The 251,419-nt window shown below is 40.5% G+C and overlaps 4 protein-coding genes across 4 annotated transcripts; 2 read left to right on the forward strand and 2 right to left on the reverse strand.

The window, feature by feature from the left end:
• Window positions 1-7,022: 7,022 nt before the first annotated feature.
• On the forward strand, window positions 7,023-168,945 carry eys (eyes shut homolog). Its single transcript, XM_070841569.1, has 51 exons — window positions 7,023-7,131; window positions 32,701-33,597; window positions 34,075-34,197; window positions 38,689-38,774; window positions 39,730-39,857; window positions 41,353-41,467; window positions 42,718-42,877; window positions 47,263-47,367; window positions 50,706-50,845; window positions 52,497-52,660; window positions 52,817-53,070; window positions 54,611-54,715; window positions 58,270-58,392; window positions 60,363-60,476; window positions 62,924-63,046; window positions 63,945-64,061; window positions 64,647-64,886; window positions 65,548-65,670; window positions 65,773-65,886; window positions 67,148-67,261; window positions 68,590-68,703; window positions 73,186-73,383; window positions 75,117-75,238; window positions 78,955-79,076; window positions 79,897-80,156; window positions 93,386-93,482; window positions 94,208-94,315; window positions 95,721-95,866; window positions 102,245-102,416; window positions 102,766-102,844; window positions 103,303-103,502; window positions 108,464-108,588; window positions 109,157-109,281; window positions 109,709-109,922; window positions 115,082-115,272; window positions 115,434-115,525; window positions 117,922-118,072; window positions 118,222-118,334; window positions 118,685-118,929; window positions 125,883-126,059; window positions 136,459-136,609; window positions 145,299-145,407; window positions 149,940-150,163; window positions 157,808-157,980; window positions 162,106-162,288; window positions 163,218-163,384; window positions 163,903-164,047; window positions 165,998-166,172; window positions 166,384-166,556; window positions 166,679-166,840; window positions 167,753-168,945. Exons 1-51 carry the CDS (start codon window positions 7,023-7,025, stop codon window positions 168,943-168,945), a joined length of 9,360 nt encoding a protein of 3,119 aa, XP_070697670.1.
• A 342-nt stretch (window positions 168,946-169,287) lies between these two features.
• Window positions 169,288-180,078, reverse strand: phf3 (PHD finger protein 3). The gene is made up of 16 exons (XM_070841110.1): window positions 179,996-180,078; window positions 178,565-178,815; window positions 177,945-178,061; window positions 176,532-177,858; window positions 175,814-176,090; window positions 175,350-175,392; window positions 173,993-174,113; window positions 173,729-173,885; window positions 173,493-173,609; window positions 173,171-173,293; window positions 172,928-173,072; window positions 172,622-172,808; window positions 172,387-172,534; window positions 172,202-172,291; window positions 171,767-171,962; window positions 169,288-171,666 (listed from the first exon to the last, which is right to left on the reverse strand). Exons 2-16 carry the CDS (start codon window positions 178,797-178,799, stop codon window positions 169,973-169,975), a joined length of 4,977 nt encoding a protein of 1,658 aa, XP_070697211.1. The 5' UTR covers window positions 178,800-178,815; window positions 179,996-180,078; the 3' UTR covers window positions 169,288-169,972.
• Window positions 180,079-181,382: 1,304 nt separating this feature from the next.
• Window positions 181,383-185,507, reverse strand: LOC139210989 (isoaspartyl peptidase/L-asparaginase). Its single transcript, XM_070841221.1, has 7 exons — window positions 185,482-185,507; window positions 184,580-184,776; window positions 183,772-183,914; window positions 183,433-183,596; window positions 182,766-182,884; window positions 182,428-182,538; window positions 181,383-182,122 (listed from the first exon to the last, which is right to left on the reverse strand). The coding sequence occupies exons 2-7, from the start codon at window positions 184,764-184,766 to the stop codon at window positions 181,914-181,916; spliced, it is 933 nt and encodes a 310-aa protein (XP_070697322.1). The 5' UTR covers window positions 184,767-184,776; window positions 185,482-185,507; the 3' UTR covers window positions 181,383-181,913.
• A 3,611-nt stretch (window positions 185,508-189,118) lies between these two features.
• khdrbs2 (KH domain containing, RNA binding, signal transduction associated 2) lies at window positions 189,119-239,112 on the forward strand. Its single transcript, XM_070841469.1, has 9 exons — window positions 189,119-189,209; window positions 201,232-201,359; window positions 211,773-211,889; window positions 216,703-216,849; window positions 225,144-225,271; window positions 227,177-227,363; window positions 236,584-236,666; window positions 237,402-237,460; window positions 239,018-239,112. The coding sequence occupies exons 1-9, from the start codon at window positions 189,119-189,121 to the stop codon at window positions 239,110-239,112; spliced, it is 1,035 nt and encodes a 344-aa protein (XP_070697570.1).
• The last annotated feature ends 12,307 nt before the right edge of the window (window positions 239,113-251,419 follow it).

Here is a 251,419-nt window from a genome sequence, read left to right on the forward strand (position 1 = left end):
CTTTTTAGGTCTGGAGAACCTTAAGAGTTCACTTTGGGTCCTGTTTAATACCCACCGTCCTCCTTTTCATAAACCAGATGACATTCACCTTGTTTGATGACATATCACCAGTGCTGTGGTGGAGAACCTCTGAAGTTTTGACGTACTTGTCCTGAAGTCACTGCCATTTAATATTCAACTCTGCAGGTCCCAGTTTACCTGCAAAACATGTGATGAGGTTGTAGAATACAATGCATCGCTACGGGTTAAATGATTTAATATTATATAAAGTATTTAATATTAGAAACAGTAGAAACATGTTAATGCATCAGTAATAATGATACAATAATAAAAGATTAGGGCAAAACAGTTTAAATAAATTGTTGAAATAATCTTTACATTCAAATCAATTTTAGAGTTAGGCCATCCATGCACTGATATACATACACATAACACATACATGATGCTTATTGATTAGACATTAAACTTTACTATCCCATTATTTGAGCAATATCAGAAACAATGTGTGCATATTTAGATCAATGTGGGTTTAAATGATATCTTTCCTTCACAGTTCAGTGCAGATATCTAATTCCACCTGAGCTCGTACTGGTCACCTTTATCTAACTATCTCCTTTGTTCTATGAGGAACCTGATATTCACTTTCTGTAAGCTTCACAAAGGCTTTCATCAACATTATTTGTGCAGTCATTTGGTATCTTAGCACCCTCTGCTCAAGCACCTGCCCTTTTTGTCCTCTGACTAGACAAGTGCACTTTTTGCAAGACCAGTTGAGTCATTTCAGACTTACTGACTTATTGCGATGGAGAAAGAGTACCGGCCCCTTGAGATGTCTGTGCATGCTGATGTGTACAGTGCACCTACAATAGGCTGCACGAAAGGATAAAAGAAGAAGCGTATACAATAGCAGGCAAGCTAGCGCTATATGTAGGCTACCTAAAGACAGAAGGTGAGTCACAGCAGGCGCTACCACTGTTGCCCAGGATTTAGGTCAGTCTAGTAACTCCAGGTGGCACGGGTCCTTCCCCGGGGTCACAGCGCAGCATATAGCTGGACCAAACATAGCAACAGGGGCCCTGGGGGGCATCACGGGACAATAATTTTTAATGTAAACGAACCCATCTTTAGTCGTGGGCAGAGGGCGGAGTGGTGTATTTGTCTTGTGCGCGTGCAGTTTAAACACTGTGGTGTCGCTGGTTGGTTTGTGTTCCTTGTTTATAATTCATTCCTAGAGTTCCAGCGGTGGGGAGGACACAAACACATTTAGCTTTTATCCAATGAAAACTGAAGCTTGTTGAACAGCTCAGAGGCTGCAGAGTGCTAAAGTAACAATATTTACTGGGTCCCAGGAGTGAGAGCAGTAAACAGATAATACCTGTTGAAGGAGGATAAAAGGCATAAAGTCAGAATGGGGACAATACTGTCGTTCACAGGCTTTCTTTTCCATTGGGAAGAGTGGCAAATAGTCTTCAATACGTAATATTTTAATAATTTAATATGTATCTGTGTGTGGCATTTCCACACCTCTTGAAAACATGGGAAAATGTGTGTGTTATTTCACCAGCAACATGTTACTCATGCTACAAAATATAAAAGCGCCACCTTGAAATCTTGCTCTTACTTTAATTTCAAAACTTCAATGCAACTGCAGTTTTCCAAGCTGCATTCTTTTTCCCCTTTCTTCCTGCTGAGGAGATTACAATGGCCGTTTGTACGCGCTCTGAGCTTTTTCTTTTGTACGCTGAGCAGAGTTTCACCCATAATTTGACAAAAAAACAATACGAGTTTCGACAGAAGTTGTCTTCTACTCTTAAGCAGCTGGAAATCTCACAGTGGCGACAGAGGCTGCTTCTTTGAAGTAACTTAATCATGATAAACACATTGCGCTCTCTATTTCTGTCCGCATACATTCATACAGTACAGGATCTCACAGACGGAGGTCTCAGCTTTAAGCTTCATCTGTTTGTTTAAATGGTTAGAAGACAAAAACAGCACTGATGTTTTATTTAAGTTCATCTCCATTTCACATATATAGTTAACAGATGTGTGTTTGGTTGGCAATTTCAGGATTGTGGTGTATTTAATGTTCCTTATTTTCCAAAAATGAGTTAGTTGCTGTGAAGATGTCCACAAACAGGAAACAACAAACATGAATCCTCGTCAGAAAGCAGAAATTTTACTTCTTATTCTGATAGAAGTATTTAAATGTTCAGGTGTGACATGTCTAAACTTTTACGGCCCCTTATAAATAATTATACAATTTATTATTGTCTATTGTACAAACAGAATAAAGAGATTAATAAAGAATACAAATTCACTCAATCTGATTTTGTCAGGAGAAGAACGAGTGACCTCTTTCACAACATACGCAGTCTTTGAGGAAGATGATGTTCCTGGGAATGAAGGGGCGATGACATTAAAAGATATTTACACCGTAGAATAACACACATAACACTTGTGCAATTGTTGTTTTTAAGGCTGATTCTGATATTTATTAGTCTTAACGTCTAAAAATGTCACGTTTAATGCAAAAAAAAAAAAAATTAGAGGGATTCAGGATTCTACACGAGTTTCCTGATGTATGTGAAACTTATTTTGGTGGCCACTGAAAGTCTTCTACGGTGAACAGGGGTTGTGTTGTAGGAATCTGGACCCACGACCTTCGACCTTTAAATGATGCTACGTGTAAGTACAGTCCAAAATCAGCTAAAATCAATAATTATTCAGTCTGTCTGTACAGAAAGCTGCTCACTTCTCACTGTTTCCATTGATCTCTATCACATTTCCATAACCGGATCGTTCAGTGTAGTTCTCCTGTAAATAAGCTGTGACCTCGCTAAAACTCGGGGAGCTGTCTAGAAGCTTGACGGCGATGTTCATAAACCCGAGTGACATTAGTGACATTTGACCAGTTAAATTGACCCATATAGAAAATACCAATCTATATTAATGTGTTCTACTCTATTTCCAATATATATTAATGTAGGGTATAAATTTCTTTAGGTATGTGGGTCGGCATTTCATCAGCATTCTTCTTGCATTAAATGGAGCTCCTGTTAATTATTCATCATCCTCTTAGCAATTGATGCGCGACAGAAAATGCTGACTCATGTTTTTGCTCTTCTCTCTGTCTATTTAGTGCATGATTACGTTAAACTGTTGAGTAATTACAAAATATGCTCAGTAATTTGGGATGAATTACAAACATCACCGAGATGCTTGAAATTAGACTACGTTTTACCATTTAGGCTATTTTTTTTATTTTTTTTTCCCCATTCAGAATTCCCTTTTCATCACATGGAGCATTAGTGATGGGGCTGCTGCTACGGCGCAGTGGTGCACATGGTTCCTCGGAGGTCCAGAGTAAACATGTCATTGTGTGTTAGAGGTACGATTGCTTCTGTATGTCGGCGTGATCAGTTAATCCACTTGCTGCCATCACTCACCAAATGTGCAGAAGACAGCAAAGCACTGAAACACTGGATTTTGTGCTCATGTTACTGTAAAAAACAGCCATTTGTTTATTCCCTCCTTCTCATTATTTATAAGCATACATTGCGGTAAATGAGGAGTTTATCTCGGCAAGATATTGGAAAAAAATCTCCCCTGAAAACCACCCTGAAAGCAGCATTTTGCCTCATTAGTACCAAGGATTTCCATTGATCATCTTCTCAAATCTGCTTGTCACAGTCTCAAATCGATTGTGTTTTGTTACACTTAACATGATACTAACTGCTGGGCACAGGGCACACTGTTTCAAACCTTCCCTCTTGAAGCCTAATTTGGCATAATTTGGTCTAATCTGTAATGCAGTGATTAGATAAGGCAGTTTTGATTACAATCAAGTATTCACCCAGGACATGGAATCAGCTGTGTTAAATTGCTGCTACAGAAATTGATAACATTTACTTAATTATATACAGTAGCGTTTTTGATCCATGTCCTCCAGGATCTATTTATCCAGTTCTCCAATGGCAATTAAATGACAGAAGAACTTGTTATCTTTTTGTTTGTGAGGTCCTATGTGAGATTAATTTGGGGTAATGAGACAAAGGGATGAGTAGGTAGGCAGTTGGAGAGACTGCAGGAGTCACGATGTCACAGGATGTGTTAAACGTTCGATGTGCAAAGTATCCGGCAAACATTAAAGGTGCATTACACAGCAGACTTTATCATGCAAACTAGGCTCTGAGAGTTCTGGGGAACAGGGTGCTGCATTTTAATTTTCTACTTCTTATTTTTCTGCACTTTCTGATTCTAAGTTTTTGTGCCCTCATTCTTATAGAAAATTTGCCAATAAAGCTTCATCTGGAATTATTTGCAATTCAGCAAATATCGACTCAAGGAACGTAAAAAAATATATATTAATACTTCTCTGTTTACATCTAGTATCTGGGAATAATATAATGAAGCAATACAAGGGAATATAGGTTAATTATGTATTTAAAATTCAGTTTTAGAATAAATAAATCAACCCAGTTTCCTCTAACAATATCCTGAATGGGTGCTGAATAGAAAGTGTGGCAGGTAGCACTTAACCAACCTCTTTGGATAAGCAGAGACTGGGAGTTGTCTGAGTGTAGGATGTGAGCCGATGCTGCCATGGATTATACCACAAGCTCATTTCCATGCACACTCCAGCCGCACAGCGAGGAAACCGAGCCAGACTGAGGCTTCACATTATAACACACGCTGCCTAAATGTTGCATGCAAATATGAAAATCAGCTGGGACGCCATCCAAACCTTTGCACCTGCCTCACTTCAAACTCCAACACATCACAGAGGTGACTATCGGATAACGGTCTCATTTGAGATTGTTTTTGTGCTCCGGCGCCTGTAAGATCTTTAAAACAACACATCAACCAGCACAGTGAACAATAAACAGCAAGACCATAATGCATAGATAAATAAATGAATGCATCTTTATTCACTGATGTGACAACATGCGTTCATCTTTCACTCATTCAGCATTTACAATCTGTACAACTGTTTTATCTGAATTAATCTAATTTATATGGATTGCAAAATCTGTTAAACTGCATAATTTGTCGGGGCCACATTAAACTAATGTAGATTTCATTGTTCGTACATGACAAACATCAGCCAGAAAATGTAATTTTCAAGATTGAAAATATTTTCTTTTCAGTATGAGCCTCAAACAAATAACATTTTTCATCTTTCTCTGTAATAAAACCACCCGCCGTAACAATTTTACAGCTATCTCAAACAATTAATAACTACTTACAGTTCATTCAGTATTTTTCTTATCAATCTTTTAGCTATTTGCTGAACACAAACAATTCACACACTGATGGACAGAGATATTTAACAGTATGGATAGTGTGGATAAGTGCCACACTGAAAATGATCATGTTGCTTTGTCGGTTGCTTCTTTACAAAGTTAAGCAGAAACTGTGTAAAAAGCACAAAAACCTGCACCTCTGATAAACAGAGAAGAACACAGACATGTTTCTAATGTCTAACGCTAATTAAGTGGCATTTAAATGATACGACTGTTGCAAACTGCCCTATAATAGTAAAGACAGCCAACTCATGAGAGACAATAGGTCCCATGATTGCAATATATTATTAGAATATGAGCCTATGAAAATATGAGATATTTTAACGGACCAGATGCATCCCATGGTGCAAACAGCGTTTCCCTCATCATGCTCCAATATTGCAGGATGCTAATGCGTCCCAGCACACTGCTAAACAAGTGCAACAACACTAGCATGAAGTGAAATATCTATAAAATACAAATAATCTAAGCATCACGTAGCTTTTATGCGAGTGCACAGTGTGTGTGGACTCAAATTATCTTTTTCTTGAATAGAAAAATACAGAAACCTTCAGTCTATATATAATAATAATATCACACAGTTTTACAGCTGAACCTGCAGAGAAAGAAAACAGGTGTCTTAATCCTTCGTAGATACTCGAGAATCATATATTGTTTATTTCTTTCTTTGCTCTGCGTTTGTCAACTCTGCTGTGATGAGATTTCTCCATCCAATGAATTCCACTAAAGTCTTAGTCAAGCCTCGTCAGATAGAGTGAAATATGAACAGTGCAAATGAATATTTAAAAACGTGTTATCATACTGAATGTTAAAAATTATTTAAATGGATATATAATTGTTGTTCACAGCTCCAGTGGAAAGACCCATTTAAGAGATTCAAGCTTTGTTTCCATAATCCATATTTTAACACATTATTCTCTAAGTGTTGATATTAAACCTTACTTTAGGAAAACAGCTTACCGCTCTCATAATATAGAAATACTGACAGAACTCGAACTCTGTTCTAATAAGAAATACTATTGTCCCAGCCTGAAGGACACATCATAATGTGGCTAATACTTAAGCTTTCATTCGATCCCTGCCATTACATGGCATCTGGTTTAATGGCTGGCAACAGGTAAAGAAAATATTGTTGGAAAAACAATTCCATCCAAACCTCAGTTCAGCTCAATGAAGCCGAATGATCCCTCTCAAGCTCGACTGGATAAAGTCAAACGTCTTGGTTGCGGACATCAATCCTGTTTATGGCTGTTAGGCTGGAGGATGTTTTCTTGCTCTGCTGTTCCACATAGCCCCTCACAGCGAATGCTTTGAAAAGGACAGCACCGGAGAAGTTATTCTCCAGCTTGGGGGCAACACAGCTGTCTTCTGCTGCCATGAGCTCATTTATGATTGATGTGCACAATCCGTCTAAGTTAATGTTACTCAGCGTATAGGATAGTTATATATTCAGCTAAATGGCAATAATATATTTAAAACTAGAAGACAAACTCGGGATGGAAGGTATTTATGCAGCAGAGCAGACAAAACTTTCATATGCTGAGAGTGAGAAATGTTTGCCATCATTAGAAGCAGAATTGTAATGCAGGACACTGATGTAACAGGGTTCCTCACACTGACTGACACAGATAATGACAATGTCCATTTGCTGCTTGGACAACCAAACAAAATGATGCATGATCCTGCTTGTAAGCTGTTTTGACATGGGTCAGCTGCAACATGGCTGCGTGCCCTGAACTGAACCGCTCTCCAGAGGTGCAGGTGGATTACTCCAGATGTGTACAGGCAGAGATCATCTTCGCACTTGGCCGAGGCACTATCTCACAGAGTAAGCCGAAGCAGCGGGCTCCATCAAACAGAATGAGCTAACGTCCTTTTTCATGATCTGCACCGAGAGAATAAAGCCTAAGGTTCTCCTTGTTGGAATCTGCATTAACAAGCTGCGGGAACGTGGGAGCAGTGTGGGCAGGAAGCTCATCATGTGCTATATGGCTTGTGAACGTCTTGTAAGAACCGTCTGTGCATTGAGATTGTGGATGTGCAGTTGTGATTGACCAGTAATTTTACATTTTGTAGTTGGATTTCATGGTTGAGCTCCGGGCTGTGTAAAGTGAAATACAAGCATGCAAGGGATATAGGCTCGTGAAAACTTTTTAACTGACCAAAATAAACTGCATTTCATTTGTGTACCGCCAGCATGGCTTGAAATTAACTTCTTGGCTCACTAGGCACTGTAGCTAGTGAATTTCAACTGGAACAATTTTTCTTGCTGAGCATTTTTACCTTAAATGACTTGACGTAGACACCTAAAGCCCAACGGTTGTGACACTTTCACCGCAAAAATCAAGTGAAAGGGCTTATTGCTGAGGTGAGAATATGGTTACAGCCACATAGATGTAAACACGTGTTTAAAGGCTCCATTTTGTCTGTCTATGTGCATGTATTTCCTTATAAATGTGTACACCTGAGGCGAGAGCGCACTCTGGCACTGAAATAGACATCTTAAGTATTTATAGTGCCATCAGAATTGTAGTTATTTATTTAGATCATCACCCTGTCTCTGTAGTCAAATCACATGATGGGAGCAGAGGAGTGTTCACATTTAATTAAGATTAAATAAACACAATACTGAACCAATCAACTGCAGTTTCTTGCATCCAGCTGTCAGTGTGTGGGAATAAGTCCTCAGACCAGATCCCACGACACTGTATCTACAGTAATAATAGCAAAATTAAACTTCATTCATGTAAAAATAAACGCTTTTCACAGCAATTATAAAGAATCTCTACTAGTACCAGTAACAGTAAACAATATTTAATCTAGAATTAGTGCAGATATATCTGTAAACATGTCCCTAAATGCAGCACTTATTAAGCTCTTTATTTTATTTTCTTAGCTTCACTGAGGACTTGAGAATTGTGTTGACATTTTTCAATCTCGCCTTCATCATATCTGCTTTCCGAACTGTTCACAAATGTCAGATATTCCTCTGTCTGCCTTGAATAACCTCAGCGAAGAAATGAACCTCCTTTTTTTTTTTTTTTTTTTTTTCCCTCCCCAGGGGCTCCATTTCCTGTCATGAGCCCGGTTACACAGAGTTCATTACAGCAAGACCTCTCAAACGTTGGCAAATATTGAAGTTCCAATATCCAATAACTCTTATCATACAAACAGTTCCTAATCTGGTGAGGAACAAAGTAGGGTGATCAAAAAATCGTGGTTTCAAATGACCCCAAACATTTATCTTATAAAGTACCCAAATCCAACTTGATATCTATCAGGCAATTACCACTTAACTTAATCTCTGCCCCGAGGTTGTGAGCCGTTTCATCAAAAGCTGATTGCCATGGTTACAACATTTGTATTTTCCTGGAGGCAGCACAAAACTACAGGTGATTTCTTTTTATTTTTATTTATTTATTTTTTTTACTGCGGTATGATATTAAGATTATATTAAACACAGAAAAAACAAGATAAAGGGGAAATAATATATACCAGAACAGGGTCAGTGAGACTGTTTAATGGGTGTCATGGTTCCAGCTGAAAAAAGGCCCAGCTGATGTGGATGATTGGTCTTATGACAATGATAGATGGTGTTTCATGGAGCCTTGCAGGGTCCTGCTGTGCTGCCAGTGACACTTGGGAGTCACACTAAATGCCTGTGCCCATGTCACAGACCTAGAATGAAAGCCCGGGGGGAATGTAGGCGAGATAATCCAGTGACACACATCCCATCAAAACTTTTACAGCACTGGGCACTAGAGAGTGACAGCAGCTTGTGAGGGACAGCGTGTTTAGAGCAGGTTTCCCTCTTAAATTAAGCACATTAAAGTGTTTTGCCGCTGCGTTTGTCTTGCCTCTGTAGGAGATATTGTCACGGAGTATTTTCTCATATTAACGGAGCTATTATGCGCTCATACTTCGTTAGGGTTGGCTTTCAGTTTATCTTTGTTGTGTTCAGCATGGTTTAATATCCAGGCGTACATGTGTAAATGAATTGGAATATAAATAAAAGGAAATAACAGGCACTATAAGTGCTCTGTGTGACTTCTCATTGCTGAATATTAATAATATTAATATACTGTATTCAGAGATTGTGCTTGTCTGTCATCAATAAATTCCTTGGTCTAAAAATCATCTCGACTAATAGCCATTCTAAGCTGATGATATACTACAATAAAAATCTTAATTGGTACTTATGATACAGGTTTGATCCATGATGAATTTTAAATCTAACTTTCTTATTCTCGTCTGAACCTGGGCCCAATTAAAGAAAAGGGTTTGCTGAAGGGGGATGTTCTAAACTCATTTAGATGTCAGAGAGACCTTCAGCAATGGCAGCAACAACAGCATGCTGAGTACCGTGAGCCTGCAGAAGAAAGATGGATCTCCCAAGGAGTGAAATTTTACAGTTATTGGGGTAGATATCGCTGCTCTCCATTTCAACCAGGGGCCAATCTTTGGGTGGCATTTCATTATAGCGACAGGAATTGTCACCGTAATGAATTCATCAATGCTGGTAAGATAAATGGCTCAACAAGAAATAGATAGGGCCATCTTCCTGATCTTGATGTAGGAAATTGTCTCTCAAATATATTGTCTTATTAGGAAAGGGGACAGCTATTTGGAGACTGCAACCATATGAACATCTTTTTCAATTTAGCATGTTTGAAATATTAATGGCAACATGATTTGACCTATTCTGGAAACACATGGCGTGCAATGACAGAGGTAGCACATTTAGATAGACAAGACCTTTGACCTTATTGAGGTTCCAGCGAAGCGCAAGATGAACACTCTTGGTTTTTCATATTAATAGTCAACAATTCATATTCTTACCCATAAAATGATCAGCTTTTCCAGCATCTGTGAATTATTATAGTGATGCATTTTTAGGTTGTTGAGGTACGGTGGCCCTGAGAGCTCAACGCACTGCAGCTTAAGAAAGCACACACAAACAACGCTACACTAATGGAGGTGATACCTGTATGATTATTAACTAGGCTCAAAGATTTTTTTATTCTTTCCACACGTCCTCAGTAGAGCAGAGGCTGAAGTCAGTGGGTGACAAAACTGCAACCACTACAAGACAGACACAGACAACTTTGATGAAAATGTTTACGTATGGAATTAAAATGATGCACCAACATGGCCATGGGTGCTATGGTGAGGAATCGCCATCTTCATCTGCTGAAGCAACATTACCAACGCCAAGTTCAAATTGAGCTGTTCATCAAATGCAGCAAGCACTTGGCTGACAGCCTAGGAGTCATTTAATTTGATTGTTTTTCCTCCGGAGGCAAACACAGCGTATGGCCTATCACATTTTGGAAAAGAAAAGAACAGTTTTACGCTGACTTCACCAATTAACGTGAACTTTCATATTGACTAGGTATAATATTTGTCTTTCAAATGTAGTTGAGTAATAAAAAAGTACTCAAAAAAAACCTACCTAAGTACCGTACTCAGGTAAATCTTCTTTGTTAGTGTCCACCCCTAAAACTGAAGGCAAAAAAACTGGAAACAGGGAGAAATAGTTTGACCAAAGATAACAAAACCCACCTAGCAGCACCTCTAAAGCTCTCTGATTAACAAGTTAGGTCTTGTTAGTTAAATCCACACACAAACCAGAATGTAAAAATGACACGCTGTGGTTTATATGCAGGGTTATGAGCCAACATCTTTGTGCTAAGTAAAGTTAACAACTTCATAGTTTCATTTCTACACACAAAAGAGAGGCATCGATCTTCTCATCTAATCACCAAAGCAGATTTCCACAAAAGTCAAACTATTCCTTTAAAAAGGCATAGAAATGAAGCTCACAAGTGATATTTATCAAAGGGCAACCATTGGAGCACATTGGTTAGAGCAATGTAGGGGAAATTAAGAGATTTTCAGATGTCTGGGTATATGTATGTATAACAAAAACTGTTCCATCCATACTATTGTGTAGCAGGTTTAATAAACTAGACTCTACGTGCCGAAAAGTTATGCACTGTATAATACATTCAAGACGGCTCACTGTATTCACTGTATACGGCGCATCGTGCATATACAAACTCCATTGTAATCTACACACAGTTTGCCATAGTCACATTTTAGTTTTCAAGTTCACAGGAGTGAGGGGGGTTTACTGTGGCAGGAAAGGGATGCTCAAAACCGAAATCTATTTTTGTGTCTGTGTGGAGGGGGGGTTGACTTGCATTCAAGTAGAACTATATGAAAGTGAAGGACAGAGTTATGAATTATGTAGGAGTGAAAAAATCCTGCTGACAACAAAAAAACAGACTCCTCAACCACGGCTGTACTGCAGCAGCGGTGCTGCACGGGCTCCACAAACTCCTCAGGAGCAGAAGTAAGCAGACAAAACTCATTTATAAATGAACATTATAGTGTTCTTATTCACATGTTATAAATGTTAAATACTATTAATGCAGAGCGTCTAATACAACATTCAAAACTTCCCCCTCATCCTAACTGCATCTTGAAAGCAGAGGCGGGTTTAATATCAGTTATCGTGATCCTCGCAGTGTCTTTCTGATACTGTGAAAACATGTGATTGATTATGATCAGTTTGCATGTGCTGCTGCGTGTTGCAGGTTCTCCGACAAAGGCATGACAAGTCATATTTAGGAGCTGAGCTTGTTTGTTGTCAGCTGCATACGGAGCTAAAGCAGGTCTCCAGGATGCTGCAGTCATCTCAGTAATTACACTGTCATTTCCCGTCCATGTAGCGCTCTGCTTAACCTCTGCAGCGTACCGCGTGTCTAATCTATTTCAGGAGAATGACTCGTAAGCAGCAAAGTGTGTACATTTACGGTAAATGCATAGAGTTATTGTGATCTCGTGCACGCCATGCTCATTTCCAGTAAAAGCCTGGATACGCAGCTTTGAATCATTTATTTTCACGCCGTCACATTATTGTTGAGGGATAAAGATATTTCCTTTGTATGGTTAATTGCTCTCCCTGTGGTACACTGAGTGCAGCCAATTATATTGTCTTGTGAGATGCATTTATATTTGCAAAAGGTCACGTTGTTTCAATGTTTGCGCACATTTCTCAACCAGCTACAGTCCTCAAAATAATCACTCACTAGGTGAAGCTTTATCGTTCATGGACAAAGAGTTAAGACACATTTACTTAAAGCCATTCTTTTATGATGAAGTCTGTTAACAGCACCAACATATTTTACACACTCGATCATAATTAGGTAACAGTGAACAAACAGACTTAACCTACCTGCTCATCTTAGAATAAACCAGTGTGATCGTAGTGGGGCAGGGCAACAAGCTAACAGCGTACAGCTTGATTTTATGGCTCAAAACCTTTATTAGTGAGCTTATGAAATAAGATCACCTTGTCTTACCCTTTGGTCGCTCTGCTCCCTGCAAACAGACCACATCATTAATATGCATTTGTGCAAAGCAGGCAATATTTTTAATGTTGTGACATTAGACTGTGTTGTGTCACTGTGACCAACTAGTCAGGCAGCAGGGGTTGAATATGCTATTGGTCTGAGTTCTTAATGCTGTGTCTCAGCCACGTTTTGGATTTTTAAATAAGATATTCCTTTTTCTAAATTAATAGAGTCTTAGAGCAAACTTAGACAAGGTGGTGCTATGAACTAAATACTGACATCAGCATCCAAACACACTCACAATAACAATGCCATCATGGCGAGGACGGTATGATATATATATATATATATATATATATATATATATATATATATATATATATGATATACTGATGGGAATGTCATTAGTAGTGCAGGTATATATTCTAATAAAGAATAATACATGTTTGACCTGATAATGGCGCTGCATGAAAAGCTGGTGGTTCACTAAAGTTATTGCAGTTCATCCTGGGGGGGGGGACTTAAATAACTGGATCAAATTTAACGACAATATGTACAATTGTTATTGAGACATTTCACTCACACTGTGTGCAAAACATCTCATGTCCAGCTGCTGAGTCTAGAAAAACAGTTAGGAAGATATTTGGTCTTTCTGCTACGGTGGATTGTTTCATTTATTTTGATCCAAACGTTGTAACACTGTAAACGCTGTGTGATTTCATATTGGCACTGTAGGAAGTGTCAAGGGATCAGCTGAGTCAATGGGCTTGATCCAAATTTCATGGCAATCTATCAAATAGTTGTTGGGATATTTCAGTCTTATCCAAAGTGGTGGACACGCCGACCAAATCTGCCATCCTCAGAGCCAGTGTGGCTAAAAATACTGAGTATTTTATATGCATATTTTTGTTTGTTTGGCCACAGACTGCATGGAAAGACACTACAAGTGCTTCACAACAGTAGTCAGTCCTGTGCAAAAAGCTGCACCACATCAGAAATCTGTCAAAGATCCTGCAGTCTTTGTTTTTTTTCTGCAGCAGCAACCTGAAATCCAGAGACAGACTGTATTTCCACTTCAGTGCACAGAACCTGGACTGAGCAACAGTATAGGTAAGGTGAGGTTAAGCTCTTAATTGCTCATGCTCACACATCATTCAGTTAACACCACATTAAGCATTTCTGTAATAACATTTCATCCCCTTTTAAATCAGAAACTCAGTTCAGTCAAATATGATTCATGTTTAGTTCACTTCAATCCAGCTCAGTACAATGCACGTTATACTGTATGATTTCATTTTATCTGGGTAGTTGTTTTAAAGCAGAGTGCTTCACAGCAAGTGAGCTACCATCACACAAGAATATAGGGTATAAGTGTAAGTGCATGTATTCAGCTGCTACGTGTAGGCAGGCAAAGCTGTTTCTATATTACACGCATGGGTTTTCTTTGTTGTTGTCCTTTTAGTTTAGTTTAGTAACTGGAGGGCCTGAGGCAGGAAGCAGGCTCAATGTCTGTCTGTTGTCCACTCGGTATGGCAAGGAGAGAAACCCAATGGGAGCAGTTCAAACTGGCAGCATGGGGCAGGAGATATTTTCTGCCGAACACATACTCTTAGAGCAGAGTGAGTGGGAGTAGGCTGTCTGTGTGTTTCATAAGATGGTGGCTGGGTCTGAGCGCTCATTCTGTCATGAGTGCGGAGGGTTAAAAAGCTTTCAAAACACACCCTTATGGTTGAATCACTGAGATCTGAGAGCAGTGACGCTGCCATTAGAACTGAGTCCATGTCCTTTTTGCAGTAAGTGCACTACATTTAGCTAAATAAGCAACAGTTAAAGCCAGCAGCCTTTCTGTGCCACTCACGTCGACCCTTAAAAGGTTAAATAGGCAGAGGTTTGATTGGATGAAGAGGTTAGGTAATAGGTTGAAAATACTATCTATTATCTGCTTTGCAAACAGCTCAAATCACGCTGACCCCACAGTTTCCTGATGATAACATTTGAACTTGCCTCACGAAAGAGGCTAGAATCCAGGGCCAGGCCTTAACAGCGATAGTATGTCTGTACCATTACAGCCGCTTCTGTTATTGCCAGGAAAAAATGCATAGACATAGACGCTCAATCAATTACTTCCACAAGTACTGTATATTTCATCCAGTTCATCTGACAGTTTTCCACCACCCCACTCCACCTGCCTGAGTCCCACTAAGACAGAATGGGTATAACTTTAAACTGAGAAGTGTGAGCCGTGTATCACCAGCTCATGTCACGGCGTTGGCATCGCTGCTGCACCCATGCCGGGCGAAGCCAGCTTCCCGTCTGTCTGAAAGTCTCCTGTTGGAGCCATGCCAGCGCCCTGCCTCATGGTCTTGTTCTCCTAAAATTCCTCACGTTCCATTTATATGATACAAAGCAATCGCCGATCGATCTGCAGCTTATTTAAGAGCATTTGTCTTGCGACGGGGATTATTTGTGCGAGGGTGTGCTGGCATCACAGCAGCATTCACGGCCTTGTGTTTTAAAGAAGATTTTTCCAATCAAAGGGTTGATTAAAAGTCACCAGGATACTTAATTAACAGTATTTAATATCAGGCTTAGGTGTTAGCACTGATGGTGGTACCATTAGCTTTCCTGATCATTCATTTGGACTTTGATTGTTCAAATGTTCCATTTGTTTTACCTGAGTTCATGTTTTTTTTAAAACACACATAGCAGCAGATAACCTGTGAAAAAAATAATGCAGCCTCAGGGTATTTATTCCTCTTAGTTTCTTTGCTGTCTATGTGTGATTTGTTTTGACACCTTGTTTTGGTGTGAGGGTGCATTATTATTATTCAGCCTCTCAGTTATGAGGTTGTTAGGAAACTCTACCTGTAGTTTGGGGATTGTTCCACGATAACGTTACAGCTCACGATCACTTACTGCAAAACACCAGGGATTAAAAAACTCATTCATTAGAAGAAGTGTGATGCAAGTCTGAAACAGACACTAACACTGACAGTATGTTTATATTACATCATTTGTCCTCATCCAATAAGGGAGTTTTGGCTTGATTCCAATAAAAGATAATCCAATACATTTTATCTTATTTTATTTTGAATGACATACTAATTCTAATCCCTGCCTCTTAAAATATAGAAGTCCAAAAACAAAATAATGTTTAATTTCAGCACTGTATAAATTGCTTGTGTTCCTTAAGACAATGTTTCACCAAGAGACTCTAAATAACAGCTATGATGCAGCATACATATGGTAAATATTGGGAGAAAAAACCTGTTATGGATGGAGCGCACATTCTATGGAAAACATAAACACATGCAGAACAGAGCCAGATTCAGAGACTAACCTTCAGCACAGGCACAAGGAGAAAAGAACCTGAAAAACACTCTGCTTTTTCTGTACAAATAATAAATACCTGCTGTATTTGCATGCCAGGCACACCTTCCCGATGTTAACAATGCCAGGTCTTCACACATCAAAGCAAAAAGTCCTTAGAAAACAGTACATGAGGATGGAGGTGTCTGTGGGCCTTGTCGGTGAGGCATGTCAGGTTGCTTGCTAAGTATAGCAAGCAAAGAGAAAGAAATGATTATGCAATGAGCAGGGTAAATCTCTTCCTCCGAGCACAGATGCAGAGAATGTTGCTGTCTGTGCAAATAAAGTCTGATGGGTAAATGGGTCAAAATGATGGCATTTCAAAACATTACAGAATTATCATTCTTTTTCTATCCCCACATCTCAGCAATGATTACCGTGTAAGGTAGAAGACTGGCAGTGGGATTCTTGGCTCTTGATTAACTGTATTTATTCTCAGGGGCACAAAAAAACCCAACATTTTATTGATATTTTTTATTGATAGCATTACAGAAAGTATGCAGCACATGGAAATGATGACATGCTTCAAGTCATTCACTTTTCAGAGGCAAGGTTGACTCATGCCTTTGATGATTTATGTCTTCAGGGAGAAATACATTACAGGCCAAGAGGAAAAACGTACACATGTATTTTTTTTTTTTTTAAGCTTACCTTCGATGGCTCATTGGAAAGTACCGACAGAAATAGTCAAAGCACGGTGATGTAGAAAAGACCGCCAGCATCCCCTGTGCTGCATAAAATTAAATCAAATTACAGAGGACGCTCCATAAGGGAGAGTGGGGTTGGTTGACTCACAGTGTTTATTAACGCCAAACTAGGGGGCGCCGTTTCATCATGTAAATGTCAAACATGTCGTCATGCTCCTTTAATTTCTATCTGCTTTTTTGTCTAAGACGTGCAGAACTCTGAAAGTTTTTGTACTGGAAGCTTGTCGGTGATTAGGCACTTCATAATTATTATTAATTAGCCAATTTTTCAACAATAATCAAAATCAACAATTATTAAAAAGAGAAAGGTAAAAGCTTCAGTTTTAGTCAAACTGAGTTACAAATGTTTGAACTCCAGTGACAACTATAAGGACAACTAACCCCATGATGTTGTTTCATAATGGTTAATACCTTCCTAATTTAAATAAGTTATAAAAGCTCCCCTCTAATGAAGGAATGACTGTTGTAAGATGTGTTGATGATGAGCAATTTGGAAGAGAGTAAACAGCGTGACAACAAACCCTGGTCTCCCCTACTGATTATTCAAACAATATCAGTTCAGTGTAATAACCTCTGAGCTATTAGATTCTGATTTTTATACAAAATTTGGCTATATATTCATGTTTAAGCAAACAGTTTACTGCACAGACACTTCATCTGAACAACATATCATATGAAACGCCAGGGGAAATATAACAAATAACCCGCAGCACACAGCATAGAAACAGGATATTACATTTTAGGAACCAGTCTGCTGACTAAGGGAACCTCCAAGGCCGGCAGCCTCTCATGCTTCACAAAGGCACAAGTGAACCAAGTCAAGTCCAAGCACCTGGTTGAATAACCAAAGACTGGAAACTGGCTGCAGCAAGGACAACGCAATGTACCTCAGAATCAAAGCCTCGTCGGAGATATGATATTGTTTACAGGATGATATTAAGTAAGCTACGGCTATACTCCTATTCATTTGCCTTCTGAAATATAACACGTAGATACTAACGTGTTTACTTGTGTTGTGACCTTGTCGCCCACTGTTGTACGTGAAAAAATAACAAATGCAAAACTTTTTACGTTTCCCTTTCAGACAAACTGGGCTTTTTACATTCATATTACATAAAGCATTCTAAAGCATTGTTATAGTATCAGATCAGATGAGGAATTGTTCATGCTTTATATGTTAACGTGGACCATTCATGAATTATCATGTATTTCCTTTGTTTTTCCAAGAAATCATTCACAGCCAAAAGAACAGAATAAGTACAGCATCCATTAAAATTGATTGTGCTGAAACATTTTTTAGATCAGTGATCTCTAAGAACTCGGTACAAAGCTACTGGCAGCAGCCTGTCTAATGTTAAAACATACCAGCACCTCTAAAGCTCACTGATTCACACAATACATCTTGTTTGTTTAATCTGTACCAAAACTGCAGCATCAAAGAAGGTTTACCAGGTCTTTTATATATACCAGGCCGGTATAATGCCGACCGTTACCTCACAGGCAAGAAGTATCAAGGTATCAAGGCCATTTATTGTCATTTTACAACACAGTGTTGCACAATAAAATACAACCTGTAGTCCCTTAATACACACACACACAGAACATAAATACATTTAGAATAAAATATAAAATGAATCAAAACAATATTTGCTGTTAATCATATACATACACACATATACTGTATACATATATATAGACATACACCAAAGAAATAATTCTGTAGTACGACTTCTCTTGTACATTTCTGAATTATGTCAGGGGTAAAATATAACAGCCGTGGTTTTGATCTTCTCATCTAACTCTCAATAAGATAGTAAATAAGCACATTTCCCAAAATGACAGCGTTTACCTTTGATAAAAACACAACAGCATCGTCTGCGTGCTCAGTAATGGATTGGCTATTAAAGGGCCACCACATTGTATTGTCTTCGACATCAGGTGCCACAAAAAGAATGAAAATCACATCAGTTAATAAGCTTTGGTAAAGACTCTCTGATTTTGAACATTTTGTTGTCACACAGTTTGTCCCCGACCTGCAGCGGTATGAGGATGCAGCACAGGAAATCAAAATAAATGTCACAATAGCATGAAAGTAAAATTTTAGTACTGTCATTTCCCATCAAAAAGAAATCCGTGCTTATGGACTCCGAGAGCAATGACCTCTTAGGTGTCACTGGGTACAAAGATATGCTCTGTCCAATGTGATTCATGTTCTGGCCACTCTGAGTCATGGCTACTCCCCATCCAATTACCATCCCATAATATATCATGGGGATTGCAGCTAGACTGAGCAACGTCAGAAGTGACTTGAAGACACCTGTGGGTAATGGACAGTAGTGGCGTTTGCTTCGGATCACACCGTGGACGTAATGATTCAGTCAGAGGCAGGCCCGGGCGGCTGATAACTAGGTCAAAAGGAAGATGTGCTTGATCCTTTTCACCTGATTCTGTGGCCACAACTTCAATTCTTCTTCTTTTTTTTTTCCCCAGAAGAAAACAGGAAAGAAAATCTATTTCTTCTGGAGCAGGAAAACAAAGGGTGCTCATCAACTGAAGGCTATCAGACACTGTTCTCTCTGCTAATAGGTAACGTGGATTAATATTCATAAGAGACTCTGAACTAGAGCTTGTGTCGGGATAACTGTGTCAGGGATAAGTGCTTATGGACGGTACTAAATATATACTTCAGAGGTGGACTTCATTCAGCCTGTACATCTGAGGCGAGATGTCACGGACAAGTTCAGATGTGCACAAGCGTGATTTCTTGACAGATCTGCTGGAAGTTTCCAGACTAAGCTGCAGATAACAAATTTAAAATGAAATCCAATGTCATCTAAGTACGACGGGCTACATTTTCTATATCCAGTTACAGTTTGACAAGATCTCAGGTTGAAATGTTGAAGATATAAATGCCACCTACTGTCTGTTTGAAGCGAAGGTTTGAACCACCAGGATGAACTGCCATTTTCCATCAACTTTTCCCATCCTGCTAGAAAAGTGACAGACTTACACAAAAAAGTTCAATATTTACTCAATCATGGAGTCCTGAGTAAAACACAAAACTCGACTCGGGATGTGCTAAAGTGCTGCTGAGAATCATCATTGATGTTCTTAGACCACCAAAATGCCGATAGAGATTCATTTTGGTCCCCCTATTTCTGATTCTCAGTGAGCTCCCAAAATTGACCTCAAGCCTCAAGTCGTCTTGCATTCAGATCTCCCACCTATCAAAGTTCACTTCAAAGGACGGTGAAATGGTAGGTTGTGCATCTGAAGTACTTCACAGCTGAATAAATGATCTCCTTGGAGCATCACTTACTGAAAAATAGCACTCAATAAAGATGAATAAACAATGTTGGCACAGCCAACAGCAAAAATTGCATCCCATGATAACAACATGGAGCCTTTCATGGATGCCTACATATTTTATAATATTTTGGCAGTAGAAAATATTATTTTGAGTGCAACGCAGGAGTAAGTGTGGCAAAGCGAGGGTACGAGGCAGAGCGAATCGCCCCTACAGCAACACAGGATAGAGCTACTGTACAAATGTAAATTCAGTCCCAGAGCTGGTTTGGGGTTACGGGTGACTGCTGGCGAGCTTCTTTTGTTGCATTGAATTCCATTAAAGACGGTGTTTTTGCTGAACACTAAAGCTGATGCCAAAACAAAAACCAAAATTAGCTTTAGCTGATTTTGTAAAGGCTGTTTATAGGAATCGTTGGTGGAAAATGGCTAACAAGCAATTGTAAGGATTGTATTTCCTAGTTATTTTCTCTAATTAAAACCCTGGAAGGAACAAACATCTCATAGAGATTCAATTCAATACAGCGAGCAGCTAATGGTGTTCTGTTAACAGGAGTGATCCACGGAAGGGAGTGAAGCAGGAGGCCTATCTTCCCTCCCTTCATCAGGAGTTATTGTGGTGCCATTGCTCATCTTGGTATTATCACTTTGATGGAAAGATTTTATTTCATATCATTATTTCTTACTGGATGCAGTATACTCCTCTGTCTGTCTTATACGTTAAGACAGATAAAATAAGACAGCGTGTCAAAGAACACAGGGTACAGTATATTCTGTGTGAGTGCAATAAAGCTTGGATTGAAATGATTGGGTTGATGAAGCCATGGAGAGACTTGAGGATGCAGCCAGAGAGCACACCAGTAGAGAGAGATAGTGACATTATTACTTCACTGATTTTCACAGCATGGACGGAGACTTTCATGCGAGTGCAGAGCTCAGTAACTGATATGTCTAGTGCTTCTGTGATGATTTATGTTTTTCCGGCTTTGAGGATTTCACATAACTCTCTCAGGACACTACAAAGTTTGATACATGTAATATGATGCCTCTGAGCTTTCCTTAAACTAGCGTGAAATCCATCAGCCAGATGCTAAGTAAAGTTTGTGAAAACAACTTTCTGCTGAAGTGGTTTAGAATATTACACATCTTAGTCTATTTCTGGTCTCCGTAGTCGAGCCTCTAACTGTAAATCCACGATCCTATTGTGGAATTTAAGGTAATTCTCCCTCATAAAGCAGTCATAGCCTTCAAGCTGCTTTAGAGGCCAGTTTCTGGTTGAAAACACACAAACAACTCAAGAGAGACATTATCTATATCTATGCAGAAGTTGTGAATATAAGTAAATTGTTGTGCATCTGTGAAAGAAAAATCTGTATTCACCATAAAGGCGTATATTCAATTTGAACACTGAGTGGATTGAATGGACCCTGGTTCGTCGTGTCAATCTCTGTTGTAATGCAGAACGATAGCGCCAACAGAATTTTTATGATGTAGTCATGGAAACAGGGCTATTGAAAATAAGTAGAAAGCATGAGCTCTTCCTGGTGGAAATGCACCGTGGTGGCATTACACACAAAAAAAAGAAAAAAAAAAAAAGCACAACATGAAGTGAACAAACGGAGATGTCTGTTTTTAAAAATGCACCAAAATGCAGGAGTGTGTGACGCCGTTCTTTGGCTAGATTTTTAAGACTTGCAGGATCATGCAGAGCCCAGCTTTGTGTAAACGTATTAACCTTCCTTCCATTGTGCAGCTACGAAGACCATACAGTATGTGACATTTGCTCTTTATTCCCAGTGCTCACCAGCAATTTTTACTGGCTCTAAGTAGATTGACCTCTGAGCATTGATTTTATTGTCACTTTCTCTCAGAGCCTTGTGGCACAGTTGTGGTTTGCAGGAAACATATTCCTGTAGGTTTTAACAGCTAATCCTCATTTGTGTATTACGTGGAGACCTTATTTATATCACAGGCACACAAACGTATATACAATAAGAAAGCAAGAACTCCATTGTGCAGTGAAACTTGTTTTTATCTGTGCATATGACAATAAAATGATTGTATTGAATAGGCTGATAAAGTTTTCTTTTCTTACTGACTTAAAGATAAGTACCGGGCCTGAATTTCAAGTAGATATGACAGGATTGTGTTTTCATATAAAATGTTATGAGCTGAGAAAGGTTCCCCGTGCTTTGCATATATATTGTCGAGTTTTAACAAAGTGTCGTGAACTTTAAAACAACTTCTTGACATAAAGCTTCCAGCGAGAAAAGTTTAATTGGCGGAGCAGAGGGTTCTCGGTTCACGCTGTTGCTTTGTGTTGCTTTGTGTGTCACCTAATGACGATAATGCAAAGAAGCAAGACACTTTACCTCGAAACATCTGCGTGTGTTTCACATCAGCTATAACTCTGATAGATATTCATGAACAATAGTTGTTTTGCAAAGAAATCTTATTCGTTACGGTATTGATTTCACACAAACTATTTCAGACCGTAACCAATGATCATGAGCCTGATGAAGCCTCTCTCCTCTCTATGGAGGTATGTTTTGTCCCTTAACTCATATCCCTCATCTTTTTTTTTATTTTTTAGAGAACCTGAAATCACAGTAATATGTGACACAGCAGGTACTTGATGGCACTGTAAAAACAGAATATCATTGCTTAAGGCAAGGTGACAGGGATAATAATCTGCCATCCTTTATGTTTAATATTTAAATCCCAGAGGTGAAGAGAGAAAGATGGTGGCGTCCTTGTTTCAAACGCCCTCACTACTCTATCAGCTCAGTTCGGAGTAATCAATCAAAGCACAAAGTGCAATCTGCAATCACAAGTCCAATACAACTATGATTGATTACTGTTAAAAGCAAATGCTAATCAGAAATATCTAAAGGTTACAATAGACAGACAACATTTTGATTTGATTTCCATGCAAAATTGCTGGCGTAATGATGCCATTTGTTTGTGATAGTTATCATATTTGATCTTGCCCACTTATGCCGTTCATGACGCACACATTTTGTCCTATTTCCCAAACAAGTGACACTGAGTATCTGTGATTATATGTGTTTGCTGTGTGGCTGTTAAAATTTTCTTAACTGTGTAAACACAGATTTATTTCCCTCTGTTTGCAACAATTACTCATTTTGTACATGTTTTCTTCCTCCAAACCTGATGGGAATACATTCTTTGTGGGTCAATTTGGGAAACTGCAGGATAATATATTGCATTTGTATTAAATGAGCATACGCTACATGCATTCGCTAGTACAGCAGTGTTTACCCTAGAGCTCTGCTGTATGCAGTTAAGAGAGCGGGAAAGGTCACATAACTCAGGGGCAGAATATGCTCTGCTACAAGTAAATGTTGATTAATCCCCGCAACTCACAGGAAAATGTATGAAATATAGTCTAATATTTAAATTTTATCACCTTAAACATTTAAGTTTTGAGGCAATTACAACGTGGCATTTGGCCTCTGAATCAGTAATTCACGTATGAGTGTTTTTCTGTGACATTTTAGTGAAATTAGTCTATATTTATAATTCTCACCCTTCTCTGCCTATTTTCATATTTGACATTTTGGGCTGGGAGCTCTTAAAATCTTGGCTGTTTAAGTATGCTTTTACATTTGCACTGCTTGTTAGTCAATTGCTGACAGGAGTGCCAAAAAATATATTATTTGACAGATGTTAGTAAGCTGAAAAATTGTGAATTTTCACTCACAGTGTGGGTGTAAATGTATGAACTTCTGAATGTCAAACCTTAGTTTTCATACTCCAGTGTATTGTTTAGACTGCATACTGCAGCATCATTCACTACATCCTGTTTAGTGAACATAACGGTGTGCGCTTGAGTTCATAATTCAGCCAGCAAGATCTTGTGCAACAATCTAATTATATCTATATTCAAGAGGGATCCGAGTATTTCTCAGCGGGCTCCATGCAGCTGACTGTGTGTGCATAACTGTGGGCTTGATTAACAAGTTGTTGAGTCAGCACATACTGTAGTAAAGTACTTCAAGCCCACAGGCTTTCTAACCTACAGCAAGGTGCTAAAAAGTACCAGAATTTACTGCTGATCAATTATCATCAACTTTTGTTCACTTTACTTGTAAAATTTCAGACTTAATTTAATTTAAACTCAATGAATTTCCTATTTATTACACATTTTCTGGCTTTATGTGCACCTGATGAAATGTAAACCTTTCATCATCATCAGCATCAGTATGACTTCCTAGAGATCTGTTGGTGTGTTGAAATAACAGACATAATAGTATAATAGAACAACAAAAAGGTGTTTTGATTATTTGATTATTTTGTTGTTGTGCTGATAATGAGATTTTAAGAGACAGAGATGATGCAGAGTGGCTGATGCTGTCACACAATATGCCGTGCTGTGCTGCGCCACACAATTCTTTTTGTTGTACGTCGAGAAAAATTCGAAAATAATAATTAGATGCAAAACAAATTCATCACATAAGAGCTTAAAGTGCAGTACAAAATACCAGCCGTTGACTGGTGCAGCACCAGAAGATATGGAATGATGAGAATAGTTTGCACAGCTATGCAGATAAATGCTTGCTTTTCTCTTTGTACATTCTCATAAAAAGGACTGAAGGTCAATATTTCTATATCTAATGAAGATACCTAAAGCTGCAGAAAATATGGCTGATGCTACAAGCAAAAGGGCAGCTCATTAATCTAGTCACAGTGGGGAAGCAAACCAAATTTGAGAACTTAAATGTCTTTCACCAGGATAAGCATAGGAGATAGAATATGTCAAATCTTAAGGTCAGGCAGGTGCTTCACAGAGATGCATTTTGATAAGAACAGACATCTTAAAATTGATCCTGAAATTACTTGAAACTGACTACTGGCAAGACTGTTATTTGCAGAATCTATCTGTAGAGCAGAAGCTTGTTCGGGGCAACATGAGTGTGGAGCAGAAACCGCAGTGGAAACCAGGCTCGTAAACAATGAATCCTTCTGTGAACAAACAATCAACTAAAGTAAGGTGAACAGAAATCGGTGACCTTTATGAAAGCATCTGTCATCTTGCTGTGTGTTTCTCAACTCATGGGGCTTAAAAGTGGGTCAAAGAATCATGTCAGCGCTTTGGACAAATGTACCCATGAAAAGCAGTGCTTCAGTTTTTACTGTAGTGAAATGAGGGTTTATGAGCCCGGATTATTTTAATGGAGTGCCTGTGAGGATCCGGGTGCAAATAGCCAGATGTTATGTTTAGGCACTAAAGAAGGTCATGGTTTGGGTTCAAATAATAAGGCAAAGTGGCATCTGAGCTACTTTTATTATCTGCGAAGAGACTTTCTTCTGAAAGTGAAGTAACCGCTCCCCCCTTGTACTGTATAATTGTTTCCTACTGCATGAAACAAAAAAGAGAACTTTGACCCATCGCTCACCGTGGATGACGTCAGTGAGACCTTGGTGCCGCTGCAGACTAAGGTGGAAGATGCCTCTCTGAATAACTAAAGAGAGTTTCTTGGGGACACTGGTACATTTCAGGGACAGACAGAGGTAGCAGTCCAGTCCCGGCTTTATGAATGGATAGTCTCCAGGCTGGATCCCTGGCCAGCTGGAGGAGTTTGGGCCGGGAAAGTAAATGGCCAGCGCTCTCCTCTCCCTTGGCAACTACCACCGAATTGCCCTGGAGCAAGGCACTTAACCCCTTACTTATACTGTTGCTAAGCAACCAGCAGCACAAGACTGATTGTGGTGCAGCTCCCCTGTGTGAGTGTAGCTGTACAGTGAATGGGGATGTAGGTCACTGCAAAAAAACATCATACACAAGCTGTCAAAACATTCCCCAAGCAAATAAACATTAAACATGATATAAATACAGCACCGCTATGGAATCACTCTCCTGCTGCCGGTGTGTGTGTGTGTGTGTGGAGAAGGTGAACTGTGGAATGATACCAAACTTGATGCAGTTTGGGTCAGAAATGAATATTTAAAGAAATATTCTACAGTTGGGGGAAATATGTTTATTACCTTTCTTCCCAGGAGGTGATGAGATGAAGGCTACCACTCTCCTGACATCGTCACTGAAAGCTAATAATAAAAATATCAATAAATGCACTCCCCCATATATTGAATTACTCTTTAATCTAATGCAACATTAAAAGTTGGTATCCTGCAGTAATCAAGCTTCTGAATTAGTGATATTCTTCATCAAATGTTCAGCAGAGATGGCTCATGTGTGGAGAAGCATCACCAATAATTAGGTTTGTCAGGTAATGCATGAAGCAGCTAGTTCACTGAATTGGTTAAATAGTTTCTAATCCAGGTCTGCTGGAGCCCAGTTCTGCTTCATAGACAGATCCAGTCAGAACTTCTTGATTCCTTCCATCCCACAGGTACCACATAAAATCATTTTCATTCTCAGAGAGAGCTTCAGTTGTTTACACAAGATAATGACTCGGCTTGGCTAATGAATATTTAGTTAAGCCTAATTAAATAATCAATCAGGCGGGCTGTATCCCCGCCCTCCCCCTGCCCCAGAGGACCATCTCCAATCTGCAGCCAGGCACGCCTTCAGCCCTCAGCGTCTGATCACATTTCCTTCGCAACATGTTTCCTCCCGTGTGCGCTTAGACGGCTCAGCTGTCACATCCCCCAGAGAGAGAGGGACACACACACACACACACACACACACACTCACACACACACATCTGAAGCGCTGCACGAGAAAACTCTCCAAAACGGTGTCACAAGTCGCTGTCCCAGGGCGGAGCACCTTTTCAACTTGATGGTGAGCAATGCATCCTACCTGCACCCTCCTTGTAGCCTCGCTGTGTTCATTGTCAGGAAGCAGAGCCGGCGCTCGTGCCGCTCTGCGTGCAGCAGCAGATGGTCCATGTGTGCAGCCTCCTAGTCAGATTACCCCTCCACAGTAAATCCACGGCCTAGCGTTTGCAGAATGGGGGCAGAGACGCGCGTCGGTTGAGTTTAATGCTAAGCTGTTGTTTAATGCAGACCCTGTGGCTGAAGGCCTGCTGCAGCTTTAGAAATGTGTGAGAAGTAGTGTACTGGCCAGTCTGTCAATTTCACAGTCACTCACACAGACAGGCCGGAGCAGGTGGACTCCTTCGAAATAATTGATTAAAGCTCTTTTCTACTGTGATATTCACTCTGAGAAACAGAGACTGGAGGAACCGTCTGCTGCTGAGCTTCCCTCTCACACTAGTCTCCTGAGCAGAACTGTGCAGCAACACAAGACCGTGCACTCACCACTGAATCACCGTGCAGGCACACAGACAGATGATGTGGTGGATATTAAGGCCCCAGTGCCTCCATGAATGAGACTGCCAAAGGTCATCAAAAATCAAACACTGTATATTTATGTAACATGATCCACGAAGCTAATGGGGCTCAACAGTGAGACATGACCTACTTGTTACAAGGAAAACATTTCCCATCCATGTAGCTGTCAGCACTTACATTCTGAAAATGAAGTCGGGTTAAAGAAGAAAGCACACGCAGCAAATATCTCCAATAAGGGTGCACAACCCACGCTTCTATTTATTTATTTTACCAGTTTTAATGATGATGATGATGTCATAGATTAAACACACACACACAGTCCATGAATGTTTAAAGATACGTAGGCTGTGGAAGGAATAAAGTCATTAAACTCAGCAGAAAAACATGCAAAGTTATAGACAATCATGGGATACTTCTTTTTAATTCTAGTAATTGAGTTGTGGAAGTTATGAAAGTAGTTCACTGCCCTGACTTGCAGTGTTAAGCAAAAAAAAAACCAACCCAGTCACTTGTTCCTTGGTTGATGGCCAAACCTTCCACCAAATATGATGCAACTCACAACAAGTGAAGCAGCATCATGACTGACAGCTCACACTCATTTCTCGTTTTTAGGATATTTTAACAAACGTATGTCACATTTGAATCATATTTGTCTCCGCTTTCTTTCCTCTATTTGTGTTGAGAAAAAAAAGAATCTTTACAAAAGAGGAACTGATTATTTTTTTTGAATAAGTGCACTGAAGCTTTCCAAGAGGAGACGCGGGGGGTCGGGTGAAGGTGTGTTTGCCTGATTGAAGTGAGCTGAACTGTTCTAACTCCAGCAACCACACCTGGATAATGAATATGTGGCCGTGCTGCTTCGCACACCTGCAGTATTTCCTTTCTGCGGGGCTCTTAGGGCTCAGTGTGGCTCACACACTATATACCACCACTGCCTCAAGCACTGCGCAAGATACAAACAGACACGCACAACCTTGCCTTACTGAGGTTCTCCTCCAGAGCACCAAACAAACAGGGAACACTACAGTCTATACTACAGGGGGGTAGTGACTGATGAAGGCATTGCCTCCAACAAAAATTAGCAATTTATAGAGGTGAAGTCATGCTGGCGACACTGCTGCTGCTGGCTCCGGCCTAATTGAACCCATGGTTATACTCTCTTTGAGGTATATTGCTTGCAAACATCTAAGACATGCTGTTCTTTCAAGTGTTCCTTTGGGTTAAAGAGAAAAAGACAGAAAAAGCGTGGATAGTATTGGTGTAGGTGAAAGTAGATCTGTTTTTCCTCTGCTCTAGTAACTATTCAGAAATATATTTCTAAACACCCAGTGAATTCATCTTTGCAGTTTACAAAATGATTCCAATATTCATTGAAAATTGGTTTTGCCATTAGCTCCAGTAAGTGCATTTACAGTAAGAAAATTGATGTGGGGGTAGGTTTTCAGGGTTTTGGGGCCCGGATGCTCATCAGTGTTATAACTGATTAGTGGTGATTCAGAAAGCTGCCCAGGGAGCACAAGTGATCAGTCCAGCAGCATCTGTGGCCGGCAGCCTGCCGGCGTTTGGCATATCAGTCCTCCAGTAGCTCCGCGGTGACTCTAATGGCTCGGTGATGTTTCAGGGGCGTCGTGCTGGTGATGGAACGTGGATAAATAAACAGATATGTTTGAAGTAAAGCTGTATGAGAGTTATTGTGCTTCACTCGATCAAGTAATTCGAGTGTTTCTGCTCCTTCGTCTCAAATCGCGGAGGTGAGGTGGTTTTGATTAGTGAATGATGCTGATGGCAGTTGACCTCTTTCTGCTCGAGTCTACTGTGAAATGGGACACCATCTACCAAATTCATCAACGCACTGTTGTCAGAAATAGACTGTTTAACAGTGAGTGGGCAGAGAAATGAGTTCTGTGGCAGCCGATTCACTGGCTGTTTTCTTTGCATTGAGACTTTTTCAGGTGAAATAAATAACTTCCCAAAGGATTGTTTTATTTTTCACTGGGCATTTGGATTGATTTGGTATGCTGGTGACAAATAATTCTCCTGAGATTAAGAAAAGAGCATGGAGAAGAATATGGAGGGATGATTTTCCTTTGCTTTCTGATTTAATCAGCTTCACAGAGGTGAGGGGATGTTTTGTTAGGAGCTCTGTCTTTGTTGATGCTCCTGAAGAAGACTGCATGTAGCAGATTTCATCAGGAGGCTCACAACTTGAACTTTTTATACTTTTTATTCTACTTTATTTAACATGCAACACAGATACAACCTTCCAAGAAGTCCCAGCCCCTGTGCAGGCACACAGAAATACAGCGCACTCATAATACAGCACGATCGCAAACACCAACAGCATTCAGTCACTGCAGCTGTCAGTGTCTGAGCAGTTCTGAAACAAGGAAATCATAATGAGAAATTACCATATACAAGGAGGCTTACACTATTTATCTCAATGATGTTTGCGACAACTTACACCTGTGTGTCCTCATTCTGGCATAAATGCCACTATACTGCAACTAGCAATTGCGCCTCACTCACTAGCCAACATCTTCATCACTGTTCCCGCATCACGCTGTTGGCTTAATGAGCCAAACTTTGCTACTTGAGTGTAAAAAAGAAATTAAAATTTTTCTCATTACATGGCAAGCTAGCAAATGTTTTCAGCTGTGGCCCAGTTTATGATCAAACTGTATTCTGTGAGCTTTGTTATGTACAAACCAACGCTTTGTCTAATTATTGATTAACCTACTGAGCTTTTTCATGATGAATGAATTAATTGTTCAGTCAAGAAATTAAAAAATAGCACTCGCAAGACTTCCCAGGACCCAAGCTGAAGTATTTGATGACAGCATGAAATGGACACACATTCAGTTATCAGTGAAGACTAAGAAAAGTACATTTTCACATATTAGACACCATTTTCAAACATACAATTAGCTGATTATCAAACATTTTGCAGATTACCTTTCTGCGCATTACGTTCCTGATTAACAGACAAAGCGTTTTGACAGACACAGACAGCTTTTTCCACGCATGACAGACGACGTATCACATGTAGGCGTGCAGGTTTGATGTGATAATGTGCTGTGTCCTCTCTGTGTCTCTCTCAGTCATCAGTCAGGGGAGGATTTACACAGCTCCCTTGATCCATTGCCCTCTGCACACCTGCGTGGTTGGCATCCTAAAATAAGGGTTGAACTGAGCCATAATGAAAGCAGGAGGCTACGGGAGACAATTAGTTGACCCCCACACACATGACCGTGCCTCTGACCTCATGACCTGTATCACTTGAACCACTTCTGTGTGTGGCTCACAGTTTAATCCTGGCTGATCAATACCTTGAAGGCATCTTAATATCCCAGAAAACCTCTGGGTGTGTGTATCCAAGTAGAGGTCAGCAGTATAGATCGCTGTAATAGTATGAATTAGTATTGAATGTAATTCAAATTAAATGAATTGGAATCACAGCTCGGTTAAGAAAGACGCTTTAGGGTCTAAATTACATTCATCGTTCAAACTGTTTGGGGTCAAAAAGGCCTTTTAAATGTCTCACTTTGAATTTGCAGTTAAACAAATTTGCAGCAGTGTATTAGCGGTTGTAAAAAGTCAGCATAGGGATCAAATATATTGACGAGAATATAAATCCCGATGCTTTACATGCTTCACTGCTGCATATCTGTGGAAATTAGAAAAAAGAACTGGCAGTATTTCCTCCTGATTTTTTCCCCTGGCCACAGTGTTTCCTCTATTACTCACGCTGTTTGTTGACTTTGCCAGTTTGCCGTCACATGTGTGGTGATATAAGATGGTCTTTTTATCCCAGCTGTCTCTCGGCTCCAACTTTAGATTGCAGATCGTGGTGAGACGGGATCGCTGTCATGGTGACCGCGGTCTCGTTGAAATTGGTAAGATGAGGTGAAAATAAGTGAATTATATTATTATGTGTATTATCATGCTGTGTATTATTGCATTGTGGCAGCTATGAAAGCCCAATATCCATGACCTCCTGCCTGAAGCACGTTACTGTGGTGATAGGCAACTGATGTACTGTAATGTATCCATACATTCAGAGTGTATAGATATGAGGGGATACTGTTTGAGATATCAAAGTCAGGTTCAGATGAGTTATATTTGTGCAAACATTCATGGAGGTCACTTAAGGACACTGGCTTCTTTCCTTAATTATTACACTTTGGTTTTTTTGCATCGACTACATTTGAATTACATTTTCAGGTGAAAGACCTGATTAACAAGAGACAGACAGTCTCGCTAATGTTTTCAAGTAGCCTGCAGTTGTGTCACGTGTTTCTTTGCTGATTAACTTCTGTAGTAAAAGTAAACGAGGTAGCACGGCCACTGAAAAACCCCCAAACTGGTCTGCTGAAGCCTTCCATGGTGCCTTGCAGATCGCAGCGGTCCATCAGGAGCCTCCCCTGTGTCCCAATTGGTGTGCAGCAGGTTTTTAGAGCTCTTCCAGTAGAAACAGCTGCCCGCTGATAAGAGTGTTGACATTGAACCAAAAACAAGAACCGTTCAGTCGCTAAAGGGATAATTCTCCGCACAGGTTCGTCTCTGCGAGGCACGTTAGCCTTTTTCATTGTACAGAAATGTCAGACTGTAGATTTAAATAAAAGTTCAATTAAAAATAGATAAAGTACTGCTGCTGTTTTTTTTTTTTTCTGCTGCTGGAGATGAATTTCCTGAGGAAACTACACACACAAACCAATTAGACACTTTGTTAAATTTTGATGTCTTTTTTTTTTTTTTTCCTCAGAAATCAGGTGACAGTTTTCCGATTCAGTGAAACACAATAGTCAACCTCATCTCATGTAAATGAGATCTTCTGGGTGCCCACACAGCCCTCATGACAATACTTGCAATCTCATTCAGTTTATCACTCCCCCTTCTATTGATATTGGTGTTCCATATTCAGCGTTTTATTACTTATCACAATGCAGTTATTCATATCAGCCCTTGTGAGCTGATCAAGGAGCAGAGTTTCTCTCTTGCAAGGACGCCTCTCTACTTTGTTGTTTTATCTCGTGCACACGTATGAAAAGGGCCTGAGGGGGAAAAAGACAATGCTGTCTGCTTTAACTCATCTCACTGCGAGACACTGAGGCACTGGCAGCGGAGAGAGAATATTTTATCTGACATTGTCACTCTCTGTAGAAACCTCAGGGAGGCCGAGGCTGTTGTGACACACTTGGTGGTCAGCATCACTGCATATGATTATGACAGCTCTGCTAGACTTGCTGAAGCCACAGATCTATGTGTTACAATGAAACAGTGTTCACGATAGCAGAGCGGCCATTTGTAGTGAAGTTTTAAGCTGAAAGACATTATAGGTTTTTGCAAATCATTAATCTCAATCTCTGTTTTCCTCAGGTTATTACTCTTCCCGCCGACGTCTGGGAGCACATGGCACAGCGTCTCATGAAGTACGATACAACACATGTGCCTCAGCCATTCTCCAGATGACACAAGCTGGGTTTAAATGCTCCCGATTGATTGGTGTTAAGTACCAAGACAGGCTAAGCATGGGGCCATTGTTGTTTCATTTGTTTGCTGTGCTTGTGGCCGTCCACATGATCCACTGCCAAACAGTTTGCAACCGACAAGAATCACTTGAATGGCACCTTCAACAGCACACAATCCAAATGAACTGGACTCTCGTAGGAAACGTCTGTAGGAGTGCGTCTGAGTGTTGGGACTCTCGGGGGGGAGAGGAGTCAACCGGGCAACCTTTCAACTTCCCGCAGATTTGCCCACTTCAGCTGCAACATGGAGACAAACTGCTGATGTCTGCTGATGAAACGCTGAAGTCATATGGCATCAGACTCCTGAATGTGTCAAAAGACAACTTTGAAAGCTGCTCCGTGAACGGACAAAGAGAGGATCAGTTTCTTTTCACCCACAATATCAGAGAAGGCGAGGAAGTGGAGGCCAAGTGGCTCGTCCCGGGTCATCGCTACTTCATCGCCGTGCGCGAGGGAGACACGCAGCTGTGCAAGTTCGGCTTAAGGCTCAACGTGTCTGTTAAAACACAACTTTGTCAGGGTAGTCCTCTGCTTCGACTTTGTTCGGGGAATGGTGTTTGTCGAACGGGCCGCTGGGAAGGCACATACCGCTGTCGATGCCACCACCACTACTCCGGCAGGTTTTGTGAAAAGTCTGATGCTTGTTTGGATAACCCCTGTGAAAACAAAGGAGTGTGTTTGAGCAAAGGATCCACAGATCCAAACCACAGATCATACAAATGTCTGTGTCCTCCACATTTTACAGGTATGAACAAAACCCACTGGTCCCTTTGCTGGGCTCTCTTCTGAATTCGAGCCAGATCAAAAACATCTGTTTCAATCAGATATTATTTGATGCACCCCCCTCCAGAGAAACTCAAAATGTTTGTGTATATATATTTTTTTCTTATCTGATTGATGCATTTGACAGAGTTTTACTCAGATTAATTAAGAGGAACTGAAAGAATATAAAAGCAATTTATAATTCTGCATAAACCTCAACACTCACATGTAGTGAAACAGAATAAATATTAAACCAGCTTCTTTCTCAGTCTCTTTGCAGCCAGCATGTATCCTCTCCAGCAGTATCATCTACTGTAACTCTTTTTAAATTTAAAATTAAAATAAATATCATCAGCTTATACTTTGCACATGAACTTCGTAATCCAGGCATATCTTTTCCTTTTTCTTGTATCACTGTGGGTTGCTGTGTGATAGTTAACCGGATTTCCATTTGTTTCAGGGGTGAACTGCTCTGATGTCGTTGGGAAAGAAAACTGTGAGAGAATTTGTGAAAACGGGACGTGCGTTCAAGTACAAGCGTCGGCCGACTCCTTCAAATGCACCTGTGACGCAGGATTCTCCGGTAAGCAGCTCTTGTTCGGCCCGTTGCTGGTATGATAGAGAGATGGATCGCCTGTCACTACAGTGTGACAATGAAAACATAATCTTCGAACGTCATTGTACAGTTTTGATCCCTGACAGGTGGACAAACAATCAGCTTTTCATCATTCTATTTACCAAAGGCAGTGGGATAGATGTGCTGCATCCCAGTCCCATATGCACAGCCATGTCATTTGCCTCCAAGGGGCAACTATCTTTGGAAAAGGTCAAAGCGGGAAAACTACAAAAGCCATATATCTTTTAAAGATCAGCATTTCCTCATGGGCTTTAAACCTCATCCCACTTGGCGTTATATTTATCATCGTAATATATGAAGCAGCCACTTCAAATCGAATACCTCATGTTACGACCAGTGGCATGTGGTAGTAAAAGGCGTGGGCTAAGCTGCTGGCTAACTGAGCGTGTCGCAGTTGATAAAAACAAAGGTTTACAGCAATCAATTAAAATGTATTTTATTGTGTACTGTTTCTGCTGAGCACATTAAAGCAGGACTTTGATAATGGCCAACTTCTGTGATCCTGCTGGAAATTCTGTATAAATCACTGTCTCACGCTGTTAGTGGTTTGCTCAGCTTATCATACCCGTTTTAGCCAGGTCAGTGCTAAAGAATGCTAATTCCTCTTCCCATTAATCATTTATAAAAAGGGATTGGACACAATCGTAACCCATTTTTCACTGGCAGTAGTGATTTAGACAAGCTACTGGAGGCTCATGCACAAGCACTGGGTGGCGTTTGTAATCTGGTGAGCTTGTTTATGAGACATTATGGCTTCACTCATTATTTAGGTAATGAGTCTCATTTGCTCCAGTAACATACAGTTAGGTTAATGGGTATCAAACACAAATGGGTTACAAGACCTGGATACTTCTTCAGTTGCCCTGGATATCACTGTCTGCTGTAAAAACAAGCCAGCAATGAACTTTCTGGAGTAAAAACTCCAGGTGGCTCTTCACATTGATTCATTGTTTGGTTTGGAGCATAATTTGTCCTGGCAGCATTCTTGAAGTGTCACAGCTTTGCCTTTCGAGTCCAGCCCATGCTTTCAGCTTATTATTTTGGAGAAGTGGTTTCAAGGTTACTTCTGCTGCTGTCTGGCATCTGTTTTTGCAAGAGCGGATCAAGTCTATACAGTAGACGGAGGGATTTTCGATTTTCAGAGATCACCTCTGAACTTATTTGAATACAACAGAGAAGATTACAAGACAAGAAAAATATTGCTTTGCCTTCTTCCTCTTGTAGTCAGATATAAACCTGATTGAATGCTATATGTCTATAATCAGATAAATGATGTATTTTATTCAACAAAATGTTTGTTTATTGATTAACAAGGCATCACTGAATTACTAGATCGTATGTGAAAGTAATCTCATATGAACGTTGTATGACGTAAGTCTTAAATTTTACATTTTGTACCTGGAAGATTAGACGCTCAGTAAATACACCAGTGTCCAAGGACTGTGTTAGATTTAACACTGTCTTCACAGATACAACTCTTGGTTTTCTTGAGAAAATTCAAGAACAAGACATTTGATAAGAAAGAAAAAAGGTGGAATTGTAGAAAAATGATTGATTTTAAAGGAGTAATTTCTGCAATTCACATCAGACACAAATTGGTGAGTTACATGGACCCTCTGCCTTTGCAGCTTTTATCTAATTTGCTCTAATTGCTGCTGCTCTCTCAAGTAAGCGGACTCCGCTGGGTGCTTTCGCACAGTCATGGTGTCCTGCTGTCGCATCGGCTTCTTGGGAGTTCTGTGGAGCTTGTGTTTCCTCTACCTCCCTGCTGCAGTTGCCTCATTAATCAACTAGAAGTTAGTGGCTGCTCCAGCGCTGGCTGCCCTCATAGGCCAAAGTCTATGCGCACAGAATAATGAGCCAAACTCATGGGACGTTTCAAATGAGATTTTCTTTTGATTTCACTCTCCTCTACACTACCTCTAGGGTGTTTGTTGCAAGGTATTACTATCTTTATAGAGCCATTTCCACTTGGTAGTAAGATGTTAATAGTTTTTTGCAATCCTGTTGCTAGCAATGTCAAATTTTTAAAGTGTAATTTGGATTATTTACAGTCATTGCTCTCATTAAACAGTTTAATTAGAAAGTGACACCATGTTGTTTCTTTACGTATATTAGATTGCTGCAGTTCATAATCACAGCGATAATAAGTGTGTTTGAAACGAGCAGATCTCCGTGGGACATAAAGGCCGGGAAAAATAGACATGATTGTAAAACAAGTTGAGCTGCAGTAAAAAGATCACATATTAGGAAACTCTGTCGTGACTGCAGAGAGTGCTACCATCATTATCTGTGTCATAAATATATGTGACAGATAGAAGTGTTCCTAAAAATATAGTAATTTTTATTGGTGCAACTTTTAGTGGACCAGTTATGAAAACTCAATTTCTGGTGGAAAATGAGTTGAGGAAAGAGCAAGCCCTGAAGTTGTGCATAGTAAGATTGATGCCCACAGAGGAGGCTATGAGGAGCCCCTGGGACAGAAGCACTTGTATCAGCAGGGGGATTAAAGGAAATATGCAAAGAAAGAGTCACTGGAAAGATAAATGTGTAGGCACCTTGTGAAAAACACAAAAATGAAAACCCTCACTGGGGAATAACATCAAATTTTATTCACCTTGAACCTCCAGTGAATTCAGTCTAATTTTATCCTTTGCATACAATGTCACAACAGCATTACCCCGTCTCTGGTTAAGCTGCTGGTGGTGAAACTGAGTGGTACTGCAGTATTTAGAGAACTACTGGCCACAGCTTAGTTCAGGATAACCTTATCTTGGGAAATGCCCATGAATTGGGCCGCAGCACCGACTACTTAGTCTACAGTTCAGTGAAAATCCTCTATGAAAACCATTTATACATCCTTATGATGACTTTCCCTTTATTACTGTATTTGGTACAAAGATATTGACTTGATGTTTTATTTGGAGCACATATAGGATCGAAATGCCCGGCTTTTTATCTGCCTGTGTGAATTGATTAATTACCTAAATCCATATTTTGAATTATCAGTATATACCACACTGCTGCTTATTGCAGCACACTTCTCCATAGAAGTAGTAAATGATAATGAAAATAGGAATAATAGTAGTGTTGTGAGCAGTTATGTATGGAACATTTAGTCATTATAATAAAACAATTGAGTTTTTTCTGTGCTGTATTACAAGCAAAAAAAAAATCCAGATTAATTCATTAATAATGAATGAAAGTACTTACTTAGGGGAAAAAACAGTATGTTGCACATCATCAAACAAAGACTTGCTATATGCTCATGCAGATATATGTTCAGAGGCCAAGCAAGTTTATTTTTACAGCAACTCTTAAACAAAGAGGATAATTAAACTGCTTTATACTAAACGTGTTAGAACAACAGAAAACACAGTGAAATATATTGTTAATAGACAAAAATAATGGTCCAGTTATAGCAACAGTGAAGTGCAGTTACAATTCAGTGCACTACATCCAGCAGAATAAATAAAAGTGCAGTAGAGGAAATAATCAGATTATTGGTTGCATTCCTGCAGTAGTTTAAAAGCAGCTTGACTGTGTTTAGCCTTTAATATAATGGAGGATGAATAAGAAAGCTGAGTTCCTGTGTGGTCTTGTGTTGTGTGTTAGCAGTGTTTACAGTACCATCAAACAGCTGACCTTCCTGATCACGGTGCTGACCCAAATGTTCATTTATATTAATGCTACAGTAGACCTGACTTCACAGGACGGCAGCTGCAGAGTACTATGTACTATGTTGCACAAGCACAAACTTGCACACGCGCAGCGTGAAGCACAACACCCTGTGATGGAGGCAATCCTCCATCACAAGGACTAAGCACAAAAAACACAATGGCACAGGCTCAACTCTCTGCCAAAGCTTTCAGAGAAAACCATGCATTTTTATGTGAACCAAACCCAATCATTTGTTCGGGTTTGTTCCTTCTTAGTTGAGAGCCGTTCAGAATATTTGTCGTGTTTCTTTGAGGCACAACAATACTGAACAGTACCAAGAACTAAAGAACCTTTTTAGTTCTTGAATCTGCATCGTGTGTATCTTGGTGTAAACATCACGTCCTGGATGATGTCTTTAAATTATTTTCCAGTTTGTTGGCATCAGTATGATCATTTCTGAGAGGGGCAATTAGGTTTGTGCGCTGCAGTATATCATCAGTCAGAGGCCAATATAAATAATTTTGACAGTAATGGTACTATGTACAGTCGGTCTAGCCTTTTTTGCTAAAATTATATACATGCATAGTGACGGGAAATGGCCCTGCACAGGCCTCCTTCCTGTGTAATTATTGATAAAACATCTCAATCATCCTTCTCTCTATGGTTTATAAGTCACGTCAGTCACAGAACACGTTTGGACATTATAATTTCTAGATGTTATTACAATTCCCACAATCCGAATAAGAGTGCAGTGATTTTGCGTTGTTTGTTTTGCAGGCCCAGCTTGTGAGAGGACAAAAGCCCCCTGTGATCCAAATCCATGCAGGAATGGGGGCGTGTGTGAGGAGACTCCCAAAGGATTTGTTTGTCATTGTCCAGAAAAATTCGGGGGCCTCTACTGCGACTCCCGAGTTGACTTTGATTGCATGTCATACTCGTGTCAGGAGGAACAAATTTGCGCAGCAGGAGAGCGGGTGAGGGCTTAATTTCCCTTATTTGTTTTATCTCAGTGGGACATAAACAAGAAATGGCACATGAAAATTAAAACAGTGTCTCAAAAGAAAAGAGTCTTGAAAGAAGATCAAATGGCGTCATTCTGAAGGCTGCGACAACATTTAATATTTCCTCCTGAAGATGAGCTATGGGAAAGGGTGTTTGCTTCCTCTAGCATTTTGATTGAATGACCCAGCGCATACTTAAGTGCCAGTTTGAAATGGCTCATCAAAAGATTTTTGTAATTGGATGCCGGGTGCAATTTTCACCTCTCACTGGAAAAGCTATTGTGGTTATACATTTTGCAAAGGCAGTAGTGCTTCTAATGTTGTTAGGGATACACTAGAGGAAATACAGTAATGGTCTAATTGTCTTTTTTCTGACCTTTGTTTTGTTCATTACAGTTTGCCAAGTGCATTATACATTTTCACAACCCACCTAAGAATACCAGACTATAAAAGGGACATTTATCAAAATAATGCCTGAAGTTGCTGCCGCTTGACACAGATATTTTTCTAGAAGCTTAATGTGAAATCCAAATCTCTTTAATTTTGGATTATAACATCGTTAGCATTTATTAGCCTCACAAGAAATCTAAAACTCATATTAAAACGTATCTTACATATATTATTTACCACCTATTATTTACTTGGCGGCATAGATTTGATTATATCTAATTGTGGAGATCAGTATCAAATAATGATGTGAGTCATTTGAGGCACAGTTTTATTACTGTAGTGAATCACTCTTATTGATAACATTCCTAGAGTTGGTGAGTTTTTCCAAGCTGACAGGTGACCTGGTTTGTTTTGCCTCTGTATGCAGGCCGCTGAATGTGTCTGTGCAGATGGTAATGTGGTCCCAGCATGCAGGAGGCGGCAGAACCTGTGCAGCCCATCACCATGTCTCAACAATGCCACCTGTGTGTCCAGGGGAAATGATTATGTCTGCAGGTGAAGCACATACAGGGATCTAATAGAGGCCCAGTCTCCTTTCATGTCTGGTGAATGTGTCTCCCACCGAGAGCGAATACAAAATGGGTCTTTTATTATTTTTCTGTCCTTTAAATGTGATTAGAATTCACATTTTACTTAAAAGCTTTAGATCAAATCCAACAATGAGCTGATCCTACTTAGCTTTTTGCTCTACGCCCTAGACTTTGTCTATTATTGTAAAAATACTATTAAAAAAGCACCATTAAAACACCAGTGACCCACAATGTTAAACTAGACGAGTTGTTACCGTGAACGTGGGGATTTATTTTCAGTCCCTCCTACCTGTACTGTCCTGGAGCTGTAAATACTGACAAATGTATATTAATCCACTTTGTATCATTGGCTAAAAAAAACACAGTGTCCGGTTGTTTTTATGGGGAAATTATATAGTTTAAAAATAATAATAATTAAAGACATTGATCGACTCTTAATCAAACTGTGCTGAAAAAAAATAGTTTTCAACACAGCTTTGGCAACCATCCTAATCAGTTATGGCTCCACTCCAAACCAGTAAAGTGAAAGGCAACCAGACTTTCTATTCCCCCTCAAACGAGCGTGCTTCACAAAGTGCCTGGGAGGTTACAGACTTCCACTAGATCACAGTCTGCCTCTGATGCTCTCCAGATACTTAGCATCACTCTCAAGCCTGTTTAACATAGACAGAAACTTCTTCTACGTCTTCCTCATCTAAATGTGCATCCAAACTCAGAAATACCTTGAAATATGGCAGAGAAATATACTTTTAATACTAACAAACTAGATAGAAATGTTTTTTGTTGACTCACTGTTGGGATTTATATGAATATCTTTTCAGGTTTGCTCCTTTTGATGAGACCTTTTTTGGTCTCTTCTGATCTGATGACCTTACAAATCCAGTTATTATACTGCGTCAGATCTCAAGACTGATTTAGTTTTTTAAATTCTCAACACACACATTCTGCTCTTTGCTCCAAGACTCCAGATTGTAAATGCAGAAATTTGATATGTCTTATATTTTATTTGCAATGGACAAACAGAAATAACTTTGTTTTTAAGAATAAGAATAAGAATGACTTTATTTATCCCGGAGGAAATTATTGTTTTTCTCATTACGACAGCTCTCACACTCTAAACGAACAGTATATTAAAATAATAAAGGAAGTTAATAAAGCAAAGGGCGTATTTACCATACAATCAATGAAATAAGAAGGGGGGCTTTTGGACTGCGGTAGCAAAGTATAATTTGTGGTAATCTGTGTATAATGGAGCTTAATTTGTCCTGATGTGCTAACTCCACCCATTTAGCAATCCAGGTCATAAAAATTGGAGCTCACTATCTCACCCACATCCATAATACGAGCGTGTCATGTAAAAATACAAAATTATTATCTTGTAAAAGAAAAAGAAATATGGTTTGTTAGTGCTCAAGGCTCAGGGTGAATTGATTCTGATGACACCGGCCTCCTTTTAACAGATGTCTGAGAGGGTTCTCCGGGAAGAATTGTGAAGGAGTAATTGACTACTGCAGGCTGCTCAATATCAGCTGCCTAAATGAGGGATTGTGCTTGAGGATAATTGGCGGATATCAGGTAAGTAATTCAATGTTTCAGCCTTAATGAAATACTCCTGAACCCACAGAATACGACTCATGCTGCTCCCTAACTACAGTACAAGCAGAGAGTGAACACAGAGCTTCAACACGTTTGTCTCAGTCGTGAAACTTTTTAAAATGCTGACGTTTTTATAATTTGACTGTCGGGGAAGTACACAATGCTTTAAAGACTAAATATGTGATTTCTTTTGATCCATAAAAAGTGACAGGTCTATTGAATGTTTCCATGCCACAGCATTTAAGGGCTTTCCTTCTCTAAAGTTCAATGCGTAAAAAAACCTGTCACTAATTGAAATAAAAAAACAAAAACAAAGGCGATAACAGAGGTGACACTGGTAGAAGATGTCCGGCAGTAATCCAATTCTAACCCATAAATCATTGCGAGTATGTGGACGCGTTGCTCAGCAAGACAGGTTCTGGTCTAATTTGTCTCTCTATTTTTCAGCCTCCTCAAACGTCTGTAGCTCTTACAACACCTGAGGCTGCTCCGTAATGCCCCACAGCTCCTAATTATTGTCCATCAGTCTTGTTCCAATAGACCACTGAGAGTGTTCTTAATCTAAACCCCACTTTTAGATGCTTCATGTCGTTGGGGATGAGACATAATCAAAAAATTGTTTTTCACTGCAAAGATGCTGTTTCTTCTTTCTCTAATGCTTTTTATTTTTATATTTGATGTAGTTTTTCCTTTACGGACGGAAAACATTTGTGTGCTTTCATTCAAATTGGCCCGTGCAGTTCATTCCCTCTGCCATGAAGATGGTTTTAACAGACAGAATAAAACCAGAGGTCACGTAAAACTGAGTTGTTCTTTGGAGCTGTATTCCAGCAGATTGGATTTGTAATGAAAAAAAAAAAAAAGAGATGACTCAGGTAAAGTGCTAATCTGTGGCTTAAAAGGGTCAGTTCACCCAAATGAAAAAAAATAAAAGAACATTCGTACCCACGCGTAGCAACGCAGATGGGTTTGGATCCGTCTCTGAGATTTCTCCCTTCACCATAATATAATCAGCAAGTATAAAAATGAAAAATGAAACCGACTTTTAGTCCCAGAAACAATGACTGGTTATTCAGGATAATCCGCAGTCCTCACTGTCAGCACTTTATATTGGAAGTACAGAGGAAATGGTCCCAGATCTAGAGGTGTTGACAGACGGTTTGAATTGTTGCCATTTTTCTTCATGCGCCGTATGCTGATCATGCAAATATCGTTCTGTTTTCCTGCAGTGTGTTTGTGCCCCAGGATGGATTGGAGAGTTTTGTCAATATGTAGGCGATGCCTGTCTGATAAAACCAAACAGCTGCCTGAATGGAGCCACATGCATCACTACAAGTCAGCCGTCATCTCCTCCACGGTACACCTGCAAGTGTCCCCTCGGCCTCACAGGTGAGATAGCTTTGTGTCACTTTTCCATCTCTCTGTCCGTCCGTCTGGTGGCAGGATATCTCAAAATAAGGATTTGTACAAACCCTTGTGAGAAGTTTGGGCACGGGGCAAAGAATGACTGATGTTTGGGGGGAAAACTCACATGAAATAGTTACGGCTTGGCAGTTACGCGCTGTTTGCGCTGCTCTGTTGTCATGTAAACATCCTGTGAGTGCAGTGTATGCACAATGTAATGTGAAGAAAAGAGCCAGACGTGAAGTCAGGCATTTTGAGTGTTTATTCCTTTAAAACAATGAATCTGCAGTTTGCACCGATGACATTTGACCCTGCTGAGAAAAATCCATAAATTCTAAATGTTCATATTTTGGCTTTTGTGAGTGATTTAAGGCAAAAAGGTTTAATGTATCATGTTAGAATAAAATACTGGTTTGGTTGGCTGACATGTGCCCATTGAGCTTTTATTCCATAGAAGAATCTTACATAAAGACCCAAATATATAGTTTGAGAGATGAGCTCCCTCGGCAGATAGTGTTTGGGGTGTTATGGGGTGTATCAGTGGACCCTGATGCTGAACCCAACCTTAAGCACACCAGATCCTTACCTAAACCCAACCACCAACCAACCAATCATTAAAATGGTCTTGGAAAGCACAAGGTGAAGTTTCTACTTGGTACTTTCTGCTTGTTTGTTCAGGAGGGCTAGCGTATCATTAGCTTGTGTTAGCTCTTATACTGGTCGCTCCAGCTTTTTTTTAATTTTTTTTTTATTTGAGCTGACACTGTAAATGTCCCTGATCAGTTATAATACAAATAAACCTAATAAAGCATTAGTGTGGATGCTGCACTAATCCATTACAGTGAACAGTAAGGCGAACATTTGTCTGACCTTTTCAAACTTTGACAAACAAAAAAAACAAAACGAAATGGCTCATTTCCTGGAGCAGTGTTCGCTAATATCTATATAGCTGTTATGAAGTAAACTTTGTACCGCAGCAGTAACCTGACACATCAGAGCAATTTGTTTGGGGAGAGGGGGGGGTCACCTTAGACCTCTAATGCTATACATTGATTGTACGTGGGTCAGCGGGGCCGCACAGTGAGTGGGGAGGCCACTCTTTAACTGTCAGGTTTAGGTTCAGAACCTCAGCGTTTGCAAGCATCCGCTCTGATTAATGTCTCAGAAGACCGAATCACAGCCAGCTCAAGGACTGCTGTTCCATAAACGACCTCTGACCTCCGAGCACCCCGAGGAGGTGGACAAAGGAGAGACCAAACTCCCTGCACAGATCAATACATTTTTTATTGTTATTATTAGTAGCTGCTGTTGCTTCACTGCGTCGGCAGCCTCAGGAGAGAGACTGGCTGATGCAGACTACGTGTGAGAGATTTTTGATTTATCTAAATCCAAACAGAGAGGCTCCATCCAGCATTCGATGTTCTAGCATCTAGAACGTATGTGCAAACTGAAAAATAACTATTTAAGGCTTGAAATGTGTCGTTTGTTTGTGATTTGCAAGTCCCAAGCCAACCCCAGATTTTAAGAAAAGGCCGGTTCTCTTGGTGAAGTGATTTTTTTTCTTTTTTCAACCTTGAAGCTTATTTAGCAGTGGCCTTGCCTGCTTGACATTTCTAAGGCCTGCTGCTGGTTGCATTTAATCCAAGTACTCTGGCAAACTGTTTCCTAATTAGCTGCCAGCTCGGAACATGGCCGGAACTTGTAACGCTATCAATGACAACTGCTCTAAAGAAATATGGGAGCAGGGGAGAGGCACAAAAACAAAAAGGGGTTGTTACAGAATATTATATTCAAGAAAAAGGCAGATCCCTTTTCATTGCACATGCTTTAAAAAGACAAATGCAACAAAGACATTCATACTGTAGTCTAAATCAGGGGTTATTGTCATAAGTGGGTCATTTCCCTGGCTGGTGACCATCAGTGAGGAAACATATAATGTATTGTGATATATTGTTAGTTTGATTTCATCTGGACTCTATAGGAGAGTCTTCATAATAGAAGATCATGTTTGAATCATTGCTTGAACTGTTCGCTCTCTGCCCGAGAATATACAGGAATTTTCTCTTTATATCACACAATTATACCACAATAACATGATACAATATGAAAACATCTTTATATAGACTTTTTTTTTCTCTGCCGCAGACGTTATTTGACCAAAACATCGACAGCATGGAGGAACACAGATTGTGGTTGTTGCTGAACGTTGTATATACAATATAAGGGTTATCATGCCCCAGCACAGGATTGTTCCCCTCTTGTTTTATCGCTTAAACAACCAGTGAATTTCTTCCCCAGTGCACTCTGGTTTTGGCCTGTAGCGAATTTCCCAGTCTAGCTTTAAGTCCTGACACACTCACCTGTCAGTCAGATAAGCCCTTACATAGCACTACATGAACAAGATTTTTTCCCTCTGTTCAAAGCTGAAATCTGTTGCCACTTCAGTAATGGAAAATTGTCTCTTGCACCATGGCAGGTCTTAGTGACTGATAGAATTCATCATTTTCTGGCATCTTGGGATTTTTGCTTTGGAATTTCGAGCCATGCAGCATAGAAAGGCCAATTTAATTTCAAGCTTTGCCCAGAAACCCCTCTGTACTCTATCATAGATCATAACTCAGGATACATTACTCAAGCCCCGGCATTCAGGTTTCATTTTGGAAGGCTTTATTTTTCACAGAGCAACAACTGTTGGCATATATTTTGCTGGCCTCGTTCACACACGCTGTCTTTCTTTTTAATTGTGCGGATAATATTATAAGACAAGAATCCACTAAAGATCCAAGTGTGTGTTTAAAATACAAATGATGAAACCTTGGATAATTTTTCACCTGAAATGCGTAAGGTCTTTGCATTTGAACCTTTATCTAGCTTAAAAGAATCTATTGGCTTTTCAATAAAAGGAGCCTTCAATTGCCATTACCTTTCATCATCACTGTTTTTTATTTATTTCGTAATATTCTAACCTTTTGAGACATTGCATTTACGAGCATTTTCTAACCTAAGCCACCACATTTCTTGTCATTAAAGTTTCATAAAAGCGGCTTCGACAAAACGTAATTGGTTTTATTCACAGCCATAAATGAGCCTAGGCATTTCTCAGATTTTAGTAGGACAAATTTGTATAATTTGCTGCCGCACAGCATGGCATATTTTGTATATAATGACCTGTAGCAACCGCCGTGCTGCTGATATCAATCACAGTGTTTGCTCTGTAGCACGAGGGTGCCGCTGTCAAGAAGAGACTTTCACTACATGTCATTGCAGCTCGGTTATTGATGATAGGACATTTTAAATTAATAACCTGCACTGGAAGACACCCACTCGCAACCGCAGCGGTAGAACTAGCAGCTGCTGAGGCAGCTGAGCACCAAACAAATCCTCCTATCAAGTAACCTGCATCTCCCACCTCATCTGCTCCTTTCAGCAAGTACAGAGCTCATTATTAACTGTCCATTTTCTTAACAGGAAAGTGAGCCTGTCCAGCTATGGTATATATCCTCTGACATCTCTCTTTGTATTTCCAGGGGCTCACCACCCGCGTCCTACTGCATCTTATTACAGAAATGTTTGCGGGCTAATTATTGTTTCAGGAGGGAGGAGCTCAAACGGCTGCAGGCAACTCTAAAAGGAACATTTTGAGAATGATGATGCTTATTCCTCATCTTGCCAAAAGCATTTTAATAAGATCAATATCACTCTGACTTCTGTATGCGAAATATTAAACAAAAGCCAGCAGACAACCATCTTGGCTGGAAACAGTGGGGAACAGATAGCCTGGCTCTGTCCAAAGGTTAGAAAAGAACTTGCCTGCCAATGTCACAGTGATGACAAGACTCCAGGTTTTCAGTGCTCCCAGTCAAAATGTTCCACGCACAAACCCTGTTAAACAACTATTCTTTTACATTTCAGTTTTTGCACCATTACACCAACCCAAACAAGATAAGTGTTGATGTGTAATTGTAGTGAGCCCTTCAGGTGATAGCAGGCAGGTTTCGTTGTCCTCTTTGGACGGAGCCAGACTAGCTGTTTCCCCCTTACTTCCAGTCTCTAAGCTCGGCTAAGTGAATTGGCTGCTCGCTAAATGTTCATTTAAAGTGTGCAGACATGAGAGTGGTATTTATGAGAGTAAATACGCTCCTGGTTGGACGGGCTATTCCTTCACTGAATGTGGGGCGAATACATCGTTTTCTTGAGACCTCAATTCACACAGGAAAACAGGCTTTCAGCAAAGTTGTGTTTTAAATGTGCAATGTATATTTGATGACATATGTGATATTTTCTCCTTTATGAGGAGTGCTCTGTGAAGATGTGTGTGTGTGTGTAATACAAATGCAGCTGATTACAATATTTCTTACCTCTGCTCTCAGGACCAAAGTGTGAGACTGAGATCAACGAGTGCGAGTCCAGCCCCTGTCAGCACAACGGCACGTGCTCGGACTTTCTGGGGCGCTACGAATGCCGGTGCCGCACAGGTATGTTGGGCTATGGCTAAAACTAAAGCTTTTAACTGACATATATAATAGCTGTGGTACAGGAGCAGGCTGTACTGCAGACCTCTTAAACTTGTTTGCAATGAATGTAGCCTAACATCCTCAGCCAGGTCCCCTTCGGCCATCTCAGTATACTCTGAAAACCAAAGGTGATTAGCCTTTGCCAGCGGCGTCCCCAGACTGGGACACATTCTGCCTGAGGAAGTAAGGCGAGATAAGTCAGCATGATTACATTAATTCTTTTCTTTTTTTACATAGCTGTTTACTAAAAACATTTTTCTATTCTTGGGTTATTTTGTCATTTAATGAACATACTCAAAATTATATACACGTTATAATATGTTAAGGTGAAGCATTCAAACTACATGTTATATAAATAAATAACGGCGGCTATTTGGCACATTGCAGAAGCGATGATGCACAGTTAGGGTCTCAGCCACTAATCTGAATATCTGTTTACAACCTTGGCCTGTGATTGACAGCTAAAAACCAAATTAATAGAAGTACCATGATATTACATTACAAAACACCCATTCATATCATTTTCCAGTAATTGAGTTAGAATTTACATTTACTGAATGTATGAGGGAGCACTTGCGGGCGCTTCACGTTGCTGGCAGGGCACAGTTGGCCTGTCTGGCAGTTGCTCTTGTCTGATTTACTGGGACATTTTACAGACCAAAGACACTGTTGCAGAGCATTTGTGGCCAGGTGATGTTTTTTTGTTTTTTGTCACAATAATTTGCCACTGTTTATTTTTAGCTGTTGTTCTCAGCAAATGTTTTGGGCTCTTGAGGGAAAAGCAACATTGATGTTAATGAAACATTGTGTTTGTTCTCTCTTGTTCAATTAAACATTATGGGACGATATCAGGGTTAATGACACATGGGTCACAGAGTCCGTTCGCCTCATCAGCTGCTGAAGCAAAGCACATTAGAGTCACTGTTTAAGGTGACATTCAGAGGTGGTATTGTATTTTCATCAGCTGATGAATTATGTCGGTCCTTGAAGTGTCTAAGGTGCTGCTCACCGTAGTTTTAAAAGATTGTGTATGATAACTTGAAGTGTTCATCCATCCATCAATTTCTCATACCGCTTATGCTGTGCAGGGTGGTGGGAGACTAGGGACTTTTCCAGCGTGCACTGGCAGAGATGTGGGGCACACCCTGGACAGGCTGCCAGTCGATCTCACGACTAACACACAGACAGAAAAACAAAGTCGTACCTACAGGGAATTTAGAGTTTCCAGTTCGCTTAACTGGCATGTCTTTGAACTTAGAAGAGAGGAAACTGGATGCAACCTTTGCAGACACAAGCAGAACTTGCAAACTCTTTTAAAAGCCAGCAGGTTTGAACCCCAGACCTGCTGAAGAACAATTAACAACGCGATAACGTAGATTTTGTCAAAAGTGCTGGTAATTAAAAGGCAAACCGCACCGTCTGTTATACATATTTCACATTTTAATGTTCATAAAAAACAAAACACACAGGCAAATGTCAGTGTTCTGCCTGTCCATGCAAAAAAAAAGATGACTAATATTATACAACACATGTGTGCTATATGTTTTTTTCCTTATTAACGCTGATTTTCCAACACAACAGATGTGACATGACATATGATGTGATATGTGATATGACTGTCCCTCTGCTTTTTGGGTTAGGATCTATATGGATATGTTTCTGTGATGCTAGAGGAGTGAGGCGGCAGGCTGCTGGCTATGTCATTGGGGTTATTGAGTGGGAGCCTCCCATCACAGATGTCAAGTTGAATTAGACCCACTACACCCCAGAAGGCTCAACGGTTATCGTGTGCCGCCCACGTTACACCTGCTCAGAGCACCGATGAGGACTGTGCTCATTCACACTGGCCTGTCTGATAATTTAGGAGCATGCATGTCTCACAAATTGTCCTATGATGACGGTGATTTCTGTCTTACAGTAATACATAAACTGTATGCCAAAATTGCACATTGCAGACGTGCAGCTCTGAAACGTGTAAGACGGTTACACAGCGAGCGTTGTTTGACCGCCGACTTGACACTGATATTTGCTGTTTCTCCTTTCTTAAACATGAGATAGATATCCAAACTTTGCACACAAGCTGGTGCCTTTTCTTTCCAGCCAGAGCCATCCGTTGCTCTTTTCAGTTGCTTCTGAAGCTGCCTTTGCAGCCGGCCGTAATCCCTCATCATGAATCCCTAACACCCTGAGTAAACTGGTACTAGATGTGGCCACAGATCCATGGTAACGAAATTCCACAGGGCGTACCCTGGCTTTCCAGCCTTGCTACTAAATCTCATCTGTTATCTCAGTAAACCTAAGCCTCTTCCGCTCATGTGCCTCATCTGCTGCATCTCCTCATAGTGAAGTGAGTTCTACAACGCAAGAAAATAGTCTTCTGTGTGCTGGACCACAGTCCTGAGCAAAGTCTTGAGACATGGTTGGAATTATAAATTGTTGGCCTATGGCTGCTTTAGTTTTTTTCCCAAGCCCAAGCCCCTGCCACTGAATATATTATGTTGTACCAATTCAATAATACATGATTGCTCGACAACAGTGCCCCGTGTAAAGCCTGAATTAGATGGAGAAAGCAGGTTGAAAATAAAGAAGCACTGTATGAAAGTTTGCATGTTGAGCTGTGCAGAGCCTTTGTCTCCCCCGTGCGTGCCCCCCCATGGTGGTGAGATTGGAATTACACAAACACTGTGTGTCACCGTGTGCTTACGACGTTTGCCAGTTTTTTCAGTTTTATTTATTTATTTAGAGTTTCTTTTTCATCTAGATCATCAGAAACCTTCGTTGGACACACTCCTAGTTGCTGTAGCCTACTCCATCGCTAAGTTTGCATCGCAGGTTAGCTCTGGAAAACCAATCATTGCTAGTTAATTGTAAAACGCATGGCTACTGGTGCGCCAGCAGGGGACTGTTAAACCAGACGCCAGGCTAAACAACACTGGTATGCTCTGAAATACTGAGACTGACTTGGCAGTGACAGGCTTAATCAGCATTGTGTGAGCGTGTTTGGTAGGGGCTTGAATGTAACGGAGGTTCATTTATACCATATGTAAAAGAGCCGCACTCCAACTTTAAGTTCACATTTAAACTGAGGCTCAAGTTAAATACAAAGTCAGGGCTATGACTTGTCCACGATGAAACTATTTCAAAATAGACCAACATACAATTGTGTTTATACATGGAAGAAGTGACCTGGTACAGTGGCATAAAAGAGAGGAGGGTCTAATTGCAGGTCCACTCTGTGTTAGTCAAGTATTGCATTAACTAGTCATGTTATATTAACTGCACTAAATCTTTTCTTTTAGGTTTTCTGGGAAAGAATTGTGAAATTGACATAGATGCGTGTGCTCTGCCCAGCAACACATGTCCACCAAAGACTCAGTGTTTGGATCTCCCAGATGGCCTGGAATATACCTGCCGGGTACCCTGTCCTGAAAATGTTCAAGTGGGTAAAAACATCTTAATGGGAGCGTTTGTCCTCATCTGCTCTTCTGTATCCACATATTAAGCAGTCCGATACAGGTTTTTAAAGAGCTCTCAGTCTTCTGTTCATCTCTCTTGAGACAATTTCCATGCATCCTCTCCAGCGGTGCAGCAGCATGGATATAACTGGAGGGAACCACAGCATGCACTTGATCATGTTTGACCATTTTGGCATATAAGAGCACTGAACTCACATACAGCTCACTAGAACACTCACATTGTTGTGTAGTCGAGCTTTTTGTACATTATGAATGCATTTCCGAGTAGGCAATAAGCACATTGGCATTAGAGCTCATTAAAGCCATGATTGAATACAAATGCAGCAAACACAGTCTGTTACAGTTAAAACACAAAGTAAGAAGTTATTTATAGTAACCTGCAAAAGATCTGCAGACTGTCATCACAAACTGAATTATAATGTCGAGGAGTTAAGTAAGAAGGTATCAAATATTATTAATTCAGTATCTTATTTATAAAATGTGGGATAATCCTTTGTTATACATGGGGATAAAATAAGCATAAGTCCCACAGGAAGATTGACAGCAAATGCGATAATCCATAAACACAGCAATCAGCTGGTGCCGAAGCTGTAGAGTATGTTGGTTTACCCAGAAAGAAAGCTGAATTAAATTCTTGACAAATGAGGGAATTTGCCGTTTTTTGTGACTTTTATTGATACATTTGATATTTTAGCTGCAGGAAACATAAAAGAGGCAACACACAAACGTAGTTAAGTAAGCAAGTGGGACGTGAATGTAGGGTTGAAGTACGTATTCATATACTGTATGCTGCTTATTTAAATCATTTAGACGTATTTTATGTCCATTTGAATTTGGTTGCACATCTTGCCGGAATTTTAAAGCAGTCATGGTGGAAGGGAAAGAAAGCTGGAATTATGGGATTGTTTGTCAGGGTTGTTGCTTTTGGCATGCACAAGGGGAGCACATTTACAGGACTGAAAAGGCCTCAGCCACCTGATGGGAAGGAAGCTTTGCAATGTCTGAATTTTTCAATGCAAGGGTGTCCTTTTATACGCAGATGAATTGATTCTCTGCGTTTAAAACAGCAACCAAACCTGAACAGAGGAGCTTCTTCAGATGACAGATGGAGATGATCACTCACTGTGGAGAAAGGCTTGTGTTGGCCCTCTTACAGAAATGCCATGATGTCTGCATTATACACCTTCCCACAAGCCAGCTCTTCTTTTTGCCCTTTTGTTTCCCCCTCTCCTATATATATATACACATGTACCAGCTAGCAGGCACATCTCTGTCGCAGTGAACACTTGGGAGGTTTAGCCCTCGACGACCATTGATCTTGGCTTGTAAGACATGATGTAGATGCTACATAGAATACTGAAGCCAGTATAAAATGTGAATCAGTATTCATGAGACTGTCATGTGGCTGTAATGAGGCTCATTCTCAGGCAGCCGGGAGCAAGAAATGATTAGGGGTTACTTTGTGAAATAATGGTTACATTTTTTTGGCCAGACAGAGCTCAGTCCAATCTAAGTTATTACCATACAATATGAAGCGATTTCATTTTTGCACATGAAGCAGCTTGTCTCTTATTTTATCACCAAGTATCTAACAGGTCTGTCTTCTGTCAACAGCCGTGTGCCAACGGAGGACTTTGTATGCTGAATAATGCCGAGAGCTACTCCTGTATCTGTACACCTGGTTGGTCGGGTCAGAACTGCCACATAAATGTCAATGATTGTGTTCAACATTGGTGTCAAAATGGAGCGACTTGTGTGGATGAGATTGATGGTTACAGGTGAGTTTTCAAATCTTGATTGTCTTCGGGCCACCCAGGCACCAGAATGTCAGTGATTGTAAAAGCCTTGACATTTACCGTTTTCTTCCTTAAGGGGTCGAAAGAACTCCTCTGACTCTATACAGTATTAAGAAATTCTCTTTAATCTGTTTCTAGCTGCCTTTGTCCCAGAGGATACACAGGCATGTACTGTGAAGAAGACATTGATTACTGTGTTGGCCATCGCTGCTCTGAACATGGTGTTTGCCTGGACCAGCAGTATAACTTTACCTGCCGCTGCAAGCCTGGGTTTGAAGGGTCGCTCTGTGAAGTGGAAACAAATGAGTGCAACAGCTTCCCCTGCGCAAGCGGCGCCACCTGTGTGGACCTAATCAGTGATTATCGGTGCCACTGTCCCCCAGGGTTTGAGGGTATGAGACCATCTAATGCGACTGTGAGCCTATTTACAGCCATTAGCATGGCCAGCCACAGGAATATCAAGCTTCAGAGCAGCTTCTAGTGTTTGAATGTTAAGACATTTGCAGCATTCACACAAGACATTTCAGCAGAATTTGCTCAGGTTACATTAGGTAGAGTTTTCACATTTGATGTGTATCAGTGGTCGAGGCAAATGTGTCAGGGTGAATATCATATGATAGAAGTAGATCCAAAATAAAATGTGGTAATTCACATTTAGCATGCAGCACTAGTGCCAATAAAAACAGTTTCTTAATTGTCATGATGCTCTTTAATGGTACTGGGAATGTGGTCATCTTGTAAATCATTTTGCATTAGAAGAAGACTTTTAGTGGCAAATTATCTCTTTGCCCCATTTCTTTGCAATAACAAATGTAGTAGGAATATAATTTACTCGTATTACTGTAAGATTATTTAGAACCTAAACATATGCAAAAGCTTGTAGGTTGCAGGTATGCAATCATTTATCACTGATGGTAAATGCCAGTTTTTATGATATTCCTATGCACCTGTGCCAAGTTTACCAGATGTGTTGAAGGCACAATTAACTCAGTTAATGTTACCTGTTGCAATCGATGCCATTCATACCATGTTTACAGTAAAATTTGCAGATTCAATGCTGGAAAATGTCATTTTTATATGATATATTTATGCCAAAATCAAATGCAATTAAATAGTTCAAATTAATTATGAAATATGAAAGTTATGAGATGAAATACTTAGATGTAGTTTGTCTATTCCTGAGACATTTGGCATAAATCAGACTGTTACTGCTGCCCATCTAGGCCACGTGTGATGAAAATATCTAACGTGCACAGCGGTGCCGTGTTGCGTTAGCAGTTTAATTCATTAATATCGCTTGTCATAACGATCTGGCTCCGTATCACAGAGTGTGTAGTACAAAGTGTGGCTTGCACAGTATATTTAGGCTGGAGGTACAGTCAGCAGCTCCCTTAATTATTTGAGTATCTTACAGTACATGATTAACAGAGCACTTGCGAGTGTATGGGGTCATGATGGCACAGATACAATTACGTTTGGTGTAGACAGCAGAGCAGAGAGAAGAGCAGTGTCTGAGAATATCAGGCTGGTAGTTCTCTATGAACTCTCCGGCTCATAGAGAACCAAGAGGTCTGAAACATTGCCAGAGGCCAGACCTAGTTGGGCTTTAAATTTGTCAGTAAAATCTTAAATCAATTCCACATCTAAGTCTTGCCCAGAGGATACTAAAATTGAATTTGTGCATACATACAAGCTACAACATGCTGAACATATAATCATTCAATCACATTTTTAGCCAGTAGAATCAGGGGTAATCAGCTGCCATAGAAATGTGTACTGCATAGTGTTTAGAATTATTATTCACCTATTTGAGCTTTGCAACTTCCAATGAATATTATATTTCTTAGCCAGCAACATGTATTAGTAGAAATATATCCTAAACTGTGTTCCCTGTGACATGAAATAGTTTGTTTCTCTGTCTTAATGCTGCAGGAAGGACCTGCTTTGTGGATGTAAATGATTGCTGGTTGCAGCCTTGTCTAAACGGTGGCTCGTGCATAGATCTGATAAATGACTTCATTTGTCATTGTCCTCTTGGTAAGTACTAACTACTTGTTTATTATTGAGCATGTTTACAAAAATATCGTGCTATTAATTTTCTGAATACTGTACCCTGGGAATATGTGAGAAGTTATTCCTCATACATTTACATACAAACTTATTTAGTTACTTTGATCATTTTTCAGTGTTTGTTCAAGATGTGCTTCCAAAAATAGCAAAGACAGGGATCATCAGTTACACTGGTCTGTTGAAAGTTTTAATGCAGGCTAGACATCGGTTAAAATAAGCATCTTAAAAGGTTCCACACAAAGTAAAGGGGAGTAATACATCTGTAACAATGAACTGTTTTCTCTCATTTTATTTTGAGGAGTCGAGGTTAGAATTGACACCGTCAGACCTGTGGAAGAAACAGCAGTGTTTTCTGTCTTGCTAAGCAGTGACGCATGTAAACATGACGTCTCTGAGATTAAGTTTTCAGCATCGTCCTTTAATTAAACGACACCCTGTTTTACACGTTCCTATACGTTCGACATTTTGCAACACATGCTCCACAGTGGATCCATAATCGTGCATAACAGAGGGAGGTGTTGCATTCCTCTGTGTGCGGCTGATTTTACTATGCCCTCAGGTAATAAAGTACTTAATCACTACTTGATTACACGAGTCAGAATGCCACAGCCAGCCCACTTGGCATTACAAGTCCAATGTCACATTCAATAGTCAACAGCCGCAATCCACTGAACAGGATTTACAGACAAATATTTGAAAAATAAAATCAACAAAACAGGTGTTGACAGGACACAAAATGCACTGGGCAATAGGTCTGTTTTACTAAATTGTTTTCTTAATGTATTCCACACAGGCAGAGGAACTGTTTGGGTTATGCTCAATATTTTAATCCTGTATCCTGATAAAAGTCTGCCCTCATATTTAGGTTGTTTGAATTGAATGTAGTGAACTAATAATACCACTGTTTTGTAGCTATAGTGCATCTCTCTTTAGTTCTCTGTGGGTTTCCCTCAGTCCAATATGCCTCTATTTTAGCACACAGGAAATCAATCAAATGTGGGTGAAGTCATTAAAACATTTACTGCACCTGTTACATGGTCTGTTTTTACGACATCATGGGCGCAGCAAAAAGCAGCACTGCCGATAATCTGCTCTTATTATTTTTATGCTTTTGCTCAAATTAGATTTGGGTAAAAACAGAACACCGATGTGTCAGTAAAGCTTCCATTACTGCTTTAATTTCTGTGACTGATTTATAGAGAGGTGTTTCTGATCACTTTATCTTTTCTGAAATTCAATTAGATAAATGTTCTGTCAGGTTTGCTTGTCCCTTCCTCCAAAAAACAAAGAATCTGAAAAAAACGTCACTATTTTCCAATTCTGGGTTCAGACCCATTTCTGCCACTGTTTCCTGTTTCTACAGTTCAGGATGTCTGAGTTGTCCAATTGTACTTTTTATTATTGTAGCATTGTTGAAACGTGGAACAATACAAGAAAAATCTACTAGAAAACCTTCAGGGATGCTTCTTAATCTTTGATTGGCACCTGGATCTGCATCAGAACACACATAATGATTGGCAAACATGCAAATGAACTGATGGCAGCCATGTTTTTTTTTTTTGCAGATGCCTAAAATCGTGTCACGACAGTCACACTCGTGACCATCTAGTTAGTGCCATTTAAATTCCTAATGTTGCTGTCGTACCACTTACTATGAGCAGATTTTGCAGCGTGACTCACAATGTGCATGAGATTACATCTGCAGAACACATTCAGCAAAGTAGGACATTTTAGTCAAGCCTGCAGGTACAAGAAGTTTAAAACCATTACCAGGAAAATGGTTTGGTGTTGGAGTATCACCCGACTTTTCCAGTGGCTCATCCAAATACTTTATGTACCAACTTTAGCAAAGATGATGAGAAATGTGCGACACAATAGATAACGTGTTGATAAAATGTTGGAACATCTTCCTGCTGTAGGTGTAAACGACATGACGTATACAGATTCTTCTTAATCTGAGTATTTGGCAGTGGTGCTTCATAAACATACGTTATTAGATGTACTTGAACCCTGTACTCCAGTTCCCCTGCTCACTGACATGCAGGCCAACAAAGAAGGGCAGAAACATGAACCTCTTTGGTGGAGCTAATGAACTTTACAAGCTAAATCCTGGTTTTTTGATGGTACGTTACAGCGGAGTCTCCTCTTATTTATTGAACTGAATTTGGTGATTTCTATCCAAGAGGATGATTTTCACTTTTTCAGCTCAGTGAAGCATCCAGGACGCTGTTGATGAGTGATGATTAAATATTGTGATGAACAGCGGTTCTCCGAGCCAAGGAGTAGTTATGACCCATGTCTGTTATCATTAACCACTGAACATGAGGACTGAGCTTTAATGCATCCATCAGTACATCATAGTATGTCTTGATGCCACTGCACATTCTGAGATAAAGAAAGTACCGGTGAGTTTTATTCTCTGCCTTTCTTCCTGCAGCAGAGTTGGGCTGAGCCACTCGTAGCTGTCAGATAGAATAGGGAGTCCCATTTGGAGATGGTGACACTGTAAATGTGACATTCCTTCATGCAACATTAACCTCAGAGTGAATTGCATGCACAATTGGTTATTAAACACTTCTGAAACACTCTGTTGGAGGCAATAGCTGTCCATTAACTAGTCAAGGCAATACATAATATGATGAGAAAAGGGTAGTTGGAAGGTCATCAAACATCTAGATAGATGTGTTGATGTGAAGTACGCTGCTCTGGATTCAGGTTACAATGTAAAGAAAGTGCAGGCCGCTTTCAACAGGAGCTACATAATCTAATCTGACTGCTGTCCTGTGAGTATGTTCAAGACTTGATAAAAGGGATTTGCATTAAGAGGTGATGTTTGAAATATTTCACTCCTTTGCCAGTGAGTGAGAGCTATTCTGCAGACACAGATTGATGTGACAGAGGTGTGCGTATATTCTTCCCGTTTAGAAGCTTCTGGTTTAAAGAGGTTTTTGGGTTAGCGTGAGCAAAACTTTTCGCTGTTAAAAAGTCAAATATTCTGGGACTGTGTAAAGTCAATCTCTCCGCCTTTGTGAGAGGAACGTTTAAAAGCACAAGGTCTTTTTTTTTTTTTTGTTTAACCTACATTACCCAGTAGGCACAGCTGTAACAGTGTGGTGTCAGTGAAGGAAAAACACAGTAATCTATTTCAGGATTCTCAGTTGAAGTCATCTTTATTTGTACAAACACATGTAATGAGTATCATTCACACCATCTGCCTGTGCTGTATTTACAACAATAGGTATTGACATGGGTATCTATCAGTGACATGCAGACGTGTGTTTGGTGGGACAGATAAATCTGATATAGATCAGTTGGGTGGGGTGGGTCTCTGTCAATGATTCACTCAATTAGCATACTGCTTAGCAGGTAGATTGCGAGGGGAAGAATCAATACCCCCATTAATCTGCGAAAGAAAAGGTGTCTTAACCAAATAAAACATCCAACCACATAAATATGTGTTGCTTGTTTTATGAATTCAGTCCTTGTTGCTGATTTCTCAATTGTTTCCATTTCCATTGCAGGGTTCAAGGGGAAAGACTGCTCCGTAGATATTGACCTTTGCTCATTTGGATTGTGCAGTGAGCATACACTAATATGCGCTGAGACCAAGGATGGACAGAATGTGTCCTGTACATGTGAAAGAGGTGAGCAAGACCTTTTTAAAAGGTGTTACATTTGTCATGCAGGTGCATTAACAGGTGGAAAATGAGCACATGGCGAGACTGACAACAGTTTCTCATTATTGACTGTACCAGAAAGAGCAGGTTTCAGTCAGTGGATCAAAAAGCAACCGTGTATCATGATGTTTTTACATAACCATCTAATAATATCTTATGCTTGTGCTGGGTTGCACATTAATTTGACAGTTCCTGCAAAAAAAAACAACATAATTTTCTTTGTGTGTCAGTCAAGTCCCCCTGGTTCCCCTCTATGACGATGACAATGTTATCACGGCAGTAGCTGCCAGCAGTGACGGGTATAACCCAGGAGTAAGTGGAAGAGGCTTGACCTATTGGATACGTTGACTCTGAAGCCTGGTTACCACCAGCAAGCCTCAAAGTCACGGACATGTGGAGTAAGTGTGAGCATAGTTCTGTGTGTACATGCGCAGGAAATCATGCATTTTTCTGGATACAGTCATGGTACTGGAAAAAAAACCAACATTTCCCCTGCCAAACCAATCATAATTCAGTTGACACTACTCCACACCGGCTCTGCTATCTCTTCTCGAATGAATGGCTGTTACATAGAAGTTCATGTAACCTAATCAATAACTGTAACTCCATCACTCCTGTTGCACTTATGCTTGGCAGATGTCAAAGTGAGGGATCGTGAGTGATTTCTTATGTAAATGAAAGCAACCTGCGGTGAGCAGCTCTTCCCAGATCACTTCTCAAGGGCAAACGATGCCGTCTTGTCTAGTTGTTTCAGGTCGGCACTCTTGGCATTCATATTATCTAATGCTTGCCAGCCTAATGTGTTGCAAAACATGTTACTCATACCCTCATAACTGTGCTGCATATCCCACGCTGTCAGCTTTTTGACCTTGTATTTAGTACTCACACTGAATTGGGAAGGTTGGACGAACTGAAAATCGTGGATTGTGCATGTATGTATGATTTTGCATGTGTCCCATGTATCAAGTGTTACTGGCTTGTCAATGAAGGCTGCTGGGTAATTTCTTTTCAAAACATTTTAAGCATTTAAACTCTCTTGAAGTACAGATTTCGCACAGCAATAATTGTGTTTTTATAACCAAAAACTGTTTCCAACAGCAGAATCTTTTTGTTTCAAATTAGCATTTATTTCAAAGGAACAACTTTGCAGTGCACGACTTGTTTTTGCCATGAAATTATTTGAGCTCCAAAAGCTGTTGTTTCATCAAAAGCCCCACTTGGCATGAGACAGTTTTTGTCATATAGCAGGTTTTCGCAATACAGCAGTTGTTTTTGTTTGCTTGGTTTTTCTTGTTGTTTTTGCACAGCGTTACAGTATTATTCTGCAGGAAGGAAGGAAGGAAGGAAGACTGCTTATTCTGACGGTTCTTTTTATATTCATTTCTTCCACATTTCTAACTGTTGAGAGTATCTCAGGACCCTTATGCTCTGTTTAGCCTTTAGCTGAGCGTGTGAAACATTCACATATACACCATGATACAACAAAAGCTCTTTGGAAGATAAGTGCCAGGTTGACACATAAAAAGCCTGTTTAGCAGCAGCATTAATGTGCCTTAAACACTGACATGTTTCGCCTCTTTATGGTCTGTGTGGGTGTGTGTGGTGTGAGTGCGTTTACACGTGTGCACTGATGCATGTTATTTGTTTCATGTGGTTCCCTTTGTGTATAGATTGACTTTGATCTTAAAAATCACTGGATTTCGCTTGTTTAATGTAATAAATCAGAAGGGCAATGACTGGCTCTTATTAAACATGATTAAATGATCCAGTGAGCTGAGTCTGCATGTGCCCAGCAAGCTCTTTGAATCAATACAAGCTTTGAAAAGCAGCTTTTGTTTGTGAAAACAAAGTCATGCTGATCCTAATTGGCTGAGGAATGAAACCAGGCAAAAGGATTCCAATAACAGTGTTTTTTTTTCTTCTTACATATGCTGCAGGCTTTGGAGGGTCATTTTGTGAAGTAAATCTCGATGAGTGCGAGTCAAAGCCATGCCAAAACGGTGGTATTTGTGTGGACGGCATTGACCTGTATCGCTGCGTTTGCTCAGAGGGTAAGTTGCAATGCAATTAGATCCCCCAATAGTCGAGATAATATGATTACATGGCTAATTAAGACCTTTGTTGGTTTTTTAAGTGTGCCGCCAACCAGTTTCAGCCCCGGAGTTACGACCCTGGCTTAAATGAAAAACTCATTTAGAAACACAAATTCTTTTCCCACTCTGTTATTCGGTGGTCTTTTTCTCATTGTGCAGCATAAGTGGACAAATGGAAATGAAAAGACATTGAGTTATCTCCACTACAGCTACAGCTCAAACTTTTTTTTCTCCATGTGAGGAAATCTGGTTGAGATCCCTTTATATTTTGAAGCACTTATCCAATAATATCTAGAATTTAGTTATTATGTAAAGCAAGACAGCCAATAAGGACAAACGGAACGCTCAAAGATGTCACACTTAGCTCATCTAAAGCTTACATTGAATAACATTCCACCTTAAAAGCTGCTGCCAGTAGCCTTTACAGGTAGTTAACAATGACTAAAGAAGATGAAAAGGCTGCAAGACGTGTGCATCCAGATCACACAGAGTACATTTGGAAAGAAATCAATTTCAGTTACTTTGTCAAGGATTGCTAGTTTACATTTTTGCTTACAGTTTTCAGACTATGATTAGAATTACCACTGTTATTAACTCATAACATACGTGGTTTCTTAGAAATGTGCTCCACATGTTATATACAGTGTTGAGTGAAGAACAAAGGTTCAAGCAGAAGTCTCTCCATTCCTGGCAAGGTCGTCATCACTTCCACAAAAACACTTCTGTAAAAGCATCCAAAGAAACATCTCACATGTTTTAGAATACACACAGTTTCTATTTGACCAACTGTAAATGTTCTGAGAGGCTTAAAGAGAAGAAATAAGATTTGTTGAACTCACATTTTGTGGCTGCATCCATTTTTTTAGTATAAGGTTTCCTTTTGCAGTAATCCAAAAGTATTCAGATTAGATCGCATTTTTTTTAATTTAAATCATTACGTTATTAATTTAATTAACATGAAATTCGTGTTCAAGTATTCAGACCCAACCCTGTTCAAGTGTTATTCTACCACACTGTAGAATAAGTGAGAGAAAGAAGGAGGCATCGGTGAGGGAAAGGTCAACAATCCCACATGGAGAGAGAGGGAGGGAGGGAGAGAGAGAGAGAGAGAGGGAGACATCAAGGGAGAGCAGCCTGGTGTGAGAGCATGTAGTAACTGATGGAGATGAGGCTGGAGAGACAGGCAGGGATGAAGTAGAGGCTTGAGAGAAGGATAGAGAAGAAGATGAGGCCGGAGAGACAGGCAGGGATGAAGATGAGGCTGGAGAGACAGGCAGGGATGAAGATGAGGCTTGAGAGACAGGCAGGGATGAAGACAGGCAGGAGCCCCCCCCCCCATCCAGCTGTGTGAAACAAAGAAATGCAGAGAGATAAAATAGCCTTTGGATTGACGGCAGCACTCCGTCCCTGGCAGCGCCTAATACTGTCTAGCTAGATGTGTTATATCCTCAACATGATGAAATTATTCATGAACTCAGCCAAACATTGTATCATGTGGTCAGGTGTAGTTGACTAATGTATGTAAATTTGTAGGAGCGGCGGTTACATAACCTTCAAAATGAGCTACAGCTGGCAGTAAATTGACTGTATGTCTTCTCATGTGTGCTGCGTGTTTGCCGTGTTTCCTGGTTTGCGGCTCAGTGACCGTAAGGTTGACAAATATTTGCTTTAAATTTCTCAGATTACATAAAATCATTCACTCAGAAATTGTCAGTCGCACCATTAGCTTAAGACGGAATAAATCTCAACAATTTTTCCAATAATTTCTTGGTCCAGTTGACATCTTACCTGTGAGACATACCTCTGATTAAACCTTGATTGCGGGTGAAGACTGTTATGCATTTTTAATGAAGTCAGGATAATTGTCAAATTTTATGACATGGAGAGAGGTGGAAATTGGTTCCATGGTCAGTTTGAGAAATGATGAGAATTTGACCTGCACCGATGGTGCTGATAGCCAAGCATTAGTCATGGGCCTCCTGTAGCTGCAGTGTGTGACAGTGCTAATGATAGTCATTTTGTAGCGTGACCATGCGGTGGAATATATTTATGGAGGTCTAAAATGTCAGAAATTGGCAGCTCTCACTTTTACTTCACGACTTTAACCTTTTATTTTTAAAATATCAACTACGCTGCTCTAACTCGGCACGCAAAAAATGTGTTAATCAACTAGACGCACACAATATGACATGAATATGTTTTATTCCCTCAGACACAGACTGTGTTACCGTCCTCTTTTCATATAACCTACTTGCTTATTTATGATTAGCTCGTGTAAAATTTCACGACAGCAATAAATTGCTGTTGGGTGCAGTTCGATACTAATTACTGTCTTTTTAAGTCGGGTGTTGACTGACATCCACACGCTCTCTCTGATGAGATTTTCCTTTCTCTCTTTAAACCAGGGTTTGGGGGGTTGAACTGTGAAATCAACTATGATGAATGTGTCCATGGATACTGCGCCAATAATTCCACATGTATTGACCTGGTTGCAGACTATGAGTGCATCTGTCCTCTGGGTTTTACTGGTGAGTTATCGATGTCATCATTTTCATAGTTTAGTATTATATATTGCAGATGAATGGCTCTTCATTCATTATAACTTCCAAACTGGAGCCGTTGTCTAAAGTCAAAGCTTATTCACCTGTTTTGGAATGACTGCAGCTGATTGAGTCTAAAGGTATCTTTGTTTCCTCTCCTGTAGAAACTGAACATAGGATAAAGTATTTAACCAAAGATAAAATATTGGGTAGTTTCTCTAATGACAACACAGGAACATGTATAGTAATACTGATTCAAGTTGCCAAAATGCATTGCACACACACACGAGTATTACAAATATATGTTTATTTAGTCTCCAGTTTTCTCTCTGTTGAGCGGCTGTGGCTCAGAGCAGGTCATCCATCAGTCGGCGAATCTGTGGTTCGATCTCCGACTCCTCCACGAGTCCACATGTCGAAGTGAACCCCAACTTGAAGCAGCTTCAGTGTGTGAATGTGTGTGAAAAAGAAAACCAACTTAGATTCCTCCCGTATGAATGATGTGGGAACGGGTGAATGAGGATTTACCATTTACCATCAATGTGTCCAGCATCACCATGTATATGTTGAGGAGTAGTAACGAGGGAGTTTTATTCATTATTTCTGTCTATAAGCAGACAGAAAACTCCACCAAATCAGTTATGTGTGCCTTTCGCTGTGGGGAAAAACTGTAATAGATACTGAAAATCCAGAGATATGGGATTCATAGTGTAACATCAGCCCTACTGGCTCTTCTACTGAACACATGCACCTCACATCACGCTAGTTCATCATATTAATGGCTGTTACTCTCTGGTCAAACTCATTTGTGCGAGATGTGTCATTATATTGACTTCGTATTCATCTCAATTAAGCTCAGTTAAGAATATTTATTTACCTTTTACAGGTAAGAACTGCTCCACTCACGCTGTTTCTGCATGTGGTTCACATGGTGAGTTCTGCAGAAATGGAGGAACCTGCTCCCACGTCTTAGCTGGAGAAATCTACTGTATTTGCCCTCCAGGTATTAAACAGTAGATTAGTGATTCCTTTGTTAAACTCTGTCTTTGTTTTGATGCATGAATCAAGCTTGGCATTTGTTTTTTTTAGTCATTACTAGAGTTATTTCATCGAGAAATGTGGACATGCCCTAATGTGCTCAGTAAAAATGATCCGAAGCTATATAATCATTTAACCAAACTGTGTCATTTGCTCTTCTTGGTTTATTTTCCATCAATCCCTCTCTTTTAGATTCAGCCCTTAACGCACGTGAAGACGTGTTAGTGTTGTCGATTACTGTGGTATCACTAAAACAGCTTTTACCTCAAAGTGAATACAATTAGAAATCACATGTACAAATGCACAAATTAGTCACAATTGTTGGAAAAAAAGCCACTGTAGGTCGTGCTGTGTTGCTGAAATCCCTCCTTGGTGTTGGTGCTTTAGGCCCTGGCTGGGTAAAATATGTAAATCAGCAGAGAGGAAAAACACTGGCAATGACGGCATTACGTGAAATCACAATCGATGATATGTGCCAGCTGTGGGAAGGAGGGAGGATACTGTACACAGCGCAGCGCATCAATCACGGCTTTGATCCCACCTCTTACAGGATACCATGGCAATGACTGCTCCTCATCTGTGAACCGATGTGCAAATGTGTCAAATCCATGTGACCCTGAGGGGACGAACCTCTGTGAGGAGCTGGCAAATACTTATAGATGTGTGTGTCAACACGGGTACACCGGGCCGCACTGCAAAACACCTATAAACCACTGTGTTGATGGACTGTGTCAACATGGCTCAGTGTGCGTGGATCTATCGAGGGGGTTCGAGTGTGATTGTTTACCAGGTAGGTTCACCATCCAGCGGCATATGGTGGCAATTCCGTGGTTGAATCATGTAGATTGCAGACACACTCCCAGTTTGATGCTTTCACTTGTTCAGCTTCCTTCTCTGCGGTAGTCTAATCTCTTTGGCCTTAAGCAACAACACGTAACAGCCTATGAAATGTGTAAGTCAGGGCTCAGTTCATCAGTTTGTGAGCTGACTTCAAAGTGTGATGCTTGGATTGCCCGTTTGCCCACTTAAGGCTCCACAAGCCTGCTATCTGCATTTTATCAAAGGAAGAGTTACTATCAAAGAGGTGTACTATCGTTAGATAGCCCAGTAGAGTACAGTAGACAGTAATATATCTGAGGTAGGAAGAAGGCACAAGGACATAAGTTTAGTAGCTGTACTGTACATTTCATTGCAGTGACCGTAGGTTGCAGGTAACTAGTAAGCCAAGTTGCGCAGAAAATACTTGTGTACATTCGTGTAGATGACTTGTGCATAAGAAGAGTCAGCTAATCAAACTGTTGTTATTCTCCTCTTTAATGATCTTTTTTTTAAGGACTAACCTTATGATCATTACCTGAGATCTTTGCCGGATTGGTGTCATAAAGCGTCCTAGCTTGAAAGGATTGTCTTCTAAAATGGTGAAATCCTATAAAACGTCTTATCCTCCGCAGGTTTAACAGGCCGGTTTTGTGAGATAAACATTGATGATTGTGAAGAAAAGCCGTGCGGAGTCCTGAGTATTTGTGAAGACTCCCTCAATGGCTACAATTGCTTCTGTGCACCTGGATTTATTGGTAGGTGAAAACCATCTTGAAGTTATTCTTTGCGAGATAAAGTGCCATTTTATTTGCAGAAGCAATGTGTCAGCATGTTGTACGCCTTTTATACTTTCTTAGGAAATAGCTGTGAGATTGAAGTGAATGAATGTCTCAGCCAACCTTGTCAAAACGGAGGCACCTGCATTGATGAGCTCGACTCTTTCAGCTGCCAGTGTCCTCTTGGAATCACAGGTATTTTATACGCTAACATGACTGTGTGTGTTTGCAACAACAACTTCAATATGACTCTTCATACCCGTGTGCTTATAGATATGGGAATGGTCGGCTCACTGAGCGTGCAAATAATGTAAAGAAGTACTGAATTTGAGAGAAAATATATGAATCATTAATGCACATCGACACTGTTCATGTAATGTGGTCTCATTTTAATCAGACTTATAGAAACAAAGATTCAAATTAAGATATGGAATTGTAGAAAACCTTAGTTTTTATAAATCATTGTTCTTCAACCAGAAATGATACGTTGGTTATCATTATGGAAATATAAATGTAATTAGAGTTAATGATTAAAATGCAATATCTCCATGTGCCATGTAATTTGGTCTCTTTTTTACATTTCTAATTTCGCTGTGAAACTTTTCTATGAGACTTAATTCCAACATAATGTGGATGTAATGTAAATGTAAATGTTTAAATCCATACATGTTTTCGTCAGCGTTGACTTGACTACATTCTGTGTACAGCACATACTGCACATAATGCATCTTTTATCAGTCTGCTTGGCCAAGTATTGATCATTTTCTATTTCCATGCTAATCAAATGCTGTACATTAAGCGTGGTGCAATGTCACACACCATGACAAACAGTATCTTTTACAGTTCTATGGTGTAAACGTCATGGCTAATTGTGGTGAAACTGTACATACTCGTATATTGATTAACCTCTGTGATGGTGGCTTGGATCAGATTTCAGGAAAACCAAAAGAGGGAAGAGCTCTGCAGTAATTATGTGAAAATACATACATATACCTCTGCTTTCTGTTTATGTTGGTTTTTTTTTAGAAGAACAGTTCAGTTGCTTAGCTGTCAAAACTTTGACTTACATTTAAAGCCCTTATTTGTTGTATATTCAAAACAAAATATCAGTGTCAAATAAATTTTTCCAGCATAACAGCCAAATTTTGTTTATTCCATGTGTTGAAAAATGTGCTTGTTAAATATCTGGCTGACGTAATTTTTGTGACAACTGTCTTAAAATACTGCAACCACGGGATTCAAGGTGTCACCAGCCATCAAATCTCAAATTCTACATGAGGAGGCTTTAAGTCAAGTGCAACATATATTTTACAAACTTGAGGGGAAAGTGGGGAAACTGAGCGCGAGTCATTAAATGTTACAAATCAAAGCTGCGGTATTGAACTTTTTTGGACATTTGTGACCTAACCCTAGCCCTGACCCTCACGGCTGACTCTTAAATGTCACATCCTTACAGGGAACTACTGTGAAGTCAACATAGATGAGTGCACTTCCTCGCCCTGCCTGCACAATGCCACGTGTGTTGACCTTGTTCATGGCTATGGATGTGTCTGTAAGCCTGGCTTTACAGGTTAGTGAATGCCCTTTGGTGTCTTCCAGTTAGGAATATCTTGTGTTTTCACATGAATCACATCTACAGTGCAGATGTAGCTTACAATTTATATGAACCCATGTGGAGAAATACTGGAATAATTCACTACCTAGATTTTTTGCCTTGTATTCCTGTACAAAAACACCACAAAGCAGCGTGTCAGCATGCTAACATGTACATTTTAGCAGTAGCAGCAGCCTAATGTCAAATAATTATTTGCCTAAATGTAGACATACATACAGCGACCTGTACTTGGTAAGTGTTTGCTTTACTTGTGTTTCCTGTGTGTCACCAGTGAAAACAACATTCAGATTTGACACACTCACGTCAGTATTCATAAATGATGTATTTCCATTACAACTGGTCAGTTTTCTAAAGGAATTCATGAGCAATCAGCAGCTCCGGTTGACGGCACAGAGGCAGAGAGGAGTTTAATACTTCCCCACATTTCGACGTCTTGCAGAATGATTCCTAATTTATTACTTAATTATTTCCCTACATGTGGTGCTGCGATACCAAAGTACAAAGATGAATAACGGCTCCGAATTAAAACAAAGATAATGTATTTTCACCCATAAAAATCAAACACACAATCGGTCCTCTAATCATTTCTGACAATTACCACAGAGCAGGATTCACAGTGCGTTACGAGCAATAAAACTGGTTTCAGAGCTGAATTTTATCATCACAAAGGAGCTGGTTTCTGTCTTTTGTTAAAATCTGTATGAATCATATGTATGTTATATCTGACATGGAGCTCTTGCTGTGAGAACGTTCTTAGCCGTTTCATACCGTGCTGCAGCTCCATGGGTCACCCTTTCAGGTGTTAAAGCTGTATTCAAGACTCAAAGATTTAAGACTCAAAGCGTTTATTGTCATGTGTACAGTGCAGAAACAAGTTTCCCTGTACAATGAACATCTTACTTTGCCATCCACACTGAATGCCAAAGATTCAGCACTACATTACACAATGATCGGTTTTCTCATCTCCTATATATATATATATATGGTATTAAGATTAGAGTTAACAAAAAACCCCAACGCAATTATTTCAGGGTCATGTTGTTAATTTCAACTCCAGTTTATCCCCGGATGAAAGGTTGTGGTAGTGATTTCAACAAGCCTCTAGGGTAGGCAATTGTACAAGCTGCCCCCCTGTGAGGCCGAGAAGCCCAGCGTCTCTTTTGATTTACTTTACAACGCCTACAGCGATGTGTTTTGTGATTTAAACATTGAACTTTCGGACATTCATTACAGCGACCCTTCGATATAACATATCTATCAATCTGTGCTCTTTTCTGTCAAAGGTGCAAAGTGTGAACTCGACATTGATGAGTGTGCTTCGTCTCCCTGCAAGAATGGAGCCACTTGCATTGACCAGCCTGGTAATTACTTCTGCCAATGTGTGGCTCCGTTTAAAGGTAATGAGCACTGAGGGAATGGGGACACAAAGCAAAGTTAATTAACTTCACATACTATTATTTTCACCTGTCTGAACTTACTTCATGTGTCTCAACAAAATTAGTACATCTTCATTTGCTACCTGTGATTAAATAAAGAAAACTTGAGTAATTAGTGAGATGTGAGCTTCTGCATCTATAACTTTCATCATTTAGTCGGAGGGTAGAGCTTGTGTCACTGTATGACATCATCATTGCCTATCACTGATTTTTAAAAAAAAAAAAAAAAAAAAAAAGCTGGTGGGTGATGATTTTACCAACAGTCATTCAGATTCACACATATTTTTCTAAATGAGGAGGAGGAGATGGTGAAAAGCTGAGGCCAGATGTAATTAATGATTATGGTTTGTTGCCAAAACATGGATCTAGTTTTCATAGCAAGTTATGTTCAGTTTTTCTAGCTGAGTTCTTGTTTTACCACAATTTCATGCTTTTAATTGACTGTTTGTACACCGTAAGAAGAGGTTATACTTTACTGCCAGAATTCAAAGCATTGTAAAAGTACTTGAGCAATAAGTTTATCATTAAAAAAGAAATCAGATTAAATAGTTACTGTTTTTATACACAGTTATTAAAAGCAGATCTAGGATTTAGCCGGTGCTACACTACTTCACCAGATTTGTTGTGACACTGTTGGCAAAGTTTATCATGAAATGTTCTGGATATGATTTACAACTAAAGACAAGCTGTTTGTCATTATTAGCGATTGGCTGTGCATGCTGGAATAGACGTCTGCCATGAGGTCTATAGAACTGTCAGATAGGTAGTGCCGTTTCATGGGAGCACTAAAGGCTCCATCTTTAATAAATGTGAAAAATATTCATCTTCAATCAGCCAAGACTCTTCCTAGACACAGTCATCGTAACAAACCAAGCAACCACTCAAGAAGGACCTTGGTCGGAACCCAAGGACCACTCTGACAGATCTAATGAGCTCGTTGGCTGTGAGATCTTCCTGGAAGGACAACAGTCAGGGCAGCACTTCACAAATCTAGGCTTTACAGCAGAGTGGCCAGGAGAAAATAACTCCTGCAAAAAGGCATATGGAATTTACAAAAAAGGCACTTCAAAGACACTGAGAGCATAAAAAGAAAGACTCAGAGCTCTGATGAAAATGAAAATGAAAGTCTTCAGCTGTAATTCGAGGCCTTGTAGAAAGTATAGAAATAAGGCACAGTTGATTACCAATGTAGCACCATTCCTACTCTATGGTCTGCTACTGGTTATATCATCAGCAGTACAGCAGCCGGTGTATAAGAAGTATGCTCACAGAGAGAATCTGCCTCAAAGTGCCAATGATCTAAGAGTCTATAAGAATTTCTGTTTTATTTTCTTTATTTGAGATAATCAAAGCAGCAGAGCGCAGTATGTAATTTACATGCACGGTAATAACTATGTTTGTGCCACAGAGAGGCAAAGTAACTTAGAATCACCTCAAATCAATCACACCTAATCTGCACGAATCTCTTTGTAGCAGAACATTTCAACCGCTGTCAGTGCTAGATCTTACAAAAGCAGAGGCCGTGATTGTTGTTAGACACAATCAGCACTTCATTCATCTTCCTCATTAAAGATCACACATCTGAGAAGCAAAGTGTGTCTAAAGCAAAGAGAAATTCTGTCTTTTCTGATTTAATACACAAGCCTGCTTCCACTCTTCCTCCAAGTTTGAGCGTACGTATTGCATACATCGTTCTTTAGTATCTCCAAATGGGTGATCAGGGGACCTGGCAGCAGAAGATTTACTGAACTGTACTCCTGATGTTTGTGAGAGCTGCAGGACCTCAAAAACACACACAGCTGTAGAATGGGTTGTTGATTATCAATGAGATTGGCAGCTCTAGCAGCCCTTTCACACTATAGTTGATTGATTGAGTGTTTTTTTTTATCAAAATATTCTTTCCAGGGGTGGGTAGTAATTTATAGAATAGGTACTGTTCATATTCCTCTTCTAAAAAGGTACTTCTAGTCTTATGTCTTATATATAATATGTTTTTGAGCCAGTAATTAACTTTTTACTTCGCTACATTTGCCATTTGTGCCTTCGTTACTAGTCTACTCTAAATGTGGGGATTAACGCTGCAGTGGGAAACACTGACAACAGAGTGGACGTAGTCTCAACATTTTTAAAAGATTATAAGTGCAGCTCCCCTCCCCCCTCCCTCTCTGCTGTGCTTCAGTTCTGTCTCCAAAGCCCCTCCCCCAGAGGAGGCTGTCATCCACATGCAAGCTAATCACAGTAACTGGAGAAGCCAGGTGTACAATGGTGTCCACAACGGGACACAACAGTCACACTGCAGATGACAAGCCAGCCACGGAGCTCCGGGGAGATCATGAGCGAGCCCTCAGCCAGCAGAAGCCATGGGCAGCGGGCAGGACCACTATTGGCTCGCAATCACCCACGACCCTGGAGGCTCCTGCCCGCTGCTGGCTGGTGATCTCCTGCTGTTCTGCTGGAGTTTCAATTCCCCTGATTTTTTTTTTTCCCCCACACATGATGAAATTTCAAAAGCCCATCCACTACATTTATTAGAAACAGGCAGGTCTCACTGCTGCTTGTAATTTTGTTTTTTAAACTACAAACTTATTCCACATATTTGTCAGTTGTGTCTAAACAGAGAGAGGCGGGATGGGTGCTTTATGTTAGGAATTCATGAGGTTATTGGTGACAAACAGCTCTACGTGTGATCATCATTATTATTATTATTAAGGAAAAGGGGGGGCAGAATCGCTTGTTGATTGATGGAGAAATTAGTTTCTGCTGTAGCCAGTCAGGCTGCTGCTCGCTGAGAATCGACACGTCGTGATCTTGACTGAGTGAAAGAGTCTCGAGAAGTGAGAGACGACTCCTGCTCTGATTGGTTTCCTGTCTCATTTACTCATAGTTGTATACTGTCAGGATACAGTAAATATTTTTCTAAAACTGAACCTTTAAGTGGAGGAGGGAGAGCACACAAGGAGCACCTCTACGTCTGACCACACTTCTTTAGATCAAAATTAAAAATTAAACAGTTCCAAGTGCTTGTTGTGCCTCCTGAAAAACACTGAGATCTTTGCTGTTTCCAAACTTTCCTGATATCCAAAAGCACATTGAAGTAAGTTGCGGTGAAAACATAGTAAGAACAGAGGGATGGGTGAGGGAGAGAATGTAATTTATCAACCAGTCCCTTTTTATCTTTACTTTAGCAGGCCTCTAAAAATGGTAATTTTCACTTTTACTTGAGTCACTTTTTATGCAGCTCCATAAAATGTTGACTATTGTATAGGTTGTCTGTGTTCTGCCCACCGCTGTGTCCTCCTCATACAGTGGAAAGCAGCTGTTGCCTGGTCAAGTTGTTCTACCATGAAACTTATCAATAAAAGACTGCTCTATATTTTACTTCATGTCAATATCAGTGTGTTTTAGTATTTCCTGTAGTAGCTGTCTAAAAACAATGATGTGCCTTATATAATATGTAATATATTATCATGACTTGATTAAAGCATGAAGGGCCCATTTCATTCAGCAGTTCTCTGATATCACAAGGATTTTTTTTTCACTGACATTTTTTTCTTGTCATTTTTCTCATTATTTTTCTTCATGTGACTGTTTTACAGAAATTATCCGAGGTAGGACACATAACCATCGTGTTATGTCTAGTTTTGCATGTTTTGCAACATTCAGAATTTTGTTTTCCCTTATTTTACGTGTGTCGCCTGGCCTGATTGATGTTTGATGTCTGATTGCACTTTCTTCGTCAAGATAAGTTAAATTTATGCATGCTCTTTATTGCTTCCCCTTTGTTTGTATTTCAGAACTTTCTTTTTTTGTGCTTGAAGAGAATAATTTTCATCAACAGATGCTTGTTTCACACATGCCCTGCATATAATGATGTCTGGCATTTGTCTGTACAGTTTTAGCAGTTTGCTAAAACAAAGTGACACAAAAATCTTGATTGTGCAAATGGGAACTTTTATGGTTACCAAATTAGTAATTAAACTGAGTGGTGCACGGCCGCAGGTGTGCTTTTATCAGTTGTTTTGAATCAGCATGGAACATGTCTGCCAATCAGGCCTGAGAATGGAGGCTATTCACAATTAATAAGTGTTTTGTCACAAGCACAAAACATGAGATATTTTAGGTGCTGTAATAACATCAGCCATTGTATGGCTAATGTTCAGACACTGAAATGGACAAAATAACAAGCAACTGTTCTGAAATGCATCTAAAACACCATCCAGGCTTCTTGATTGACTGTATATCTGCAAATATTAAGGTATTTGATTTACATTGTGTTGTGAAGAGGACACTGCAGCATGCAGTCTACCACACAGACGGATTCAGAAAGGCATACAACATTGTTCAAGTCTTTCCTATCCTCAGGTTTACAGCTCTCTTGTATTTCTGCACAGATTGTTGTCTGCTGGATGGTCCTCTGACGTGTGTTTCTTTGCCTCACTCCAGGTCATAATTGTGAGTTCTTACCCTGTGAGGCCAGTAATCCGTGTGAGAATGGTGCAGTGTGTGTGGAGGAGTTGGATCAGGACCATTTCCCTTTGGGTTTCCGCTGTCACTGTCGCAGGGGCTTCACAGGCCCCCGCTGTGAAATCAATGTGGATGAGTGCAGCTCCAGCCCATGTTTTCACGGCTTCTGCTATGATGGTAAGAAACAGCCTGTCTAGGCAACACGCTTAATAACAGGCACTCAAGATGGAAGCAGACCTCCATATATACAAACACACACACACACACACACACACACAGGCGCAGTGACTATGTCAAATTTTGTTCAGCTCACTTACAGTCTGACAGACAGTTTTCAATTGGGTCACCATTGCAGCTAATAAGGGTGTTATGAGAGTGGAGTTATTCCATTTGATGTGAGGATTTAGGACATTACGGCCCCGAGTAGGCTTGATTAGTTCCTTATCATAACTGTAAAATGAAATCAATTAGGCATCAGTGTTGTGTTGTAATTTGAATAATGGATGATAAATGACAAAATTAATACAATCAAAGCTAAATATTTATCTTCCTGCGGCTATTTGATAAGACCTATGCATCCCATCTCCAGCACAAGTGATTAAAGAATAATAGCCTAATAGTTAAAAATTATTTATCATCAGTTGGTCAGTATTTCGATTCATGTATTTTACAGTGAAGGACAAAAAAGAAAAACCAGATTAAATTAGATTAAATGAATGAAATGCACAGATTTATGTGAAATAATTGTTTTAAATACCTGCAGTTACTCAGTTAGTCAAATTCTATTTCTCTCTGCAAAATATTTGTGCTGTTGCATTACCTTCCAGCCTTAACGGCATCTCAACAAACCCTGCCAATGTTGTTTCAACTGGCTTATGCTGGAACAAAACAGTGATGGCAGTGGATCACTATCTAAGAGCATCCAATCCTTCACTGTGCTAGAGTAGACCTCGGCCAGCTGTCTTCACTAATCTTGAGTACAGCCAGTTCACCTTAGGTTAGTGAGGCAGGCCTCTAGGACCTATTGGCCGGTGCTCAGCAGCAGCCAGCCAGCCACCAGGGAGAGCACTGCATAGCCACAGTGGCTGAGATGAGTAATGCTGCTGCCACCCAGGACCTAAAGCATTTAATGAGAGTAATAGCAGCTACACGCACCAAGACAGAGTGACAGCATAGATTACGTGGTAAATCTTTGGGATAATGAAGAATCGTGGGACCCTGACTGGGGAAGTAATAAATTCAGTCCTGTAAGAACTGCAATTACCTCTGTCACTGGCTGCCTGTACACCAGTGTTGTGTTGGAGAAACAGAGTGATGCATCCCAGTTTAAGATCATTAATATTTAAAGAGAGGAAGGAATAGATTATTAGACGTGGGAGATTCTAACTTGTGATGGAAGAAATTGGCACATTTGTAACATCTTAATAAAGAATGGCCCTGAAAATGGGCTCTCTGCTCCTGTTGTGCTTCTTCCCCGCTCGCTCGGCGCGTTGCAAGTGTGTCGGAGAGTGTGAAAACAAAAGACCAGGCTTTTAGGCTTCCATTGAGAAAGAGTGGGACAAGTGCACGTTGAGAGACGATAAAAGTAGTGGGAGAAAAGAGGACTGAATGGCTATTGCAGACAGGTTCATTTAAAGATGGTTAGAGTGTCAAACCCCCATCAGGCTGATGCAGAGGGAGGTAACCTGTCACATAGATTTAGCAACAACAGGCTTGACTGATACAGCAAAGGCGCTTATTTAATGGTCATATCCATTAAAAAAATGAAGTCACAGTGGGTGATTTTGTTTTATGCTCATGATCAGCACTTACCTGTGTAGATATGTATTACATTAGTAGGACCCACTGAGAGTAGAGTGAATTAATTTATGATGCAAGGTGCTGTAACTGTCCTGCTGATTTTGTTTTAGTCGAAGATGGCTTTTACTGCCTTTGCAATCCTGGTTATGCTGGACTGAGATGTGAGCAAGACATTGACGACTGCGTGAACAGTTTGTGCGGCACCGGCTCAGTATGTAAAGACCTCCATATGGTAAGTAGATCCACGTTTTGTTTGGCGTGATAAAGGCTGATATGACGGCCTTTAAAAGAGCCCAATGTCCTGTAAATCATCAGAGGTGGTAAATCATTTAAAAATAAAAATAAAAATACAGTTTACCATAAAATGTTGACACCTTATGTGACCTGAGCACCATAAGGTACTGCCTGTTACCTTTGATGACTGTCATGCAGGTAATGTTTGAAAGCATTTCCTTTGCAGTAAAATATGAACAACTGTGCGATAACATATTAGCGGTCTGACATTAAAAACAATAAAAACAGGGCTACATGGTTGTCGGCACTTCTGCGACACATATACAGCGATGTTGCAGGAAAATCTTTACTGGTATTAAATGGAAATGTGTTCAGCATGTGGAGCTGCAAGTATGTTTTCATGTTTCAGGTGTCTGGATTGAACCAACATAACAGAAACATGTCAAATAATGTCTAATACTGTAGTGGTGTGAGGAGAGACTGTAGGAGTTTACAGTGGACATAATACATATGAAACACAATATTTTAACTAGAATCTACACAACACGATATTAAATATATAAATGATATTATTGGATTATATACAACAGTGATTGGGTGTCATCTGTAGGATTAACATATAAGCATATAAGATCAGCAGATAGCTGATACTTCACATTATCTAAGCCCCTTTACAATACAGTACAAACTACATCGCTGTTTGCAGGGTCTGCAGTTCTTGGCTACATAAAACATGTGTAGACATCTGCATGCATATGTCAAATGTCAAGTAAAGAAAAAAGCTTGTCGTAGAACATGGATTGTGTTCTTTCTGAATAATACAGTACAGTGCAGCTCATTAACCACAGCTTACACAGTCGTAACTAAGCCCAAGTAGCAGAGTTTGGAATGAGCTCCAGTGGCAGGACAAGGATTTAGAATGAAAAAGACAAACCCAATCTATTTTCTAGCTACAGGGCTCAGTTGATTTTCTGTAAATGCAAATTGAAATGACAAATGAAAACTGAGTTTGTGAAATTTAGGCTGTAAATTGTGCATCAAACATAAAGCAATTTCTTTGGTATCTGCGTTTTATTCCAGCTGTGCGGCTCCTTCTGTGCTAACGTCGTCTGCTCCGGATGTACACATTTGGGTTTAAAGGAAGTTGCAAGTTGCAGCTTTGCTTTGTAGTTATTTGAGTGTTTTTAAAGTCAATAACATTGATCTGTCACAGCTGCAAGAAGACCTAGGGAGCCGCATGCTGCTTACAAAATGTGCAATGAGTACCAGGGGCCTTTTTCCAACAGCTGCTTATTTGCTAACAGATTGCAGCAGTGAAACAGATGTGTCATTGATGAAGTCTTTTGGGTTTGTCCTTTTTCTTCCAACAAAGACAGATAACTTCAGGTGTGCAGTCCGCAACTAATGTTTGGATTTAAAATAAGTATATGCTGTTGAAAATAAGCGCATAATGTATGTGAGAAAGATGAGATCTGTTTAACACAAACAGCATGCAGCAATTGTTAGCCTGTGGGGGTGTGGAGAAAAATGTATGTACGGTGGCCCTAAAGGGACGTGGGGGAAAGAAAAAACAGGTGAAAAAATACAGTGATGGATGAAAAAAATGCATATGCATTCTCCTGAGACACTGATATTCCCCTGCAAAACTCGAATTCCCTCACAAAAAAAGTAATTTTTGCATTCAGTCCTGAAATGTGGTAGGGCTGGAAAAAAAAAAAAATCCATTAAGTTTTTACTGGCCATCCAGCCCGTCTGTCTCTTTACCGGCTCTCTCGGTGTGCTTGTCACTTGGGGTGCGGATGGGAGCACGCTGCCTTCGTGTTCCGGGACCACACCGACCTGACCTGAACACCCAGTGTACCTCCTCTGCATTTACATCCGCCAGTCGCAGTAAAGCTGTACTGAGATCCGGGAACAGGCACGCAGCACGCTCTCATCCGCATTAACCACAAAATCTGAAAATGAATCACCTTTTGTCCAATATTAAAGCCAGATTCTAAATTACTAAACCACATGTTGTATCATTATTTTATTAATGTTTACTAGCATGTGCAAGTATGTCAACAAATCTAACATGAAGCTTTCATCGGTACATTTCTAGTAGTCTTTGGCACTACTGGAAGCAAACTAGTGTGTTCTAACGTCTTAGTCAAGACACGCCGCTTTCAAAATAGTGCTACTGTAGTCTTTTCAGAATAACTGAAGGACAAATGCTCATTTTTCCTGTCTCTATTATGAAATAGTCTGCAAGGAATTCCATGATAAGGTTTCAAAACCGTCCGTGCACAGAATCCTGGTTGAAACATCTCAGTGTAATTTTCTGAGATAAACTAAATACACCAAAGCAAAAGACAAAAGGACACTGCATAAGAAGGGAATGGGCTGTGATACGAGGCATATAATGAAATTTCAACCAATATTTTTCTAGGCATACGGTTCTCTGTTTCACCGTTTTTTTCAACTCATTATTCAAATAGGGACAGTTTTTGGAAACCCCTTCACATAGTCTTGTTTACAGTGCAGCTATTCCTCTCTCTGAACACTGTGTTCCACAGAGCTTTAGCTTATTTTGGAGAATTGCGGTCCCTGAAGGTGACTTAGCAGCAAAAATGAGATTATGTTCTATTGCCAGGGGTAAGGAATTGGAGTCTCCTGGAGGTATCTAATTTATCATGAGATGACGGCATTTCCCCCCACCGCCATAGGTCCCACGCTGTACAAATTATATCAGACAAAGTTTAACGGCTCCCCTCCAGTGTATGAAATACAGATTAGCATGCATTCAACCAGCAGCACCCAGGACCTTTAGACAGGATGTTGGCAGTGAGGAATCCTGAAAAACCCTTGACCATATGACTGACTTCATCCTGTATGCAAAGTGGAATTTAAATTAAACCAGTACCTTGGAAAGCAATAGACAACAAACCATTCATCTCCTGTGCCATGATTAATTATCATAATGCAGATTGCAATGATGAAATAAAGGACAAGTGGTCCACATACTGCTCTGAATAGAGGAAATAAAAAACAAGGAGATTAGCAAGGGTATGTGCTATATATATATCTATCTATATATATATATCTATAGATATATATATATATATATATATAAATCTGTCTCTTAATGTACAGTAGGAGCAACATACTCATTTGGCTATTGAAAGAAATCTAAATTAAACATATTTTACATGTTTGCTTGTCTGTGGAAGTTCCTTTCCACACAAACCATGCAGCGGTAATATTGCATGTTTGATAAAGGCTTGTACCATATAGTTTGAAAGGCATGCAGAAAACAGGCTTGCATATTATCCACAGGGTGGGTGGTAAAAGGAATACATCTGCATAGCAGTAATGTGAAAATTTAAGACAAGCATGACTCTTCCACAGTTTAAACAGATTTCCACAGGAAAGATCTTTTTGTGAGTGGGAGGTTTTATTCTGCAATATTTTTTTTAGATGAATTCAAATAAGAATATTAAGCATTGCACTTGTTTGTTTACTGAAATGTAACAGGTATTAATAAGGTAAGAATGCCCCCTTGACTTCTGCACAGCGGCTTCATTAACAGCTTCTACATGCATATATAATACTTTTTAGTTTATTATTTTAATAGTTTGCATCACTGTTATCAATACTAGTCACTAGTTCTACACCAAGACAAGTGCAGATGTAGTGTGTCACTATATTTCTGTGTTTTTTTTCTGTGTATTGCAGAGTTATGAGTGTGTGTGCCACCCTGGCTGGGAGGGGGAGTTCTGCCAACAAGAAATTGATGAATGTTTATCACAGCCCTGCAAAAACAACGCCACCTGCACAGATCTTCTCAACAGCTACAAGTAGGTGTGCTGGCTCGAGGGCACTGTCCTCACGAGGTGCATCAGTCACTTAATAAATGCAGAAAAAGAAGCCGTTCAGAGATAGCAATATGTCCTTCCACTGGCAGTGGAGATAATGAATTGCAGATGGCAGGTAAAACAAATGAGTCAATCAATGGCTCACAGCATGAAAAGGTTTCAGGGGATCTGTGACTCATTGGAGGAAAAAGCTGGAGTATCTGCTTCATCTAATGCCCCCCTCTCGCTGGGGAGATGTAAAACTGCTTCAGGTGGAAAAGTTGGAGGATGAAAGGAATGCAAGGTAGAGTGGTTGGTAGTGCTTGGGTACTCACTGCCACCAAGTGGAATATTCACCTGCCTTAAGAGCAGATACTTCAGGCTCACACGTACTCTGCTTCTCTGTCTGTGTCTAGCATGCACGCATTCCCATTTAATCCCCATTCAGTGCTCTAACCTCCTGTGTCCTACATTCAGCTGTCCAGAATTAAAAGAGGCTCTGACCAGTAGTTCAATTAACCTGTAAATTCCCCACACAGTCTCACACGCAGATCCAGGAATGCACTGCCAACATATGTACTGTGGCGATGTGTGCTTGTTTGCAGAAAAATGTGTCCCGTGGATCATTTGAATAAAAAGAAATGTATATGCCAAGAGGTAGTTTATTTGCATCAACCCACAGCAGCACTGCTATATTCATTTTTAGCACTGTTTTCCCAGAGAGAATAACACTTTAACCCTCAGAAAACCTCTAAATAATTTGTCTCAAATGCATTTGTTTACATTTTAATTCATGCCATATCTCCTTTCTGCCGTATCCAAGGTGTTTGTGCTCTCCAGGCTGGACAGGTGTGGACTGTGCAGAGGATGTGAATGAGTGTGATTCTGGGCCCTGTCTAAATGGAGCTCAGTGTCAAGAGTCAGATGTACCTGGGGAGTTTTCCTGCACCTGTCCCCCCTTCTTCAGTGGCCCCTTGTGCAACCAGCCTTATGACCCCTGTGACCCTCTCCACAATCCCTGCTTGAACAACTCCACCTGCCTGACACGCTCCAATGGAACAGCCTCCTGCAGATGCCCAGCTGGTGAGTGAACACACTGCCACAGCCTCATACTAATAGTGCTTTTTTTTCTTTTTTTTTAGCCCACTTTTCGAGTGTAACTACACCATTTTGTTCAATGGGTTACTGTCCGTAGACAATCTGCACAGCTGAAGTATTTTGAAAATCACAAATTCAAAAAAAAAAAAGTTTAAGGTGTACATCATACATCAAAAGGCTCTAGCAAAGAAGATGAAAAATATTCCTGTCACAGTTAAGCATGCATCGTTTGTATCTTCTCTGGAAAATGTATGAGATGAAATGTATGATAATGAATGATGTTTCCTTGTGCATGAATCTTATGTGGGACTGTACATCTGACGCCTGTACTCTAAAAACAACAGCAGTGATGGTTTTCCTACAGGGATGACTTAAAGTGATAAAAATGCATTTTTTTTTTCCTACAATGACTGATTCGCACAAAAAGGTACAATTTTAATACTGTGCTACCTTTGAACGCTCCGTGGAGCTGAAATCTGGTCATTGGCTGGAGATGGGTTAAAGAGGGTGAAGTATAATGATCAAATCCGGCTTGCCAGGAAGTGGGTGTTGTATTGATTGTATTAAATTTACTGGATTCTTACACATTTTCTACTTTAATTTTTGTAAAGAATGGCCAGCAAAGTGTGACTTTTGACCTTTTTACTTTTTATGAAAACTTGCCCTCTGGTTTTTATCTCGGTTTGCTTTGCGTTGTTCTCTCTACAGTCTGTGGTGAATTGGCTGCTAGTGTACTGCTTACAGTACTGCGCTGTAACCTTACTGTGTACGCATCACATACTGCCCCCTCATATGATAATTATTTATACGTCACAGGACCAGGCCAAGACCCAGATTAACATCAAGCTTTTGATTAATTAGATAACATGTTTTCCCTTTTTTCAAAGTATATATCCTAAAAGCTCACAACAGCTCATTTTGACTACTTCATATTAGCCTCATTTGCATTTATCACCACTTAATACATTTGGTGTGTCATTGCAATCAGTTCCTAATTAAATAGATCTTTCTATTGTGCCTGATATTGTTACATATTTTCCTGTCTTTCATTTCTTAACTGTCCAAACAAGTAATCTGGATAAACCCATGAGCTCCTATCACCACGGCAAAACACAGACGTCCTTTTAACTGTGTCTCTCGTCGTTTACCATGTTTCGGTCAACACAAACTCACTGACATAAAGACCAGTAAGTGTTGCCAGTGGACATTTTATCACAACTGTAAACAGCAGTAACTGGGTTTACAATATAGATATGAAAACATATCCAGATAGAAGCTGCTCAAAACATTAATTATAGCATTTTAGCTAATTATTTGACATGACATGCCAATTAATTCTGTTCAAATTGACAAAATGTCACAATACCAGAATTCCAAATTGAATAAATACTTTCCCTCCACGTTTTTGAGTCTATCTGTATCTGTATTAGCAGGTTCTGCTAGCAAGAAGGAAGGCTAATAAATCCACACTAACAAAGCCCAACAGTTTTGCTTTCATGGTCAGAATGCTGTATATTTTATATGCTCTGAAATTTGTAAATTTAAATCCTTGCTCCTCAAGCTCGTATCCCTACATACAAAAGTATGTTCATAATTGGGCAAACACAGAGAAGAAAGCAGATTTTTCTGGAGGTCTGCACCACAGGCTGTTTAAAGAACCTTATGCAAACCGCATGTATTCATATCTGTGACAATGGATGCAAATGACAATAGAAACGACCCACAGTGCTTGGAGCAATATCCACTTCTCCACTGCCCATTCATATGCTCAGTATGTGCATAAATGGGTATGTTTCACCTAATCATACACCATAGCTGGCGTCTGCTTTCATTTGTCCCAAGGAAACTTGTCACCATTAGATCCAAAGTCACAAACTCACACAGAAGAATGAAAACAGAGTGGCTGAGCGCCGATACAAACGAGCAAATTCCATTACTGCGACCGGAAAAGTTTTGGAAATAAAACCCTCCTTTAAATGTTTAAAGTGATCAGGTTACTTTGTGTATGTGAAACATCCTGGTTGTGCTGTTTGCTCTTTCACATGCGCTCATAAAAGACACACACACGTCCACTGAAAATCTATTTCATGTTCAATTCACAAGCTCATGATAGTAATGGAGCAGACGCGCTTATTAGTAATGGAGCAATGACAATGACCACTTACTTTGTTCACACGACCTATTAGGAGGTTTATCAGTGAGCCTCATATAACTTAGAAAATTATATAGTGTTTAAACATGCAGGCTTATCAGTGTGCAGGTTAAGATGCTATAGGGTTGTGCTGTACCTAATGGCTCTATCAGCACAGAGATGAAAAGATGTTGCCAGATATAAATAGAGCGACTGGGGTAGTTTCAGAAGGCTTCCTTGGAGAGGAATAGGAAATTAGGTGCTGGCTGCATACATTATACCAAGAGCTTTGCGTGGGCTTGGTCGTTTTCACTTCACACAAGCATTGTGACTCACTACTCACATTATTATTCACCATAAATCCATCCTACATAGCTACTACTCAACAAACACAGAGCTGTTATACAATCCATGGCTTGAGTCCAGTGAAACATTTATATAGACTCGTTATTTACCATTAAATGTAGGTTATTTGTCAAGAAAATTGTAGGCCCTATATTATTCCCTGGCCTAATTAAATCAGAATTTGTCTGCATATGTCTGCCAGATTTACTGCCATGAGCAAAATCTCATCCCCCACAGTTGAGATGGACAAAATTAGGTCTGCAACAACGAATCAGATAAAATTTGATTTAAAAAGTAATTTAACCACTGACTCATTTGGTCTGTGTTGTTGCTTGTTGTGTCGTGGAGCTGGCTACGTCACTCCAAATAATTCTGCGTCAAAATTTTAGGAAATATCAACTATGGGACTCAGAACTTTTGTTTTGCAGTCAAGTGTCATTATATTTCATATTTTTAAAACATTCTTATGTTCAGTGCAAACGCTGGCAGCACATGTGCACAAAACCCTTCCCCCCTACTGCTGAAAATAATTCTAGAGGAAACAATGCACTTAAAACCGATCTCCCACGGCACAGGATGATCTGATTCATTGATGAATCAAAGAAATAATCAACAGACTAATGCATAATAAAAATAGACGTCCATGGTTTCTAAGTGTGCTCATTGGTCATTTTGAATGGTGTGTTACAGAAGTGCAGGGTACAACTGAAGGCTGTGGAGAATAATGTGCTTATACAACATGAGATGGCAGACATTTGAGTCAAAGACCTTGGTGGTGTAATTGGCACAATATACAGTATGGCAGCGGTATGTACTTATGTACAGCACCAGTCACAATTGGTGTACAGCCCAAATGTCACATTGTACACATTCCAACTGCAGCTTAGCTGAATCCAACTGGTCCACATTCAAGCAGAGACGGCGTGTTCTCTTATACGTAGACTTTGGAAATCATGGCAGCTGCAGCGTGGTGAAACACGCCTCGGGGTAGACATGGGGGTTTGTGCTGTTAACGAGGCCATATTATGGAATATATCAGTTGTCTAGACTTTGCGTGTGTTTTGCAGTTAGTGGGGTTATTGAAGTGCAGTTGAAGAATGAAGCTGCTACGTGCTGTTTGACATGATTGCGTTGGATCCTATAAACAATAAAGATGTTGTGATGTTGGCTCAGCAGTATAACCAACCAATCAGTGCACTGGTTTCTGCTTATTTCTATTTATGTTGATATTAGACTAGACCAATAAATCAGCCAGTACCAATCTATTGGCCACCATTACCTTACTGCATATGCAGTATATCTCTATGATATATATACATCTGTATATATCTATGTATATATTGGTGTTCTGATAAGAAGATGTGTTTGTGTTTGTGCTTTTACATTTTACGTTTGTCCACCAGAGGGTGTTTTATTTTAAACTATATCTACGTCTATACATCTCACACATAATTCTTTAGAAAAACTAATTTAAGGGATCCTTATAAAAAAAGAAATTGGCTCTATTATGTGTTTATGTAATGAATATTTACACTCCAGATGGCAGGCTGTAGCTTATATACTGCAAAAAAAAGTGTTTTATTTAAGGCTGGGCAGAAAACTAGTTGACATTCGCTGGGACGGAAAAATGTTGCTAATGTGCTTACTGTGATAAATAGCACAGACATAGTCAACAATTAGTCACACAAGAAAACATCATCATTAAGAAAAGGCTACCTCATTGCAACTCATTTTCATGTCAGGTCTGAGTTTGTTGCAGTGGTTTGTTCGGTCGTGTCACGGACGTAGTATAAGACCTGTTGTAGTACTTCCATGAGTTGTGTATGTAGATTAACATAGAAAACAGGTGATGACTGGCTATGCTGAATGTCGCTCAAAGTGCGTAGCCTCCTGCTCACCGCAACGACTGCCAAAGCTCACAGTTTATCATCTCAAAGCGCTTTAAAGGTCCACGCGTTTGCAAAGAAAACGGGACGAATTGCCACGATACAGTATAACAGCATTGGGATCATGATCACAGTCAGGATGATAGAAACATCTCCCTGTGATGATGATATGCATACATACGCTCGTGCTCTTCTGGTGCGGGGAAGGAGGAGGGAGGGAATTAAGCAGGGAGAGCTGGAGGAGGAGAGAGGAAGAGAGTCCAACCCCAGCTTTAAGCCTAACCGTTCCACCATGTTCCTGAAAAGCTCTAAAAAGCAGTGTTCGGTTACGGGTTCATCTGTTTCTGATCCTGTGTTCAGATTCTGGCTGCGTTCGACTTTTAATCTAGTTGTTAATTGAAGAGACCCTGATATTTAAAGTCAAGATACCCAGGAGACGACAGTAATGCTCCGGCGGTGGCTTGTATTTTAATGGACAGTATTACAACAATATCCGATAGCAGCTGACAGGTGCCTTTTATTAAAGATAAGCACTTCGCACAATGGATTCAATGATCATTTTTCTCAAACTTACTGTACTGAATGTGTTATGAAGCCAAGTGTGCAGCCATAATTTCCCCAAGAGACTTCATAAGACTACATCAGTCTCACAGAAAGGGTGATGTGGCAACTTTACTGTTCGTCAGTTCAACGGGAACTAAAAGGCAGCCATTAGGGGGTACCTACTGGGAGCAGCATTAAAGGGATTTGTAAAACACAGCCACAATGGAAATGAGTTTTGTCTACAAAGGTGTGCTGTGTGAACCTGGAGGCCAGAATAAAACCCAAGCCAGCTAAGAGAATCTTCTTAAAAGAAAATATAAGGGAAGCACTTATCCTTTCTTGAATGTAGAGCGTTTCTGTAGGAAGTTTTTGTTCTTCCTCGCAGTGACTCTCCACTGAGGCTCTGGCCAGGAGGCCTAAGTCATCTTGCCTGACCAGCACAGATGTTCCACTTTCCTCTTAATGAGGAGCCTCAGCAGGGAGTGCCAAGCCTGATAGAAGAGCAACCTGAAAATGGGAGAGTTGGGGTAGAGGTTGGGGTGAGGGTTACTGGCCGACAACCACAACAAATGAAACAAACACACATAGCATCACTCAGCACGGACTACGGTACGAGGCAGAGGTACATCAGATTGTGAGTCCTGTACACAGTCTGGAGGCTCGGGTGCCCTTGCTTTTCTTTTTTTTAACTGTTTACACGGAGAACAGTTTGCACATGTATACTGCAACACCCCTGATTTAAATCTGATACAGGACCTCTCTCTCAGTCTGTCCAGGATGCATCTGTTTACAACTAAAGGGTCTTTTAATTTCATCTCATTCAGGAGCTTTAAGCTTCTTGACAGCTAAAATAACATTTTCTTCAAACGCTGTGGATAAAGACTGTTTACACTACAAATAATTGGTGTTAAATTATGTTGCAAACCATTAGTTCACAGCACTGCAAGTCTGAGCAGCTATTTCTTTTAGATTCTAATGTGTTTACAATACACAGAAATGTAGCATCCATGACACTTAAGAACTACTACGAGTCCTAAATATGTAAACATAGAAGTCCGTCCTATATTCATTTATTTTAAGGAAAAATGAATATATGTAAAAATAAGTAAATCATTCTCACATAGTCAATTCTCAAGTACTTCGTAGTTCAAGTAAGCAAACAGACTATCAGCTCAAAACATGATATCCTTTGGATTACATGCAGCAACTCACATTAGTTTTGCAATTTTTCAGATTTACAGTTCATAATTCTAATAATAATTTAAGGATTACAATTTGAGATGTCCTAATTTTTTTTTTTTTCAAGTGGATGATGACTAAAAGTGAGGATGTGTCACATTTTTTGAATTTACATAATAGAAAGAACACTGTGACTATAGCACTTAATGTTTAAAGTGATTAAAGACTACATAATATGTTACATAATTTCCATCTGTATTAGCGTGTGCGTGTTTAACACCTTTTCACCGGGTGAGAAGTTGGTATATTTCAGTGTTAAAAGTGACATTTCTGTCTATTCGAAGTGAGATCCGTTCGGCTTTAGTCTATTGCTTTAAGAGGAGAAATATGACTGTTGCAGTGTAGCATATTAATGCAGAAGGATTGTGTGGTCCCTTTACATGCAAAAAGCATTTGGTCTCCATGGCTCAGAATATCCCCAGAGGTGTTCCTGGCCAGATGGAGAACAAACCCCTTGATTTGCATGGCATGCTACACTAGCCTTCACCTTCCACAAGATTGAGATTGTGTCCTACCAAACAGTTGGTTAATGAGCTACTCTGAAGCCGTGCCAACAAGAGGACTGACACACACTTAATGTGATATTGAAAAAGATGTGTTGACAACATGTGTTGCCAAAGATGTGTTGAAATAGTCTTTTATTGCTGTATTCGTTTTAAGTGATTATTCTTTTTTTTTGTCTTTTTTAAGATGAGGTGGACAATCTGAATTATAGTAGATGTGTCTCAGTTTATGGACCAGATGCCCAACAGACGTATGCAGCTATCACTGACACCTTTCCTTCTCTTCGTACTGTATTTTCTCTGTACTGCATAGTGATATTAAACATAATACACCTTAACTTTTGGGCATAAACTGCTAAACTCTCTACATACTGACATACTGAGTCATTTATTTCACGCAAACCACATTTGCTGTGTTGTTTTGTATTAGTTCACAAGATGTTTCAAACAATAATCATCTTGCTATTTAAACTTATATATAACAAACACTATATTTAACTAGAAGACTAACAATTGTGTTGTATTTTAATTCATTACTGAAGCTTAATGGAACTGAACCACTGTATTGGGACAGTGAGCCTCCAAAATAACCACTTCTTCCAATCATACAAGACTGAGGTGAAAGATATTTCAAAGGAATCTCTCCATGACAAGAGGCAGTCAATGACAAGAGAGTGTTTCTAAGCAAAGTTCACTGGATGTAACCCATGGCTCTATATGCAGAAGCAGTTATTTTCTAATAATCTGAATGTGAAGGCAGCAAAAAATTAAAATGTAGCAAGTGTTCAGTCTCAGTATGAGAGCGTGCCCCTTCGGTAAGCAAAGGTCTCAGCGTGTTAGTGATGTTCCATCGCTGAGGGCAAAAGGTGGTTCTGTTCTTCCATTTTAGCTTCGAGACCTCTGTTTTCAGCCCGAACAACAGCTTCATCAAAAAAGGCAGGAAAAGGCATCAGTGAGCACACAGAGGTATCAGACATATTCCCTTTATGCATTTTTTTTTTTTTTGTTGTTGTTGCAGTTATTAGTATCTTCTAACGTTTCAGTGTTTAACCCCTGAAAGCTTCACAGCAGGTAAAGGTACCCAAATGATCTGTATGTAAATCTGTGGAGACTTACCACAGCGCTGGCAGAATAAAGTCTCTACACATAGCATAGCCAAGGGGCATAGCTTCAGTTTCAGATGTTGGGCGGCACAATGAATTAACTACGGCCCACTGAGTTTATCTTTTTAGGAAACATAGAATAATTTACACATTGTTTACTAAGAATATTATTATCTGTGAATAAAAACACCTAAAACTTATTTTTCTCTTTGATTTATTTCTCCATCACTGTTTGGTTTGTGCTGTCGGCAAAGCTGCCAGGCTAAGCAGACCCCCAACAGGCTCCACCAATCAAATATCTAAAGGCAGCCTGTGTGTAGCCTGAGAGGCAAAACTCGCAGTCACCAAAGAGCTCACAACATCTCATGAAGCTTATTGCTTATTGCTTGCTAAGTGCACAGTAACAGCCTAAGGCGACCTCGTTGTGTGCATCTGCAGTTGTATCATGTCAGTGTGCTCATTTGGATTATGACAGCTGGGAAGTAGGGGGGGACACCGTTAAGAGAGGTTTCAGTCATTTAACCAAATTGTAACTGTGAAAAACCTGGAATTTTGAAAAGTGGCAGAAGCATGTCCCACACATTTCCGAATGCAAATTGTGCCCTCGGGCACAGCTAATATTTAAAGTTAAAGTTACAATTTTTTATTTTTTTTGCTTTGTGTTGAAATGTTGAATTACAATAACTACTTATGGGTGCAGTATTAACATGTTCTTATGGTAAACATGCTAGCAAACAGGCGCATATTGTTAAATATCCAGTTACAGCAGAGCAACATGGGCATCTTGTTTGGGAGTCCTCTTGTCTTGTAACTTTCTTGTAACAGATTTTGAACATGTTAGGTTTCTGTATCATGTATGCAGACAAAAAGATATCTTTCACACTCCAACAAATGAAGCAGCAAACAAAAACACAAAGCTGCATAAAGGTGCAGACTTGGTGTTGATTCTCAGTGGGATCAGCAGTACTCGCAACCCTTTCACATTGCAAAATATTGGTTGATTTAATGGTCATTTTTAAAAATATGGAGCTTTAAAATTCCCTGCATAGTCAGATTATTCTTACATGGTGCACAGGCGCGCTGACATGGTTATAAAGTGTGGATGATATTATAGAGACATACAATACGAGCCAACTCGTGTATTTCCATTATTTTAGGTCGTTTAATGGAGGTTGCTGTCTTTAGCACAGACCTCTGAGACAGTGCACCTGTGCACAGTCTGCTTCACTTGGCGCTTTTTTTTTACCTCTTCTCCTTTTAACATTTAGCAGACTTATGGGTTTATAGTGTGCACGCTTTTACAAGCAGACAACAGTGAATGATCACAGTCAAAGTTGGAATTAGGAACACATTGTAATAGTTTTTGGCCATTTAAGTTTGCAGGTGGCCTGGGATGACTTCTAAAGCTCATTACCAAAAACAGACTGCAAACTGTTTTAATTGACAAAAGATTCTAAATTGAGCAGTGTCGTCATGTTACACCAGGTTTCACTGTTAAAATGAAGGCAGGTTGTGATGTCTGTAAATCAGCAGCCCCAGTTTGTGAGAGGTAAAACAGGAGGGTCATGGGTAAACAGTGAACACTGGTGAAGACAGTGAGAAATGGTTAAATACTGTACTTGCTGAACACTGTGAGAAAGAGGTTAGTGTCTACATTTATACATAATATATAAAAATAGGCCTGGGTCTCTAACAGCTGTACAGTAAACACATTTTAAATAAACTCTGTGTTTAATCATTTTGTGCCATCATTAGCAGTGCTGAAGAGGTGGTCCAGGTGTGTAGCAGTGGGGTAAATTGGCTGCAGTGGCTGGTGTTTACATGCAAAGAGATTTCTATTCTTAACCCACTTATTCAAGTAACCCAGTTTTTGGTGAGTGCATGTGAAGGACTCACAAGTATGCTGTACTGCTTGACGGTGAGGAGCACAGCTATGATGACTGATGTGATATACGGCTGTCTGTTAATATTTGTTTTTAATTGTTGAGAGTTAGTTGTGAAGTACTGATGATGTGTCTGCCTGTGCCAGATACAGTTTCACAGACAAAAGAAGTGGAATTTTTGGAACTGACAGCTGTATTAACCCTTTCACGCATGAATTATGATAACCTCAGTCAGGATTTATATTTCTTTTACTTATTATCTATTATTTATCTTTAGGCATGAAAAACAAGGTTTGAACTTTGTTTTTTCAACCCAAATTTTATAAAGATATTTTTACATGTCCAGTAGTTGAAATATAGCCAGTGATGCATGATGTGCAATTCAGTTGACATGTGATTAATCATAATTTCCTCCCAATATAAAATCAATACTTGGAAAATGTAGCAATTGCATGACTCCTTAGATGTTACTTGATGTCACCATATTTTTCTGACCTGCATGGCCTCTTTTTATAGAAGGTTTGAACAGAAAGAAATGAGCAACTTGGTGTTTGGTGTCTGTCCACCATCTTGGTTTCACTTTCGCTTTGGCTGATGTGCAACTATGCCATCAAAACTCATGCATATACAAGAAAACAGCTTTTGAATAGCTGCACACTGCAGTGACCTCTATGCATGAAACTGTTAATATAGTGATCATCTTATCAATTATCATTTTGAATAGACAGCACATATATCATGTAACATGGACTCAAGATGTGCAGCAGTGCTCCGTCTCGTTTGTATCTGTGCAGTGATTGATCAGGGCGGCCACACGCTGGCCCCTTGCTTTTGTTTTGTGCTTCCTGTGCGAAGGCAGCCTGCCACAGTGCCGGCACATTTTTCTTGTCAACAAAACAATCATGGCAATTAATTTCCCTTGTATTAGAAGGAAGTTCTTGTTCAGTCAAAGACGGTAGCGATATCTTTAGTGCCAGGTTGACAGTTTGGTGTGTGGGCAGCACAACACGAACGCTCATGATGAGTTCAGAATAGAAGGTATTCAACCTCTCAGGAAGCTAGTTGTGCTCACTGAATATTTGTGCCTGGTTAAATTTTTAATCCGGACACATTGCATGCAAAGAGTAGCACAATTTCAGCTGTCGTTATGCACAACCATATGCTTAGTACAGTGCTGATAGCATTCACTCATCACCTGTAAACCATCATCTGCAGTGATGTCTTCACGTCTCTATCATCAAACATTAGAGAAATATTTATTTTATCATTTGAAATCAGGCAGGTTTGATGAGTCTTGGTTTTGTGTCTTAACGCTGCGTGAAATGCCCAAATAGAAGCACAACAATTGATTAATTGCCAATAGATTGGCACTTGTTAACTTGGAGTGATGAACTGAACGTGAGAGTCTCTCACAGATCAGTGACGTCTGATATACTGTATGACAGCACACAGATGACATCACAGACAAAGACCATCACTTATGATGCACAAGCGGTGAGTAATTTAACACCAGACGGGCAGGAACTTTGATAAGAAGACTACAGTCACAAACGTAGTGGTGCAAACCAAAGTGACGCTCTTAAAATGAAGACATCACTCATATTTCAATTGAAGCGTCCATCAAAGTTAGTTCACCATCCACCGGGGATTACCCATAATTTCTTCTCCTCGGAGACATTCAGTGGCAGGTGCAGTGATCACATACTATAGCTGCAGCCAGATGATGGAATGACTGCGTGAGGATGCGCTTTGGGTATCCCTCTCTGTTCTCTGTCAGCGAGAGAAGCCTCCAGTCACTGCTAGTGGCAGAAGATGCATTACGTTGCGGTGACATTCGAAATAGTCCCCGAGGTGCTTCGCCATTGCTTTGACTGACAGACCAGCTTGGGAAACCTGCGCTGTCCCATAATTCACCAGATGCTCTGTGCTCTCTGTGGTCTCATGGATTCCCTCACTTTCTCACGTCCCAAGATGCACAAAGCTGTCTCTCTCTGTTTTTTTTTTTCATCTGTATGTGTTGGACGTCTCTCATCATTTTTAATAGAATACAATGTAATTTATTTAACTGGTTAAAAAATGCACAAGGACAGTTGCTTAGAGACTTTCATCCAGTTGTTCATCCATTTTTTACTTAATAATCACCAGGACTGAGCTTCATTTGGCTGAAATGTCAAACCACATATAATGGCTTATGATTGCTGTATTCATCTGGATTAATCTATATCTATATCATGTTCTGCTGTCTGTGGTTTACAGTAGCGCTGAAATAACACAAATTACCAATAATCATAGAGCATTATATAATGTTATATGGAATTACTGCAAACAGGACCGGAGACGTAGGAAACGGCAAAAATGACAAATCCAATATGATGATAAAACATAATATGAACGTTTTCCTCATATTTAACTCTGCAGGGTTCACATTTGTGAGATTAAACTACGTGGCTCGCTTCAAAAACAATTTAAAACCTAGTTATTGTTGATACAAGTAGCTCTAACTGGAGGAAGCAGAGTAACGTAATAAAACCATAACATGGCACTCGCACCCATTATAAGCTACTTTTATTAAAGCTTTGCTGTGTGCTTGTATCGCCTGTAGTTATGCATGGCAGATGGTGCTCTGCAGTCTGAGTGTTTGGGAGTCTGAGCTCAGAGTTTGATTGTGGAATTGAACAGGAAATGGTATCTTTGAGTCATTAATCATACCAGGATGAATGCAATCGCAGGATCAGTCCTAAAAAATGAATGGTACGACAGCACATGATGGCCTTAGAGAACTGGTAACTGTGCTTGATTATCTGTGGTCTTTAATTTTTGTGTCTGAATATGCAGTTTTTGACTTAATCAGAATATTGTGTACCTAACATGAATCCTCTCAACGTGTATATTTACCAATTTTTTTGTTTAATCATGTATTTTAATTGCGATTTGGATGTACTATTGGAAAAGAGGGAAGTCTAGACCACATGGATTCAGATAAATGGTAATAACTAAAACATCCCAGTGCTATAGTTCAGTGTTATTTTTTACTTCATAAAACTCATTTAATTTGACTTTTTCAGCACAAAACCATCTTACCAAGCACCAGAGGAATACCTCCGACAGGCAGAACATTACAAGCTCCCAGGCTGCCTTCAAAAGTACAACAAAACATCCATGCTGATCTGCTTAGCCATCCTGCCCCTCAACCCCCTAATGAACAAGGGCAAAAGAGCTCTTGGGCTTAGCCTCTCCCTCTTACCCTAACTTAACAAGATGTCCCCCTACTCGCTTGCTTTCCCTCACACACACACACACACACACACACACATATGCACGGCTGCGCACACAGACACACACCTCCCAAACCCCAAACCACTAACCCTCAGACCAATCTGTCTGTGGCACCAAAGTATTATTAGACTTACACACTCTCAAAGGGGAAACAGTGAGTGCTGAGAGCTGGAAGATGAGATATGCTACAGGGGCTACTAGTTCCATTAAAATAGCATTCACTGGGGCCTTTGTTATCATCGGCCCCGACGTTTTCAGGATGTAGTGGGGCTTGCTGATCCATGACCATCTCATCTATCTTTCAGGATTTGAAGGAAGTTGGTGTGAAATTGACACCAATGAGTGCAGCTCAAACCCATGCCAAAACCAGGGTGACTGTGTGGACCGGGTCAACAGTTACAGGTAAAGAGCATCATCCACAACTAGCTTTTCATTTCGTAGGAGGCAAGAGAATGTCAGGCTGTGTTGTGATGGACTTTTAACATTAGTAAGCCCAGAGTAGCATCAGGACCAGCTACCATCAGTCCTGTACAGCTTTCAAACCACCGTGCTGTCATTGTGCCAGTGGATTACCCTCAGCTAATGGATTTGTTCTGAGCTCACGCCCTTTTTAAATGTATTTAATGGATTTAGTAATGTACCATTTCAGGTCGAAATGAGGTCAAATTGTTAACCATCTCCAAAAACATCTGCCTTAATTGCTCTTGTCATGCAAAGCTTTGGGTTTAGTTAAACAGTCATAGTCGAGGCCTACGTGTTGTGGCTGCATGTTACTCCAGGTGGAGTCAGTCGTCCGTCTGTCGGAAGGTCCTCTAAGTCAACATGTCGAAGCTTTCTAGGGCAAGACACTGAACCCTGGAGTGTGAAAGAACTGTCTGCTCCAGCTTTAGGTTCCTCCTTTATGAATGAAGTGTGAACGGGTGAATGAGGATGTGATGTAGAGGCGCGTTCCAAACACAGACTGTTTACCATTTACCACTGCAATCAGACCAAATATAATGTGTAATTAGTATCATTACACTTCTAATGATTTTTATCCCTCTGTGAGTGTGGCAGTAGTAAACCGATAGATCTTCTTTTTTCCATCGGAGACAAAATATCAATATTAATGATTTTCTCTGTTCCAGCTGTGATTGTAAAATGGGATTTTCTGGCCTTCGCTGTGAGGAAGACATCAACGAGTGCACCTCTAGCCCCTGCCACAATGCTGGGGTTTGTCGAGACCTTGAGAACAAGTAAGTGACTTGATGACTATTACTCACGTTTTTGCTTCGACTTTTGCATCTTAGCCTTTGTTCGGAGTGCGGTTTTGAAAATTGCACGTATCAGTAAAGGCCAGGCGGAATTAATTTTCTGAGTTTGTTTTGAAAGGCGAACGAACAAATTGTCTCCAAAGAAAACACACAAATTTATGTTGTTCCTCTTCAAAGTGTTCCGGTTTATATAACGAGCCCGTCTTCATCCTTGACACACATAAGCTGCTATTCCAAAGACAGAGAGTGAATTCAGCAGGAACACATCATGTATCTAGATTGGGCTTTACTCCACTGGTGCTTCTCTCTGCTGTGCTTAATGGGAGCCCCGGGGCTTCCAGGCTTAGTCGGACAGATGGGTAGAGAAGTCCCAGGGCCAATTTGAGTCCTAAATGGTTTGTCTCCAGTTTGTCTCCCGTCATGATTTCACTCCCATGTGACCTGGCCCTGCTCAGAGCGCTCCTCTGATTGCACAGTCCAGGGAGTTCACATCAGGTGTGTTTTAACCTCGCTGCCCACCGCAAACACTGCACACGCCACTATCTCCATCTCCCTGACCCAACAAGCCGAACAAGTCCATCTGCACGCCGGTGATGAGTAAGACTCTTCAGTATACTCACGCAGTCCTCGCTGTCTCATGTTTACCCATCCTATCTGTTAAGATACCATGAGTTTGACTCTGCATCAGTCAAATAATCTCTGTCTGTATTGCAAAGGCTTTCACGGATGAAACTAAATGTCACTGACTAGCAGGCGGCTTCAGGTGACATAACAATAAAAAAATTAATTGTTTTGACAAAGATGTCTCCGGTCGGTCCGGCACAGCTTACACGACAATAAAAATCATTTAGCATATTACATAAATTTGATATGATGTGACAGGTTTACTGATTAAAAACTAATCAAACTAACTCAAACTAACTCAACTAATCAAATGATGCAGCAGAGGTGTCTAATTATGTGTTTTTCTTCCAAACAGGATAAGCATCTCCTCTGAGGTGTGTGGTCAGGGGCTATTAGACCCACCGCAGGCTGCAGATAGGGATTTGAATTGAGTGAACCGCATTATTGGACAGGTTAAGCTCTTCCCTTTAGTAATAAGTCATCGAAGATAATTCAAATTAAGTTACACGCAGGGAAACTTAATTGCTCTCACATTGTTCATTTTTGTGTGAAGAGCTGCCGGTCATTCTGAGAACGAAAAAACGGGTCTTAATCTGCAGTTTGCCTCGAGTGTGGCCGATTTTATACTAAGAAAAATAATTCTGCTTATTTTATTCTTCCAGTAGGAGCGAAAGCATCTAATAACTTCTGTCTACAGTCTCACTGATCCTCACTGTGTTTCACTTTGCTTCTTAATGACTGAGTGTTATCACGTCTTCCTTAGGTTCCACTGCATTTGCCCTCCTGGTTATTTTGGAACTTTGTGTGACCTGGATGTGAACGAGTGTGACGTTTCACCTTGCCTACATGAGGGCATCTGTATCAACACGCCCGGGGGCTTCGAGTGTCTCTGTCGTCCCGGATTCTCAGGTAGCACTTTCGCCCCTAGGTGACATGAAGATCAATATGAGAGTCTAAAAAGCTTACCATGACTGCTGTGGCCACGTGCTATTGAGGCAACACCGATCACAGATCTGGCTTAGTGTAAAAAACAAAAACTGTTCCACAATGCTTGCTTTTAATTAGCCCGCCTACCTCTGCTTTTCAGTAAAGCTAACAAGAGATAAAGTCACGTCACCTTTTTATCTGATGAAAACCTCTCATTGTCTGTTACTTCCCTTTATTTCATTTCATCAGCCTCTTTAGTCTCTGAACACTATTGTTGTTTTACTTCAATCCATTTGTCTTATTTTCCACTCAGACAGATATCAAGCTTTTCTAGCGTGCACGTGTGTATATATATATATATATATATATATGTGTGTGTGTGTGTGTGTGTGTGTGTGTGTGTGTGTGCTCTCTAAAGCCGATTCCTGTCAGGTACTGGGAAGATTAATTTCATTTGTCTTCCTCTCTGTATCATCAATTTATCCTTCCCCAGTTGAGAGAGGGGGGAAATCTCTGCGGTATTGCGACTCTGGAGAGCAAAACCTGACACGCATGGCCCAATTCCCACAGAAGCAGCTTTTATTATTAGGCCTACGCACAGCATAGTACAAGTCATTACTTTTTCTGTTGCTCTAAGCTCATCTGAGGAAACAGGCTTCCCCAAGAGAGCAAGCGGCCAGAGAATACAGTTTGGATTGGCTCAAACCAGCTAGAACTCATGCAAGATATTTGTTCTAACATGTGTAACAGCATCACAACTTTTCACAAAAACACAAGCGTGGTGCTTCTGTAGCTGTGTGTCACACACACACACACATATATATATATATATATATATATATATATATATGATAGTTAATTTGCTGTCTTAGTATGATTCATCACATGGTGTTTTGGCAGCCTGATTGGAATTGATTGTAAAGTTATTCTGCTTTGATGGTGTGCTGTGTTATCTCGTCTCTCTCTCTGAAGTACTGTAACTCGTTGTGTCACTTGATGGTATTATCATATTATTTGCTTCAGCCATCAGAGAAGTCAAGGAGTGTTTTTTGCATACTGAATGCCAAAATTCATTTTGACGGCAACAGTTGAAGCTGCGTACTAATAAATCAGTGCAGCGCTATATCCACTCACGTTCATGGATGTGATTAAGCCATAATGACACTTCATTCCCACCTCCATTACCAGACATATTGAATTTTCTTAGCGGTCGGTCGTTGGTCAGTGAGTCGGTGCATCTATTTGTTCTGCTCTTCCTGCAGAATCTTGTGGTTTCAGCATATCTTCATGCAGCAGTTTGGAGAAAGAGGTGCTCCAGACTCTTTCTGCGTGCTACGTGTTTGAGCTTTTTGAGAATTAATGGAGAGAAGCCAGAGAAATGCTCTATTCACATTTCTGCCAGCTTTTATCATTATGCTTTACCTTTCTTAAAGGTTGTGTGAACCACGAACAGGGAAACCTTTGAGCAAGATGAGAGACTGAACAGTTGCTTTTTTTTTTTTTCAGTCTTTCAATAAAGCGAGTCAGGTGTCGATATGAATCGCTCGTTTGATAACAGTCTTTAGTTATGGCTCCACTATAATACAGTGTAATCCTGCTTTGGTTTTACATACAGTGTTGTTTTGTTCTCCATGTGACAGTCTGACAAACGCTATAAGGCATGCTCTGTCTTCTACTGTACGACAGTGTTGGCAGCTCAGCTGTCTGATCATTATTTAGGTTGTTTTGTCTAAAAGGTTCTGCAATCCCAGTAATGTTTTATGTGACTGTACATAGGCGCTGCGTGCTGCACTGAGGTCAGAAGTCATTACAGTGACATGATTAATGGGTAATCTTGTTTATATAAATCACAGTTTAAGCACACTATTCGTCACCTTCTCTTTTCTCTTCTTCACCCATCATTAAGGAGCATGTTCCCTTGAGTGACTGTACAGTGCAATCAGCACATTGTTGCAGCTTCCTCAGTCAGCACATTGTAGGATGATGATGTTCTGGCAAAGTTATTTGCTGTTAAAGCTTCAGTAAATTCAGTTTTTTTTTTGCTGGGTGAACTTGATGAATAATATTTAGTCATTATTTCTATCTTTGCCACAAGCCTCTGCAGGCCTCTGTTGCTTTGGAGGTGTTATTTAGGGCTTATTGCTGAAAATAAGAGAATTATTTTGTTTTAGTATCACTATCACATAACAATGTGTCACGAATGCAGATGATCTACATTTTAAAGGCTCATCACATTTATGTCTCAGTTCTGATTTCAGATTACAGACATCTTTCTCACTAATCTGCTGTAAGATGCTTATTCACATAATCACTTAGTAATTCATAATCATAGCACGATAAAAACTAGTATTACTATTACTAGCAAGTCTTTAATGACTTGTAACCTAAATAAAACCATCAAAATACATAATATCAACATCAGATCTATGGTTGAAAATAAAACAAATAAGGAGTCTCATGAAAATGTGCTTATTAAATGAACAATACATCATTTTTTTTCATGTATTGCTTCACTTTCCTCGTCACACTTCTGTTATTGTACCCAATGTTTATTTTCTGTTGTAGCATTCTATACATTTTTGTGGTTCAGAGATTTTCTTTAACCTTTGCATTCATACTCACAAGAAAGGAGCTGTTTTACTTTCTGTAACGAGAGAACATAATAGATTTTTTTTTGTAAACTGAAAACAATTTCTTTTATTCTCTTTCATGGTGAAACATGGGCGGGAATGAATAAATTCTTGCCTCTTCTGTCACCATGTGTGATTACATCTGTCTCAGCTTACACTTTTATAATGGGTCAGACGTCATTTTTCATCTCTCGATCCCTGGAAGCCTCAGCGAGACGTTTGGTATCGTACCGGGACACGGATGATCTTTTTCACACTTAAGGGAAAAATGGCTACAAACTGTTATTTTTCTAAATTCCTCAGCAAAGCTAGTTGCTTGTGTGGATATCTATAATTCAGGCCGCTATAAGCGTTCATCACTGTGTTTTCCTTACTTGTGCTCTGATTTGTTGGCATGAGGGAGACTGATTTTGACAGCTTCTGTTATCTGGTGTTTCCTTCACAGCTTGAACTCTCCCCTCCCCTTCATTTCGTCTGTGATCTCGTTGCTATTTTTGTGAGGTCTGCATAAATAATGAATATTATCAACTCTCTGAGTAAAGTTGACTTACTTAGCGAATCTCCGGTCTTATCTTAAATGCGGCTGATGGACAGTGAAGATACTCGTCGTTTTGTGGGGTATTCACGCGTTTCATTTGAGTCAGCACATTTGGAGCGGTTCATTTTGTGCGGAGGGGTTGAGCCTTCGTAGACGTGCTCCTGTGTCATCACAGCAGTAACGATATACAGCGCTCACAATACGTGACACACTTTTCTATTAATTCAGGTCTGCAGTTCACTGAGTCCTCTCAGGGACATGAAAGGGCCCAACTACTGTTGTGACCTGCGTCGCTCTTTTAGTGGACTTGGTGTCATATATATCCTGTAATTATTGCTCGACGCCCTTTGTCACAGCCTTTCTGCTTCATTTGGCTCAGTTTGTTAAACACATTTAAGGTGTTTAGAAGGGGCCAATTTACCTAAATTACCAAAAAACATATTTTTTGACCTCCCTGTGAACAGTTTCCACTACAGTTACTTTCTAATGAATAGATAGATAATCACAAAAGCTGTTTTATGGATTATCAAAAGTAACTGAGGCTATTTCTGGACCAAAATGTGTTTGTTTGTTTTTTTATTCTGTGAACACCACACATGAGATTCCTTCACCTCCAGTGGGTTGAGTTAAAGAAAAGAAAGAAGTGTTAGAATTTGGACAAATTGGCCTTTTAAAGACATCATGTATCTTTATGTTAATAGTTTTGTGTTTAATGAATTTGTTTCACAGTCACTTTTTTAAAGGAATCGTTTAATTTCCTAATATGTTAAACTCAATGCACTGCACCCAAAGTCAGCACTTTACTGTTATTAGGACACAAAAACCAAAACAGTGGACATTTGATTTGAGTTTAGTTTGATTTGATTAGTGCCGCAAAGATTTATTGAGAGCTTATTGACTAAACAGCTAATCGATTCATTCAGAGATTGATCAGCAAATTAATAAATGATGAAAATATTGTCATTATCCATTAATTAGTTGAGTCAGTTGATAAATTCTTAATAAAAACACTTCCCCCGAGCTGCAGAGCCTTTAAAATGCTTGTTTTATCTGATCAACAGGCTGAAACCCCAGAAATATTCAACATACAGCCATAAAAAATGTAGAGGAGCAGATAATGCTCACATTTATCATCATCAATTAATAGATTAATTGTTTCAGCTCAGGCATTTTATTGCCTGTTTACTCACACAAGGCAGAATAACCATCTGATCTTATGTATCAGGGATTAATGGTTCATCTGTCATTTCCCCTTTCTTTAGAGATCTGTGGTTATATTTATATACTGCACATTACAAATAGTTTCCGTTCCTAGTCATTAGTTCTCCTATCATCAGTCACATAAGCCCTATCCTCCCTCTGAAATTCAACTAACTGTTTGAACAAGTTCACTTGATATTTTGTGGAAAACTGAGGTTTGAAAGTTGGTTGTAACTTCCAGTTGGAGATAATATTTCTGTGTCGAGCTTTGATTCAGTTGCTATTCATGTGGAAGCCGGATACTGATAATTAAAGTTAAGCCAGCAAGAAACTAAAGGATGTTTCTCAGTGTAATAATTAATGAAGCGTCAAACAAAATCATGGGACACAAGTTCAAGCCACTTTGAGTTATGCGTCTCACAGCGAAAACCTTTTCATCAAAAGCATTCAAGGTATGTTGCCGGTAACGGGAGAATAATACGTGAGCAGGAGGTGACTTGAGGTAAAGAATTAGAGCTACAGAACTCAGAAATGCTTTAATGCGATGCCCAGTGACTACATACAGCATGTTCATATTTACCACCCCAGTTAGTCTGTGATCACTTGATATCGAAAGTTACTAAAGAGACTAAAGAGGGAAAACTTGTCATGGTGGTAAAGCAGCTTTTTCTGGACAGTATGCTCACTGATGTTAGGAGATGGTATTTTGCTCTTCAAGGACCCTACTGGTAGTTTTGCATCTATTAGTCCCTTAACTAGAAATTGTATATTCACAACAGTCACACTTGCTTTTTATACGCCCCCCTTATTAGATTTGCCGACCATTATTCATCAGTGTAATAGGAAAGTAAAGCTGAAGAGCTGTTGAGTGATAGATCTTGTATCTCAGGATCTTTAGACGTTGTTTGGCTTGGCTGACAGTAACTTTAAGACTTTTGTTATTGAGCTAAAACATCGGTCCAGTGTGGTTCTTTAGATTTTACGTCATCACTCTCAGTTGTGGGAGACATGGACAGACCTGACAGAAGGATTTCCTTTGGACAAACAGGACAAATAGGCTCTTAGTTTGAATGGATGTGACGTCCTTTAGTTCAGCCAAGTTTGTGATTTAATTTTCCTTAAAAGATCTGTCCTTGTGCAGCTTCAAATTCATCCAGGTTGCATGAAGATGCTACAGTAGGATTTTCTCTGCCTGAGATTTAGAAGCAGTCGATGTTAAGGTCAAGTATAAAGGAAAAAGAACGGCGGCCCAGTAAGTAGTGTGACCTGGATGTGAAACACAACCTCTAGACCTATTGGAAATAATGCTGACAAAGCAGTCTGTATAGTCAATGGGATACGTTACAGTTCATCTAATTGTTATACAGCCTGCCAACCCTGTTGTTATCATTTAATAATAAAGGTGTTTTCTTCTTTTTTATTATGATCAGAATGTCCAGTGAAAAGACAGAAACCAACAATGAATTTATCCTGGCAGGTCTTTGTAGCCGCAGCCTGATCTATTAGATTATCTCTGCCGTAGACCTTCCCTGCATCCGGACGGTATTAAGAACATATGAAAGAGCCACGCTGATGTATTATGTCAGCATATTCCCTCATTGCAGTAAACAAATCCTGTGTCGTTTTTTTTTTTTTCTCCTCTCAGGAAACAAACAAACTAACAAAACAGCGTAAAAAGGGGATCATGTCCCGGAGTGTGTGCAGTGGCGTCTCCAGAGATCCAAACTGCAGTCGGAGCAGAATTATCAAATCTCTTGTGAATGTCTAGGTTGTTTGTTAGTGTATAAAGACTTGCATAGATGTTTAGAAATTAGAAATTTAAATTAAATCCAGACGTGACAGCAGAATCAAATCTATTGTCCTGCCCCTCCACTATACATCTCATTGTTATGGGTTTTTTTTTAAACTGTTTGAGTGCTGAAATACTAAAAAGACCTTTTTCTCATTAAGTTAAATATGTAATGTTTCACTAAATTATGTTTCATTTCCTAGGGGCACGGTGTGAAGTTAACATCAATGAGTGCGTTTCAAACCCATGCCAAAATAGCGGGAGATGCATTGATGCGGCCAATCGATACCACTGCTTGTGTCCCGATGGCTTTACGGGGGTCCATTGTGAAGCCAACATTGATGAGTGCGTGTCAGCACCTTGTCTTCATGGGAGGTACAGATTTTTCTCTGTCATCTCAAACAGAAAATACTGCAAACTGAGCAGAAATTGCATGAAATTATTTTTAATTACACACCTTGCCGGCGCAGTGAGTGGAAACATATGTCACATGTTGTAAGGAGCTAAAGTGATGCACTTACAGGTTGTCTCTGAGGTCTCTAAATTATAGTCATTAATTTCGTTGAACGAGCAATACTCATTAATTCAAAAGACCGTGTCTCTCTGAGGATTCTGCATGAATTACACAAAAGATGTATATGTATGAATGCTTTTTAGTTGATTTCATGAAGTGGTGTTACTTTGGTGAGTAAAGTCTAACCCCCCTCTGTTGTGGCCTTCTCAGCTGCGAGGATGCCGTGTTTTCATTCTCCTGTGTTTGTGAATCTGGATGGACTGGCAGCAGATGTGAAACAAACATTGACGTGAGTTGAGCTTTATTGATAAGCCTGCTTGGTGTCAGGAGAGTTTTGTAATCTTTGCGTGGCCTTTGGTATCACTAGCTATTGATTTCTCTGCGAGATCAGTCGGCTGAACTACCAGGATCATGTAAGCATTGTACAAATACTTGATTAAAAGAAATTGCTTAGTTTAATGCCTAATTGATTTAAACCACAGCTTGTGCTGGACTCTAGAGATAAAAAGGCGAGTTGCTAACAGGCTCTCTGTGAGCCTTTAGTTGAATGGATCATCTGATCATCTGTTTTTTAACTACAAACAATTCATTTTAAACAAAAGTTGTTGTTTTTTTTTCTTTTTCTAACCACACGTTGCACCTTTTACGTCGCAAATCATCAATTTTATGGTTAAATCTGTCAAAAATATTTAGTGTCATCCTTCAGTGCTTCTCTCCTTTGCATGTCTGATGTCTTCTCATTCACAGGACTGTGTTTCCAGCCCCTGTTTGAATGGAGGTTCATGTGTGGATCTCCTAGATAAATACGCCTGCTTCTGTCAGGAAGGTTACTCAGGGAAAAGTTGTGAGAACGATGTAGATGTCTGCAAAGACGCCATTTCGAACGTCTCGCTGTGTTTCAATGGAGCCACCTGCCTTGATGGTGATGGATCAAACTTCACATGCAGGTGAGCGGGTCCACTGTTTTTAGTCTTTTATTGTTTCGATGTAATGATACAGAGACGTTGTTCCTGGTTGGAGTCGTTGTAATACGGGTTTATTGCAACATCATGCTCAGCTGAGTGCACCATGAATGTTTAAATGTGTCTTCAGCACATTTCAGACTCAACAAAATATAAAAAAATACTTGAAAAATTGGAAGTTGCATCTTCCCCAGTGTCAGGGTTCATGCATCTTGTCTCACAAGAATGGTGCTACAGTATATCTGCACTCTCATACGCAGTAGCAGTCCTCCTGATTGGTTGCAAGTAAATCAGTACTTTTTAATTGCTGACATGCTCTCCCTTGAGTGATGAAGTGTATCTGAATACAAGGTGTATGTAGTAAGAGCGTGCAGATTGGATAGAGCAGCTACCTGGGTGCCTTGCAGTTAATTACATTGTCTAACCTTGTGCTGATGTGCTGCTGTACGCTCAGTGTCACGATTTAATGTATCCTAGACTGCCACATCTCCAATAGGGTGGTGAACTGTGCAGTGCTGTATATTGATGCACTGGACTGTCTACTGCTTCAGCACAGCATTTTTTATGCTTACTTCATCGCAGGCTAATTTGTACATATATTACAGGGAGGTAATATAGTGTATGTTTTGCATTTATAGATAAATGTGCACAAGGACAAAGGTGTGGCGTTTCATGGCTAACAATGTCATCTAGTGCCCTGCTGATCTGCAGCATGATGAGTGTGCACTTTCCAGAACAGAGGATTCTTTTGCTGAATTTGGACATCAAATTAAATCTATTGGGCTCTTTGTTATTAACTGGTTAAAATGGGAGATGCTCCATGCATAGAAGTGTTTCTCTCCTGGGTGCAGGGTAAACCAATCAATGTTGCAGCACCCACCAGGATAAGAGGATTGATCACTAATTTATTAACGGATTCCTTTAAAAACAAAAAGGAGCGATCTATGTGTTTTGCATGTTGCTTCATCAAATTCGCTCTGTGCTTGATTGCTCTCAAACAAATCAAGTGCTGATTAGAGGAGAGTCTAACCGGTTCACAATCTCCCACACAAATGCACCTCAGAAAGTCAACAGAAACAGGCAAGAGCAACTATAATTCTACCACACACACGTAGATATAAATGTTCCATTTCCATTTCCATAAGATAATGAGATACAGTTATTGGCAGGATACAAAAATCTGGCTGTTCCATATCCAGTACTGCAGAGGAGGAGTGGATCCAGAATGCATGCAGGGAGGCGATATAGTGTATGTTGTACATTTATAGATAAATGTGCAAGGACGAACTTATAGCATGTGATGTCCTTACAGCATGTCCTTTAGTGTCCTGCTGATCTGCAACATGATGATTATGTGTGTGTGTGTGTGTGCACTTTACAGAACACAGGATTCTTCTGCTGAGTTTAGACATCAAATGAAATCTACTGAGCTTTAAGTTAATAACGTTTAATTATCAAATTCTGCACAGTAGAAATATAGTTGCTGTTATAGTTGACTTTTGGAAGTGTATTTGTATTAGGGAAGGTGAACCTATTAGACTCTTCTTATTAGCACCTGATTATTTACATGGATGGTTCAGATATACTCAAGTGGGGTTATATGAGACACTAATCCATAGCTGGTGTATTTCTCACAGTAGATTGTGGTCTGCACGTTCCCAGTTTGGAGGAGGAGGAGGTAGGAGGCCCGGCAGAGACGATAAGCAATGTGCTGCTCTGGACAGGGTCAGCAGGAAAATGTATTTTAGCCACCTAAAAAAGGCAATCCTAAAAGTGTATGCTATATTTAGAATATTCTCTCTCTGCTTTACCTTACTGACAGACGACCCTTTCCGACGGAGGTGGTTCTGTCTTTCTCTCCCCTCGCTCCAAAGTCACCAGACTCCATCGACATCATCAGTAATTTTACTTCAGAGAACACGAGAGGTGGTTGTCTACTGCTGCCTCAATCAATGAACTACCATGTTAGTTCACATTTGAAATAACCATTTGTTGTTGCAGCCACTCACGATGGCCACCACCTACCAGCCTCTTGGCTGCCGGCCAACTGGGAAAAGCTTCCCAGGCGTCCTAGCCATTGGGAGTCTCTTCCTGTTTCCTGAAAGGGCTTGTTAGGGTTAGGGCTCTGCGTCCACTACTTTATTATCAAGGGGGATTTAATTTCAGCCAAGTACCCAGCAGGGGCCCTGTGAGGATCCACCATGGATCCTGTCATGGCCCAGCCGCTGATTCTTGGATGGCTGCATCTGTAAAACACCAAAGTCACATAATAACACAAGCAAACTACCCACTTGAGGCACCAGTGGAACAGCAACTAACAGTTCTAAATATAGCATACACTTAAATAGTTTTTTTTTTTTTTAGGTGTTTACATTTTTTCTGCTGACCCAGCAACCACAGTGTCTTGGCCAAGACTTCTACGTGCTTAATCTACTTTAAGCAACACAGTACAGTACAATACTATGGATAAATACCTCATACAACCCCACTTCATATAATCTGAACATTCCCTTTAAAGGTAAACCTGATGGCAATCAATCACAGAGTCAATCTGATGAACAGCACTGCTTGTTTTTAATGTAACCTCTTCTGAAAGTGATATACGGTGATATAGTATCCAGATGTGGGCTGGAATATTGATTTATTGTGGCTTTAGTTAGAGTAGTCACTAATTCTTTCACCTCAAAGTTTGATTTGGGGTTCATTTAAAATATATTAATGCATATCACACCACCAGAAAACATCAAAACAGATTTAGTTGTTGTCTAATTTTAGTTTTTCAGGTGTTAAAACATTTGTTGGTGTTTGTTTTGGGCAACAACAGGTTCCAATCTTGTTTTTTAGTGGAGGAAGCTACCCTCCCGTTTACATTTACATCATGGACTGCGACTTAAAAATCACATTAAAAGATTTTTGGAGAGCCGAGCACACTTTGTACATCCACATATTTTTTCACTTGAACGGAGAGGGTTTGGTCAGGCTAGCACACTGACTAATGGCCTAAAATGTAAAATCAGTCATGCATTAGTTTCTTGGCCAGACCACATCTACAATACATGAAACAGAGTGTTGTTTTATCTGCATGTTATGTGTGAAGTGGTACATATTCAGTTCTGCACCTGTTCAGCAAAGCACTCCATTCTCTCCCTGTTATGGTGGTCAGCCCAGAGGTTGTGCATGAAATCCCCGATGTTGTAGTGTTACATGATTAAATCAACTGTACCTCACAGATCTCAGCTTACAACAGAGGTCAAATTCCCAAACTGGAATTTTAGCCTCATGAATAATAAACTCAAATCTGGGCAAGAAGCTTTTCTTTTTAGGTGCAAGCTTGCAGTTAGAGACCTTTTACTACCTGTTCATGCCTTGAAGAAGGTCTCTGACCAAAATATTCTTGCACAGATTTAAGTGTGTGGGTGATTTTTTTATTTTTTGTATTTAGTTTTGATATTTTTTTTAGCACCAGCACCTCGGCTGAGTCTGATACAAGGTGAGAGGTGTATTTATCCTCACAAATAATGCAAGAGTTTGTTAGAATTTACTGGAACATAAAAAATGGTCAGGCTTTTGGAAATGTGAGAATCTGACATGTTTTGTTTTTTTTCCCCATCGTTCTGCTTTCGTAACCTTTCCTGACATCAAATATTCCCAAAGAGTTGGTTTGAGGTCTGGTGACAGTGAATTAGATTTAGAATTAGGTTTTCCTTGGCCTCGGGTAGCTTTGAAGCATGATCAGGCTCATTGTCCCACTGGGAACGGGACGTGGAGAATTGAGAGGAACCTCCCTTTGCTCAAGGTGTAGCTTATCCTTTGCAAATCACCAACTCCATTACTGCACCTAAATATTTCTTCTTTGTTTACCTGTGGATTTTATACACTGCTGATTTAATCCATTCTGTTTTATCTTCCCCTCAAATAAGGTCTCAAAGTCTGTGATCTGTAAACTAAAGTTTTCAGCAGTGTAGGGAGCCTAATTTAGTTCAGCTATGGACAAAACAGCCAGGGCCCGTAGTTGGAGGACATTGCATGTGCAACTTCATCTGTTGACCACCCAGATCAGTGTTCTTCTCTCAGGCTCTTATTATTCTGTAGGTGTGATAAAACATATGATAAAGAACAAAATTGGCGTTCAACAAAGTCGCCCTGTAAAATTCATCATTCAGTCACAGGAACATAAATTACTATATGCGTCTTGCATAGGAGTGATGTAGATGTTATTATATGCTAACAGATGATTATGTCCTCTGTCCATCATAAGGATATTACACAGGGCTTTAAATGATCAATAATTTAACGTAAAGAGAGTAAAAGATGTTGGCAAATGTGCATCCTGTATTATTGATTGCTCCTAACGCACAAACCAGCAAGCAAGATTTTATTTATTCTGTTTCCTAAAGAAAACAATTCCAGTTACATCACTGGCTGGATAATGCATCAATTATTTCTGATGAGCAACATTACATTTCAGCTCGTCTATATTGTAATGCAGCTCCGCTTTCACGAGAGAGAGAGATGTAATAATAAGGAATTTCACAGCTAATAATCGTGTTATTTATGAGCGAGATGATGTCAGAGAGATGTTTTTGGTTTTGGTATATATTTTATAGGATTTTGAGACTCCATGGTTCCACATTTTATCGAGCAAAGTGCATGAACAACCCACCACCACTCATCAATTTTAATTGGACCCACTCTTCAGTTTATCACCTGTTTTTTTTTTTTTTTTTGGTTTTCAGAGCCCCTGTCTCAAGATTCTAAAAACTGTCTGTTTTTAATAACATATTCTGAAAAAAGAAGCAACAACTGACCAGAAAAAGTTGTTGTACGTTTTGATAAATAATGAAAACAAGCAGTTCTTAGAGATGCAGTGTGTCACACCGACAAGAGGGAAGTGACAGCCCTGCGAGACAGGCTCACGGTTTTGAAAGTATGATATGTTTCCTTAGCTGTCCACCAGGTTTCATGGGGGACTTCTGTGAAGTGGATGTTAACGAATGTTGCTCAGCGCCCTGCCTCAACGGTGCCATTTGCCAAGATCTTATTAATAGCTACATCTGCCACTGCAGATCAGGTAAGTCACTCATCAGGCATCCTGTGAGCTTTTCCATTTACTTTGAAATGAAGCAACCAAAGCAGTTTATTTTCTTTTGTAAGACCTATTACAGCAAACCTTTGTGGCTCATGAACAAGATCACCAAGACGCAGCGCTCAGTACGACCGTCTTTTACTGTGCCCCAGATGTGGTAGAGTAGTTTTCCATATGTAAACCATGATAATACTTATAGAAGGGCCATTTTGGATTGAAAGGGGCCACATAAAACGTCGCTAAAGGTTACTATAATGCATACATAGCTTTTGTGCCTCAAAGCCATTCAAAAGTCATCTACTTTTCTCCAGGGAGGAATTTGTAGTCATACAGTACTAAAAAAGACAGTGATAAAAAGACGATACAGCCTTGGCTCATTAAAATGTATGTGGCATCTTACTCTTTAGTGAAAGCCTTTTCTTGTCTTTGTATGTGTGTGAACCCAAAAAGAAGCAAATCAATGTAGGAGAGTCTGATTGATATTCACTTCAGAGGGTGGAAGTGGGAGAGCCTGGGCTCACCACGGCACTCTGTGGGCTTTTGTTCCTGGCAGGTTGGACAGGCCTTCACTGTGAGGATGACATTAATGAGTGCCTTCCACAGCCCTGCAACCAGGGGATATGCATTCAGAATGATCCGGGCTATGGCTACACCTGTTTCTGTCGTCCTGGATTTGTGGTAAGGCTCCCCACCTTATTCCCCACCCCCATCTGTGTTTTTTTTTTTTGTGTGTGTGTTTTTTTTCTTGCACTCTCAACTTTTGAGTCCTCGGCACCAATTTATTGAACTGTTAAAAATGTCTTTCTCTTTATTGTTTAAACTCTGATCATGTCAGTCATATTTTTAGTCCCATTGTGATGCAGGTAAATCTATTATTCTTACAACCCCAAAAAGTTACGTTGGAAAAAAATGAAATAAATAAAAAATGAAATAAATCAGATACTATTTCGCATCACTTTAGTCTAAAAAGCTTTGTTTTTGTTGCATAATGCTCCCAACGTCATGCCTACTTTGTAATTCAAGCTGTAAACATTACGTCCCATCTAACATTTCATCACAGAATTGCACCGCATTTCTAAAGGTTGTTTATTTTATATATACACAGGGGAAGAACTGCGAGCGCAACTATGATGACTGCCTGTTGAATCCATGTCCAGAAGCATTTTCCTGTGTAGATGGCATCAACAAGGTCAGCTGCCTGCCTCCTGTTACAGATGCTGTTCCCTTGGCGACAGTAGTCAAGAATATCACTCGCGGCTCCACACCCAGAGTGCCGACGCCGACACTCAGCCCGGCCCCAGCCGCTGAGCAACCCACAGGTACAGACAAACAAGTGCATGCAGTTTAGTATGTCCATTATTTACTATGACTGTTTTACTCCGCTGCAGCTCAGAGGTTAATATTGCACCTTTTTCTCCGCTAAATTTACTGGTTGTGTTTCAGAATTTATTCGAAGAGCATATGATGAGTTTATGAAACACAATGCACGGCCACAGATTAAACCAACTTTTTTTGGCTCAGCTTGTGATTCCTTGCAGAAAGGCGGTGTCTTGGCGGGACACCTTGTCACATTTTAGATGAGTTTCATCAAAGAGTCATTTCCCTTCACATTGTTTCATCCAAATAACTGCTTGAGGCCCAAAGGCATCCAATATTTCTCAAAAAGCAAATGATTAGAGAAAAGTATTAAAAAAAAATCCATATTTCTGCAGCAGCACTGAGTGTTTTCATCTTTTCTAACCCATTCATCATCCCACGACCCCTGGGAGTTCTATTGTGGCCATTTTGAGGGCCCCTGACCCCTCTGGTTGGGAAGCACTGGGCCAGAGTAACTAACTGACTGCATCTAAAATAGATAAACAAGCTCCAACTTGACCAGCTTTCACAGTAATAACAATCTAAGGATAAAATATTCTGTAATATAACCACTCAAAGGGGCCTTTTTTCCTGTGGACGTTACAGTGTTGTGTTGTTACTTTTATTTAAAGGATATTTTTCTTCTTCCACCACTGTGTGAACATGCTGCAGTAACCTCACGCTCTATTAAGTGTTTCAGTTTTGCTTTATTTCAAACGTTTTTTCATTATAAACTCGTCCGTGTGTTCAGGATTGTTCTGCTTACTTTCAATGTTAACTTTCTTACATGAGGAAGAACTTTAGATCGATATAGTTATGAGTTTATGTCCTGGAAATCAGACCGGCTTCTGGAAGGGGACATTTTGATGGACAATTATTTCATTACCAAGAATAGCACCTGTTAGCGTAATGATAGATCAACTAAATATGGCAGTGCATCATCTCAAATGAATGTTTCTCAATCAGGCCATAGCTCCCATTACTATGCTATTACTTCCATTAACATTATGTGTGCAAGAAAAGGACACTAAATTATTTAAGTTGATAAGCCATTACACCAATCAATTTGTACTGAAGGTGGTGTAGGGATTTATTATTTGACAAATCATGGCGCTGTCCTTCCATTGTCCTTGCTACCAAACATTTTCAGTGCACGAGGCTTGCCAGTTCTGAATGAGAGGAAACCCCCACTGAGCTGCTCCTCCAAATGTGATTTTACAGCCTTTGGAAGATAGCAGGAAATGATATATTAGGTTTGATTGAGAGATTGTCATAGTTTGTGCAGCTGTGGTGGAGAAAACATCATGTTAAAAGCTCGTGTTGTATTGGCCACTAAAGTGCATTTTCTATTTCTATTTGAGAACAATAATTTCAAAGAGTGATAAGTCCAATCATTACTTGTCCCCATATCCTTTAACACTCAAATGACAGACACAGAACACAATATGCTATACACTGTTGGTATTGGGTTCACTCATCTGTGAGAGGAGGAATGGGGACCACTGGCCATATTGTTACTCCTTGACAGATGAGGTCCGTCTAGCTTTGAAACTGTTCACAGAGCTGTAAAACAGATCTATTGAACACAGACGAGCTCAGACCAATTCAGTGCGACACTCTTAAAAACACTGTGGCCCAAACTTAATGGAGTCCTCCCTGCTGCACCTGATCCAGCCCTCATTCGGTGCACATAGCGCTGGCTTAGAGGGGGTTAAATGGACACACACGACACTGGTAATGAAAAACAAACGCAAGCTTCTGCACACCGAAACACAGTTCTTTACTTGTTTACATATAAGTGCATAATCAAAGTAAATAAGTTTTAAAGTAAGAGGAAAGTCATGAGCTGATCTAACTAGGTCACCATCTAAACGCGTGCAGTGCCCTTGGTGCTGCTTGAAATAGACTCAGACAGTGCTCCTTTAAACCTAAGACGTCTCAATAACCTTTGAAATATACCAAGTCAATGGGAATTTACACATAAAGGGAGTAGTTTGGTTGGTCCGCTGAGTGGAGGGTGCAATTTCCTGCTAACAACTAAACGTGTGAATTGTATATATGTATAATTCACGTGTGTGTGTGTGTGTATACATATAGATAAACCTGATTCCATGGATTGATTGAGATGATTGTCTTCAGGGTTTCTTCTATTTTTACATCACTGTAAATGCAACGCTGCACTCCTCAGTACGTTTGGTGTACAATAAAAGAGCTGATGGGAATCTAAAAAAGGACGGCGCTGGTGGAGGGAGGCTTACTCCAGCTAAGCCACGTTTTGGTTGACTTTCCTTGGAGTGATCGCCACAGCACAGGTGAAGCTGTTATCTTTCCCTGCCACGTGTAGCAGAAATGAAATTACTTAAGCTCTTCAAAATCAACTTGATGAGTAAGAGGTTAGTCAGAGGTTCCTTTTGAAACATGCAGTAGCTGTCTTGGGGCAGTCACCTTGTTAACCTTCAGCTTAGCATGCATGCGTTTGTTCTTTGCAGCACTACCTCATGTTAGCCATGTTAACCTGCTTTTCTAAAGGCGGTTTTGTAATTGAGTCGGCAGTGCCTGATCAGTGTGCCTACAACCTATTTGATGTACTCAGTGACACAACTTTGCCAGTGACTCATAATGACATTCGCATGATGCGCACGGTTATGAATATTCATGAGGAAAAAAAAGGCTCAGCAGGATGAAAAAAAAAAAGCAGCGTCTAAATTTGTCATTTCAGCTGCAGTTTGTGGCCCGTGTGCTCCTGTACACTAACTGTCAGCGCGGCACACTGCAGTCATTGTGTCAGTTATTTTTAAAACCAAACACCAAAGATAAAATTAGACACATTAGATTTTAAAAGAAAGCCATACTGTATATCTAAGATTTCATTCCTCTGCGTATATTTCAGCACTATGATGATATCCAACTAAATCTTCCTACATTTATACCTTGAATATACCACATTTTCTGCCAGTGTTGTAGGTACAGTACAAAATGACCTTTTGCCTTCCCCCAGGGCTTTGAAATTGCAAGGGTCTAAGAACGGTCCTCAGCAGTATTTTATCTCTGTCCTGTGACAAGTTCAATCAGTCAGTCTATTACCGTACCCAATAAATCAGGGACAAAACAGGACTTGCATACTGGCTTTTTTGAAATAAATGGGACATTTAGTCCATATCAATTAAATCTCACCATCCAAAGTCTATCCTCATATTAATTGATCTTAACTTAATACTTCTCCAAATATATTTTCCTAGTGGAATTTCTTGTACGTTGACCCGCCGGACTTGCTGATGCTCACGGTGCTGCAACATCAAACTCACACCTTTCCAAGTTACATTAAATATGACTGGTATCAATTTTCTCACCCCTTTTATGGTCATGTATTAAGGCAGGCCCTAATTAAATCTTTTCTCTCCTGTGAAAGTGGAAAAGCTTTTGAACGAGGCAGAGTGGCGACAAAACCCCTTGGTCAGCATGATTTTAGCTCTTTTTTTCATGATAACATTTAAGGAAACGTTGATGCCGTTGCATGGCGAGATGTTGAAAGTGAAGAAAAATAGGATCCAGTTTACATTGTTCACATTTACAATTCAAATCTATCCTGACTACTAACGTGAAACGTGTGGGTGAAAAATCTGGTGTGAGAGTGGAAGGTAGTGGTAAAAACAGGAGACCTTTGAAGGAGAGACTGAAGCTAACTGCTAATGAGGTATGATACTGCCTCCTGGCAACAGCCTCAGACTGCATCAAAGACTACAACAGACTAAACAAGGCTTTAAAATTAATGAATAGCTTTGTCTCTGAGGGGTTATTTTCCATCATCAGCACTGGCAAACCCCACTGTCAGGATTGAAGCAGAGGACCGCGCTGCATTGTTGCTACGTGCATTTATCCTCATTAAACAGATCACAGTGGGTCTGCTGCTGATAATTCTCACTTTTTTTTTTGTCAGGGTATTTTCCTCAGGGTATTGGTCATATTGCTCTCCAGAGAAAATGGGGTTATTTAGGTTAGCTTGTTCGCCAAATGCACTTAGGGCCCCACTGTCAGATCAAAGGGGATCTGGCCTATTAGAGCTCGACGTGTAACAAATATTGATAAAGGTCTCACTTGCAGCTGTCCGTTTAATCATGGCAGCGGCTTTAAAGGAGTGTTGCAGATTTCTCTAGTGTAATGATCTTTTTTTTTTTTTTTCCCCAGATAAGAACAGACAGGCCATGAGACAGGTGCATCTAGGAATGCTTTTCATTTTAACAGGTTCTCCGGTTTGACTTTTCTGCAACAAATTGCACTACTTCCTTCAAATGAGAAATATATTGAGCATGAGCACCCCTAATGCTTGTCTCCAATTGCAGTCTGAGTGAGTCTTTTAAGTTTGTCTGCGTCACTACCCCCAATAAGCTTGCGGGCAGTGGAACTTTTACTGAAATATCCCATAATTGCCTATTCTCATGGATGATATAGGCCAAGTTATTCCACTATAAAATGAGGCATGTAATAAACTTGTATGAGTACGTTCATTTCAGCCAAGACTCCTCTCTCGGCTAATATAGTGCCATTTGCATGCTTCACAGCTTTTTGGCAAATAAGGCTATTTACAGTATGCCTATACAGTGAGCAAGCAGGAAAAACTGTGACACCACCAACAGCCCTAAAAGCCTTTTTTTCTGCTTGCAAAGTAATAATGACTGAGTTTTTGCCTTTACTTCCCACGCTGAATTGCGTGCACATGCGTGCTTGTCTCTTTAAGATGTATTCCATCTATGTTACCAAGGTTATTTGACGGATGCAGGTCACATTTACGTTTTATGCAGCAACAAACAACTGAGTGATAAAAGCAAAACGTCCATGTTCAAGCCTCAGTGGCAGCAAGCATCTGCCCTGCTGAGGCGTCCGCCGCCAAACTCTAAATCTCTAATAATTCTGAGGTTGCTGTTCTGTGTCTCACCCTGTGCACTGACCTCCCTGTGGAGGAAGTGAATAAAAAGCTGAATTCTTCTTTCAGGGATCAATAGAGAATCTAGAGAGAGTCTACCGTTAAGATGCATAAACTGCAGTCCGCCGTGCTTTTGTTGACACACACCCCCACCCCCCCCCCACCAATTTCAGCTTTCTGTATTTTTTCCTTATTTCCCAGATTCAAGCTATATTCACTACTTTGGGAATTCATACCTGGAGTTTGAGGGTATTGACCTCAGCGCACTCAACAACATTACTGTGAGATTTCAGACTCAAGTGGCCCAGGGAACCATCCTTTATGTGGACCAAGGACCTGCTAACGGGGATTTCTTTTTCATGAAACTCTTCATCTTGGATGGAATCCTGCAGGTAAAAACTCAAGTTAAATAGTTATTATGCACAATTATTTGCTAGATACATTTTCCTCATGTTTGCTTCTGGAGGAAAGCATTTGCATTGTCGGTTTCTACCATTCACAGAGGACTAACGTGAAAAAACACATGTTTAAACTCCTGTCTCAAATGTTTCAGTATGCCTTTTGCTGTAACGAAGAGGAAGAGGTTTCACGGATCACTACATTAATTCATGTTGATGACGGCGAGGTTCACATTGTTAATATCAGGTATGTTCTTTTCTGTATTCAGTTGACTTTGTTAATCTGGATTGTTCAGGTCAATTTTTATTCAGAATATTCATAGAGGCAGAAATGCTGCTGCAATGTGAGAAAAACGGCATGTTATATCAGAATTAAATACGTTTCAGTTTTATTTTACACACAGTTTTATTTTACTTTTAATTTACAGGGTCTATTAACAAAGACTTCAACCAGATGCCCTGTGCTATGTGTCTGCCTCAGGCAGGAGTGTATTTTTTCTATTGAGAAAAAAGAGGCTCATTCCTGATAAGCTACTTACTAATATACAAATTTTGTTCAAATAGTGTTCAAACCTCAGGTAGTATTAATTTGATCCTTGGTTATCCACTCATTTCAAGTGTGGCAGAATGTTTTTATAGAAGAGCTATAACTGATACCATGGGAGGATACATAATTGGCATGAATTACCAGACTGAGAATTTAGATTTTATTATGGATGGGCAAATGGTCTTACATTTTAAAGAACTAAAACAAACGTCAGAATGTGCCTATTAAAATGCATTAGTGATCACAGACCATGTTTTATTGGCTGTTCTAAAGTCTTCATTTGCAGTTTTTCATTACGAAAAGATTAACAAGCAAGAGCTGAGCACAAAATCAATGTTTAAATGATTTAAAGTGAGGCTGTGGCCCCTTTAGTTATATTGTTCCTAAGCCTATGTGCGATCTCGCTGCCAGCCCTCTCCATTATATTCTGACATGAGAAAGATTGTGGTTTGGTTTTAAGACATAAAGTTTATTATGTATGAGCTGGAAGCTGAAACAAAGTGGCTTATGTTCAGCTCATATCAAACGAGTTTACGTTGCATTCAAGGACTACAGAGACTTTATTTAACGCTGCAGTGAGGCCATGTCACCATTTTTAGCAGGAGTTCTGTTTGGACAAAGATAATGATTTGTAGGATCACTTTTGTTCAGCTGATCTAAAAAAACTGAGATCGACAGACTGAGAAAGAAATGATTTAAGGTTGTCTGGAGAAGAAGTTCTAGAGGCGATGAACACAGATAAAAGGTACGGCGCTGAAGGTGATTATGAACATACTGTGCCAAAGGTGAGCAAATTTTTTTTCCTGTCAAAACAAAGCTGAGTGGGAAGGTTGCCTCATGTTTCTTGGCAGAAAGCTGCACTGCCCTAAATATGCAAGTGCATCCAGAGAGGCCTATCAGGTTTAAGGGCTCCAAGGCTCCACCCCTGTTTTTTTTTCTGCAAGAAAAATACAACAGCAGTATGAATCAATCATAATGTTCTCTACCAACCCCTTAGAGACATTGCAAGAAAGAGAGCTGTCATAACTAGAGGGCTGGGAGTGTGGAAAAATGGCTCCTGGTGTCACAAAGCAAATTCTTTGTAATTGTCTGATGGCCGAGTACGTCCATCTTTGTCTGATTTGACCCAGAGCTACAACACCATGGCCATCCTCAACGTCACCGCCTAGCTCATTATAGACTTTTAATATATCTTCCCGTCAAAGACACTTTTCAATATGTTAAATAGAAACCCAGTGGGGCTGACTTCTCAAGGACAGTGAGCACAGTGCCCTCTGGCTGCTGGCCAGGCCGCTCTGGCAGACTGCTTCTAAATTAACCGCTTCTCCACGCTGGCTCCAGAGGAAGGACTTATGCAGCTCCGAGTTAGTGCCCCAAGTGTTTAGCCGGCATATGCAACAGCCTGCAAAGTACAGGCTTAACAAATCAGACTAGATTGCTTCGTGGACCTCCTAACTTCCACTCGGGGAACAAGGGGTATCTGGAGACGTTGGAGAGGAGACTGTGCGTCTGTGGCCTGAGTACCCTCAAGCTGCAGATGGTTAGTCCAGAATCTGCACTTAGGTAATTATCTCCTCTCCCCTGTTGTTTCAACGTGGAGAATTGGTTTTTGAAATCTATGAATGGCTTTGGGGTGTGTCCAAAATAGTTGTGTCAGGACGTGTAAAATACCCAGAGAAAACAAAATGGAGTTCAGCAGTAGCTCCTCAGACAAGGATTGTGATTAATGAATTTATCAACAGAGCAAACAAGACAATTCCACGCGTCTTTCACAGCGTGGAATTCACTGTTTCACAACAACTATTACCATTTCTGAATTTGACATGGCAACGTTTTTATGTATCAACAGTCAAAACCGTAAGAGATCAATATATATATTTACTTTTCTATCAAGGTCCCAACAGTTCCTTCCTTTTTTAACTTGCTGGAATGACTGGATGTTTTTCATATCTTTTCCTGACCTTCTACAGAGAGAGAAAGGGGACATACTTCTTCTCTTATTACCAAATGACATGACATGTTGACCACATTTACAGATGCAACAACTAGCGTGTCTGTTGTATATCTGACACGACATGTCGATACTCTTTTTCCAGACAACATCTGACCCCGTGTGAGGCTGAGCTAACCCTCTCTGGTTATGAGAAAATCAAAAGTACAGCAAGTAATTACTGGTTGGGGCACATCCTGCAAAGACTAAACCACATCTTCATCGGTGGTCTGCCGCAACAATATCCATCCAATCAGGTAAAACTTATTTAGTACTTTGTGGTTTCGCAACTACCAGCTGAATTTGTGAGGTTCTGAGAGTCAAAGGTTGCTTAAAAGGTGCATGAATGTTACTTGATATGTGGCAGAAAGTTCATCGTATTAATAAACTGTTTTTTTTCCCTCAGAGAGCAAAACCTTTCCACAACTACACTGGCTGCATTGAAGTACTTGAATTTAATAAACTACGGAGCTTTTCTACATCTGATGCCATCGCTGGTGGCAACGTAGACCAATGCAGGTAAAAACCAACGTGATCTCTTCTTTAGATTTGGTTTGTATCTAGAATTTGTTGGTTTTCTTTTATTAGTAAGACATGTTTTCATGGACCCATTCACAGAACTGATGGGAAACCCCCCCCCCAAACACACTTGAGTGTTAATATTTCAGTAGTTTGATCATTTAGAATAAAACACCCACCAGTAGTCACATTTTGCTTCATCTGCTGCAGATGGGAAACTCTCACCGTTTACTGTGATACATAGATGTGTAAAATCTATTTAATTCTTTTACCATTAACACCAAATAATTCTGATGTTAAATTGGATCTTTGCCGGCTTAAACCACCCAGACTTCTGTCTAATTTCACAGATATGCCATTGAAGCCTCCCCAACGAGTTCCTCAAGTTTGACAACTCAATCAACTGCCCCCCACACACTGAGCACGACGACGACAGCCCCCACACAAACACCAAAACATCCTCTGCAGGAACCTCAGGTTTGCCGTGACGGGCTTTGCCGCAACGGAGGAACATGTCATCAGCCGCAGCTGCCTGCTGGAGCTCTGCCGTCCTGTCACTGCCCTCTTCATTTTACTGGGACTTTTTGTGAGAAAGGCAAGTGTGGAGTTTTTTTTGGTTTTTGTTTTTGCTTCATATGTGATATATATTAATATTTCTACACATGCCGTAAAAAGCTTAAAGACGTGCTGCACTGTGACCTCCACAGTGGTATCATCAAGAGCCAGCCAACAAATTATGTTGGTTAATATATGCTGAGCCTCTTTGCTTAATAGGCTTCACTATGAGGGAGAATAGACTCAGCAGCAATAGGAATTTTGAGTGATGTGAATTATTCAGGATATGATTAATGAAATAAAAGATCCATATAAGCAGCTTGAGCCATCGCTGTGAGTCCATGTTCACCTCCAAAGCTCACTGAGAATGAGCATATGACCTTGCAGCACTTGCTCCCCATTCAGCTAAAGCTCTCACCCCTGTCCCCACCAAAAATATTTATTTTGAACCAATATCTCTCTCCAACGCTGAAATTAAAGGGACGGCAGGACTGGACACACATGCTAAGGAGGTTTCTTCTCAGTGCACTTAATGATGTAGCTGCTGACGTCCCTTTCTGCTTCTCTTGCCGTGCATGATGTGCTGTGACAGTGTAGAAAACACTAGTCTGTGTTTTCCTCTTCGGGTTAGTCGGTCACAACAGCAGTTACATTTGAGTTGTGAATTAATTGCTGGCGTGCGTGATGAGGCAAACTGAGAGACATTTCAGGTGTTGTGCTCTGATGGCCGTGTTCACGAACAATAACCCAGTGTTATGTGCATTTGTTCTGTCTGTCTCTTGCTACGTGTTGGCAGATTTAGGTACAGTCAATTATGACTGGCATGCAAACTACCTCAAATTGACTGTTTGCTAAACTCCTCCCCCCAAACAGTGATTGTCCACACGTGCTTGTAGTAAGAGGGGACATTATTCCCTTCAAGGCTAAGGAGCATATCATTCCGAACTGGCCTGTGACGGGTTACAATGAAAAAAACAAACCAAAAAGGCTTGTTCCAGACTAGCACATCCACTTTGCTGTATTTCCCCACAGTTTCCAGAGTTTAGCCTTAACCTGAGTAGCTTTTCGCCAAACACACTCTACAGTCGTCCTCCTGAAAGCCTTGTTGTTTGAAATTATCAAGATGTATAAGCAGGCCAGCAAAACAAATGAACTCCACACTACAATACAAAGCTGTTTGCAGCCATAAAGTGCAGAATTAAGACTGATTTGATTTGAAATGGAGTCGGCACAAAAGAATGTCATAGTGTTTTTGAACTAACTCATGGATCTGAGGTTTATTAGCTTAGTTAGCGAGCAGCAGCTAATAAACTCTGCCAGGAACAGTTGTCATGTCACTCTGCAAAATTTAATTGGTTATGAGCTGGAAAATAGAAGCCTGGAAATAGAAGGGATTTCATTTTGGAAGGAGTCTTGTAAGAATTATGTAGGTAATGCACAGGACAATTAATTTCCTTTCAGGACTTTTTCTTGCAACAGTGGTGAGGTTCTCCTCCCTTTTGCTCTCCTGCTCACTTTTCTGTCTCTGCAACTCATAGAGCATTGAACTAACAATGCTTTCAGTCATGGGTTTTCAACGGGGAGCTTAGGATTACAGTAGCCATGAAATGTCGTATGTGCTGTACATTTTAAGCCCGAGGAATAAGCAATGGAAATTCTAATTAGCATTATAAAGAGTTTGAATTATGAAAACCGGATTGATCTTCACCGTCACAACCCCTGAACATGATTCAGGCTGATAGCATAATCTTGTACGTACTGAATACAGGGAAATGTGACAGAACGCTGCTCAAAGCTAATGTTAACACTCATTAACATGGCTTGAGCAGCCCTTGTGCACATGACACCTTTATTTGACACCTCTGCCATGTGTTCTAAAAATGCTCATTTACAGGTGTTTAAGTAATCTCCTGAAATGTTATTTGTCTCTCCGGGCACTGTAACAAAGTGATGCTATTTTTAAGACTTCACTCTCCTTTGTTTCACCCGTGGGAGACAGCTACGCCGAGGGAAGCGCTACCCCCTGTGCTTACAATGACAGAGATGCTGCTTTGCTAAACCAATTATTAAGGATGTTTTGGCCAACTTCTAAACAGCAAGTAGAGAATCAGGAATATGAATCATTCTTTGATTCATTCACTCATTTCTTTCTCTCCGTTGTAGCTTTCAGCGTCAGAGGAGGGTGATTATTAGTGTGCTTCAAAATAGCATTGCATGTGACTGCAGCACATTAAGCACACATATTTCCTGTGACAGTGTGTGAGCTTCAGGCGAACCTTACTAAGTAGAAATTAACCCTGATAAGATGCAACCTAACCCTAACTCTGTTCCTCTGGTGCGATAATGAATAATAGCACAATCCAGTGTATGTATGCAGTAAAGTCCCACCAGCACACCTGTGAAATGAATCCGATGTCATGCTTGATTTCATGATTCTCATTCTCACTATTGTGTAATTTCATTTTCATGTCATTTTTTTTTTTTTTTTAAGTAACGAGATTTACTCTGAGCCTTTTCCCTCCATGACCATAAAGTAAGTTCCTGCTTATCCCTCAACTTGTCACACTCGTAAACTTTTCCTTTAAATACTAGTAGTGGCCTTTTTTTAGAGTCATTTCTGCTGAGTTTGAGGAATCGCTCCTTTCCTCAAAAGCAGTTCAGTCCCTCAGGTTTAACGGAGTGCAATCTCGTGTGAGCACTCATCCAGCGACGTGCTTTGCAGCAGTAGCTCTGATCGCCTGCAGACGAGTCCGAAGGCTGCTTACGTGCTGACAAGGCCTGTGATTGTGTATTGCTACAACAACTTTGCTGGGTAACAACATTATCCTCACATGTTGAATTAAGAATAGACAGAAGAGAATAATAAAGCAGGTCACCCCTGCTCTCTGTTAATTATAGATATGCCATCCCAGCCAGTGACTCATGATGTGGACTTGCTTGTGTCCGAGGTGAAATGCTGACATGTAATAGAATATATAACTAAGAGAATTATCAGGAAGCCTTCGCAGCCTCTTTATCGTGTTGTTTGTGTGAGGTCTAAAGTCTAAAGTCGCTCATTTGACTTCATATCCAAAGAACTTATAGACTTATAAGCACTAGCAGGCTGTACACAAAGAAGAATACTGCAATCTGCACAACACAGTTTCCTTATTGGCTTGGATCAGATTTACAAAAACTCTTTAGGTCTTTATATATTTATTTGTTTGTTTAATTAACGTGGGCAGTGTAGATAAACTTTGGGGAGGAAATACACCAGATGTAAACGTATAAAAAGTGTATAGCTGGAGCTAATTTATAGCCTTCACCCCTGGTTAGGCCTCTACATGCAGGTTAAAACAGCAAAGCAAATCAATACGACAGACTGGGGATAAAAGCAATAGATCCACCAAGCAGCATATAAATTAGTTACCATTAGTTCCACCTCGATCAGCCTCAGCATTTCAACATCTGCTTGATTCATCAGAAAAATAAAATGATATTTTCTATTATAATTGGAGCCATTTTGTATCATTAGTGCTGTTGAGTTAAAGCTGGAGTGTGGAACCTTTACATGTAAATGAATGTTGGTTAATATTCAAGCCTTTGCAAAAATGAGTTGACACAATGCTGATTAATCCCATCAGCAGCGGCTAAAGCTCCGTGTTTCGCAGAATGCAGGAGTTTTTTTTTTTGTTTTTTTTTAATCTGGTGTCTGTGGCGACATTCCTGCACAGGTGATGCATTTATATCAACCAGCAAAGATTAGTGCACCAGAGCTGAAGGGGGAGGGGGGGGGGGGCAACCGTAGTGACGGATCAGCCACAAGGGGGATGGAGAAAAAAAAAATCTATAAAGCATCCAAGAAAGAAAAACAGCAACTCAAAAGAAGGGTCGCAATCCAAAAACTAAGACAGTGAGACCTTTAGGAACGCGTCATAAACATTCGCCAACAGTGTTTGTTTGTTTTGGCCTCTTGGGGGCAGTGAGTTACTCCCTTTTACAATGTCCTGATGTTTTCTAATTGTCATTTCATACATCGGAAAAAATGGTCATAGCCTCTTTCAGTGAAATTTGAAATGCAGGACGGAACTTTTAACCTTTTAATCTTTTGTCATTGTCAAGTTCAGGACCAAAGTACTTCCTAGTTTGATGCTTCAAACTCCTCTTTGTAGTTAAAATGTCAGGTGTCACTGGGCCTTTCTTCGTTAGTATTAGACTCTGAATGCTTGAACACACATAATGTATGGAATATCACCGAATCGGCTAAATCTGCAATGCAATACTTTAATGATAGACTGTACAGACTATGTTTTATGTTTTATATCGGTCCCAAGCAGCTTTCAGACTTACTTCTCAGTCAGATTTTATTTAGTAGCTATTTAGTAGTTTATTTAGCAGATATTTAGTAGTTTATTTAGCAGATGTTTAGCAGGTTTGTGCAGCCTGTGCAAAGGAAGCTTGACATGTGTGAGCAGTGAGTGTTGCTCTCTTATGTCTTGGCCCTGGGGCTGCACCTCTGGTAGTGTGTACCGTAATCCAGGCCTGTGCCTGGTGGATGACTGAGTATTTGATATCAAGTAGCCAACCATAAGACAGGTTTTGTCAAGATAAAGCCAGTTCATGTGGGTACGTCAGAGTTTTAAGCTATGATAAATTGTCTCTTCAAAGAAGACACAGTGGGTCACAGAACCTTGCCAGAGCTACTTTGTCAAGTATGTAAGCATTCAATTGAAAGCTAAGTGATCACAAAAATTAGTTACGCAGTAAATGGCTGCAAGGTAAAGAAGAAGGCAAAAAAGACGAAACCGTTGAGGCAGGAAATTATTCAGACTTGGTCTGTATTGATCACGACCTCCTTCTACGGCTCATTAGCTGACGTCCTTACTTCTCGCATATTTGAAGCTGTGATGTAGGAATTTGGCCAGAGAGGAATAATAAAATGAAAGTTAAGAGCACGGCTTTGTCCCATTTATGTCTTTTCAATGACTTTTACCGAAGCACGGCATCAATTCAATCAGGCTGCACACTTGTTTCTTCTCAGTTCAAGTGCTGCTTCATGCCGTTTGGTTTGTTTGTGTACAACTAATGTAGAAATCAAATTAGTTGCTTGTAAATTCTCAATTTTACATTTTTTCTTTACTTTTTCCAATCTAATCTTTCCCCATTAATAACCCATATTCTTCTTAAACAGCATACATCATTTTTTATTTGTGCATTTGTATCGTTATTGCACTTAATTGACTGTGATTACATTTTTCACATTTTATGCAAATTATATTGTAAAATCTAAATTTGCCCTCGGTGCAGGTAATATTTTACCTGTGAAGAATCTCTCCTGTAGATGTATTGAGGAAAAACAGCAAATATTTTTTAAAACAGCTAACAAGCAGGACTGTGGTGTAGAGCCTTTTTGTTTTTGTGTTTGACATTAATGGGACCTGATGAGGGGGTTGCCGGCTTCCTGCATTGCCAACACACTGGCTCAGTGCTGCCAGCTCTTTTTGTGGGCATCTAGTGTGTGTTTGCTGTAATTGCTGGTGCCTTTAAAAATGAGCCAGCTCAATCTGCCTTACTCAGAAATTGCCAACAAACATTACAGGATTGATTCATCATTTTCAGCCCAAGGAAACTGTTCTTTCCACAACAAAGGAAACAGTTTTTGTTTTCTCTTTGTAATTTAAAGTATTGGCTTTCATGTCTGCTTCACATAATTCTCCACGCAACTCGGAGGAGTCATCCACTCTGATTGGTTGGGAAAAGAGCAAGATTTGGAAAGTGGTAAAGGGCACAGAACCATTTGAGAAATGTTACAAACAGAAACTGTTCTCGAATGTTGGTCCGATAACTGATCATTAAACTGGACCGAGTCTGTTTTTTTACTGGCCCCCAGGCCGCCGAGGAGTCCTTGTTGTCAAATCCTGCAATTCACCTTGCTGATATTTTCACTTATTATATAACTTTGCTCTTTTTCACGGCCTCATTACGGCCATTTTCAGGACAGGCTGTTGATATGAATGACTGATACCCAGGAATTGCGTTATCCCTGCTGCTATGAATAAACCCATTACAGCACTGTCTACCAGTCGTGTCTGACTCACAGAAAAAAAAACAGGAAAGTGAAGTCTAAGTAACCCATTTTATGTGAGTATAAGCCTTAATCTGATTTCACATGAGAGTAAACGAGCCTCTACATGAGTCGTGACATTAGTAGGCGTTAACATCCAGTTATTCCTGTATGTAAAATGTTCCGCAGATTGAATGTCGGTTTATCTCATTGCCACGACCACTCGATCATGGTAGCTGCTGTATTTTTTACATCCTTATCACATTTCTCTGAATTCTCCATATTGCTTTTCTATTACTTTTTACATTCATGGCTCTGCTGTAAAAATCCATTTGATCCCACATCAAAGCACAAGAGGTCAGGAGAGGATGTTCATATTGCCTTTTTGATTTAAAAAAAAAAAAAGAAACCCTTAGTTTTTGGAACCCTACACATACTGTACATTATGTGATCTCAGTGGAGAATAAACTGCACTTTTCCTCCAGAGTTGGACTCTGAAGGTAGAATCCCCTGAGCAGAGGCCGGGGTGGCCTATTTTGAATCGACTGTCATGCATCTGAACAGCGAGCTCTCCACCAGGTGTACAGTGTCCTTTGTGTAAAAGCCAACAGATCATCACTGGCTTGTGGAGTTGATGACCTGAGCTGGTACCTCCTCCACCTCTCCTTAAAGTCATACCCCTTTTTCATCCAGTGGGAAATAACACACCAGCACATAGCCTTGACAGGGCCCCGCTGACTCTTCTCACGGGCGAGCTATCAGTGCTGCGAAGGCACACAAAAGCCAATTCTTGCTGTTCTGTTGGCTAACAAAAACACTGCAGGGCATTGCTGTCACCAGACGGGCCATTCTTCATTTTTAAACTAAGTGTAATTGTGATATTTTCAAGCACAAATGTCTAAGGAATATGTGATTATTACATCAAATGCATTTCTTCCATTTTTGTCTAGATACCACAGTATATATTCCCTCGTTCGACGGCACGTCTTATTTGGAGCTGCAGCCTCTCGCATCCCTTCTCCAGCCTTCTGGTGCCAGTATTAATCTGCCCGCGACTGTCAAGGACACCGCTGTTATTCTCTATTTGACTGTGAAGACAAGATCTACACAGGGCACCATCCTCTTCAGTGAGTATGCTCTTTTTTTAATGCAAACATGTATGAGCACACTGTGAAAGCAAGTACAGATAAAGGCTAGAAAACACACACATCCACACTTGCATGCCCATGATGCTAAAGTCCTTTTTGCTTGAGTGTGTAGTTGTGAGTGCGTAAGGGTTCCTATTTTTGCACGTGATCATCTCGGTGCTTTAAATAATGATGCTTTTAGTGGCTGCTGTGGTGTATGAGGGATAAATGTACATTTTGATCAGGATCCTAGTCAGAATCAGACATACAACACATATTTAGTGAGTTTCACTGTTGATGCTGATGTGTTTTTTTGTTTTATTTTGAAATTTAAAAGTCCTAACTAGACTAGACTAAATTCTGTGCATAAATAAATGTGCAAAATTATGAAAACACCTGAGTTTTAGCTTTAATTAGAAGGTAATCCAGGAATTAGTGTGAATATTGACAAACCCAGATCCAATCCCAGACACTAAAGCTAAGCAAGGAAGATACTTCTGACAGCGTCACATTTTCATTTACTAAGTAGTTTTATTTACATGAATAGTTCAACATTCTGGGAAATAAACCTATTTGCTTCACAGCCAAGATTTAGATAAGAAGACTGATACTATGCTCATGTGTGTGAATAATAATAATAAGTGAATAAATAAGAAACTACAGCCAGGAGACAGTTACAGTAGAAAGGGATAGCATACCCACCTACCAGCTCCTCTAAAGATCATGAATTAACATCTTATATAAATGAGAAAACTTCCCATGAACACTGCACCAGGATTAGAAATAGTTCAGGACTGAAAACCACAACTTTTACACTGTTGTGAAACAGCATGCTGATCCTATATCCAGATTATAGCGGTGCAGCTAAAGTAGAATAGAAGAAACCAATATGTGCTCTGAAGCTCTTCCTGGTAGGACTGCTCTGTGCTTTAGGATGCTGTAGAGACATGTTCTGAATAAGGGCATGAAAAGAGAACTTTGGTTCCTGCCATGCCTGTAATCACTACACAGTAGTTGCTCTTGACGTCTCCTGTTTGCATCACTAATAATGCAGAATGATACGTGTGCTGTATTAGTGAGCCTCTGATTATGTTGGCACATTGAAAAATATGGCCTTGCTAGGCAACACAGTGGTATCACAGAAAAGACAGGAAAGGAAACGGCAAACAAAAAGAAACCTGTATTGATCCAAGTTCTCTAACATATTCACAACGTAGAGGACAATAACACAAGAGAGGAGTAAGATAAGGTGTTAAAGCAGCTGTATGTGGCATGTCAGTTATCACATCCTCATATCAATCACAAATATCAATATTAAAAATCCCCACACTGATATAAAGAAGTCACCTGTGATGCCACGATGAGTCATCTATTGCTGCTGCAGGGAATTTTGGGACACAAAGGTCGATCTTGTGTTTCCAAGGCTACAGGAGGATCGGAGGAAAGGAGGCACTGAGGCTTATGCTTTTTTCTGTCTTCATGAGAATTTGACCAGTTTTTTTTTTTGTAGCTCCCACTTCTGATACGACCAGGGCACACATGCATAATTTGCAGAATTCTTCTTCTTCCTCTAGTGAATAAGGCCGTGTGTCGTGTGATTAGGAGAAAGTGTGAGAGGATGGAAGTGCATGGTGCTCTGGTGAAGGACAGCAGATAGCCTTACCTTTTGTGGGCAGCTGTAAGCCGCCTGTCTTGTTGTTTGACTGCTGATGATCTGGGCTTTAACCTTAAAGCGAACAAAGAAATCCTCTCTAGAAGGCGAGAGCTGGTTGGTCACGTGGAGAGTGAGGAGCCGGCTGACTCTTTAGATCAACCGTGAGCTCTCCAGTACACATCCTCCTCCTGCCTGCCTGCGCTTTTGTTCCCACACCTGCATGCACACAAACACATACACGCTCTCTTTTGTTACGGAAGCATATTTAGATAGGTGGGCCTGATAGCCATTGACTAGACCCTTGTAACAATAGAGCATTGTTTTGGGAGGAGAGGAATGTGTAGATTTGTGGCACTTTTTAGGGCTTAAGAAAGCTGAGCCATGAGAACTTTGTTCCATTTATCCAGCTTTGTGTGTATTATACAGTACATCTATATGTACATATGCATATATTAAGCACTAGCCAGCTTAAGGGTGATGCCCCTGCAGGAATCCCCTGAGCTGTTGGACCTCTAATGACTCAAAAAAAAACATCCAATCGTGTGTCTCGGTGGACCGCAATCGCAGCTCCTCGCTCTAAAAACTGCAGCCACCTTGATCTTGCAAGGCTATCGTTGTCCCCATGTGACATCACAGCAAGTCAGGTGCAAGTCCAACAGAACTGTAACCACGGTGCATTGTGTGGTGATCACGGGTGATTTATTCTGCACCAAGCGGGCACAGACTCGTAACATTCATCTTGCTGGTGTAACCTAGATCAACCCCTTACCTGTGACATCGTCAACACGTTCATGGCCTCTCATTTACATGTTCAGGCCTTATAAACATTGCAGTGCACAACAGGAGTCACCTGCGTTTCCTCTCCTTCGGTCAGAATTTAGATTTTCTGGCTCCAGCTACCGACGCAGATTGGTGGCGAGTCCAGGTGCAAGATATCCCAAAATAATCCAAAATATGTTGTGTGTGTGTGTGACACTGCATGTGCTTCAAAGCAACATAATCTTTTTTACAATTGATGCTAGTGTTATTTTAACATATGGTAGATCGAGGATAAACCAACCGTGTGCTATTCATGATAGATGAGATGCCTTAAAGAGATGCCTAGATCTCTAGATGCCTTAAACACTGTAAGCCAATGTGTTTGAAGATATCTAAAGGTTTTTGGTACTTTTAACATAAAACAGTCTTTTCTCTTACATTTCTCTCTCTAGACTGACTTCGGCCTCCCTCGATGGCTGCTAAGTGCCTTAGTGTTCCACCAAAGACTTAAATCTTTGTGTTTAAGGAGCTATTAATTAGCCAGCTCACAGAACTTAATAGGACTCCAAATGAGTGCTTTATACATTAAAGGGTCAGTGCACTTAGAAGGTCAACCAGCTAAGCCTTAAATGCACATAGACGATGGCACTATCAATTTTAGGGCAAATATGCAGCATCAGAGTCTGACACAGGTGTCGAATCAGAGTGATCAAACGTGTTTGCAATTATATTTTTGAGTTTTTCAATGAGAAAAAATACTTAATTATTAATAAGAATACAAGCGTTTGTCCTTTCAAGTAGACCTACACTACTCACAAAAAGTTAGGGATATTCGACTTTCAGGTGAAATATATGGAAAATGTAAAAAGTGAATGCTACAGTGATATTATATCATGAAAGTAGGGCATTTAAGTAGAAGCATGCACTGGTAATTTTATTCATCTTAAACAATTTATTGAAAGAAAATCTACCAACAGTGGTAGGTATACCACAACAAAACATGTTCAGTGTCTCAATAAATTGGGACGTGGCCAAAGGACGTCCACTCCTCTCCTTTCTGGGACTCTTCCAGTCTCTGTATCACTGTTCCAACCTCCTGATGACACTCTGTGACCCTCTAAGCTCAGTGAACACCTCCGTCTGAGGACTTCCTGTTTGAAGCCTCCAGTGTTGAGGTGCTGCTGATCAACTGTTAGGTGTCGTCTTGGTCTCATGATGTCAGAATGTGAACAGCAGGATGAGGAGGACTGTTTAAATACCAATTCTGACTGAAGCAGGAAATGTATTGGTGGATTCAGGGATCAAACCTGTTGTGAATGTTGCTGTTAAGCTTCTTGTTAGAGAACAGCAGCTGGTGCAGGAAGTACTGAAACACTGAACAGTTGGACATGTGCATTCAAAAGTTTAGAGAAGGTCACATTAAGTTCACCTGGAAAGGTTAGAATGCATTTTAGGTTCATCCTGAGACTTCACCTGAAAGCTGAATATCCCTAACTTTTTGTTAGTGTATATGTGCGTGTTTGTTGTTGCACTGGAGAGTTCAGGAGAAAATTATCCCCAAATTATTTGAAACTGTAAAATGATAGGTTTGAGATCAGAGCAGCAGAATAATTTAAAAACAAAGCATCCAGTATGTCTTATGCAAGCGTACAAGCTTAATGCTTGTTCTGGGATGTTTTTCCAAAAACATCCTGTCACAGGAACAAACAGAATACAGCTGTAGGGAACTCAGGTGTATATTTTTCAATGATGTTTTCGCCCCTAGATACTTTTCAGTTCTTGATTGAGGATACCTTTACAACTGCCACAAGCCATGCAACACTTTGCATCTATAAACTTAGAAACACACAGAAGAAACAGTGTTCAAACAATACAAAGGTTGTGTTCTAGTTGTTCTGGTTCTAACTTACTGTTTTGTCTCTTTGTGTGCAGTGGACTTGAATATCATAGTTTTGCTTTATTAATTATTCATGTATATATATATGTAATATTTTCTACAGTATTTACTATATACTTTTATTTGGAATAAAGAAAGTATCTTTCCCACATATTTCTATTTGGGAGCTGAAAGATCTCAGTGGAGTTTGTTAGAAGAAGATCACATTGGAAAAATGCCTGAAGTTAGTTATCAGATGTGATATGTGTCAAGTGAGGTAAATTTTGCTTGATGTCAAGCTTGCAAAATCATTTCACCTCCTCTCTGTCGTTATTAGTTGTCTCGAATATCCACTGCCACCAGTTATCTGGCCGTGTTGATCTTAAGTCACTGCTCGTCTAAGTCTTCACTGATTTACTTTACTGATTAGTCTGAAAAATAATGACAGCCGTGACAACACGATGCCATCTTCGCTTCTAAAGAGCTTTCACCACTCCCATGATCGAATGTGAACACTGAAATTACTGGAAATAGAATTAAGGTAATTAAATCAGTTCCTACTCTATTCTTTAGTCCAAATCATACTTACAATATTTCACTTGCTGCAGCATGTGGCAGCCAGAAAGCAGACTGTGAGTCTTGTCATAAAGGGAGATGAATGTTCAGAAAGCATATATAGAGGGCGCAGTGCCTTTTATCTAGTAATGCTTCCTGGCTTATAGTGCACCATCTTTTTCACATCAGAGGATAGGAACTGAAAAGAAAACTCCAGAGATCAAACAGACAAAGTTAATCAGAAGAGAAGCAAAAGACATGCATTGAGATGCGGAGAATCTCCTCGTCAGACCTGCTCCTTATTCTCCGCTCCCCTTTTTTACACCTTCTCCCCGAAGCAAACATGTGAGTCTCCCGCTGGACTTCAATTGTCAGCTCTGGAAGAGAAATACGAGGAGGTGGGGTGAAAAAGAGAGAGAGAGAGAGAGATAAAGAGGGAGAGAGCAAGAGAGAGAACAGGTGACAGGCACTGACAAAAGGACGAACGCTCTGTTAGGCTCGGTGCAGAGTAACAGGGCCATGGGGACAGCAGGGAACAATATCCTTACTGAAGAAAAATAGAAAAATAAAAGATGGGGCAGCATTGACATCTACCATAAATAATATTTATCAACCAATGAACTATGCAATAAGCCAAAAGAACCAGCTTGAAAAGGTTTTCTGTCTCTTCCTTGCTGCATTCATTAAACCGTCTCTACTGAATTTTGTAGTATGGCAGTAAGGTGATTATGTGCAGAGCATAATTATGGTTTTACTTGTCATTTATCCACACAAATAGGCTTTAAAGGTTTTATTTGCTAGCTTTGCCTCTGTGTTTTTCCTCTATTATTTTAATACCATATTTTTGAATACCAAATGTACAGAAAATAGATTTCAAATAGCTCCAGTGAAATACCAGATGTTAAAACATTTCTTTCCATTTAGTTTAACATTTCTGGAAATTTGTGCGATAATAGAAATATTCATGAACTTATTAATAATCACATAATGATAAATGATAATTGCCATAAAAGGACACAAAAACAGACCTGATCTATTTCTACCAGCATCACAAACAACAAGAGAGACCTGCTGCTTGCCTGAGAGTCACAAGCTTTACTGAAAATGAGCATCGGATCAAATGAAAAAGTATAAACATTGCCTCTTTGCTCGTTTGTCACCTCAAGTTATATTTCAAGCTGTGCCTTTTCTCAGCCACAGGAAGTCAGCAGCAGTCATACTGTTTTTGCAGTATAACACATCTGATCTACGTTTCCATGACGATTTCAAGCTTTCCTGAAAATCATCACATCTGACAACTGTTTTTAAAAAGAATCTAACAACACAAACAAAAACCGGTTGTGTTAAAAAATAGTCATTTGAAGCAGGGTTGGGATATAAAGACTTGTTCCTTTTGAACAAGCAGGAATCACTACATGTCCCCCCATGTAATGCCACAAATTAAAGATTTGCTCGCAAAAAAGAAGAACACGAGCAATTTTCAGTAGCCCCTCATCTTAGCCGCACAAGCCGCCATATTTAACAGCCAAACAGGCGGGTACAGAATGACAAATTACTGTTTACAGAGCGGAAACATGCTAAGAAGCAGAGGAGTGCAAAGAAGTGCTTCCATCTGTAACAGTGAAGGTAAATGTCAGAACGCAAATATGTGAAACGAATGACTCATCAGTTGCAGCATCATTGTGGTGTGAACTAAAGTGTGTGCTCTCAGGCTGCTCTCTAAGCTCCGCCCATCAGCTGACACAGTTTGCCTTGATAAAGCGCTCGGTGGCCACGTCATAAGGTACACCTGTACGGTCTGATGCAATCCAATACAACTTTTCTGCTGTTCTACTACTTTTATGAAGCCTAAACTAATTTTTTCAGCTGTCGTGGCTTCCAGTATGGTGTGTGTTGTGGCATAGTGTCTGACGGTGCTGCATTATACTGGATTATATTGAGAGGTGTTTCTAATATTCTTCTCCTCTCGTGTCTGTAAACTGGACGGGACCGAAATTAGAAACTCTGATTTACACATTCCCAACAAAAACTAAAACTGAACATTATAAACTTCACAGTGGTTGAATTTATGGCAGGACTTTAGTTTAAAATAAATGTATGTACAATTAATTAGTAAAAATTAGTAAAAAAGTAAAGTAAAAAGAAAAAATACTTCCCAAAAGAGCAAAGAACATTAAGAATGCATATAGAAATCTTCAAAAAAAATTTAACTGCAAATATAAGATCAAGCCTAATTGGTGCATGGGAATGGGAAAGTGTTTTTGTTTGAGCATATTTAATGCACAGCCAGAAACATAAACTTGAAATAACAATTCTTAATTAATAATAATTCATAAATCTTGAAAAAAGTGATGCAGTGCAGCCTGTGTCAGTGACTGGGACTCTCCTGCTCTGATTGGTTGTTGTCACTGTTGTTTTCAGGCACACTGGATTCTTGTAGAGGACGTTAGGAGCAATGGGAGAAGGAATCTGGTTCTTTCACAGATTACCTGTGTTCTGTACTTCTGTCAGGATGCAGTGACAGTTTCAGCAAATAGGAATTATGATAACAGCATGTCTCTGGATGACCACGAATAGATCCCTAGGGAACTTTGTATACAACGTCAGCCTTTACAGGCACAAAATTACTGAATGGCAGAGAGAAATTTGTCCCTTCGAATCGGATTCAAACTAACGAAATGCTGCAAGCAAATAAAAACACTGTCTCCAGTCTCCACTGCTGCTATTTTGTGAGCGAGTAAGAATCCTGCCCCTCCACAGAGCAAGGACAAGGAAATGGTGGATTATCTGAACAAGATTTTTTTCTCTGTGGTCCATTTGGCAACAGTGGTTTTCGTAAGATGGCACTGTTAAGTGCATCCATGTTGAGCCTCGTGACAGGGAAGACCTCCAAGTCTTCGTAGAAAATGCATTATCAGAGTGCAGCATATTAAGCTAAGCGTAGCCTATTTCCAACAAAGAGATTAGGATTTTCTGGATGCCCTTCTTACCCAGGAGGAATTGTTCAGAGCTTTCATATCAGTTGCCATGCAGCCTTGAAACAACAAGCTCAGCTTTTGCGCCATTTTTTTCTGGAGGCTAAATCTGTTACCCATGCCATCGCTTCATGAGAGATGGCACACGCATTGTGAAGAGTCAAGACTGTCTCTGCAGCCCACATGCCTCTGTCTAAGTCAGCCCTCCACTCTTACGTAGCTCAGGCTCAATTATCATTGTTGTAGAGGTCAACGTTACTTGTGTTGCTGCTACTCAGTAGTTCCCTCTGCAGTTCTGGCTCCTTGTCACTCTCTCTAATTCAGCTGAAATGTTAAGGGTACTGAAACATTTTAGGTCTCTTTAACAGACAGTAGTGTTGTGTCTTCTACCCTGCTACTATGTCTGTGACTTCCTGTCTGCAGCACAAGAGTTTCAGGCTGCCTTTCTTTCTCTGCCCTCACAAAGCTGCATTCTTATGCTGCCTGCCCTCTGCTCATGTCTTTGTAGACAGTTGTGCGGGTGTGCACTCTCTCTCCACCTCCCTCCTGAAGACCCTAGCAGCCTGTGTGGGAGGATTAATGTTGCCCCTGTCTGTCTCTCCCCCACCACACTGTCTCACTTGCAAGAGACTCGAGAGGCTGCAAGAAAGATCCATTGTGATATAATGTCCTGGAGTTCACCATCAGGCTGCTACCATTGTTTTCATGGGAACCCAAGCTGTGATTGGACCTGCAACATAACAAACAGCACCAAGCGACTATTCTCCTGGTAGCCAGAAAGGATCAGACCTACAAGTGATCCATGATAGAAGGAGCTTCTGCATAGAGGGATAGCCTCTTGCTTCGTTTTCTTCCACCTCCAGCAGCAGCAGATCAGAGTTACCACATGACCCCAGCTGAACATGTCTATTTAGGCAGAGAAAAGTAGATACTTCCCTCTTAAGGCAGAGAACTCACTGCCCACTGCTAACCCATGACACTCCACACATATTTGCATAAAGGCCACAGCATTAATGGTTAATGAAAACCTTCCTTTACTTGGAAGTCAGACACAGCTCATGGATATTCTAGAAATGGAGCACTGTGGTACACAGAGATCATCGGCTAATACAGATTTAGTGTTGGTGCATTGTGCTGCAAACCATTATCACGAGTGTGCAGCGCTTTATGTGTGATGCCCAGACAGAGACATCTTCTCGTAGCTTTTTGCATGACCGGAGTTCTCCAGGTGGCTAAAGCTAGCGAGCTAAAAGACAAAATCTGAGTCACAGCGAAGTGAGAGAACTGTTGTGAGTTACCCAGCAGCCGTAAGTCAGCGTGCACTAATGGTAGCACTATGCTTGTAATGGTTATTTTGCTAGAGTAGTTTATTTGTTAGACTGAAGAGTTAAGAGAGGTTGTGAGTCAGCGATTGTGCACTGAGCGAAAGAGAGACCCCGACACGGAGCATTGTGGACCCGTCCTGCTTCAGTAACGTTAGTCAGGCAGTATTCAGTGTTCGTGTGCTTTGGGGGAGCGCTTTTGGAGGGAGACCTGCAGGGATGGGAGGGGTGGGATATTTTGGGGCTGGAAAATATAGCTACTCTCTTAGTTTTTCCAGTGTTACAGGCCCTGCCCTTAAAGCCCCTGCAGATGGAAGTGTCAGATGGAAAGTTCTTCTGTCTTTTAGTAAGAATAATGATGGTTTTCTAGATCCTTTTTAAATTGGCTCTTCAGACCCGTCGGGTGGATTTCTCTCTGATTATTTCTCTGTTTTTCTGTTATCTTGTTACTTTTCACTGGGCTTTAAGTGACTGACTCATTTGCCCTTTGGTCCAGCCAGGCTGAATGCTTTATGGAAGAAGTAGAGCAGTGTTGTAGTGAGTGGTGCATATAGACAGAGCCCATCTTTTGAGCCTCAGACCACTTAGAGTTCATCAGGTTTAAGGGAGGAAACATTGCATTTTGAGCTGTGCTATCTGTCTGTGTGTTTATTGGCATGTTATGTGAAGCAAACAACAACTTGAATTAGGTTCTTGGTAAACTCCTGTCTAAACAAAGGCATACCCATTGGCTGTGCAGTGGCATTTGTTGGCAGGCAGGAATACTCCCTTGGATTTTCATGTGCAGGGTATTGATCAAAACAAGTATGACATTTACCAGGTTCTCCTTGCTGGGTATGTCTATGTTCCTGTGAATCCTACTTGTTTTCCTTGGTACAGTATAGCACCGCTGTTGCCCTGCTGCTTAGCAGGACAGATGGGCAGGGGTTTACACATCATTATGTGTAGTCAGCCATATTTTGCATTTGTGTATTGTGTTTACGTAATTTAAAAACAAATGGAAAAAGTCCCGTCTGTCCATACGTGACTCTGACCCTAATGTAATTACTCACCATCGTCTGTTTCTAACCTTTCTAATGTCTCCATCATCTTCCTGTCCAAACATTTTTGTTTCATTTCACACTCTGAAGGAACTAATTTTCTTTACTCAATATCATTAGAGTTAAGCCTGAAGTAATGTCATAAATATTGAAATTTGCATAATGTATTGAATTTGGAAAAGAGACTTTTTACTAACCACATTTTCTTTCCATTTCAGTTCAGGAGCAGAACTTTGGGGATCAGTTCATTCATCTGTTCCTTCAAGATGGAAGCCCTGTTGTTAAACTTGGGTGTGGTGGCAGCCATGTGCTGAACGCAGCTGCAGGCCAGATCATCAATAATAACCGATGGATCCCAATCACAATCCGGTATGATCAGTCACAATCCTTAATACTCCATTGTCAAAGTCATTATTACAGTCTTAGAAATAACACCTTTTTATCATTATTATTTGTGCAACTAATGAGCATAATATTTATTAGCTATTTAAAAAAAACAAGGGAAAACAAGGCTTTGTGCAGGAAGTACCATCATGCATAAGAACAGTGTTTGACACCATAAAGAAGCCACCGAGGATGAATCAATAAGATGATATCGATGGCAAAGATTTCAAACTAGCTCCCCAATCTAATTATGTTCAATGGGATTTTTACACAAGGTTGCATTTCATTGGTGTCTTTGATAAAACCCTGTGAAAGCGTGTCCGTCCGGTTGCTCGTCCAGGTCACTGTTGATCTGAGAGTTGATTCAACATTAGTCCAGAATTCACTACATCAGACCAACCCCAACTTTGACGCCCTGGATCTGTGTGCACCTCAGCAACAGTGCGGTCCCTGACGTGTGACGAAATGTCACAGAAACAAAGAAAAGTGACCAGAGTGCTGGCAGTCTTGGTTCTGGCATGGTGAGTGCTGAAAGCCAGCTGTCTCCCTCAGAAAACACACATTCAAATCTCCTGAAACTAATGTCAATAAATCATCGTCTGAAACAATGAGATGCAAATTACAGATTGTATTCAGTTTTACGTATTTAAGTTTTAATAGCAGAACTTCACCCTCTTGAACCTCATCATGTAGGACTAAATAGGCTTGCGTCTGCCTTCGGTGTCGGCACGAGCGCTGAAAACAAACTTCACAAAATAGCTGTTACCATCTGTGGCGTATTGCAGGTCCCTGACAGATATTTAACAGAGAAATTTAGGATCATTAACCTTTGATATTCAGTCTGCTGAGAAAATTGGCCATTTTGGCAAATGGTAATGTAGCATTTGTGCCCGAGTCCCTCTAATCTTGACTACATACAGTAGACAAACTCATTCTAAATGGCCCAATAATGTTTCCTGTACTTAGTCCTAATATAGTTTGCACTACACATAGTACAATACTTCTTTACTTACAGAAAAAGATCTTGCATATATTATGAGTCCTTGTGGAGCAATGACCCATCACAGGTCAGTGAAGTTAAATGTCTAAAGTAAAATACAAACCTCAGCACAGCATTCAAATGACTTTAAATTGCATGTAGCAGTGGAATTATATACATGATATGCTGCATGGTTTTAAAATGGCTTGTTCAGATTAAAGGCAAAAATACAAATACAAAAATGCGGCACAACCTCCAACAGCGCACTAAAAGATATTACCCAGTGAGCAAATGCTCTTGTGTTGAGTCGGGGGAACACGGCGTACAGAGTATGAACTTCATAGCTGTAACTCAGCTGGAGTCAGATGGTAGTAGCGTTGTAATAGCAATTACTTCTGCCAACTTCCCACTCTTGTCACTAGATTTAGCTTTTTTTTTTTTTTTTAAAGACACACCCCCGGTGCAATCATTTCTTAAACGCCACAAGCAGCAAAATGTAGCTTCTGTTTTGGGGAGAACAGTTTAGTCCTCAGCATTTGGCAGCAGAGTGGTACCAAATGCTGAACCTGATCCACGTGCATTTGCACTACTTGCTTGTCTCATCCAAATAGGTTTAATCACAATGCTTTCCCATGCACAGCTGATCTTCTGTCTCCGTACTGCACACACAGGCTTACAGCTCAGGCACTGTGAGGCAGAGAGAGCCAGTGGGAGAAATGAGAGAGGGCCTGCGGCTCAGCTCTGCCTCTATTTATTCTTGATCGGGTCAGCAGTTTAATTCATATGCAAATGAACACATGACATCATCTAGTCATGTTTGAGCAGTGAATACCTACTTTCGCTGGATGATAGCTGGCAACGCTGCAGCTACTTCAAGTTGCTGTCAGCATCTACGCGTGCGGGGCAGTTGTTGTATTTAACTGTAACACAGGCTCATCTCCCTCCTTTCTCTGTGTTGTCCCACTTCCACCACTCACACACTCACACACACACGCTCTTACTTTCAACCTACCAATTTTATTGTCATCTCAAGTACTGTTGTGATGACACACAGAACATCAGAAAAAGAAAACGTTTGCCTTTTGCTTTCATACAAATACAGTTACACTACTACTTCTTCATGTAATAGCTGGCTGCCTTTTGCACTGATGCGGCAGAGTTGACACGAAGAAGTGAAATGACACCTCTGTAAAGCATCCAGCACCATACTGTGAAGAAATAGCACTACACTTTCTTGATGTTTATCCATGCTGGGCTTTTATGCAGGGTAGTTTTGATAATGACATAATCGCTGCCACAAGAAGTTACAATGATGAGCACAAAACAACACATTAAACAATGTGGAGGGTTTATTTAAATGGCATTAAAAGCCCTCTAGTGGGTGCTTTTACGCAGCTGTTGCTGCAGCTCAAATGTTTTAGCTCTGCATTGTTCCCACTTCAGTATCACCACAATTGTTCATACTAGAGTAGGATGGCTGTAATGTGTGTCAGGAAATAGAAATATATACTGTATAGTCCAAAACTCACAATTAAATGCTTTTCTTGACCGAGCCCCATCTGCAGTTCTCTCAGAGCACCACAGGATTACTATATTACTCCATGTTGCTAATCATCCCCCAACAAAGGCATGAAAGGCATGGTGAATATTTAGTCAAGAGTTTAGCAGCCTGTTCTGACATTAAACAAGAGTGGATATATCACATTTTCCTGTTGTGGAGCTAGATTGCACCAAAATGATCAGAACAATCCAAACAGGCTGCCTGGGTTAGCCCTTCCTTGGAAATGAGCAGAGAGGATCGTGCATTTGATTTATTTTCACTTTATATTCTGTGTAAAACTGCAGCCTGTGTAGAACAGCGGGTTTGGTTTGAGGAAAGTAGGATATTATAGCTTCTGTTCACTCAAAGGTAATGCAGATTCCCTGAATGTAATGGTGTTACGGCGCATTGTGTTTTCTAGTGAAAGAATGCATAATGGACAGGCAGATTGATAGTAGACGTGAAACACTCAAAATATTACCATAACATAGCAACTTAAAAGTATGTGGAGCACTAAAATGTCGGCTGTGAAGTTGGCAAGACAGAAGGCCACTGCTGGAATGCCCTCTGCTGCAATATAATTTCACAGACCGCAGTGTGCAGGGGTAAGCTGTGTCATTTTTCATTTGGGAGGATATGTTTGTTGTTGGTTTGTGTGTTTTGTTTTGATGTCTGGAAGTTTTCCTTTGGGGATGCTTGGGGTAATACTTCTATGTTTAAAGTTTGAGAGTGGCAGACTCCAAATGCTCCCCTGGTCATTTTTCGGTAGCTGTGCACATTATTGGTTGGATCCCGTTGCGCTTAACATTCACTGTTGGAGTCATTTTCATTCACGCACAGTCAAAGATCAATGAGGATAACACACAGCATTCTGCAGCATCACATTTCTTTCCTTGTCACAGGTGAACTCAGAGTCCCTGGCAGATATGATTATTCAAATTTATGCCACTTTTGTGGGTACTTTTTTTTTTCTCTCCAGTCAAAGGAATGGGAGTGCTGTCTCAAGCATGGTTCTGACTTACTGGGAATATTCTTTCTTATCACAGATGATTTTGTGTCTAGCAACTCATGGGATCTGATGTTCATGTTGATGTCTTTATAGACAGTCGTAGCATTTCTGCTTAAAAAGCTACATATTTAATTTCAGTGAGTCCTGTGCATGAATGCCTGTCCATTACATCTGCAGTTTTTTTTTTTTATTGCATGCCGTTGAAATGCCAATGTGACGCTTGATCACGGAAAGAAAAACACCCAAAATATCTATCCAGGGATTAGATGCTGTTGCACCTACTTGTCTAATTTACATTGATTTTGATTCAAAATGCTCTCACGCCAACCAAAAACCACCTCCATCACCCCTTTTTTATTCTTTTAGGAGACAGTAAGGACCTATTTTTTCCAGTATACACACACCAGGAGCAATATGGGTTCCGTGTCTTGCTCAAGGACACTTTAACATGTGGACAGGATGAGCCAGGGATCAATCCAGCAAACCTTTGACTAATGGATGATTGATGAAGCAGAAGCTCAGATGTCCTGACTTTTTTCCCTTGAAGGTCACGCTCCAAAAACACTGGATCCTACAAACATAATGCAACTCAATAGTGACTTTTGTTCGACCCTCACTGCCTGGTAAATGCTCTAAACTCAACCCCACCCTAGTTTGTAACACTGGCTTTCTTTTGAGGATTTGAAGTCTGAAGTGCAATCCAAGATAACCCTGCTTACATCATCGTAAAAAGCTCCTCCAGAGCCACAGGAGACACTGTACAAATATTTTTGCAGGCTGAGTATTTCTCCTTATAACCACTAAGCTGGTCCTCATGTGTAAAACTGAGTTCCTTCTTAAGCCACGCCGCATCTTTTTGTATCTTTGTGAATTATCTTATTATGCACAACAACTGTAGGCTTAAGTTAAGATCCAGAGATCCAAAATTCCAATCAAAGCATCACAGATTTTCCATCTGTCCCACCTTCAACAGAATCTGTCTCCTTAAATGTTTGTAACCGATGTTTTCCCATTGATTTGGGTATAAATTTGAGTCACCCAGCTCTCAATTCTCAAATGTCCTGAAGCAGCGTGTTCTTTCTTTAAAAGCTTAAGTCCACACACACGACGCAGCACAGCACATGTGAAATATTGAAAACCACTGTGTTTTGAGTAATGTGTTAATAAATAAGTCATTTGTAGCTGTCACTGTTACTTTTCACTCGAATATGATGAAACACATTAATTCTTAAATTTCAGTGATCAGTTATTGAACTAGCAGCGCTGGCACTCGCATGGCAGACGGATTTCTAACAGTTATGTAATGGTTCCTTTAAAACTTAGATTTAATAGTTTGTTCTCTGACCATTGAATATTGTTTTGATGTAAAAATGCACATGTGGGTGTGGGTGCCTAGCAACAGCTGCTGTAAGAGGAAGAAAACAGACGAGTGCTGTGACAAGAATCGCAGAAAAGAATTTCAAAATAATGGCACATTTCACAATGTCTCTGGGTCCCAAGAGCACAAGACACTGAAAGAAAGCACTCTGACTTCAAGCCCTGTCCTTGTTAGAAACCCTGCTGATGAAGAGCTAAGAGGGCTGTTTAGTGTCCATCTATCTACTGTGAGTGTGTGCAGAAGGTTATAGGTAACTCAAAAGTAAAATAATCACTGCTCTAATTAATGTTTATCCCAGCAATTGGTAAAGTAATCCCTTAGCAATTTGGAAAAGTAATTAGTAAACAGGCATTGATTACGTTTTCCAAACTACACTAACTGTGGACAGAACCCAGCACTTTCCCTCTGGATCTTAATCACTGGAAGAGTAATGGGGAAACAATGTTCATCCTGGAGAAGTGCCATGCCATATGGTGCCACTGGGTAAAAAGTGTGGTCTTAAATTTAAGCATTTTGTTTTTAACTCTACATCCTCTTGACACAATACCAAATCTGAGGTAGCGCATGTTTAGCATTCGGCGCTGTATTGACATGTAGCCCCATAGAAGATTAACTGAAGAAGCTACCAGAAGCCCTGCCTGCTCACTGGGAATTTCTTTTGTGAAGCCCCACAATGCCGAGAGGCTGGCTGCGTGCTGTCTAATTGTATTGCTGGAGATATAATGATAGAACACAGACTACCCAAATTAATTGAGGCTTGCCAGTCACAGCACAAATTATGCAGCAAATGCTGCAGTGCTGCGTGTGAGAAAGTCACTGCACCAGAGCCAGAGCAGGCATTACAGTCAATGTAGGTGTAGATTATGGTCTGATACAGGGTTTGCTGGACTAAAGGAGAACCCAACAAACAGATCCCTCCTAACTTACTGTGCGGGAGCTGCTGTGGTGTAATATGACATCTGATCACTCCTGATTAATGAGCATATGGGGCTTTATTTTCTGTCTTTTCAATTACATTTAATGATTCTATCTGACTCTACAGCCTGTTGTGCTAAAAAGATTATCAAAGTAACAGGTGGTGCTCATCTTCCTTATATATGTTATCTGTGTGACCTACATCTGCTCTCAGGTATGAAACCCTTCTGAGCATCGTCTCTAGCTGCAGAACTAATAGCCTCTTGACTCTAAATCATCAAATGACTTAAGAATTATAAATTCAACCGCTAACGTTTCCTACGTTATCATTTGTTTTTTGTAAAAAAATAGAATATGTTTACAATAATAAGCCGTTTTTTAAAGAAGTGCATGTGCTTATCGGCCAGTGGAAACTGTTGCAAGGGCACCAGCGCTGTGCATGATGTTTTACTGCCATCTGTTGCCAATACTCTCAGATGTTTTATGCAATAGTAATATTTTAATGATGATCCTCTCTCATTATTAATTTTCTGCAAGGGACTGTGAAGGAGGCACGTTCAAATAGGACTGTAAAGACAAACATCCACCATCAGGTTTAACAAATACCTTTGTGTAAAGGTGCTGTGCTGAAAATATTTGCAGGGTCCCTTAACATTGCAGGTAATATTTCAGTGGTGATCCTCGGGAAAGTTAGAGTTATGCAGTTGCACTGAATTAGTCGCACAAGACACGATCTAAATGAGGATGTTAGAGATGACAAATCACTTATGATTAGCGCATTAGCCAGATGAAGAAATGCATAAATGATGATCGAGTAAGGAAAAATGATCACAGCCATATTGTGGTTTTGTGTGTTTGGAGAAAATGAAATATTCATACGTGTTTGTTTGTTTACTTCAAGTTGGGAATTTGCTCTTGCTGGTCCTGTGAGACTCGGCACTGAATAGTGCTGAGGGAGCCCAATAAGAAATTACATAGTGCTTTATTCCTGCATTAGACAAACCACGGCCCCTTTGTCTTCTGATTCACTCATATGTTTGTTTGTGTAATATAATCCATTGTGGTTTTGTTTTTCTTTGTCTGCGTGTGGTGGTGGTGATGATGATGTGGGGCTGTGGGGCATATATCTCGCTATCTAGCTACGAGACCAAGTAAAGTAGTCATACTGTAGTCATCTTTATAAATAGTCGGCTTTGCCTTAGAGCAAGACCAATGTAAATTAGCCTGGTGGAGCATTCAATGTGCTCACGAGAGCTCATCAAGTAACATCATCCTGTTTGCTTAGTGAGCATGCTCTCCATGTCTCACAGGGACAGGCTCTGCAGCATTAGCAGGCCAAATAAAAAGCTACTGTAGTAAGCACCAAAGTATGTCTCAAATACCTGCTGCAAGAGGGGATTTGGCAACAATATTGTGATGTTTCATACCTCAACAACAGCCCATGGATATCAATATTGGATCATTTCAGTCTTTTTATTAGGATCTTGTTATATTCTTGTGAAAATAAACAGTGGGGCAATGTAGCTGTTTACTGAAATCACTCACTGAAATTGGGAGGATGACCTCAGAAACACCCCACGGATGGTGATGGATGTCTTCTCTGGACATTAAGTTGTATCTCAAGATTGCAGTCTTAAATGTATCTGAATTTATCAGTGTGTGTGTGTGTGTGTGTCTACAAAACAGCTCTCGTGATTTACATACCTGTAATCAGTCGTACCTGAAGTTGTATGTGTGTGATTGCCTCGGGGAGGCGTTGTGGAAGGCTGTTTCAAATTAGCTGGAGGGCGATTGCCCTGATTATTTCCATCTGGACATTAAAGCAGACGTTTGAGCAGACGTTTTTCCACATCAACAGTAGTATGAATTCTCACAAAGAAACGGATGAATTATTTTTAGCAAAATCAGATAAAATGGGCAAACAGTGAATACGCCTATGTAAGAAAAGATCATGTAGATTATTCCCTAGCAGAAGCGTGTTTATGTGCATGGTGTGTACAACCCTTTGCATAATGTACAGCCCTGTGAAAGCGCTGCTATTGTATATTGCCGGTATGAGGCCAATGATGAATTGGAGAGAGGGAATCACTTGACTTTGCCAAAGCTGGAATATGACACAAGTAGACCAGCTACTTAACATTATGGCTGCAACATTAATGACTAGTACAATTGTATATTTCCCCAGAGAGACACAGAGGGTCAAATGATAAAATTGTCTTCCTACTCATTAGGTTTATAATGTATATCTAGTTTGTGCCCTCATTTTATCATTAATTAATCCTGAATGACATAATGAGCACTTACATGCGTGATAATGTTTTTGCAGGCTGATTTGTTTCCATGTTATCGGTGCCACCATCATTCTTATTGCTTGTATTGTTTGTGTGTATGTTTTATTTGAAATGCTAATGGAAATCTTGTACCAGAGCTTGATCCTCTAAATTCAACTGGCCCTAACTGGTTATTATCCGTGCGTGTACTTACAGACATTATTATGTGAATTTCATATCTGCTGAGCAACATGAAGAAAATCACCACAGCACTGAGCGGAAAATCTATTTCTGGACTTGTTATTTAAATCCAGCTGTGGAAGTCGTTCTCTAGTCGTGTTGTCCCTCCCGTGTTTCGGAGGTAGCGAAGGATACAAACACCCAATTTATCAGTAAACAGTGTTTAATGTGCTGTACATGTAGCCATAGACCGCCAGTTTCTAGTCAAGTCTCCCTGCTCACATTAGCGGCTCCACCTCTGTGACCGCCCTGTCCGTCCCTCCCTCCATCAGAATGGTTTTCATGCTTTGCCGGAGTATCAGATATTGCACCCTTTCTAACTGACCCTGGTCTCTCTCAACAGATACAATCTGCCTGTTGGCAAGCAAGGAGGGTCGTGTGTGATTGAAATAGCTGCAGATAATGGCACGGCTCAGCGTCTCGAGGAGTTCGTCTCACACCCAGTGCCAAAGGTAACCTGACCTTCCCGCAGTAAAATCAACCCTTTGTACAACCATTTACTTCAATTAGCATTTCAAACCCGTAATCATGTCTTTGGCATCTCCTTCCTCTTCTAGTGTAGTTTACCTGAGATAAAGCTCAAATGTTAATTTATTTGGCTTCAGCATCAATGAACAAACAATCAAAGGGAATACATCAGATATCACATATTTGCATACAGTGTATGTTTTCACAGAGATCCGTTATAAGAAGTGAGAACCAGTTATAAACTGCTCCGTTCATGAATGCCAAGGAAGTTTAGAACAATTTGCAGACCAATCATAGTTGGATGTGTGCTTGTCCATTTGAAACCCTTTTCACCTATTTAGTGAATTATTGTCTAACTTTTTAATACATTTTGTTCTTTTTAGCATCAGTCAACTGGGCATTTAGACCAAAAACAGTCTTGTGCCACGTGCAGCCTTGGTGGGGGTGCTGCCTCACAGAAACAACATGAAAATAATGCAGGAATTCCAGTTTGTAATAGATCTGTGAGTTTGAAGGCTTATCAGATGCCAAAACTCCACAAAGCAGTTTATAAGATTGTGAGTGAGGATTTAACGGCTCTGGGAAGTTATGGTGTCCACAATCATTTTATCTTTCATCATGACGACCATGAGGTAATACGGCAAAGTTATACACCAGAAATGTGCACTGGTACATTTTTGATTGGCTGCTGCAGCCCCGTGCCGGATGGTGCATTCATCCCCAGCCCTGTGGAACCGTTCCGGGGGCCTCTGCTTTGGCTCCCACACTGTGACAAGAGATTGAATGAAACAAATAAATGATGAGCCGACTTTTTTTTTTTTTTGTCTCAACGCTCATTATTTAGCAGCATTCAGCTTACGTTTTGATAGCAGCAAGTATCTCGGTCTTTGATTACACTGTTTCTTATTCAAACCCTAATTTGCCCGTTTTAGACTGCTTGTGTTTAGACGGCGCTCAGAGTTTGGCTTTTGTTCAGGGATAAAACGAGGTTTTACAGAACAACATTTGAGTTTTCACAGTAAGATACAGAACAAGATTGTTTTGGTTTTGGCACGGATACTCAGACATATCAGCACTGGTATCAAAGAATTTCCGATGATTCTGTAAATGGTATTAGTTGATTAGTTTGTATGGGATCAAAGCTCGTAGCTGCTGCCTGTACATATACAGCTAAATCGTGAGTTTTCCATTTGTTTTTTGCCTTAAAACACTGAGAACTCATGACAGCAACATCATTAATAGATCAACCATATGCTGAATATGTCGAGGCCAGCCCTGCACGCTATTTTAAAGCAGCAGCAGTTGCTTTATGATGGAAGAACAGGAGCTCCAATTAACAACATGCTGTAACAGCAACCTGTTACATTATTTGCCAAGATGATCACACTTGGCAAATAATATCCTTAACGGCGAGCGTGTAAGTCGCTCTAAGCCAGTTCTCACGTGTTAATCACAGACTGGTCTCCTCACTCTGGATCATTAATTTGATTAACAACACCTGTATTTGTTATTAAAGGAGTTTAGTTTTGTTTTTCACTTTCAAAGATGCAGAGGGGGGTTCAACCTTCCCACAGGCTCCCCGTGTCCCCCCCCCTCCGTTCTCAGTGTGATTTATGGTCGTCTAATTTGAGATTCCAAGATGCTTCTTTTCTTCATTTTCTCTCTTTTTTGTTAAAAACACATTCATTACACGTGATTCTTTGCTGTGATTAAACTGCATGTTGCTCGTTAACCTTTGCCAACTTGTACAGAAGACTAATGTATTATCATAATTTAAGGATATGGTGAATGACTGGGTTTTGATTTATGCTCCACACTAAATAAAACAAGATTACATTTCTGTACATTGCAGCCTGTTGTGCAGGATCTAAGGACAGATGGTGTCTGGTGTGCAAACTTGTGATTTTAGGTTATATGGATGAAACCGATGTGATTTGGCAAAACCAACACCATACGTGACCTGGCTCCAGACCCTGGAGAGATCATGAAGTTAGTTATTTCTAGCCGAGTTGAGCAGATGTCCATGCAGCACAACCTGCAACTATTAGCGAAATAGGTTTGTATTTGACAAATTCGAAGCAAAAGAGTTGACGGACTGCAAAGTTGGGAACACAAGTCAAAGCCGGAATTACCTTTGGCAGTTTAGACTAAAGGTAAACACACAGCAGGAGGAGGAAAGTTTTAATGTGAAACTATTTCTAAATTGTGTTTTAAACCTCACTGAGGGTTCAAGACCTGGAGAATTCTGAACATATTGATTATCTTGATTCAAAAGTCCCACTGCTACATTTTTAACAAGGGTCGTGGTCATGAAGCAAGTTGTTAACGTGATTTACTGCACAACAGTTTTTGCCTGGAGACACTTAAGTTTTTTGGTGTGGCTAAATTACTTCTCCAAACTGGCACACATAAAAAAAACACTATCTAGAAATATGATAATGAAATTGAGGCCACATTGACTAGAGCTGCCTTCTTATAGAGCCCAGAAATCAGCCTACGGTACTTGTGAGCTGAGTCCACTTACAAAGTCATGAATATTACATTAGTGGGTCTTTCAAAAGGACTCTTCTCATAAACATGGTAAACACACTTGACGGCACCATAAAGTCATTCCATATCAGCCCGTCGTCATCATGCCGCTCCAGTGGCTCATAGCTGGTGGTGTCACATAAAATGCAGTCAAGATCACTGTAAAAGTATCCAGCCACAGCTGCTTATTTTATTTGAATCTTTAGCTTTGTTAAAGGAAGTTTTAGGGCTCTTAAGTTGGCAGTTACATTACGTAGATGCTCCTGTGAACCTCGTCATCCGTGTCTCTTTATAGGCTGTCAAATACGCAGCAGTTATTTCATTTAAAGCTCGCATTAAGCCAACTTCCCATATGATTGTGTGGTCTAACACCTCACCGTCCCTGCACTGAACACCTCCACTGCAGCTGTCCAACACCCTTCCTCAGGCGCCAGCGAGGAGTCATTATGAATGTTACATCTGAAGGAAGTCCAAGCCATTTAAATTCTGATCTGACTGCGAGGATTTCGTAATAATTGATGTGAAATTAAAAATGTTCAAGATTCAGTGTCATTTGATATGTTCACAATGTCAGTGCTGTGTTTTAAATGTAGGATTTTTATCCTCTGTTGTATCCCACACATAGTTGGATATCATTAGCATAACTTTAAATGGTGTATAGATCTGAGCCCTGCGGACCCTCATAAGTAAGATGAATTATTTCTGAAATGCAGCCTCCCACAATAACATAACTTCATCCTTTTAGATGCACAATATGAGAGGCCTAGATTGTTCAAATAAGTAAATTAATGATCCTCTGTATGGAAACCAGCACTCCTACGTGCCATGAGGTGTCATAAAAGACAAGCATACATGTTAACAAGCTTGAACGAGGATAGTGAGCGCGGTCAGTAACACCAGTTCTTGGTAACTGTCAGAAAATCTTTCTTCTTTTATTGTTTTGTTATTTCTGCTTGTGGATGAAACACGTCTGACATTCCAGCATAATGTTCAAATGCAAAACAAAAAAAAAAACAGCTTTAAATCTTAAATCTTGAAGTGCAACATAAAAACCTGAGAGGTGTTTTGATTGTGTGCAAATCCCCACACTGGTGCAACGTGTTTTTTACGTCAGCCAGCAATGATCGGTTTGCCAGAGCTGAACAGCAGGAAACACCAACTCGGACTGCGGTGGAGCCTGTGACGGAAAAACCTAAGAAGCATCTAAGAAAAGCTGCTTGATGCTCCAGATAAGAAGACTTCTAGTTAAGAAAAGAAAGCCTTCTGCTCTCCTAGGGGTGGAGATGTAGGCATGAGCGTCAACACTGTTTGTGAAACTGCTCTCACTGCCAGTTCCACATTGTAGGTTTAAACAGAAAACAGCTTTGACTCCAGAGAGTTTTATTTCTAAAAACCCCACTGTCACCGTGTTACATAATTTGAAAGAATGTGAACTGAAGCTACGATAAATGTTGATTTGTCTCTCATAAATTAATTATCATCCGTGGTGTGAGTATGAAAATGTTATGTAAACCTTGTAAATAGAAAGTAGTGTTCAATATTCATTTAAACAACCGGAGGTCACCACTGCGACTTGAATATATGTAATTCAGTGCTAATATTAGACGTTTCTTTATGCAGCTCCACTAAGGTAGCCGACACAATTATGCCTTAACTTGTTAAATTGACCGTTATGGTATGATAAGTTGCAAGTTCACAGAATTTATCTACATTAATTCTACCCAATTACCTTGTGCATCAAAGAAAGCTCGTAGCATTTTTTAGATATTGTACCTCTCATTTTATCAGGATGTTTATTATCATGTGAGGACAGAGGGATTGAGTAGCATCCTGTTAATGTAATAATCATGTTAATGTATTCACGCTGATATTGAGAGCATGCTTTTAGCTGCAAAAGCTCGTACTCGAAGGGAGACACATACGCTATGATTTAGTGAGATTTACCAAACGATAACACCGATCACTGGCTTTCCGACATTTTTTCCAGGGAATCTTTGGACCCATATTTCTCGGGGATGTTTCGTCCCACTGGGAGATGCATGACGGGACTGCAAAGGCAGCGAGGAGATTCATTGGATGCATCAGGGAACTTCAGGTCAACTCGAAGGAGATTTACCTGGTGGGTGAGGCGGTGCGAGGGAGAAACATCAAGAACTGTGACCCGCCTGTCTGCCAACACCTTCCCTGTCGCAACGGAGGAACTTGTGTCAGGTACCAGGTCACCTTTTAAACTAATGAATGATTACTGAACTACCTTTGACCTTGAAAACCATTAAGAATATAGAATATTTCTCTCATATATTCTCCCTCTGTAGTCAGGATACATAATATGCAAGAAATTAGCTCAGCAGTTGAGCTGAACTGCAGCAGTGTCAACGACATGCGTGTGTCGAACTAAAGAGAAGAGTGTTTACTGGATATGCAAATGCTATAAACAACAAAAGTCATGAAAAAATGTGGCACGCGTGACGGAGCCATTTCATCTTCGTCTTAGACCTGCTGTTTCCTCGTGCCCATGTGACTCGGTATGAAACGGGACTGTCTGTGTGTTTCCATTGTTGGAATATATATTCCAGTTTAAATTGTTTTCCCAATCTCTACGAACATGAATGGAGCCGTGGCTGAGCAGTGGGAGCTTTGAGCACACAGGAACCCAGTGAGCCAGCTAGTGAAATGACAGTTTTGGCAACAGCTCCTGCTCCCAGCACCAACCGTTTCTTAATGCAGAGTTGTCAAGCTTATCTTATTTGCGTTGGACTGATTTCATTTTACTCCAGGCTAACTGCGCTCAGTGAAATATTGGACTGAGACTCGATATCAGCAGAGAATCCACATAAATTGATTATTAATTTGATGACAAATTTCATTGGGACATCCCAAATGGTCTGAATCTGAAGTGAGTACAATTTCTAGAGTTCTTCTTTTTTTAGTGGTAAAGTTTGGAACATGCACGTCAGTAACAGTTTCATGATACTGTGTTTCTAAAATCATTATAATTTATCACTCAACAAACTCTTTACAAAGTGTTTTTCAATGCTGTAACACTGCACTAATGAAATGTAAGCTGCCAGCCTCACTGTGAGGGGTCCGCTCAATAAGAGAGGGCAGTTAGTTGGTGACCAACTTCTTGTTCACCTCCTGCTGATGACTTCTCTTCTGGTTTTTGCCACCCCAACCAAAAAGATGCTGACAACAATCGTTTGGCCTCAAGTGGCCAAAATAATCAGTTGTTGTTCATTAAAACCATTTTAGACAGTATGATGACATGTTGTAGTTTTGTACTATTGTTGTTAACATCACACAGGAGTAGGAGGCAGCTGTACATTAACACAGTCATGTAGTCGTGTCCTGTTCCTTCTCACTTCTTCCTATGAATCTACAGTATGTTGATGGGACAGTAAAAGTAATCTCTTGGCCACGCTTGGTCTCTCATGCCAGGCCAGAATATGTGACGTGCTTCATCTTCATCCACCTCAGCTCATCAGACTGCCATCATACCGCCATCTTACCACACTTAATAGCAATTTTGCCTGTCTTTTTAAGTATACATTAGCCACTTATGGTGCTCTTTCACCTTAGGTAATCCAGAAAATAGCTGCTCCAAATGTCTTCTTCATTGGATTACGACACTACAAATTAACAGTTGCTTTTATTAAACAGGAAATGAAAAGGGGCACCATTATTATTGGAATATGAATGGCTCTAAGAATACCAATTAAGAGCCGGTGGCATTGTGGTCACATTGGCTTGTCATGTGCAAAAGAGTGAGACTTGCAATTATCTGTGTGATGAATACGCGTTAATGCAGTATGCTCTTGAACCGCACAGCGTGCAGAGGTCACCGGGAGTTCACCGAGTTCTCCTCAGTCTGTTATTTGCCTTGAATTGCACTGCCACCGCGTAATGTGAAGAAAAGCGATTGTGATTGTGGGTTCAGTTAAGGTGATTTTTTGGCGCTGTCCCCTTTTCATGTGCTTTTCTGTTCTCTTAGGCATGTAGAAATATCATTGTTAAACCTGAGTGGATAATGGCTTGTGGTTGCTGGGTGATACATATATATTAGCTATTAAAGTGACACCAATGTGAAAAGCCAGGCAATCAGCACCTAAGAACTATGGACTTTATCCCCCATTGCCAAACTGTGTTATTTATAAACCTCAGCTGCCGTTTACAGAGACCATGTCATTAGACTGACTAACACAGCAGATGGAAATGTTAAAATAGAAATAGTTACTAAGAGACACAGTCATTCTCATGCTGTAATTACTTTGCACTTGCTCTGAAACAAACAAGAACACTAGACATAAGAAAAGAACGTATCATTAAAGAGAAACAATGCAAACAGCTAGTTATGAATGAAACGGGGAATCATCTCCTTAAAAAGATATAAAGTCCATCATGTGTAATCCACGTGCTGATGTACAGACGGTCTTGTTATCAGCAGTGTGAAGAAGCCTGCACCTACATGCCCCGTGCTGCGCTGCTGATGGCGTCCCTTTGACCAAAATTCACCATCCTTCCAGCTCTGCTTTTGCTTTCTACCAACTCCCGAGAAAAACGTGTTGCTCTTTAGCTTCTAGATGCTTCACCACGTTCACCAGCTGCCTCCTGACTTCATCTGCCCGCTGAGCCAATGCGAGGAGCAGAAACGGTGACATTTGTTGGCGACGAAAAAGCAAAACAAGTAGCTGAAAGACGCTAAAACGGTCGGGGGAACTCCAGAGTGGGGTGGTTGTTCTCTGGAAACTTTCACAGACACATAATCTTGATTCAATATAAAAATATAGATTGTAGCTGCTTTAAAGTTTGACCCCTTGTGACACACACACACACACACAGAGCAGGCTTTCTATAGCCAGAGTTACTTCTTGCTAATTGGCTGCAGTAGAGAAAGTGCCTTGCTGTGATGGTCCGGCTTCGGTGGCACACAAACCTCCACTTAACTGTGAATTCTCCCGATGCTTCATTTCACTGCCTGCAAGCGTTCCTCACAAAGAAACTGAAACCAATTTTATCTTAATCAGAGTTCCAGCTCTAGTTGTATCAAAGTCCTTACAAAATAACTCAAGGTCCAAGAAACAATTATTTTAATTTACCATGAGAAACAAACACAGCTATCATCCCGCGTGCGATTACAGTCCCTGGAGAATATTTCCAGAGAAGACTTGCTCATTACCGAGTTAACTGTATTTGCGTCTTTGAGTTTTGGAGGACGAGTGCATTCAAAACAACTGTGCTATGCTGTATTTTGGCCAAATTGGTTATTTTCGTACGTATTGACATTTTCCTGTTAAAAATGAGTTCCAGTGTAACCTTGACATACTTCAAACTGATATTAATTAATGAAATGACTTGGGAACAAGTCTCACATGACTCTAAATGAAAACAGACAAGAACAGGAAGTGCTTCTGCCTTTGTTTTTTTTTTTTGGACCAAACCAGACCTTGGACTCCAAATGAAGAACAATTACAAGCATTACAACACAAGGGAATAGGTCAATGAATTTCTCTTTTCCAAATATTATTCTGATGTTTTACGAAAGTTAATTTGTGTTCGAGGCTCTTCTGTACTGTAATAATGTCAGTAATGGATTGTCTGAATGATCCTCTGCATGCAGCTGCTTTAAAAGAATCAGGCTGGTGTTATTCTATAGTTTTCCATATTGCCAACAAAGTCCATGAAAAGACCAAACCAGTTCATCCGGCCGTCTCCCAGTACGTCCACACATCCCTACCCAGCCTGCAGCCCTCAGCCCAACACTGGCTCCTAGTGAGGAAATACCTTGTCACACATAAATAGTTAATAATTAATATAATATATCTATTGAAAAGTCATTTCTGTGGAACAGTTGGGGAACAGAACTAAACAGGTAATTTGTTAGGGACTATTTTCAGCTGCGTACAGATACACACTTGGTGTTGTAGTGAGTATTTACCGCAGCGGGAATATTTGGGATCACTCGAAATAAACTAGAGTTCCCGTGTTGACGGTAATGAAGGAACACATCACCCAGTGCAACATTATGACTCACTGATGTTTTTAGTGGTTTTGTCTGTGGCATAAAGGGAATTAGCAGTTTTGGAAACACAGGCGTTGCTGTGTTTAAACGAAGAAAGAAAGAAAACTACAGAATTATTACCTTTATCCTTGAACTATTACATAAGCAGGTGAGCCCCACTTTGTTGTAAAGTTTATCTGGATTTATAAGGTTCTCAAACAAGAGCATGTGTTACAGTTGTTGGCACAGAGCTCTGAATCTTGTCAGTGTTACAGCTTGATGTTCTGGTAACGTGCTTCATCAGATTTGACTGAATAAGGCCTCTAGAAGAACACGTCTGAATGCTTCTTTGAACCTACATAGTGTACGGGAGACTGTTTGGGCTTGAGTTTTATGTAACACTCTACCTACTGACAAATGACAACGTTTCGACGTTCATTAATAGATAGAGAATAATTCTTTTGTGACTTCAGTATAAAGCAAACATTCACTTTGTAATTACTGTATTAAAGACACTCCAGTGGTAGTTATATGTAACTGGTAGACATACAGTGCAGAAATAGTGAAAACCGTTACAGCAATTTAAGTGAGATCAAAGCCTAAAAAGTGATCTTGTCTATAGTGGATTGTGTAAAGTTCAATAAAGTGTGTGTGTGTGTGTGTGCATGCATATGTGGCTTCTTTGTCTGCAGGTGGCTTTTGTGGAAAACATTGTGATTTCCAGTTAAAAGAATCTGTTCTCTACGATGACATCTCTGCAGCATCCGAGACAAAAACATCATGTTATTTTATTCATCCAGCACAAGCCAGTCCTCTCTGTGCACATTATTTTTCACCTAATGGCTGTGTTTTCTTCTTTAAGACTTCTTTTGTCTCTCATGTCAGTGATAGTTTGAGCTTTTCTTTTTTATTTTGTCTCCTTCCTTCTTTTGAATACTGTCTTCGCTTTGGCTCTGACAATACAGCTCAACATTTCGCCTTTTATTGCCTTTTGCAAATGCTATATCTGCTTCTTAGAAGTGGGGAGAAGTTCACTTCATTTGGTCTGACGACAGCTTGCCGTTGGTGCCTCGTGTGTTGGTGAGAGACGGGACCAGTGATGGTGCTTTAGTGCTACGTCACAAGCATTCAGTCTAAGTAGTGGGCAAGTTTTGTGCTCGTATCACACGTCAAAAAGAGGCTGGTTGAAAAGCAGATGAAGAAATGTTAAACTGTTGTAATGCAAATTCATCTCTGAGACACAGCATTCGGTTTGTTAGAGGACAGGGTTCTGTTAGGTATGTGTATGTGTATCAGGAGTTTATATAAAAAGAAAAAGTCTGCACGTTTGAAAAATGTTGATTTTAAACATTTGAATATACTTTAAAAGTATCAGAGAAAAGCACCACTTTCTGCAGTGTGCTGCGTTCCAGGTTGGACCGTAGAAATACTGTATGGTCCCCTGAGAAAGATTCCCCTCCTTTCTGCAGGGATTTTATTTCAAGTATCATCTAAAGTATGCGTTTCTATGGCAGCGTGTTTCAAAAGACTTTGTGATGGAGATTTAACAGACATCGCTTTAACACCGAGGAATTGTTTGCAGGGGTGCCTGGAAAAGGTCAGGGAAATATCGAACAGCCGTCTGCTAAAACAGGAGCACACGCAGCACGTCAGGTGAATGCCATTTGTAAATTCCACTTCATCCCCTTGCTCATATTAAAATTCAGATGACAAATAATTAAGTTCTTTGAAATGATTTTCCCTCTCACCCATCAAGAACCATAGTGTCTGAAGCACAACGCTGCCGATTGGCTGTTTACTATCCTGGAAGCATTTCAGTACCAAAGCAGTTCTATAAATAATATCTGTTAAAACCAGTGGTCCTTTTTTATTCTAACAAAGGACCACTGAGTCCAGAGGACTGAACACTGCCATGGCAGGAGGGCCGGCGCCTTATTGTAGAAGTGCATTTGCATACCAACAAGCTCTTGAAAATAAGTGTTCTGTAAATAACTAACAAGGGATGAAATTTGAGAAACGCATGTGGCCACACAGCTTATTGTTCTAGCTAACAGAGATATCATAAGCTAACCCGTCAATTATTCATCATTTTATCTGGTACTCATTAGATTAAAAATGTAGTCTTGCTTAATAATTTATCCAGCCCACAGTGTGCTGCAGCAGTGCAGACTTTGAATGGCGTGAGATATGGCGAGTACCAATCTATGCGTTTGTGATTAACATATTCAAATTAGTCTGCAAACATCACCACAATTTCATAATCAAAGTGATTACCTCAGCCAAATTAAAATAACCTTTTGTCACCCCACACATCCAAGTTTTTGATTAGGCCAATTAAAACTCAAGTGTTTTCAACCATGCTCCTTCCCCGCCTCTATCTACACTTTACTTTTTCGGAGCCGGCGGGATCTGCTGCCTGTTTCCAGTGCTTATGTACAAGTCATTGGATAATTCATCCTCAGTGGTTCGTCCTTGTGTTATTTAATGAGGTAACTTCTTTGTGTTTTTTGACTCAATGGATTCTTCTCCATAATGTTAATTGTATGCTCACACTCTTCATGCTGTACTTAAGGAAGTAATTAGACATAAATTAATTAATACATCCTGAACTGGGCCACACAAAAATGTATATATTGTACTTTGTGTATGAATCCATCTATTAGTTTTCTACAGTCATCTTGTCCTGTGCAGCCCAGGATAAGTTGTATTCTCTCAGCTGAAACACAACACAACAATTTCAACTTTTCGCATAACCTGCATGTTTTTTTTGACTGTGGGAGGAAACTGGAGCATCTGGATAAAAACCCACACGATGCGTGTGCCACCAACATTTAAAAACAAACACTAACTGACGATACAGGGGACAAATTAGCGGCGCTCCAAGCGCTGAAACACAGAGTGCAGCAGGAGGTGCTCCATTAAATATTTGATTCTTCCTCTTGCAGGTTGTCAAAGATTATATGAAAAACAATGCCTGTTCTTTTCAGTGGGTGACAATTCTCATCTGTGACTGTTAAAAAATAATGGTCACAATTCGCAGTGACAGTTGTGTTGCTGTATACCATTGTGCCTTAAAATGTCTCAAAATTGACATTAGCAGCTGTTTAATAATCAGACACTAGAAATTTTCACTGCATCATACAGCATCCGTTTGTACTTCAGTACAGTCATATCTAACAATGCTCAACTCTGGTGACAGAATGTAAATATTTCATTTGAAGAAGCCAGTTTCTCATGGAGCAAAATACATCCTGCAGTGCTGCTGCTCAAAACACATTATTAATTCAAAGATCCGAATCCCCCACCAATGCTTCCTCTATCTGATATTATACCTTTGTACACATTTTAGAGCATTTTATAAAGTCCCTGTCTGGATGTTACTTAGCATGCTAGATCACCCTCCTCATCCTGCCAAGAGAAGAAGAGCGTGCATATGAATCGAGGAAAGAAGACATCGAAAATCTTGTTCTGGTTTCTAATTTTCTACGTTTTCTGACGCACCGCTGGTCACGTGCTTCCTGCTGTCATTTCTAGGGCGTGTGTTTACCTTTCCCAAAAAGCATGGGAGCTAATGTTTGCTTCTGCAGGAGCTACTGAGAGGAATGAATCCTTAACATGATTCTAACTTCTTCCCACCACTTTCTACACGTTCATTCACTCGAATTCTTGTGTTTCTGCAGCATTTTCTCAGATCTTTCATGCGTGGCACAGTGGCTCGTGTTGTCATCGCCTCTCTCCCTGTGTGTTGTAAAAGCCTCTGTGTGAGTCTTGTAAAGTATCTGGACACGAAGCTGCAATGTCATGGTCCATTTTCACCTCTGCCCTAATGATCTCTCCCTCTATGTCTACATGTGTAGCGATGCCGAGGACTGGTACTGTGAGTGCCCCCCGCTCTACACAGGCCGGCTGTGCCAGTTCAACGCCTGCGAGCGCAACCCCTGCGGTCACGGAGCCACATGCATCCCAAAGTCGCCACTGGAGGCCGTATGCCTCTGCCCCTATGGAAGACAAGGTCTGCTGTGTGACGAGCGTAAGTGTTACAAAGAGCAGCTCCACATACACCCATTCAGCACAGACTTAGCAGATTTATTAAGCAGCTGATGTGCAAACAGTGGAATGTGAATGAGAGCCCAGAGCAGTGGGTAGAGTGAGAGTCTGTTGTTAAGTAAAGGGATTAATGAAACTAAATTATGCTGAAAAGGCAGAAATATCTTCCTCCAGCAAAAGAGTCAGATAATCACAGCGAAACTCACGGCTGCTTTGCTGAATATTCCAAAAGACTCTTCTTTGTTCAGAAGATCTTTTTTCCCAGCTAATTTCAGCAGTGTGACTTCAGGCTCTAGGGACGGCGGATCTGTCCACCGCTTTGGTCCAGACTGAATATCTAAAGAACTTTTGAATGAATTGAATGAATCATTTATGGTCCCTTCAGGATGAGTGATCCCCCTGACTTTGGGGATCCCTCGACTTTTTCCTCTAGCGCCATCAACAGGTGAAAATGACATTTTGGTCCAATACTTTGCCACTTGTGTGCCAATGGGCCGGTCCAGGTCAGTATCAGAGCTCTGATAAAGGCCCGATTCGCTTCGCTATTAAAGTCATTTACTGCACAGATTTAAGTGCGCTGAGACTTTTTTTTCATCAAATTTGCGTTTTTGATGCTTCCAGCGCCGTAGCAAAGATTCAGCCAGGCGAAGCGGTGGTTATGTTTCAGTATCAGAGCCCCAAAAGTTTCTCTCCAGCCAAAACATTCGCTCTGAAGATGTCACAAGAAAGAAGCAACGACGATACACTTTCAGCGAGTGTTTCTATTTCTATTCTTTTCCACACCGAGGACGTTAACATCGTCGTCATTGTGGCGGCGCCAGCGTGCTGACATCAGCATTCAGCTGAGAAGCGCTGCTGGAGTGCCTCGAGATAAGACGAAGTTATAGAAAATGGGAATGTCAGTTTTATTGTGGTCTATTCTATAATTCCAAACAGTAATACCATAAGACGGAGGCTTCACAGATGGTGGTTTTCAGAAACAAAGGGGTTTGCTTGACTAAACTGACTGTAGGAGCAGCAGGGTGCTTGGCATATAAGTCGCTCAGCTATGTCACAGCTCCTGACAAACTCCCAGCAGCCACACGCCAAACAGAGCAATCTACAACTTCAGTGTCACTCCAAGTGCACGCGTGACATTTGAATTTTAATCCCGATAACTTCAGATAAGATCACAGGCAAAACTGATCACTCCTAAGATCCCCCGCCCCTTTGGACTTCTTCATACTTCTAAAACTGTCTGCGATAGAGCAGTAGTTGTCTTTTCTTTCTCATTTTCAGAAAAAGCTGAAGTTGTTTGTCCAGCAGGAAATAGAAGAGAAAACTGTTCTAGACAGATTTTCAGTTCTTGGCTCCCATGTGCACTCCAGTACATACGGTTGGTCTATAAACAAGCAGGAAATGGAGGAAAGGGAAGACTGGGAAGTGCTACTGATGCTGGAATGCCTCGAGAGTGGAGTTCATGAAACATTAATGAATATTTAAGATGACTTCACTCAGAATTATTAATGTTCTACCTTTGTACACAAGTTGCTCAAACCTCCTGTTAAAGATTCATGTGAATAGACACTAAAGACAATGCACCACATGTGAGATATATAAATATATAAATATAGATATATGGAAATATACAGTACTGCTTGTACAGTACCACCATCTCTGGTCACAGTTAATCCTGGCTATCTTAAACATTAGCCTTGTTTGCATATCATAATGTTAATGACTCATTTCAAGTGTTTCCACTGGAGGACTGAGTTTGCGTGAAGCGTGAGAGGACAAAATATTCTGCTAAGAAAAGCGATGCTAAAAGATTTGAACACAATAAACAGACAAACCACAGCCAAGCGTAGACGCACAGTTATGCAGTGCAATCTTGTTTTAGTGCATCATATTTTCATAGATACGTTTTACACAATCCCTCCTCACTGGTTTTACTGTCCACGTTTAAAAACCGTGCAGCATTATTCTGCATCAGCACTTGAGTTTAGTATTGAGTTTACAGTATCTCTAACTCAGGAGGAGCGTTGTTTTCCCAGCTGCTCTGTGGCAGCTATGATGAACACCATATAGACATGCAGTTTTTTTTTTTTGTCAGAAAGCATTTCACAATCTGGTCCCGCATGTCATTCTGTCTTTCCTCCGCCAGTCTTGTTGGTTTGCACCACATTACACAAACACTCAGCCACGTGGTATTGGACAGAGTGTGGTGTTCAGTATCCATATATGGATGCATTTCATCGACAAGTTCTTCTGATAATAATGTGCTCTGTAACCACTAGTTATCCTCACCACTATTAGAAGTGTTGCACAAGGATGAGTGAGCCTCCAGGCACCAGGAACACACACACACATGTGTGCACCAATTATTCTTAATGATTTCTGTAAATGTTGTATGTACACATCAAATATGATGCTCATGCCACAAGCCTGACGATAAGTGGCTGTTAGCACAGTGGCCGATGAACAGAGCGAGTAACAGAAGCCTAAAGATCGACTCAGTAATGTAATAGTACAATCCTATCACCTCCTACGCCACAGGAGTTATTATGGACCTCTGAATGAGGTACCTGATAGTAAAGTCAACCTTCTCACAGGCCTCAGAGTTACTGCATGAGATTTAACCTGCCTGCAGGAAAGATCTAGAATATGAAACTTTAAAGGATTTTAGTGTCTGCTGAATAAGATGTAGATGGAGTGTTTCATCTTCTGTCTTTTATCAGAAACTTTTAATGCTCAGTTTTTGTGCATATGTCAGATAGATATACTCAGACGTTAGCACCGTGACCGTCCCTCACAGAGCCAGAGCTAATTTCTTAGATTTGATTAGATAGTACAATTCATAATGTTATGCGGGCCGCTTCCACATTTTGGAAAGACCAATTTGGAAAAATCAGTGATATTACTCTGGTGTTAATAGTCCCTCAAAACAAATGTGGAAGTAAATCTGTTTTGATAAAATATTTGATACAATTATATGGCCACAAGAACAAATATTATCCAATATAAGACAATTACTGACTCACTGGCAGAACAGTTTCAAATCACATTTATCACAATAAACCCTTTTTTTTTTTTTTTTTTATTAATACCCGGTCATCTCAAATTTGCTAATATCAGTCAGACCAGTTCAGATGCTTAATTACAGAGGCCTCAAGGGTAATTCATCCTTGAACAGAGTAAATAGCCCATAATAAGTAGACTCAAGGTTATTTAATTTAGTAATAATGGCTGACATGTTTGTATCTGGTGACACACGGAGCTCAGTTGTTGTTACAAGGCAAAACCATTACCGTGTATGTGGTGAATTCAAACACACGCCACGACTGAAAAGAATAAGCTGTAGCTGTAACTCAGGCCATTCAGTGAAACAATAGGCAAACAAAGCTCTACCAGAGTAGAGATGATAACAGAAGCGTTTGCAGCTTTATTAATAATTTAGCAGCCAAACAGAGCTGAGGGCAGTCGCAGAGGGGAGCTCCGAAGCCCTCTTAGCCATCGCCTGGGGCTGCAGGAGGATATGCAAGGTGTTCTCAATGGAGAAGAGCAGTTGTGTGCTGGTATCCTCACTGCTGTGAGGGAAACAACACGAGAAACACACGGCAGCATGTAATTGTGAACGAGCGTGGGGAAATTTACATCAAGTCCCGAGTGTAAAATCAAGTAGATGGGTATGCTGAGATGCAATACAATCGAGACTATTATTGAGTCAACCATGCATTCTGAATCAGTAAGGATTGTAATTGAATATCACTAGAATTATTGCTACCCTTGTAACATTGGCTATGAAGCAATGCCTGCTTGCAAAAACCCTTCCTAAACAGCACTAATGAAAATAGAATACGACTGAAGAGGTGATAGTTTTTGAAAACAGGTCATCATGTAATAGCATTCAAAAAAAAAAAAAAAAAAAAGAGCTACTCCTCTAACCCCTGGTATGTAATGTGTAGCAATAGTGCCATCTTTTGGCAGCCTGCGAGGGAGACGATGAACCAGACCTGCTCTCTCCTAATTCAAACAAGATTACCACACACACGTAATGAGCCCTTCATCAGCTAGTCACACTGTAACACAAATATGAATTAAATGTGCTGTGAATGTGTTTGTTTTGCAGCCATCAACATAACTCGTGCCAGATTCGGTGGAAGTGATGAGTTCGGTTACACCTCCTTTGTGGCTTATTCCTCCGTCCCGAGCCTCAGTTTCTTCTACGAGTTCAAGCTGAAGTTCACACTCGCCAATAATTCATCTGCGGTGAAAGACAACCTGATCCTGTTCGCTGGGCATAAAGGACAAGGTGGGCGCAATCTTATGGTCCAATTAGAGGAGGAAAACAACACTGAGGTCTGTGTTGGATTGTAGTTTTAAAAGAAATGCTGGTGCCATTTGGAGAGGATTCACCTGCTGTGTATGGTAACGTGCTCCTCTGAGATCCTCCAGTCAACAGGATTCCTAAGGGACTTTCTTTCTCAGAAGACATTAATAATAAGTCTTTCTGCAGTTGTTAATTAGTTGATTTCCAGCTACACTCTTAGTTGCTCTTGACGTTCAAAAGGGAGCATGTTGGCATTGCTAGCTTAAAATATGAATATGTAAAATATGTGAACTAAGCAATCTCTGAAGCATCAGTGTTAATTGCGTTAAACAGACTTTGAGGTATAGGTGCGATAGATGTGATGCTGTCAGCAGCCATCACTTTAAATTAGGATCTCCTTTGTGTGGGGTTAGGGTTGGGAGCAGGTAACTGCTGTGTCATTGTCACCTGCATATTTCATCAAAAGAAGAAGAAGAGAAAACAGATCTTGTGGATCTTCTGTTTTCTCTTCAGAGTACAATTCATCAAGGTGGAGGCACAACAAAACAAGAGCAGTATGAATAATGAAACTCTCGTCAGGAGGGTGTGCGGCGCTGTTGGAAATGGTTCGAATTCAAACTCGCAATATAAGAATAGATGAAATGGCAAATTTGATCACCATCACAGAGGAAGGAAGCACAGTTAATTATTTGATGTCGGTGATCAAGTGTCACAGAGCTGAACAGAGCAGAGAGATGCAGAAAATATATAACAGCTACATGAAAACACGCAGTAATCTGCAGCTCGTCTTTAAGCAAACACATTTATCATTTATTCTAACTGTTTGTTCATAAATAAGTGTTTTAAGAACTCTGTTATTATTGTTATTCATGTCTACTGTGCTCACTGCAAACTTTTCATCTGCTCTCCAGGCAGTGATGGTGATGACTTCTTCGTTTTGGGACTACGAGGCGGTAGAGTTGTGCATAAATTCAACCTCGGATCGGGCGTAGCGACCATAGTCAGTGATCGACTGAGCCGCCAGATCAACATTCACACTGTGACATTTGGCAGATCCAAGCAAACAGGATGGCTGAAGGTGATTTCATGATAAGAAAAGTGTCGTTACTGTTCATACCTACATATTATCTACACATACAGACGTGTGACAAGTTAAAAGAGTCCAACTAGAAAGGTGTCACAAGAGCACAGCATCAGTGCTATAGATTTATTGTGCCTGGTGGTGGTGGTGGTGGTGCAGGCTGGTAAATGGTGTTATAGTGAGGTGGATGTTTCTTTGTAGCACAAATAATTGTGGTGCAGTGATGAGGTCTAATGATTATCTAAGTGTGGCTGAAGAATCTGCAGGAACTGTGCGATGCTATCGAGGCAGCGAGGGCCGAGACAGAGAGGTCGAAGAATTCGGTCAGTGCAGAGACAGAAACACAGGAGTGTAGCAGCTAATGTGGCTAATGAGTGGACACTGCCTGAATAACCGCAATCAATCCAGGGTCATGCTGTTTGGCAACTTTGACAGATTTTTAAGTAAGTTGCGCTCCCACACTGACACCGACGTAAGGCTCTAGCTTCGGTATTGATGTGCTGCTGTCTTTTCAGGTTGATGGACAACGTAACAGAACAGGATCGTCTCCAGGACCCCTGGTGGGCCTCAACGTTTTCAACCAGCTCTTCGTGGGTGGATATAATGAGTACGCCCCTGAACTACTGCCATTAGGCTCCAGGTTCCGCCATGGCTTTCAGGGTAAGACTGCTACGGCTTTATTACAACCCAACACTGGAGTAAGAGTAAGAGTTTCTCCCAGGACCTCTGTCTCTTTGTAAGATGTGTAATGAAAAGAGAGTTGCAGGCTCGAACTGTGTCTGAGGCCAGAACACCTGTTTAATAACTCTACACCCTGTACAGTTGCACGTGGTGTGCAAATCCATTTCTCTGGTGATAAGTCACTTGAACAAGGGTGCCATCCAAATAATCTTTGTCACCATCAGCATCATTTACGCTTCCTCTCAGGTGACCCCATGCAGGATTGTTTTCTGGAGAGCGTTCATTGTGCCTGCTAATGTGCGGAGCTGTGAGGCAAAATTGCCGTAACTGTAATGATGACAACAGCCATGAATATCATCATAACCATATTCAGCAGTCTGTGCACTACGGCAGCGAAGCTTGTTATTATAAAATGTCATGGCAGATCTGTTTGAGGTGAACAAGAGCTTTTTGTTTTTAAGGACTGCAGTGGATTTTGTGTGTTTGCTTATTTATCATCACATAATTCATTTTGCCGCTCACCAAATAAACCTTCAAAAATCAAATCTGCTATGCTGGAGCATCAGTTCGTCCGTGCTGTACCAGACTGTCATGGTCCCCAGTACTGGTGTCAGCGCTACCTGAGCCAGGCGACACTGGTGGAACCATAACCTTTTAGCTCTGCATGTAATGAGAACTCATGAGCGTCTAATCAGATCTGTGTGACCTTCCTCGAGCCCTAATCATGATGGCTGGCAGTGAGCACACTGATAATGCACTTCACCGCTAGTTATCAACAGATCCACACTGCCCTGTGGAAATGTGGTGGAGGAGGAGGAGGTACTGTGACTGCTAAGGGAAAAAAATCAGTTACTCAATTTGAGCTGTTGATCAAAAAACAAGAAACGGGGAAGTTTGTGTTTGTCTATTGAAAGACGGCGACTTCATGCTGCTTTGATGTAGATATCATTTTTTATCAGACCTGTTGAGAGATCCTGAGGGTCATTTCCTTTTGAACTCCAGTCATTTTTGTTTGCCACAGGAGCTTAGCAGCAAATATTAGCCTGAAAGAATCTCGATTGTTCAAATAAATGTTCTCTGCAAAAACTAATTTACTGCACATTTACTCCGACAGGTACAACAGCGAGACTCGGCTCCTCCGGTGTCTTGGTTCTGTTACAAGAGGCAGTGTGTGCAGCTAAAACAAAAATAACCAGCTTTTATAATCTTCCTCATGAATCTGCTTTTCGGCGGTCTATGTTTGCAGCACCGCAACCATCACTTGAGTCTGCCAAGTAGACAGCATCATGCCATGAATATTCATGAATGAGCATGACATTTCCCCTGCATCCTGTTTATGCCAATGACTAATGCAGCAGAGAGAAGGGAGTCTGTGCAGATGACTACAAGGCTTGTGCTCAGGCCTTATATTTATAGAGGGCCCTGTGCTCTGCAGGTACAGGCCAAAGCAAATATTGTCTTGATAAAATTGAATTATGGAAGCAAAAGGCAAATATAACGAGGGAGATGCATATTGACAGGGGAAACAAAAAGCTTTGATTTAAAATCTTGGACATCTTGGATGTGAACTGTAAAGACTATAGAGATTTTCTACCATTAAATCATGATTGAACATGTAACAAAGACACGTAGAGTTAAGTATGTTTACCTGATATGAAATCCTGTCAAGTCATGAGGTGAAATAAACAACCATCAAAGTGGCTCGTTTCAAACACTGCACACATTTTCAGGTGTTTCCTTTCTACCGGCCTTATTTGAGTGAGAAACACGATTGAGATAAATCACATTTTAGGGTGCGCACCTTTGATCGTCATGCAAGGAAAAATAAAAAAAAATGTTGTGTTTCCTCTCATAATCCTGTTTGAGAGAAATGAAAGCTATCCCTCTGATGTACAATTTGGCTCTCGGTGTGTTTGTTCTCCTTTAAAGGCTGTATTTTTGATGTGCAGTTTTGCACAAGAAGAGACAGAAAGTTCCAAGCACTGGGACAGCCTGCGGGACATCCAGCCTTCGGGCGCAGCGTGGGTCAGTGTGGAGTCAACCCATGTGTTCATGTTCGCTGCAGGAACGGAGGGACGTGTGTGGACTCCGGCTCGTCTGTGTAGTGAGTCGTTTTCTGATTATTTGTAATGTGTCTGTGTATAGTTGCTACGTTGGTGTGAATGAACCCGACGACGTGACATTATGAGTGCGGTCCCTCACGTATTGTGACGACACAACGACCTAACCTGTGAAATTCAGTCGCACAATGCAAGTGTAGTGATAGGAAATGAGTTTTTATGAGCTTTTCGGTGTCTGACTGTGTCCGCCTGCAGTTGCCAGTGCCCATTAGGATGGAAAGGAGCACTCTGTTCTGAGACCGTGTCTGTGTGTGATGTCGAGCACAGCCCCCCTCCTCTGTGTGTCCACGGCTCCACCTGCATCCCTCTCCCGAACGGATATACCTGCCAGTGCCCCCTGGGGACTGCAGGACTCTACTGCGAGAAAGGTTACATCACTGAACCCTAACTGTATCATTATATATGGTTTTTTTTTTAATATATATATATTTAATACGACAAGAGCTTCACCATTCAATTATTTAACTGCTACATTGTTCTGCCCATTCAGCTGTGACTATCAGCGACCCGTTCTTCAGCGGGAACCAGTCTTCCTGGATGTCATTCCCACCCATGAGCATCAGACACAGGACTGTGTTGGAGCTGCAGTTCCAGACTTTATCACCTGATGGCATCCTGGTGTACACAGCACAACATCTCAGTGACAGAGCTGGTGAGGACGTTTGGTTCCCCGCTGAGGCCCAGCTTTCATTTCATCAATGAAATATTATGTTTACTGTGCAGAGTGTCAGCCTGCAGACGTCTAACAACCAAGATCACTGTTCTCTCTTTATTTCCTGCCACATGGCGAACATTAGATACACCATTATTTCATTGTTTCAACAGTATAATATGTACACTGTTGCCCATAAAGTTGGAATAATTATTCAATACCCCCAATTTAATTAAAGCCTGAATCCACAGTTTGCAAAGGTTAATTGTGGTTTAAGTTTCACTGCGATCTGTTTGGAAGAGTTTGATCAGTAAAGTTGAGAAGATATAAACTTTATTTATGAAGAATGAATCACATTGTCACAATCATTTCACAAGAAGAGGTAAAAAAAAACATTTTATTCCAACTTTATGGGCAGCAGTGTAGATAGTAGTCATTTTGAAGCACCTTCCATAATCACATACATTCATTAAGTTATTCTTTAAACTTGAAGTATTTTATGCTAAAAGGCATCTAAAAGGAGGTACTGTAACATATTGGTATTATGTTGTGCATCGATACGACCAGTACGTTAGGTAAATATTAATATGTAGATATAGAAGAATTAAAGAGAGATGCTGAAGCACAACAAAGGATAAAAATATTAAAAGTCTCTGCTACGTTATTATAGTCGTGACATTCACATGTGATCATTGTGGGTATTAATCATTACACAAACAGTAGATTAAAACATTTCTGCTGTCATTCCAGTTTAATTGTTGTTGTTCAGAGTATTTAAATCTCACATTTAGAAACAGTTTTGCATCTTTGGAACTATTTTCTACCTTAGAAATAGGTGAACTGACCCTTTACCCAGAACAAACCCACTAATGACATGTATAACCAGACTGCTGTTTTATTTTCTCCCTCCAGGAGACTTCCTCTGCCTCTCCTTGACATCTGGGTTCGTCCAGCTGCGGTACAACCTTGGCGACGGCGCCCACGTCCTGCAGTCTGCTGAGCGAGTGGACACGCGTGGCAGGACGTGGCACACGGTGAGGGCCGGTCGATTTGGTCACCAAGGCTTCCTCAGTCTGGACAATAAGGAGGTTAGAGAGGATGGGACTGAAGGCATGGCCACCCTCGACGTCACCACAGACATCTTTGTCGGGGGGGTGTCCACTCTGAGCTTCGTCTCCACGGACGCAACAGAGGAGGAGCCCACGGGCTTCACGGGTGGTTTAAGGGAATGTAAAGTCAACGGTCAAGAGTTGGAGTTAACGGAGAGGGGGGCTGTGAGCGGAGCAAATGTAGGGGACTGGGATGGGACGGCCTGTGGGTACAAGGTGTGCCACAACAGAGGTCGCTGCTTGCCAACAGGAAGTGACTCATTCACATGCGTCTGTGTGCCACCGTGGACCGGCTCCGTGTGCAACCAGTCTGTGAACTGCTTAGACAACAAATGCAAACGCGGCTCCTCATGCGCTGCATCCAGTGTGACCTCGTACCGCTGCATATGCCCCTTAGGGTGGGGAGGGAGGCTCTGCGACGCAGAAATAGCCACAGACATTCTCAAGTTCGTGGGAGACTCGTACGTTAAATACTGGGACCTGAGGTACAAGACGAGGAATTTAAAAGACACGCAGGTTTCTTTCAGCTTCCGCACGAGCTCAAATGACAGCTTGATACTGTGGATGGGAACGGCGGGACATGAAGATGACGACTACCTCGCAGTTGGACTTGAGAAGGGCCATCTCAAACTTGCCGTCAATCTCGGAGAGAGACTCTCCCTCCCGATAACTTACAGGAATTTCACGCTCTGCTGCGACAAATGGCACAATGTGTCCATATCGTTAAACGGTACAGTTATTCAGGCGTTCCTAAACAATAAGAGGGTCCTTTTCGAAGACGTGGACCCATTTGAGCGCTACGTGGCCTTAAACTACGGCGGGCAGCTTTACTTTGGAGGATTTGAATTATACAGAAACGTATCAGCTGTCACTTCTGGATTGTTTTCAAAAGCCTTTGAAGGAAATCTGCGAAATGTGTATTTGTTTAAAGACACCAATCCAGTGGCGTTTCACAAAAACAGCGAGGGTTTTAATGTTCATGAGGCCGATGAGTAGTAGAGAAACTACAGCTGCAGTAGTTGTGTTTTTAGTCCACGAGGAGATTTGTGTAACACTTTGCAGTAGGTAGAGTCCAGCTTTATGTTTTTAAAGGAAAGTTCACAGTAAACTATGTTTTACTACTCAAGCTTGAATGTCACGTGTCCTGGAAGAAAACTCAAGTGGGTGAAATGTCTCAAACAAATGTTATAAAAGACTCAATATGTGAAAAGACAAGTTTCAAAAACACATAATCTGATTCATCAGCAAACAGGTCTGGGTTTTTTTTTTTCAAATAGTTTTACTGTCTAAAATTATAATAGTACAATATAAATCAGTATGCAGGTGGTTTTACCTTCAAATACATTTAGAGTGAAATAAAACAACTAGTTATTATAATCAAGAATAAAAAAGATTAGCTTTATTACCAACTGTACATAAACACAGTGCAAAGGCACACTTAATCTCTAATGTATATTACAAGCCAAAATGTACATACTTTTTCAATAGAAAGTAAGTTTATAAAATATTTAAGCAATTTAAAAGAAATTAAGTCGAAAAACACAAAAGCTGCAGTTTCAGTCATTCTCCTCAGTTAAATGCTTTCTGTGTTACATTCATGCCAAATGTCTCCACTTCACCAAATGGTCCACACTTGCTTTGTTTGTTACCACAACCTGAAACCATTTACTGATCGTTTGTAGTCAGTACGGCAGCTCAGTATGAACTAAATATTTACAGTAAAAGGTTAAAAACTTGAAAATGTTCCAATATTGAGTTCTTCTTGGTCTGAAGAGAACACATCTATAAAGATTTCCACGCGCCCACTGAAACGATATCTCATTTTGGCTGCACTGTTAATAACAAAAATGGAACTTCTGTGAAGGAAATGGTAAATAAGCTGCAGATCGCTGTATAGAGCAAACAAACAAGTCCACTGTCGGCCAATACAGGCCAAGTGGTCTGAACCAGCCAAGTGAACCACAGTCTTTCTCTGAGCCCCAAACACTTGCTAGCAGGGCATTCAAAACAAAACAAAACATGATTATGAGTAACTGTCTTTTGAACTTCTTCGTCCATTCTCATAATCAGAGTCCCGTCTGTGTCTGTGTCTGTCCTTATGGCGGCTGCTGTGGTCGTCCCTCTCTTTCCTCTTCTCACCGTAGCGGTCGTCTGAGTGTCCGTGGTGCCGACTCCTCTCCCGGTACTTGTCGTCATGGCTGCGATCGTGCTTTTTCTCCCGCTCCCGGTCGTGGTGTCTGCTTTTTTTCCCGTGATGGGGGTCCCTGTGATGGCCGTGCCTCCCGTGGTGGTCTCTGTCCTCAGTGTTTCGCGGCCTCTCCCATGGGTCGCTGTATCGCTCCTCCAGGCGCTTGTGGTCTTTGGCCAGGGATGGAGGCGACTGAAGTCCAGGAAGAGCTTGTGAAGTGCTGTCCTGAACCCACGGAGCGCTGTGGTTCTGATTCTGGGTTTGTGGTGCGGACAAAGTGTTGGGAGGAGATCCAGTCGGGTAGGTGTAGCTGCCGGGTACCTGAGGGTGTGGCGATGGGATAGGTGCTTCAGAGGCTTCTGTGTAACACGCTGCTTGTGGTCCTTGGACTGTAGGAGGATATACGGTCTGGGTTACCGTAGCACCAGCCAGGGACATGGCAGGATCTTCCTTTTCACTGGGCAATGACTGCGTAGTTGTTTGGTTTTCTTCCTCAGGGTTGCTCTTGGCCTGAGAAACCTGTAAATATCCCTGGTGAAATAGTGTTACTGGTTCATTTCTAGTGCTGCTCAACACAGGTACAGGTTTAGGGTTTGAAGGAGCTGGGTGGCTGGCTTTATCCTTTTGTAGCACCGTGGCTTTATCTTCATTCACACTGGAATATGCTGAAGATTTTTTCAATATTCCACTTAAAGGAGGTTTTAAGCTATTTGTGGGAGCTGAGGCAGCCGGGGATTTTGACTGCAACAAGGAGTTCCCTTCAGATGTTGCTTTTTCAGTTTCAGACAAAAGGCCAGAGCCGCCTTTGTTTGCTGCGGCAGCACTGCTAGTGTCAGTCCCACTTGGAGCTGTTGACAAGCTCGCCAGGAATGCTTCAGTCGATACATCTGGAGGCTTATCTTTCAGAGAGACTTGTGCGCCATGGGTCACCACGGCAGCATCCTTTCCTGATGAGCTGTTTGCGGCAGATGTATCCGTCGGGCCGGATAGCTCCGGTTCAGCTTTAGCAGGTTTAGCTTCTTTCTTCTTGATGACAAAGCGTTCTCGTGGCGCAGCAGCTGTTGGACTTTTTGAGGTTCCTGTCGAGGCCTCTGTTTTTAGAGCCGGCTGGGTCTTCTGGGTGTCATCTGCTGCTGTTGCAGGTTTACCTCCAACATCTGGCAGAGGTGGCAATTCCCCACCCCAGCCTACCAACACACCTGGAAGAAAGCGCAGAGGTTTCTGGGGCTCCTGATTGTTCGTCTCCTCTGGTGCAGATGGTTCTTCTAAAGACTCTGTGACTGGCTCATCAACATCTTCAGTAGTGTTATGCGGTTTGTCCTTCTCTTTATCTTTTGTGGCAGTCAAAGAAGACAGGAAGAGCTTCTCATCCTCCTCTGTTGCTCTGGTTTCTTTTGTGGAAACAGTGATGGGCTTGATTTCAGGAATATTCCTTGCAGTTTCATTCATGTTCACCGCAAGAAAATCCCTTTTTGGTCTCTGGCGAATTATGAGTCCAAGGAGGAGGTTGGCACGGTTGTTTTCTAAGCCTGTCAAATTAAAAGAATAATTACGTTTGAAATATCAAATGTTTGTGTAATTGAACAAGAGAAGATGATGAGAAAAAAATAGGTCTGTTATTCAGATTACCTGGCCCATCAAAGGGAACAAGCTGATGTGGAACTTTTTCTGTAGCACCCAAAGGAATGAGATACATGTCCTTCACTTGTTTCAGGTTATTGGACACTACCCCAAAACGCCTACGACTGCTGAAGTAGGCATACAGAAGAGTGTAGGAGATCTCATCTTCCTCTGACTCAGGGGAGAAGCGAATCAGGCACACCTCCTTTTAATAAAAGAAAAACTGTGTCAGTAAAATATACGACCCACGTTTTTAATCCTTTCAATGGAGCTCTATAATGCATCACATGACATTACAAATCTGGCTGTTAATTGTCGGGACTTGAGCTCAAGCTGTCCTCAATCACTGTGAACTATATACAATTGTGGGTGATAGCATGTAATGACTGAATTTTACAATGCGGTATATAATCCATTTAAGATGGAAAGCTGCCAAAAGCTCACTTTTGTTCCAGTTGCCCGAATCTTCTCCAAGTAGTCCCACACTGTCTGTGGACTTATCCTTCCGCCAACTTGAATGCTGTCTGGAAGGTCCTATTGAACAGAAGAAGAAAAAAAAAAGATTGATTATTTTTTTTATTTCTATCTTTAAAAAGACAAAGAGAAAAGAGAAAAGATGTCCACTTTACCTCGGTCAAGTTGTCTAAAATGCCTGAGACAGGGAAAGCCTTTGTCACAAACTTTGCTACAGAGTGCATATGAATGAAACCACGCCACATGGACTTCAGGTTGGACAGGAAAGAAGCCTCTTCATCTCTTCCAGCCGTGTGATACAACCTGCGACGAGCACAACAGCAGTGAGGCAAGCTCGCACAAACAAGCTGCACAAAAGAGCCACTGAGAGTGTCAGGAGTAGCTGCTCACCGTCCTTCATAGCCTGACTGAGCACTTCGGAAGCTCTCCTCTAAAACGGTGAGGTGCAGGTCATCCTCAGGTGCAGGTGTTGTTGTGCTCTTCGTCTCCTCCGCTTTGGTGGACTGCCTCCGAACCACTGTGGTAGCAACTTTGACCACTTTTGTTGGTGCCTCCTCCACAGGGGGCGCCATTCGACCTAATTGATGTAAAAAATAAAAATAAAACACAACAATTTGTTAATTGAGGATTGTAACACATCATATGCAAAGAAATGTGGCGAAGCTGAAACTGAAATGGGATTTTTTAAGGGTTCACCTGTGCAGATTTTGCAGTGGAGGTCAAACAAGTGAGATTTGTGCTGGCTGGTGGTGTCTTTCTCCGTCTTGGTACTCTCTGCTTTGTTCTCGGGGGTTTTTGGAGGCTCTCCTGAGACTTCTGTCGCTTTGGGAGGAGGCTCAAGCTGACAAGGGACAGAAACCGAGAAATTCAAGCTGACCGTCAACCTCTTTTACTGCTAAATATATAGAAATGAAGGGTAATATTTAATGTGTCTACTACCTCTGCAGGTTCAGGTGCCTTCACTGGTTCTTGGCTCTCAATTTCTATTTCACCTTTGTGCGTGATCTTCGTGATCGGTCGCCTCTCAACTTCTCTTTGCTCTTTTTCAATCATCTCAATTGTCTGTAAAATGAAATTCATTGCTTTTTAGTTTTACTTTCCAAAATACTGTAATCCTTTGAAAAAAACAGGACAAAATCTACAAATATTCTGTTAATACTACTTCCTGAGGTCAGAATTATTAGGACATTAGACATCATCAGGGTGACTTTATGTGATACACTTGGTAAGAAACGACAGCACAGATTTAGATGTTACTTACATGTCGGTTCTCCCTTTGTCGCCAAGCTGCCAATTCTTTTGAGGCCAGTTCCTCGGGGCTCATTCGAATTAGGTTACCAGGAGAAATTTCCCCTGTGAGAACCCTCTTAAAGAGGACCTAAACAATACAATCAAAATGAATTTAAACAAAGCCATTGTACCTATAGTTATATTGACCAAAATGCAACACCAATATACTTTACATTTGGATCATGCCTGGTTTAAAATGGTACTTACGTTATTTTTAGTGTCTTTGAGGTTAAACATTAAGCTTCTGTACTTGTTCTTGTATTTGTTGTCAGTGTCTTTGTATAAATGAAAAAGTTCTTTCTCAGTCTTCTTGGCAACTTCAGTGGCCCTCTCCACTGAGATATTCAAATCAGATTCCTTCAGCCTGAAACGCAGAAAATGTGACATTTGGTAAAAGAAAAGTTTAAAACACTACGTGCTTTTCAGTATCTACACAACACTTTTAATTACTTTTGCTCATGAAATTAGTACCTCTGTATAAGGATTTCCTTCAGAGAGTCACGCACACTTCGCCTGATTGCCTCCACAGACACGGGCTTCTTTGAAGCTGAAGAGTGACTTTTACTTCTTGTCTCTTGTTTCTGCGGAGCACCTATGAGGACAGAATGACAATATGTGCTGAGCAAGAGGGGGGATCTGTGGCCACGGGGATTACAAACGTTAAAGATTCAACACAGAGTTGTGACAACAACAAAAATACACAGCAGCTTGATGTGAAAGATCTGTGCACCTTTAACTGTTAACTAATATCTAAGAAAGCACTACAAGGATTTGTATTCTCCTCTGTACTGAACAAAGAGTGTAAAACAAGTAAGGTGTGGATGTAGTGGTGACTTAGCATTACGTAAATAAACTGTATTTAGCAGCAAGATGACACTGAAATTGAGTATTTCTATGTTTTAAGTTGGTTTTGTGGCTACATTTGGGTTCCCAATGTGGGAGAAAACATCAACAACAGGTGCAACACAACTGTTTGTAGCTATTTTACGAGACCCTTACCCGACAGATACAGTGTCTTTTTTTGTTGTTTAGTAGTTTTTTATAATGCCCATCAGGATTTTGTGTCTCCCAAAATGGTTTCCCTGTTCACTTGATGTTCTGAAACTCAAATGTAGACTTTGTTGACTTTTCAAAATATCAACAGTGAGCTAAGAGACAACTCTGGGTTTTGGGGGAAGGCCATGACAAAATCCAGCTGTATTCTTTAGATATACACAGCCTTTCATACAGTGCCCTCCATAATATCTGTTATGAAGGAAAAGCCTTTTTTATTTACCTTCATCAAATAGGTCACATACGGTGCACATTCTCAGATTTTATTAAAGGCTATTTTTATACATTTTGGCTTTGCCATGTAGAAATGACAGCACTTTTTATATATGACTATATATTATATATTATTTGAGTAACTCCTTGGTTTAGCAGTATGTTTGGGGGCTCTGTCTTGCTGAAGCTCTGTCCAGTGACTTGGAGGCTTTTTCCCCAAAGATGTTTCTTTGTCCCTCACAAACACCTGTGAAGGACTATGTCTAAAAAGTGCTGTAACTTCTACATAGTAACACCAAAATGTCTAAAAGGAGCCTTCAGTAAAATGTGGGAATGTCGGCTTCAACCACATTAGAATTGTTTGATTACAAATCTAAAACAGTGGAGTACAGAGACAACTTCTTAAAATCTGTCTCTGAACTAAACATTATGGAGGACATTAAATAATAAAATAAAAATCATGTGTTGGAGTTGTCATCATTCAGTTTTGTTTACACACTGTAATAACATCAAACCATGGACCACAAAACACAACTTTTTTTTCACAGCCCATGAAAAGTACCTGTTTTATGACTGGCGTCTGTGGAGTGCCGTCTGTCAGGATCCTATTTCAGGAGAGAAATCGAAACCGCACATTAATATTGTTAATATTATTAATCTTGTCACTTATTGAGAAAGATAATATCAATAAAAATGATGTGGAGGAGATCATATGAAATATTACAAGCCCTTGGCCAAAGGTTAAAAAACACAGGGTGAATTTTGTGTGTGGGAAAATGTACTAGACTTTGATGAACACACCATTTTAACTACACACCCATGTGTCAGCCTTCTGTACAGGAAAGGTAAAAGCAAAAAGACAACAAACCCTTATGAAGTGGTAACACTGGCTATGATTAATGTCAGAGGATGAACTAGCTGTAGGAACAAATGAAATGTAAAATGTACTTTGAATATGAAGGATTTAAATATGTTAAATGTGTGATCAAACAGCTCTATTAAAGAACTCATGCTGACACTGCTTACCTTTCTTACTGGTCTGACCCCCCCTGATGAGAGTGTCTGGGAGGGTCCCGGTCGGGGTTTGGGAGGCAGCTTAAGATCCTGTATTTCAGTCTTTGTTTGGACTTCTGGTTTGGCTCCACTCGGGGGCTCAGGCTCCACCTTTTTGCTTTCCTCCTCGCAGCACTTCAAGCACACGTACATCTGGTCCTCCTCCTCCATTTCACGCACTTTCGACAGGTCGAGACCAACACAGTCGCCATGGAACCAGTCGTCACAGCGACCACAGCCGACCATGAACCTAAACAAAGTGCAGCTTTTATGAAAAGTGTGTTTGCAAATGAGCATTGTGAGCACCAGATACACTCTGGCCAAAAGGCAAACATGACACCAGTATTTCTGTTTAGTTAAGCACCTGCTCAATTTAACTGCATAGCAGAGCATTTAAATGTATTCCAGTCAGGTCTTTTCCGTAATTGTGCAAATTTTATAGTTCATTAGCTTTCATTGTCCCTGCATCGGCTATCATCTCAAGTCCCTTAAATACTGCATGCTGTGCTGAGAAAATGCTGAACAATCAATTCAATGCTGCACATAGTTACACAAGAAACAGAAAAAACACCTGTTGAGTTAAATCTACACCTCACAATAATAATAATCATCATCAATAAATAAAAATCTACCTTTACTGAACTTTCTTATTGTAGTTTTTCTCTATATTTAGATAAGAAGCAGCACTTACATGTTGTTGTGGTGTTTTTTGCACAGACCACAACAGTTATTTCCATCCCATACAGTCTCACTGTTAGCAGGTTGCTCGTCGGCCACTTCCTTCTTCACAACAGGAGCGTTATCTGGAATAAACAGCTGCGGCTCATCCACAGAGACGCTTCTTGTATTTTTACTTTTCTGTCTTTGAAGGATCTTTTCCGGCTTTTTCAGTTTGGGCTTTTCCTGTCCTCCTTCCTCGGGCGCTTTTAAAGGATGACCTGGACGACCGTGCGCCACGTGAGCGGTCTCTGCTTTGGGACTAACGTGAGGAGGAGTAGGTTTACTTAGTCCCTGCTGATCAACACGGTTCCCAGATGCTGGGATCTTCTTCACTGCAGCGCTAGGTGTACTTGGCAATTTTGGCTTGACTTTATTATCTCCTGAAGCCTGCATCTTTTGCACTTTAGTAGCATGCTCACTTTGCGTGTTTTCTGCAGGCCTTTTCAAAGGTGCAATGTCTTTCTTTTCTTTTACAGATTTCACTTTGTGCAGGTCTTCTCTTTGGGTGATTGTGGATGGCACGTCTTGGGACACTTTATGTCCCTTAGTCGTGTTGTTGGGTTTACTGGAAACCACGTCCTTGATCTTGTTAGGAGGCAGTCCTTGTTTAGACTTCAGCGGTGTTTTGGCCTCAGTCTGTTGCTTTCCCTTACCATCAGTCTTATTACTAACAGGAGTTGCATTATTTTCATTGTTTTGTGGTTGTTTGATGTCATTTTTTCCTTTATCGACTGGCTTCTGCGTTTCAGAAACACTCTGATTGTCAAGTTTTGTCTCTTGTGTGCTGGCACTCCCCAATAATGTCCCATTGGAGGTCTGCACATCGTTGGGATTCACATATGGGCCCAGCCCGAGTGCTGCATCGTCAGCAGAGTTCTTCTCAGCTGCGCCCTGCTCTGCCACATTCTCAGGTGTGGGATTCTGTACATTGACAGCATCATCTGGCAACACAGCAAGTCCAATGTCCCCACTATATGAAATACCATCATCGAGGCTCACAGACTGACATGCTTCAACATTTTGTGCGTAAGAGGGTCCTGGAAGCAGCTCAATCTTGAATCCTCCGATTGTGACTGTCAGTCGTCTCAATACAACTGTAGGTTTCAGCCATACTCCACCATCAAGATCATTAACATTAATACGTCCTCCCATAGTCAATTCTTTCTTCAGCTGGGTGCCTTTAACTCCTTTCTCAATGAGAAATGACTTCTGTAGCCTGTTTGCTGGTTTCCTTCCTGGTCGTCCTCGGGCCATGGTGTTGGTGGACGTGTTGGTAGTTTGTGGACTACTGCTAGATTCTGTTTCCACAAGAAGAAAAGAAAAACATGTTAACACCATCTCCAATTTGTCTTGTATGGTGGAACATAAAAGAGCACAAACTTACCGCAATCTAAGTTACGCTGGCGTTTCCTCTGCCTGCCGACAGGTCGCTTGAGTGGTGTGGCTACTGCAACTGTCAGTTCACTGCTGAGGCCTGCGGATGCTGAACCACTATCGAGACCTGCAACAGCCCAAATAAATAAATGTACTTCATCTCCCTGGGTATCAATGTGAGAGACAAATAGTCTTCTGGAAAACAATCTTAAAAACTGAGATAAATTGCAGTTACACTGGTTGAAAACTAGCCATTTGGATAACACCGAGTACATTTACAATTACAATTACAAACCATTGAACAACCACTGGATTCTCAGCATTTCAAAATATATTTGAAGAACCGTTTGGTGTCATGATTTGTCTTATTTCAAACACTCAGAATGTGGTTTGGCATTAAAACAGTTCTGTTAACATGCTCCTCCATCAACCACCAAGTTCCAAAGTACAAAATAATGCCGAATAAGCAGACTGTTAATGTATCCACTGCAGAGTTTTCCAGTTAGTTGTGGATGTCCTTGCTTATGAACTATCGGTGGTAACATACGTTAATCGGCTTTAAATCAATGTTTAGACTCAGCGCGAATCATTTTTACACATTTTTATCATCTGTTCAGTCTGACGACACACCTGTTGAGCCGGCAATCTGAAACGTGGGGTCCTCATTGTCCAGCAGGTTGAACTGAGCGCTTGCACATCCAAACATGGGATCTTTGTCACTGAGCATGTTCTTCAGGGAGTCTTCCAGTCGGACTCCTGTCCCCAACTCATTACCAGCTTCACATTCCAGATTCTGACCGATTATCAAAGACTCATCCAACTGGTCACTGGGTATTAAATGGTTAAAGGTGTCCACAATATCCATGAATGCTGCTGCCTTCCTGCATCAAAACAAGAGTCAAGAGTCAGGAGAGCACGTTCAAATTACCCATTTTGATCAAGCAGAATTGCAGCCAACCTGCACCATGGAGCCACATTATGTTTCTAGCCGGGCTCAAGCGTCCATTATGGGCTAAAGTAAGCAGATACTCACTGGTTTAGAAGTCCATGCTAGTTTTAGAAAACTTCTCCATAGCGAACATACAGTATGAACACTTCCAGAGGGTGATTGTATTGTCTGTAGAGTATATCTATTACATTAGAGACGTTCAGACACATTAGATAAATGTTACAGTTGTTGGTCAGAGTGACAGATTTATTAAAACGCCAACAGCTGTGAATGCCACCTGGTTAACTGTCCTGCTACGTTCAGCCAACGTCGCTAGCATCCCAGTAGCATCTTAGTTTGTCCGTGTCCGTGGCTCATTCGTGATTATACAGCGGGGAATTAAACACTGTTATAACCCTGGGGTGTATATATGTAGTGAAGTGTGAGAAAAGTAACCCTGTGGCCAACTTGGCCAACCCTCTAAGAGTGAAGCTAATGTCAAATGACCGAGTAACGTTTTTTTTTTTTTAAATCAAGTAAAGTACAACTAGCTAGGCAAGCTAAAGCAGGCCAAAACTGGACAAATACACAGCAAATACGCTACTTAAAGCTATTAGCAGACTTGTGCGGATCGAGTTGATTAAAAGTCATTTAATATAACTTAATGTTCGTATGAAACACCGCGTCTCCACGACCAGGTTCTGCCAATGAGATGTTTGCTAGTTAGCATGCTAACGTTACAGGGAGAGCTAATCACAATCCGCTGAGGAACGCGATCATGTATGCTAGCATGCTAACGGTAACTTATGGGGGAAGTTACCACTCAAACAAACACGCTGTTTTAAACTCTAGTACTGTTCCTATAAGGAGAATTTGCACCATTAAACAACTGCGCCAGAGAGGCTAAAATACATTTAACAAAACATGTAAATATTTAGTTAAAAGCACCTCGGTGCTAAATCTGTCAGACAGGCTAGCTAGCTAGCTTTAGCCTTAGGCCTTAGGTTCCAAGTTTGTTTGTAGCATAACTGCTGCTAGCGGACGTTACACGATCACGCCCACATGCAGCTGGATGCAGCGCTCTCCGTTTGGATATTTAGAAACGTTAGCCTCCATACAAACAAGGCTCTCACCTCTCTCTTGCTGCAACGCTGTCCCCAGCTCGTATACGGTTACATACTAGCACAGCTGCTGCCACTAACTTCCTCTAACTCAGCCGTCAGTCGTCCCGCTGCTGCAAAGCCCCAGACAGCGGCCGTCACGTGGTTTGTGTTTACAGGCAGCTGATGGCACAGATGCAGCCACACAGCTCCACCATTGTTTTCTGTCAGTGTGCTCTGCTTACAAGACTCCAGAGTCATTTACTGTGTTAAAGAGCAAACTGTGTCGTTGTGGGGTCAACTCTTGTACATCAAACTCACAGCATAATAACCTATAAATAAGGAAAAATCCACATTTTCCTCTTTGTTTTAGTGCCAAAAAGTACAAGTACATTCTGAAAATGTTCACATTTGATGAACTATCTTTTTACAAAACATTATGAACGGCCTGAAATTTTCTCTTTGTAATTTTTACACCTTGCAAAGTCATCCCGTATTTATGTATGTATGTATGAAAAACAGGAAACTTCCATCCTGGCAAAGAACAGAAGGAAGTTCTGCAAGTGGGGGATACATTTCACATCTGAGAAATGTAACTGTATCTGCTGTCCTGGAGATTAAAGTTAATGTGGTTTTTACACTTTAAAAGCAGCCTGTGACTAAAATAAGCTGCATACAGAGCAATGCAAGGAGCCAAAACGACAAATTAAACATCCATCTGATGACCCTACAGGACAGGTCTTAAAACTAGTTTAGCTCGATCATGTACTTTTTACACACCAGCAGCTTAAAAAGCCTTCACTGTGCACATCTACACCCCTAACTACAGTTTAGACAAAGATTTCTGCTGTGTTATGTTGACTTTAAACTGGATTCTGTCTCTATTTTTAAGGTGAAGTAGTTGTATATGAATATGAGTCCTTCAGAGCTGCCCTTGTCCTCTTACATCGCTGTGCTAACACACCATCATAAAATCTCATTCTGCCTCTGAATCAGGTTTGTATACACCAAGTGTCTCTGGCTGAGCAGCCATTGTTTCACAGGATGAAGCAAAGCCAACAATGCTGCTGGCCAAATGAAGTGGAGCCTCATGAATGAGGCTGTTGTTGTGTTAACGGCCTCCAAATAGTCCATTGTATGGTAAGTAGTTGAAGTGCAGTGAAAACCAAGAAACTTTTGATGATACTGACCAACCTTTGGTCGGGTTATCTGTTGCTATGTTATCTGTCATAGGAGCTCATTTGACTGAATGCCAAGAAATCTTTGACAAGTTAGGAGCAACTTTCAGTATGACAGTATGATCTTATATACTAGTTATCTGCTTTCAGCACAGCTGAACCAGAATTAAAAACCAATAATCAAATAAGGTGTTGAATGTATTTATTGAATTTAAAAAGGTAGGTAGGAATTTTAAAAACTACATACAATGAATTTGAATACTGGCATCAATGATAGATAGTCTATGGCGTAAATGGGCAAATCTGAGAAATAACACATTAGCAAAGATACATGTCAACATGCTGTACTTTTAATACAACCTTTCAAGAACGCTTGTCCTTTGTTCTCATTTTACTCTCCAGAGTTGATTACCATAAATGCAGAAATGCATAAATCACATAAAATGTTTGGATGGTGTGCAAATGGTCCAACAATTCTATCAGGGGTGATAAACACTGCTTATATCACAAATGTGGAGGCACAACTAAACATCCTATTTTTGCATATGTAATGTTATCTAGAATTCAAGGCATTAGAAAAATGAGTAAACTACTCACTCCCTCCTTCTTATACAGATTATGTGTTACTGTACATCCGTGCAGCTTTAACATCACAGATTAGAAGGAAGAAAGCATCACTTCTTTGATTTGGCTACAGGTAGCAGCAGTTAAAGTTAGTAGGAAACACATGAAGTACAGCTCCCTGTTATGTTGGCTAAAATCTGTTAAAATGGTTATTGGGAAACCTGCTCCTTGAACCTTTCCTTTGGGTTTAATCCATACCACAGAACATCCTGGTCCACTGCGGCCCACGCCATCCGCTCTGTGGTGAATGTGGCTGCCCACTGTCTCGAGGGAGAAACCACAATAGCACCTCCTGCACCGCAGACACGGTCGGACATGTAGCGCAGAGACATCTGTGAAGCCTCCGCTACTGTTTTACCTGCATGAGGGAAGATACAAGAAAATAGTTAAGTAACGACACACACTGAGGTAATTAATATGTGGCCATGCAATTTCGAAACAATAGACAAGCAAAGAAGATAGCTGACAAGCCATATTTGTAATTATAACCAACTATAACTATAACAAACCCATAAAACATTCACGCTATTCAATCTTATCAGTTCATTTCACTGTTGGAATGATTATCCATTAATCAGAAGTGGTGACACCAAATTATATAGTGAGCAGATAAACATGTGCGGCTCGTCTTAATGCAGAGAGTTGAAGGTGTGACCTTGTTACCTTGTTCAACACGTGACAGGATGAGTCTGGCCAGTGTGACTTTCAGAATAGACTCTCCATGACCGGTACAAGACACAGCACCACTGCTGTTGTCTGCGTATCCTCCACAGCCTTTTTAACAAGAGACAGCATGACAACACTGATTCAGCTTCTCACTTTCACACACTGGCGTCCCAAAATACTGAAATTAATAATGTAACCTGTTTGAACAGTCATTTATGATAAAGTCAGACTCGATAATTGTGATGATGACTTTGGATTTTGTTGAATCACATTCTTACTGCAGCTGACAGTGTGAAACGTGCTGTTGGAGGAAGTGTAAGTAAATGAAGTCATACCAATTATCGGAGAGTCTCCTACTCGGCCAACCATCTTATTTCTGATCCCTCCAGTCGATGTTGCACATGCAACATTCCCAGCACAGTCCACAGCGACCGCCCCAACAGTATCATGGGCCCTACGGTAGAATGAGAAAACCCACCATGAGTTCATTTAGTCTTTTCTCAGTCTGTTAAGTATCAGAGCTCTGTGCTGAGCGTCTGAAGCTGCTATACTGCAAATGAGCATCTGACACAAGACGAAAGCAAAATAGAGCACTGCTCTAGGTGCTCATCTACTGGAAAGAGTTTCTTAGCTGGGCCAAAACACAGTGGATGTTTCAGACTTGGGAAGACGTCATCGCATTTAATTGAAACTTAGTATAATGTTCATCTAAACTAAATAGTAGTGAAAGCTATTGCAGCCTTCCTGCACTTTGAAGAGGTCAATCTGAAAAAAATCCACGTGCTTAGTATTTCTCAGAGACTTCTTCTCTTGCAGTTTCAACTTTTCTGAGAACATTTTTTATATACATCCAGCACATTCTCTGCCAAGCAGGCTGCAGAGTTGAGATTTACTTTATTTCAAGGTGTCACACGAGGCTACTGAGGCTGAAAAGATGCCGCGTAGGGATTTATCTCCAGGCAAGAAGGGGTCAAAACAGAGTCATCTATTGCATAAACCTACCACTGAGAGTTGAAATCTTCCATTACACCAGCAGCATAAGTCTTGTGCTTCGTCCATTCACTCCTCTCATACTCAGTCACCAGCGCATCAGTGGGAACTGTAGCCATGCCGATGCTCTCTGCAAACAGGTTTGCACCTCTGCTCGTCAACATGGAGTGGGCAGTCTGAGATTTTCCATGGCAGCAAACGTGCAAGAAAAAAGGTAGAATAGAAAATGTGTTTCATGACATTTTCGTTGCACATAAAAGCTGTTTGCCTTTATAATCATTTATAAAAATGGACCCACGAGCGGTCTCCTACCGATACAGAGAGACAAAAGCAAGGTATTTAAGGCAGAACCTTTTCCATCACTGCCCGTGCCAGTGACACAGGGTTGGCAATGTTCTTCACTGAAGACACCGCACCGCTGGCAAGTGTCCTTCCATCCATAATAATGGCATCCAGCTCCACTTCTCCATCACTATTCAGTGCTGCTCCGTGCCCTACAAGTAAATGTCACAACCGGCAACTTACTTCTACACGGCTCAGGCAGGAACATGATGCAGGTGTTCTCGGTGCTGATAATGCCAGGAGTAAATAAACAGTGCGCATGTAAACCCAAGGCCCTTTGCCAATACTGAGGAAATAAAACCCAACAACAACACAGACGAGGCGAGGGAATGATCGGCTGGAGATGTGATTTCATTTCTGCTCTGTGTGCAGAGGTTTTATGTTCCCTGCTACATCCTAACAAGCCCATGGAGAGGTGACAAGGCGGTCCAAAAGAAACAAAAGTCCACTGTAATAATGGCGGATACGTCATTCGTCCTCACCTCATGTACTGTGGTGCATAATAATCCCAAAGTTCCCACTGGTGTTTATGTAGAATTAAAAGTGTGTAGTTTTAATGTAGAATACTTCTTCTTATGTAAACAGAAGAATAGAATATATATACACATACTAGTATACAGACATGATCTAAAATATAGAGCACATTTTGGTTCAGACTAAATCTAGGATTAATCCCCAGATTATGAGTCTCCCAATCAATCAGCAAACCCACCAGCAGATGGAGACAGTGCGCTGCAGACAACTCTACCTGAATCAATAAAGAGGAAGCTGATGATCAGTGAGTAGCTCCTAAGCAGCACATGTTTGTGTATTATACCTGAATTAAACACCGTGTTGTCTTCCATAACCTTCACAGCCGCCTCAACGGCATCCAGGGCGCTTCCTCCTTTCTTCAGCACCGAAAACCCCTCACATGCTGCAGCCTTTACTCCGTCGACAGAGGCCTTAGCCAGGTCATCAGGGATGGCCCACGCCCCACCGTGCACAACTACGACTGCTGACATCTTTCTCTTACTACAGGAGACAAAACAAAAGGAGAAGTTTAGAAAATAATCATTCAGCAGCACAATAAACAAAAGTGAAAGTATAAATTAATTGCACTGATTCTGAATATTCTCCATTTGCACCATTGCTTTAGTGGGAAGGTTAGATTGGTTTTTAAAGGTTATTCAGAGGCAAACACATCAGATGTAGTTGAACTCAGGTATAAGACAGCTGAACCTTGAAAACAGCACCAAGTTCAACATCATGTGATGAGGCTGAAAGCTCCAGAACAGCTACTAAATGGACCAAGAGGTGAGGCTGTTTTTTTTTTTACTTTGTTCCTCACTTAATTATTCAGTAACTGTGGAGCCTTGTTTTCTAGATCATTTTAAAGGTGCCTCACCTGTTGCATAACTGTGGTTCTTGATCATTAAAACAAAGCTTCACCTTTTTGTTCTTATGATTGATTTTTCCAGCCAGAAAGCTGCAGCAGCTTTAGATTCTACATGTGATCACATGCAGACAAGTCACCCACAACACTGTAAGAAAAGACTTTAGCTGTAACCTTCTGCCTTCTGCTGTGTACATGTGTGTTTCCGTGTGCAGCTGATCTCTTAGTGATCCGTCAGCTGATTCATTCCTGCAGGTTTTGAAGTTGTTCTCACTCTAAATGCAGGATTTTCACTCACGCTGCAGAAATGAGTTTTATTAAAGACACACTTAGACTTTACTCACAGATCCTGAGCTTCACGCTTCGTCCTGGCGTGGAAGTCCTCCCTCAAACTTATGTGGACTCCTTTACGTTAACTTCATGTGTAAAGTCCTTCAAAAATAAGACTTCCGGCGGAATATTTCAAAATAAAATCCGTGTTGAAACGCAGGATCAGTGTACAGAGGAATTTGACCTGCTGTTTTCATGCAGCTTGTATAAGATATAAAATTTAAACCAGAAATATATATATTATATACATTGTGATTGCTCTACTAACTGATAACTCTGCCCTATATATATATATATATATATATATATATAGAAGATTACAGCTTATCTCTATGCACATTGTGATATATATATATATATATATATCACAATGTGCATAGAGATAAGCTGTAATCATTTCCCACATAGTTATCACCGCCTTCAATTTATATGGACACTAGTCAGTACATTTTCACATTCTAGGAGGACATAGGGAACAAGAGATTATTGATCTGATCAAAGACCAATCAGTAATAAAAAAAAAGTCATAAAAATAAAAGTCATAAAAAAAAATTCAACAGCAAAAACTTGGTAATCAATACTCAGAAATGTCAATAGCTGCCTTTGAAATATAAATTATAGAAGCAGATACTCAAAGTCAACATCAGGCCTCACATTTTTTTTTTGTAAGCACAATTTATACAGACTTTTAAACTTTAAAGGTAATTGGAAATGATATAAGAAAGCTTGTATGCGTGCATACAGACATTTGGAGGCAATCCTGATGTAGAAAATGAAATAAAGACTCTAAAACAACATAAAAGAGATAAACGCAGCACTGGAAGGCAGCACAACACAGCAGGGTCCGTGACCTGCTTATTACTTAACCTGTAACTCAATTGTTTCATTAAAATTTAGAAAAAAGAAATGCCTGGAAAGGTCCATCCGCATCACGTGGATGTAGCAGTGAAATGTGTGATGTTGCAGTTTAACCACTAGAGTGCTGTAAGAATGCATCAAATCCAACTTTCCAGAGTTTCTGTGTTGATCAGAGTGAAGGTTAAAATAAAGAAGCACTCATGACAGCAACACCCAGCAGCTTAGAAACTGACAAACATGAATGTATAAGATATTTTCCATCCATATGTCTTTTATTCTCTCCTTTAATGTTATGGGAGGGAGCACATTGTATGTGTTGAATCCTTCTTTCCTTCCTTTCTTGCTTTCTTTTATTTGTTATACTACAGGATTTCAAGATTAAAACACACAGTCATCATTACTGCTGGCAGCCATTCAACCATCAGCAGGATTATCTCCATCATTCATGAGTCATGAATACTTTGATTGAATGAAATTAAATCAGTGAACGTTCAGCAATGCAAAAGCAGAACTGGTCGGCGTGAGTCTACTCACTTGTTTTAGGCCATCAAGCAGAAAAATAAAGCTGCGTCTCATTTTAGAGAGAGAATAAGTGACCCAGTGATGCAAGTGTGAAGTTATGATCAATACCGGGCCCGTCGAGGCCTTTTTGGCATTTTAGAAATTAGTTATAATATCAGCGTTGAATTATTATCTCTCTGATGCACAGAGAAAAACAACTTGTCAATAAAACAGTGTGAACAACAAAGCCACATGGGTAATCTGGCCTCCCCCGTGACCCTACACACACGATACAGCCTGCCAGACACTATATAGGTCAAATGAAAGAAATCGCTCTAAAATCTGAACGATGATTAATGATCATCCTTCACATGCACCCTCAGAGGCTGCAGTTAGATTTAGAATGAATAAAGTTCTGTGAAACCCACAACAAACTCTGAACTCATATAATGATTCAGTGTGTGACGGCAGGACAGTGTCAGACTTTACAGACAAACGTAGTTGTGTCTCACTACTGGACAAAGACAAGAGAAAGGAACACGATTAACTCTCATTCACCCAACACCAGTGTCTTTAGTCTCCCTGCGCTCTTTATGATTCTGATCAGTGCAGTCCGAACCGGCTCTAAAGGTCAAGCAGAGCTGGAATTGGTTATTCACCAGCCCCTCCTGCTAAAAACTCATTTGCGAGTAAGTTAAAGCAGCCTGCATGCTACGCTGCAGATGACTTTAGGATTCAAGTCAATATCAAAGCCAGGGGACAAGGGAAGCATTTCATATGAGACGCAGACGTTCATGCTTACTTTGCTGACATCACTTCATAAAAGACCCAACGAAGCATTCGGGTGACATTAAACTTCACTCTAAGGTGGAGTCATATCATTCTCTTTGCACACGGATGGCAGCTGTGCTCTTTCACAACAATACGACGGGCTGCTAAACATCTAATTGCCTCGGTGGACGTCGCTGTGATGTAGTCTACATTTGGCTTCACTGGGAAAGTGAAACATACATGCAACACCACATCTTTAATGAGATGTCAAACAAAAGTATACTGAGAGTAGAAACAGAGTGGGGGAACAAATAATCCCAAGTATTTATAAATGAATTAGTGCTTTTGTGCTTCATTTCTTTTTGGATTGTTTAACAGAGATGTTGGACTAGATCAGATCTGCTGACCTGTGAGGGTGCAAATGTTCTCTAAAGGCCTCCAAGAGACAAGAGCAGGAGGGTTAAACCATTTAGAGAGAAGGGGCTTTATAGAGGACCAGCAGGGAGCCCAGTGACAGAGAGAGTGGTATCCCACTGGTGACAGGATCCCACCCAAGTCAAAGATGACGGACAGGACTGTTCTCCACATGTTCAGCACCATGGACAGTGACGCCGACACCATATTTGTGTTTTTTGGCCCTGGGGAACATCACCAGTGGCCGTTCAATACATGTCTCACACAGCTTGCCAGAGGTACAAGCCGCTCTAATGAACCACTAATAAAACTGGGCTGAATCGAGAAATTAATTGGCTAAGGAGTGTTTTTCTCTGAGATAAGGCGCTATCCCTTACTGCTGTGGCATTACTGATTTAGCTATAATTAAACTTTATCATATCAAAGTCAGCCATGCATTAAGCTCCACTGATATCCCTTCATAGTTCCCTGACAGGAAATGAAGCTCTGTCTTTATTTGGAGCTACAGTGAGTCACCTGCTGTCACCACAGGCCTGTCTGTGTTCTCTTACCTCTACTAGTGCAACACAAGCTGCATGAAACTTTTAATAAACCAACGTGAACCCAACATTTAGGGCTGCGATTTTATTACAGGAACCAAGCGCCACCTCAACTTTTTCATCCATTCCCTCCGAGCACATCATCCAATTGGTATGCGCACAGAGGGGACCGCCTTTGTTTTCCAGCAGCGGCAGTCCCAGAATATGGCCAATAATGTGGCTGAAGGGCGGGGAGCAGCGCGGGCTGCAGACCGAGGGGCTGGCGGAGTGCCGAGGAGAGGCAGCAGGCAGCGGTGGCAGAGATGGGCTCACACCTCTGAATCACAACTCAACCTCCGGTCGTTCACACCTCTGAGTCACAACTCAGCCTCCAGGCAAGCATCTCGGAAACCTGGGACGACTTCTTATTTGGAAAGGGTTTTTTTTTTTTTTTTTTTTTTCTTGTGTGTGCACATAAAGAGACTGAAGCCACCAAGAAGCAGGAGCGGGAAGGTTTTACAGTTGAATTCCGACGTTCAGCACTCCTGTTACCTCACCTGCACGGTGAAGAGGTCCGCTGTGACACAAAATGCATCCAGAGAAGCACTTACCTGAACTGGTGGCCGAGAAAAACAGCCTGGACCCCTCCTTTGTGCATGCGGTGCGTCTGCTTGCAGAAGGTAAGTCAGGTATTTTGTTTTAAGTGTGAGGTTCGTGGACTCTTACCAGTAGCATCCCCCCATGCTCCCTGCTAAACACCACCACTCTCAGCATTTGGGGGAAGTACAGTGATCTTATTCCAACACACTGCCCTTGACTCTTAATGCTTTCTCCATGGCAGTAAACCCACTGTGCTGTGTGTTGGATGGAGGAAGATGCTCTTTGGCGCCAGTGCAGAACTTTTTTTTTTTTTTTTTGAGGTATTTCCACCATCAAGTGAAGAAATGCAGTGAGCTCACAAAAGTAAAGTGTGTGCAAAGTCAGGCTGTCACCACCTTTTAGTTTAATCCACTGCGCTTCAAGGTCAAGCACACAACACCCAGACAATCAAGAGAAAATGTTCCCAGAGCAGTTCTCCCAAGACCAAAAAAGGTAAAGGACTAATTATCTTAATTGCATGACTGACTGGATCTCAACTGTGCTGTTAATCATCAGATGCAGCCTATTGCCAGCTGCCGTCTAATCAGCACACAGTAAGAGCTGTACTATAATTTCATATCAAATTAGTGCACTATTTTAACGTCTTCATCAGACCAAAACAAGCTGTGTGTTGCTTCTCCGCACGTCTGTGGTTTTCTTGTTGAAAAATTAAGCACGTTGACCGAATATCATCATCATCATCGAGGTATTTTGAAGAAAATGACTCTAAAAGTAAGTAACAGGAGTCTGTCAAAGATGGTTTAATACCATCTAGGTGAATATAGTTTAGCATGTTCTCTTTACATCTGTCTTAACGTCCAAAAACTCATAACTGTCGTCAAGATCACAGCAGGGACCTGCTGCCGTTGAGACAGATGTTCTAGTGTACATCTGACTTACAGTAAGACTAACAGGGAAGTATAGTGAAGCTCAGCCTGCAGCATATAAGATACTTCCTATTACCGGAGGAGGTCTTGGTCTCATTCACATGCTGAGAATGTGTCGCTTTTGACAGGAAACTCATCACGGAAAAAGCAAACACAAGCTCCCAACTTTTGCTTTGCAAATCCAGAGTGTGTGCTCTCGTATGCCGTAGTCCTCACTGCACACAGTAGGAGGAAGAACAATCTTAAACATGGCACTTATATCGGTTTGATTTATGTGCTGTTGTAGCGAATAGATGAACGAATGTAGTTTTATTCTAGTCACAGACCCAAAAGATGCTCAGCCCACGTGGGTCTATGTATGAAAACATAGTATATAAGACATGAAATGAACAAATTAAACATAGAATGCCTTCATATGTTGACTGTAAGACCTCGACATGATCTAATTTCATGGAAACATTTACTGTAATCCGTACTAATCTCATAGTAACATTGTTCTCTATCTATATACACTGCAAACCTCACAGCAGTGATTCTGATCATGACCATGAGGTTGTTAGTTTTGAAGGTAATATCTGACGTCAGTCCTTTAAGTCATTCATTACATCTTATTTTGGCTCCAAATAAAACGCCATTGTCTTTGCTTAAAGGCTGATTTCTAATAGTTTTTGTCATGTTTTAAAAAGAGGTGAAGTCAGGCCGTGTGAGAGATTAACAGGCTCTGATTGGACAGGGTGTTTGTGCTCTGGTGCTTCTGCCCCTTGAGCTTTCTTGTTGAAATGTGTTGATGAGACACCTGACAGTCCCGCTCTTGTCGCTAACTGTGATGCAGATGGTATCATCTCTCATGCACTACATTTTGCCAGATTTACTCAAGGCTGACTCACACAGCAAGGATACAGACTAAAAAAAAAAAAAAAAAAATGTTGTCTCTATCATTTCTGCCGCAGCGAACAGAAGTTGGCATGTTAAAATTGTTTTATGTGCTTATTCACTTACAGACCGTTTTCATGTATGTTTATTCATTCAGTTAAAGCTGTTGTGAATGTGAATCTGGAACTCCCTCGCAGCCACCAATAATGAGGTAAAGGTGCTATACAGTCACTACAATAGACCACATAAGATACAATACATTGCAATAGAGCTACATGTATTTCTCTGAGAAGAATCCTGTGTGCAAGGTCAACACAGAAAACAACATGCATCATAAACAATAGTGGACAATCAGTATAATAAACTGTCAGATCACTCTTTCAAAATGTCTGAGAAAGCTCTGACAATGTTCAGCATGCTCTGCTGACACAGTTGTTATCGTCTTTGTCAGTCGAGGCTCATGGATAATGCAGAATCATGCATATCAGTGGACAGCAGGATAAACTGTGTGCACAGATTTATAGATTCACAGCTATTTATCACTAAATAGCAAACCATGTAATCCTGCATTATTCACATCACGCACAATAAACAGCATAACATGGATTTACCATGGGCTCAGTTAACGGCTCCACATTTATGAAATGAATTACTTATGTGTTTAAATTATGTTGCCTGTAAAATCATTTGTTTGTCTTTGAGCAGATTTAAAGCTGTTTGGGACAAAGCTCCTCCAGGGGGTGGGAGGAGATTATTCTCCTCCAGAGAAGAGTGTGAGCGTCTTGTTCTCTTTGATAGGGAAATTATTTTTAAAAAAATGAAGATTATTTGACTAACTTTGTATGCATAATAGGCAATAAGAATAAAGTGTATAAAACCTTGTGTGTTAGCTGTCAGCCAGTCTCCACTCTCCGCCAAGAGCTGTACATTCTTTGGCACACAGTCATCTTATTTAAGTGTAGCATGAGCCTAATGAGTGCTCAGATTGACAGATAAAAGTCTATTCCTCCATGTGTTGAACTTGAATTTGCTTTTGACTAAAGAACAGGGTGGTTGTTTCAAAATTGGTTTGAAGTTGGAGTCGAGAAAAGGAAGCCTTTAATAGATCCCAGCGGTTTTCTTTGCGAGACTCGCCCACATGCCACGTAGGCCCCGTCTCGCCATGAAAACCGGTGGGATTCCTAATAAGGTGAACAGAAAAGCATACACGGAGGCATAAGTGACTTTTGATGGACACGGGGAAGAACTTTGGTTGTTGAGGCAAGTGTGCACTATTCCCAGAGACTTTTTTTTTTTTTACAATCACAAGATCTGTTTTGCTTTGTTGCTAAGTATATAAGTGCATAATGTCTGAAATGCACCCAGTGCTGTGCTGCTGGGCTCGGTGACAATACAAACAAATCTAAATTAGATTTGAATGATGTTGGCTTCCCCTGAATAAAACATGAGTCTAGAAGTGGAGGACCAACACCATGACTCATGTCAAGTATAAGGAGACCGGAAACATCAGAAAATCCTCACATCTGTTAAGTTTACGTCACTGTTTTTCATGGTTTTGCCAGTTTAATGCCCTTTGAGTTGGGTGCTTGGATTTAAGCTTAAACTGGCTGTGCAGAGTCTTCTTCTTTATATGAAAGGCCACATTGTCTGAGTTTAAAACACCCTTTAATCCACATCCACATATGAGTTTTGAACTCGGTATCTTAATTTTCTCCTTGCATATAGCCGCTCTTCTAACAATTAGAGCAGTCATGTTTTCACTTGCAGCACCGAGCTGCACTTTCTCACGGTTCTCATTTTTACACACAGAGGAAATACTCATAGAAAGAGAGTTCATTACAGTACCGGTCAGTTTCTGCGTGCACCATCCGGATATATAAGAGGAAATTCATAGTTAAGGGTCTATTGAAAACAAACACATTTGGGGCAATGACCCTTTAACTTTATCTAAAATTAATCAGATAACACATGAACCGGTGTAATGCACTGCACCCCCTTTCTAGCAGTACCTTTAGTCAGCCAATAAACTTCAATCAGTGACATTTATTAAGTGAAAATCTTACTCCACAGCCTTGTTCACGGTCTGATAGACGTAAAATACACTACTGCACACATACACATCAGTTTCTCTTTATTATATATGATATTATGTGTAGTGGGATCTTTTATCTTATCACCTGGTGGTTTGTCTGAATACAGTGTGCTGTTTGTGTTCTATACACTGAATTCTGGCGACCACACATATTTTGATAGTACTGAATATCATCACCCATGTGGATATGACTTTTAGGTGTATATTTCAGGATATTGTGTGACACTGTGATGCTCTGAGGGATCAAATGTGCCTCGCGCCAACAACTGGCAGCGCCGGCAACACTTGATGCCACTGTTACTCCTGTGTTGTTCTCATTTTGCCTGATTTTGTTTTGACATAAAACTCCAGTTTCCTTCTGTTCCTTAATTTGTTATTTTGAACTTTCTCGCTATATTGAACATTCAAGAGGCACAGTAGCATAAGCTGGCATCTAATATTTATTTCCTGAGTGGTGCAGCTTTGCCTCATCCGCTCATTTCTGTTGCTTGAAACGCTCATGGCCGTGGAATCTAATCTCATTTGACCCAGGCACTCATTGTAAGTCACTCTTGATAAGAGTGTCGGCCAAACGCTGAAAATCTAATGCAACGTCTCACTTTCCTGAAATGTAATTTTTGTGTCCTTTTAATAGGTCGTACCAAAATGCTGCGGTTTTTATCTGTCATCATCAGCTGGGTCACTGCTGGGAACTGAGCAGGTCACAATAGATCCGCTGAAAATGTGAGCAACAATTGATAAAACAAGAGAGAGGTGGATTCAATGAAAATCAATTTTTGGAAGAACTCCAGCGTCGTCCGAATCAGTCGTAAAAATGTAAGAGATGTCTTTTTAATAGGTGCATTAATAGGTGTTATACTTTCTGATCTGATTCTGTATCTATGTGGTGTGTATGCACCTACTATATGTATTAGTGCATTGATTGGATTCTGCACTTTGCTGGAGTTAGTCCCCCCCCCACCCCCGTCTGACTTGTAAGTGGTTGTAATAAATACACGATAATTGAAACACCATCATGATTAACATGTGTATAATTTGCTTGCTTTTTAATATGTCATTCGCATGAATAGTAATTGCTAAATCACTTCCCTTTCCATCACACATTCAGCAGAGAATTTGAAGATGGCATTATAATTAGATTTAAGATATAATACTTTATCAGCGTGTCAACAGCTGGATGCAATTTGCCTCCGTGCAGCTCAGTTAAAAACACATAAACACAATGTGTCCTAACTGCAGTGCATCCTTCCACCCCCATGCATCAACAATCAGCCCTGAATGGAAAAGGCCAATGTTAATCGCACAGCTCATAGTCCATTCACTCCACCAGGTCCACTCTGCTAAGCAGAGTGTTATTATCACCTCTTTCTTTGTTTGATGTGAGCAAGCAATCAGTTATTGGAGAGTAATTTGACTGATTCATTTTTGCTCCCATTGTGAAGTCATTAGATCTACCATTCAGAAGGTGGAGGAAATCAAGGAATCATTTAGCCGTCTGCAGGGTGGTGGCCTCCTACTGCAGTCGGTATCACGACCTACAGAGCAAAAAAGCATTTAAACAAAGTCACTTTTCAATATTGGACAATGTAATCAATATAAAGGCGCTCTACATTTACAGTTATTGACTATTTATCAGCTGTTCTTTGGCCCAAATCACTGTAAAGCCAAAATACTACCAACACCTACATCTGGTAGAAATCAGTCACCAGTTTGCAAGTTACTCAAGGTTACCAGTCTTTCAGCAAGCTTCGCAAAAAATAAAAGGTGAGCAAAGTAAAAAAAAAAAAGAGAATGGGAAGGGAAGGATGCTTACTGTGTGCTTTATTTGTCTACACAGAGCACACGTCAGATTCCAGGACATCCTGAATTTGCTGTGTTCAGTGTGATGGGGTGTATCCTCTCCCTCAGTCTCTGCTTTATGTCATCAAAAGAAACTCATTATGATTGAGTTCATCATAGTGAACAATTTTACCACTTTATGACTGTATAGCAGTGTGTGAGCTTTCTCTTCTGTTGACCCATCGGAAAACAGCAACATTAACTCCCCAGCAGAATAGTAGGAGACAATTTGATTTTCGCCAACATCATCGTAGAGTTGAGAGCGTACACATATTACAGACTGCTCCCATTCAGCAGTAAGGCAAACTGCGTGCTCCAGTAGCACGGACTGCCAGGCAAACAACTAGAAACCAATAAAGCCATGATGTGAGGATAAAAGAGCCCAACTGTAAACACATTATCTCCAACAGATGATGCAGCTCCCATTCGCCGCCTTCTTCTTCTTCTTGCATACATGCTACTTTATACAGATAATCGCTCAAACGTTGTTTCTAGACAAACTATACAAGAGCTTCTATTGAATTTTAGATTGCTGGAATTCAAGTCTGTGCAAGTTGTGAGAGATTTCACAATCAGGCTACACAGCCCATCACAATGAGTGCATTCACGGCGTATCTCAAAGGCAAAATGCTTCTTTTGCTCAGCAAGAAAATCCTGTTTTGCAGCGGTGCAGCAGGTTTGCAGAGGGCAACTAGTTGCTGATAGAAGGGGAGTCCTATTTTTTTCGCCAATCTCTGTTAGTAGTCAATCAGTCTGATGTGTGAAGATCTAAAAGAGACTTTTGGCTGATTCACTGTAATCCTGATTGCAGTTTTTGTGTGTATATTCACTGACGTTTTACTGGATAAATGAACTTCAGACTGCTCCTCAGTTTGTGTTGTTGCTGACTGACCAAAGCAGATGTATTTAACCTTAAGCCACGACAAGCTGACTGAGAACATTTTCTCTTTTTCAGCAGAACCTCGTATCCTCACTCGTGCAGTTGCACACATTTATCTGGTAGCTGCGCAGTTAAACCATTTTTTTTTATTTTTTTTTTTTTCCCAGTCTTGGCCGCTGAGCTGCTCTGCTGAAGCAGTTTGGGCAGCGCAACAGAGGGGATCAAGAGCACCAGAATAGTCACTGAGAGTGTTTTACTCATTCACTTCCCCCAATGAGATTTTTTTCATCCTCTGTGAAGGCTGAAACCAGTGACCTTCAAAGCACATTCTCGCTTCTCTGATCTTTAGGCTCCCATCGCTCCCTGCCACATTTTTGACAATGATACGAGTATGAACATTCCTCCAGATTTATGTATTATAAGCTCATTTTCCTCGTTTTCTGTCCCTTTCGCCGTCTCTCATTCTCTCTCTCTCTCTCACAAACACAATCTTCTTCCGAGTTCACTGACGGGCTACAGACCAGAATAAAGGTGCTTCCCATTATGCACTGTTCCAGAGTATAATCATTCATGGGCTATAAAACATCATTACTTTATCCAAATGATATGAACATTGCTCCCATCTGAAAGTGAAACACCTCACAACCCAAAACAAATTCTCCCTCACATGCAGCAGGCCAGAACTCATCTTTGAGGATGTCAAGAAACAAATGGCTGATGAAGCCTGGAAATGGGACTTAACAAGCACTTCTACGTCCAAATGAGCTTCATTTGATGCTGTGACTGGAACAAACACACCTGAAAAGGCATTCTTTTAAATGAAGACATCCTCAAAATTAAACAACACAATGTTTGTCTGAAGTTGACAGTTAAATCAGTTTTATGATGATGCTGATGTTAATGTGCGCTTACAAAAATGACTTTATTAGATTTAGGGAAAGACCATGATTTGGGTTATTGGGTGATTTGCAGACTCCTGCATTAAGGTCCAAAGTTGACCCGTCCGTCTCTCCACGGCTCTTCTGCCTTCCTACAGCCACTAGACGAATTTTTCACTTCAACATAAACACATGTTGATTTTGAGTGTCGCCTGTCGCTGTCGTTCTTTGTAGGATGACAGTGTTGCCGTGTTCAGGGGCCTTTGAGGCTGTAATGTAGTGAATATTACACTATGTTATACAACAAGTATAATACACTACACTATACTACAGGTATATTACACTACACTATACTACAGGTATATTACACTATACTATACTACAGGTATATTACACTACACTATACTACAGGTATATTACACTATACTATACTACAGGTATATTACACTACACTATACTACAGGTATATTACACTACACTATACTACAGGTATAATACACTATATTATACTACAGGTATATTACACTATACTACAGGTATAATACACTATATTATACTACAGGTATATTACACTATACTACAGGTATAATACACTATATTATACTACAGGTATATTACACTATACTACAGGTATAATACACTATATTATACTACAGGTATATTACACTATGTTATACTACAGGTATATTACACTATGTTATACTACAGGTATATTACACTATGTTATACTACAGGTATATTACACTATGTTATACTACAGGTATATTACACTATACTACAGGTATAATACACTATATTATACTACAGGTATATTACACGATGTTATACTACAGGTATATTACACTATACTGTATTACAGGTATAATACACTATATTATACTACAGGTATAATACACTATGTTATACTACAGGTATATTACACTATGTTATACTACAGGTATATTACACTATGTTATACTACAGGTATATTACACTATATTATACTACAGGTATATTACACTATGTTATACTACAGGTATATTACACTATACTACAGGTATAATACACTATATTATACTACAGGTATATTACACTATGTTATACTACAGGTATATTACACTATGTTATACTACAGGTATATTACACTATGTTATACTACAGGTATATTACACTATACTACAGGTATAATACACTATATTATACTACAGGTATATTACACTACACTATACTACAGGTATAATACACTATATTATACTACAGGTATATTACACTACACTATACTACAGGTATAATACACTATATTATACTACAGGTATATTACACTACACTATACTACAGGTATAATACACTATATTATACTACAGGTATATTACACTATACTACAGGTATAATACACTATATTATACTACAGGTATAATACACTATATTATACTACAGGTATATTACACTATGTTATACTACAGGTATATTACACTATACTGTACTACAGGTATAATACACTATATTATACTACAGGTATATTACACTATATTATACTACAGGTATATTACACTATACTGTACTACAGGTATAATACACTATATTATACTACAGGTATAATACACTATATTATACTACAGGTATATTACACTATGTTATACTACAGGTATATTACACTATACTACACTACAGATATATTACACTACACTACTACAGGTATACTACACTATACTACAGGTATACTACACTATAGGTATATTACACTACGCTATACTGTGGCAGCCAGAATTGCCTCTCAGCTCCCTCCCTCTGGGACCCACTCCCTCCCTCACCTTGTTTCCTGATATTGCATGTCTAGATTCCACTTTAAACACACCAATTCATTCAGTTGAATGTGTGACACCACAAGATGGTGTTTTCATCACAAATAAAGCAATGTGTGACCAGTGTGTTGATATCAGCCCAGTCCCCAGCAGAAGCCCTTCAAGGACTCCCATGGATCTGCCAGGGTCCATCATTGTCCAACTGGCAATGATAGAAGGCAGCATCTGTATTTATATTGTCAGCTTGCGACTGTACAGTACTCTGTGCTGAGCTATTTCAAAATATGCATGTTTTTGCAAACCACAGGCTGTGTTTGATTTATTTTCCCGGCCAAGCCACATAAAAGTTATTCTGAAAAGGGCACACTTTGTAAGCTCATGTTATCCTGGGACACTTGTCTTGTGTTAAAGTGTCACACATGGAGGTGTGAATCTGCAGTGCTGATGGTGATAACAGGTTGGAGGGGCCTTTCAATCTGTTAACATGTGATTTCAGCACAAAGTTTTCTGGCACAGCTGCCACCTGTGTGTCAGGCGGAGGTGGTGTGAGTGAGCATAACCAGTTCACAGAGTTCACTTGTTTTACCTGATACACTTCTTTTCATTACAGCCTCATGGTGGGACATGAAAATACACCTGTGTATGTAACTGACATTTGATAAATAAAGTGTCTAACTTACTCCTGTAAGTAATGAAAACAACTCTTTCTTCAGTAGATATCTCTGTTAGTTAAAGCTCTTCCATCTGGCACTGACTTCTACATACTTATTAAGCTAAAATGTATTTTTCTACATTCATTTGCGCTCTCCCATTTGGATGACCTCTCCTTTTGAGGCAGCTTTGCAGCTTTTTCTCTCAGAGAAACAAAAAAGCAGAGACAGCATGTTCCAATTTAACTGATCTTGCTCGGACAATCAGGCACAATCAGAGGGATTCTGTCACACTGGAAGAAATCTGTCAGAAACTGTAATGAGTGAATATTGGAGCTGCCTAGAACAGAGAGATCATTAAGCTGGAGTTATAGATGTCCAGAAGGTCACGGCGAGGAAAAGACCCTTAGCTGAGAACATAAACCAGAACGCTTTTCTTTCTTTTTTTCTTAATTTAATATTTATTTGATTAGAAAATGTCACATTAAGATTAAAAATCTCTTTTAAAAGAAGTCCTGGCCAAGGCAGACAGCAGCACCGAGTTATTACAACAGGCACACCACAAGAAGACATATTGCAATATATAAGATAGAGAAGAAAACATGCAGCACAAGCCTTGTATCTAAAAGATACCAGGTGAAGCCCTGACTCACCAATGATTCTGTCTCCAGGTCTTTCAAAATGGATTCAAAAGCATTCAAGGAAATCAGATGTTGGAGTTTTGAAACCGACGGCGATATAATCCAGCGTGAGGGGGCGGAATAGCCTTTTTCCTATTGTCTGTACCAACATTTGATACAGACATTATATAAAAGACCTGTGACTGCAAAGAGTGCTGTCCATCTCTCTCCTGAGCAATACAAAGATAGAATGGGGGAAAGATGGACAGACGTCTTTACAGGACTTTTATATATTGCCTGTATGTAGCTCCAGCAAGGCAATTTCCACACACACTGATAACAGAGACGTTTAACATGGATTTTATAGCAGATTTAATCACTTCTGAGGACGTATTTCTGTCTATATAAAAGAGATTCATGTATTAATCCAGTGATAAAACATCTCAGCCATTTATTTGTCCAAACCTCTGCTTCGTAGTGAAACATCCATTAGGCCAGAACTGTTTTTAACCCCACAGCTTTGTCCACTAACAGTCGGCAGCTCAGATAAGAGTAAAGAGCTCCAGTGTAAATGAACTCTCGAGTTTCAATATAGTTCAGTTCAGGAGGGGTCCTGGCTGGTTCTCGGTCTTGTTTGGGAACATGTGTTATTGTCCAGCACGTGTGTTGCAGACTGATAGTCGTAATTCCACTATCAGAGTTTTAATTAGCGACAGGAGGAGGATCCCCGCTAGGTGAACAACAGATAACTTAATTTCATTAGCTCCTAATATATTGTGAGTGTTTCGGGTCAATTGCTGTAAAATGCATCAATCAAGAAGTATTACCGCCCGTGGTGTTCAGGGGCCTGCGTCGCTCCGGTCAAGCTCAGCCGGACAGTTAATATCCATCTCCCATCCCTCATCTTTTGGCAATAAAGCTGAGGACACACGAGAGGACTATTGAGCCAATTTGCACAAGATTTTTCCCATCTTGTAAACTACAAGGAAAAATACTGCAGTCAGATTGGAGCCAATGATCTGCAAATATGCTCTAATTATGAGAGTTCACAGATCCAATCTTAACCACCCCAATTGACTTTTACCCGATAATATCAAACGTTTTACACGCTTAATCCGCCATCTGCGGAGTGTTGTGCTGTGTGGAGATCAGAGGCAGCTGACAGCCCACGAGAGCTCAGTTTGCAGTGAAGTGAGGCACAGCAAGCTGAGTGTGACTGTTTGCCTCTGTTGTTATTTTGATTGGAATTACTGGATCATGAGATTACAGGGCCTGATGTAAAAGGACGTATCGCGAGTCAGCGGGATAATCTCATATCATTAAGTTTGCAATGTGAGCGCGTTTACACGCGAGACCCAAAATAATTAGCAAAATATTTACTGTGTGATGCAATGCCCAGGTACATTCCCCCTAATGTGTTCCCAATAACATTACACTGTTTGGTTGTCACGCTCTAGTCGGCTCCAAGGCAGATCTCAAAATATTGACCGATGCTTTTTCCAGTTACATAACAACCTAATTATCTCCTTATCTGTTCTTTTTTTGTATTTTGTGCTTCTGCAGAGATTGAAAAGTACGAAAACGATGAGTTGAGAAAAGATGGTGACATGAAGAAATACCTAGATATCATCAGCAATAAAAATATCAAGCTCTCCGAGAGAGTTCTTATTCCAATCCAACAGTATCCAAAGGTAAGAGACACAACACCACAACACCTCTGTGATGTCTTAGCCTAAGAAAGCTCACTCTATAGGAGCCTTTATTTGATTATACGTGGAAAGAAACTGACCACTTATGGAAATTCACAGTTTTTTTCAAATGATTGGAATAATTGGACGGAGAAGTAAGATGCAAGAGGAGCAGCGCTTCCTTTTGAAAAACACTGAGAACAAAAACACAAACACTTGGCACCGACTATCTCACCGAGCCTCAAACGGGCTAACAGAAAGTAATCAGGCAGCGTCTGTTTATTTTGATGTAGTCATCAAAAGGAGTTTTCAGTGCACTAAAGCACTCAGGGGTGCAGTGATGAACAATGACCATAAATCACCGTGTGACACAGTATGCATTATTCTGAGCTATGCAGTGTCAGTACTGACAAAGTTTGAAGTGCAGCCAGATGAGGCTGCTCCATAAGGCAGCTAAGCATCAACACAGAGCTGCTGGTGGAGAACCAAAAAGGTTCTGCTGCAGCGGTAATCAAGGATACCTGCTCCGCTGACTTTGCACTCACACGTTCATGCAACAGGCAGCAAAGATATTTCAGTGTAGCACGTTTGCTCATACAACATATTTCTGTGTTATTTTGATTTGAACAAATATATTTGCTCTTTTAAGCTCATGTCTCATATTTCAGGTTATTTCTCAAGATGACAGAAGAAATTATAATACAAAAAGTACATTGTGTTATTTTGAGATATGATAAATCCCTCAACTGCTTTTCATGATATTGTAGTCTAATGAAAATAAGGATATACAGTGTTAGGATGTAGTAGAGTAGATGAAGATTATTCGTTTGAAGGTTTTCATAAAACAAAACTGTCATTCTTGTGTTGTTCCTCTGAAGCCGTGGGTGCAGTGTTTTCACTCTCTATGGCACATTTGTTTGTTTTTTATCTGCATGCCACAAGCATCTGTTTTATTTTTATATTAAAATGACAGATTCTTTTGCTGCATCTTGTTTTATAGGGGTGCAAACACTTTAAATCCACCAAATGGGATCAATAGGTTTCGGTGTGACCTTGTCAGCACCTCCTCATCATCATATACAACCTGCGGGGCTTTCTTCTTCTTAGATAGAACTCTCACACTAGTCTGTTCTTCACTGTCAGTTTGCAGCAGTATTGCTGTCAGTATCAGCATTCGTTCCCGCTAAAACCTCAAACACGTACGGTCAACTGTTGCTCGCACTCGGCCGATTTTGTCCATCTGAGCAGAGAAGGAGTGGAAAGAGAGGATGTCAGGAGGGCAGAGAAACGTTTAACTGCGCCTCAGGAGCACAGGCGGTGTACTTTAGTTTAGTCAGCCCCTCAGGACACTCCATAGAAATCAATTTGCCGTTTCCTCCTCAGGATCAGTGTTGAGAAAGTAATTAAGCTGTGTTCAGGAACTCCTCACTCTATTAAATTGATTTCAAATCTATAAAAAATGCCAATTGAGTGAGCGTCTTAGGACTCACAAATATCTTTCTGTCCTTGTGTTTCTGCCTCATTAGGTGCATTTTCTGCCCAAGTGTTACACCATTTTCTGTTTCAAAGGACTTCCTAATTGTGAGCAATGAATTTTCCTCGAACTTACAGCAGGACATACTCTATGTTGAAGGCTTGGAATAAACTTTTCAGACATTTCCAGCAATGTCTGAAAAGTATGGTTCATATTCTTAGAGGGTTACGAAGTATCTTCACTCTGTATTGTCAAGATGATTCTGATGAAACACCCATTTTCCTCTTTAACCCTTTCATGTATGAATTTCAATCCATATTTTATAAAGATATATTTACATGTCCAGTAGTTGAAATATAGCCAGTGATGCATGATGTACACTTCAGTGGACATGTGATTAATCATAGTTTCCTCCCAATATAAAATCAATACTTGGAAAATTTAGCAATTGCATGACTCCTTAGATGTTACTTGATGTCACCATATTTTTCTTACTTGCAAGGGTCTCTTTTTATAGAAAGTTTGAACAGAAACAGAAACGAGCAACTCTGTGTTTCTGGCTGTCTGTCGGCCATCTTGGCTTCCCACTGGGCAGCAGTCCGTGTATGCGATGATGCAGTAGCTTCACTGTAGCGGCTGATGTGCAACTATGCCATCAAAACTCATGCATATACAAGAAAACAGCTTTTGAATAGCTGCACACTGCAGTGACCTCTATGCATGAAAGGATTAAGAAAACAAATAAAAGTAAAAAAGTATTGTAGATGAATTGGTTTCCATCCACGTGCAGGTAAACTGCATTCACCTTGTATTCCAAATCGGAGTCAGCTCCCGATTAGATGGTTAATGAGATCCAGTGGTGCTTGGAGTCAAAAGAAGCCTGAGAACCACTGAGGTAGATAAGTGAGATATTTAGAAATGTATTGTGAAAATACATGTGCATGACTATAAGCACAGGTACAATACACAGGTTCAAACCCTCGTTCTGTGTAATGTACATAATAGTGTCGGCTCTGCAAAGTAAGCAAATCAGTGCAGTCCAGAGGGACGGAGTGGGTGTCCAACAACAGCTTCTGTGACCTAATTGCACAGTCAGCACTCCCCAAGACTGCAGTGTCACTATCTTAAACATCTTGGTAACACTGCACTTTCAGTTAATGGTAATTAGCCACATAAAGCAACTCTTTGATCAAGTGCACGCCCTGCGAAGAGGATGAGAAAAAGAAAAAAAAAGATGTAACACAGAGCTCGGAGAGATGAAAACGATGCTGCACACAGCAAATAATCCTCAGTGTCAAGTGTCAAATATCTGTTTTGAACTCTATTTGACACAAAATGACATGATTTTCATGTGTAAAATATGTTTTCAAACAAAAATAGCAGTGGCCAATTTTTTATATCACTGTGTAAGAATGCATTAACATTTTTATAATGATAAGAACATAATAAATATAAGTAATATGACACCTGTACAATATTTTAATGGCTACATGACAGATAAAAGAACAGATCAATTGTTACATTAGTTTTCTTCAACCCTTTTTTTTCTTGTGGGTTTGAACAGAGAGAAACATTAATATTGGACTTACTGCTATAAAACAATGTTTGCACATTGTGGCTACACAGAAATGAATTCTTGCCAGTTTTCACTGATCAATATATTTGACATTTTACTGTGACAACATCTGCCCCCACTGAAAGGCCCAAACTAATTGTTTGTGTTTCACTGTGTCACAGCTATTTTCACACGTCTGCCGTTCAATAACGTCCAGTTTCTCTTTCCGTCACTGGTGGAAGTATCAAATGCCATAAATCTGTTCGTTCACGTTCCAGCAGTCTAACAGTGCTCATTCGTGCTTACAGCTGCCATCTTGCTGCGACGTAATTAAATGCAAAGTAATTAGATTATTACTGGGGAGGATTTTTCTGCGTGGTTTCAGATTTGAGGACGTGACACACGGAAGATTAATGTCAAGGAAAAGTGAAACAACCAGTTCTGATCATCATCAATCATTCTTCATAGCGCGCTGACAGACACATATTGTTGGCTGTTTTCATCACAGACACTTTTGACATTTCACAGCAGAAAAGAAAAAAGCACAGGTACGACATTAATGAATGGCTGCACATGACTGGCCTGTTGCAGCTCTCTGGTATTGTACTGGCTTGATTAATCAATGGTGTTAGGTGCACCTGCTAAGATAAGTCAAAAAGAAAAGGCCTGTTTATTCCTCTTCTGTGATATAATGTAGTGTCGTTTTATTGATAACGATAAACAAGATAACTTTGAGTCATATAAAGAGAGAGACTCTAATATGGCAGCACACAATATGTGCATAAGGCTTGAAAATAGCAAAGTAAATTATATTAATATCTAATTTTATTTTACCGTTTATTTAGCAGGAACAATGCACACATTTATTGCACAAAATACAGCTAAAAACTGTTCCAACGCAGTTGGATTCAGTAAAAGTAGTACTAACAGACAGTTTTAGTGTATAAAACATTACAGTAGACAGGAGTAGACGTACCTTCCTGCAGCTGACAGGAAAAACCCAATATTAATCCTGATTACACACATGAGCACATAACTCGTTATCCTGTTTGCTTTATACAGATACAAACAAAATCATGATTAATCATAATAATCTAAAAATATATATGTAATTAGCTATAATAGAGTCTATGCAGGTAAATATAGACTGTTTAATCTGAGCATACTGTAAAGTTAAATTTAGGATTTCCACAGTTGGTGCATTTTCCCACATTATAATCCTGATTGGATTGGAGGAATTACATTTCCTCGTCTTTTCTCACAAAATTCTCCCCAATCAACTACAAGGCACTTGTAAACCAACAGAGACAGTAAATGTCACCCCAGCCCTCCTCACTGAATAACTTTACTTTCAGCTGTCAGCATCTTAAATTCATTGTTGCTAGGCAGCTGACGAAGCATCATATTTGCTAGAAATAGGATTAATGCTGAATCCCAACCTGCCAGTAAAACTGTAGAATTATTTCACTACATTTTCCACATGCATCCTTTTACAGTTAACCCTTTTAATGTGTTCTGTTGTATGAATTTGGCTGATTTGTGCTCCTCTTTCTGTAAAAATGTGCATTAGGCTTGTTGCTGCTTTGCAGCCTGTCAAGATAAAGAAATAAGGCCTTGGCGCTTTGTTCCAGTGACCTTACCATCACTTTCCATCTTCAATCTCCTCTGAACAAGTGATGAAACCTTGAGAACAGGGTTGATCTTGGCTAATGGGAGAGGAGGACGTACATCTGTACCTGTCCCCATTTGACACACAAACAAATGACACACTCTCAGCGCGCTTATGTAGGTCCTGAAAATGTACAGTCAGATCCCCACTTACTCAGCCAAAAAAAAGAGGATTAAGATAATCAGCATCGTCATTTTCATTATTGCTTAACTAGAATTTGTCCTCTGCTGTTTAATGAGACGGCAGAATTAGCATCTCATAACCTTGGGGCATGAAATGGATTTCCAGTGGCTGATACTGTCCGTTAGTCCAGTGCTGCTCTGCATCTGTATGTGTGCAACTTCATATATACACACACAAAATTATGTTTTTCATTTTAATTGGAATAAATTGGACATACTTCTTGGCACATTTAAGTATTATTTCCTTTAACCATCTATTCTGCAGGTACATACACAGCCACAACAACATTCAATTGTATTTTGTCCTTGTAGCTGCCACAATTTTAAGCTTATCAGTCTTAGGTTATTGTGACCTTTAAATAGTGCAGCAGTTGTGCTCTACCCATAGAGAAATTCCATTTTTGTCTGCCCAGAGATGTCAGTGTCCCAAAGAACGGCCTATCATGTGAAAAGGTGTTTTGCTTAGATAAGTGCTGAATACAGTGGAGAGAGTACAGAGTGTGAATTAAAATTAAGCACTTGTATGATACCATCACTGCTCCACTGTGGGATCCCGCCAAGTCAGTGTTTGTGTGATGACTTTCTCTGCCACAATGCTGCTCATGAAATAGAATAAAGATAAAAAATGCCTCCCCATGTTAGGATCCAGACTCCCATCTCTAAAACGAAATACTAACTCTAAGAGACTTTTTCCACATGCAGTTAGTTCATTCTGGAAATGTGATAAAATCAAGGAAAATGTCAGCATGCAGAATAGATGCACTTGATTTTTTATGTATGCTGTTGATTGACACTATTGTCCCGCAACGCAGTGTAATACAGACATGGAGGAGCTGCTCACAGCTGGAGAAAATTAAAGCAAATTATAATAACATATGGTGAGACAGCTACAGGAAGGGCACTTGGGGAAAACGTGTTTTGAAAAGCATTTTGCTTCCTTATTAAAGCTGCTCTAATCAATACCAACGGATCAAATGACTACGTGTCATGCAAAAGTTCATGATGATGAACTAACAGAAAAATGTTCCCCTGACGCTGCAGTTCGTCTCCGCTTTGTGGAGCATTTCAGCATCTTCCTGCTCGTCGTTTTGATCTCACAGCTCACAGCTTTATTTTTTTCTTGTTCACTCTCACCACGGTAGTCAACCTCATTTCTAGCAGCAGCAGGCGGCTGCTCCTTTTCCACATTTGAGCTACTAGTTGTTGTTTTTTTGTATCAATTCCGAAATGAAAAGTACATTAATTACATGGTAAAGCATGAAAATGAGGACATACTGTAATGAAGCATTATTTAAAGAGCTGACTATACATCTCTCTTTATAAATCTCAGGGTAAAGCTCTGCCTCCTTTGTGGAAAAAGATTCAATGCAAAAAAAAAAAAAAAAATAAGTAATTTGTCATTTAAAGGCCATAGCTTGTTAGATTCTCACAAGAAAAGAGCTCAGATTGTATAAATTGATTTCTCTTTGCTCTAATGAAAGCTAAGTAGCAGCTGTTCTGATGGCAGAACACAGCCCGTCTGGAACACCTTCATGGTCTTAAACAGCTTTTGTGGCGTTGCAACACTTTGGCTTTGCTGGCTGCTCGGCGGCATTGATCTTGGCTCCTGTTGTTTGTCACCTGTTAGAATTTACAGGAGTCATGATATTTGTGTTGTTTTCTATGTGTGTGTGTGTGTGTGTGTGTGTGTGTGTGTAGGCCATCTGGGCCGTGGTTTAGGGTTTACATATTAATAGGAATGATTACATATTTAACAGGGCATTCTGCTCCTGTTTGCCGTGGTGAAGATGGCGGGTTGGTTAAAGGAAGATCTAGGTCATTTTGCCGCCTTGTGCAAATGAACACCCAATTATTTTTGCTATTTTTTGGGTTTTGACTGCTTTCATTTCACCAATCTCTGAGAAAAGCATTGCAACTTTAAATATTTTGCAGCATTTGACAGCTCGCGTATGTCTGAAGTTGTTTTATTCATGCTCTGACAAGAGACAACATCCTCTACTAGGACAACAGCTGCAAAATAAAGTCATATTTTTATATGTGACACCAATGATTAACATTGACACTGACAGACAGCCTCTCTTCAGACACTCAGATCATTTGGATTCCTTTTATACGAAGCTCACCTGCTCAACAGTAAATCTCCTCCGTTTGCCACACAAGTGCCAAACAACCACTCATCTGCTTTCTTTACTGTCTGCCGAGCTGATAGGACACACTCCTCTGACACACCCAGACAGCCCAGTCATCCCAAGCTGTCATTAAAGCATAAACCTCTACCTGAGGCTTTAATCCTCCTATCTGATAGGACCTTGACTTCCCCAGCAGCACAGCTCGCTAACCCGGCAGTAAGTGCCTCAGGACATCTGCAAATCTTGACTGGCCCCAGTGCGCTGCATTAAAGGGTGGCCATCATGCACATTTTCCAACTTAAAGACTGAAAACTTCTCTGTTATTGGATCTGCAGTGCTACAGCACCTTGACAAAATGCTAAAATTAAATAATTTCATGCTTCCCATGATTTTATAGTAAAACATGGAACCATGCTGGTTTGATACATACAAGTTGCTTTGATTTTTATCTATGTGACAGCGTCCTTTGATCATTGCTCCTTTAATTTGGCTTTTCCCATCCAATGAATTGTGTTACTATTAGATTATATTGAAAGTATTAATAAAATAAATAAAATATTAGCAGCATTAAAAAATCCAGGGTGATGAAAGTATGAAACATTTAGTAGTGAGGCCTCGTCGGGCACATTAGTGACTTGATGTGAAGCAAATAGAAAATTCCTGCAGCAGAAACAGGGTTTTCTCTCTTTAAATAAATAAGTCCTCCCATTGATGAGAGGTTATATTCACACACTGTATGTGATAAGCCATGCGATCAGACTTCACTCACCAGAGTCTGCAGGACAGGATAAAATTCAAAGCACAGTACGAAAAGTGTGAACAAAAAATAACACTTTTTTCTTTAAATGATTTACTTGTTACTCTCATTCTGTCACCACAAGAAGATAAATGCAAATCACTAGTTTTTAATACTAAAGTTTGGGGGATAACAGACTCTGTTAGGAAACTTAAACACATTAAAACATAGTTATAGAGAATTTACAGCGGAGCAGAACTCATTTATGAAACCAGACCCCAGAATAACCATCTAAGATTAGGAGAAATCATATGGATTACATATAACGACGCAGGATTACCTGTACTCCTGTGGGCTGTGAGAGCTGCGTGCCGACATTCATCATCATACATGCAAGTAGACAAACCACAACCTGAGACACACATGTACCAGTTTGAGAGCACAACTGCCACATAATAGAGAATAATGCAAATTGGAAAATGCAAAACAAAGTTACAAAACAAAAAAGGTATTTTTAAGAGAAAAAATAAGTAAATATTTGTTTTTATTTGCAGAATATTTCTGTATTTGGTTTGTGCTTCGTCATGCTGTGTTGTCAAAGTGGTGAATCTGTGTGTGTGTGAGTTTGTGAGTCTTTTGTCTATTTAATCACGGTTTATTAAGTTGCAGAGCGCTGAGCTCTGAAGCACGTCTCAGTCGGGAGGAGAGCCTCAGAAAATTAGCGTTGTTTAAAAGTGGAACTTAGAAACAAGCTTCAGTCACTGAGGTTCTTGTGAAAAGTGCTCGGCTCAGCTGCACTGGCAGGTTTGCAGATTCACATTAGTGGGACGCGACGCAGCCTTCAACCCCCCCCCCCCCCCCCCCCCCCCCCCCCCTTCTTTAAACCCTGCAGATCTGCAGAGTACACAACACAGAACTTTATAAAAATAACTTTTCAGATTTAATATGGAGATTCATATATTAGAATTCATCCTGCACAAAAGCTTTCAATTAAATGTTCATCCTTCATGTGGAAGTTACACTTTTTGAGATAAATGGACTCATTTCATCACTGTGTATTTGCTCAATGTCTAAAATATCTTTGTGTGTAATTGTTGCATTCACAACATCTCTCCATCTAATGTCTGCATAGTTATCAGTGCTGAATCTGCAGGGGGCACATTGCATCATTTCAAACCTCATTTAACTCAGAGCCGTGCCCCTTTCTAAAACCCAAATTGCTCGCCATGGAGCAGCAGAGTGGCTCCAGACATTCATTAGCTTAATGAAAAGAGGCCACTCTTCTTCTACCACCCAGCGAGTGCATTCTCCACATAGCCGCAACGACCATCTGCTCTCAAGCTCCCTGCCAGCTATAGGATAGTCCTGTCAAAGCAACCCCTGTGAAGAAAGACATCCACAAAGGTGCCTTAATCATTCAGATCAGAGGACGGGCAAGGACAGTGGGGAAGCTTTTTTTTTTTTTTTTTTTTAAAGATGGTTTCATCTGTGCGTCCCCTGGCGCCGTCCTCACCTGAGATGTAGCGTTCACTCATGATGGTAATGATGTTTGGGGGAAAAAGCTGAGTATGCAGTTGTTGAAGTTGAGTTGCAGCAGCCACACAGCTGGCAGTGAAATTATTAGTTGCTCATCCACAGTGAGAGGCGGCTTTAGGGAAAGGTTAATATCATTTTCGGGCTGGCCGCAGTGTGTTGTGGTGGGCGGCAGACCACCTGTTCAGCTCTGGAGGTGGTCTCTCATCAGCTCATCCAACAGCAAACATTTGAAGGTCGAAACATTTAAAAAGATAAAAAAATAATGTGTGAGAACGCATAAACACCTTAACGGGTTCGTTTCAGATTGTAGAAGGCCGAGTCATTTTGTCCTCTTACTTTCTAATTGATCTTCTGCTCATATTTTCCTAAGAAACGACCCATTTGACTACAGCGGTGATTTGAGTTTCACTCCTTGGATTAATCACCACTAATCCCAGCAGTGTTGTGTCTGCAACTACCCAGAGCTGCTTTTCTCAATATGAACACTAGCCTCTGCACAGCGAGAGGGAAATGATAGTCAGAGCCCCAAGGCTTGAATCTGATAGTTTGTCATCTGGATAGTATTACTTAATTTCCCACTGGGAAGAAACTCATTATTTCTGACTTTATCTCAGCACTGACCTCTGAAACGGTCTCAGGAACGTTATTGGTTTGAGCCCATGTTCCCCCTTTTCTTTTTTTCCTCGGTATGACACGTATGACCCTAAACGCCAATAAGACACATGACTAGCGAGGGCACAGTTCAAGCTAAGGGATGGATGAACGCACGCACGCGTCGGGCTGGACCGCAGATGAGAGTCCCATTCAGCTTTAATGTGCAACACACAGAGCATGATTATATTGATTTATCACAGGCTGCATTACAGCTTTTTCTCACATGATGAATGGTGAATGGAATGTGAGATTATATTGATAATATATGACTGATGGTGAGCAGACATCATTTATGGTTAACCTTTTCTCCAAAAAGGATCAAATTCCTTTTACATCCCACACATAAAGAGAGGCTGCTTCAGAAACATTTGTCCATATGTGTATATATATATAAGTCAGCCTTTTCAATATTTGTCCTCTTCTTGCATATGCTGGAAGCATTGATAAGGTGTCTGATTGCTTTTTCTCTCCTGTGTCACAGTTTAATTTTGTCGGGAAGCTGCTGGGACCACGGGGAAATTCCATGAAACGATTACAAGAGGAAACGGGAGTGAAGATGTCCATCTTAGGCAAAGGGTCCATGAGGGATAAAGGCAAGGTGAGGGAAGATATTGATTTGTGTCGAAATACAGTTGTTTGGCCGGTCCAAGATATCGATCAAAAAGGAAATATTTACAGACACAAAGCACTTGCAATTCAACCAAAGCAGAGAGGAATATTCTACGCAGCAACATCTGAGCTGTAACTGGGAGGAATAACACCCAGAGTAGAATTAATAGCTCTCCGTTGACAAACATATGTAGGAGAAAATGGGAATGTTTTTCTGCGTGTTGTTTAATAGCATATTCTGTAAAAGTCAATTATGAATGCAAAGTAATGAATCTCTTTGCCAAAGTCATTTATCCTGCTGACTTGTGGTCCCCTGGAGCCAAACTTAGCCGAGCGTGTACACAGACAGCCTGCTAAATCTGGTATTCATGCTCATAACAGGCCTCAGTGTGCTGCTATAGAGTTACACTGCTATTATTACTGTAGCCTCCCATTCAGACATGGAGACATGACAAAATGCAGTGTTGCCGCCTATTTAGTGAAATTTGAGCTGCATTTCAATACATCAAGAGCATGTTGAGGGTAAAACTACTTTAAAGTGGCTACAATCAGTATTTCTATGATAAAACGTTATCAGATATTAATGTGAAAAGTCGTAGTGATGAACTTAAAGAGTTTTATCATCGGCTTTAGCGAGTAACTTGTTTTGGTTCCTTCTCACGGGCTCATTGGATCGTTTTCATCTAAAAACTCACTGCACAGCTGAGAGAAACAGATATTTGACTCAGGAGTTGGTGGAGACCCAAACCGAGCTAAAAGAGAGTGAACATTGGACACTAACATGAATGAGTGTCATCGACTCCTGTTTGCTTTCCCCAATTAGCCAAAAAGTTAGTTATTGCAAGTTTAAACATATCATTGTGGTTCCAGTGCTCCTGTACTCATATTAATCTATATATATATATAATATAAAGAACCAAAGGTCATTGTTGGCCTTGGGAACAGGTCCACTCAGTGACTGTTCTGGGGCTTTTGATCACATCACATGTTCTTCCTCAACAGATGAAGTTGTCCAGTTTTCATGGAAATAAAGAACAAATTTCCATTTTTCTCTAAAAGAGCTTCTCATCCATATTCGCTTAAACAGTGAGGTGAAAAGTTAATTGTTGAATGTCATTTACACGTTATTTTACCTGCCATACACTGTTCTTCATTACTGTACTTTAAATCTTTGCCCTCATCCAATCATACATTTACTGCATGTGCCGGTAAAATGTGCAGTTCTAACCAAGTAAGCCTCTGGATGACTAAGCTTTTGGATAAGTCGACTTAATAAAGCCCCAAATTCTCCAATAACTGTATGGGCTTTGTAATTAGAAATTAATAACATTCACATGGATTTTCATTCAGGCCCGATTGTGAGTCTGAAATCTTCGCTCTGATTAAAAGTAAAAGCACTGAGACGTTTCTTTACCATCGAAGTTTTTAATGTGCCTGGGCCAGTGCAAGAGTTCATTTAACACTTTGGCTTCTTGCCACTCCGTCCACTCAGTTTACTCATGTGCTGCATTATCGTGCGATCAGTTTAAGTGAAGATGACAAAATGTTACCCACAACTGAGAGTAAAATATAAAATATGGGTTTATTTAGATGCATGCAGTGTTCGGATTGTGATGCTGAGCTGTAGAGAACCTCATGCAGGATGACTTTTCATTATTTAATACATCAGTCGCTAAGTGCCAGTATTACCTGCATGCTGACATGTTGTATTCACTTGGAGTTTCAGTCTGAGGGAGATTTACGGTGCTGTGTGCAGTAGAAAGGATAATAATAGACCCCTAACAGTCGTCTCTCACCAGAGGCAGGCTATGTAACGATCAGATTTAGCGTTTGGTGTTTTCTGTGTGCGAGATTGATTTTGTGTACAGTCTGAGCAGGTCTGAAGGACTCTGTGACGAGGCTGACACCCAAAGGTCGTGACTGAAAGGCTGGCTGCCATTCAAGGCAGCTGGTCACAAGGCAGTTTGGTTCGGACACAACCAAAGTCCCATGACAGGCAGAAGCACATTGTCACTGCACATTTTCTGCCATCTCATCCAGTTCCTCGATAGGGTGCATCAGTCCAGCAGCTTTGGAAATGTAGCGCCAGGGCAGCCCACCTACTCACATTGGACCGAATGGCCAATATTACACCTTGTGCACAGATGTTAGGCTGGTTAGCACGGTGCTGAGTCATAGAGCTACAGCAGAGAGTCCTCATTTCACCTCTCTCACTCGGACTGTTTACCACAAGCCACAGAAAAAACACTGCAAGGTTGGAGATGATTCTATTTTTTTTGAGTTTCTAAATTCGTCATAGCAGTGCAAACACAGAATATCGATTGTTTTAACACACAGGCAGACAGCCGTCATGGCAACTGATGTGTAGCTCTGTGTGTGTGCTGCTCTCGCTGTAAAAACAGTGACAAAATACTGAAAAAGCTCAGAAACACAATCGTCTGTCCACACGCATCTTTCCGCCTGATCCATAATGACCTAGGCTCTCTGCCGCCGAGTGTGAAGCCTGCTGAAGTTTTAGGAGTGATTTTTAATTAAAGCTGATTCCTCCCAGAGGGGAGAGAGCGGCCCTGTGATGAGAGGACAAAAGCTTGAATCCCCAGATTGTCTGGGTGAGTAACGTGTATGAGTGGTGCTCTCGGTTTTCTTAATGGCCACCATGAAGGTGTCCTTGAGCAAAGCACTCAACATCCAGCTGATGAATGAATACAGGTAAAAATGAAGGGAAAAAACACCTAAACTATGCTCATTTCGGCACGACTGACGTTGTTCAGTATGCAGCAGCTGCATCTGTAACTGGTACAAGTAGACAAAACATCCCCACTCCAGGTCTGACATCAATTCTGATTAGTCGTTCTGTGAAGAATTGATAGTACAATTTAACAGGTTCCTTTTAAAGCACAAAGGACTGAGCCTGAGCTATATTTCAGATCTTTTAAGCCTGTAAAGCCTGTTTGAACCCTCAGGCGGGGCCTCGCAGGGCCTGGTTTATGTGATTGGACTTTTCTTGTCATCAGACTTTGGAACAATTTGCACTAGGAGCTTAAATTGATGTATTTGGTTACTTTAGTGCTATTTTGTAGGTGTGTTTCAACTCGGTGCCCCCCCCCTCTATCCAATCTGAACATTCACCTTTTTACATTCATAAAGTTTTGTTTATAATGTTTTACATTCATGACATTTATTCACTAGACTCTGCAGTTTCTTTCTGCTCTTCTAGGCGTTTTAAATTATAACTTACTGTTTTGGTTTTATGGCCCGTAACTGTGCTGGTTTCATTCATCCTCTCTGCGTACACGACATGCTCAGAGCCAAAACACAGACACACTTAGTATCTAGCTGGTGGACATAGTGGAGCATTTAGCTTTAAGCAGAGTGAATATTAGCAAGGAGGACAGCTATGACTCCAAATACATGCTAATGTTGCTCCATATCTGCTTGCAGGTTATTGTTTGCTAACAAGTTCACCATGTCAACATTATAAGGTGATAAAACACTAACTATAGATATCAATGATGTGTCACTGATGTGTTTTATCTCCTTGTGTTTGCTGTGACATTGTATATTTCCCCATCATGGGACTAATAAAAGAATATCATATCTTATCTTTACAGCTTGTTCCAAAAAAAAAATCAACTAATGCTGCTTAACAACTACATACATAGTAATGAAACAGACGAAGAGGACCTGGAAACCTCGCTGTACTATTTCTCAACACTTTTGATAATGAGACGTAGGGAATGTAATTTCACCATTAATGTAAAAACTGAAATTACACTGCACATCATAGCTGCCTGTTAGTGGCTCTGTGCATGTCCACACACTAGTCTCCCCTCAGTCTGTACGTGGCATCATTTTCTGACTCTGTACTCTCATTTTCGGTCTCTTCAGTCCTTTTTTACGCCTTTTTGAAGGCCCATTTTGTTCCATTTGGCTCCAGTAGTCATCAAATCACTTACTGACCGTTAAGATGGCTCGCCTTATACGCCACGTCTAGGTCACAAGCTGTATATTCACCTAAAAGAGTTCCGGGAGCTGCTTTTGGAGAGAATCCTGCAGAGCAGTGACTGAGCCTGTCTGTCTGGTCTGCTGTACTTGCCAGATGAGTGGTAATTATTCTGTAGAAGTTAAAGAAAAGGCCACATATCGTTCACAGATGTTTTTCTATGTGGTACATCTTCCTGGTGATGAACGCACTGATTGCTCAAGTGTCTCCTTGCCTCCTCGTCTTGCCATTTTGTCACATCAAAATCTCCTCGTTCTCAAAATGATTTTAGAGCTTCATATGGCCAAATGTAGATTTTTTTTTTTTTTTTAAGGAGGTTTTAGCAGCAAGGCTCTAGAGATGTTAATGTCTGTCTGATTGTGGGCAAGTTGCCACAGTTAATCACATTAATGGTTCCCAGAGGGGGAATCCCTGATCCCCTGACTTTTCATCCAGCACCACCATCAGGTCAAAATTCAATTTGTCCAGTATTTTAGCGCATCACCAAATATCTGTAAAACTATTAATGCTAGTGTACAGATGTTAGCACACAAACAGGCTAAACTATGATATGGTCAACATTAACAACATCAGTTTGTCAGAGTGAGCGAAGGGTCTCTAGTCATTAATAAAACGTTAAAGGTTCATACAGATAAATGACAAGTGTGTTTTATCAGCACAGTTTCCCTGCTTTGTTTAGTCAACCTGCAAATGTTAAAAATAAATACAAGTTATTATAAACAACGTGTTTGATAATCGTTTGCATTTTCAATTCTTTTTTAAGGACGAAATCCTTCACTTCGCTGTCTTTTTTCCACAGGAAGAAGAGTTAAGAAAAAGTGGGGAGGCCAAATATGCTCATCTGAGTAATGATCTTCATGTTTTAATTGAAGTCTTTGCTCCACCTGGAGAGGCCTATTCCCGCATGAGTCACGCCTTGGAGGAGATTAAAAAATTCCTAGTTCCAGTAAGTTTAACACTTCGCCTTATTTTTCTCCCAATTATTTTCCCTGTGTAGTGTATGAACATCAGTCATTACTGCTGACCTGATAATTCTCCACCAGGCTTATTAACACAAAGCAAACAGTCTCTGCAGAATACTGTAAACTCAGAGTATCCAGGGTTTGTTTACACAAGAGTAAGATATAAACGTGAAGTTTTTCCTCTGCGTTTAACCACTACAAGCCCTTACTCACAAATGAAAAATAATGTATTCAGCAATTAAAGTGCAGTATGGAACAACTTGCAAGACTCCAGCAACTTATAGCCTGGAGAACTTAGCAATAATTAATGTGCATGTTGTGTACTCTTGCTGAGTCTAAGCTGTAAATATTAATCAAGCTTTGCAAATGTGACAAGCCTAATAGAGGAGTTGTGCTGCATGAGTCTACTTTACGGAGTTCTTGTTTCTTCCTATACTGAGCCAATGTTCTTACAAGCCTGCCTGCTCACTGGGCCAGGAGGATGAGGACACTGCATGTGCACACACTGGTTCATACCCTTCCAAATACAAATGACTCAACACTGTCCTCCAAAAACAAGTAAAGAGACACAGGTTGTTCATCTAGTCCTGATGTTTCTGTGTGTTCACTTTCAGGAAAGATTCTCCAGATCTTTCTTTGTCTTCCATGTTCTCCCCATTCCTGTTTCCACAACAACAACCTGTAACTCGTTATGCTCGTGCAAACAATTTGCATTAAAAATCAGGCCCCTGTACCACATTAAATGCATCCAGAGCACATATTGGAACTGTTATCATGCCCATAATGTATGTGGAAACAAGTTTTATGAAAGGCTTCTTTCACCTGTGCTGAGGTAACATTTGGCAGATTGATGGTGTAAATGCACATCAGATGAACATTTTCTCAGACATTTGCTTTAGTGTACCATTTGCACTGATGCTCTTTGCACTATGCAATCCACAGCAGGCTGTTGCACTAATAAAAGGTCAGCTGGCTTCTCTCAGAACAGCAGAGGCTTTTATGTATTGCTTTGGGAGGAAGGGCCGAGCGGGGAGTATTCACAGTATAAACTGCAGTAAATGCTTTACCTCCACACACGGTCTTTCCAAGAATATAAATATATGGCTGGCAGAGTGCCTCGATGCAGTACCCTGAGAAAAGATGAGGTACTGTGTACTCTAAATCATCCTAATAAAAGTGCAGCCATGTTTTGTAATTAGTGTACACGCAGGATTGGCCTTGTAAAATGGATGCACACATTCAATAAGCACAGACTGTTAAGGTCAAACAATGGTTAGAGTTTTTGTTCAAATGTGCCAGCAGAACTAATGATGCTCGGTTATCAGGAAGGAATCAATTCATTAGGATTTTAATGAACTTACATTTCCTTCCTTATGTTGTGTTTTCATAGCGAGTATGAACAAAACCCCAGAATATCTAGTGAAGTTAAAGAACGGAAAACATTACTTTCTCTCTAAAGTCCACATGTCAATAAAAACATAAAAAAATAAAGACCATACTATCTATTTTATAGCACATGTTCGCTGCTTCAGGAGTCGTGTGGATTTTCAAATAAAATGCACCTAATGTAACACAACAGGCATCTGTCAGTATCCATAGTGACAGATGTTCCCTGCCTCTGGTGGAGAGTGGCGAGTGTGTCCTGCTGTTTACCTTTTTTTTATTTATTTTTTTATTGCTGCAAGACGGTTACTGAGCGTGACTTCAAGTGACTGCTGGTGGGAATCACAAAATAATCAGCATGGACTTGTTAATGTTGTTAATTCCTCCTCAACTTGTAATTCTCACATTTCCAACAGGGGAGAATGATGCACATTTGTTTTACATTTGATTTGATTTTACATTAAGGGCTGCATAAAACGGTCAGCAGCTGAGTTGCATTGTGGGCACCAGGTCTGACAAAGAGGAAGAATGTGTTCGATCCCTTTTGTCTTAAATTGTCCATCATGAGTCTGACAGTGTTATAGGGGACCAATTGTAGAGAGAAAAGAAGAGAATTTGGCCCAGAAGGAACGATGGACTAAATTTATGATCCTGCCACAAACATGCCAGATTCCAGCCAGCTGCTGTGCAACACTATTGCTTCTCTCTGACGGCGCACCAGGAAAACTCCCACTGCTTCAGTGGCCAATCTACCCCTGCTGTTGTGACATTATGCTTCAGAAACCAAAATAAACCCTGGCAGGATTGCAGAGACAAGTAGCTGTCTTCCACAAAGCCACATGTGTTGTTAAGTGACTTACACCGCTGGTTGCAGCTGAAAATCTAAGTATATACTGGAGCATGTGAGCTGAGGTTAGCGACTGGTGCAGCAGTCATTTCTACTTGTACTCCTCTCTTCAGCAAAAACTCCAACTGTTCTCCATCTTCTACCAAATTAAAATTCATTATAATGTGGTTTGATGTCCAAAAATAGCAGTCGTACCCCTGGAATGTAAGAAAACCTGCTCCCCGCTAAGCTAACATCTACAAAACAGGAACAGTGAATATAGGCTGCAGTCTTTTCTCCTGATATGAAAAAGCCTCCTCATGTGTGAACATTTATTACATCAAGCTGTATGACCATTTACAGTTAGAATTTCACACGCATAGCTCGGGTGTGTTATTCGTTTAGTCCTGAGCAGAAACAGGAACACAGGCCACTAAGAAGTGCTGTTTGTCTGATTGAGAAGAGAAAAGTCTTAACGGTCTTAACCCTCACATTTGTTGCCGTGAAGCAAAATCTGAGCACAGAAACGCTGTCAGCGCTGTCGGCTCAGAGTCATGCGCCCGAAAAGAGAAAACAAAATGCAAACAGGAGCCTAATCAGTGGGCTACTATATATGCAGGCTGGGAGGGAGAAGCACTAGAGAAGGACGGGCGATCCTGCTCTCAGCTGGATGAGCTTATGGCCTTCATCTCGGGCCAAAATTCAGTGGGGAGCCTTTTGGCAGACAGAGGGGGGGGGCACAGATGCTTGAACAAAATATGTGGTAGTAATTTGTTTTTGCATAAAGTCAAATATGAAGTCAAGCAAAAATAAATGTGCTATTAAAACTGACTCAGGCCGGGTTGTGTTTAATTTTAAGCACAAACACTGACGGCCAGGAATTGCAGAGGCAAGCACTTTGATGACTCTTAGTCATCAGTATCATTATCCTCAGCAAAGATCCACACGAGATTCTGTCCTTTAATAGTGCACAACATGCAAATATATGCAAATGTCAGATGTGTAGTGAAGTAGTACCACACTGTTGTTCATTTTTGCTTTTCAGTATCAGACTACACCCCCGTCATGACGCTGCACAATAAAGAGAAATGCACGAGCAGAAGTTCAGATAATGAAAATGAGTGAATGTAAACTTTTGGTATCAACATGCACAGAATCAAACTTCAGATCTACACCCAACTGAGCTCTTTTGTTAAGAACCGAAACGAGCAGCTCATGCTGAAAAACATATGGACATATAGTACAAACACCATATCAAGATGCAGATTAGCAGCTGCTGCAGCTGTGTGTCTGCTTCTGTGCCTCTGGATCAACGGTCCTGATGGGCTTTGGGAGGATACAAACATCTTTCACGTGGTTGTTATGCAGGACGGCGTGTGCTATGCTGATTTCTGTGTTTAGACGACAGCATGTGCACCAAAAACCGCCAAAACGTTGATAGAGCGATGGATATAAAACTGTTTAGGATGAGGCACAAAATGAAATTAGATTTTATCTTATTGTCTCGTTGCAAAGCATCATCCACTGCTCTTTCTTGGTGTAAGTAACACATGTCAGTAAATTGTGGCCTGATCACAGGTTGAGTTTGTTTGAGGGTTTAAACAAACTCACCTTCCGAGGGTGCCATTTGTGCCCCACGAGTGCATGTTTGTGAAACCATGTGTCCCTTCAAATTGAATGTTGATGTTGATCCTGTGCGCCTGCTGTGTGAGGGAGGACGATCTATCACACACACACACACACACACACACACACACACACACACATTGTGCCCAGCCAGCCCATTGTGAGTCTTCTCTGAAACACTCCATTCACCAGATATGAGAGGGCTGTGAGGTACTTCAGATGGATGGGGTTGGTGTGAGTCCTTCGCGTCAGCTGATCCAACACGAGATACATTTCAACTCACATTTTGTTAGCTCTTGGAAATTGAAATCGGCTCGTCCGCATTTCCATGTGCCATAAATCTTCTCGGTCTCTGAATAAATTGTAAATTACCACTCAGTTCTTAGCCCCGTCCTCCCAAGAAACCACTCCATCTTCTGATACACATCCATCTGGCATCTTCACATGCGATAGCAGCAATGTCATTATAGTAATATCAATAGTATGGATTAAATAGTCCCTCACCGTCAGGAAACACAACGTCCATATAATCCAACAAAGTTGTTTCTGTAGGAGAAATGTATTTACTCAGTAAAATCATATCACTAGATGTCTCAAGGTCTGCGGGGAAATCTGCCTGTACAACACCTCTTTTAATTAAAGATTCAATCCACTGAGACTGAATACCCCAAAAAACATTCGGTATTTTTGCCAGAAGAATATCCGAGGAAACGTTCCTTCATACAGGGTTCACAAAAAGTTAGGGATATTCGACTTTCAGGTGAAATTTATGGAAAATGTAAAAAGTGAATGCTACAGTGATATTATATCATGAAAGTAGGACATTTAAGTATCAGCATGCAATGGTGATTTCTTCATCTTAAAGAAAATCTAACAACAGTGGAGGGTAAACATAAAATTGGGACGTGGCCAAAGGACGTCCACTCCTCTCCTTTCTGTGACTCTTCCAGTCTCTGTATCTCTGTTCCAACCTCCTGATGACACTCTGTGACCCTCTAAGCTCAGTGAACACCTCCGTCTGAGGACTTCCTGTTTGAAGCCTCCAGTGTTGAGGTGCTGCTGATCAACTGTTAGGTGTCGTCTTGGTCTCATGATGTCAGAATGTGAACAGCAGGATGAGGAGGACTGTTTAAATACCAATTCTAACTGAAGCAGGAAATGTATTGGTGGTGGTTCATCCTGAAATTTCACCTGAAAGCCGAATATCCCTAACTTAGTAGTGAAAGTGGTCCGACAGCCAACAGACTCGTGTCGCTGACATATGAGAGGCAGAACAAGCCAAGAAACCAGCCAGCACAGGAACAGACGCATGTAGCAGACAGACCCAATGGTAACACCATGCTTCACGTGCTGACCCCCTAAAGTCTAGCTGTGTACAAGGTCATGCATGGTCAGAATTAATCTCAGCGAGCAAACAGTCCGACCTGAGAAGCCTCGGCATGTTTGTTATCTCTGTATTCTCATGCTAACGCCTCTGTCAACTTTCACAAGCTCTGGCGTATCTGTTGTGCTTTGGACAGCTTTCCAATTAAAAGCTGAGCTAGTCTGCTTTAAACCAACAGAATGCTGCAGGCTTTATTAATTCATTAACTAGACAGGCACATGTGTGCACTGTGGCAAATGTTTTGGAAATCTACCACAAGGATTTTTTTTTCTTCTGTGACACGTGGGTGTCAAAATCTGTTCATCATATGGTCCCTGCATAACACATATCCTATTACTGTAAATGAAGAGCTGTGACAACATGACACCCTTTGTTTTTTTAAGCTGTGACTAGCAGCTCCATAGCTTGAAATGTGCCGTGCAGGTGGAGTGTGTGTGTGTGTGTGTTTGTGTTCATGGCAACAGACTAAAGCAGAAAGGAGCATAACTTTCAAATAAATTCACAGATTTTCAGAAGATTTTTATGAAAAGGTTGGTCATGAGCCAAAGAACAGCTGAGTGGGAGTGGCCCCTACACTTTAGACACGCCTCCTGTCATAACTCTTGTGATTATGTGTGAATGCATGCGTGCAGAGATGCATCAGCGTACGTGGTCACAGCTAACGCTACCTGTCTGATGTGATACCTCGTAGGGCGTACACTGATCCGCCCTGGCTGCGCTCCAGCTGGGGGTGTTTGATGCATGTCATGTCCCGTCTGTCTCCAATCACTTCCTGTCACATATCTACACTCCCCCTCTGAATAAAAGGAAAAATGTTCGGTAGATTCAAATCAATATTTATTTAATGTTCAAACTATTCAGAGCTCATGAGCGACGCTATGAAGCAATGCCTTTGATGTTTTGCTGCATCACTTCGTGAATGATTTGGCGTCACTGAAACCACTTTGAATAGAAGAATGTCAAACTGAGTGCGGTCATGAAGGAACACGGTGAACTGCTGCACATTTGTATAAGTTTCTAAATGGATGTTTTTTGGTATCAACTAGTCCACGATCAAAGTCAAGCTCCTAATGGCCCCCTCCAGACACGTTTTAAGATATAAAAAATGCGCCTGCTTTGAATAATTTGTGTCCGATAGTTTAAACAGAGTAAAAAAAAAATGCATCATCTCCGTTTACCTTCATTGAAAAATCCTGAAAGTTTAAAGGTATTAAAAGCTGTGGAGTTGTAAACAAAGTTCCCTTTAACATTCAGCGTGTGTATATATACTTATACTTGTAATCTTGGATGTAAGATAAGATATTCCTTTCCCATGGCGGGGATATTCACACTTATTATTCTTTATATTCATTTATTATCATTATTTCTTGACAACAAGCTTATCCGACATTTTTAATTACCAATTTAAGTTTTTAAGTCATTTCAAGGAAATAGCTCAAGCAAAAAGAGAGAAAAAAGCAGAGGGAGTGATTCTTTTTTTAAACTACCAAATGCTTCCAGGTGTCCATCCGAGCACAAAGATAACCATTTTCATTTACAGTTGTGCCGTCATTTCTTCCATTATGTGCACCTGTCTCAATCCCTCCCACTGCTCCGCTGTAGGTTGATTTTCCAGCCAAGAAATATTTATCATTTTCCAGGCAGTTAGCGATAATACCCTTAAAGAAGTTATCCCCAAAGAGTGCACCTCTCAGTATAAAACCCATCATACAATACAGTGGAAACAAAGGCAAATCAGCATCTAATCTTTAAACCGCCAACATGACTGTGCTCAGAAAATGATGAATATTTACACAAATATCTGTAAGAATTCTTACTTTTGACACATTTGCACAATAAATGGGCGTCTTGCAGAATTATACACATCTAATGATAAGCTTTTGTTCAAGAACTGATTACATTTAGTGTCAAAACGACGCAAATTGCCGAGTTGTGACACTCAGTTGTGATATCCTCGTGGTTTAGTGTGTTGTAGGTGGACTTCTAGATATAACATCATGGAAAAACACAGAACGGCACAAAGAGAAGGTTTAAGAAAAACAAATGGTGGCACTGCTTCACCAGAATATCAGATTATATTGTACGTGTGAGCTGTAATCTTGCAATAATCCTGTCCTTCCCTTATGAATGCTCCCCAGACAGTTTCTCCAACCTGTTAATTAACTACTAAGATCTGATCATTGTTTCCTGCTCTGACTTCACACCGTCTCACATTTCTAAAAAGATAAACTGAAATTTGCTCTGGATGAAATCCAGTCAGAGACCAAACAAAATGTGACAAACGCTGCTGTCCAAAACATCGACAACCAAAGAAATTAATTCCTTGCTCCTCTTCCGCTTTCTCGTCATTACCAAAACAGTTTGCCTTAAGGGCTTTTGCTTATGTGTTTGTGAGAAGGAAGCCTGTTTATCTGTCAGCAATGACAAGATAATGAACACTGCTTTGTCCACTCCTTTATCTGCGGTGTAATGATCCGTATCGTGTTGGATAACGCGCTGAGAAAAACGGCTCGGAATCACAAGATAACGAAACTCCGCTCAAAGTTGTTTCAAACTGTCAATTACAGCCTTTGCCTGGAGGAATATATTTATCTGTTGCTTCAAAGTGAGGGGAAGGCTTTACTTATTTAATTCCCCTTCTCAACATACACGTTTTTGCAGGAAGTATTTGGAAATCTTGTCCTGATTTTGGCGGTTTAGACATTTTTTTTTCTTCCAGGCACCACAGAGGGCAACTCACACCAGTCCTGCAAACAGAAAAAATGTTTCTTATTAACACAGACTTATTGTTAACAATGAATCTGCAGGTGTATTTATTGTCTTTTCCTACATTAATAATCTCTCTCCCTGCATTTTATGTCCAAACATAACCAAAAGAGAACTTATTTTCATATTCAATGCTAAGCAGCACCATGTGTTTTCTCTGTGTGTCAAGAATCATTTTAATTTGATGACATTTGCTGCTGTTTGGAGCATCTGCTGCAGTCAGAAGACAAATGCCCTTGTTTTTTGGTTTTTTTTTCCTTTAATGTGAGACATGCTGTATTTCGGTCCCGCAGGACTACAATGACGAGATCAGACAGGAGCAGCTGAGAGAGCTCTCCCTGTTGAACGGCTCCGACGAGTCGAGCAGAGGGAGGATCGCACAAGGGAGGAATGTACGACCGGCGACCACAATATCCACCAGGTAAAACACCGATCACACCTGTGGGAAATAAGACCGTTGAGTATTTGTGTGAATACAATAATCAAGCAGATAGTCTGAAGGTATGAAGGTGCTATTTCTGAGGATAATGTAGCACAGCAGGCATCACTTCAAAAGTACTACCAAATTTATAGCTTTAATTCATTTTTTCTGTCCTTTATGTTAGTACTGCACCTCCATGCAGTATTTCAAACTGCACAGTCTCAGTCTCCAGCCAAAGCCACAATGATAAATTTTAGACTTCTATAAAATTAAAAAAAAGAAAGACAGAATGAAAATTAAAGACACAGGAAGCTCCCTGTATCAGTGCTGTGCCCTGTCAATTATTTGCTTTAGAAATATGAGGATTTAAAGTAAATTATTTAGAAAAATGCTTTATTCTTATTGTTTATTGTTAATACTGACCTCTTTCAATAAAGTTAATACGAATGGAAAAACAACCTGCGACAAGAGATGAGTCTCTTAAGTGGTCTTCATGTGTAAAACTAGAGGAATGCACCTTTAACTGAGTTATGCATTCACCCAAATGTTGCCTACCTGTTTGATGTGTAACTTCACACATTCATGGATAGTCTCGGGTCATGAATGACAAACGCACGTTTCAATAATAAAAGAGGACACAGCCACCTTCATGGTGAGTTTTCAGATTAATTAGGTTCTCCGGCAAACATTTCAATATTTCATACACGTGTGTTCTTAGTTCTTTTCCTCAGGTTGTAGGTAAAAGGTTTGAACAGCATCTCCCTCTTGATTTTTTGATAATTTAAATGAGAGTTGTTTTCTGTGTGCTGTAGCTCAAAAAAAAAAGGGGATTTTAGGATGCAGGCAGAGACCAGCTACAGAAAAACCTACTGTTAAGAGCATTTGATTGGCTTAGCTACGCGTGCAGCTACTTGTGTGAAATGCCTGCCTCTTCCACCATCCTTTCAAGTTCATTTTTAGAGCAAATTGTCCGTAATCTACCTGAGCCATGGCGGTCCCTCTGGAGTAAGCAGGTACAGTTCGCCATGACAGCCTGGCCTAATTCAGGCAGCACATGTAGATGAGCTAAATCCAGCAGCAACACGGGACGCCCCCAATTTAAGTCACCACCACCACTTCCATACCCAGATTTTCTCCTTATGGCGCACCGATAAGCAATTATTGTAAATCTCCATGAAAAATATGCACCAGTAATTCCCCTTTGAGTGCATGTATTTTTGGATCACAATGGGCTGCTACCTAGTGAAGGATGTGCCAGAGGAAGAAAGGGTGTCCTAGCCCACCTACATCATGCTGCTGTTAAAATGTGAAGTTAGTAGACAATAGACGGCTTTGCCAATGCTAAATCCACCCTTCACTGCTTCACTGCTGCGCTCGTGTGGTTGTGCCGGTGGTCAGTCACACCTCCAAAGAGGAAACAATCTGCCCTTACAGTCCTTTGTCCAGTAAAGAGACATTAAAAGGCCACAGTTTAACAAGTATTCGCTCATTTGGAAACCTTTACCTGTCCACAACCTCAGTGTCTGCAGCAGCTCCGGGCACATGGAGGTGTGAATTTGTGCAAACATGGAGCGGGCACTGCTCCATCGTGTTATTGAAACAACCAAGCTGTGTCCCACAGGCATGTTTGCAGAGCTGAGAAAGACACAAAGTGACACTCTTCAGCCGTCTGATCATTAGAAGATCTACCTCGGTGCCAGCGGAGGTTATACTTATCTCGTGTTTCACCAGAGCACTCTGAATGACAAGCACCAACTGAGGCAGCCTGCACAGTGATAAGAGGGATTTAACAGATTTCTTACGGTCTTAACTCCACCTTTACAATGAAATCAACACGGCTCATTGACAAATGTTGCTTCTTATGGTGAATTGATGCCACGTCTGAGTGCCTGTTTGCTTCACCAGGGGCCACAGAGGCACCGGGGGGAGGAGCGCGGCAGCTCCTCGGGGGACGGCGGCGGCGACGCACAGCAAACTTCCCACGACTGTTTTAACGCGGGAGGTGCAAACTCCGAGAGCCAGGGGGGCAGCAGGGAGTGCTGGATACAGGCCCCCGCTGTTAGCAGTCACACATGAATCATACGATGACTATGTAAGTCCGATCCCTCTTTTGCACACACTGGAAAGCAGAGCTGATAATAATTTTTCTTGAACTGTGTGTAAATCAGACTCGGTTTAATCCCCTTTCATGTGATCTGGATGGGTCTGGCCTTACATGGGGAGGTGGGGCGTTCATTGGAAAACTGGGGCAAGCAGGACATTACTACATTTTATTCTTATTAAATTAACCATTTTAAAAGCATACCATATATTTTATAATAAGTTAGGATCTTCTGGACAGACTTCGGTCTGTCAGTTTTGTCCGTTGGCTTCGGTCAGTTCGTCCTGATTTACTGTGTTTAAGGCTGAGATTCATCAACTTTGAGCTCTACTTACTGAGACAAATCTCTCCATCACTCACTGACAGTTCCTATGTCTGACTGCTGTGCACCTGGAGAACTAACTGCATGTTTAGCAGCATTTTTAATAATGTTAATGCAGTAATTGTATTGTAAACTGGTTAATGAGAATGTTGCCTCACTTTTTAGAGGTGGTGAAACACTTTGAGAACCAATGTGTTGAATGAAAGTCTCTACATTGGGATGTCAACTCAATAGGACAAGTGATAAGCAAACATGTTTTGGTATAATGTGAAAATGGTCACCTGAGCATTACAAATGTACCTGGACCAGATGCCTGCGCCCCGAGGATCAGCTTTTACATCAGTGCCTGCTTGCAGAGAGAGAGATTCCCCCGTCTGGGATGAAATGAATGGATGCCAATGGATAGGGCGAAAAAGCAGCAACCGCAGTAAAGTGGATGTGATTTGTAGTCGGTTAAACCAAACAAAAACACCAGCGGGGCTCCGTAAAGCTAACAAACAAATGTTCTATAAACAGAAACACAACGAGTCACCTTGAGGAAAAGAAACCTGAAGTAACTTTGCGTGAGGGAAAGTCATGAAGCGCTGCTTTGTGAGGAGCTGCACCATCTATATGCAGAGAGAGAGAGAAGTCCACTTGGATGTGCAGGTGGTGCCTTGACCAGCGGTCTGTCAAATCTTTGTTCACATCACTTTAAAATAACACTGGGATCATATCAAACATATTCAAAGGGCCCTTGTCAGAATCACACTTGTCCTCAGATGCTGGAAATTTCTCAAGGTCATCTTGAAAAGACTACACAAGGTGAGCTCCAAGTTTCATCTGAATGAAAAAAGGCAACACTTTTACTAGACTATTTCCTCAGAGCCTTCCTGCTAAGCAAAGCCCCCATGTGTGCTGGCAATTGAAGATTGGGCTGTCTGCATGGGGAAATGCACAAGCGCAGTCTCATTACCAAACCAAATTGAGTTCTGATGTAGAGCCTGTGTATTTCTGAGGAGGAAAAAGCGAGCCATTTCTTCTCTTTGTAATTGGAGGTTGGAAAGATGGGTGGGAGCGCAGAGACTAGGGGATTATGGAAAGATGAGTTTGTCCTGAACATTTTCTTCCCTCATATCTCAATTTTCAATTTTTTTTTTCTCCCTACGACATTACACAATTTTCTTTGAGCGTGTTTTCAGAATGTAGCGAGACCTTTTTATACAAAAGGTCCGACTTTGTTTGTGTTTTTCAATCACCGGGTGTACAAGATGCTCTACTACATGTTGTTATTCACTACAAGAATCCTGCCCTGTACAATCTACTGAAACACAACAATAGATCAGCAGCAGATGTTACATCCTGTATTTGTCACTGGGAAAATATGCACTTTGGTGTGTATGGGTATCGTGCACACTGTTGATTGATGGGCCCTGTCAAACTGTCAGTCCGTCTCCTAAAAGCGATACTGTGAGAATGTCCATAATTGTACCTAATAGAGGGTGGTATTGATTTAAAACTTCAATGGAAAGCACCAGGAAGCTGGTATAGTTATCATGTATCTGTTTGCTTTATAATTTATGAACCTAACATTTTCTCTTTATCTTTCTCCCTCAAATCTCACCTTGCTATATCCTTTACGCCAGCACTCCACTTTGTTTTGTTCTGTTTTGTTCCCCTTGTTGTTCCCTCGCACAGTGTAGCTCTTTGTGCAAAGACTTTTTTTTCTTTTTTTAATATTTCACTGTGCAGAATGCTGCAATACTTTGCTTGTCTAACGCTCTCTGAAACCACATAAAGCAGCTCTGCCAAAAGCAAAAACAGATTTGCACTTTTAAGTGTTATTTTGATGTTATTCTGTGAAGGAATTCAAGGCCAAACTCACTGAGTTCTCCGTTTTTTTATTTATTTTTATTTTATTTAGGGTATTTAAGAATGTTTTATATTTTTCTGGTTGTCAACAAATCCCATGAAAGTACACAAAACCTACAATGAGTTGATCCCACTAACAAGTACTGTCTGTAGCCAAAGCCTGATTAACATGTAGTTTGATTAACATGAACATGTAGTTTATTCTGAATCAACCCTGCTGCTTCTTTGAAAACTTACCACCAAATGTGTATCAGTCCACATCTTAAAAGAATCCAACAGAAACCCACTGTTTGAGCGCTGACTGATAAAAACTACAGAGCACAGCTGTTTCTGTGTGCAGCCGTTTAACTCGTGGAGTCACAGAAGAGCCTCAGACAGTGTAGGAACAGTAACAACAGTGTAGAGACATGTGCTGGTCAATTGTTGGCTCTCTTATCAATAAGAAAAGCAGAGAATAACGTCAGTCTTATTCTTAAAAGGCAACAAACCAATATTTGTTTGACTTGAAAGAACCACAAGCAAGCATTTCAGTAGAATCAGTAGAATCAGGTACATTAGATTCGTCTTAATTAAGATATTGTTACAGCGCACTGATTCCCAATAGTTAATTACCAATAATTATGACAATCAGTGTCCATAATTTGGGGAAAACATCTTGCTATGGAACAAATTATTCTAATTTCTCCTCTTTACTTATATTTATGTAACCACTGGCAGTTTTGTGTAAATATATTATTCTTTTTATCAAAAAGGGATTCGATTATTATTTTAGTTTGATTTTCACGTTTGTATATAATATACTGACCGTGGATTAACTTAATCAAAAAATAAAATAGATAATTCACAACAACAGCTTCATAAAATGATAATCCAGGAAACATCTGACAGTGTTTCTCGGTCACATGACTAAATCTTTGTTTTGCATCAAAGCATGTTGGAGTTACACTGTCCCACACTCTTTAATGCACAGGCAACATTAACATTAACATCACTGCACAATCTTCTGCCTGAAGCCAGTTTGCATTGGATAGCTCACTCACAAACAGCACACACGTGTTGTTATGCACGCCTCCTGTAGTTTGCAGTCAGTGTGTTTAGTCACTGAATGACAGACTGTTGTTTTCTCCTCAATTTGGGGCGAAGTTCCCACAAACAGTTGCTGCATCTCTGCTGTGGACCAGGTCATCATGTAACAGGGAATCCTCCTGAGATTGTGCTGATTAATGGACTCTGTCATGGTGTCAGTGTTGTAAAACTAATACAGTGACAGTGACCATTATTGTTCCTCTTAAAGGATACGATTCAGAAGCAGAGAGGATTTCATGTGCTGTGTGTCTGTAGCATCAATTCACATTAATTGATAAATCCTGTATTTATTCACTAATTCATAAAGGATCATCAGGTCCTTTAAGGTGAAGTGTTCCTTATTTATCTATCAAGATCATGTCATTATGAAAAAACATATCATGTGGTCATCTGAGGCACATGGCTGCTCCTGGTTTACCTTTAGGTGAATATAAAGTAACGCACCCTCAGGTGGCTTTAGGTACATTATGAGGGAAGCGTAATAACAAAAGCAAACAGTTGTCGGTGGTTTCCCCTTTTCTCTACTATTCGACAATGATTTGTGACATTTATTACATAAAGAAGCAGCCTCCCATCTGCATTAAGCTGTAAAATGAATGTCCCATCTGCACTATAATGTAAAAGTGCTTGAAATGCAGATCTGTTTTCCAGTGATAAGTTATCTGCTAGCTCAGCAGTCAGCTATTGTCTTCTGCGTGAACTTTTATTCTTAATCGTTTTGCAGTTGCATCAGAAAAAAGATATTTCCATTATTACAGCATACATGTGATCTGCACGACTTTTCACATCAAAAATACAAAGTTTGAAAGTTTGAAAAGTGCAAATCTCACAAAAGAGAGTCATTAATGTGAAAATTACCTGACTAAAAATGACCTTTTAGGTGCATTGCTGAGGTGTACTCCAGTAGAAGTGCTATAATTACCACTAGTAACCATGAAGTGTTAATGACTGAACGTACTGATCCCCCAGAAGGAGCAGCAGGACTGTAATCAGTAGATGTTCCTGCTTGTGAAAAGTGCAAAGGGAGAGCAGAGGGAGATTAAAGATGTGATTGATGGCATTTTGTATAGACTTGGACCATGGCCTCAGTTTAATGTTAAAGATCAAATCCCATCTGGATCAAATCTTATCTTTTAATGTCAAGGCTGATGATAAAATAGAGAGGAATCTGAGAGTGATTCTGTCCCTGACAGCCGACCGTGAGTTGTACAAACTGCTGGTAAAAATTGAAACGCATAGCTTGGTTTTTAAACCTGAGCCCTGCAACCATACCGAGGCAGTGCGGGAAATGCCATAATGTGATTAAACACAGAGCTTTGGGAGGCTTTGAAGAAAAAAAGTCTAATCTATCTACTGTGGGAAAAGCGAAAGGACACCCTTTTGAAATGGGGGAGAAAATTCCACCCCCCCCCCCCATATCATCTATTTCATGAACATAAAAGATGCGTGAGATTTGCGAGGTTGTTTATATTTCTTGAAGGCGAGCACTCTCTCAGGCCACCTTTATGCACATCAGCTGTAATTGCTGTCTAACAAAAGGTTCAGATACACTGCTGAGTTCACATTTGTTAGATTAATTATGGAAAGAACTCTCCTGTTTATTAAAGCATATGTATGACACACACCTCTGCTCGATTATTTAACGGAGGGAAAAACTCAGGTGGAATGCATAATGGCCTCGGCTGTGCCACCAGGGACCGAAGCCGCCTGTGATGGGAGAAGCAGACATTTAATGCTAAACTGTACGAGCACACCGAGAACTACAACATCGTTTTAAGGCAGAGAAACGATTTGTTCAGCCGAGATGACAAACTTATGCTTGATGCCGCTATACTTGAAAATAATCAAGCTCCCCGATACTGTCTGAGTAAATATATTCCCAAGTGAACTCCTGCTTTAGGTGTGTAAGCGACAACAAAAGGCGCAAGCTGATTGAATTTGCGCAGGTAGAAAGCCATAAAGAGCAGCATCCATTCACTGAGACAAAAGGCTGCAAATCTCATTTTCCTCCCCATTCTGCCGCTTGGAGCGGCATTCACAGGCAGCTCCCTATGATGATCAGTCACTGTCAGGGGACATACAGGTTGTCAATTGATAATGAAGCGCAGGGCTAAGGGCCTTTAGGTTCTCGCTGTCCTAATTACACTGAGTGAGGACTCTCCACCCTTGTGTTAACATTTGATTTATTTCCTCCGCCTCATTAAAAAAGGGACCGCTGTTAATTGTTTTTACAGATGAGTGTCAAACAAGAGGAAATCAAGCCTCATTAATTAGCACCTTGTCGAATCTCACTGCAGACTGTGTTGTGGGTCGAAGTAATCCTGAGGTCGGCGGAGCGATAAGTCAGAGTGTGATGTTTTCTTTTTTAGCCGACACTGAAATAAAAGGCTTCATCTTACATCTGGTGCATCGAGTATCTGCATTGTCCCAAATCATCTCGAACCAGGCGTGTATAGATTCACCTTCTCTACCTCGGCGGACGGAGTTCACCGGCGTTTAGTTGTCATCACACATTTCATCACTATAATTAAAAATGGATGTTAAGCCAATTGGTATTGATAGCTACCCAGCAGTAGTTAAAAGAAGCCCCACCTTCACCAGCTGCAACATTAAAGGGATTCTTACACATGAATGCATCAATAATTAGAGCAGAATTAAATAATATCTAGTTAGTTATTAGGAATATGCTAAAAAAGGAAGTGGTGCTGAGGACAACTTACAACTTGACCACTTGAAATTCATACTATTTTTTGAAGTTATGAGTTATTTCACACAAAACTGAACAAAAACAGGCCGTCATCAGTATATTTCATCTGTTCTGACCAGCCAGCTAATTAGTGCTTTGGTTGAAAACGTGTCGGTCCTGAACGCAGCTTTTTCTAACATAACCTGTAACTCTTACTTCTTCTGTAACACGAAAACATACAGTTTAATCAATCGGTTCCAGCAGCTGTTGAGTAAAAGATTTGAATGAAGATTAAAGATTAAATTAAAACACAGTAGTACGACCCAAACCTTTAGTCAAGGAAAAGTTGGGAATAATATATTTCTTTAGAAACTATATTTTGAAAAGTGACATTTTGTAGATGAAAAAGCACAAACTGGATAACTGTTGTGTTAGAAAGCAGCATGACAGTGAGATAACTTTATCAATAGCTTCCTCATGGTGAACACACACACACACACACACACTGTGTGCTGAGCTACGCTGAGTTCAAATGTCCTATCTAATGCACTAAGAACACTGGCAGCACAAATACCTTTACAAGCACTGGTTTTGATAAATATTCTGTGAAAAACTGAAGTTTTACACGAGCTCTCGTTACTGAAGGTTTATTTTTATGACACGTTTAACTGAAATGAATCCAGTGATTGCTTTACGTTCATGGTCCAGCGTGGAGCGACTCGTCCTGTGGGATTGCCAACAAAACAGTCAATTACTGAGATACGCAGGTCTCTGACTCTGCCTTTGTGGGGAAAGACTCGTGCGAGAAAAAAGGAGAAGTATTGGATCCCCTGAACAACTTAATCCCTGACATAATCCCTAACTTTAATTTAGTTAAATTCATGTTCGCACAAATAAAAGCCACACAGGAGCCAGAAGTGTTGGAATCAGCATTACCCAACAGGAGCGGGAGCGTGTGCACGAGTGCCTTGAATGTAATTTCTTTTGTGTTTCTGCACTCGGTATCCTTCACACTGATGCATCTACTAGTGTGTCACAACACATTACCAACAGCAGCCACACCTAAAGCCAGATAATGTTACTCTGTTGTTACAGGCAGACATGGAGGAGTAATGCGACTTCAAGGCCTCGCTGAACCCCTCAACATATTTTATTCTGCTGATTTAAAATGTATGCGACCTCTCAAAGGAGCTGAACACTTGCATGTATCGCGGTGGAGCTTGATTCGAAATAGCAAGCTGTGAGGAAGGATTAGAAGAGATTAGATCCTGATGAAAACGAAACATAAGCACTTTAAACTCCACTTAAATGTATTTTAATGAGCAAGATCCAACAATTACAGGAACAGACAAGGACTCCGTTTCCCGCTCTCTTCTTTGGCCTTTCTCCAGTTAAGGTGTTTTTCAGGTTAAGGCATTTACGTGAGCCTTTGGTCTGCTGAGATTGATTATCCCTGCCGTCATGAATAAACCATTGAACAGAATATTATGTGCAGTGCTCTCCTCAGACGGAGCAGTCCACACTAGGGCGCAGATTTGGACCCGATGAAGTCAGAGCCTGCTTTCACATCAATCTAAGATTAACAAATTGTGAGGGAATTGTTGTGCGTTGCCTAATAGTGGTAGTTTTAGGAAAATTAGAGATGTTATGTAACCTGCTGCTTCTTTACTGAACTGATCTATAATCATTTCAGGTTTTCCTGATAGATACCTGATAGTTTATGATAATTACAGTCCAAAAAACCTCCTCTGAGATGGTAGGGCAGCCTGTAAGAAGAGTCTGAGCAGCCATAAAAGCAGTAAAACATGTGTGGTAGTTGCTAATACATTAAACATTAGATTAGTATTTAAATCACAAATAATGCATTTGTCCTTCCCACCATACTACGCTATGCTGTGTGTGAGAGAAAGAGTTGTTGGACCACATAATGAGCACTGAACTCTGTTTGTCATGAAAAGTGCACCCGTAAGACTATTATTTATTTATCTAGTTATTTATTTATCTATCTATTTATCGCCTCCCTGACGTTAGTTGTTTTAGAGACCCCCACTTAGCTCATATCATAACTCGAACCTTGGGGCAAAGAGTCCAACAAGCTCATAAAACTTAATTACAGTGAGTGCACAGTCATAATTGAAAGCATCTCTGATGAGCGTATCAAGATTTTGATCAGCTCCTCTCTCCTCTGATCTGGGTTTTTTTTTTTTTTGGCAGTCGGACAGTAGACGGGTGAGTTTCTGAGTTTAGAGAGTAAATCAGATAAAACTGGAAAAGTGGCATGGACAAAACAGGATTTTTTAAAAAAAAAAGTGAAAGCGACGTGTCCGCCCTATCCCCAGGGGAAATTAGGCCCTTGAATCCGCCAACAATAAAAAGATGAAAAGGTGCAGCAACCCTCTGAGCGTCTAGCACACAGGAAAGAGCTGATGAGGGAACACTGGATGGTTTATGCAGATGACAAGAGCTGAGGTGCTCACATGCCGCAGTATCAGATTTAATATAACACTAGACTACTTGCCAGCCCCTCTGTGGTTAGGATGTTTACTTGCATTGTTCCAAAACCAGGTTAGTTGCATAACTGGGTTGAGAACAGAGTCCTCGGTAGATGTAAACAGTCAATAACTGGATTAAACTGAGGCAGTTTGATGCTCAACACAGAGATTTGGAATAGAATTAGCTTTTTGCACTGCAGACATTTCAAAACTACACTGACAACTTATTGTCGTTACATAAATATATCACACTGCGTAGTGTAAAATTCAATACCGGTCTTATCTAACAGAGCAGAGGCATTTCACACAGCGACCTTTCCCCTGTGTGGAAGAGGACAACCGTGTGTTTATGGGAAATAGTGATAAAGACTGTAGAGAAACTCAAAGGTAGTAATGTTGGAGGAGACATTGAGGAAGTCTGAAACTGTGTGTGCTGCATGCTGCGTGGTCATTTTACTGTTACTGAACATGACTGTAGTTACTTGCAGGCTCTTTGTGCTCTTTGTTTCTCGAGTAGCTGCTTATTTATCAATAGCTGAGATCCATATTGCAGTTTAAGACTCAGAAGGTGTCCATTAGGCTCCACTAGTGAGACATGTTCCCCCTGCAACCCTTAATCAATAATCTCTGTTGGACATGAATTTTTCCTGTTTCCTCTCCCATTATGGACACAAAGTAATGGACTTTGCCTGGGGAACCAAGTATTGATTGTTTTTATATTAATCTCTTATAGACAAGCCAACGTTTTAATGCTTACTGTGTGTCTCCTCGCAGGGCTACGATGACGGCTATGGTGGAGAATATGATGATGAGAGTTATGAGGCCTATGAGGAAAACTACAGCAATCAGTCAAAGAGGTGAAGTTCACACACACACACACACACACACACACACACACACTGCTGCATAAACAAAACAGCCTTTTCACTTTTTTGCTTCACCATCTGTCCACTGTGGCCTGAGGTCGAACGGCTCTTCACTGCTGTGCATCTCAGCACTACACACGACCGTTAATGTTAAGTTAAGACCAACATTTAGATTACTTTGTTTATCCTGGACCACACATTAGCTCCATGTACGGTTAATTCGATGACGTAAGAGCCTGGTGACGTTTATATTTTTCTTACCGTCGACAAATTCCATGAAAAGACCAGAACTAACAATGAACTGATCTGACTAACTCCACCGTAATCCAAGAAACACAAACACATCAGTGAGCAACATGGGCACTGTAGTAAAACACACACACACACACACACACACACACACAACCCTGCTGCTATAAACACTCCAGAGCACCAGATGTGTATTAATCTGCAAGGGAAAATGTGCTATTTACACTTTGTACACGTTTGCTAAAACATTTGCTAAAATTCCTGCAGCCAACAGTTTTAGGAAGTTATTGAAGTGAGAAAATATGTATTTGTGAAGCTCCTCGTCTTCAGTACGAACTAAAGAACCACGATGAAGCAAAATGTTTCACCTCCTCTCCCTATTTCAGAACAACAAGACGAGCAATCATGCGAGTTATGAGCAAATATAGCTTGTTGTTCTTTAGTTTGACCGATGTCATCTCTCTTTGTCTGATTTAGCATTTCAGAATATTATGAGTACGGACACGGAACTAGTGATGAATCCTACAACAACTACAGTAAGTACAGCTTATTTTGTACCCAGCAGAACTTCATCATCGAGTCATGAGTCATCCCATCTCTCTCCGTACCTGCTCGCACTGTAAATTGTTTAAAGAGACAAAAGCGCCGTCATCATTATTTAAGCACAATTTAAGCTGAAACTATTATTCGGTTATTTGCAGAAATTGCTGATTTTCTCTGTTTTGCATGATTGTAAATTTAAGATCTTTGAGCTCTGGAGGTCGTGTCACCATGGGTTTTAGGAAAATGTTGTTTTTCCACTATTTTCTGACATTTTATAGAGCAAAGTGTTGCTCAGATGTAAATATTTGGTAGGTTATTTGATAGTGAAAACTGTCAGTTGCAGCTCTGCACACTATTTAGGAAAGTCCAGCACTGGGATGCCCAATATCTAGTAGCATCAGCACAGTTTCAGTGTGCCTGACTTTAAGCCTTAGACTTTAATATTTCCCCCCAAAAATGCAATAATTTGCGTGTTAATAAAAAGGTAGTTTGTCTAATTGTTGGACACAGTGAAGGCATTTTAAAAAAAAAACCTTTTTAAGACATCCTAGGAATTTCTTTAGATTCATTTCTGACAAGAACAAAAAAAAAAAAAGTCTTGGCCACACAATCCTGGCTCTGCTTCACTGATATTTAAAAGATGTTTCACAGCAGAGAAACAAAAGGGAAAAGCCTTGTGGTTCCAGCCCACTTCTAATCATCCTCACCCAGGGAGGCTCTCCTGCATGCATCACCCCTCCTACCTTCTTGGCTACAGGCTGTATTTGACTAGAGCAGTGAACGTGCCAGTGGAAGCTCAGGGGGCCAAACCCATGCCCGTTGTAAAGGTGGAGAGTTTAGCCTTTTGGATGTGTGCCGTCATTGGCTTATTCCAGAAAAGCTGTTACTATCGGCTGAGTAACTTCTGCTGTGCACACAACACAGCTGTCATGTAAAAATTAAAACTGTTTACTATTTCTAAATCTCCATTCTACAAGGTTTCATAAGCAAAATAGTCAAATTTACTCAAGTTACTCAAGTAAAACATGCAAGTAAAAATGTTAAAATCAGCAAAAATGGAGTTACAAGGTTGTCACATGGCAGCGGCGAGAAGCTGGTTGCCACAGCCGGTTTGCAGGCTCATTCATTTTCAGTGCAATGAGTTGTGCACTGGGGTGTTGAGGTCGGACCAAACCAAAACCAAGGGGGCAATGATTTGATTTTCTGCTCCATAAACACTTTCTTATTTGGAAGCAGTGCAATGTGCCGTGCAGCAGCGGCGGCCATCTTTATGTAATTTGGCTCCATAAGGAAGGAGCTGCTGACAGTCAGATCTCTGTATTGGTCCAACAGAGGGCAAAGAGATTATGAAATTAATTTTCTGTGGAGAGAAGCTTCTGTGGTACCTCAGAAGACCGGATTTGCTCGCTTGAATTTTCTTGTCTTGGGATAAATGGATTGTGAGAGGATAGTAAACGATACCTGAGCTCGCAGTTTGACTTTGTGACATGAACTTTCTCTGCACAGTGACTGCAGCTGCTTCCACGCTGTGTCTTTAACTGTTTTTGCAGAGGAGGAGTGGGCGACTACCCGTCCCAGTCTCAAAGCCCCAGTTTTACGACTGACAAGAGGGGGCTTCAGAAAACATCCCTATGGCAGATACTGAAGGTGCTCCACATATGTGACCTCCATTTTCAAACTATTTATACATTTTTAAACTCCTCGTAAAATGTAACATTTCCCTTTTGGTTTATCTCCTTTGAGGAAATAAAGAGTAACCCCAGAAAGCACATAAATCTACTTCAACTTATTGCAGTATTCAGATTCTTTTTTTTTTTTTTTTATTAAAAGAGAGGAAATGAAAAGACACACACACACACGAGGGTTGTTTTCAGAATTGGCTGTTTCCCTTCATTCCACCTCCAGCCCTTATCAAACGCTAATTTTTTTCAAATTAGTTTCCATTTATTGCTTTTAATGCAGTGAACAAGGTTTACTGTCGAACCCCAAATGCCGGAATTAAACTACACAATATTTCTGCCTTTGGAAACGCTCGCTGCGCCCCATTCATAGAGTCATCATGTCTCGCTGTGAGAGATACGGAGACTAGAACCATTCATTGCCGTGATGCCTCTCACAATTTGGTTGAAGTGCACAGGTGATTCAGACTTCCACCTGACAGCACCAAGAACGTAATTCCTTTTTCCTCGTAGGAGAAACTACTTTTATGAATTCAGTTCTTTGTAAAATTAGGGAACTGTTGGAAGATAAAAAAGCTTATAGTATAAGAAAATGGTGCCCAAACCCAAGGCTAAGCTCATTGTGCGTCATCCAAAATTACTTTCCAGGCAGGATGAGTCTAACTAGCCAGAGCTCAACCTCCATCACCTTTCTCCACAGTCCTCTGATTGGTCTGGCAGTGAGCTCAGTCTGGTTTAAGTGGAGCTTTTCCAGACGAACACCTTATTGTCAAAACTTAACCGTGTGAGATTCAGAGTGGTTTCCTCCAGACAGCAGACGGAGAACCGCGCACAGCTCTGAACTCTCCATTAAAGGCAACCGATGGAAACTAAAACATTTCCCGCAACTTGAAGACCTGAATGCAAAATGACTTGGACGTGTCGTATAAAAATATTAAATGTTCAGAAATCCAAATCGTTCCTCGAGTTCTCCCCATAACTGATTGCTATATGAAACTCTGACGGCTTCATTGTGGACGCTTGACACCACAGAATAAAGTTATATTGTAATTTTAAATGATATAATCTGTGAAATCGTAATCGTGCAAAACACCTTTTTATTTTTTTTTTGTTTGGGTTGAAAGCAATCAGCAATGTACAGTGTGTGTTTAATAATGCGTGCTTTGTTCTGTGTGTAATCTGTATTTGTACATAAAGCATTTAATAAAAACAGCATAAACCTCACAGTGTGTAAGACTCTCTAAATAGGTGGCGACGGAGCTATAAATTGGTATTTTTTCTGCAGTTTGTTAACATAACGGACACCCAGACCATTTAACGTTTGCTTTCAGGTAATAGCCAACTCTTTTCATAAAGAAAGCCCACCAACTTGTCCCCCAATGCCTCATTTGTTAAATAATTTATATTCCTGCTCAACCATCCTTGAATTCTTGGTCACTTTCTTATTTAGAAACTAATAAATTTCTTCTCCTAATCCATTCTGTGAAGTTTTACATCATTAAACAGACACTGATTGACTCTGAGAATGATATGGAGTTAAAAGAGGTAAGAAGTCCTCATATATTACCATAATAATGCCTTAAATACTCTCAGCTGGCTCGTGAAGAGCATAATGGGCCATACAGGATGTAGATCTTGGTATTCACCCTCTGATAGCATGTTACTGCTGAGTGGAAAAACAGTGCGGTGTCTTTTACCTGCGGCTCATCACTGTCTCTGCTAACCTCTCTCTGCCTTTCTGTCCTTTAACCTGACAACGCTGTATATGCACTGTAATTTTCCGTGCCTTTAAACATCGCAGCTGAAGTCCACTTCGAAATTTGAATTCTCTTTTGTGATTAGTACACCTGAAGCCTGGCGCTCATTAAGAGTGTAGATCACGGGACTGAAAGGAAGACTAAACACTAAGCAGGTAACCCCAATAATAATGCCAATTTAATCATCAGATGCTAACTTCCACTTAAAAAAAAGTAAACCTGCCCTTTTTAACCCCAAATAAAGGCCTGTTGAATTAAAATCCCTTCATATCTCTAATTAAATGCTCCATAAGGAAACCAGCTAAACTGTGATAAAAGAAATAACACGTTTTTTAATAAAAGACGCTAAAATAATGTCCAGCGATCTAAACATCACATCAGTGATATAAATAAATTCCAGACATTTTTTGCTCAAGAACTCCTCATAAAAATCTCATGATATTTATATTTACACCTTGAATTGGTTTACTTTTTTCACAGTGATGAAACGTACCGGCTCTGTTGTGTGTTTTGTGTGACTTTGCATGCAGTGTGTCGGTCTGTACGTGTGGATTATTCATGAGACGGATTCTTTATCGTACTGTTCTGTTTCTCCTTTCTAGATAACAGACACATGCTATTGTGTGGTTTTTGCAGCAGAGAGGAGTTGGAACAGGTGAGTGGATGTATTCACCTGGACTGAACACACACACACACACACACACACACCGTCACAGGTGGTCTGTAAATTACTCTACCTGCAGTGAGGTGTGCTGAAAACATTAGTGGTCAGTAGTGATTACTTTCACATTTAAATGGAATAATTAGCTTCTTTGGCCTCCTTGATTGGTTTAATTTTCTCAACTAATTAGCAAAGACTGTGTGTTAAAGAGTCAGAGTTTCTTTTAATGAGAAATTATAGTTTTACTGGAATTGTCACTTTATATTTTGTGATTAAACGTAATATTTTCTTGTGGATCTCCATGTTTAAAGGACTGAGACATGATTGTCTCATGAATCCGCGATTAAAGCTCATTTACGTCAACTACAAGTGTTGCTGTACGCTGCTTTCATAACTCTGACATCTCATTAAAAAAAAACAATAAAGCTCAGACATGTAATTAAATAAAGGAAACAAAAGAGATGAAGGAAACAAAACCTCCTAAAACTGCAGCGTGATTAGAAGTAATTAATCATCTGATTAGCAGAGCAGCAGAGTAACGACTATTCGAGCGTGGTTGGGTAGATTTTAAGATTAATTACAGAAAACCAAACGGAAGAACGCTGATCATTTAGAAAATATTTACTATACCTAAATTACCTTCTTTTCCCTGAAACAAATGAGATTATTTTTTCTTTTTTGCATCAGTTTTTTCTGTAATATTTGTATTTTTCACTCTCTTTTTGCAGCTGTTCAAACACAGCGACCATTTAATCCCTCTGGGCAGATACCCGCTGACCTATTCATAATTCATGCTCCTCTTCTGACATTTTTCCAAAGGTGCAGTTCTTTTTGAAGACCCATTCAAAAGGCACACCACGTTAATTGCACACTTGCACTGATAATACATAACAAGATTTATGAACAAAGCTGAGCGAGAAGTGCAGCGAACAGCATTAATAGCTGTTTACACTGGAGCTAGAGATGCATTTTCCCCTGTAAGCCTCCAATAAGTCATTTTTCTTTTGACACATGCACAAAGCGGCCATGATTTTACCCAGAATTTATTTTAATTTTTTCCTGTAGTAGCGCAAATCTGCTGATTTCTTCCAAGAACTCCACCAATTTGTCATTATAGTGATTGTCATGGCTGCAAAGCACTAATTGGATCTACTGAGACAGGAAAGGCAACTTTAAAGGCTAAAACAATTTCTTTTCAGCCAATTTACCTTAAAAACTCTGGTCAGTTTTAATCAAAATTACTAAACGCATGAATACAAATGGAGAGCTTTGGACTTTTGTCGCAGCAGGTTGTTACAGCAGGCTTTATGGCAGCAGCTACTTTGTTCTTGGTTAAATGACTCTTGTCCCTGAACAAAGAGTCAGTCAATCGTCAGCGGCAAACATTAGGTAACATTTTACAGTCTGGAGTCTCACAAGAGGAACTGTGTGTGCCTTGTAGTTATTCTGAGCTCAAGAAAACAAGAGAGATGACTTCCTGCGGAAACAAACATTTTGATTAATGAAGTTCAGGGGGAACAATCTGTTTTTTGGCTGAAATTAGACAACTGTAGATTTAATGAGAAAACTTTCATCAAAACTTTATGAAACAAATACTGCATTCAAATGTGGACGACGGTTTCCTTTTGTATACGTCGCTATGTAATAATGGGCCAGTTGACTGAACAACCATCAGTGCATTTCCAAGAAAGTTATTTGCTGCTGCTGCTTTAGTTCTCCAACAGTGGCCTAAATCATAGGTACACAGTGGGTTTAGTGTTTTTTCTACATTATGCAGAAGACATTTGTTGCTGTAATCACTGTGCAGAGGTGCTGATCAGGTGTATTGTACAATTAGCAGTCTCACTGCTGTACAGTCCAACTCTGCGGCACTGCAGCGTGACTCACATGCTCCTTCTGCCTTTTTGCAAAACAGCATTTTTCCCCCCACTTGTGCTTGTGCTTCTCTCCAGAGCAGCACAGGAATCTGCTCCCAGAGGACTGAAGATTGTACTCGGCCATCAGACACGCTCGGGCCACTCATCAGTCAGGAAAGTAGCTTGGTACGTATTTGCGAGTTTGTTCTCCATGAAGCATGCAAAAAACGAACAAGAGGTCTTCGCTTTGCACTTCCTGAGCAACTTATATTGTTATACTGTACTTTTCAAGGCCGTTTGCTCAGGACACATAGAAAACATAGTCAGAGGACACATTTCAGGGAACGCTGCAGCTTCATTATACACAGAAAGTTTTAGTAATAGTCGTAATTAAATAATTGCAAATATAATTCCCCATTTTCAACTAATTTCCGGTTTGCCATCCGACTTATTTTTTAAAACCAACTCTCCTGTTTATTTGCACCTATGAGTTGGAAGCGATCAGTGTTGCTGGAAGCTCTGCATATGCCAGTGATGTTCATGCAGCCTTTGCCAGAAGCGCTCTCAGATCCATTTTCATAACAAGCCCGCTGCCAGCTCCAAACCTGCCAAGTGCTGAAATCCCAAAGCCCGCCACGGATGTTGATGCATTTCTTAAAGTGGATGCCACTGATAAAACTCTCACACTCAGATTACAAAAAGGATTTCAAAAGAAAAAGTGTCATTTTTCCTTGTTTTGAACAAAGAATGGAGCCTAAAGTGCTTAAAGACTTCGCAGCCGTCTTCACATCTCGCCGCCATTAGTGCACACGTGGCTCCACACAGTGATTCATGTCCATTAGGCTCCAGCCTCAGGCGCCATAAAAACACAGGCAGCTGTTTGTTTTGTTGGTATGTCAAGTTTATCACCTGTGACAAGATTGTTTATGCAGCCACGACACACTTAATAGATTGCACATTAGTCTATTTAGTGAGTGCTCTCTGCTTACACATCTGCTCCTGAGAAAAATAAAGATGCATTCTGTTTTTTTATCTGTTGCACACTGAGCTAAATGTGGACTTTGAGAGGAAAGATGATGTGGCACATAACAAAAACCGATAAATGACTCACAGGTACAGAGGTGATTGTGTGCGTCAGCGTCATGCAAATTTATCTTTGTATTTAAAAGCAACTGTTTTCTGCCTGAAACATTCAAACAGTGTATTAATATGCTCGTGCCGACTGCTCCGCTGTTGCATTCAGGGTGTCTTGCACACCAAATGTGGTTGGGCGGTCATTTAAATTTGTGGTGTGACAAACTCAGAACACCTTATTGCTCGACACCATTACCTCAATGGACTCTTAAAGTTATTTCCAGCAGAGCTCACAGACTTTTTGCATCAGTGGTGGTGACTCCACATGGTAGTAGGCAGAACTGTCTTTTTAATTAAAGTTTAACCTTAATGGGATAGTTCACTGCTTTCGGAAATAATTGCATTTGCTTTTTAGCCAAGGGTTACATGAGGAGATCAATACCTCTCAGTGCAGCCAGTTAGCTTAGCAGAAAGAAACAGCTAGCCTGGCTGTACTTACTGCACAGGCAAAGTGTTCTCACTGAACAGTAGTCTCTTATCCCCAAAGTGTCTTTCCTGTCTAAGTGTACTACTCTCCTGGCATCGTCGCCGACTATGTAGTGCAACAAATAGAAAAACATATGCACGATTGGAGAAATGTTACAACTCAATACCATCTGCTTGTGTTCAGACTGGCTGAGATGTTCTCAGACACGCAACATGCTGTAATCACCAATTCAGTCAGTGGCTGTGTGAACAAATGGCTGCACACTTCTTATTTTCCTCAAATGATTGCACCCATTTCGTTCTTAACAAGACAATAAGAGCTCATTTGAAAAAAGGTTGAGGGGAGAGTGAGGAGGTCCATCTCCTCCCTTCTCCCTCTGAAGGACAAGCTGATTGTCTCTGGGAAAAGCTGCTCTCCACACAGAACGTCACCCTGGGTGTCAGACGCATGGTGACAGATTATAACTAGTTTCATGGAGACCGAGTTACCGCGCAAGCAGCCAAAATGTCAGACTCGGAGCTCTTAGAATCACTGCATGCCATAAACTATCGCACAAGGACACAATGTCATTGTCCTCCATCCTCATCGATCATTGCAGACATGCTCGTCACATGAGTAGTTCTACAGATTATATAGACTTTGGGAATTGCACTTATTGCCATCTTGGTGAGAGTTCATCAAGATCAACACCCCTCTCATCCATCTTAAGCTACAGGAGATTTAGTGCATAGAAAGTGATAGAATTTACCTGTGATGGAGCTAAACTAGTGATTTCCCTCCATTTGCAGTCTTGGTGGTAACTAAACTAACCATCAGTCGAGTGTGGCATAATTTCTCCTACGATTCTTGGCAAGAAAGCAAATGAGCACATTTCCCAAAGCGATCCAGCGATAATTAAAATAAAAATTTGGATTTATTATGTGCTTTCCTCTTTTGACAGTGTGTCTAGTGAATGTTTCTTTTTTTTTGTGTTGCAGGTTATGAAGATGTGAAGGAGGCAAAGCAGGGAGAATGGAGACAAGACCGGCCAACGCCACCTGGGAACTGCATCCCAGAAAATACGATTCTAAAAAAAACAAAAAGAAAACCCTGAATATTGCTTTGAAAATTGATAAGGGACATAGACTCGTTACCGACAGGACAGGAGTGTTTTTACAATAAACTCAATGTTTTGAAATAAATAGGCAGAGTCTGGAACTGCTGGGGAGGAAGTAAGAACTCAGGGGAAACCAACAAGGGGAATAAAATCTTATTTTAGTGCAATTTAGTTAAAAAAAAACACCATGATATAAAGTGTAGAAGCATAACCAAACCCAAACTGGGAAGCCTGGCCACACTGAAGAGTGCCCTCCGATGTTACCACTTACTCACCTCAAGTGCAACACGCCAACCCTCACAGCAAAAATGGTGCAATTCTCATTCCTCACTGCATCAGCTGAGAGAAATACCTAAAAGCAAGAGCATCAAATGACCCAGTTAGTTGGACAGTAGGTTACAGGAGTTAGAGGAATTCTTATGGCTCATTATGCTGCAAACTAAAATTATCTGTTAAGTTAAGCAGGCCCCACTTCCTACCTCGAGGTGGGTTCGAGGTTCACACACAGAAAGCAGTCGTCCAGCACGCTGCATAGAAACAGTGACTGAACATCTTAAGTTAGCTCTGTAGCTACATACCGGTAAGACCGACCATCAGCAGCCACAGCACAGACTGAACAGGCAGCTAAAGAGCGAGCGCGGGTCAGCAGGTGCCTTATATCCTCCTGATTAGGGGCGTGGCTGGGACAGGACTAAGGCCTGGTGCTGCATTCACTTGCACTAGGAAAACATCGGTGAAATTGGTGGAGGAAAAAACTTGTCACTTGTGCCAAAGCATCTAAGTCTTGTATTTTTTTTATGTATAAAATGTTCAAGGTTTGCAAATTTTGATATCAACCGATATCTGCACCAGGTAATAGTCCGTGCCGTCCTTGGAGCAGAAGAAAAACACTTTTCTGATGGCAGAAATATGTTTTTTAGCACAATGCCACTTCTGATCAACTTCACCATAACAATACTTTGTATCGTGGCCTAAAGCGAACCCTTGGACATATATATGCTGAGAGACACTGCACCTTCCTTCAGCCGTGTTGTCATCTGGTGGCGGCTGTCATTACCAACCCGAGTGAACCCAGTGCCTGCTCCCAGCTCACTAATAAATGGTTCACTTAGTGCTGCCAACATGAGCATGTTAGTTCATTAAGCAAGTCGAGCCCACTGCTGGCGCTCTGGCCAACTGTCACAGCTACTTTACGAGCCCAACCTGCCACTGCTGTACACTCGAGCGGCCAGTCACAGCTCGAACCTCGTGTCTTTTCCCGGAGTGAAAGACATAATGAATGGGGCCGTCTGCAGCTCTGCACATGGTATGCAGTGATTAACACTTGAGATTGATAGAAGCAATACAAGCATCCCATCCCACTGTTCAAATAAATGCTGGTGAATGTCTCCTTTCTGAATTTGTTTGTTCGTACTTGATTTGAAAAACAGTGAGTCGGTCTCCTCGTGAACCAGGCACACCTCAGCTTCTCACAACTCGAACAGCTTGCAGGGCCAACGCGTCACGTTTGATGCGGAAAATCATCCGTTGCTTATCTTTTTGGGTCGAAAGGGATTTCATGAATCCGCTCAATTGTACTGCAGATTCATCTCATCAAAACATCCACCCCTGATTCTGGCATTTGTTTAATTCATTTGCTCCATGACATCCACTCCACGCAGCCTTTATCTTCCTCGATATCACTCGATCTAAATATTGGAAATACAAAGACACCAAAGTGGGTCAGGATCTAGGCGAGTACCCAGAAATGTTCAATGATGCAAAACAGTGCACGGTAATAACTCTAACACACAGCATTTCCCCCAGCCAGGAACAGATACCTGAGCAAACTCAGCTCTGTTTAGACAGCTGCTTGATGAGCCAGAGTTGAAAATGAGGGCTTATAATCACCAGAGCCTAAAAGGGCCTCTCCACGAGCGCAGCACTTGTGATGAAATGGTGTGCAGAGTCAGAGTCCTTGACGTGTTTTGATGATTTTCATGCTGTTTCCCTTGCGACAGCAGGCTGGGATCCAAGCCAGGTGACAGAAGGTGAGGATGTGTAGTTTGAGCTTCGTTTTTGAAGAAGTCGTGTACTTCAGATAGACCACTGTATCTGATCTTAGCTCCATTTGTGCAAAAATCTAATCCCACCCCACCCCAGCCTATTAGAGTTATTTCTGGAGAGATGATAAGTTTTGACATGTTGTGTTGCACTAAGCACCAAGTGAATTGGGCTAACTATGTTTTCTACTGATGAGGCCGTCCAGTGCACAAAACGTCTTCACAAATACAGAGCTGGTTTGATGCACACGGTTGTCGTTGGTACGTAAAAATTGTAGGACGTGTTTTGCAGGATTTAGTTGTGACATTTCACCCAAAAAAAAAAAAGACAAAACCATCAAGTATTGTCTTTATTTTAAACCAGTTCTCTCTGAATGATGCCTGCAAACAAACAGGGGAGGCTGAATCTTCTTCCCAATGATGGTGTTTTCATGCATAATGCAGATACAAGCTGCTAAAGACATCTCCATATTCAGATTACAAATAGCTATTTATGAATAAACATAATATTTGCTTTGCAACTAAGCCTCTAGACCACAAAATGCAGGATAAGGTGTTTACATGCCTCAGTATGTTTGCTAGTAACGATAGATGATGTATATATTCCTCTCTCTCTGTATATAATCTATATAATATACATTCCTGTAATGCTGTCCATAGATTCAAACAAAACCACGTTGAGTTTACACAGCTGACTTATTATAACATGAGTTTTTAATAATTATCTTACTCCGTATTTCTCCAAAATTATATTAAGTCAAGTGCTCTCAAAAAGCCTTCGCGTAATTGGAACCAAGGATGATTCACAACGATTCGATATTTCAAGTAGTTTGTTTTGGAGCAACATAAAACTGCTCCATTTTGTGATAGCAGAGACAGTTTCATTCATTTCTAAACAATACATGATAGAACACAAAAGCTGCGGTCTGAAATCCTAAAACTTATTTTCAGATTGTCATTAAGCACTCAGCAGAACAATGCACCATCCCAAAGGGGAAATTAGCTTCAGTTCTCTTGTTCGGTGTCGCATGGATCTTTACTGTCGAAGCCTCAGGATACAACCAAGCGACCTTCTTTCACTCTGTCTCACTTTGTCAACTAGGTTCTGGTTTGTTATTTCAGGTGAGCTTTTCCTATCATTGAGGTCAATCAGCTTGTAGTAAAAGATGACGGGTATCTCTGGTCTGTGTTGCAGCTCTTTCCTGCCACGCATCCCCCCTTGAGTTCCAGTGCAAGATGCCATGTTGGATAAATGCCTCCGCCAGGCGAGACTGTGATGTAGCTGTCAAGACTCAGAGTCCCCAGCGAAGCCTTTTTGTTTGTTTGGATTGTATTTCTTTTCACAGCAGAGGAAATAATACACAGTTGTTGCATTCGATCTGGTAGACAAAAGTACCTCACGGCCGCTGTTGCTCGGAGGGCAAGGTGATCTACCTCCCCCACACGACAACAGCAGGCTATTGATTCAGCCGTTGATTGTCAGTCAAGGTCGTGTTGTTTTGTCCGTGGGTACTTGAGCGAACTTTCTGTAAGGCTCTTTACAGCCAAGTGAAAGTAGTCAGACCTGTCACATCTCTGCAGAGGCACAATAACTGACAGTCAATATCTAATGGGCACTTACGCCGTAGCACGCTATGAGAGAACATAAATAACTGGTGTGAGCAGGAGAGAGACAGCGGCTCAATCTCTGATTACTACAAGTCACAATTCATCAGTAAATATTATTTTTACTCAAATTATTAAAGTGAAAATTAAATCTTTCTATATATTTTCTTCTTCCTGCTTTACAAGGTTCACTTTGTTCTATGTTAATGTCCATGTTATGTCCACTTTAACAGAAGTGGACGTAGCTTCAGGGTCTGAAAGGTGAAGCCGATGCTGAAGAGCCTCAAACCTGCCTTCTCGACTCCGCTAACAGGAAGTCTGATTGGATGGAAGTCAATGAGAAAGTGAGCCGACTTGTCTCCTGATTTATTAGCTATGAGTTTATGGCCCCTTCTCACAGCTTGGTGGTCGTTTTGGTCCCGTTAAGAGGAAAATAGACGATAGAACAGGACATGCTTCAGAGCAGGATTACCTTGTGACTATGTGGACGTCTTCGTGGAGCGATCGTCACTTCTGGTTGTTAAAACTCGAGGATTCAAAACGTTTTTGATTCCCATGATTCAGTTCTGCATTATCCTTGTCTTCATCAGCGACCACGATGACCACAGATAAGCCTCGGACTTTTAACACATCATCCTTGACCTGTATGAGATTTAAATGAATAAAATCTAATAAAAATGTATATTTTCTAAGAGCACATTCGCACTAATGAGCTAGCTTTGTTAGCATTTACCAATTTAAATACTTTAGCTCTTAGAGTTTATCCACTTTTGATACAGTCATACACAGTTTATATGTGATAAATTAGTTAGAGCTGAGTAGCAATAAAGAACCAACTGGTGGGAAGTTAAAACAATCTTGGCCATGTGGTTTTCTCTAATATTATTTATTACTGTACTCACTTGTGTATCTGACTTGTCTCATCTGATCAGTTTAGAGCTCCATAATTCTAGTTTTGATAGAATCAACAGCAGCAGCACACCACAGGTCAGATAGGGCCTATTACTCAATTATTATTCACCCCTGCTTTGTTTCTCTCATGAAATGCCAGAGGGTTTACTGCAGTAAGCTGCTGAAGCCGATTACTCGCTTACACTGACCTCATCTTATCAGTGTGGCAACCCACGGGGCTGTGTAGTGGCCCACTTTGTCTCCAGTGAAAGTAGCTCATGTCATTCTTAGGATCGAACAAAAGGCAACTATGCAAGAAGTGCATGCGGAGCCACAGTGTTTTTTTAATTAACGTTTTTCTCAGTCCCTCCACTGTGTTGTTTGAATGGGGAGAAAATGTTAAAAGGCCTTTTGCAGGTCTGATTTTTTTTTCTTGAACAAATTTTAATATACTGCAGGAAGGCTAAGGCCAAAATGGATTCAGTTGCTCAAGGCCAACCCAAAAACTACAGAGTCATCAGTCACTGTGCATACCATCCAAATCCTCCGAGGTGTTGACATTATGCTAAGGGGCCACACTAATGTATTTCTGAAAAGGAAAGAAGGTCTTTTGACAGCTTGCTCTGAAGTCGCCGGCTCAAATCTGCACATGTGTGCAGCCCACCGCTGCTAAGACATCAAACTACAGACAATTATGTTGGCTCGGGAGAACTGCACATCTCTGTAGTGAGTGCTGCTGGAGACCCTGTGAAGATGAAAAATGCATGTCAGTAGTGAAAAATCCCAGCTCCCCGAGGGGCGCTG

Source organism: Pempheris klunzingeri, chromosome 12 (assembly GCF_042242105.1).
Source record: "Pempheris klunzingeri isolate RE-2024b chromosome 12, fPemKlu1.hap1, whole genome shotgun sequence".
NCBI classification, from domain to species: domain Eukaryota; kingdom Metazoa; phylum Chordata; class Actinopteri; order Acropomatiformes; family Pempheridae; genus Pempheris; species Pempheris klunzingeri.

Coding starts and splice junctions, on each gene's coding strand:
- eys (XM_070841569.1), top strand. CDS start 7,023: ATGGCTGCGTGCCCTGAACTGAACCGCTCTCCAGAGGTGCAGGTGGAT. Junction 64,062..64,646: donor CTACTGTATTTGCCCTCCAG/GTATTAAACAGT, acceptor CACCTCTTACAG/GATACCATGGCAATGACTGC. Junction 73,384..75,116: donor TCACGGCTTCTGCTATGATG/GTAAGAAACAGC, acceptor ATTTTGTTTTAG/TCGAAGATGGCTTTTACTGC.
- phf3 (XM_070841110.1), bottom strand. CDS start 178,799: ATGGATATTGTGGACACCTTTAACCATTTAATACCCAGTGACCAGTTG. Junction 172,292..172,386: donor TTTTAGACAACTTGACCGAG/GTAAAGTGGACA, acceptor TCTGTTCAATAG/GACCTTCCAGACAGCATTCA. Junction 171,963..172,201: donor TTCGGGCAACTGGAACAAAA/GTGAGCTTTTGG, acceptor TTTTATTAAAAG/GAGGTGTGCCTGATTCGCTT.
- LOC139210989 (XM_070841221.1), bottom strand. CDS start 184,766: ATGTCAGCAGTCGTAGTTGTGCACGGTGGGGCGTGGGCCATCCCTGAT. Junction 183,915..184,579: donor CAACACGGTGTTTAATTCAG/GTATAATACACA, acceptor ATTTACTTGTAG/GGCACGGAGCAGCACTGAAT. Junction 183,597..183,771: donor CACGGGCAGTGATGGAAAAG/GTTCTGCCTTAA, acceptor GGAAAATCTCAG/ACTGCCCACTCCATGTTGAC.
- khdrbs2 (XM_070841469.1), top strand. CDS start 189,119: ATGCATCCAGAGAAGCACTTACCTGAACTGGTGGCCGAGAAAAACAGC. Junction 225,272..227,176: donor GCGACCACAATATCCACCAG/GTAAAACACCGA, acceptor TTGCTTCACCAG/GGGCCACAGAGGCACCGGGG. Junction 227,364..236,583: donor ATGAATCATACGATGACTAT/GTAAGTCCGATC, acceptor GTCTCCTCGCAG/GGCTACGATGACGGCTATGG.